Below are 248,634 nucleotides of genomic sequence, written 5' to 3' on the forward strand. Positions count from 1 at the left end.
ATCCTCCCAGGCCTCATCATTAAATCCTTTTTCTAACGATCCTGAAATAGCTCCTTCCTGTTCATACATACCTTCTTTGCTGACCCAATAATCCTCCTTATATCCTCACTCGAGAGTTCGTTTCCCTCTAGTTGAATGCATAAGTAGTTGAATTGTTCCACCTGCAGAAGTTTGAGCCCATTTACTTATATGACGAGTCTCGCATTTCTTGCTCGTAATAATTTACACAACCTTGATGGATTTAAATTCGATGTGTGAATGTGAAGAATGGAAAATCATAGTAAATAGCGCATTTAAGTGTATGTCTGCAGGCCTAGTTTAAATGGTAAAAATTCTCTGGTAGAAAAAAATGGTAGAAATTCGGGTCGATTCCGCTTCACGAAGAAATTTTCATCTCTATTCTCTCATGAGAAAAAAGTATTTTTCGAGAGGTGTCGTTGGTATGATTATAAATAAGTAAGCTTCATGAAGGTCATTTAAACGGCTTCTTTTCCTGCATTTCTTCAGTCATCACTCTTTTACCTCGTCGTCCGCGGCAGGCAATCAATCTGTTTTCCACATATAAATTAATAAGTCGTCTCTTAAAGCGGTACCGACCTGGTGCGTTACGCTGGAAATCCCGCAAGCGCTGATAGAATAGGCGGTGGAGGACTAGCGTGGAGGGAATGGACTAACATAAGTTGAGAGCTCTGCACTGGGTATTCCCCCTGACGACGATGCATTTCGATAGCGAAAGGGGATTAGCCGGGAATGGATAATCCCGTATTAGACATATTCGACCTTTCTCTCCCCCCACATTTCCGCTGCCGAGTCCAGAGTTGCTTGAAATTCCCGCGTTGCCTATTGCTCGCGTGAATCCGAAGAGTATACAACCAAATAAGGGGACTTCATAGAAAGGGCACAATTACATTACAAAAAAGCGGATATCATTTGCCGTTTCAGTCGCATTTTAATCGGATTTCAAAAATGTCCGCGGCGCGGTGATGAGTGCAATGCGATCCACTACTGTCCAATACTTTAGATTATAATATTTGTAGCTGCGAGCTGCCCAATATTTTTTCGCGGCGGGGTAAATTCCCCGCCTGCCAAACAGGAGGTCACGGGTTCGGATCCCGCCTGGGTATGTTATCTCTATCCTAGGCATGGTTGTTTATGTACGTTAAAACTGTTAACGTGTTAAGAACCTCGATGTAAAATGCCATGTAAAGCTATTTTCGGTGGTATGGAAATAAATATAATTGGAAAATAATGAAATTGATAGATTACATCATCATGTACATAAATTTCCCTTAAAATTCTTAATTATACCTTATTTCCCCGTGAAACTCGGATCACTTTGGCCGTCAGCGACGCGAGTGGCGACTTTTGTAAACCCATTAAAATGCGCAGCGGTTTACAACACAGAGGGCGACATGATGATTCTCTTTTGTAATATTAGGCGCAGCTAGGCTTCCGGGTTTTCCAGAGCGGTCAAAATGGCTGCGCCTGGACTAAAAGCTTAAATCTCATGTTCGGTGTTCTAACGGGATATAAAAATGTTAAAAATCGAAATGCTTTGTATATTTGATTAAAATCATGACTATTACATTTCCAAAATATCATGCCATTCATGAGGAAATACTTGGCCGCATCGTCATAGTAACTTCACCAGATGGCTGAGAAATAATCATAAGATGAGGCAATCGCGAAACCCCAGTTCGGGTATTTTTATGGGAAACAGAAAAGGTAGCAATGGAAGATATAAATTAATAGATATCATCGAAATCCTTATGCTTCATCTTTTAAGATTTAAATATGAGGGAAAAAAATTACCAATTAAAATAAACAGCACGAAAACATAAATATTTTTTTATATCTTGTGGGTCAAGGACGAATAATCCTGTTTTGAATGCATTAGCCCAACTAGCGTACGTCGAAATCACCTTAATGCTTCCGCTGCAAATGAGTCTATTTTGTGCTTCCCTAGTCATAGCTTGCTCATAATTACTAATGACCAGTTAAGGTGAGTGGATACAGCTTCTCTTCACCATAATGAGAAGGAAGCCGAGAGAAAACTTTATTCTTATGCACAGGAACTTCATGTACGAAACGTAATAAACAGGATTGTATAAGATATGGGTATTACGAACAATTGCGTTACAAAGGTAATTGACAGATTGGTGTAAAGTATAAATTTATTTTGCCCATGCGATTCGTCTTCTCTCATACTAACAAGGATAATTTTGGCCATGGCACCACTACTAACAGGTAGGTCGTTGCATATCCAGTGGCGACGCTATTGGAGTGTACTAAAATTTTACATCGACTGGTGCATATCAACGGCTTGGTAGTCAAGGAGAGTTGTTTACTTTCAAAAGAAAAACAAACGTTCCTTCGTATTTCACTCTGATTAATCTATGCCATCAATGGAAGAATAAAGCGTATAAAGTGAATCTCAGAATCGTCGGGGGGATCGGATTGGTGTGGTGGATAGAGTGTTGGCTTCACACCCGGCGGGCTCGGATTCAAATCCCGGCGGTGGCAGAGAATTTTCAGAGACTACCCGATCCCTGCTTGAATGTTGTGTGGAGGACATTTCAAGTGAAACACTCCGTCCGTCGGATGGGACGTTAAGCCGTGGTCCCCATGGCGCCTTTCATTAGGAGTAGGCTAATGCCGTCGCCAGGTTTCTCTCCACCCTTCCTTACCTACCCCTTCCCGCATGGCACAAATGACCTCAGCTATCGATCGCCTCCTCCAAATACCATACCAGAATCGCCGTGATGCATATTTTTTTAACTTTCCAAGGTGAGGTTCACGGTCGCACATCATAGTAGTGACTTCATTTATGTAGCATTTAAATTAATTTAAACACTGACGTCATGAGCAGAACGGGTTCGTTTTGGTCACGGGAATTTACCTACATTTTTTTAGTAGTATCATGATTTCGTACTGTACTTTACCCAATACGGTAAAAATCATCAATCGCCATTTTCTACCTATGAACACGTTGAAACAGCATTTTAGCCACAATGTTTACAAAAGTGATTTCGCTTCGGTCCGCACGAAACGGAGCGATATCCATGATACCGTTCTTCGATACCAGTGATAATCAACGTTACAAATACGTGTCCATTATCCTTCTCCTTACTGGGAATCGGTACCAACCATTGAGTAAGAATAGCGGTATAGGGAATGTGACGACACTAAAACGTAGACAACATCACGACGTGAATTTTCGTGTGCTTAGCTTTGTGACATGTTAGAGAAAGAGGAAATATTTAACTTCAAAACTATAATTCCTTTTTAAACACATTTTTTAATATAATTTAAATCGATAGAATTTCTTATGCGCATTCAATAAAAAAAACGTCTCTCTGAATGGATACTCCTGTCACATATTAGAGAATATTCAGTGGTAATCATGTATATTATTTTTGTGACTTTCTAGTTATGTGATTATGGATTGAACTTTGATTTTCGATTCTACCCGAAGGTCCGGTGAATTTGTTTACCATCTTCAGAGCTAACTGTAAACACAGAACAGAATAATAATATTAAAAATGATAACATAGTAAAATCATAAGAAGAATGATAAGTATAATTCATAAATTTTTCTTTCCAGTTTTTGAGTTTATGGTCAAAATTTTACAAACTGGCCGACTTCTTGTTTCACTTAAAAATGTTATCAGGGCTGATTGATGAAAAAACAACTGCAAAAACAAAAAATAAGACAACAAATATAGTACAACATCATACCAAACATATTTTTGGCTTAAAATAAGATATAAAAACTTATAAAAAGACGCCTACCGTTGTCTGTATACCTGGAAAAAGATGCATTCAACAAGTTTATGTCCACGCAACTTGAAAAATACAATGTAGTTACAGTATTGCATACCACGCAGGGGCACAACCACCACGCACAAAAACGTTTTCATCCTCATCTCAACTCAACGATGCCTTGTTACAGCCCTGACGATCAAGGGCGTAGCCAGGATCAAAAATAGGAGGTGTCAATCCATTGTTGTTCAAGTTGTAACATTTTAGCGTGGAAAAGGTGAATGAAACCAACATTTTAAGAAAATTATAATAGCACTGTATTATTTATTAAAATTATTTGCTCGAAAAAAATTATTTTAGCTAGATGTCTTATAATAATATCATTTTTCTTGGGTTTGAAGAAAATTTGTTGAAAACTTTCGCTTCAATCCAGTACTGATTTTCCTTGATGACTTATTACTATCTGACTTATTGCTATCGGGGGGGGGGCAGCTGCCCCCTCATCCACCCCGCTGGGTACGTCCATGCTGACGGTAGAGGGGAATTTCCCTGGGAAATAATGAAACTGAAGAACGCAAAAGTGACAACCAATCACTAGAAGTCCAATCCCAAAGGACAGAATACATGTGTCCGTCAAAATTCCGCACCCTCACTTCACTTGCTTGAAGATTCAGAGAAAATGGCGGGTAAAACTGTCGTCTGAGGCAATGAAGACATGCGGAGTAAATACCAAATGCAACGACGAGCCAACAATTATGCCAGGAAAAACGAATTTACCGCAGTTACGCATTTGCTGATCCTCTATTATTATTACTATAGTATTCTACCGATCAAGGTAGGTTTCCATGGAGTGTTCAAGAAGTGATCTGGAAGCCTCCCTTTCCTTATCCATCAAAAATCCTAAAAAAAGGTACCGTAAAGAATCTTTCAATATCAATGACAACGGGCATAGCTTGAAAATTTTGAATTGAGCCACTTAAGTATTTCGTGAGGAGCAGGGCTGGTCTACGACGTGCGAAAAGATCGTCTGTTTTCTAAAATTTTCACTCAATCGTCAAAAATATCATCAATCAACACTCCGACGAAATATTCCAGTGTCTTTTGCAGAATAATGTTTTTACTGTCTATTTTATGCGAATTCGTTTCTGAAAAAGAGTCCACATTTTGTGACACTACGATACTACATAACTGAAATATTCTCTAAAATGTCTGAAAAATATGCATGGTAAAGTTAAGGTATTCTGTGTACAAATGGTAATGTTTTCTATTTCTTGAAAGTTCTTCCATTACTGCTAAGTTGGCTTAACTTTTAAATATTCTAAGGACATTTTTTTTGGCTTTTTCTTTGGAAATTTGGTTGTGTTTATCTAGAAACCGGGTGATAGCTTTGAGAGGCCTACACGAGGATTTCATCTTCCATCCAATGAACTAAATTGGTACTCATGAAATACCTTTGACACGAGGTCGAGTTTTGCTAACAAGTCCATGAGCCGCATTTTTCCACAATTATTTTAATGCGTACGACTAAGAAGACACGCACTTCGGAGTACGGTTCAATTTGAGGCACCTCCGGTTAAAGACGATGCATGATTCCGCTTTATGGAATTCTACTGACAAATCCAGGTGGAGTTTGGCCTTATGTCTTTCTCCGGAGTACCTACTTGACTAATCGACTCTGTTTCCAATCCCCTTCTTTAAACTACGCCAAATCCTTCCACTTCTCCTCCTCAAATTTATAAATGTGATGCTCTCATTTACTGTGAATTCTTGTATTAGATGATGGCTTTGTGAGCCGAAACTCGTCGTACGCATTAAAATAATTGTGAAAAGGTTCAAAAACTTCAATGCCATTGCGAACATTTTAATCTAACGCAATGAAACACGACTCGTTTAGCTGCATTATACAACATTTTGAATTGGACTTGAGAGGAAAAAATTTGCAACATTTCATTTAAACAATTTGAAGAATTGATAGCGTTTTTAAATGTCAGTGAACGATCCTTTTGGCAATTGCGTAAATACGGAGCATTCAGGATCAAATTAATAGTCATACGCACAGAAATTATGGTCATTTTCTTTCTTCCGTGGATGCCACTCAATAAGCGGACAGAAATGAGTGCAAGCGTGCTTTGTAGCTTGTAAGTACTTCAATTTTTGAAAGATGGAATTCGAAATGTATTGCTTTATCCCAGAGCGTTTCATCGCAAGGGTTCAATTGCTCAACAATGACCCCAGCGGGCTTGCTTGGGTTCTTCCTTGCATGCGGAGAGCGATTATCTCAGAGTCCTTGAAATGTGATCGTCAAGATAAAGGAAGCTGGTAGGCAAGAGAGAAAAACCGCGAGTAATTACCGAAGCTTCATGGGATTGTAGTGATTAAGAGGAAGCGCCACCTCTCCCATGTCCACTTCAGCGTGAATTGTTAACCTCCCATTTTCCATGATTTGCAATTGTTGCTCGAGTGAGCATTTTCGCCGGGAATTATATCGATAGGCGATAAATTTAAACGCATAAACACATTACGTTGTTTCTTTGATTATGAAGTCGAGGAAATACAATTTGTTGCCAAGTCCATCGTCGCAAATCATAAGCACGTCTCCTTGCGCTTTACCGCGGAAATTTGAATGGCACTGGAGCCCATCACAGCGGCAAACAAACAGGTAGTATAAATGTCCGCTTCAGTATGGTATGGTATTTTGATGAGGCGACCGACAGCTGAAGTCATTTGCACCATGCGGGAAGGGGTAGGTAAGGAAGGGTGGAGAGAGACCAGGCGTCGGCATTAGCCTGCTCTTGACGAAAGGCCTCAAGGGGACCACGGCTTAACGTCCCATCCGACGGACGGAGTGTTGCGCTTGAAATGTCCTCCACACAACATTTAAGCAGGGATCGGGCAGTCTCTGAAAATTCTCTGCCGCTGCCGGGATTTGAACCCGGGCCCACCGGGTTCAAATCCCGGCAGCCAACACTTTAGCCACCACACCAACCCGATTCCCCTCCGCTTCAGGAGTCGATCTTTAAACATACTTTGGTTAGAGATTTGAGGTTTGCACGCAATGGTTATGATAAATGGGTCATTGATTTATTATCTTCCCAAATGTAAATTTTTAATTTCAATCACGATATTTTTTATTTATCACATTTATCTATGCTACTGCTAGATGTAGGAATAAAGCAAGAATATTTCTAATACAAAGAAGAGCGGCTCATTTTCGATGAATTCGAGCTTTTTGGAACGGTCTTTGAATGCTTGCTACGATTCTAAAATGAGAATTAATCAATTCATGTAAGTACGATATTCCCAAAGTAGTTTGTGGAAGCAAAGGTGGAGGGGCTTGTTGCTTAAGGATAGGTCGCTGGTTATTGAAGCAGTTTACTGCTGAAAATAGGTGGAATTTACATTGCTTATGCGCGAAAGCATTCGATTTCAAGGAAATATTTCTGCTTATGGAATTTGGTACCGAATAAATTGGGCTATTTGGGTGACTTTCTTCAAATTTAAATAATATCCATTCATTCAGTTTAAAGACGAACCATAAGACGCAATAAGAATTAATAGATAAATGTGTATAGCGCTAAAAATGCATGGTTATTGTACAAGAACAAAACAAACTTATCGCTATTTAATCCAATGATTCACTCAAAGTGATTGATTATTATTCAGTGATATGGGTACACGAAATTCTATTTATATTTCCCCTTCTATGTTTGGAATCGCTTACTGGATGGATTCGAGGTTTTTTATTATTTTATTTATTCCCACACCACCGAAAACAGCTCATAATGGCCATTACACCGGGGTTTTGAACAAGTTAACTACACGACCACAAACAACGATGCTCTGGATAGGGGCTACCTACCCAGACGAGACTCGAACTCGCGACCTCTTGTTTGGCAGGAGAGGATTTTACCCCGCCACCACCGAGGCCGGCGAAAGCGGAACTTATTCACGAATATTCCGATGTTTAGCGATTAAAGTGAAGCTAATTAATTGTAGTGGCCGATCATTCTTTGCGTAATTGCCAAAAACTCATACAGACTTCATCTACTGTCATGCTACAGTATAGCATTTCTTATTTTTTCAGAGATTGATTGGTAATTTTTTTTAAATGCGTTACATTTGGGAAAGTTTTGGGAAAGCACAGGCACTGTGAGGTTCATAATAAAATTATTTAAATAAAATCGTTTCAATTTTTACTGGATGAGCGTTGATAACTTTCATCTTAATCAACGAGGTACCGTACAAGTTACCACTAGAGTGTGTGGCACGGGGTGATCAAATATTTGTGGTCTCAAAATGTGCTAATTGCTGAGAAAAAATTAAATAACAGTTTCAGGTTCGTGCAACGTCGGATAGCCGTGCCTGAGGCGCCTGAGGGTGCCTATACGGACTTAATGCAGTTATTTTGAACGCTGAGTATTTCGGCCCGAATAAAACGTATTCTTAAGTAAAAATGATATTTTAGAGCAAAATTTCAACCGTTTTGTCGTATCTCGATTCCATTGCATGCATTTCATGCATTGTAGCACTCATCTTAGCCTTAATCATAAACACGCTCAATTGTCGGGCACAGGCAAAGCGCACAGAGCAACGATACGCAGTCAGACCAGAAACTAGTAGATTTATAGGGGAAAAAATGCTACTATGCAAATAAAACTACTAGTTAGTAATATAAAACGAAAACTTAGCGTAGTGAGTGATTCACGCCAACGCATGAGGTCTGGAATGTCAAAAAATTCATTCAGACAGCTAGTATTGACAGTTATAATAAGTTAATAACTATGCATACAGGTTCTATGTCACCTAGTCCGATTAAAGCTATCCTAGAGATAAACTATCGCAGGTACTATGATCCCTTATTGTATGAGGAAAAAACGACATCTTTAATCTAGCGGCTCCTCATTCTATTTCCCAAATCTTATCCTTGTGATCCTTCCAACCCTGATTATTAGGCTCTCGCAAAATATCTTGAACATCAGGTTAAAAGTATTCTTCTTGTAACTTCCGCAAAATATTTAATCCTTAATAACTTAAACGCCACTTACGTGAGTCCTAAGCCTCTCAGGCATTCGGGCGAAACAAGGGATTTTCAAACGAGAAAGAACAGTCAAGGGTCGTTCTTACCAGGAAACAATCGTCACAATAACGTTATCTTCTTCCATCAAAACAGTGCACTCAGCTCGATTGCTCATGACCCGACAGGCAGCATGCGTCATGTAGCAAAATCCTTGGGTTTCACATTATCTTCCGAGTATACGAAACTAAGATAACCCCCTTGTGGAAGTCAATGGAACAAAACTCGCATTTCGCAAGAAAATGCATTCAAAGGAAGAGCATCGACGACGAAGTGAATCAATAACAAATGAAAATACGCTTCCATTCTTAAGGCCTGTTTACACGGTACATTAGCTCGTACAATTTTATGTCAAAATGTTAAAACGCGTGAATGAACACCTAAATGCACCGTGCGAATGCATAAACAGAAAATAGAACCTGTTCTACTTTGATTCATGCATTTCCATATGCTCCGTTCCGCTTCACAAAAATAGTTAATGCAATCAGACATTAACTCGAATGTGCCATGTAAACGGGTCTTCACGTACAGTGTGAACACAATATTGAAAAAAAATGCTTGAAAAATCAATGGAACTTTTTTACGGAATATTTTCTGCGCATATAATGATAGATTAAGCTCGAAATTGTCCGAATAGTGATTTTGACTTTTCACAACAACAAAACACATCCGTCATTAAAGGAGATGATATAAAGGAGATTTCGCACAATTTGTGCATTGCAGTTGACTCCGTAAAATATATCACCGTGGCTAGTCCCGGTATATTTAAATGATATGATATATGGCAAAGTGCAAAATAATCCGTGACACTCAAGCAGGCTTGTCAGGATATTGGAGCAAGATATTTAACGAGATTTTCTGTACATTAGCAAAAATACCAAGGCTTATTCACCCATACGATTGCTCTTCATAAAACAATATTCTGCAACCTTATCGACCAGAAAATAGTCTATTTAAAATTGGAATTTACTTAAAAATTGAATTTTCGGGGGTGAAAAACATATTTAGGTTAGTATTAAATTTAACCAAAAATATAATCAGTCAGATTGGAGGCATCATTTCATCGACAAATCTCCTTGCATTTTTAACTCATTCTTGGGCAGAAATTCGGTGCATTGAAAAGAATTAAATGCTGTGCACTTTATCTAATTCTGCTTTAAATTATATTCATTCTAATACATATCACAGTTAATACTTAGCACTCTTCCATGTTTTCATTTTTAAATGATCGTATTTTAGTTCATTTTATCACCATCGTCAAGTAATTCTGAAGCAAGAACAATTATTATCACAAGATCATGCGAATGCTATCACGGTAAAAAAAATGATACCGCAAGGCTTTGGAAAGTATTGCACATACTTATTACACCTAAGGACGCGACAGAAGTTTGTTTTTTTATCCCCAATATAATTCTAGCCATAATTCTGCAACTTTTTCTCAAGCCTAACTTCTTGATTAGTGTATTACTCCTAATCGATATTAAGGAGTGCCCTTAAGGTGTAAATTATGTCGTTTAATATCAGCTTTCTTTGATTTAATTTGCTTAATAAATCATCGTAATTGGACCTCTCTTCCGTCATGGCAACTTTGCTTTGAGAAAGGCATTAACTTAAAATCGTATTCTAGATAGGATGCATTATTTTTAATAATAAATATAAATTAATAGCCAGTGTAGCATTATACCCTCATGTAGCCCACACGACAAGTACAGCTTCGATTAAAAGTTGGTTAAATAGGAAGAGAAATGATATTCCACCAATTTTGCGACGAAGCAAACCAATGAAGAATCTTTATAAAAGGAATCGCTAGAAAAAAGTGAGAAAATTCCAACTTGAATCTTTCAATAAAATAATAAAATTCTTACGCCGTGTTCTGAAATACTAAACGTAGTTATTTTTCAATCAACCGTAACATTTTGCTGTAATCTGATAAATGAAATAACACTAATAATAAATCGGTAACAATAGTATCCTTTGCTATATTAAACCTAAGGATAGAGGATAATGCATGGTACCTTTGGAAAACTAATAGGTTTTTTATTTATTATTCAAAACATGTATGACGAATGATCTGCAAGTCAATCATTTAGAGCATGAAGTATTTAATAACTATGACCTCAATCACGCAAAAAATCTTGGCGTAAGACAAACAATTGTTTTGCAACGGAAATTGTCTTGACATCAATAGAATAAAAGCATTATGGATGATAAGTCCTTGATGATACAACGCAGATAATGGTAAATAGGAAAATACTTTCAAATGCTCAAGTAACGATGCCAAAAAGTTGTGCAACATCAATGTTAAATACTATGCTACTATGGGCTGGTTCCACAATTTTCTTTTATTGCTAATTTCGATGGAGATTGAAGAATAAAAAGGCCTGTATTTTCAGTTTTTCTATACGTCACCTTTTCTAGCGATATTCGCTGCTTAAAATCTTCAAAAAAAACTTCTCATTGCAAAAAGCGACATAGCTGTAAACATTTAATTGGGCTTAGACAACCAAAGATTCTTCGCTGATTTCCCTATATCTGGTTGTTTTAAATGAGGCCTACATCTCTTTCAAGTGACTCATTTGACGGTTGATGTTGGCCTTAGGCCATATACGCAAGCAGGTATTGCACTACATAAGTACCTGCAACAATCCATTTAGTCAATAGGTCCCAACATCATCCCGGACCAATTATGCCACACATTCTCACCTTTTCGTATTTCTGAAGTGGCCGTTTCTTTTTCTTTTCCCATTGGTAGAACTTATATTCTTGCTGCATTTCTCAGTAGTATTCTTTTTCTTCACCCAATTATTTTTGAGCATGCTTCGTAGAAACTAATTTGCATTGGTGAAATTTTGAGTGGACATGCTATATTAATTACTAACCGTGGGCCAATTTTGGCTTTCTATATGAAAGGATTTGTTTGGTGGTCTCGGGTTCAATAGAGCACGCTTGGTGGGAACTCGCACTACCTCATGAATGTATGCGTAAAGTTTTTTAATTACTTGAGCTTTTTTGACCATGCGGTGTGAAAGTGGGGATAGTGCTGCACGCTGGCGAATGGTCACCCCCTGCCAAACACCCTAGAGGTGGCTCGTAGGGTAAAATGTAGATGCTGCGAGTTGCTCATGCGAAATGCTGCTCATGAAGAATGCGACGCAGAGGGTCCAGCACAAGCACTCTCCGGCTCAAGAAAAACATGCTGATGTTGGAGCCTTTTCACCCTGTTTTCACCCTTGCAATCCATCTAATATTTACATGACCGAAAGTCCCGACAGATCAAATGAAATATGGGCTAGGACACGTTTTATGGCTGTGCAGTAACCGAAAGCCGAGGCAAAAATTGAAAACCCAACTTCCGCATTACTGTGGGGAATGACAACAGTTAATGTTTGATCTGAGGTTTCCGCGGCGTTTGTTCATATGAGTCTTGGCTTCCGGGCGTTCCTCCACGTTTAGATGTCCATAAGTGACGACAGTTTCTCCAGCCATCCTGCTGGCGTCTTCAGGTCAGAAGGTCTGGAGAAACTGTCGTCACTTATGGACATCTAAACGCGGAGGAACGCCCGGAAGCCAAGACTCATATCATACAACAGTTAATAAAGTAAACATTAATAAAGAGAATTAAATAAAATTATAATAATTATACTTTTTGATGCGGAGACTTCCGCGGCTTTGGAGGAGAGAACCGACAGATGAGGTCAATCGAGGTGCCAACTAAGAGCAGTAATTATTAACGGTAACTCACGACTGGGACCACATATTGCTACCCTGTACTGTGATGGCCCAGAGGCTGAGAATGCCGATACTGACGTTTCTAAAACAACTTCCGACGTCGGTAGGCTAGCACGCGTTCGAACTAAATATTTCAAAATATGTCCATTTTAATTACACGCGAAGTTGGCATCGGAAATCACTACAGAATTTAATATTAAATCCTTGTCTTGGAGTGTAGGTCTTGAAAAAAAAATCTTTTAATTTTTGCCAACGTTTCGGTATAGGTATTCACACACCTTCATCAGGTTAAATTCATCCCTAAAGATAATGGCGACTTGAGCCCTCAAAATGTCGGTGTCCAACGGTATTACCTCTATGTGGGAAACCCAAGAAATCTTTCTAAAAACCTTTCGCTAAAATAGGATGAAAGTTTTCAAACTCATGGTAGGAAAATCTCAGGTGACGTTATGGACGTCAAAGCTATAGCCAGAATGTCAGCCATTTTGGCTTCCAAGAAGCAATTTCACCATTGCCACTAGTAAAGGTATCCCTGTGTAGTGTACTGATGTGTTGAAAATAAAATATGAATTAAATAGTATTGAATATTTAGATGAAACAACTACTGCTTTGACCATTATGTAAATGACCTAGGGTAAGGATTCGGCCCCCTAAGGGCGGGGAAGAGGGGGCACGTTCTTCGGGCGGCAGATTTCAGGAGGCGGCAATATTTGAAAATTTAATTAAAAGAACTTATTGAATTTTCCTGATTAAATTATTTACCAATAATTATTACTTTATAAATTCTTAAACAATAATGTCATTGAAACTTCTCAATAGAAAAGCTTAAACACAGCATCTCAAAAAGATAGCTTACTGATGTATTATATTTTAATGGTGGGTGAAGGGGAGAGTGGGCGGCAAACATATTTGCCCCCTCCTTACCTAACTCCTAGTCCCGGCCCTACTTGGCAGTTTATGTTACATACGGTCTGAAATTTTTGAAGAAATCTGATTAAATCCCTAAAAAGGTATTGCTCGATGCTATTTCATTCAATCTCGCGCCCTCATTTTGGGTATTATGCCACGACATGAGTAAATATTCAGACATGTACCCAATGAGCTTTTACTCGAACAACCTAACATAACCCACGCTCTACGTCTATCTGGATTCCCATTGCGTGTTGTAAATGAAGTATTCGTCATGGTCTAATTCCAATATTCCAGAAGAGAGATCAGAGTAGGGAATTCCTGGACCAAATGGCGGGGTATTCCCAAGGAAAGGGTCTCCCAACGCTGCAGTCCAGTTGACAGAGCTGTTTGACCCCAGCGTGAAAGGAAGCAAACGACTATTGAATGGCGTCTTCGGCTATGACCTCTTGCGTTACGAAATACATACATGCGAAGCGTAATTCAATGATGAATGAGGATTTGCAGGTTTCCACTGGCGATAAAAAGCGTCGATAACATCACCCCAAGTAAACGCCTTCTCCTCTCTTTACTAATGGAAACCGAAGCACAATATAGTGGCCCCGCCGTCGTTAATTAAAGTATTCGGAGATCGCAATTCACTGGGGTTTTAACGAATACGAGTAAAGCCGTTTTACGCGTGGCACGTAACTGCGCAAGGTAGAACTGAATTTCTTTCTCAATCTACCGTGCAAATGCACGAAAGCTAGAACGAAATTGTAGGACAGGGAGTATTTTTCCGTCTTGCATTCATGCATTCTCGCATGCGTTCTTGCGATTCTCCACTTTACACAAAGAAATTTTGTAGCACAGAAATTATATCTGTGGTTATTTCTCTCAGGTTATTTTCGGTTATGCAAAAAAACGAATTCTCAGGTTAACCGGCACTAAATGATAACGGGTTAATCAAAGTAAAAAGCCGTTACGGATGTGAACAGTTATGTTCTGAATGTAACCCTTCTCTCACGTACACCGACCAGTACCAGTGCCAATTTTACCCCACCCTCAGTTACCATGGCAGCATTCTAAGATAGTCAGGTAAAACTGTTGTAGAACACATTAGGAGCTGGATTCACATCCGAATTTCTCCTACCTCATTCAACGAACTGCGCATTCAAAATTCAGATTGATTGACTATTTAATTGTCAAGTGGAGCACCCAAAAGGCTTTTGCAAACCACATATGATCACTCTTACTGCCGTGGGAAACTACTACACTCGTAACTCTCTCAGAAATGAGTTGGACGTTTTTTTTTAGATTTAAATGAGTAATGTTGGGGAGTATGGTGTGACCTGGTGCGTAGAAGAATTGTCTGATGGTTGGTAGGTGAATCCTTCAGAGACCATCGAACATAGAAAGTGGCATAGGCTGAGGAACAAGTCCCACCACACTGAAACATACAAAGTATCCACACACCCACAGAAATCTCCCATCTTTCCAAACAATCTCTAAGGCTGAAATACTTAGGTAATGTGTTATGTGTAATTTTGTTAAAGCATGATTGTCCTTAAATTCCTTTCCCGTTGATCTCTCATTTCTAGAATGAAACGTGTTTTTTTTACATTTTTGGTGGGTACCAAATTAAAAATCCCTGGAATTTTAAATCCCGTAAAGAAAGTTTGCAATAGCGGCAGCCATCCTTGAAATTTATCCTGCGTTGGCTGTATTTACGTGAAAAGTTCTCGGGATCGCCACCGGGTCAGGAACTCATAGCCCTGAGGACGATGGCCGAGCCGCGACATCGAAACGTCGGCAAAAATGCAGTTCCTGATCCGGTGGCGATCCCGAGAAGTCTTCACGCCGTCTACACACCGGGGAAGCACCAAATGGTTGTTTATTTTGCTTTTGCAAGTATTTTTATCCCTCCGCCGCGTGCAGGTGGAGGTTTAAATTTTACCGCGCGATCGTGATTAACATCGAGTACAAAAGCTTGAAACGGTCTCCTGCGGGTAAAACGCAGGAATTCAAGGAGAAATCTGAAGTTATAGGTAAAAAGAGGAAAATATGAATAAGCATTCATCAACCAACCTCGCGGTGTCCTTCGGAGGAAGAAAATAACCTGATTCAAGGTTGTTCAGGTTTCACTTTGATATTATCTCGACGATGAAGCATAGAGGCCCTAATCAACGAAATACGTGGCTTAAAATCTTTCACTCGGCCCAGAATTTAACTTTAAAATATTATCTCATGGCACGTAGAACAACTTTTACTCGGGCACTTACTTTTCCATCGAACGCGATCACAACTTGGGATAGTTTGGTGCAAATGAAGCAAATGAAGCTGTTAGTGCTGCGCTCTACGGGATAACGGAAGAACTTTGTTGAACGAGTTCTTTAGTTCGGTGAGTGGACGCGTCCACGCCACTCTTTTCAAGACCTTTGGCGCGATTTTCGACCAATGCCAATTTCACGACCTCGATTACAATATCCACTTTATTGATATGCTTGCGGCTTGGTACATATATTTATGACATAAAATAATCCCCATTGATCACAAAAATCAATGACAGGCACTAATAACGTGCTATTTCAAATTATGTTAATAATTTACTTTATAAAAATATTCGTTATTATGTGAGATTAAATAAAGGTCTCATTAGTTTGGCGGTATATGCCACTGTGTAACAGCGTCCAATACGGGGAAAAATCTAGGTGGAAAAAGTGGGTAAATCTAACAATTGTTCGTAATGAATACAATTCTCTGTGAGTTCATTGTTGGCCTCGCGGGGGGGAAAATTTCATCTGCCTCCCAGAATTTATCATTTCAAGGAGAGCATTTCGTCCATGTTAATTAATAGAGGCTATTACATTGGATGATATCTTTCAAGTTATCTTCAACCGTTATATTATTGATGATCCATATCTTTTTATTGCTGCACATGCTTATTTGTTCTAGAGGAGAATAGCATTCCTCTTCAGAAGCGTTTTCAATTCCACTGGATTCAATCGCGATCTCTTTGCATTTCTCTTTGTTTAACATGAATTAATTCTCTTTCACGCACTAATATTTATACATGCTTCCATTTTTACGATAACCAGAATTTTCTGTTATCACTCAATGAGGACCGGTACGAAAGGATGGGAAGTTAGTTACGACAATTATTAAGCAATTTGACTAATCCACACAAATCATATACTATTTTTTTCGTTATTACAGGTTTATTGCGTTTAAATGCTACTTCCCTTTAAAACTTAGGGTAGGACAATCTTTAGTGAGTCCCATCGAAATAAATTCCGTACCATTGTTGCCGCATATTAATAATTACCCCTTTAGATAAATAAGTAAAATTTTCTGGTTACGGCATTCCTCTAATGCTCATACATGCTTTGATGTATTTGCACCAAACTTAGGACTAGTTAGTATCTGGATGAAGTTTGGCAAAGCTTGTAATGATAGAGGAAATATCAAAATATGTTATGCCGTTAACGCCGCGCAGAAATTCTCCCATTGTTTGGAAAACCGTAGTGTTGAACATTCTCAGTTGACCAGAATTTTAATACGTATCAATTAAAACTCAACACTTCAGGGCAAATGCTGGAATTTTTAGTATGCTTTTTTGAACAATACACGTAGCACATATAATTGACTCCCTAAACTGTACCAACTGTACTGCAAGAAAACTTTGTCGTGCGTAAGTTTCAAACCCTATATTTCAAGCTTGTAACCAAGTTTCGGGATAAATCTACATCTAGCTTGGAACATAGGCTTTCGCAGCGAGATTCATTGATGTCGACGATTTTCGGGAGCAGCTGCGTGTTGCGCGTTGAATTGCAACCTTTCGCAGCCATTGCCGGTCTCATAATCAGTCAATGGCTGCGAAAGCTTGCATGACAACGCGCAATACGCAGCTGCACCCCAAAGTCGTCGACATCAATAAATCTACATCCACATACTAACCCTCAAGCTGCCTCAATAAGAGTAGAGAGGGAGGTGTGAGGAAATTATCCGTTAAATTGAGGGAGAATACCAAAATAACACAAGGGCACGTTTTGTCAGATTTGAGTACGTTCAATATACAATTCAATAAACTCCTTTATTTATCCGGGGAAAAATATATTGCTATACCTATCCGTTCGACAACATACCTAATTAATTTTATTATTTCTATCGGTCCTGGAAACGGTGCGCGACTAGATGATGTCATTCTTCGAAAGTTCTGAGAGGTACTCGCTCTTAATTGCTCAAGCAATCTAAGCCTTGCAAGTATTCTCCAACTCTCCAGCGGCTCCCAGCCTAATTTTGGTGAAAGCTGTGAAAAACTCTCCGCTCGCTCGTAATAGTTTTAAGCGCATCGCGCCGCGAGTTATTACGTACATAAAACTCTTCTTTATATGGGGAAAATATTCCATTCTTAATACATATTGTGCTCTTCGTTCTGGAAAATCTCAACGCCCAAGTTGTAAAAAAATTAATCCAGATTGAACTGAAACCAAACCAAAAAGTAAATGCAAATAAGAGTCCTAAACTTAGCCATGTAGTCATCGATATCTGATGAAAACACTGAAACCTCAGGACCTTGGATTATTATCGACATCTATGAACAAACTAGGAAAGTTGAAATTAAAGTATCCCGATATAAGTTTTCAATTGAATTCTTAATTCTCGATCTTCAAAGTCCTGATTTTGAATAAAATTGCATTTTTCACTCAACATGCGCGAAATCAAGGCTTCCATCATAAGCACTCAGACCGCACGTTATATCGAGTTGATTGTCAGCCAAGGTCATTTTCGCCAAAGGGATGGTTAGGGATGGCGAAGAGAAACCCTGCGTAGGCACTACCCTGCTATTAGCGAAAAGCTGTGAGGGGACCATAACATAACGTTCGGACCGATTGACGACGTGCTACACTTGAAATTCCCACCATAAAGCAATCAATCAGGTCTTTGAATAATCTCTGCCACCTCCAGGATTTATAGTTGGTCGTATTGGGTGGGAAGCCATCATTTTAGCCACCACAAATACCAGACCCTCATTCCTGCTCTTTAAATAATCTCTGCGTCCGGACGCCAGGGGCGTAGACAGGGGTGAGTTCAGGGGGAGCGGACACCCTCTCCGAAATACAAAAACACAATTATTTTCCTTCACAAAATAAAATAAAATATTGAAAAATAATGAATTTACAAAATATTTATTTAACAAATGCAGTATTTTCGATATTAAAAAGTGTTAAAATTAGTTTAAAACCTATTGCTTAGTACCCTGTTTTTTTTTTAATTTCTCCCATGATTTTGAATCCCTCCCCCCCCCCCCCCCCCCCCCTCCGAATGAAATTCCTGGCTACGCCACTGCCGGACGCACCTTGAATATGCAGCGAGCACATGGGATCCGGCATACAAAGACTTAATGTGTGAACTGGATAAAATCAATGTCCTTAAGAGGAAAGCCGCGTCAAAAACTGCTTCGGGCGTACAGAAAGTGTTACGCAGATGTTAAAGAAATCAGGCTGGGAACCGCTAGAGACACGGAGGCTGCGCGCTAAGCTTAGATTGCTTGAGTAATTGAGAATAGATATCTTCAAGAGCAACATGCAAAACGTCATATTAGAACCCCACTATATTTCCCGATTCGACAGAAACGATAAATTATGGGAGATATTTTGCCGAACGTAGAGGAATGGGAATTCGTTTTTCTCCCTAACAGTAAAGGGCTTTAATATATACTGGGCCTAATTTCTTTTGAGAGTATGATTTGTATTAGTTAACGGCCGGTGTCCTATCACACCCCAACGCAGATGTTAAACAAATCAGGCTGGGAACCACTAGAGACAAGGAGGCTGCGCGGTAAGCTTAGATTGCTTGAGTAATTGAGAATAGATATCTTCAAGAGCTACGCGAGATACGCTAATATATTCGACTTTCGGGGTAGTATGCATATTTAAAATGTAGATATAACCATTTTGAACTTAATAATAATAATGTGTCTTTATTCGGGCGAGGTTGAGACTAAAAAGTCCCCTCTTCCACCGAACCCCTCGATAACGTCAATGCAAGCATATTAAAAAATGGTAGACAGACGTTTACTATATAAGAATATACAATATACACTGTTTGTGAAACGTCAAAAATATTAACAACTATATGTGAAAATTTTGTGTAAAAAAGATTTCTTTTGGTGGGAAAAAACATGAGGATAAGGGTGTAATAATGGTACATTTGGGGAAATTTTTGTAAGTCTATATGGATGAACATTTATTTCAGGATGCGTGCGCACTATTTACTCTGTTCTCCAAGCACGTAGCACGCGATAGTAACTCTCCTCTCTCATCAGAGCCCGAAACGTGAATATATTACCCTTTTTTCCGCTGCTCAGACTCCGATGATCAGCCGGCAAGCGTTGGTAGGGAAGCCGATGAACTTTAGCGAGACGAAAACCCGTGGCCAACTTGGAGTGAAGCTATTCGCTCATTGCCGAATCGCGTCTGCGCTGGACGGAGCCGTGGGGAGGGTAGTTATGAAGAGGCAGGCGTTCTGGGATGTCGGAGCCCTCGTCAAATGTGAGACCCTCAATTGGCCCTCAGGGTGCAAGTAGGGAATTCGAGCAAAATCTTGAAGCTTGAGTACCATTACACTCCCTCATCTCGCCGCGTCCCAGACGTATACAGTTAGCTTCGCTGCGCCTGGAGCGGACAGGGGTGTGTCAGCAGTATCACCCGAGGCTGCTGTCTGTCTTTCTGTCTTGCTCTCCCGAAAAGGGGGTGTGTCTCACTCTGCAAATCTTGGCTTTCCCCGGCATTCCTCGCCGGTGCTAACGACCGAATCGTCTGGTCTCGCCTCCTTCATTTCATCCGCTGGATTTCGCATGCAGGAAGATTGGATGAAACCTGGGGTGGGCCGAGTGAGTCGAAAATTTTACGAAAATACCGAATTTTTCGCCGAATAAATACACTCTTCAAAGGAAGCATAGTTCCCGCTCGACCGGACAATTTTGGTGACGGATTACTCGCTTCAAACTTAAGCTATGACTTTGAAATGTTCAGGTTATTTATAAAAGGGCCTAGTTAACATTTGACTCTTTTAAATTTGAAAGTATTTCCCCACTTGCTATTTTTTAATACTTGATAAACAAGCGAATGTTAAAAAAAGTCATGTTCTGTATACTATGAAAAATTCAAAAATCATTGTTTGAGTTATGAAGTAGTAACTCTCTTTCGCTCACTTGGGTGAGGCATTGGCTCCCTTCCCCCACCCCCCCTCCCAAGGAAGAAGCCTTTTCTAGCCGCTCAACCAGTTCTTACAATTTTTGTCTGGCGTTTGCTTCTTAAAGATTGTTACTTATATCATATCTAACCTGCTTAAATTGCCTCCTAGTAATCCCAAACAGTTCTTGCCTTCCAGGTTTTCTGATTGTTACAAACTGTAGACTAATGGCCGCCACCATTACTTTGATGCCATTAACAAGCTTGTCTGCGATGTTCAAATTCGTCATTAATATCGATTTTTAACCCCCAAAAAGTATAGGTATAGAGGCAATTATCAACACTGTAATCGATAAAAAAAATAGTGTTTTAACAATTTTTCCTACGGTTTCTGACGATTTTGGAGAGGGTCGATTCGATGACTTTTTGTCGTAACTTGTTTCTTTCACCCCAAATATCTGTATGAATCATTCAGTTCAGTGGCTTAACAATGGGGGGATGAGGGGGATAGATCCTCCCCAAAGCCTCTGAGAAATAAAAAAGTTATTTAAAACTATTTTTTAGTTTTGAACTTTAATAACTGCATCTGCTTAAAGTTAAATTTTTAGGGACAAAATGATGTAAAATATAAATATCCAGGTATGTCATTTTTCAAAAAGTTTCCTGAGGGGGGTGGGATCGCCGCTCCATGCCATCCCATTCACCCCCGCCCCCACCCTTAAAAGCATATTCCTAGTTACTGCACTGATTCAGTCAGTGTTCAGAAGTGGGTGGATGATATAGGTCACTAAATGAATCAAAATACGAAAGATGGAGAGGGAGGGAGAAATACGTCCGCATAGGGTTAAAATATTTTGTACAAAGAAAGCGGTGCTGCATTTTCACAAGTGGTTTTCGGTAAAATAAATCTACCTTCCCAGCAGATCTGAAATGAGAGTCCGCAGAAGGTATTGCTATAATGGGATTCTATTAGAACATAACAGGCACTTATGAAAAATTATGGCTCAAAATTTTATCATTATTCGTGAAGTTTTTTTTTAACAGAATTTAATATGATTTCAGGGGAGTTTTATAGGGATTAGCACTCACTGGGACTCAGAGAGGGATTTTCCATTTGGGGGTGTAAACAGGCGGTGTGATAAGCGGAATGTTGTACAGGAACCTATTCTAAACGATAGAATATTTAAAACTGATCGTGTTATATCCACCCTCCCTAAAAAATGAATGGAGACCCCTCAACGAAGATACACGCAGCACTCCCATCTCCATGGTTACCAATGACCGAAATCGTATTAAAGCCTGAATCACACGATCATTTTCTTTCGTCGCGAAAAGTGATCACTAGAGCGATCGCTTTTCGCGACCGGAAAAGTGATGGCTCGAGTGATCATTTTTCTGAATCACACGGTCCCTCCCGCCGTCGCCTTTCGCATCATTTCCGATATCACAGTTCGTTTTCATAGGACCCCCATTACGAAAATATATACCGTTTTTATATATTTATATCGTTCCCACGATTGCCAAATGCTGCGCTGCAATCGCTCCATACGGGAATACGTTGTGATTGACTGATATGGGGTTTTAGTGACGGTTTCAGCGATGGAAAAAGCGAGTGATGAAAAAAGTGATGGCTAATCTAATTCTTAGAGTGATCGCGAAAAACAATTGCCGTCGACGATCATTTGAGAGTGATCACTCTCGTAGTCATCGCTGTAGTGACCACTCGTAAATGACGGATATAATGATCGTGTGATTCAGGGAGACCAAAGATGACGAGCGGCTTGAATATTCGAGATATGCGTTGACATGTACGACCCCTTTGTCCTCGATTTACGGGAGAGAGTTATAATTAATTTGTTGCCTGAGTTACATTTCCGCATCAAAAGCCTTTTGCCGTCAAAGAGTGTTGTTTCTGTTTATGCGAATAAACAGATACCTTCACCCACTCGATTATTCAACCCGACGCAACGGTTAGTTAGAGAAAAAATAAATTTCACGACTTCCCATTTTTAACAAGTGAAAATTTTCTAATCGATCATAATTATTGTGGCAGCTACATATTTCACCAATAAACTTCACAGGATAAAAGAACATCATTATTAGTCAACAAACCTAAGATCGGTTTGACGCAGCTCCCCATTCCTCTCTCCTATCCGCTAACCTTTTTACAGCGACGTATTTCTTCTCCTTTACATCCTTTGTAGCCTGTCCTTTGTAACTCATTCGGGGCCGTCCCTTGCCCTTCTTCCCTTCCACTAGTCCTTCAACGATAGTCTTTATTAGGTCATATTGCCTAAAAATGTGGCCAACTAAGTTGTCCCGTCTTCTGCTTAAGGTTTTTAGGAGGCTTCTCTTTTCTCTCTCTCTTCTTAGCACACTCTCGTTACTTACACGGTCAGTCCATTTTATCTTCATCATTCTTCGGTAGCACCACATTTCGGTTGCACCACATTTCAAAAGTACTCTTTCCTTCTCTGTTTCTGTCAACATCCGGATAAAAGTACAAGTAGTTTATAACTAACCTGAAAATCAAGTTGTCCAACTTTGAGGGCTTGGTATTTCCGTAGTTTTCGTCCCAGTAACTTAAAATTTTGATAAAAGAAAGTCGGATCTATTATTAACAGTTTGCAGAAAACAAATTTTCCATGACACTAAAATTGACTGATTTTTTTGCACGCAACGCAAATCCCTGCTAACTTCGAAACCAAAGGGTCAATTGAAAATTGATTGGTACTGTTGTCTTGCTTTTTTATGGGCAGTAAGCGTTTACGCATAGTGGAGAGTTGCCTGTTTGAGGTGATAAACTTCATAATTTAGTTTTCCACGCACAGGAAAAATAAAGAAATTCGAATATTCTTCATCGTATTCGCATGGTTTGTGGTTGGATAAACTCCATTACAGTTTTTCCCTAAACCTTACTAACCCTTGCTTCTGACGGAATGTAAATTTCACGACTTCTCATTTTTAAAAAGGTGAAAATTTTCTACCCAATCATAATTATGGTGGCATCTACATATTTCCCTATTAAACTTTACTGGCAAAAAGAACATGTTTTTTGAAACTTTCCTGAATAGAGTTGTTCCTTTCGATGTTACTTAAGGCCGTTTTACACGGTACACAGAATTGCTCAATCTGACGTACGTGCGAAGTCGCAATCAATATTGCGTCGTGTATAGCGGTGAATTGCTAGAACACATGCGAGAATGCGTGGATGCGACACGGCAAAATAGCCCCTGTTCTAAAGGCCGTTTTACACGGAGCACGGAATTGCGCAGGTTAGAGCTGCGTTAATTTCTAAAATGGCGTGGAATTGCGCGAATGCATGAACGAAATTAGAACAGGGGCTATTTTGCCGTCTCGCATCCACGCATTCTCGCATGTGTTCTAGCAATTCACCGCTTTACACAACGCAATTTTGATTGCGCCTTCGCACGTTCGTCAGATTGCGCAATTCCGTGTACCGTGTAAAACGGCCTTAATTTCGTTCATACATTCGCGCAATTCCACGCCATTTTAGAAATGAATGCAGCTCTAACCTGTGCAATTCCGTGCCCCGTGTAAAATGGCCTTTAGAAGCAGCATTGGATTATAATGGGTTAACGGCAGAGCTCGCCCAAAACTAAGTCACAGGCGAGTACATTTCTAACATTCTGGGTATGGAGCCAGTTCCTTGCCCTGGCCAACCTCACATTCGAGTATTTATTTTGGTGGGAAGCCGAAGACTTAACCAAGGACTGGAACACAGAACCCTTCGGTCATCCGGCACGCACTCTACTTACTTCGATACCACGTTCAATTTAAATCACGTAGAACCCGCGCTAAGGCCGTTTTACACGGGGCAAGTAAATGCGCTGGTTAGCACTGAAAACATATTGGAATTGCGAGAATGCGAGCTTGAAATTAGAGGAGGGGCTATTTTGCAGTTTCTCATCCATGCATTCTCGCCTGTGTTACATCAGAATATTAAGGCTGTTTTATTCGAGGCACGTAACTGTGCATTAATTTCTCACTATAGCATACAATGGCGCGAATGCACGAATGGAATTAGAACGTTTTTTTTGCCATGTCACGCCTAAGCATTCTCGCATGCGTTCTAGCAATTCACCGCTTTACACGACGCAATTTTGACTGCGCATCCGATCATACGCCTTATTGCGCAATGAAATGTCATTTGTAAAACGACGTTTACACGAAATATCGTGTAAAATAGACGGGAGAAATAAGGAACGATAGCGAATGACGCTAATATTTTTTTGCAGATCCATAAGATCGTATATGCAACACATTATCATTTAAACATTGGTTAGCCTGATCCTTAAGGGAAAATAAATCCGCTATAGTATCCTTTTTTCAGAAATTTTGTATCAATTAAAAGATGACAGCTTTTGTAGAGAGCTTGATTTCCTCCCCTAAGAAATGATTAATTACGTTTCATTAGCCACTTATTATCATCGCCTCTATTTCCTCGAGAGTAAACACAATGTCACACTAGCGTAATTATCTACAAGGTCGCATTTCCTTTCCTGCCGTGATTTAAATTTATCAAGTGATTCTGGAGTACGTAAACGCCTACGAACTGCACTGTTGTTTGCTCTTTTGGTGTGTTTGAAAGGAAGAATACGCGTGTGTCAGGTTGGTGCAATTCTTGCAGCATATGGGATTAATTTTCCCAAGGAATCTTCTCAATTTAGAAAACAAGGTTGGGCAAAATAAATGCTTCGTATTCTTCGTTCAAACTGACGCATCTTTTCTCAACTTTCCGACCTTATCCAGTTTTAATAGGTGATTATTAAGACATGTTTCCCTGAGCTCTGTGCCTCATGCATGCATTGGTAACCTCAGACGATGTAAAACTCCTATCTACTCGTATAGAAACTAGGTCCCTGTGACGTCACGTGGAGTGGCATCGCATGGGCGCCAATCTGGCCTTTTTCAAATGAGGATAAAATTGACCCTTGCCATTCGTCTAAATCGGTATTTCTAAAGCCAAATAATTTATATATTATGAATACACTAACGGTGGGTAAGGAATCGCAATCAATTCCTTTCGTTTTCTTTGATGAAGGAAACTACCCTATTGGTAATGTGAGATGGATGGAGAGGAACGTTCAATTCCTAGGTATCTTGGGCGACGAGAGGAGACTGCTACAGGAGATAAGTCTGAATCAGGACCCATGCATCATTCAATATCCTGAAAACATCCAGACAACATTGTTGGAGTCTACGTATGACACCCGTGCAATGTCCATGTTAATGCAATTAACGCTGTATGGATATTTGTCAAATATCCGAAGGACCCGCCAAACAACATTGCAGCAATGTCCAACAATGGACATGGAGGGCCACATTTGAACAACTATTAGGTATCTTCACAAAAGAATTTTTCTTTCCTAGAATGTGTTTTCTTTTACCTACCTTGAACGGTAGATTACATGTGCAAAGCTCAGCCGCTAAAATAAAATAATAGCGTCACAACGCCCGAAAAACGTACAAAAAGGAAGAGGTAGGAACGAGCAGAGGATTGAGAATGAAAAAACGAATGTACAACATCATGTATTTTACTCCGTCTTCAAAGAAATATAACGTAAAAACATGTGGTTATGATATAAAATAATTACAGTACAAAAAAAAGAAAGTATAGTACAGAGCAGATAAGAAACACTGAAGCGACACCGAGACAGAATATTTTCCACTGCGCTGAGAGCACCTTTTCAATACAAATAAACATAGACTATACACAGATACACGCACCAGATACATCTGCGGCGTGCGCGGGATGCCATGTTGGTAGCGTCCCAGAGATCAGACACTTGGTCGCTAAGCAACCCCAATGACAACAACGATGCGACACTGCTAAGAAGAGTAAGCCCTCCAACTGTACACACACACACATATACATATTTCTCTCTCCCTTCCAAAGTATATATATATATGCAAAAAAATAACCATTAGGCGCACCCAAGAGGCAAATGTCACATACATTCACAAATAAAACAAAACACAAATTTATAGATAATAAAATTAATAAAATAATTACAGCAATAAAAAAGGTGGGGATTTGGGACTCTTAATCCGCACAGTAAATTTCTAAAACGTGGTTGGCAAGAGAGCTTGTTCATTGGCTTTCAGTAAGGACCCTCTGTTTTCCCACACACTTCGTCGAATTCTCGTTTTTTCCGTCTTATTCCTCAGAATGACGGCAGTGCATTCAACTTGCACCACGCCAATGCATTAAAAGATTGAAGAAACGTCACAGATAATAAAAAATATACATCAATAGTACCCTTTTCATACAATTTATGCTATCACCCAATCTCCATCACGCCATCCATGAGTCTTCAGATGGATCACTAGCAGACTCCACCTCCAACAAATACTGGCATCCTCTAATATCAACTCTCAAAAAGACTTGATGAACGTAAGGGTACTAAACTCACACCATACCCGCGAATCACTGTACAAATATGTATATTTTTTTCTTTATCTTATCTTTTTAAAAAAAACACAAGAAATTTCGACTGAAGCTCCGAAAATTTTTCCATCAATCTTCATCGATTTCTTTCTCTGGTATTTTTGACGGGCGATTAAAAAAAATAAGACCAATCCACAACTGGGACAACGGCGCAAGGAGCGAATTATGACGAAAACAATTCCGCACTACGTCGACTTGCAAACGCAGGCATAGAAAAAACGATTTCAATTTCAAAAAATTCCACCCATTTTTTCGTCCTTCAATTTTTTTATTTCCATCGACTCTTCGCGCCAATTAGCCTTCCCATTTAATTCTTTTAGACACGCCGAAAGATGTATACATATACTGAAACCCCGATATGAGATTTAACTTTTCACTCCATGAATTGTCGAGTCATTTCGATTTGAGCGGTCTCAGCGCGACATCGGTCAACTCTGGAGTCCGTCGCTCCTTCTCCTCCGGGCCCGCCTAGGGGTCGTGTCGACCACGGCGGCTATCCTCACGTCCGCCCCGCGGGACCTCAGTTCCGGCCTCAGCTCCTCCCCAGTTCCGCCGCTGCGTCCTGCCTTGTTGTGCCGCCCGCCTTCCTCCGCGAGCAGGCGGAGCTGCCTCAGCCCCGCGATGGCCGACTGGAAGCCCGCGTTATAGTCGAGGGTCACCTCGTTGTAGATGTACTCCTCCCTCTGGTCCTCATAGTAGTCGTTCTCGTCGGGTCCGCTGACTAGGGCTCCACGGAGGATCTGGGGGTTGGGTCCGCGGCGGTTGAAGGCATCCCAGCCGCAGGAGCTCGGACGATCAGGGCAGGAACTATAAAGGAGAAACATGTCGGAATAAATTAAAGCTTAGCACAGCTGCGACATATTCATAAGCGAACAAGGGCGTTACAGTTATAATTCAATTCCGCATTTCTAATTGTTTATCCGATCCAGCGCAGATAAATTTAATTCGTGAGCTTAATTCATTTGGCGACCGCAAGTGGAGCCTTCACATTTTGAATTGTCAAGGAGGCCGGGATGTTTATTTGTTTATGCACCGAAGTAAGAGACTGGATTTTAAAAGGGCCTTGCTTATTTAGCACCAATAAAGATATTATATGAACGAGAAGATCTTATGCTTTATCCATCTCTACACATATTTCTTCCGTCGCTTTGCACAAGTGGACCGTATATATAATCGAAAATAGAGCGTTAGAGTTATAATTTAATTCTGCATCCCAAATTCTTCATCAGATCCATCGTAGATAAGTTTAATTCGCGAGCTAAATAAACGCTAAGAAAAGCGGAGAAATTAGTCAAAAACTGCTATGAGCGAGCAAAAAACGTTACGCAGCTTTAACATGTTTCAGGATGGGAACCACAAGAGGTTATGAGCTGATTTTCGATTGCTTGAGCACTTGAGCACTAGCAAATATAGCCGTCGTAGAAAAAAATTTCATCGAACCACGCTTTGTTTCCATGTACGACAGATGAAAAGATATTTTGTCATACGGATGGGTATAGGAATTTTTCCTCTCCAAAGAGTAAAGAACTTTTATAATTGCAAGGTCGAACTCAGGAAGTCATATCCTTCATAACGTGCACCAAATATTATTAGTATTCCCGCAGAGATTAACGGCTGGTGCCCCAACACCTCTCGTCAACGATCTAAAGGCCGTTTTACACGAAGCATGTACTTGCGCATTTTGACGTGAGTATGAAGGCGCAGCCAAAATTGCGCCGTGTAAAGCGGTGAATTGCTAGAATTATGCGAGAATACTTGGACGTGAGATGGCAAAATAGCCCCTGTTCTAATTTAGTTCATGCATTTGCGCAATTCCACGCCATTAATGCAGTTCTAACCTGCGCAATTCAATGCCCCGTGTAAAACGGCCTTTATGAGAGCTGGGGACGAAAGAGCACTATTTCAGTTTATTTCGCTGACTGCTTGCCTATTCATAAAAACGTCTTCCATCAAATCCTGGTGTTTTCGATCAATCTATCCTATCAAATCTGAATAAGCAACATGCATTTTTGAAAGTGCTGTCGCTGCACTGGTTACAATAATTTCTTTACCTCAGGGTCTTTTTTTGACAACATTGTGTCTATCAATTTTAGGTGTGATATAAAAATATGAAAATTTTCAGAACGTACTAATGACGACGTAGTCAAGAATGCAAACATTTTACATTAAAATGTCGAACTGAGTATCGATACAATATTTTAAAATGTCGCCTCGGGATTCGAGAAAGACAAATCCAAACAAACAAAGACAAGATAATAGGAATCAAGTACCTATTACAAATATCATAGAGGTATATCCAAAAAATGATAAAAATGCTTTATGTTTTCCAGAGGATGATTTTGTAGGCAAGCTTACCTGGCAGCGTGGTGGGGTTGCCTGGGAGGGTTCTTTCCAAATCCGACGACAAAGCTCCTTCCGGAATCTCCAAGCATGTAGTGGATCTGCTGCCGCGCAAAATTTTCATACTTCCCGTGAGATATTCCGAGTTCTGCCGCCTAGAAAAACAAAAATAGTACGTTATACACAAATATGAAAAAAATAGATCGAAGCAGCCACTAAAATGGACCAATTTTTAAGTCACAGATAGTGGTTGTGGGGGAAAGCCTGGACACTATACAATATATTGATCTAGGAACTTATTCGCAGCCTCAAGTGGGCAAAATTCTTTTATGACATGATTTCCTTCGCAATGATTACAGATTATGTTCCTGGAATCCATAACTTGCTTAGCATACCAAGAAACACCCATGGGATTATAAAGTCAATAGCTCTTCAGCGTATACCCATTCGAGTTGATTGGAAATTACCGACGGTTTAACGGAACTATGCGTGCCATCAAAATGGGGAAAAAAACGTGTGTGTGTGTATGAACGGCATCGCACCCGCAAACGGAACGGTTGCCTTAACCATATGCCGCTATATATAATATAAATTACAATTTAATTTAAATATTATATAATTTCAGTATTATAAAAATGATAGTTGATATGATGGAGATTTCCATATGGCACATAATGAAATATCAACACTAACTTCAATAGCCATTTTTATAATCGTATTTAATTCAACCGTGTCTCTTCGCCATTCTTTAAATCATACACGGTAAAACAAAACCCTCTGATACACATACCCTTGATGACTCGAAATGTACATAGACGCAGAATTTACAGTAAGTCATTTTATCTAAAAATTTACACGTTTTATATCACCCTACTACATTCTGGGGCATAAGCTTAAGGCTTTTAATTAAATATGAGCGTATATGGCAAATGAAATAACTACAGTAGCAGATTTTTCTATTCCAATTTTTCTTGGTATTAATCGCTGCAATTCTTTACGTTTTCGGTGAAAAACTGTCACGTGACATTCCGAGACAAATTTGTTAGGAAGACGAAATTATTCAAAGTATGAAATCGAAGGTAAAAAAGGCTTCTCCAACTCAATAGTTTTTTTATGCCTTACATAGCAGTTGACTCAAAGAGACTATATTTCTCACTCATTCCATCGAACAAAGATAAAGATGACCTTAACGGTAACATCAACCAGCAGTTCCATGCATCTAAAGAGGTCGGTTGACAGAAAAACAAGTCGAGAGACCAATGACCCACCTTTTTCGGGAAAGCTAAACCACTGTGTACAAACTAATTAGCCCGCATATTATTGGGTACAAATGAGGTGACAGGGATACACGTGTTTTTCCCGCGTGTCATGCGTGGCTTATGGGCAGAGGAGGATGATTCATGACCCAAAAGAGAGACAGAGAGAAAGCTCAGCTATTCACTCACCTGAAGGCAGACGAAGGCGACATTGGCGGCGTGGCACAAAGTCCCGAATTTGTCGATGTAGATGAGGCCGCGAGGCGTCCGCTTCTGGAAGTCGGCTGAGAAGTCGCAGAAGGCTCGAGCCGCGTCGATGTACTCTGACCTGCCGGTCAACTGCGCGAGGAGAACCTAAGACAGGGAAAAAAATGAGATTAGTCATAACATATCCTGGTATTATTTTAAGGTGGCTGAAACGGTAATCTCCGATCCATAATTTTCGAGAGTCCATGCTAATGACTATTTCCACAAAATAAGAGGTCTATGTTACATACGAGAGCGAGTAATTACAAGTTGAGACTCGCGCCCAAGACCTTAAAAATGAGTAAACGGATTTTTACCTTACTAACTCCACCAAAACAATACTCAAAGAGAAAATAACTTGGTCATGTTTTCTCTGTTGCAGGGAAATTATCACTATCGCCACTTGTGAGAGTGGTGTTTCATGTATACGATCACATCAAGAGTAGGGAGTTGCAAATTTACACCTACATCAACATACTACCCCGCAAGCCGCCTCAATGGGCGTATGACGGGGGGTGCTATTTGAAGGACAGGGTTACAGGAAAACGAAGGTATTTATAAGCACAGAGGCGGGCGCCCCATCAGCTAGGGGAGATCACTCGATTCGTAGTTCAAAGGAGGGAGAGAACACTATTTAAAAACGGCAGTAACGCGAATTCCCTAAATCATAACTTATTATTTCCTCTTAGCCTAACCTATCATTAGCCTCTCAGCCACTTAAAATCCCCCTTTTATAATATTCAAAACAACCTTTGGCGCTCTGTCTATTTAATACTGGCTGTATTAAATCCATGCCCTCTTTTTCACTTCTGGCTAATGACATATTTATGCCAAACGCAAGTAATAGGTAATACTCTCTATAAATAATGAGAGACAAATCGTAGTTGCATTGGATTTAGTGTGAAAATAATCTCATACTCTTTATCAAAAGGACCAAATATACTTCATTTAGAGCGGGGCCATTTACCTTCACCCCTTGAAGCAGGATGCACGTAGCATAAATTACACATAGAATATAGCATTATATGCCGTACGTAGCATAAATTTACACATAGAATATAGCATTTTGAATTGCTGCTTACCTGAACACCAGCGACTTTCTTGTTGTAGAAGAATTCATTGGGCCTCTCCTTCAGTCTGAATTTCTTGTAATGATGCTCAGATTCCTCCAAGAAGGTCGTGTCATTGGTGGCTTTGAACAGCCATGCGGCTGCCCAGGTCAACTCATCGCCGTAATCAGTGGACCTGTGGAAAGCGAAAATAAAGAATAAAACTATTGGATACGCTCTTGGGCGCAATGCCACATAGAACATAATCCCTTTAATGGAACATAAACCCTATTTATTTGATTATGAGCAGGATACGACAAGCAATTTATGTTATTTGTCCTCGTGCGTTACCCCATAGCATAAATACAAGTTCATTCATAACTCTTTCTTAACCAATTTTAATTTGTCCATTTTTGGTGGCGTATTATTCTCTTAAAGGTTACAATAGTGAATTTAAGTTTATAGATATTGTATCTTATGCAATTTCCTGCATCACAATTTCAAAAAACACTTATAAGTAAATAAAATAATATTTTTTTAAGTTAAGGCAACGGCTTATGCCGAAAAATGTCCAAGTTACACACCTTGAAATTTTCAATGTTATATATTAAGTTTTAAACAACTGAGTCATAACCGAAAAAAACAGACGAGCAAGAGTGGTGCGTCCTCATGAACTTACGCAGCGATATATAAGGGTGACTTGATACTAAATTAATGATTAACAAGGATGCATCGATATGAGATCAACACATCTATCCCAGATTATGACAGGAAAGCGTAAAATCACGATGATGAACGCATCATTCTTAAGTGTCGGGGAAAAATGTCGACCACCGAATTTGGTCAATCGGTGAAGTACTCACTCGTAATACTGTGCCGCTCCCTTGATGGCCTCGTGGTAGAGGCCGCGGTATTGGCTGGCGAATCGGTACAGCTGCTTGGCGTGCATGAGGCAGAGGTCGGCGTAGGTGCGGGCGTCCATGACGGGGGCGCCCGTGCCATCAGAGGTGACGGTGGCGTCGAAAGCGTCGGCCGTGGCGCGGAAAGCCAGAGACGCAGCGGCCAAGGCGGCAGCTGTCTCACCCGCCAGATCAGAACCTGCAGGAGGCCAATGATTAGTATAAAGTTACGTGCATTATATGATGCAGCTAGTCTCCACTACCAGTTGAGACCTTTTAAGGTTCCGCTAAACTATTTAAAGTTTTTTTAGAAAATTTTAATCGCGAACGTAACCTTAACAAGGCTACAGAAGCTCGGAAGATGCAGGAGGCGACCGACATCATGGAAGTTTCCACAGTGTGGAAAGGCAGGAGAAGGAAGTGGGAAAAGTAGCAGTTTCTTCTTGAGAAACAATACTAATGTAGAAGTTCTAACAGCAAAACAAATAAAAACTGTCGGAAAGGTTTTACCCCCAGGAAAATTTGTACTCGAAAATAAAAAATAGTATTTGCCAAACAGTTTAAAAGACATTTCAATTCAAGAATTGTTCATCAAATAGGTGGACCTCGACCTTAAGATTTCAGTTTTATAAATTGGATATTTGAATTGTAAACTCATACTGCACAATGATCCCAGCAGACCAACTTTCTACAGTCAACTCCGTACTTAATACAAACCTGGATGATTGGCGTCTATTTTGTACGATGGTCTGGACATATTGAGGTCCTCGGGTCTACCCCAGAATTTATGGTCGAGGTTGAAGTCTCCAACCTGTCCGTAGAACTCATTCGGTCGAACGTGGCATTTGATGAAGTAATCCGTGGCCCATTTGATCGCCTTGATGCCTGGCGCAAGTTGACCTGAGGAAGAAATTGGAATTAGTCTCATTATTTTTATATGTTGAGCAGCAACGCAGGCACGTAAAAAAACAAAAGAATGATAACTTTACTGGAAAACTACTATCGTAAAAGGGACCGGCGCGGCGATCCTAACATTTGATGTCATCGGTTCAGATGTGAGCCGGTCGGTCAGCACTCCGGATGAGACGTAAAGCCGCAGCCTGCTTCATATACAGACTGTCCCATAGATCGTGTGTCATTTCCCTTGAGCAATATTCTTGAAAATTGGCATACTTAAGGGGAAAGGTCCTAAGTTTTATTGAGTGTAAGCAAATTTTACAATTTTGACCTCACAATGTGGGGCCAAACCAAAATTTTGAATTTGCCTTATGGGGTTTCAATGTTAAAAAAATCGAGATGGAAAAGTCTGAATTTCATTGAACAAGATGTCAAGTCTTAGGTTTTCGGACACGAGGAAACCGAAAATAACACGCAGTGCGTAATTTCAACTACCGCACATAAAAAATAGCTAACTGTTATATTGTTTTTAAGTGGCGGGGGGAGAATGAGGAGGAAGGGAGCGAGGGGGGAGGTCAAACAGATCTTCCCCCCTCCCTCTGACAAAACTCCTAGTTCCAGCCCAGAGTGTAAGAGCCTAGTTTTCTATTTTGCCGTCGCTGCTTCAATCCGTGAAACTGCTCCGGACGTGCGACCGATGTCAACAAGCAAATATCGGTGAGAAAATTCGCGCGAGGAGGCGTGTGCATCGCCTCAATCGGACCGTGTCGATTATGCGGCGTCGGGCCAAATGCCGCGGATCGCGACGCATGGGTCGGAGGGAACGCTGCGAAGGATTCCGGTCACACACACAAGCGGCGGGAAAAGGGCCGGACGGAAGTGAAGCTCAAACTCGTCGCTTTTGCCAAGTGAACAGCCGAGTGGGGAAACGCAAACGGGGCCGACAATCAACCATTGCTCCGTTGAGGAATACGGAAATGGCTTTCAATAGGGTAATGTTCATGGGCAAAAAATGAGGTACACGAAAAAAAGAAAAGAGTGGTTACACCGGCCGAACTTATCAATCTTGGTTTACTGCGAAATCCGAAGCAAAGGCACGATATCCTTGTGGTGAAATAAAAACATTGATCGCATTTTTGTGCTGATATCAGGGGCGCCGACTAATAAAAAATATTGGATGGGGCCCACACTGAGGGGTCTTGCCCAGGGAAATTTTATATATGGTGAGTTTTAATTTTTTTTAGCATTTTAGAAGCGTCATATAATCAACACTGGAACCCTGAAAACTTGACTTTCGATAACTTGAAACTCCGGGGAAAATCGACAAGCCTGACACACCTTCTCCTCCCACCCATATCGAATTTTTGAGGGAGTTCGGACCCCTTCAGGCCCCATAAGGTCGGCGCCACTGACTGATATGATATGGCATCACGTAAGAAATCGATCGATTCGGCTTTCCCTTCATAAAAATCCATGCTGAATGAAGATCTACCAACTTTGAAAATTTTTACACATTCCTTTATTTTCTTCCACGCGTTTCGACGCTATTACTCGAGAATGAATGAGACACAAAAATAAAGGAAACAAATAGTATTGAACAACCCTCCATCGAGTAACTAAGAAGCAATATAGACAAAATAAAATTAGATGCATTACCGTGGACAAATCCTAAATGGTAAGAAGATATCATGGTAGCCAAAATGTTTACACCACCACCAAGGCCGGATCCAGAATTTTTTTCTGGGAGAGCTCAAAGGCCAGACAAGTAAAAGGTCTCCTTATAATTGAGATTAAAAACAACATACAACAATTACTACGCGAAATATTCTCTTTATGTTAATATTAAAGTTAACAATATGAAATTAAATGATTGAGGCAGCGAAATACACAAAAAACGAACGTAATGATAACCGTATTAAAAATCTTGTCTATTATGTTAAAGCATCTGGGGGGGGAGGGGGAGACACGTGCCGTCGTCCCCCAATAAAATCCGCCTGTGACCGCCAATAAATATAACGGGGAATCAGATCAAAGGATCTATCGCTGAGAAAATTTCGCTCCTTAATCGTTAAGTACATCCGTTACCTGTCACACATCGTAGAGCTAGGCTTCAGCTAAAATATTATATTATCAGAATTTCGAAAAGAATCACATCATGCACAAAAATCCCAGGCCTAGATCCTGGCACCACTAAAATATATCTATTCTGAATAACCTTTCCATACGATAAAAACGATCAATATACAACGGTATTATTCGCCTCTTTACACTATGTTAATTCAATTGCAAAAACCTACAGCCAATATAACCGAATAGATAGCGATATCATCTAGGACATCTATAAAAAACCCCAAGAACATGCTAGCAATAACCTTAAAGGAGATATAATTGATGACACATGCCGCTGCAGTCAGCGGTGGCTCAGAAATATACCGCATAGTTTCTGAAAACGTTTTGCGAACATTGAGGAGCTTACCTGAAGCGTCATAAGCATCATGATAAGACAGCAAGCCCCAAGCAAGCAAGGTGGTCGAACTCGCCATGGTAAACCCGAACTTCACGAAGTCGCCAGCTGTGGAAAAAAAGAAAAAAATATTAAGGGTTGATTTCACTATTATGATTCAGAAAACGGTACTAATGTAGTAAAATTTGAAACAAGACAACAAGTCAAAGTATGAGAGTAAAAAATCTCGCGAATAAATATGTTATATACGTACATCCATCGCAGTTTCTGTCTTACAGACACGAAATAATCGCGAGAATTAATTATATGGATAAAAAATCCGAGATGAGACAATAAAGTTATTCTGTTAAACAAGTATTAGGAAGCACATTTGTAATTCCTGCCTTCCACCGTATTGACATTTCAGCAGCCTCAAGAACGTTCCTTCTCAATTTTCCAACTGTCCAACTGCCACTTATACACAGAAGTATAGCCATAAAAATGGCCATCTATGGTCAAATGTTTATTGTTTCATTTTCTTACACATCAATACCTGTTTCGCCAATTCAAATCAATCTTCACTTCTAAATAGCATCTAACGGAGCATAAATTTTATAAAAATCATCATTGAAACATAGTGGTAATATTCCACACTTTAAGGTTATATTAACCGATCAAGGTTTCGGCATGTCAGTTCCAACTTTTAGCGGTTGGGGTAAAAAAGGTAAATGTTGCCTCATTATAATGTCGTCTCCCTGGAGGCAAAACAGCAACCACGGTAAAGACATTAGCTGGGTCTGGGCAGGGGTAGTAGTGATTTTTAAGAGAGGTGAATGAGTTGAGAAAATATCATGGGCATAACATAAAGTATTTTAAATATAAACAATTTATAACTGCCCTGAGAATCCAGTTTACAGCCTGGCCAATGAGAATTGTCGTAATTAAAGTGGCTAGAGAGTTCTTTAAAAATTAATGTTTAATAATTATAATAGTTTAAATAATTTACAAATTAACGCCGGCTTCGGTAGCGGCGGAATAAGTCCTCGCCGACCAAACAAGAGTTCGCAAGTTCGATTCCCGCCAGGATGATTGACCCTATCCAGGGCACGGTTGTCCGTGCACGTATATTTGTTGAAAAACCCCAAGTACAATATGTGCTGTTTTAGGTGGTGCGGGAATAATTTAAAAAAATAAATTATCTGTATTTTTCTTCGCGGAGAAAAAATCAAACGATTACTACCTCCATGAAAGCCCGTAGAATACGGCACTTCCTCGGGACAATTTATACTTTACGCCAAGTACATACGTACAATAAACTTGCACCCGCGGCGGAGAGCAAACTGGCGAGAGTATCTTAAGAAGTCCGCGGGCGTCCGGCGGCGTGACGCGGAGAGTCCTTGCGAAACTCAATCCGTGACGGGATTGAAAAATCAATGCGAACGACTCGCTCAAAGAGATCCTACGGCGAAAGCAATTTGTGCGACGACCATCAGAATTATCCTTCGGGCACGGCGAAGAAGTAAATTATTCCGCACAAAGGGTATCGCCGCACACAATGCATGCGAGAATATCAATGAAGTGACGTGGGGCCTTTGAAAACAGCTCGAGTGAACAACATCAACGGCCGAAACCGGGAAAAAGATACGAGGAGAACGTTATGACAAAAAAGAATCAAAGAAAAACTTCACAGCCACGATCCAACGATAAATTTGGCTATTTTCTTGGAAGCTCAAATGCACTTCAATCGCCTCGACACCTCTTATTGAATTTTAGATGGAAACTCGAAGAAAGAGCATTCATTCATCTCGCTCGCGTGGATTTCCTCGCCTCGGCTGCTAAAAGACAATCTCCCCTCAGAGGGGAGTTTCATGAAAACTCCCTTGTGCATCCCAGGGATATAGTCGAATATGTCTAAGGATAATCAACTTTAAAAAGGTGACAGATCTTAACTCGAAGTGTATACATAACTTTGAAATAGCAAAAAACGTGAATCTTATTCTTAAATTAAGAACCCAGAGAGTGAATGTATCGGCAAATAAAACATTAGTTTTCAGCACTAATGCTTCCCCAGTGTAGCTTAATTCATCAAAATCGTGTCCAAGAATTCTAAATTTAACCATCATAATATCAAAGCAGCCTAATCACAGCATTCTGTGATAGAAATGGAAGTACGTTTCGACGAAATCAGAATCGCTGTTCTACGTAATCTGATAACGCACATCGAAAAATATAAAGCAGATATTCACCGAACACTGAACTCAACCAAAGCCACTCGATAGGGATATCGTGGAGAAACGGATGACGTGATAAACGATGAAAATAATGTGAGTTTTTAGAATAATTTTCATGGAATCAATAATCAATTTTAAACAAACTCTTTTAATTCCCATCCTTGGGAAGCCTCGGCATGACTTCTTTAAAACCAAAAACATTTATTTTCTGTGTTGTTGTTATGGAATATTTTGTTAAATTGATGTTTGCCTTCAGAACTGAATGCGCTTTGTGATTTCAGAACATGATGTTTAATTTCTTTTCTATGCTCTATAAGGTTATCCTTGAAAATAATAAACATTCATTCATTCAACGAATGAAGCCTTAAAAATCTTACAATCTATTTATAAAAATGTGAAGAAGGCACTTCGAAGCTTGATGGCTCATACGGATGGCATGACCTTTAGGTCGTACAACATATGAGAGAGAATCCCCTCGTTCCCGGGGAGTGGAGTCGCTGTCACGAGCATTCCCCAGGTGCTTCCCGCCGTTGACAAAACCTCGTTGGACGTCGGCCAAGGACAGCGGAGCACGTGGGTGGAGCCCGCAATGGGGAATGCCCGGAGTCGCTCCGTCAAGCACCTCAGTGCACTGCGCGAGGAGACGCGGAAAGTCCACGCGATACACTTCAGGTGCGCCTTTGCCCCTGCAGCATCGCCTGCAGCATTAAATTCACGCGCTCGCCCTCTGATTCACGAGCTCGTATGCGTGGGGTTACCTCTTAAGTAAACTATTTCAGGAGAGATGTCGTGGAACAACATGTATCGAATGATAAACAAAGATATCGCAATGGCCACTACTTTTATTTTCACAGGTTTGAACGCGCGTTTCGTTTGCAATGCGGGCATCTCTCCATTTCCCTGGTTTTCACCGCGTTTTGTTTTTAGAGGTGACGACAGTTTCGACAGGATTCCACGTCTTCAGGTCGAACTGCAGTGGACCACTCTACCACTTCGACCTTAAGACGCCTGGTGGAATCCTTGCGAAACTGTCGTCACCTCTGACCAGTGGCGTAATTATGGGGGGAGAAGGGGGATATATCCCCCCCCAAACACTCAGAGAAATATAAAAAATATTTAAAACTATCGTCTAGTTTTGACACGTAATAACTGCATGTGCTTAAAGTTAAAATTTAAGTGACAAAATGATATATAATGCATTTCCAGGCATGTAATTTTTCAAAAATTTTCCCGACACCTCGTTGCCGGGTGTGGGGTGGTTCGTCCTCCCAGGCTCCCCCATCCTCCCCAAAGAATAAGTCTAGTTACGCCACTGCCTCTGACAAGAAAACGCGGCGAAAACACAGGAAATGGAGAGACCCACAAATTCTGAGCGCCACGGTAGACTACGAGGCAACGTTTCGGTTGCAACACAACCATCACCAGGTACTTATTACTAGGTACCTACAGAGCCAATCCTACATTCCTACATACCAGTCCAATTGCTACACATCGCCAATACCTGATGATGATAGTGTTGCATTCGAAATATGTGTTGCAACCTGTTAAAATAGAATAAGTGGCCAGTACGATATCTTCGTTTACCCGAACAAAAATTCAACATTTCCACTGAAGTCAAGAGAATCATCCATGGATACTAAACGCAGAGGAATGCGATCGTTTGTGGTTCGACTGAGCCAATTACGTCTTAGTCGCTCACTTGGGGCGCATCCACAAAAACAGGATGAGATTTCTCCGGTAAATAGGAAAAAATACCGCATAGAAGCACTATGCATCGGAAGGTTTTATCCAACACTTACGGGAGGCAATTTGCAAAAACTAGAGACCAATTGCAAGCAAATCCGGTTAATCATACTTCAGATATAAGGGGAGTCGCTAAGTCAGAGCAAAATGTACTGTTACCAATGTATCAGAATTAACCGGAATGTGCGGTGGAATTAATGTCAGTTTTCGTAAACCGAATTCAGACATTGCAGACTTATTGCTTTGAAAGTAATTTAACCTTGATGATAAATATCGAAAATAACGTCTACGACAAAAGACATGAAAAACTATTACTCCACAATTTAATAATAATAACTGAGCAATCAAGATGCACCACATTACCACTAAACTTAACGAAGCGAGGGAAATTGCGACCTAAAATATCTTATTAAGCAATCCATGAATGTTCTCGTATGTTGCATCATGCACGATACAACCATATTACAACCATCATCATAGTACTAAAAACGCATCGGGTCTATCAATGGATTTGGAAATAGCCGGGCCGGCCCTAGCAGGTGCGGGGCTAGGGGCGAACCTTCAGTGCGGGGCCCTTCACTTAAAATATTAAACTCTATAGCCCATCTACAAACTCGAGCATTTTGAATCCCTACCACTCTCTGGCTAAGTATGTGTTCCCCTCCCAAATTCAGACTTCGTAATTACGCCGTTATGATACCATCGTATATTTTAATTTTTTTTTCACGAACCCGCCCTAAGGCCGGCCCTGGGAAATAGCATCCTAAAACCTAATAAACCAAAATCATATACCCCGATTAAAGTGTGAAAGCGGAATGCGGAAATGAATAATTTGCAAATTAACTACAATATATGTTTAAAAAATGACATTCTAGTCTAATAATGCTTTTTTTGGTTAACCGCGCCACAGCGAGCGTATTTAGTATCCTTTACAATAGCGCTAACATTCAAAATGAAATGTTACATTGATTCAAACTTCGCCTAACAATTAACTCTAATGTGTATGTTAACACAAATCAGGAAACGTATTCAAGGGACATTCAAACAGCAGACAATGACGTAGTACTCAACAGAAAACTAACACCAAGGTCCTCATACCGTCACACTGAGTCTCTAAACTAAACATTCGAGTACAATCTCTCGATTTGTTTAACACGCCCGCCATCTTTCGCCAATATTGACGCAGTCAGAGTTGCAGCTGCCATGAAGAGCCCCTTTCTCGCATAAATGGGATATCACGGGAGCGGTAGTAATGCTTGCACAGTGAATTGGGGCACGGAAGGCACCAATGGAAACATAGCATAAGTTTATTAGTTGCAGCAGCACGAAAAAAGCGTCGCACGTCATGATCATGAGAAATGATGCACTCCGTGGGAAAAGAATTGACGTAAGGAGCTATGACGCAAAAAAGTACATGTATTGCTGAAAGGGCACTTACGTCGATACGCGTTGTTATGTGACGCAAAAGAGTCGCGAACGATGTGGACACAAGATTTCAACTGTTATCTCGAGGAGGAAAAACTCGAAAACTTCGAGGAAAGTTGCCGATTTCGTTTCGCACCTGGGGCAAAAATCAACAGCAAATTCAAGGGAATGCTTTTATTGAATCTTTCCCAACACCCCATCCAAGAGACAGAGAAGAGTTTAAGGGCTTCAGCTGCTCTGGTTCGCCTATTTTTAGCCATCATAACTGAAAACATATATAGCGATTGAGTTATTGAACTGTAATCCCACTATAAGTGATGGATGTACCCACGGGCCTCGATGCCATTTACACAACATGAATTGAAGATAAAAACTTCCCTTCTATCTCGAACAAATATTTAACAAAATTTCCACCATTAGGGGGAGCAAACATCAGCCCTTAAAAATACAACAAGTATTTTCAAATCAAATACAGTGAGATCAACAATTGCAGCGTAATTTTGAGTCTAAAAAATCACCGATACGTCTTACAATTTTTATGACTGGGCTGCACAGCAATTTTGATTAATTCAACTATAAAGTCAAAACGTTTAATATTCAATTACCTTACTGACCTGTCTGACATATATAAGTATCCTATTTTGACTCCATAAACTTACTTAATTACCACCTCACCATATGAATCCCAAATTACAACATCACACAAGCGAGGAACGCAATATAAACTTCGAACTCCCTCAGCTATTCCGTAATTGCCAAACGTTTGAAGCTTTGGCACAAACGAAGAACTTTCTCAACAATCCAGGGATACGGTCAAAGGACAGCGCCGAGCACAAAAGAGGGAGAATTCTTAATACGCAGGAGGAGGAAATTGGGAAACAATATGCAAATAGTAGGCTTCATTACGGAAAGCAGCTGGACAAAGGATAGTCATTTCCTGATCCACCGGCAAAGAGTAGGGCGGATTGACAGTAAGTATCAGAATAAACCCGTGATTCAACCACCAAAATGTATTGAACACAGCGAGAAGTATTTCACGAAAAAATATTCCAGGAAGCACCGTGGCAGCTGCAAGAAAAAGACAGTTTGATCTCACCGGCTGGCCGCGACCCGGCTGTCGGTGGAAGATGAGTGTGTCTAGTGCTCTAAATACCTATACATTTTCGGTCCGAAATAATATTGTCTCATGGGCGTACCCAGCAAGGGGCAGGAGGAGGCAGCTGCTCCCCTAGAAGTAACAATCGCAAATGTCTGTAAGGAAAACAATATTTTTTCCAAGCAAATAATTAAAAAACTAATATAGAGCTGTTACAGTTTCATTAAAATGTTAATTTCATTTACCTTTTCCATGCTTAAATCTTACCTACAATTTGAGCAACGATGGCTTGTCGCCCCCCTCCCCCTAGCTTTAACCCTGGGTACCCCCTTTTGTATTGCCCAAAAATAGGGACGGACTATGCTAGGGGTTGATTTACAGGTTCATTATCACTGAATTTTACTTGCGGAAAATTAAATGTGTGCCAGATTCTTCAAGTCGACTTCAATCTTGAAAACAGTCACACATTTTAGAGACGAAAATATTAAACTCAAACCAAGAACACGTCTATTTATTTTGAAAAGGATTGAGTTGCCGTGAAAAGAGAGCAGCAACTGATACGGCTAGAACGATGTGGACAATAATCAGACGAATGCACATCAATGCAACCGTGGGGACTGCATAAAGGAGGTCCAATTCCATCTCATATAAGGTTGATTTCTGTTGCCACTTCGGTAGCATTTTAATCGGTGAACAAAAATGTCCGCAGCGCGGAGATGAGTACATTGCCATCCAATTTTTTTCCAATATTTCGCAGTAAATTGTTTTAAATTACGATGAATACCATGGAAAAGTTATGTATTTGATAGATCACATCACCGTGTATATCACTTCCGGTTGAAACCCCTAATTACATTACCTAATTTCCCCGTGTAACTCGGATCAAATTGTCCGTCAGCGACGCGAGTGGCGACTTTTGTAAACCCATTTAAATGCGCGGAGGATGACACCACATTTACAGGCCGCCATGTGGATCCCCTTCTGTAATATTCGTGCGTGCAACTGTGGAATATCAAGGCCCAAGCTGCAAAATCGTTCAGTGCTGAAACGGTCCCTTCGTTCCACACGATCCTCATCCCATCTCCTGCAGGCACATATGCCCGCGTGATCGCAAAAAGTCTTAAATCTCGACCTTGAGATAAAAGGAAAGAAAATGACATTTGCCTTTCTCTCGCAGTAAGTCAATGCATTGGCTAACCTTCCAACTCCCCAAACCAACTCTCCGTACGTATTCAAGGTGGGATTACAAATTGTACATAGAGGCAACTGCAAGAAACAGCAGAAGCCACACATATATTGATGTGATGATACTACAACAAACAGATGATAAATTAAACTATTGGATTAAGTCATATCAGGTTGAAACACATAAAAAGTATGGCACAAAGACCAAACTAACAAAAGTAACTAAACTAAAATTGAACCTTGAATTTAAACGGGAAGGAAACGAGGAAGGAACCAAAGTCTTAAAGAATTCTTTGGGCCAAAGACCTCAGGGAGGTTAGTATAAAGTCTCGTCCGTTAAAAACGGGAGAAGTTTTTTATAAGAAGATTCTCTATTAACACAATAGAATTAATCATTATAAAAGTGACTTAAAACTAGTTAGAAATGAAGTCTCTGACCACAGAGAAAGACGAAAGTATTTTGTTTAAAAGGAAGGGTTTAATCAAAAGTATCCAGGTAATGGTCCTCGATTATATAAACACTGGAGTTTTAATGCCTGAAGCGAATGAAAACTTAAAGCAATGAGAAAATGGCTGCAATTCGAATTCGAAAGAATCACAAATATGAGGCTGTACATTTATTTAATTTGATTACCCTAGTTATAAATCAATGAAAATTAACTCTTAAGAAGTTAAAATTAGTGTTTGGGTCAAAGTTAAACTATATCATTATCAGCCTTGTTAACAAATGCATATTCCAAAATATAATTCATTTCTATTGATACCATTAAAATTAGGGAGATCATTAACGGAAATAATATCTCTCAAATATGTTACTAATGCTTAATTAATACTCCATTTTACTGTAATGATTCAATTACATCTCATAATCATTTTCACAATCGTAGAGTACATTATCTATTTCCTCTTGAAAAGAAATATACGAGGCGATTCATTCCCAATTACGATGTCAAACACCAATTTAAACCCTGATGCATTATTTTGCTCAGTCAATAAATATAATGAGGGAAATTGCCACATATTGAGTGCCGCCAGCGATCACAAAAGGATTTCCTTGGAGCAAGAGATTACATTCGTACCTGAGTGTCAAAGCAAGAGGGCATATCAATGACATACATTATTACACATACCAGGAAAACATTCCTCCTTTGATGATGTAACTAAATCCATTACACGTTTTAATAAAAATCAATATCATGCATATAATCGTCTTAAAAATTCAAAGCACTCGAGTGCGGGAAATTCATTGCCGATAATTGGCTACTCTACGCCACGATAGTGTCTCAGTTATAAGCCACAGAAGGCGATACGAAAACACATTCAGAGGAGAGCTTATATTAGAACTTCGATAACAAACTGTTCCCACATAAATACAAAGAATTACCAAGATTCCCTTGACCTGACGCTGGGGACCCTGTACCCATATATTGACTTAATTTTTCGGCTGATGAGGATCAAAAGTGTCAGTGATTCAACCACCAGGGGAAGGTGCCTTTCTCCACGAATCTAGAACTTGAGAATAATGCAAAATGTATATGATATCATACTCTGTCTTAGTCTTTAATTAAAAAAATAACGCGTGCGTAATGTAAGGCAGCGGTCACGCTGGCAGAAACCCCGAATGTCCTCGACCTATATTAACTTGGAAGACCTATGTCCGTGTCCCGACAAATTTGAATAATGCCTTCATTCATCCCATAATGAGGACTACAAACTTTCCGTTAGTTCACAGATACCAATTGACCTATGAACCCTTCAGCGTGACAGCAAACAAAGTCATAGCACATAAAATAGCATTTGTAAAGATTATCTCATCACCTATGCCCCAAGGCTAAGGAAAAGGATGGCTATTTCGGGGGTATACACCGCGTAGAGTCTCACACCATTAAAAATAAAAGTATCCGAAAGAAATTTTTTTCCGAATACCGAAGGCAAATGATATTTTTCTACGTGAAACGTTTGCGCTCAACGTACACCTGTGGATAACGCGGTGTTGGCTAGTTCACGTTCGTTGTATCCTTGGATAGTCCAAAGAAAAATTGATTTTTACGACAAACCACGTGCATAAAAAATGCATACCACTTCAAATGCAATAATCTAAAAAGCCGTAAAATAATATAAAATCGATCAATAATACAAAAATCCGTATGGATCCCCAAAAAAATCCAACTGTGGATTCCACTGTGTACGGCGAGATAAGGTGGATCAGCATGCGGAATAAAATGATAAGACTAATTGTACTGTACAAGTCAAGTCTTGTTACTTCTATACGACCTGATGATGACGCTAAGCGTCCAAACACGTTGTCATCTTCTTCTATTTGCATAAAAGAGGATGTCTGTATGTCTGACCGCTATGCGTTGCTATACGGATGCATGGATTGCGGCTAAAATTTGTGAGAAGGCGCATCTCATTCTCGCGAACCCCGTAGTGCTACTTTCGGTTGCGTTCGAAGCGTCCTTTGCGTCGTTTTCTCATCACCAAACCCAGCAAGCGGACTCACCTAGAACGCATTCTCCACCCGCTGCTTACTCTCCCACCTTCCGATAACATCCCAATCCAATCTACCACGTTTGTATATATTTTTGCACATTGCGTGCGAGGTGGAGGCCGATTTGGCGACTTTCAGTGCAAACTCTGCCTTTTCTCCTAACTTCACCGTTCACAGGTAAATAGCCCAAGAATAACCATGAATAAACTTGCTGCCCTTTAACCGTGCATTCAGTCAAATCGTGTTTCTCCTTCCGTCCTTTCATATTTTCCCATTGAGAGGTCAATATGACCATGGATTCCAAGTCCTAAGTTTCCCCTTCTCTGGGTTCTGTTCTTCCCGATCAACGCCGGGTGGCCTGCTAGCCATTAATAAACCAAAGGAGAGTTCAATAAGTTTTATCATTTTATTCGCCACCTGTGGTCCTTAAATCACCACTCACCATCGTAGTACCCTCCGGTGAGATCCTCCCCGTGCTGACCCTGGTCTCCGAGGGCGGAATCTCCCCTCCAAGGGATCCTGTTGTCCCTCGGCAGCTTCCCGGACCTCTGGGCCTCGTAGAAGAGCAGCGACAGCTCCAGCACCTTGTCGTAGTCATACTCGGAGGGTGGGCCTTGGGGGGGCTTCCCGCTGGACGTGGCCGACCCGTGGTCCCCTGGGAGTTTGTTGTCCGTCACGTGGGGCAGGAACTTGGAGGTGTGATTGGCCGGGGGCACGGCGGCACCCAATGCGTGCGTCGTCAACGCAACCAGGGCGAGGAGGGCCAACAGTGACCGAGGGGCGTTGGGACCCATCTCGGAGGTGAAAGCCTGCACAGGAATAAAGATAATAAAGATTCATAAATTACACTGCCCAAAAAGTACACCAAAATACATAGAAAATCAGTGAAACTAAGCACCCCAGAACATGTAATCTAGTGTAGGGTTCGCCATTAAAAGTGTTGGATGACCAATTATCGTCCTTTTTTACTATGCCATTTATTACATTTTTGATATGATTTGGTTCTTTGATTAGAGCAGTGGCCGGTGGTGTGTTTGTTTTTAAATTGTTTTGAAAGACACCCAAGTTTAAGTTTGGACCACACTGTTCTTGAGTAGTAGTTGTCAAAATACCTGTTGCTATGGGTCGAGTTCTGAATAAGTTTTATTAACATTTACATTGTTCTCCTACATAGCGCTAAAATAATGAAAATCAGATGACGAGCTGCACTCGTAATCCTGCGATTTGGCATCAGAAGTTCATTGACGAGGTGGACTCGTATTTTCAGCGCAAGAAGTTAAGTCTACACTGAATATGATGCCATGAGAGATACCACAATCTAACGGACGAAGAAGGGAAAGGTGAACATTTTGGCGCCGGTGAAGGAACGGACGGAGAGAGAGAGAGGCATGCAATGCATTCATTCCGAGAATGATTTGGGACCCAATAGAGGGAAGGGGGATGTGGCAGGGGGAGACAAAGAGAACGGAGAAATCGGTGCCTCCTCGCGTGCCCTAGAAGGATTCGCGGAATCGAATGGAGAGAAACGGGAAAAATTGAATGGCTCAATTCCCCGTTGGACACTCGAGCAAGATGCAGTTGCCGTGAGAAAGGCGATGATCAACAGACGCATACAAATCCCCCTCAAGTTGGGGAAAACATCCAAAGAGGGAGCAAAAAAATATGCGAGACAAGGATGAAACAGAAGGAAACAGGGCGAAAAAAAACTTGCCATACACGGCAGAGAGCAAAAGTGTATTAAAATTCAACATTAAGGCACTAATCCATAACCGTGAATATTACATAAGACGATTCTCAAATCCGTCGTTAGTCATTAAAATCAGATTTCAAAATCGCCACTCGCGGCGTCACCAGTCATCTAAGTATATCCACTTTTCATGAGGAAATAAACGGCAGCAATATATGTATACTGAGCCAACAAATCACATAAACCACACATTTAACGCATGCGAGACGAAAGCAAAGTAAAAAAGACCACTTTCACTATGCTCAATGGCGAGTCTGAAATCACATGAACGTGATACAGATACCTGGTGTCGCTGCGGAATAAAATGCGCGCAAAACGGCAACAGATATAACGTTTAACCGCCATGTTCTTTGATATAGCCCCCTTGCCCATAACCTTCATTTTATCATTAACACATGATGATAGGTTAACCCAGCCTGAGATATGCCTTGGAACAGGATGGCTAGGTGGTGTAACTGGCAGCATACCTGTTCGGCAATCGGGAGATCCGGGTTCGAATCCAAGTAAGGCCAAATGATGTTGTAATGGCGAATTTCATCCTTGTTATATATAACACATGACAGATGTCAACGAATTGTCCATTCTTCTGGAGAAGGGCATCCTCATTGGACGCAAACAATGAGAGTGATAAAGTACAAAATTCCACACTGCCGGATTAACGACACTAAACTGAACAGAGTAAGAAATTGGATTCGACCATGGGCCTGGACACGAAAACATTGTTCCGGTCCTATCTCTAGCTACAACCAATCCGAGATGGTAATAAGAAAATTTGGATATAACGATTGATGGAAAATGCGGATACAGGATATAGCGACACTAGAGAAATTCGTTAAGTGTGACAATAGCATTACAGCGTTTTGCAGCTAAATGAATCCGCTCAATTACAAAGAGAAGTGATTAATAATTCAGATGACCACATGGAAAAATCAATACGCGTCTTTTATCACCGTGTTCAAAACTCATGACATCGTGTTAACAGGAAAAAAATATTATGAGAGATTGTACTAATTTGTACTGATCGGTATAATACGCTAAGTAAGAGCATACCTTGCATTTTGAATGAAATAAAAAAGATAAACAAATGGATAATGGCTGTGGAAAAATACGCAGAGATGTAACTGAATATATAGAACGGTGATTAAAAGGTGAACGTACAATTAAAAAAGACTTAACTAACGATTTAACGATGACTTAAACCAAAATCAAAGGATGTACATTAGGCGTAATTAAAGGCATAGGTAAGGATATGAGCGGGACATCTAAAACCTTCGTATTCCATCAACACGTAAGCAGAGGTAAGAATTAAGAAAAAATAAATAACACTTATAACTAAATGAAAAGAACCATCCTGCAGATTTAAGTGAATGAAAATAGTGAAGGTATATGGTCTCAACGAACCCATTGACGGTGTAAGCAGACGGTTTAATCACGGCATTGCGTGACGAGCGAAGTCGACTTCGCGGAAGAATGGGAATTGATTACTTCCTATCGCCCTCGACCTGAGTGAAGTCGCTCCATAGACAACATCCGGAAAAGACTTCAAGCACGCACGAAAAGCGTATGACAAATTCTACACAATTCACCGTAGGTAGAGTGGCATAGATAGATATATGCCTGGCATGAGCGAACATGTTAAGAAATAAAGCATTTCCACATCCCATGGTTGGATAGCTCGAATTCTTGACGAAATGACAAAATTAATATGTGAAGAAATGGAAAATACAGCAGAAACTCCACTTTTATACTTTAATTCACCCACAAATACCATTCTAAAAACCTGTTTTCGGCCGATCCGATGGCTCAAAAATTATTGACTGTAGAGAGAAGAGATATTTTGCATGTGATGCCCGTTTTTATGAGAAATTCATTGAAATTTCTAACCCCAAATATTGAACGTGATGAGGCAATATTTTAATATTCCCCCGTTGGAAAAACATTTTCAGGAGATGTTGGGAGCGACTGACCAATAATCTGCCCTTGAATAAAATATTTCCAGCCGTTTCTTGTGGAAAACAGAGGACAGAATTTCATCACTATTAGAAGCAATCATTAGCACAACAGGAGTGGATCACGTTCGGCGTGAGTAACGGGAGAATCGACCAATCAGAATGCTCTTAGTTTTCCTGGTCTACGAACCAGTTTCGCTTTTGGACATTGAGGCGTCTCGCTGTCATATTAGTCATATTAAAGATCAAATTATAACATTTTTCCAATCGTGCGCCTCCTTTTATTATCAACTGAATTCTGATAAAATATGAAACTAATAAAAAAATTCTGAAGATTTAAAACTGACCACCACGTCGACTCGCCAACTTACTATTCATTACATTTGGTCAAGCGCAGAGAGATTATCGTAAGTGATGAATACCAGACATTTTAATTCAAGGAAAGATATGCTTTGGCTGGTAATCATTCAAGATAACCCCGAATAGGACACCTAATTATGGCTGTCGAAACCCAAAATTAGAAGATTATGCATTTCGTGAAAGTTATAAATTCAGTATCTACACTGGAACGACGCTAGAACACGTCTATAAACCAGCTATAAATGTTACAGGTTATTCTCTGATGCTATTTTTACAATTAAGGTTGTACATATATCAGTGGTGACATGGCAGAATTAGCAGTGCCGGAACGCACTTTCCTTAAATTTTTCTACGAGTGAACTGTTATTCTGTGCGTTTGTAATACAAGTCATTATTTACAATTTGTTTTGATTAAAATTTGTAAGAAATGTATATATTAGAAATTTTGAGGCACCTAAATTGATAAAAGTGTTATTCGTCAATAATGTGATTTTTTCCTGACCAGTGCCGGAACGGCGTTCCAGCATGATGAGACCACTGCTGTACATAGCACAAATAAATCAGCAGTACATCAGTAGTTACAGTAACCATAAACTTGTACAAATATGTATGCCACCAATACGAGCGAATAAAAGTTTTGCATTTCTTTTCGTACACCAAAATAATGTCTTTATAACGTTGAAAAACGCAAAAATAAAATTTAATGAAAAAAATAAATGCATTAATACATAAATGCATATATTTATGCGGATGACACCGGATCATCCCAGAGAGGTACCATGTTAACAGAAAATATTCATGAAAATAAAATTCTCAAACAGGAAATTCGCTCACATTCGCGAGTACCCACCGTCGGTAATCTCAATATTAACATTAACATCATACACAGGGGATCATATCGATTCAAATTACGGAAGAAATGGACAGATTTCATATCATAGCCAAAAGAAAATTACTTTCAAAGAAACAAACCTAATAGAAATACGACGATGTCCTGTAGTGACTCACAGCGAGTGAGTCAAGCCTTATAAACGCGGGCACAGTGCCTAAAAAAAATGAAAGACCCCGATAGGTACGGATTTTGATCCGTTGAGCAGCACGCGTCTGAAGTATGCAGATGAGAATTGTATCAAATGGCATCGATAAATGGAAATGAGAGATTGTGGAGTGGTCGGATCTCAGACAGGGGGAAATGAATACGAAATGAGGAAGTCAATGGAGTGGGGTGGGGACGCCAGAAAGGAAATGGCAAGGCAATAGACGGATATATAAGTGAATGCTGAATCTGGAGTTGTTTAATTAAGGTGATTTAAATTCCGTTTCCGAGAACTTCTCATTGGATGAACACAGCAAAACCTCTATTCAGCAACCAATTCCGATTCCAGAATAAAATATCGACCAAATTAAAGGGCAATAGTTATAATGCGAGATCATTATTCAAGGGTTGGAACAATCGACCATTCTTCAATGTTTACGGCCGCCGAACGGAAGCGACTATTTAGTGAGATTTTAGATTTTTTGTAAAAAGCCAACAGAATACCACTTTTGCTAGCCATCTAAAGAAAATAAAGAATAGAGATAATAATTGCCATATTCACGGAAAGCGTTAACTTGAAGCACTGGAACATTATTTTCCATGAAAATCAATATTTAAAAATATTTATTACTCGTAATGAGTATTATGTTTGATAATTCTTTATATTTCAACAAAAAAAGCTATACCACCAGCTACACCGATACTTCACCTCACAGCAACCGTGCTGTCGTCCAAAGGATTAGGATCTCCAATCTTATTTAACCCCAAATGTACCATCAACATAAGAAGCGAAACTAATGCCAAAAAACCAACGCATTCTGAAATGCTTGAAATGCTTGCCTCTCCAGGTAAAAGCTAATCAAGTCTATGGACGAGTCTTCGGACCCTACTTCCAATCAATAACATCATGAATAGGAATGTAAGGTACTCGATAAAATTACGTCTTTTTGTCATTAAACACCCACGAAAAGCAATCAATATAAAAAATTATTCAGTGAATAAATATGCAACCATGGCACTAGACCAAAAAGCAACTTGGAAACATACGACAGCATTTGCATTGAGGTCCAAAGTAAGCTCGTTCAATAGTGCTAATAGAGGGTAGAAAACGTTGATTAAATACAAACAATGATGATTTATCTGAAGTTTCAATATGAATGATAGCCTACACAGCGCTGTCAGCTTTTTGGGGTCTTGCATAAGTGGCCACGATTGACGATGACGATTTAAGGAAATCTAATAATTTGTCGCATAATCTTATGTTTTATAGCCCAAAAAGAAAACACTCATAGGTACTTCACTTCTCACGGGCATACAAAAGATACAAGAGAATCTATTGACTTGTTAATTGCACAATAAGTCTACTGATATACCACATTATTGATAGAAAAATAACTTTAAGGACTCAAAACAAAACGGACTTTTGAGTATATTTTTCTGTGTGACTTTGAATCTTCAAAATAATATCCGTATTGAAGAAAGCATGCAGAAACCTACTTAATTTACAAAACGAGAGGAAATGGAAAAATAAGGAAAGGTTTGTAATGGAGATGATTTGGAAAACGAACCAAAAGGTGAACATAAGATATTAAAGATGCCGAACGTGCTTCCTCCTCATCCCAGAAGGGACAAAAATTAACGCGTTAAATACGAGAGGTCCTCGCCAATTCATTTTCACATTTTCAATTTTGGCTAAAAGGTTAATTTAACCAGAAATCTACGAAAATTCCTCCTCGAGAAATAAATTACCCCTCGCCTTCTCGGGAAGGAAGCGCAGATACCCCCTCCACCGCCTCCCAAACTAATCGCGGTACGAAAGAGCAATAAAAAGGCAGAAAAACTGGCTGACCAGCGCCGGCATAAAACGATTTTGCACGCCTGGTTTGCCTCCAATCTGATGGGCTCAAAAAGTGTAAGAAGAAAAGCGGCAATGTTGAAAGCGATACAGATCACAAACGTATATTCCCGCTTGGGAAGAGAAATTAAGACTTCGGCGATGTTCCCTTTCCCTCTCCGCTGGCTGCTTGGGAACACGACGCTATAAAAGATTAGAGACATCGGAAGGAAGCTAAAAGACTTCAAAAAGGCAGAAAGCTTGCCAGCTTTGAACAAATTGATGTCTGTCCACCGCGGACTTGTCTTCATTTGTATTGCCTTTTACGAACGCCGAGGGAATCGCTCGAGACGACTTCTGAAGGTCGTCTTCATCTTTCGGGCCAATATAACGACTCAAGCGTGCTTTCCGAGTTCCGGGTGGTTCCCAAACCACAGCAGACGACAGCGAGACGAAACATGCCGACACGACCAGCCCGACGGTTATGCACACGAGAATATTCCCAAGGACAAGTGTTCATTTTCTCTCGTGTGCACAGCACGGGCGTGCTTCAGAGGACATCGCTATCAGCGACTAACGAAAACAGGAGAGACAAAGCCTTTCTCACACCTCTACAAGGGTTAATCTCATGAATTAACTTCAACAGAAACCAAACTGTACAAATAAGCCGACTATCATTGACTAACGAAAAAAGCAGAAAAAAAGTCTTCCTCTTACCTCAACAAGGGGGTATGGTTTATCTCGTATAGTAACTTTCACAGAAACCAAAGAGTACAAATAAGCTGACTATGATTGACTCACGAAAACAGCCAAGATTGTCTCCCCCTCGCCATTACAAGGGTATACGGTTAATATCATACATTAACTTCAACAGCAACCAAATCAAGATTACAAATAAGCTGACATTTAAAACCTGGCCTCGCCTGATGCAGTGGAAACATTTCATTCGTTTGCCAATATATATCCCAAATACATACTAAAGAGCACTACAGCGTAGTTAACTGTGGAATTCCAGTCCCTTATTGCGAGATTGATGTACCACGTCGGTCTCATACTTTTGTCATACAAAAAAGGGTGCATGCTTTACGACAGCTAACCTCCACATTTCATTTACGGTAGAACCAGATACATTGCAGTAACTGTGTTACAATAGTTTCATATGCTCAAGGCCTGAAATAATTGGAACTTGAAATATGAAAAATGAAAAAAGTGGAAAATTTTGTTTCGGTGCGACTGGAGTCTAACAAGAGGCATAATTACCAAATTAATATTCTCCTTGGACAAAAAAACGAAAGCGTCTACGCGTTGTCTACTCACATATGTAAATGTGCGTCACAAACATTAATTAAAAGTCATTTTGCACGCTAAAAGAACAAGCGCACAAGGTACCTCGCCCTTATCTTGATTAAATTTGACAGGAGGATATATTCACAGAATATACGTATAATAAAGCAAAATAGCCCTCGGCATCGGATTTTCTCCACCAGGTAAAAGCATAAATGAACAGTAGAGCTACAAAATGGAACTCAAAAGAAAATGAACGTGAAAAATGATAATTTTCACAGTCAAAGATCAAAGGATGCATAGGTACATACGGCGCTTGGACACCATCTCCTGCGAGATAAGCTCGCTGACCCGACGAATGATGAAACTGAACTCCGAGAGACGGCACGTGCAAACTAATTACACACACCGACCCAAACGGAGTGAGGCGGCTAATAACGTGGGCAGCAGAGAAACTGGATTCCATAGCAAGTAATTTACCTTTGAGCGTCATTTCCTGTCATCTCCATGGCCATGCAAATTACACAGCTACGAAAACATTTCTCTCGCGCCCTCAACTTCATCATTATACCTTGAGTGTAGCCACATACTCTACACAGCTAAGTGCCTATAATTTTCGCCACAAGCGGAAGGAGCGAGATAAATATATGAGGAACATAATATAAGTATTTAGGATAAGTTATTTGCACTTGCATGAAATTCAACTCAAGGCACAAGCTTAGTTAAAAGCAATGATACATCTCGTTTCATAAGTTCATAAAGGCGTCATCATCATCATCACAGGTCAACGGCTAATATTGGTTTGACGCACCTCTCCGCTCAATTCTCCTATCAGCTAATGTTTTTACAGTTATACATTTCTTCTATTTCACATCCCTCTTTATATGTTCCATATATTTTGTTCGATGTCTTCCTTTTCCGTTATTACCATCCACTATGAAGCCGTATCAATAAAAATGGCCAAATCTATTTATAGAGATAGCAGAAAGATATATCAAGCAGAAATGTCATCAGCAAAAAAGGTAGGGCGAAGCAGGAAAAGGCCACTTTGAAATTAAAACATCCCTAAACGAGTAATCACTCCACTTCAACTTCTGAAATCAAGAATGAAACTGTCAATATGATAAAGAAATATAGAAGAATTATGAAATAGTCAAACAATCTTCTGGACATGAGACTAAACTTTGCTCTGCTGAAATAACCGATGAGATCACATACCAACCATGACTTCTCACTGGTTATCAATGCCAAACCGCAATAGCAACATCTATATTAATGTTCAACCAATAAACTATGTCTCGGCTTAAACAATAGCACATTCATCAGCGGTTACTTAAATAAACGTGATTCCCTTGCAGACTTAGGTACAGCGGGATGTGTATACTTTCTTAGCAGCCAAAAACATGCACGAAGTAAGGCGAAAAGATCATGTAGTGTGCATACGGGAAAGCTGTATTACTCTGCAACCCTATAATATTGTGAAAACTGCTATTATAGCCACTCCACAGAGGTGGTTCGCAAGGTATAATGTGGATTTATATGCAAGCTTGACCCAAAACTGAAGATTTAACGTAAATGGTAGGCTTGCGAAAAACCGTGGTTTGTAGACGCGCACCAGGGAATACCACAATCATTTTATTATTTATTTTTGCTCCTATTCACGCCCCCTCTCCGTCGAAATCGCCTCGGGAAGATGAAGAGTATGTATCTCCGAGACGCAACAGCTCACAACAAAGCCACGCCCCCTCCGCCGTCCTTGATAACGATTGCCGGGAAACACGCAGATGCAGATACGGAAGCCCGCGGCGAAACAACCATCCATTTCTCACGCCCTACCCCTCCCCTACTCCAAGCATTCTCAATGCGGCAAGAAAGTACGCTTGCTCTCCATTCCCGCTAATAACGTAGAGCACCATTGAAATATTCTATTGAGTAAATGCTTTAAAATATCTTCGTGCAACCTTTAACTAGATTGTTACGTACGTAAATATATAAAGCAATTCACATACACTGTGAACAGTGGATGAAGGAAAACTGTGTAAATAACGGATATTTAGAGCGAATTTCGTCACAAAAAACGAAAAACTACAGCGCAAAAAGAGTAAAAACCTGGAACAGAAATAACGACCATTACTTATTATTAAACGTGGAATACGCTTCATGCTATCTCTGATGAGCGGAAGCAAAGACGTGTATAATTCACAATTCCGTCGCCTTCTCTTTCACGCCAAGATGAATCACTCCCTCTTGACGGATCGTATTGAGCATTTTTTGGCGACGAAATACTCGTTCAAAACTATCGGTGTCATGAAAATACAGAGCCCTGGTAACTTTTCAATGGAAAATAATTTATTGGCACGACGCGTTTCGACGCTGAGGCGTCATTCTCAAGTACACTGTTTATAATATCGACAATCCAATAAATAATTTTCCAATGAAAAGTTACCAGGGTTGTGCATTTTCATTTCGACGTGGATTTTCACAAAGTAAAAGCCGAATCGATTGAATTTACCGGTGTCATCTTTGAACTTTGTATGAATTTTAAAATGTAACTAGGCAGAATGCACACTACCTCTCAGGTTATTTTTGAGGACGGGAATGTTGTCCGTTTACACTAGAAAAATGTCTAGAAGCGACCCTGGTAGGCATATGTCCAAATATCACATAGAAACAAACTAAGCACATAAGAAAATGCTTAGGAGAAAATATCAAACTTGAGATAGTCAGATGAGAGCTGCTAAGAGCTGCAGTAGGCATGCGAGAAAGTGGGAGCAATGTATAGCAAGGGAGGAGAAGAAGGACGAGGGATGGCGAAGCCCCAAGGGTACGGAGCTCCACCCACTCCCGCCACCTCTACCGCTCCCAGGGGACCATTAAACTTGGGATGCCACATGATCCCCGTAGAGACCATAAGGAATTTCCCTTACGATAGAAATGCCCCCACAAGGAATTCAGTGGCAAAAGATATATGAAGAGATTCAGGGTATCCCTCTGCCCAATGGAGCACTTTCTCGAGAAAAACAATGCCAAATGAATAACGAAAATAAAGGCGGAATACGTTAATTTAAAAAAATTTAATAAAAACCATTCAAAATAGGTTACCCTATTCTATTGTTGTTATGTTTGGTGAACATGAATTATTATTAAGTTAAATGTGAATAAAACTACATACTTTCATCTTCTCGTCAAAATTATTATTTATAACGTCAAAGTGTGTTCTTTAAAATTCATGCAGATGAAATTTTGGTTAAACCGTGAAATTTATAATAGTTCAAAATTACGTCTGGATCAGGCACATTCAGGGGGCTATTTTGGGGCTACGTAACCTTACCAGGATAAAAAAACGTGCCTAGTATAAACTTTGATTGAAAAAATAATGTTACGAATGAAATTTTAAGGGCCAGCGTACTTTAAAGATGCGTATATTTCACAATTTCCGACATAGAAACCATCTTCTCCCTCTCTCAGACGCTTCGAGATGCGACAATGACAGCGAGTACAATCATCCATTCAATCTCGATTCGACTCGTGGCTCACCGAACCAAATCAGTACACACATTGGGGAGGCAAAACTACAACGAAAGTCTTGAAAAATCGAACCGAGGAGACCTTCAAGAGTGGAGTGAACCATCCAAACCGCACAATACTCGGAAAAGATAGGCGTTCGCTCCTTTTTCCCCCTCAGCGGTTCCGAGGAACCGGGGGCGAAATTCTAGGAACCCAGCGACCGATTCTGCTAACTCACACCCGAAGCCCTCTCGGCGAACAAAATCCGGTCGAGAGAACCCTACACTCAAGTCATCCCACGCGAGCTCGAACCAACCTCCTGAACTCGGCAAGGGGTTAACAGCGTAACGAGGAACAACAGGCTGGTCGTAGGATCCCTCCCCTCCTTCCCACAATGCAATTGGACGCGGGCTACTTCTCCCACCCAACTACCACCCCCTCCTACCCATCGCAGATAACGAAGTGAATGGAGTCCCACTTCCTTTTCCAAAAGCCAAGAAAATCGATGGCCCGCATAAAAAGGGGTGAAGAGTTGGGATTCCCCATTGGCACTGCATAACCCATCAAGGAATTTTCCCACAGCCCACCCACTCCCAAAATAATGCTTCCCTCCCCTGCTCTGCAAATGACGTGAGAATGTCCCCATCTCTGCGCGCCTCCTTTCCATTCATCCTTCTAGCATATGAGTCAATAGATTTGTGAGTTATAAAAGGGAGTTTCTCGTTTCCATCAACGTGCTCCGTCTTAGTGATTTGGTTACGCTCCCAGCTGCGCATATATCGATGACGCATCTAGGTTTCATATTTAATTATAATAATTACTTATTAGGCTTTGGCTGTAATGAAAATTCGCACATGCCGTGAAAAATGGATTTTTTTAGGGTAAACAGAACCAAAACGGTACCAGGTATATATATAAAGAAAGCAAAGCAAAATATATATCCGTAGGTACTAAGAAATTATCGTGTTGTTCAAACGTAAACACAGCACTACCAGGGAAAAAATAACTTTAGTGGCAAACGGAAGGACAAAGAGAGTAATAAACTCATCACCTTAGAGTGACCCTCCTTAACCCCGACGTCATTATAATACGCAAACATACTGAGTCTACAGTATATTTTAATGTTTATTGTCGAGCCTGTTTATAAAAATATAAAACTTCATTTCCAAGTCATTTGGTACGCGATTTGAAAAGGCACCAGTCTTTAAATTGAACTTTTTTCAACCTTAAATTTTCCTCAAACCATTTGCTTCCAAAATTTACCTTTTCCAGCATTTTTCGCCATTTTTCGATTTCGAGTCAAACTATCGCAATATTGAACTGTTGTTCCGCAGCAGCAGCTCTTTGGCTAGCAGATGCAAGTTGGTGATTAGGTACTCATTTATACGTACTTATAAATGAGAGCAATTGACCTCTTTACATGTAACCAAGTTATCGTTACCTTGTAGCAAGATACAATGACGAAAAGCCTGTCACATAGAGGCACAACAGAGATTATAAGTAATATCATGTACCCGGGTCTGACTGCTGCTAAAACCAAGGTCCCATAAGACAAAGAGAATGGGTAGCAACTTATGTCGTGACGTTGTTGATCGATAGATCAAACCCTTCCCCACTACGGATAAAACTTTCACCACCTGATATATAATGTCTCATACTCTCCCTACCAGCGCTGTCTCCTGAACCGACCGGTTTATGGAGCGCGCATCGTGACATTTTTATTTTGCCTACTCCAGATGACACACTACGCTAGTGGCTTGCGTCAGTTCACCTACGTCGGGATAAAATAATACAGTGTCCGGTAGTATCGTGAGTGAAAAGTAGACGGAGTAAAGACGTGCTCCATATGGGTATGCATCAGGACTAATTACTTAGCGAGCATTACCGTCCCAGCTTTTCTTCATTTTGACCGCTGAACATTCAATGATACACATTGATTTAATTCTCAACAATCTCTCATCAATAGGCCCCAAACAGCTCGTCCTGGGAGTCCGCCCATGCATGCTGAAGATGCATTTGCGCGGAAATATGTTTTCGCGCCCCGACAAATATGATCTACTTAAATAAAAGCCCCGAAACAAGCTAGTTTTTGGAACCAAAACTAGACAGTGATTGCGATTTCAATGGGCGAGTGAATAGTATGACCTTATGCGATTGAATATGATTAGCAGCAGTAGAAAATGTGATAATTTGAGGAATACTGCGATTCTTTGAACTAAAATAAAAACGTTTGATGGTACATAATTCAAGAAGATATTTTCTCAGACGACCTGAATCATATCCTTCGTTTACCGTCGTACTATAGTAGACGCGATCATGAGAATAAAATAAAAGAAATAGACTGCAAAACAGAGAGATTTAAAATGTCATTCTTCCCTCGTACTATTAAGGATAGCAACGTTGTCTCAATTGATAGGATTCATGGCGTCGCTCGCTAGGATCACTCATTGCATGTTTTTTCATAGTTCTAACCTTGCATGTATTTGCTCTAGGAATTACTAGCCATTAGCAATTTTTTTTAATGAATAAGCATGTTTATTTTTCTAGTGTGCGTAATATTTCTATGACCGTGTGGTGTGCATGTGGCGGTCCTCTTGCATGCTGCATGTTGGTGATTTTTCACCCCCTGCCAAACAACCTAGAGGTGGCTCGCAGGTTATTATGTAGATGTAGGTGTAGAAGATCAACGAGCTTCATTCAAGAGCAATGAGAAAAAGCCCGGCGCATAACGTCCTATCACTACAAATCTACCATGCTTACGTGAAATCAACTGCAAAAAGAGACCAAAAAGCAAACATTTAACAAAAAAGGAGAGCCCCAAATTAAGTATCATAATTGCGATGGCGTGTAGAAGACTAGCCTAAAGACAACACAAAAAAGTAGCTTTGGAAACAAAAGGCTCAACTTCTTAGAAAGAGATCGAAAAGAGGCCAACATCCAGCAGGCCGCGACGACGAAATCAAATGAGATCACCGCAAAAAAAAACACCACGACGACCGTAATCCCGCTGCAGCCCTTACTTGGACCGGACGTGGAAGTTGCGCAACTCCCAACTGTCTCGGCGGGATTATCACCAAAATAAACGTGCACAAATTGTCATTCGCAGAACCTAGTATAGCGTAGAGATGTAATTGATTAAATCAATAGCAAACTTGAAGAACACTTCTCAGACAATCCCTAACAAACACCACAGATACTATCTCATTTAAGAAAAAAAGGTCACGACAGGGAAGACACGATGCCACCAAATGAAGTTTGATGAATGCAGGAATATATAAAATATCATTCTACCCTTGAAATGGTAGTCCTATGAACGAAAGCGTAATAAAATATACATGGTAAAATTTTTTATTACGACGCTCGAAGGTATGTCATTTATTTTTGTTGGATACTAGCATTGCATAGCTGGACTAGCTGACCTGTTGGCATCACTAAGAATTTTCCCAACTACCTATGCCTTTAAGCAGTTTTAAATGAGTTTACGTGAGACATCGAGCTATACATGCTTCGTGGAAACTTGCTGCAGCAACGCATATTGTCATTCTAAAAGCCTGGTTCAACGTCCGGAAAATTCGCACCTCGAGGAAGATATTTAAATCTACAATATGTCTCACGAGCCACCACAAGGTGCTTGGTACGAAAAAGCATTGAACCCAAAAATCCACTACGCTAAATGAGACAATAATTTAGAGACCATTGTGATAAGAAGAAGGAAACATAATGAAGACACACTTTTGTATATTCCACAGGAGTTTTAATTACCGACCCAGGTTTCGACAGTACACTATGTCATTATCAAGTGACATTTTGATAATGACATGATGTACTATCGAAACCTGGGTCGGTAATTAAAACTCCTGTGTGGAACATACAAAAGTGTGTCTTCATTATATTTCCCGTCACCAAGTTCCACCAAGTATCGCCTTCCAGCCTTAAGTTGATCAGTGATAAGGAGTACTTGACCTCTGTCCGGCGAACAATCGCGTCTGCGATTAAGGCTACAATGAGTGCTGCATGGGTGGAATCATCTACATAATACCCTGCGAGCCACCTCTAGGGTGTTTGGCAGGGGGTGATCAATTACCGGCATGCATTGGACTCCCACATTCACACCACACCGTCCAAAAAAAGTCACGTATACTAACAAATTATACTACTATATGCTGTTAGAAATAATAATAAAATTAAGAAACATGCAATAAGTTTTACATAGGTTAGTTGGCTACACTACAATTCATGCAGTCTATCTATGAGTTCCATTGTTGCCGTTATAATCTCTTATCATCCCATCATCCTTCATCATCGTTATCATCCCATGCCACACATCCTAGTAAATGTAGATAACAGTTACATGTACACAAGCCACGGGTTACCTCTTACAAAGCATGTACCATCATTTTCTGTTAAATATGCACGTATTGAGATAATGACAGCTCGGGTGCAAAGATATTGAACCAGTGGAGGATGCAATATGAAAGGAATGAGTGGGATTAAATAGGCCATAGAGGAGATCATGGGGCTCGCTGACCCCCTCCCCGTGCAGAACGCAATGGCCAACGAAAAACAGGGTCAACGGCGCGTGCAGGAAAGTTCTCCTCACTTTCACCCGACGGCAGCGGCGACGTCATCTTGAGAATAATACAGCGGCAAAACCGATGCAGGTCATGAGAATGTTGGGCGCAGAAAACGTGCATGAAAATACCATCGCACTGGCAAGAATGGAGCTTGCTAAATGTCAGCTGAGATGCGCGTCCTGAAATACTGAGTATTCTTGGAAAGGAGTTTTTCAGATAAATTGCACGTATTGGGTGAAAGTGGGTTGTGCTTAAAGCGTGCTTTAACTTTAAGTGAACCCGGGTCTCCCAGACTATGATGGATTCAACTGATAAAAGCTTGTAGCGCGTTTAGCAGAGATAGCAACGGATCATTCACGGAACTATGACAGCGGCATCAATGTAATTGCATAGGTAACATTTCGCAAAGCTATGCGTAGTACTACTTTTTTATACACAGGGGTTCTAGGAGGACGATTTGCCAGACATGGCTCCATGAAAATGCATGCAGCTTCTGCTCCTAGTAGGAGTGGAGGCAACCCTAGCCACGTAAATCCATATGGTAGACAGTCAGCTATCCTATGGTATTTGGCAGAGGGTGAATTTCATACGCGCGATCACACTCAGGATGAACCAGAGCAACAGATGCATATGGGACATACGTTAGGATGTAACAGGTCGTCATTGGAGTAAATATGTGAAATAAAGTAAAACATGACGAGGAAAAAAATCAACTATACTGCCCGAACTATATTGAAGTGGAGAACAGAACACCATTTAAAAAAACATTTCTCGGTTAGTCTAAGGCCCGTGGATCGATTAACCGACCCTGAGAATTTTTCTGCTATTTTAATGTATTTAAATTCTAAAACAGACTGCATATAAAACCCCTGCTGTAACATGCTGTACGACATACTGATCAATTACAAAACGTAAAATGTCTCCACAATCAGTTTGCATACTCGAATGAAGGGATAGCCAATTAATTTGCAGAACGTTTTTCATCAGTATGTACAAAACATGATAACGCCCCTATTCCAGATTAACCATTGCACTCTTCTTTTACTATAGAATCATTAACGGTTTCAGTATATGAAATTGAACATAAACGCAGTAATTTTGATCTAAATAAAGTCTCTGTACCCGATGAGCTTCCTCCCCTATTCTTGAAGATTTGTCTAACCCCAATACTGTATCCACTATTCATACTTTTTAATAAATCCCTCAGTATTGGCATTTTCCTGACTCCGTAAAATCCACTTACACATCACCTGTACATAAAGAGGGGAAAATAAATATCATGCCTAATTATCGATCTATTGCAAAACTATCAATATTAGCCAAAGTTTTTGAATCACTGGTTGTGGATAAACTTAGCCCTGCCAGCATAATCATCTTAGAACATCAAATCGCCATCAGGTCGCCAAAATAATCTTCTTACTTTTCAAAACCCGTTACTGAAAGATATGGAAATAGGTACCTACTCTATATAGACAATAGGTAACAGATGTCATATATATCGATTCCTCAAAAGATTTTGACTCAGTCAATCATAAAGTTCTCCTTGGGAAACTAAAATCACTTGGCTTCATAGGCACTCTGAATGCCTGACTCGAACGATATTTATCAGATAGACCACCTGTGGTAATTATCAATTCCTCGAAATCCACATTAACACGAAAGTACCATAAGGCTCCCATTTGGGCCCTATGCATTTGGGCCCTATGCTATTCAGTGTATTAATGAAAGATATCAAGGATTTCCTTGATACAGTTTCTTCTTTATGCAATGCAGATGACCTGAATATTTTTCAAATCATACATTCTGAAACTGACTCTGCATCATTGCAAAACTGTCTGGCTGCAAATATAATGCAGACTTAACTATCTGTATTATAAAAAGTGCAATACCGCCTCTTCTCATAGGAAAAAAATGTCATATCATTTTCATTATCAATTCAAAGGAAATATTCTACCACATCAAACCCACGTAAAAGACTTAAGAGTAATACTTGATTCCAAGTTTAAAATTCTAAAATATTTCCATTGTATTCAAAAGAAATCGTTTAAAGCCCTTGGCCGAATTTCAAGATTTGATAAAAACTTTAAGAGTTACGAAATTTACAAAGTGGTGTACATCTCTCTAGTTATACTTTTTAGTGAGCACTGTTCTGTAGTATGATCACCTTACTATATCTCATATCAATACCATTGAGTCCGTCCAACGTAAATGTGTTCGTATGTTTTATTAAAGTTTCCAATATTTGCTAAATACTATAGCTATTCTAGTTTTATCTAATCCCGTAAGATATGACACTTCTTTTCATAGTGGCTATCAGTCATGTAATTACGCTTACTTTTCGGAACTTGAGCAAATAGTTCGTGATGAAACTCATGCCATAATTTGGATCTATTTTTTGCTTCTTTGCCTTCTGATACTTTATTTGTCATTATTTATAAGTGCGAATTTTAATCAATTATATCCATTTTATTGTTGTTTTGAGGTATCATAATTTTTACAATATATATTAGCTTATCCCCGATATGATACCAGCATTTTATAAAGAGATTGCTTTGTAATTGGGCCTTGGCCTGATGATAACTAAATACGAAATATGAAAGAGGCCTGCGTGCCAAATCTCAAAGTGGTATCCTAGGTGGGACATAAATGTGTAAGCAAACAGGATATCGTCATCAATAAATTAATTATTCTTTCACTTGAAGCAAAAACTCAACCAGAAGTACCCATATTACATTAAAAGATGGATATGTTCGTACGTAGGTTTCCGCGGTGATTACTTGAGTTCAGCATTCTTTCGGGCTGCATCCGCGTCCGTTGTCGAAGAACCACAACAGTCTCGCCAGCTCTCCTGCCAGCGTCCTCAGGTGAAGGATCCTTCACCTGAGGACGGTGGCAGGAGAGCTGGCGAAACTGTTGTGGTTCTTCGACAACGGACGCGGATGCAGCCCGAAAGAATGCTGAACTAAAAGATGGATAGATTAACAGCAATGAGATAGTAGGTTTGCTGCTAATTACATACGCAAAAAAAGATTCAGAATATACAAAGAAATAAGAAATAGTTGAGAAATCCTTCACTGCTAAAAGGATGCGGAACGAAAAAAAACGTTTATATAAGGAATCGAACGAATTGGGTAACCCTACGGCTACAGATTTGAATGCTTGAAGTGACCTCTATGCACTCCTGAAGGAGCCTGGGTAGTAAACGCATTACATATATTTCTCCATCCCGCCTGCCCTCCAACCCCGAAATATTCTCAGCGAAGGAGCTCGCCAGGTGAATCGGTCTCGCAGTTGTCACTCGTCAAAATTCTTTACGACGAGACGGGTGGACTCGGAAGGGGTGGGTCTGGAGGGAGATTGGTTGCTCGCCCACGCCATGCCTTTGCCCGACAGAGGTGATGCCAAACACCACATTGCACACACCGGGAAGGAGCGGGTGAACACCAATGGTGCATTCCATTGAAGCGTTAGGTTTCCGTGAAGTTTAATAGTACTGCTAACAGCATGTATTACATGTTCTAGCTTCATAGGCAGAATGCCCAGCAAGAGTTGTTGACAAATTTTCCCTTGGCATGTATGTGAAAGTAGGTATAATTTGCTAGTATGCAGTCACGTCATGGAAAAATTAGCAGTGCCGAAACGCACTTTCCTTTTTTTTGCAAATGAAATATAACTCTATGTGTGTTTTTTATTGCAAGTTATTATTTACATTTATTACAATTTTTTGTGTTTTGGTTACGAATGTATTTATTAGACATTTTGAAGAAACAAATTGATAAAAGTGTTATTTGACTATTATTTCTTTCGTTAACCAGTGCCGAAACGACGTTGCGGCACCATAACACCCCTGCTAGTATGTCTAACATATTTATGACCGTGTGGTGGGCATGTGGGAATCCTCTTGTATGCTGGTGATTGATCATCCCCTGCCAAACACCCTAGAGGTATTATGTAGATTTAGATGTTAGTCTTCGGAATTGATTTCCCGGTTCATCTATCAGTAGGTCTAATTGCCGAGTATTTTCTGCTAGTACCTAGTGTTTCATCGAGCGATGCATTTATTCTGGTATCTCACGCCACTCGAGCACACATAAACGTGATATTACGATTAATATTTTCAAAGTTGGTGGTTTCTGGCGATACTTTGTGGAATTTGCTGAACATTTTGTACGAATAACTTGAACTTTGTTTTTCCGCATATTTTTAAATTAAATCACGACCTCGTTTCTACGAATAACGTCATCTTCTGGCAACTCTTTCATGATTATCGTAAAAAAAATTTAGTTTTTATTTTTTCATTTATTTTTAATCGTCAGAGAATTAATAATTTATCTATGAAAATACAAATATCTTCAGCCCCTAAAGACCTTTGATATGCGGACCGCAGCCTTAAGTTTTTGACAAGTATGAAACAAATTGGCAAATTGCATGCTGGTCATGGTTCCCACCAACACCATTTAGGTAGATCGTAAGGTAAGTTGTAGATGTTGATTGCTATAACTTAGCTATTATTTTACTAGTGTAACCAGGCAACCGCTGAGCCGACGACGACTAACGCATAACAAGAGAAGCATTTCCATCTATAGAGTAAAAATATTGATGTGTAAGCCAAGTATTCCGATCAACTCTGCGAAAACCTTCGGCAAATATACGCATCACAGGAATTCTCACGCTCTAATCTACCAAAAAATTTCATTGCATTCAAAAATTTGCAAGAAAAAAGGCCGTAGAGAAGGTGACTATTTGAGCCAGTGATCTTACGTCTTCAAGATATGCATAAACGTTTTAAGTGCGCTTCTTGACTTCCAACTGATAGGCACCGTGGCATTGCTAACTCCGAGGATGGAGCAAAATACAAATATGTAGGCATTTGCAGATTAATGTACGTGACATTAGAATCCAGAATTTGCATATGTGAAGACTTATGCAACAAAAATTTTACCCACGGTAGGACACCATACATCAATTACAGACATACATATTCTATAAGGAACTCTTTGACTGTTATCGACGCGTAAAAATGTAAAAATGAACTTGACGTCAGTAAGAAACATGTAAGCAAAGGCTCTATGTGATTACGCGGCAAAAAACTGTATGAGACCAAATCAGCAAACGCTATCACCGCGAACCTCAAGTAAAAATCTATAAAAAACAAATGTTGAAAGACTGTGACGACTCTGATGACTGGGAAATTAATTACCCTTTAAATTTCTAATCCCTTTGATACTGAGAACGCGTCAGCGAATGGATATTTCTGGCCTCAATATCATCGCGTACCTTCTCTCGTTGCACTCCAAAGCACAAAAAACACAACAGATTCTACACACATAATAGGAGGATGATGGGCATCAAATAGAAGAAATATCCCTGCATGCAATGAAAACATCAGGCTGAGAGAGGATGGAAATTGATGAAAATAAAAACTGACATGCACACCTAAGACGTGAACAGAAAACGAAGCGTTGAGCAAACACAACCTTGGGAGCAATACGAAAATTGTTGCGTATCGTGTTGAAAATATATGAGAGAGCACAAATGCAGAGAATGTGACACTTATTACGTAAACATGATGATATAACGGTCTAAGAGCAACACATAAATAATATTATCCAACATTTCAAGACCCACCACTTTAGCGAAAATTCTCACGCAAACAGGAAAAGTTATGAAGCCTAAGTACGTATTCGCAATCTGCCGGGGGATGGACCCACACATAGAGAAAGTGAAAATAAAAACATAACATGCAAGAATAAAGCGTGGGAGAACATATGAAGAGGAATTCGGATGAGGAAATTGGATGACGGCCGGTGCAACATCAATAGATGGCTGGGAAGCAAATCAAAATATTTACGGGACTCGGACGGAACTACCCGAAGAATCACACGGGGACAAACACGCATGGCTGAGGAGAGGCGGTGGTAAACACGACTACGGTGAAAACGCAGTCACCAAATTGCGCCAAGAACGGAGAGAAGTTGGAAACTTTACCTTCCTCGCGAACGATAAAACATCTCAACAACTTACGCCATGATTTAATTTCCCATTTCCAGTCAGGTGATGAAGCTATTAAGATTACTTAAGACTGATTGAAAGTCTCAAATGGAACTAACGGGCTTACGGGAGCCCGCATGAAAAAATTTCCAAATGCCTCCAGATGTGAAATGTGCGTAGCTATTGACTCAGTACTTTCGTAAAATAATAAATAGGGATCGTGTAAAGAGCGGTTAGCTAACTATTTAGTGGATTTCTCATTGACTTAGTAACTAATAATACATTAACAGGATGATACATATGATTTTGTAACGAACCTATGATTGCGAAATGTATGTAGCTCAAATATCTACTAGTTATATAAAAAATAATAAACAGTACACGCTTGTTCAATGTTAAGCCCTGATGAATATTCAATATTTAGGGAGATAGCGCAATAAAAAATGCGTAATAGGAAAGATAAATGAGAAAGTATACATGTAGGATAGCAAAAAAAACTCACCCCATTCCAAGCACAACATATGTGGCTGGTAGGGTAACATGCATTTATGGATGCGCACAGAAATGATATAGACACACTTATAAGTTTCAAAAACCGCGCAGCATTAAAAAAGTCTCTACAGCCCCCAAAGTGACACCTCAGACTTCACTCACCTCCACCTCCGGCTTGCCTCCGAACCTGGTACCGGGAAACGGCAGCTCGAATCCCGCGGTAGGACGAAGACTTCACCGTAGAACGACGACAGAAATATTTCGCGCCTCAGGAAAGATAACGACACGTCGGGCCACGAAAGAATGCCTTCCCTCGTCCCTCTAGGTATTTCCTCCGGACGGAAGACGTGACGACACGCGACTCAATTCGCCTTCTTCACGGAAGGAGCAGGTACACACGAAAACTCATAAAAATCCCTTAGGATTGAGCGAGTTTAATGTTTTTCTTTTTTAAAGAGAAAAAAAATATTTTGCGATACGGGCGCACTGTCCGCAGTAATGCGTCTGCTATTTTCTCGCGGCGACAATATATATGTGCGTTGTCACGGAAAGGACGACGCTGAACAGCGCGTTGCGAGCGTAAAGTATCGTAGGATGGGGATAAGCACGCGGCCTCTTGCGAATCCAAACAGCTAATGTTCTCTTGGACAACGTCGGAGGTGCGGCGGAGAGCGAAGCCCCTCCCCTCCAGCGGCTGCGTCGCCAGAGAGGGAGGGGGGGAGAGGAGGGGAGGCGTGGTCGGAGAGTGCGTTGGGCAAGACGGAGGGGGATGAGGGGAAATTGCGAGGGGGAGGGGGAAGTGGAGGATTTGGAAGGAGAGGTATGGGAGACGGGCAGTGTGCAAAGGTGTCCGTCCATACAGGAAAATGTGGTTTGGTTAAAAAAAAAAAAAACTCAAATGGGGGTGTTTTCGACTAAGTTAATCGCAGGCTTTTTTTTTTTTAAAGTACGTGCAACATTTTTTAAATATGTATTGCCGAATCTGATAATCAAAGGTTATTTGCCGGCTGAATAATCGGCAAAGAGAATGTTTGCTTGGTATATTGGGGAAAGGCTAGAGTTACCATTTCATTAATTATTTCAAAACGGAAATTTGTTCATGTTTAAATATAACGCTAAACTACTTCAAAGAGGTGGCTCGCAGGGTATTATGTAGATGTATAATTTGTCAGTATGCCTGACGTTTTTTGGGCTGTGTGGTGTGCATGTGGAAGTCCAATTGAATGCTGCATGCTGTTGATTGATCACCCCCTACCAAACACCCTATAGGTGGCTCGCAGGGTATTTTGTAGATGTAGATGAATACCATGCGAGCCACCTCTAGGGTGTTTGGCAGGGGGTGACCAATCACCAACATGCTGCATGCAAGAGGACCGCCACATGCACACCGTACGGTGATAGAAATATTACGTATATATATTATAGCAAAATATACATGCACATTATTGCAAAGACAAAACTTGCCAATGATTAGTAATTCCTAAAACAAATACATGCAACGTTAGAACTATGGAAAAAACATGCACTGAGTCGTCCTAGCGAGTGACGCCATTAATTCCATTAATTGGGACACCGTTGCTATCTTAAATAGTACGAGGGAAGAATTACATTTAAAATCTCTCTTTTTTGCAGTCTATTTCTTTAATTTTCTTCCCATGATCACGTCTACCACAATACGACGGTAAGCGATGGATATATTTCACGTCGTCTGAGAAAATATCTTCTCCGAATTTACTAAATACATATAGCCTATGCATCGATCTACCCTCCTGTAAATATTCCCATCCCAACTCGTGCAACGTACTGGAAACGCTGCACTTTTTCTATTATGAATTTAGAATGGGAAATACTCACCGATCGCAGGGAAAAATTTAGAGTACATCTTTTGCGGAAATTTCAAGTGGATTAAATTCTACTAATTTCTCTACTCTTCCCCTAACTACTTGTCCATCATCATCGCGGTTCAAAGAAATTCTAGCCTAAACTGCACCCTCAAATTGCCCTCTTCTAGAGGCCTGTTTAGACGGCACATCAACACGTACGGTTCAATGTCTAAATGCATGAACGCGAGAATGAACGCCGAAATGCACCGTGTAAAACCCAACTTGTGCGAATGCATGCACAAAAAATAGAACCTGTTCTAATTTGGTTCATACATTCGTACATGTTTGTTCCGTTCCGGTCCACAAAAATCATTCACGCAAACGTACATTAACTCGTGCGAGTTAATGTATGGTGTAAACAGGCCTTAGTACCTGTGTGATACACAGTATTCCACAGCTTTCTGTCCAGTACACGGTATTTATTGCTAGCCAGATATCTAAAAGCCATTATTACGAACTTTTCGAAGAGGAAATAAATTCTGCTAATGTCTCCTAGTAGCCTAAGATTTACTATTTGATAGTAGAATACTTACAAAATACATAGTTTAATTCACTGAAATTTTTAAAGTTTAATTCACCTATTTCCCGAACCTCCATCTGAATTTGAATTTAAATTTAAATGATAATTCGAATTTAGCGGATTCTAACTTCAATTTAAAAATTTTGCAAAAACCATGGGAGATTTTCGAAAAAATAATAATATTTCAAAATCATTTAAACACAGATTTATCGTAAGATTACACGTAATGAAAACATAATAACTGAGCAACTAAAACACCTCCTTCGGAAGGAGGAACTTCCGCTTCTCAAATTCAAGCAAGTCTAACTGACATAATTAGTAATCCTCCGATAAGTATATGGGTCATCTACATCTACATAATACCCTGCGAGCCACCTCTAGGGTGTTTGGTAGGGGATGATAAATCACCAGCATCCAGCATACAATTGGACTCCCACATGCACACCACACGGTCCAAAAAACGTCACGTATACTAACAAATTATGCTGCCATATGCTATTAGAAATAATAATAAAATTCGGAAACATGCATTAAGTTTTACATAGATTAGTAGGCTACACTACAAGTCATGCAATCTATTTATGAGTTCTATCGCCTTCGTTATAATCTCTTATTGATCCTTAATATCAACTTCGGCGACAGATGAAAAATAAGGATATGTCTCTATCAATTATGACATGACAAATCCTGTAAGTTCTTCTTAAGTAAATCAGTTAGTTAGCTATTATACAAGTCATCTTATCCATTTGTGAGTTCTAACAATGCCGTTATAGTCTCTTATTAATCGTGGAAAAAAATTACATTCTGAATCTGTCTGCTCTACAGTCTATCTCTCATATTTTAATTATAACATCTGATCTACCGAGGAACAGAGTTTTCAAAACCCCCAAAAATTCCGTGATATCTCGCTACTGGAAGTATGGGATGTTTGAGTACGAAAGCAATAAATTTATTAAGGTCATCGCGTTACAATGGACTAAAGCGATTTGGCCGTCGTTTCACTGAGAAATAATTTACAGGACCGCAGCGCGTAGTGTTCCTTTGATTCTCAGGGTAGGAAAATCGCTGCATTTCCTCCAAAACAAAACAGCACTTTGTATTCATTTATCATTCCCTGGAGAAGTGAGAGTAAAACTTCCTCAAACTCGTTGGCGCAGAGATATCGACTCAACCAGCTGGAACGCTGTGGCAGTGTCAACTGAACCGCGCGGCGACGTCATCGATGATGCGGATTTGTTTCTGACGAAGCAAATTGCCATCCTTCAATGCAAGGAAGTCACGATTATGAATACGAAGAAGAAAGGGTTATTTCAACCGATAACTGATTTCTCAAGTAAGAGAGGAAAAGATGAATTAGTGGTTATCAATAGCCAAAAAAGCTCTATATGAATGTGGTGAATGTCCATTGACTCTACATCTACATAATACCCTGCGAGTAACCTCTAGGGTGTTAGGCATGGGGTGATCAATCACCCGCATGAAAGCGGATTCCCACATACACACCACACGGGCATGAAAATGTTTTAAAAATTCATGGGAGTAAATATTTGACCATGAGTAGCTGCTTAGCTACGAAAAACTAAATGAACGGAATGCATCAGATATTTAACAAAAGTCTCATTACCACCACCAACATCATCATGAGATTGTTTTAACGAAGGCTCAACTACATTCCCCTTTTTCCTGATCTTCTAAGGCTTTGGGATTTTTTACTTTGCCATCAACGATTATAACTTTAACAAAATATTTCACATGAAGCCTGCATTTTCCGTATAAAAAAAGGAAGGAAAATACTAAAGTATACCAGACAAAGAGCCTTTTATGAAGATAAAGTTTGAAAAATCTCAAAGAGAACGCATTTTCCCTCATCATCATCATCACTGGTCAACAATCCTGGGATTGGTTTGACGCAGCTCTCCACTCAGTTCTCCTATCAGCTAATCTTTTCACTCCTACGTATTTCTTCTCTTTCACATCTCTCTTTACTTGTTCCATATATTTTGTTCGAGGTCTTCCTTTTCCATTCTTGCCTTCCACCTGTCCTTCGACGATTGTCTTCATCAGGCCATCATGTCTCAAGATGTGGCCTATAAGGTTGTTCCGTCTTCTTATTAAGGTTTTCATGAGGCTTCTCTTCTCTCCTACCCTTCTTAGGACTTCCTCGTTACTAACTCGGTCGATCCATTTGATTTTCATCATTCTTCTGTAGCACCACATTTCAAAGGCCTCTATCCTTGCTTTCTCCGCTGCGGTCATTGTCCATGCCTCACTTCCGTATAGGAGCATACTCCATATGTAGGTTCTTATAAATTGTTTCCCTAAATATTGTAAAACCGTGAACGTTACGCTTATATTTAAGGGTGGCGACAGGGATAATCCTAGCCATTTCAGGTCTATCTCACTCACTTCCATTTCTGAAAAATCTTGGAATATCTTAATTGCAATTCGAAAATGGGTCATCAAGACAAAATCTGTTTGAAAAAAATAACGCATTTAGAAAAGACAGGTATGTGAAACCCAGCTAAATCTCTTTGTTCACGATAATTCAGTCGAGGGTGTTAGAAATGTTCAATTTTATGCTATATTTTTAGTCTTCCGAAAGACGTTCGATAAAGTTTCGCATTTAAAGATGATTTGAAAATTGGAATTATGCGGTATAGGTTAGATCAATAATCACAAAATAGGTTGGGTTAAGGATTTTTTAAACGATCGCGAACAGTGTTGTTTTGGATTAAGTGAGCTCGGATACCATTCATGTTACTTCAGATGTGCCGCAAGGAAGTGCTATAGGTCCTCTATGTTTCATCTTTCGATAAATATATTACCACCGCTGTCACGAACCAAATACTCCTATTCGCAGATTTCGTAGTTGTGTACGCTGCAAAATTAAATACTACACCAGTGTACTATATGAAATGAAATACTATGCATGAAATAGATGTTCACTGCGACAGATTGACATCAGAAAAGGACCTCGCTGTGATAAATGAATTTTGCAGTACTTAAAAGATACATTCCATCAATCAATCTTCATTTTCCATGGCATCAAAACAGTGTTTTGATGCCATGGAAAATGGAGATTGATTGATGGTACTATTAAGGGTAGCAACGTTGTCTCAATTGATAGGATCAATGGCGTCGCTCGCTAGAATCACTCATTGCATGTTTTTTCATAATTCTAATCTTGCATGTATTTGCTCTAGGAATTACTAGCCATTAGCAATTTTTTATGAATAAGCATGTATATTTCTCTAGTCTGCGTAATATTTCCATGACCGTGCGGTGTGCACGCAGTGGTCCTCTTGCATGCCGCATATTGGTGACTTGTCCCCCCCTGCCAAACACCCTAGAGGTGGCTCGCAGGGTGTTATGTAGATGTAGATGTGTTTTCTCTGTTAAACAATATTGACTCCTCTCTCGACACAGAAGGTCCATTCAATTGAATTGCATTATTTCCATCAAATAATACCACTACCTCATCTTGAATAATACCCACACTTTTATTCTACATGTATTATGCGACGCAAATATCTGAATACAACCGATACGATATTATTACTCGCGATTTTGTATACATAAAACGTAGAAATACGCAAATGTTTGGGATATTATAATTCTCTGCCTTAGTTTTCACGTTGCATCCACATCGCACAAAAATACAAACGCACTTGTATATGTATTTAATGATAACAAAAAGGTCAAGAATCGTTTTGGTGAAAAAAGTTATTTAATAGCCCGATGGATACGCCAAAAGGTCTTCATCAACGTAGATCTTCTCCGAGCCACCGCAAGGGTGTTTGGCAGGGGACAAAGTTACGCCAGCAGGCCTTACTCTAAAATGGAGAGATAAATTATGGAGAGAATAAGGGGAGGAATTCCCTTTCCAACTGCCAATTAAAATCTGCAATTAAAACTGTGTTACAATCACAATACTACCAATCCACATCTCGTACGTTAACTACTTTCTATTAGCTTCACGGCTGGTATCCAAACAACGCCCTTGAGACCGCTATCGGGTAGTACAACATCGTACCCCGACCACTTGACGAAAAACTGAGACTTTTAAAATGTGCTCGAATATACCGAAGAAAATGCATCAGCAACGGAATTTTGCGTTACATATACAAATATTGATATCGTATTTATGAGGAGGCTGAGCCATAAAAATGTTATATAAATCAACGTGAGGCCGTCCACAAGATCATAAAATAGAACCTTGAGCCAGTAGTCTCACTCAGATTAGCATTCAACTAAGAAGACCACTTGCAGGCTGATCTCTTCTCAAATCTGGAAAAATATAGCTGACCTTAGTGCGCATGGCATATTATGTGCTTTCAACAAATCAAGGCTTAATCACAGAGAAATCACAAGTCCATAAATCACATTTGGTTATCAATGGGAGGATATAGCTTGTAAAATATCGCACATCATCACTAACCGGCACTGCCTTTCCGTGAATCGCATAAATTATAATCGTTCGGGTACTGTCATGACAGTGTAATAAACGATATGTATGGTCTTAGGTTTTCCCGGCGTATAAGTTGCAGAAAAGTTTCTCGGGTTTTCCACCGGTTGATGTCGTCCATGTCTCCCGACGTTTCGATCCGCGACTTGCTGATCATCCTCAGGGGATCTTCCGAATGCCGCTCTTCAAAATTTTTCCGTATATATACACCTGAACTCGGAGGCAGTGTATATATACGGAAAATTTTTGAAGAACGGCATTCGGAAGATCCCCTGAGGATGATCAGCAAGTCGCGGATCGAAACGTCGGGAGACATGGACGACATCAACCGGTGGAAAACCCGAGAAACTTTTCTGCTAATAAACGATAAATTTTTCTAGCCTCTAATAGAAGCCAAATAAATGGTTCGCGAGTTCACTTCGTGGAATGGTGGCATGATGGAATCAAAAATAAGCCTTATTATATTCCACACAGTATTTATTAAAACTCTACCGGTTTTGATTTTTTCAGGTCAATACCAAGAGGTGACAGATTTAATTTATAGTACACCTACTTTATTCAGAGAGTAACAGACCTGTAAAGGTCGAAAATAGCAGATATTATCAATGACAGACACTTCGTTACTTCCAAAAAAAAAATTATAAAAAATTTCCATTATATGACCGGTTTCGGCTTGTACACCATTATTAAATGCAGAAAATATATTTTCTGCATATATATTAAAGATATTTTCTGTATTTGACAATGGTGTAACAGCCGAAAACAGTCATATAACAGAAATATTTTTCTTAATATTTTGTGACATAAACAAAGTGTCTGTTATTGATAGATAATATGGAGCCCTTCCACCACGTGCAAGGTTCAGGTTTTGATATAAGAAAGTGATAGAGTTTATATAATTACTGTATGGAATATATGTTATATTTGATTCTATGTCACAGAAGCCATTCAAAAATCATACTCGATTCTCAATATTTCGCGAGCCGCAAGAAATAGTGGTGTCTCTCCTCAGCCTTCCCCGAAAACCCGTCCATAAAACCGTGGCAACAAGTATATTTAGCAGAGGACATAGTACCTAGGGAAAGGGCATTCGTTACTCCTTCCCACTGGACAATAGCCACTGAAGAAGACAGAGAGAGAGAGGAGGAGGCAAAAGAGGGACCATTTTGTGCCCCGGGCGAAGTCCCGACCACAAATCGAGACGGTGGGCCTCAAGGCCCCAAGAGGGCGGCGACGACGCCGGGGCCCCTAATCGTCTGCCGCTCATTACCGAAGGAGAGAGAGTCACACGGTTCGTTCCACGAAATGCCGGTGAAATTCTCGGAAATGGACCCAACCTCGTGCAACATTTCGCCATCCTCGGCGAAAAACCTGTCTTGTTAGGGATTCCAACCCTTCCTTTCCCTCCCCCTCCCCCTTCCGCACGGCTGTCCCAACGTCCGCAGTTGACGGACGCGTACCTGGATGGGGGGAAGGGGAAACAATTTCTGGGCTAACAATGGACAGAAGAAGCGGGGGAGGGTGGCCTGGAAAAAAAAGGGTTTCTCCCAGAGGGGGAGGAAGTGGAAAGGAAACGTGAAGAGGCATGGATGAGGTTTGGTGGTTGGTTTTGGTCTTTCGCTCGACATTCACGCGGGCACATACCTCGCAATGGAAGGGAAAAAGGGTGGGAATTCTCGGAAGAGACGTCGGAATTACCCAAGATTCGCGAAATCTTTGAGGGGTCTTGCACCCAAAATGGAGGGGGACTTCGCTTTGTTGATGGAAGAGTAAACAACGCCCTTCATCCCAAAACCCTAATGAACGAACGATTTGTTGGGATTTTGACACAGTGGCGTCAAGCGACGACCGAGGAATCTCTAAGCTGGCGTATTTCTACGAGGTTTTGAGTCTTTTTCTTTGAGTCTTTCCACGGGGGATCTACATCTGTACAATACACCGCGAGCCACTTCTAGGGGGTTTGGAATCCAGAGATAAAAGCTTGATCAGCCGTATTGTGTACCAGTTAGTCCATGCGAACCAAAAATTGGAGGCACATCAGTCTTAGAGCACTTTACGCATCATATTAAATTTCTTCGGAAGGCTTTAGCGGTATTCCTCTTATGATCTTGGCAGGTTCACGGCACTAAATGCGAGGTGGCAACATCGCGGGCGTACTTCTTCCTGCACGTTGACCCACAGAGCATAGAGAAAGGGAAGAAACTAGTTTCGCCATTTGAATTTTGTAAGACGGATTGCGCGCGTCGGCCATGTTTTCAGCTTGTTAAATACGGCGGGCATTCAAACACGGAATTCACATTTCAGGCTGCAGTGGCGTAGCCAGGAATTTCGTTCGGGGGGGTCCAAAACCAGGGGGGGATTTTAAAAAAACAGGGTACTAAGTAATAGGTTATAAACTAATTTTAACACTTTTCATAATAAAAAACTTAATTTTTTAATAAATATTTTGTACACTGATGATTTTTCAATATTTTGTTTTCTTTTATGAAGGAAAATTATTGCGTTTTTATATTTCGGGAAGGGGTCCGGACCCCTAGACCTAGGCTACGCCACTGTCAGGCTGTTTGCATAAAACACTTTAGCTTCGTGATATACTCAGTAGTTCAGTGACGAAAGGTGCGGGGTTTCCAAGCGGTTAAATGACTTAAGTTGGGAATCTCCACCCCAAGGTAAGGCAAAATATAAGCTGAAATTACTGAGAAAACTTGAAGCATAAAATAGTTTATTTGAAACAAATAACGCGAAGACGAATAATTTTATGGAAAGAGAATATGTAAAGCGAAACGTTTTTTGCCGCGTCATGTGAATGATATTAAAACACGACCATAGTTCTCATAAACGTCCAATTTATTAGAAAAGTTGATGCATTTTCCATCTTTTGAAGGTGGAGTACCACCAACAAAAATTGAAAGAAATGAAAGATAAGGAATTACGATAGTATGGGATGCCAATAAAATGTCAACAAATGAAATCACATAGCAAATGGAAATCAAATCTGAATATGCAAAAAAACAACAATTTTATTTAACACAGAACTGCTAAATTAAATGCATACAGATATTTAATACTTCCTGTGGCTAGTACCTTGTTTACAAGAAGGGGAAAAAATTAAAACTTCTGGGCTGAGGAAATGGGTACCTTTATGCATAATGGCCGAGGCGAATTTCGCTTCGTCTATCCCCGTGCAATTCCATGCACTGTATAAGGCAACTACTAGGTAAGACTCACAGCGTGATCCCACCTCAAAGCAAACTATAATCCTCCCAGACCAAGGTCAAAAATTAGTCACATCTTTCTATGGAATACCCACTTCCAGCATCGCTCACTTGATGCGTCAACGGGGAAGTAACTTCATATTTATCCGCTGCCGAGTGAAAGTACCATATTCATAAAAGGGACAATCTCATAGGACACCTGGGAGTTTTTAAAAGTGGGTATTCTCACCTCGGAACTTTTTTTGCTTAAGGGTTACCCAGTGAATTCAGGTTAATATTATCAAACTCAGCTACCCCTGGTCATTAATGCAATGAAGAACACGGATAAAGCTTGGGACCATTCAAGACACATAGAGGCTAAAAGCAAAGCTTATGTTGAAGGAATTCTTCCCGGGTTTCCAACCGGGTTACGGTCTGCATGTTGTAAGCCGACGCTTCTTTGGGAGACATCCCTAACATCTTCAACCCTGAAGAGCCCTGATCATCATAAGCCCTAAAGATGTTGGGAAAGTCTTCCAACGAAGCGCCGGCCTACAACATAAACATCTACATCTACATAATACCCTGCGAGCCACCTCTAGGGTGTTTGGCAGGGGGTGATCAATCACCAGCATGCAGCATGCATTTGGACTCCCACATGCACACCACATCGTCCAAAAAACGTCCCGTATAATAACAAACTATACTACTATATGCTGTTAGAAATAATAATTGAATTAAGGAACATGAATTAAGTTTTACATAGGTTAGTAGGCTACACTACAAGTCATGCAATCTATTTACGCGTTCTATTGCTGCCGTTATAATCTCTTATTGATCGTGGAAAAAATGACATTCGGAATCTGTCTGTTCTACAATCTATCTCTCTTATTTTATTTATATGATCTGATCTTCCGTAGTATGTTGGCGTCCGTAAGATATGGTTAACTTCATCAGAAAAGACACTGCTCTTGAATTTATCTAAAAGATTTAGTCTATTTTTCAATCTACGGTCCAACAGAGATTTCCTTCCGAGTTTATCAAATAAAGACCCTAACCCGGTTGGAAACCCGAGAAGAATTCATTCACTGGGTAAAACTCAGATTCTTCATGAAGCTTAGATTACTTGAGAATTAAGAACAGATACATTTCAAAACAACATGGAGAACATCATCAAAGAACCTTACTATATGTATATCTAGACCCGACAGAGAGGCGAAAAAATAATAACGGAAACTCATGCAATGAAACCATTTACAAATCGCGCCTCAACATATTTATTATTTTCGTATTTTCTTAAAAACAAATGACTGGTAAATTTAAACCTCCCGCAACAAGTTCATAAAGGCGGCTTACGGGTAGTCGCAATAATAAAACGCCTTCATTGGGGTAGGATTGAGACTATGAAATACCTTCTTTAAACTTCTTTAAACACCACCTCATTGAACTAATACTAAATATGTAGAAATATTTTTTAATATTCCATTAAAATAATACTGAAATTATAAAAAATGACAGAGATAGTTTATAAAACAGACTTTTAATGTCGTTTTTCCGCGATTTATCGCTGACTATTATGGGAGTGTAAGAGCTTAAATAATAGGTACGTTGACTGATGGTATAGCTTACTAACTTATGCATTCATCAATCCTGTCTCTCTGGAATCTTTGTCAGACCTTAGACTGAAAAATAGACTAAACCTATTAGATGAATTCAAGAGGTGTAAATTTTCTGACGAAGTTAGCCATATCTTACGAACGCCAACATACTACGGTAGATCATTTCATATAAAAAATAAGAGAGATAGACTGTAGAATAGACAGATTAAGAATGTCTTCTTTCCACGATCAATAAAACACTAAAACGGCAGCGTTAGAACTCACAAATACATTAAATGACCTGTATTGTAGCTTACTAACTCATGTATACCTAAATTCATGTTTCTGAATTTTCTTATTATTTGTAGCAGATTTTTTAAAGTTATCTAGCTTTATTGGCAGAAAACCTTAATTATCAGTTCGTAAATTTTGCCTGTGAATGAATGCGGCAGTTTCATTTGTTAGTATGCGTCACGTTTTTGTACCGAGTGGAGTGCATGTGGAAATCCTATTGTATGCTGGTGATTGATCACCCCCTGCCAATCACCATAGGGGTGGATCGCAGGGCATGATGTAGATGTACATTCTGGCCACTTCTCTTCTCACTCCTATTTTCTTTATAAGTGACCTTAATAACAACTAAAACCCTTCCTAGCCACACTATCTATTCTAACTAAAGAAGAAATATCCCCTTAACAATATGTATACTACTATGGACACATCACAATTATATTCGAAAAGTCCTTTCACGTAGCTGGTGCTAAACTTCAGATATTCCAGCCCAAAAACAGGAAGTGTATGGAAACACTTTGTTTTCCCATGTATTCCTTAATGTATGTTTCCGAATTTTCCCAGGATTTCTAACAACATGTTTTGTACGCTCTAGCTTCATAGGATGATTGATATCATAAATAGGATATAATTAATCCCATATATTATGCAATACATGCCGCGACCTTAATAGCCGCGGCCGCGTATTGCATGTTAGTGGAAGTAAATTTTAATCCTTTGGTGCATATTGGTGATGTTTCTCCCCATGCCAAGCAACTCTGTAGGCGGCTTGCAGCGTATTACGTAGATGTAGATGAAGAAGTGCAGTCACACACATGTATGTAAACTGCATGAATGTATGATGATGGAGAAAGAAATTTTCTCTCACTATATTTTTCATGAACCTTTCTCGCTTATTGGCCTGCTGCTGTTGAATATTGTATTTTTAATACGTTTTTCTGTATATTTTACCACAGTAAACCGCTCAAATCTGTTATTTTTCTGTATTTAATGGGCATTGTCTTAGAGCCAATTGATTGATTTCGGTGTGGTGTGCATGTGGGAGTCCAAATGCATGCTGCATGCTGGTGATTGATCACCCCCTGCCAAACACCCTACAGGTGGCACGCAGGGTATTATGTAGATGTAGATGAGATCTTCTAATAATTTTCCTGAGTCTAAAAAATCAAGTGGATGCTCTACTTTTGCTCCACAAGGCTTCGTCATTTCATTATTATCTCTAATTTCCTCTATATAACACCCTGCCAGCCACCTCTACTGTGTTTTTGAGGGGGTGATCAATATTAATCACAATATGAATGCATTTTTTTTTCAAATTAAAATCAAACTGACACGCATCGCACCATGCTTGGACGCAGCTAGGACGATCGTTAGTTCATCCGTATCTTTACTGCAACGGATTTCCCTGCAAACTAAAGCGTCGTCTGAAAATAATCGTGGTTTATTGTATACCATTTCACTAATACAGTTGATGTAAAGAAGGAATAGGAGTGGTCCCATGACACTACCCTGTGGGACGCCAGAAGTGACACTAACCTCGTTGGAGACTGCACCGTATAATACCGCTCTTTTCACGCGACCGTTCAAAAGTTCTCTTATCCTGGAATTTACATCATCATCTAGGCCGTAAGATGTCAGTTTTATCAATAACTTTCCGCGGATCAATTTATCATATGCTGTTTTGAAATCAAGAAAAATCGCTAAATGTATGCTCCTAAAGGCATGGTAATTTCATTATTATCGCTAATTTCAAGAGATTCATGCAAATTACACCCCTCTACAAAGCCATCCACCAGGAGGAAAACAAATTTCTGAGGAGAGAGATGGAATTAAGACAGGGGACTATGCGCTGCTCACGACCGGCGCCAACAGATGCGCAGAAAAATTGTGGAGAGTCAGATAAGAAAAACTAAATAGGAGGGATGAACGGAAGAGGTAGGTTGGTGACTTGTTGCGTAGTTGGCGAGCATATCCCCCCGATTTTCGTAATCACTTCGAGGTAAAAGCAAGCCTTAACGAAGGTTGCAAAGCATACCTACGGCGTAAAGAGACGAGGTCCTAGAGCACTGTCCGACGAATTTAAGTGCTTCGCTAATGCAACTAAAAAAGAGAAAGTATCCGTGCGAAATCCAGACGCCCCGACGATTCTTATCGTCTTCATCTATTTCTAAATTAACGGTCTAAATTTCTAGCCCACCCCCGTGTCATATTCCTTTACTGTAGTCAGCGAAACAAGCCTCAATGCTTACGAGAAAAATAAAAACCATTGAATATAAGAATTTTCCCAACAGATGATCAATTTTCAACGAGTTTCCTGGTTTATCATTTTAGTTTAGATTAGAGAACATATCGAAATTAGTTTAAAATGTGCTGCGAAAAATAGCTACAACAATAAAACATGACTTCCTAAAAAAATCATTTTGGAAGATAATGATCACTTCTTTATGCGACAGAAATAATCCCGAGAGAAAGTTAAAAAAAAGTTGCCAGCCTGAAAGACTTAGGCTACCTCAATTTCTCCAATTATTATGGATGTAGCATGTTGCGAGAGGATACTAAAAAGCTGCGGAATGCATGTAGTATAAAGAAATTCTCTCGCTAGAATGATTGAAGAATTTTTTCTAGCCTTATTTTCATGCTTAAAACTTTGATTTCCAATTTATTTCTCCCAGTTTTTCTTACCTTTTTTAAAACCATATATAATGTAAGAATCGTTCGGTGATAATTAAAGGATGTGAAGCGGTCTACGCTGGGGCCTGAAAAACCAAGGTTACGAGTTTTGAGTTTATGGCGTAGGAGATTTTTTTTACGTGACAATATTTGTCAAAGAAGTGACGAAAGTATTTCATTCTGATGTTCACGACAAATTCTACAATTTTATGAAGTTAAAAAATAAATAATTGTACTGGATTACGATTTAATTTAATACATTCCACCAATAATAAATTCATCCAAATAATCCAAAATAATAAATTCCCAGGCCAATTACTTTTTCAGTGATCGCGTCATTAGTGATACTTCACGGTATACATACAGTATAACTTGATTATATCGTCGTTTAAGGAACCACACAATTATTGACGCTATATCAAAGTTATACTTTAATAGGGTTATTCAACTAATCGATCAATAACACAGAAGAAACAAAAAGTTACGGGTTTTCATGAAATCCATACTTTAATGTGATTACATACAATATGAGTGTACATAACAACAAAGAGTATTAGTGTCGTGGTATTTAAATTTTACATGAAAAAAGTCATCATAATGAAGTTTTTATGCAACGAATAAAGTATGATATTTAAGTAAAGGCAAGATACGGTATGATAATAAAAATTCATACAAATATGAGGGAAAGGCCGTAGGTATCCAAAGATATACTTGTGCATGACTGATGAATACGTCTGCGTAGCACGTCTGTGGTAAACGTCGCCCATTTTAGCCATTTTTACGAAGGTTACTTTGTTGTTATGAGTCTGATTTTGTTGACGTTATATACATCTACATCTACATAATACCCTGCGAGCCACCTCTAGGGTGTTTGGCAGGGGGTGGTCAATCACCAGCATGCAACATGCAATTCGAAATCTTAGTAGATATTGGAATCTATTGATGATAAATCCGAGGTTTTATCAATGCTTACACTTTGGTTGCTAAGTTTGGCGGAATTGAATGACGTAATATCGATGTTGACATTACAATCCGTAATGACCAAGTTGCGCCGTAATCATATATACGATTTTTCAACGATTCTATCTCGAGAATTCAGCACCAAAATTAGAACAAGAGGCTGAATAGAAGGTATCACGAGCACTCCGGAGATTTTAAGATAAATAATTTGTTAATATGCGTGACGTTTTTTGGATCGTATGGTGTGCATGTGGGAGTCCAGTTGAATGCTGGTGATTGATCTTCCCCTACCAAACACTTTAGAGGTGCCCGAAGGATATTTTGTAGATGTAAATGTAGATGTAGATATAGTCCTCGAGAAAGGATACTTGTCGATTCCTTTGAAATCATTCGTAGCTTGAGTCCCGGCATTTGATTCACATCGTCCTCATTTGTCTCTCGGTCTCGTTCAATCGATGACCTTGTCACACACAACATGAAGCTTTTTAAGGGCCGTGTGGACAAAAAGTCGTCGAGATTTCGTCGACTGATGGCGACCGTTGTTCCGGAACGGGACTCCATATAGAGTCGAGTGTTGGGCAAAGTAGGGAAAGAGAAGAGATCACTGCAGGCTCAAATTCAAATTTGGTGACACAGGTTATGGGAACAACGAGTGAGTCAAAGGCGCTGACGCAAGGAAACTCCTTCTTGAATGAGTCAGGGAGAACTATATCATTAAATTTTTCATATTATTTTATTTTTTGTACTCACTACCCCGCAGAAAATTCGTTAAAGGCCTATACAGCGGAAGAATTCAACTAAAAATAACGTAGCTATATTAATTAATTAAATTCAACGTATCGTCTTAATTAAATCGGTTTCACAAAAATATGCACGTGTTTGATTCTTCCTAAAAAATACATTTTTGTTCTTGCGCTAATGTTTACAAATTTTGCCTGTTGGAAGTCATTACGCAATCAATTCATTTCTAAATAGACTTCCTCATATCGGCAGTGACGTAATCAGCAGCAAGAAACGAGAGATATCAGGGAGCAGAGCAAAAGGAAGCTGAAGTACTAGCGCATGCCGGCTCGGATGACCTCAATGTTGAACGCTTTTTTTCCCAGCTACTCCTCTATTTTCTCCGCATTGACAACACGCAGCTAATCGATGTGGCATGAGAATGTAACGCAAGTGATTATTGGATCATGATGGACGAATGCTACAATTTTACGTAGCTATATGTTTCCGCAATCCTCCAATTTTTTTCAGAAACAACTACCTTCAACCTTCAGGTCATCATGATCCACTGCGCTGGAGGATCAACTACTGTGGATTGAGACACAATTTTTCTATACGAACTAATCTCAATAAAACACACTGAATGATATTCAGCGATTAATTTTGCTACTGGTGTTGTCGATGAGACCTTATTTACCCAAAATGTTTGTGGCAAAATACTGATAATACATAAGAAACTTCATAAAATATATAATTTCTTGGGAAAAGAGATATTCATGCCGCGGCGTTGTATATGACCAGTGGTGCGTATTTTTAGATTGAGTATGTAAAAGGATCTGCCAAAAATATTAATCGTACAAGGAAGAAGCAAGGATTATGCTTTGCGAATATAACCAGTTCATCCGAATTTTCCTTGATGGCCGTATTTCTCCACCTCCGAACATCATCACACATTAGCAGGCCAGAAAATACTCATTTTTAAATACTCAAAATTTAAAAAGGCTCATTTCTGTGAGCACTATAAATGTCGAGGATCGATAAAAAAGAAAACGATTACTTCTAATTGAGGGCATGTATAAATTGCGGTGCCTTTGAGCGCAATAGAAATTTTAGCTGGTCGTGAATCGCATTTTGTGTGGTTGCTTCATAAATATCTGTAATGATGCTATGTAGATGCCTTTATCTCGCACGGTATTCAATTTCTGAGAAATAGAGAAAGTCGTTTCGGAGCGTATTATCCATTACCTGTCACGCGCATTTTTATATAATTGGAGAATGTCTTTCCTTTTTTAGTTGCGATGGTGTCCTCAGACATAATTCAAGAGATAAATATATTATTGCAGATTACTCAAGCAAAAATAAAAATCATTCAGGGAAAAGAAACTCTTGACCATACCAGCAAAAAATAATTTATCACATTAACGCTCTTCCGTAAAAAAAACAGTGGTGAAAACTCGGAAAAAATCATTTGAACTTTAAAGTCATCGCTCTTGACTAATCCCCAGCAAATCGAAAAGAGCCAATCAAAGTGTAATTTAACATATTAGATTGTTAAACAGGCCTATCTACACCAGAGCAATAATAATTACGACATTATCATCAGCAGATCGAGAATATACCGCAACCTTTCAAGAAACGTGTCCATGGCTTCAAACTTGACACCGAAGCTTTAGCTCATTCTATGCAATTACGGTATTAGGAGGCTCATTAAATTATGATTACGTACTGTTAAATCATAGCAGTTTGAGTTACTAACAAAGACGAGGTGCATGGTTTTATTATTAGTATAGTAACATCATCATACGGTTAGACCCCAACCTTCCAAAGATATGGGAACTTAGTTCGAGCCTCGCTGAGCTCAACCAGCAATAAAAGTAAATTGAAGTTTTCATAAATTTCAACGTAAAATTGCAGACATGATATCGTGGCTTTATTGTTTTCTCGATAATATGTAAGCTCACGTGAAAACGTGAAACTTAATGTTTGGAAGGAAATTTCTTAGCTTTTCTACAAAAACACACACTTTATTGCCGACTAGTTTCGGTTACACTGTACCATTTTCAAGACTAGTGACTAGTCTTGAAAATGGTACAGTGTAACCGAAACTAGCCGGCAATAAAGTGTGTTTTTGTAGAAAAGCTAAGAAATTTCCTTCCAAACATTAAATATGGAATTCTACAAAGTAAAGGCCTCAACAATTCAGTGCATCAAAACGTGAAACTTCGAAAATATTTTTATTTTTGTGACATCCCGGGGTGAAAGAGGAAATATATCATACTTCACCTAGTCAGTTAACAGGAATCTAAATGCAGTTTTCATGTGCAGTCTACTATAGCATGATACAAATAATACTATTAATTAATTATGAAAGGACAGATTTTAATATATGTAGAATGAATAATACGTAGAACAGGAACGCATAGGATCCAGAGAAAAATAAGTAAACCAAACGAATAAATGTAACAGAAAAACCGTTTTAACTAATACTTTTAATCATTTTCGCTGACGTCACGGGCCATGAGTAATTTATATCATGTTTTAAAGAATAAAGAATGTAAGGGAAAGTTATCTAATGTTTCAATAATGCCTAACTTCCGAATATGTGTCCTTACATGAAACTAAGACCTAGTTTTGAATGGACGGAGTTACTAATATGGGTAAATGAGACCAGGAATTACCGTTTCCAGCATATCAACTACAGAACTACATAAAAATCCTTCCGCCAACAATCTGGATCAATAATTTTCTCCTCAGTGAATAGCTCATCGATCTATAAGACACTGGCTTTCTATCCTCTCCTTCGATATCTCATAGACGTTGGTCGAGTATACGATCACGGAAGATTAGGATGTTGCTTGAACCAGAGAATAGGACCGGGTCAACCCACAACCATAACTGCAAACATATTCACACACACACACACACTAAGGAGGACACACTGAGGATTCTATTCAGAGAATTTCGGGAGAAGGCAATAAATATAGAATGACATTCCTTGGACTCGCTTGACTCGAGACGGAAAGAAAAAAGAGGGGTGCAAAGGGACCTCTTCAAAAAATGTTGACTCGATCATTTCATGCGCAATACTCAAGACAAATAGACTATTTGAATATAATTTCCGTAAATATATCCATGGTACCAAATAGGCTAAAATAAGCGTCATGTTGCGGGCATTACAAATTCAACTGTACAAAATTATTAATTTTTTATAATTAAGTGAGCCAAAAATGTCGGTTATATTCTGGCTCATCAATTAATAAGTGAAGAGGTTAATTCCTGCCCAACAAGAATTGAAATGGTATAAGACACAGTGCAGCATTAATTACTGCAGTTTTTTTAATTGTACCAGCAAATCGTGCAAATATGATAGTTGAAAAGTTTTACGGAAAACGGCGAAATGTCACCAGTGTAGAGCCGTAAGATTATAACATCCAATTTCTAGTGCAAACCCTTATTAATTTTTAGCATATAAAATGACTCTGTTAGTTAAATAGAAACAAGGAGGAGCATTAAATAACACTCAAAATACTATCCCAAAAACTGGAAGGATAAGCCTTACAAAAAAAATGCAATAGCATAAATCAGGTGGAAAAAACAACACGAAGTCCAAGCATCACTTACGCCTCTTTCAAATATTCCAATTTATACGTCTGAATTCCCTTCCAGTACCAAAAATACCTTTCCCTCGATGGGATAAAAATGTTAAACTGAATGTGGGAAACGGATCAGTAGTGGACAGCCCAAATCACCAAGGAAGCAACACTAATGTCGATGGTAACTAAATTTTTCTTCCTTTGAAACTACAAGGCCTTGAGGGGCTTGTTTAGATTGATCCTTAATTTCATCCAAAGTGCCCTAATGTAATTGCCTTGACATGTGTCGAGAACGGGAAGATAAAGCTTTTAATTCTCGTTTCCGCGCTAAATTCTAAAGGGGATCGTAATCGCAAGATACTTACCGCTTATAAAGCCTCAATTCATTCATCGCCGCAGGCGGCGGTTGAAAGATCAAAGCATCTGCTATCTTCTAAAAACAAATTACTCTCTGTGATACAGTCTTGCTATGCGTTCGCATTTAGCAGACATCTTGATTGCAGCCTCGGGATGTTTTATCAAAGCAGGAAAATTAATCGACTTGAAAATATGTACGGCAAATTATTTCAATTCCAATACAAGTGAATGTTATATGTATCCAAATATCTACTATGGGGGAATAAGGGGATAGACCCCCCCCCCCCAAAGCCTCAGAGAAATAAAAATTTTTTTTTTATAACTATTGTCAAGTTTTCACGTATAATAACTGCATTTGCTCAAAGTTGAATTTTTAGTGCCAAAATGATGTAAAATGTATTTCCATGAGGCATGCCATTTTTCAAAAACTTTCGCGGACCCCGTTGCCACGGGGGTTCGTCATCCCAGGCCGTCTCATCTTCCCCCAAAGCATATTCCTAGTTACGCCACTGCTGCACAGAATCAAGTATTTTTAGTGACATCAGTTTATATATACGACTTCACTTTATTAGGAATTTGGCCATTCACTTGTGTATGAAGGATCAATTAAGATAATTTCAAGGATCAGAGGCCAGTAGCTGAATACAAAACTGCACCCTCTAATTCGATACCTACCAACTAAAAATCTGATTTCTGAATATACGGGTAAATGAAGGTCATTTATAACAAGTATTGTTTTCAATTTTACATATTTTTGACAGCTGTTGGCATTGTCTTCTCTTGAATATTAATTGAATATTTGGTCTCTGAAAAATTACGAAAATGTAAGACAAAAACTGCGTACTTCCCATTCGGCTAACATTTAATTATTTTATTTATCAATCGTCAGGGCTTAACCTTCCCTGGAAAAATAAATGGGCTTAAGCGAACAAATCTAAAATATTGAATTTGCACATAACTGACGCCATTCGACTTTGAATTCTCTATGAATAACCACTATGTGATATTTCCCTCCCACTTTTTTTAGTGTTATCAAAGGAAGCCGTTATTCTGCAAATTTTGAATAGCTCAAGTGCGTTGTAGTCGTGAGAATGCGAATTAAATACGATTCATGTATTTCAATCGAAAATTGTTACGTAATTAACCAAAGCAATCTTCGTTTACATGCTACCCTAAGAACCAACTCTAGGATACGGGGAAGGTGATGGCTATTTCTCTCAAGTATTCCCTTAGCTAAATGTAGGTGCTACCAAAATGGCAAGTGCAATAACATGGCAATAGTTCGCTCCCTTCAAGCATGCTTAATTCACTCCAATACCTGCAACACTATCTAGTGTATGTACAAAAAAGACACCCGAGTTTGAGGAGCTCTAGCGTCTAACTGAAGCAATCAATTTCAATGCAGCAAATAGTACACGAAAGAAAGTTTATTTCTACGTTGTATCATTTATTTTTTTAAAAACTTCGGCTACATAGTATTTCCTGTAATTAATTTTTTCTAAAAAAAGTACCCGTTTTTTGCTCGTAAAATAAAGTTGCCCAGCTTCGAACGCTTGGTATTCCCGTATTTTTTGTTTCAGTAACTTGATATAAGAAAACCGCATCTATTATTAGCAGTTTTCCGAAAATCAATTGTTTATAACACTAAAATTTATGGAGGTTTTGTAAACAACGCAAACCTCTGCTATCTTGGAAACCAGTGGGTCAATTGAAAATGGATTGGTAGTGTCGTGTTTCCAAGAATGTGAGTAATGCAGGTACATATAACATATGAGGGGTTGAGAATTCAAGGGGTACAAGTGATTTTTTCTCAACAGAGTTAGGTAAAGTTAATTGTTAGAAGAAACAAACTAAAAATTGGTTGCCAAGGGATACGAGTGAGTCTCAGATCTGTGCAGACATCGAGTGGAAAATCAAATGCACTACCAAACATCGAATTGATCTGGTTTGTTTTCTGTACCCAATTTCTGTTCCTACCCATGTTTAATAAAAGGAAATCACCTGTACCCCTTGGCTTCTCACCCACTCATATATATTAAATAACTCTAATAACGTCAATATCACTTATTATTTATTTAGATGTTTCCTTATGCGTACCGTCAGCTTCGAAAAGTGTGCCTGTAAGGTAAGGAAAATGGATCGTTCTTACCACTTTATACTTTATCAAAGCCAGGAGCCGTTAAAGACTGATAGGCTACGTGCTAGGCTGAGATTGATCGAGCAATTAAGAATAGAAATATTACTAAACAATACGGAGAACATTATCTTAGAACCTCACTATATTCATAATTCCGACAAAAAAGGTAAAATAAGAGATATATTTTGCGGAAAGGAGAGATCAACGAATTTTTCCGCAAAGCAATAAACGAATCTAATAAAAAATATTTTACGCTTTTCTGGCGAGTAACGTGGGCAAACCTTTCTCGGGATTCCCACAGGGTTAATATTTCATTTTAGCCGACGTTATTTTTTGACGTTGCTGACCTATCCTGAGGTACTTGAACAATTTCCCCGAAATTTCAGATATAGAAAAAAACATTATGTACGGAAATAGACTTTAACTAAAAAACACAAAAGGAATTGACATTATGCATTTTAGTAAATGTATTTAAGAAAATTTAGTAAATTTATAAAGACTTTGTAATTCGATACACCAACTGCATTGTGACAATGAGACTTAACAACCAAAAAACAAACAAAACGATATTCGGCAGCCCTGAGGATGAGCCCCGAGTCGAAGCTCGAAACTTCGGCTAATATGGAGTTTTTAACCCGGTGGAAATCACGAGAAACGTTAAACAAATTTTATTAATGCTTGGTTGAAGTGAACTCAGGCAAACCAGGCACAATTTTCATTTCTTATTTCTTGGATTCTCTAGCAAATAAACGGTTGGTGATTTTAACACCACCCGGCACACGCCTATTGAGGCACCTTGCGGGGGAATACGCACATTTAGACCACTCCGAAAAAAAATAGCCCCCAAGATGCGGGAATGACTCCTCGACATATTATCCCAGTAGAGAGCGGTGACCGATGACACATCCCCCGTGAGCAGCAGAGACAACATCACCCAAAATAGGAACTGAGGACTTACCGTGCGCAACGCCTCGGAACTTCCGCTACGGAGATGACTCGTTCAAGGTCCGCCGATGACCGAATGTGCAGGAGCAAACGACGCGGACGAAGAATACACTGTATCTATCACTTCCTCCCGTTTATTAAAAAAAGAAAAGCCGTGGACGGATACTTAAGCGGGGAGAGGTCCTTACTGTGGAGCGGGCCTGAGTTTTCTGAAACTCCCGGATCTCGTCGGACCCTTTTTATAGCCTAAATACACCCCCTTCCCTCTCTCCATTGAGTGGGGTCCACTCCCCACCCTTTCGTCTCTGCTTAACCCCCACCCCCATCGCTCTTTTGCTCAAATTTTTTGATACGCGGACGTCTTTCGCTCGCGAGGAAGATTGCCGGCCGGTCCCCCTTCGGAGGGGAATGTTGTGGAAGGGGTGTGGGGGACGGCGAAATTCTCGGAACTATTCAATTATTTATCCGGGACGGGCGTTGGCAAACGCCTCCGCGATTGCATCAATCCGCACGACGCCGCTCCCTTGAAACATGAAACAACGAATGTCGGTACCTACCAATCACGCTACACTACAAATCGGTGTACTGACCGGAGTAGTTTCTATCTCAGGAGCAGAGATGCGTGAATTAGTCTTGCTAGTGTAACTGACCTCTTAGATAAACTCGGATGGGAATCTCTGTCGGACCGTAGATTGAAAAATAGACTAAACCTTTTAGATAAATTCAAGAGCAGTGTCTTTTCTGACGAAGTTAACCATATCTTGCGGACGCCAACGTACTACGGAAGATCAGATCATATAAATAAAATAAGAGAGATAGATTGCAGAACAGACAGATTCCGAATGTCATTTTTTCCACGATCGATAAGAGATTATAACGGCAGCAATAGAACTCGTAAATAGATTGCATGACTTGTAGTGTAGCCTACTAACCTATGTAAAACTTAATGCATGTTTCTGAATTTCTATTCTATATTCTATTTCTAACAGCATATAGTAGTATAGTTTGTTATTATACGGGACGTTTTTTGGACGGTGTGGTGTGCATGTGGGAGTCCAAATGCATGCTGCATGCTGGTGATTGATCACCCCCTGCCAAACACCCTAGAGGTGGCTCGCAGGGTATTATGTAGATGTAGATGAATTACTTGGAAACCAGAAGCTTGAACGAGGTGGAAGGTGGTCCTTATTAGCAATGATAACACTTCGTGATTTCCAATATTTATTTAAGGAAATGGCGACCAGTGTCGGCTATCAAACCATTATCAAGTACATAAATAGCGACTGTGACAGTCGATAATTTAATGTTTGTGACTTCCAAATTTTATTTTTAATAGAAAGAATTACAATTACAGTACCTTCCATTTTGGGAGATAGTATATTAAAATTCGACACATTTCATATTGCAGGAAAGGTAAAGAATTAGCGAAAATAAGTTAAGAGAGATAAAATTTAATCAATCGTGAGATGAGCGATTCGAAATATTTCCCACGGAATAGCTTATACCAATTTCCACTGCTTAGGAAAACTCAAAGTTGGCTTAACTTTTGAAGGTAAGAAAATTGGTTACCGAGGCAATTCGCATATATTATGGAGTTATGGTTTGGAAGCTCCAAAGTATTTTTAACTATTGTCCCTCAGTTCACGATGATTAAGTCCCATACCACGGATTAATTTTTTTTAATTTATAGTTTTTCCCTGTTAATATTGTGAATTTTCCATCGGAGCTCGCCGAGCAAATGCTGAAACAGGATCATCACAATTTTTACCATTAATTACTTTTAGTGAAATTTTTCAAAATCGATAGATATGCATTTTATCAGAGATGAAGGGAAGAAAAACTTTTAGGAGTGAAGAAATATTGGATAAACATATGATAAACATTAGGGAATCCTGATGAAAAGGAATCGAAAGATCCATTAATATTCTCTGCGGGATTTAAGACCGTGCTATAAGGTAATTGCTACAATGTTATCGAACCTTTCACATTGATTCAGGTAACAATGTGAGAGAGAATTTACTTAATTAAAAAGGTGCTAAAAATAATCCCTATTTGCAGATATTAAAGCTGATGATTTTTAGTCGTGTATTTAGCCAATTAAGGTATTTCAAAAGGAGCCATAATTGAAATTTCCTAGTTTCCAAATGTCATCCAGCATTCCCAGTAATATAAATAAATTTTGGGATTCTTGCGTGCCGGATAGCATGGTCCATCGAGGTTTTAAGGATAAAAACGCTATACTTGAAAAGCTAATTTATATCTGCCTTACACTTTCTAAGCAAATCCTTCCTACACTGACGAACCTCGACGCCTCAATAGAAAATTGCAATCAATCTGGATATATCGCGAACTCGAAGATTCTACCTAATGGCACACTGATTCACAGATTATCCGCATCTTAAAATATTTAAAGTACTTATCATATCGGTGGGCATATTTTATCGGCGTACTACCTGGATATGATCTTTTCATTCATGATTCAAGAGGTTCAAATGAACTAGCTGAATGTCTTTTTTTCCTCATGTGCACTGCTCAACTTACATTTGCATATCATCAGTAAGCACTACGCAAGACCTTACATAAATTCAAAATGATAACTATCAATTTAAATAATGAAAAAACAGTATTACAATTTCAAAAGTGAATTTAACTTTATACTTTAAAAGAGTATGGGAAGCCAATTTCAATCCTAAAACTAAGTACGAATAACTCACAAAGACATTCGGCCTTCCAATGCTATTTTATTTTTGGTTTTGACCATTACACAGGTTACTTCTCTGTGTACTACCTCTTTATACATTCTCGCAGTACTGATTGACAATTCAAATAATCAACACCCGCGAATAAAAGTCTTTACCATTAAAATTTTCCATTAATATGAATTTGTGCCACTAATCACAGATGAAGTACCATTTTAACTTGAAAGGAATATTCTAGACGCTATCTTCTGCTAAGTTTCTTCCGCGAAGTAGATTCATTTCACGTTATTGTAAAGAAGAGTTTATTTTAGGTATTTAGTTGCCATCAAATATATGGATGAAGAAGATCCTCTTCATATTAATAACCTCTAGAAGGAGGCCAACCTGCGGCACCCGTCATTATTTTAGCATCTTATTTTCGTCTCGAAGAAACTAGAAGGAATGGTGAATCTTAACCCAAAGTCGGCTATAGCCGTCTCAGCTGTTTACCTAAAATTCACTACCACTGCTTGTAATGAAATTGACATTAACAACTATTGCTCTCTAAAATCTAGAACACAAAGCTAAAATAATATAAATTTTATATCTTTAAATCGCTGTCAGATTTTGCTGTTATTTTTAAGATTGCTTACCTTTCCTCGAACTACCAGGTAGTGAGCAATAGATGCACAATTTATATCAGTAACTGCTGCACTCGCTAGGACTTCTGATTGCAAGTTTTTTCTTTTTTTCTTTTAGTTAGCACCATCGCCCCGAAAATAGCACATTTCAGGCTTTTAGAGCGGGTGAAACTATCGAGAAATTGCGTAATGCGACCACAAACACTCATTCCGTAGGTAGAGGTAGAGGCAACGATAACTCAACCAGGCGGGGCTCGAACCCGCGAATTTCCGTTTGGCAAGCGGTGAATTTACCCTGCCGCCACCGAGGATCTACTTGTATTAGATCTACTATTATTTAGTATTTTTTACATGAGTACTGATTTTTTTATATTAGCATTGTTTAAATATTTGTTGGCCTTTATTTCTCCACGATAAAACCTTTGTTTATTTCAAAACCTTGCACAAAGGCTTCATCATTTTGGTTAAGTTCCTAGCGTTACCAAATTTTAGATTCCTACGTAAGGCTGTCTTCCGCTGAGTATTGTCTTTGATAGCATTCTTGTTAGAAGGTCACACCACCTGCACAGATATATGCTAGCTATATTTATTATTATATTTTCCGATAGCTATGCAATTCGCATGAGACGAATTGAATGCTGAAGATTAATTACCCCAATGCCCAACACCACAGAGGTGGCTCGCAATATATAACAAATATTATCCACATCGTACGACGATGGCAGTGTAGAACGTTATGTACCCTCCATTCAGTACACAAGAAATGATCAAGTTTCCTCTGAAAATCCATGATAAATGGTAATTTCCACACTTTTAACCCAAAACTCAACGGCCGACCATGGTTTCAACACATTGCGCCATTTTCAAGGTCAGAAATTTTGAAAATTACTCAATGTAAACTCGATTGTTTCTGGCTTTACTTTGTGAAAATCCATTGTGAACAATAAAAAGTTATGGTACTTATTCACACGATTTATTCCAGACGACTTACTTGTACTTCAACTTACATTTTTGTTTATAGCAACCAGATAAACAACAACAAAATAACTGTAAAAATAACGATTTCTGTACCTGTTGATGTCGCCTCTGCGACGAGACCGGTCGTCTTGAATAAGTCGTGTGAAGAAGTACCATAAATTTTTATTGTTTACGACACGATGTGTTGAAACCATTTTCGGTTGTTGAGTTTTGAATTAAAAGTGTGTCAATTGCCATTTGTGTTCTTTTATCATAGATGTATCGAACTTCCACAAAATCAAGCCGGAAGCGATTTTATGCGTTCCTCTGAAAAAAATATCCCGACTGCCTTTCCGTCTAGAACCCGAGCCCTCAGGGTGCGAAGCCATCACTCTGAACCACACCACGCCAACCGGATCCCCACGTTTCCTCCGGTCATCCAAGAATGGATGATCTCCGGGGACGATCATCGTGCGCCTCGTAGGGATTCTATTTTTTTCGAAGATTTCCTGGGAAATCCCACATATGTACGTAAGGGGGGAGACGTGACTACTGCGTCGCCGGGGAAACCAAGCTCGACTCCCGCCATATTTGGGGCGGTCGCCGGTCACTTCGTCTTCACAAATGCGCCACTTGGATTTCACGCACCCATTTCCCGAGAGGTAGATCAAAAGGGTATCGCAGAAATTATTCGAAGAGATTTTGAATATTCATCAGGCGGGTGTGCCGTTTCATTTGCAAATATCCGAGTTAAAGAGAAACGTGATTGACGCGTCAACCCTCTTTTTCTCATTCAATTCTCTCGACTAGTACATCAATGAGAATAAATTTTACTGCCAAGTTACTGGGAATGAGATAAATCAATTTTTGATCGTGGATTTTCCCGGAGATATCCCTGTGAATCATCTCGGGTTTTCAGCCGAGTAAAGGTATCCGCGGGTGCATTCATGATTTTTCTAAACCTCAACACGCCGTCATCTTCAAGTCAAAAAGCCTGGAAGCCAAGAACTGTTTGGTATTCCTAGGATTCAATTTAAGTAGGTTAGTTATCACAGAAAAAACAATCCTTAAGGAACAAACAGCAAACAAAACTTGTACGAACTGGCAGAGGGACACTGGGGAAACGTGGGAACCCCTGGGGGGGACTCGGGCGTCAAGCTCCATAGCCTTCGACACTTTATAGAGTTAACCGCCCGTCAATATTTCCATCCACCTGAAAAGCTCTAATTTCAATATAATCACCTCCAAAAGACAGATTTTTAACGCTTATACCACATTAACCATTATAAATAAAATTAGCAGGCAAACAATACGCCCACGATATTGCCAATTGGACCAGAACTTGATTTTCAATCCATCAGTGATGCTGATGTTGGGAACAGATAATTTCATTACAAAATCCTTTCAATCTGGTAATACAGAAGCCAATATTCTTTCAAAAATTAATGAAAACGATTTTGTTCCAAATTTGAGGTGACATCATGAGAGCGAGGTAAAATAGGAAATTTCTCTTCAATTCGTAATAATTTTGGGAATGGACTCGCTTCCGCTCGATGGGGAAACTCTGACCCCGAGACCTCTCTGGTCCCTCTGCCAGTTCTCATAATTTTTGTTTGCTGATTGTTTCTCAAGGATTGTTTTTTCTGTGATAACTAACCTAATTAAACTGAATCCTAGGAATACCAAACAGTTCTTCGCTTCCAGGCTTTTTGACTGTTTGGTGTGGACTGTGGACTAATAGCTATCGCAATGGCTTTGGTGTCATTAACAAGCTTCTCTGAGATATTCACATTCCACATTACCATCGACTTTTTTTCACCACCAGTCCCCAAAAAGAGGAGTCAGTCGGCAACACTGTAATAGATAGAAAATGTAGTGTTCCGACAATTTTCAGACGATGTTAGAGGTGGTTGATTGCATGACTTTTTGTCGTGTCTCGTCTCGTCACCCCAAAACATTTGTATGAATCAGTCAGTCAGTCAGTGGTCGGAAGTGGGTAGTATAATATGCTACACTACTGTATATTTGTCCACAGAAAGACATCATAAAACTGGGTTTTTCCCAATGAACGCCAGAAAAAAAACCTAAGCACTCGTCATAACGTCTTGGCCGAATTGGTGAATATTCATTAATACGGCCGCCACGAGTCATAAAACTTCTTTAAATTTCATTTCAATTGTTTATCGATATGAAGTAAGACTCGTGAACGCAAAACAATAATGATTCCGAGTAGGAAACTGTAATTACGATTGAATCCTGGAAAACTTGAGCCACCGTGACGGGTAAATACTATAAACGGAGCTATTTGTTTGATCCAAATGCATTACCAGTTAGACACAGTCAATTCCGAGAATCAGCAACGACAACGCATCAGCGAGAGCAACTTTTCAAGATTTCTTCGGTCGGAATTCGTTTTGTCCGTCTTCTGCCATAAATATGTTAATTGGCCACGAAAGTGTGAGGCGGTCCTTTGAATAAAGCGCACGTTCACGAAACAAAAGATGGAGAATGGAGAGAAAATACAACCACGATTTCACGAGTAGGCTGATCAAGGTTTTTGACGCAGTACGTGAGGGAAATGGGATCTGATTCCAGAGATTTTTGTCGAAGAAGAATGTCTTAATAGTACGTTAAGACCTTACTCCATTGTATAAGAGCTGACGCCTTGAAGAGAAGATAAAAAAACGGCGGAATACCTGGAAAGCATTTAACCCGGGCGCGCAGACTTGTCGCCATGAACTAATCGAGTACTCGTGATTTTAATATTCATGCTTGGAGCGATTCCCCTTTCACGAAAAGAAAAAAAATAAATAAAAAGTCTTTTCGACTCCGCAAAAAGCACCCTCCTTCGCTCGAGTTCTTCGCCATTTACTTTCCTCATTCATCGCCATAGTTCCCAAATCCGCCGCCCGCGGCGGAGGATGACGACGAATGCGTAAATCAAACATCTTCCCGCCCAGTCGAATGGCGCGGGAGAAGAAAAAACTGCCGCTCTGCTGGGCGTAATCAAAGCGCGCGAACGCATAATTTTCGGCATTATTTCCCTCCTTCAATCATCCCGAGAGAATGGAATGGGAAGAGGCAGATCGCAATTTTCTTGCCCACAGACATAGAGAACGCCGGACCATTTTAATCCCCTTGAATGGATGGTAAGGGAGGGATGGGATGAGATAGCCTCGTAGCTCATGATTTTCGAAGGCAAAACGTAAGACATGTCTCCAAAACCAAAAAAGCAATACCCCATCCGCCATACAATCTACTTCCATTAGAATTAATAAAAAAACAAATATAAGCTTATATTTAATGGAAACCCATCGTTTTTAAGATGCAGCCTAGAGATCAGGAATTTGTCATTGCGATGTCCAGATTGTGTTGAAGAACATCGGCGCCTGCCGAACACACGAAATTAGAAAGCAAAATTCAATCTCCTAGGAATTTTTGGCGAACGAAACTGAGCCCTTGAGGTACAATGAAATGAACCAAATAAAAACTTTCGCCGGAAGAGGTATTGCAGTTCTCTTGCCAATGGGCACCATAGAACTTACACAGAACTCGAGAAATTAGTAGATTAGACATTACTACGAAATTTGATGTAATTACCAGGCACCATATGACAGAGGTAATGCAAAATTGAGGTACTGTGCTAAAAAATCCTTCAAATATTAAGTAGACATAATATTATACATTATTTTATAATATGTAGATACGCAAAATATAGAAGAGTACGGATGAGCGTGCACATAACAGGCTTTCGCATCGGCATAAAACTGAATTACACTATTCAAACTCCTTTAGGTATTAAGATTCCTTCAGACGCATCACTCCCCGTTGACCAGTTGCATTTGCTATTTTATCCAAATATATTGCTTGTTTGAAACTCTACAATTGTCTTGGATTTTTAGATACAAACAGATAATCCATTTCAAAATTTTCTTGAATACCAAATGCATAAATTTACCGGAGACATTACTAGACAAAATTGAGGAAAAAACATGAGAATTTCATGATGAGTTTTAACAAGGAGATCAGAAGGTAAAAAGACCAATACAACGAGGTTAATGCGCCCTCTTAGGCATTTAAATGAAATACAAAAATCTACATACCTCCTTCTAGGTGATTAACATATATTAGTACAACTTTCTGAAAAAATATCACGACTCAATTAGAAAATCATCGTTATAATAAGCAATAATTCTTAAAGATACGCATTCCGTATGTAAATTGTAAATGAAATGGCTAAATAACTTGTAGCATTTGAACTCAAATGTCTCAAAATGGAATCTTCTGACACCTGTCCTACAGTTAAAATGTGACGTTGAGCACTTACTTATAAGAAAAAAACAATTCACAATCAAGTGTGTATTTTACATAATTTTGTCCTGTACTTTATATTACGAGTATGGTTTTTATCATCCCCATTCGTTTTGTCCTCGATCGACCATAACCTTCGTTTTGTACCCTTCAAACCTCCACAAGAAGTTTCCTCTCCACGCCAACAATGGAACTTACTTTCTAGTTCCTTTTCCTTTCCGTTCATTTGGCTTTCTCTATTCTCCACCGCATCCACATACGGAGCCCGTAAGTCTTTTCCTTTCCCCCTCTCACAGCGTTCACTTATGCCACCCCAAAGCTAGATGACTAGAAGCGAAATTTCATATCAGATTTCGAAAGAGCATTTTATTGAAATAATTAAACAATGATATCTCATTAACTCTTTTCTTTAACTATGAGTGCCTTCTTTGGCTGTTCTCTACCTGATATCTTTAAGTCTGTCTCCGCTCCACTCTTATGTTCCACTCAAAGAGCGTAACTGTTTCATCCGCTAAAATCTGAGTCCATCTACTCTCATGTAAGGCCTCAAATTTCTGGCTCGAATCGCAAAATTGCAAAACCTTGGTCTTGTCACGATCCACCTTCATGTCATATTGTTTGTACTGTTTACCAAACGTAAGTACAAAGGAGAAGACACATGTGAAATTTTAGATATGAATATTTACCACCATAACGATAAAAAAATTATGAGAATACAAAATGAGGATGGGATATGACAAATGAAATTCAATCCTTCCGCAGAAAGAAAAAAAGAGCTTAATTTTATGATGCGGAAGGTGGACGACGAAGTGCATAATTGAATTTTCTTACTTCATTCAAGCGAAAACTGAGGCTGAACGACAAGAAGTAGAATTTCAAAACTGGAAAAAAGTTGATAAAAATGCATTTTTCCATAGACAAAGGAAAGTAATTCAAATTTTAAGAAGTCAACACCATACCGACGTTAAAGCCGGAATGTGAAAACCAAATGGAGAGATGCCGACAAATTTTGAACAAATTTTTTTGTGAATGAATGTATCCCCACAGGCTCTCTTGTGCTTGCCTCTGTTTTCCCAAGAACTCCATAGACGTGGGGTTTATCCAACCATCCATCTTATAATTTAACTGAAACGTATGATTACGCTTTTTTCCGAATCACAACCGTCATCTGTCAATATAATAGGCCGAACTTAAAGGAGTTACGAGGGAAATCGCTCGCCCGTAGGTACAAATGCGTTTGTGACACAGATTTCAGTCTGAAATTGACCAAAAATAGCCTGAGGGGACAATTGATACATGTATCCGTGATCCAAACGCTAATCCTATAAATGGTTAGTCTGACTATGAGTGCAGCTACGGATATGTGATGATGTCAGTTTTCCACGAAGTTTCATTGTTTTTTTCTCTTGAAAATATTAGTACGACAGTTCCAGTTTTTGAACATGACTTTCACTTCACAACAGTGATTTTAATATTCGGAACCGGAGTGTATTTTTAAAATTTTCTTATCACAGCATTTTTAATGCGAAGAATTTGGCGATTCCTACAAGAGTAGCTTTGTGTTTATCAACGTTCATATCACAAAACTATATCGACCAAATTGAATCTTTTCAGAGATCATATTGTGTCATAAAGAAAGTACTGCGGAGCAATAAATATATTTCAACTTTCAAGTACTTCGATCAAAAATTAATACACGTCCATGTTTAGAGGTCATTCAGGCCACAAATATGATTCCTGCTCGAAGGAAGATAATTTTTAATGGAATTCAGTGAAATTATCTTAAGCTATACACTATCCATAAATATAAGAATTTGTAGAGAATTGATCGACAGACGCTATTGCTAGAATCTGACTTCGTTAGAGTAATCACATAAATATAAATTCATTGTTTAAGTATAAATTAATTTCACCCATAAGGAATAAGTAAAATTCAAGAAATAAATTCAGTGTTTAGAAAAATGGTAAGATAAGAGCAAGAGATGAGCTCCCAAGACGCAACCATAGTATACGAGTGAAATGTAAGTAGATTATTTCACTATATGAGCTGAATATTCTTTATTGTTAAAAGAAAAATATACAACCTTTTAATCATTGATAACATTTGTAAAATGCATCTTAGTCTCAATGTAGTCCACAATATACACCTTCAAAAGTAAAGCATAGGCGAGTTGGGTTCCGAGATAGCAATGCTAATTTTCAGTTATTTATTAAAGGAGGTCTCACGGAGGCATAATGGGTGAATTTCCATTCCAAGGGCATTACGGTAGCTTTGGCAACGGTAATATGTCATTCACGGGAGAACGGACAAAACTAAAATTTTCATTATGGATCAAATTAGGCAAAATTGTCGCTTTCAGTTATCTTCCAATAGGAAATAAATATATTACCAAAGTCTAAAGGTCATTATTATTATTATATTGGGTGGATCCTTAGCATTTAACAGAAAATAATGAGTCAATATTCTATGGACTTAGGAGTCCCTAAGATCTGGGTCCTACACTACGGGGTTTATTAAGTTACTAGCACAGTTTGTGCATGACTAAGTTAAATCAATTTTTGTGCTCGCACGTTACAGAAAAGCTTTAAATGCGTTTGCGATAGGTTGAAGGTAATTCCAGTTTTCAAAAAGAAATAATTTAAATCCTTATCAAAACAGATTTAGATGAAAGAACAAGTCACATTTAATAACTTAAACTTCAACGCTCATACATTTGACTAGATAATAAATAATAAAAGTGGATGGGATTCCACCTAACTTTAATTAAAATTGACTTGTTCAAAATAATACGGATATATTTTGTCTCATTTGTAATTTATACTGGTAAAATAGATTTCCTCGTTTCCATTTATACAATTAAAAAACCAACTACATGCTGTGCTTAGCGGGATATCCTGTATATATTCGATGTTCATTCCGGATTTAAAGTCAAAATAAATATTATTTTACTGCTTTCGACTTACGCTTAGTCGAGGTTGGCACATATCAACAAATTATACACACCGTGGTACTATATACCTAAAAATGATGCCAAGAAATGACATAATTAAATCCGCCGCTGTTTTATTAAATAGCTGGCTTTCTTGAAGATTAACATATCGATACCTCCACAGCACAAACGCTCAGCAATCGCCCATTGAATCAAATCCGCTCATCCAGAAGCCCTAGTAGTACCAAGCCTAGTAGTAGCCCTAGTTATCGATATGTCAAGTACGTGCACACGCCATTAATATTAAAATATTGTTTACCATGTGGATTGGCCATCAGAGAACCAATTTCTCTAGCCATATAATGGATGTAAGTATGCGACTCTAAGGACTTAGACACCAAACAGCAACGTCATCACAGGAAACAAAGAGGAGCTTATAATGCTGATAGGATGCAATGAGGGAAAATGTGAGGATTTAAAAATGGGAATGGGACGGGAAAACCCACTATATGAACCTTAATTTGTTTTTAAGATAACGGTGTGAATCCCACACGATTTTCACAAATTGTCGCAATTTTCACGTCAGAAACCACAGCGAGGAGGGCAACAAAGCAGCGAAAGCATTAAGATCAACCTGGGGATAGCTCGAAAATGGTCCATGAAAGACGCTTAAGAAGAACAGAAGAACTTTTTGCAACTCTCCCAGGCTAAAATGCTGGGGATTTCCAAATCACTACCCTCTCCTCTTTGCTTCTCTGTTCGATACGAGCTCCTCCACAGGAAAATCGTTATTTACTCGCTAATAAGGGTACATATTATAGGTCTAGAGGTAATAATTCGCTAATAAGACCTATTTGGTCTTCTTTAAAACCTTTGAATCGTCAAGGGTGTGAGCTGGACATTCAATAACTATGAGTGAGGAGGGGACTAGAGGTGGTACTAACTGTCGTGAGATAAATTAGCTAATTCTCCCTCGTTGGACTCCATTTGGAATACGCAGCCAGGGTTTGGGATCCTCATAAAATAGGCTTAAAATAGAGTTATAACGCGTGCAGAGAAGAGTTGATAGGTACGTGAAAAGTCGTTACGACAGTCTTCTTAGTGTTACTGACCTCTTTGAAGTGCTCGGACGGATAACACCGTGAGACCGTAGACTGAAAACAAGACTAAACATATTATGTAAATTCAAGAGCAGTTTATTTTCCGAAGAAGTTAACCATATGGTACGTACGCCAATATACTATTGCAGATCAGAATCTATCATAAGAATAAAATAAGAGAGATTGACTGTAGAATAGATAGATTCAGAATGTCGTTTTTCCGCAAGTTCAAGTTCAAAAATTGTTTATTTCACGACCGCGATCGCTAAGAGATTTTAAGGCAGCTTTAGGACTTACTAATAGTTTAGTTGACTTGTAGTGTGGCCTACTAACTTATATATTCCTAAATGCATATTTCTAAATTTCCCTAGTATTTTAACATATATTTTTTTTAATATTCCAGCTTCAAAGGCAGATTGCCTTCATGAGTAACTGGCATGTTTTTTCTTTGCATGAATGTGCAAGAATGTTTTGTTAGTATGCGTAACGTTTTTATGACCGTATGGTGCAGTGGCGGCTAAAATATCTAGGTATACCAAAATTGCTAACCATTTTGGCGATTTTGACATAGATATTTAATAAATTATTATAAAAATTACAAAATAAATATATTATTATTAATTATAAATTATTATTCTAATGACAAAGGGCTTAGATAAGATTTTATGGAAAAATTCGAAATTTCCAATAGCCCGGATGGACTTTGTAATGATGTTTTATTTTGTGCTGACTCACCTTTGTTAAAGTTAAACATCCCCATGACGTCAAAACCCTCACTTTCACTCACGCCCCACTTGTTGTATGTTTTCTGTTATCGGCCTTCATTCATTTTTTCACCTAAACTGCAGTTCTCCCTCCCACTCCCCTCACTCCAATTCCATATTCCCCCACCTCCCACCTTGGCCTGAGTATAAATACTGAGAGATTACTGGTTGTATCACCTTGAAAATGACACAATATGTTGAAACCATGGTCGGTTTTAAGTTTTGAATAAAAAGTGTGGAAATTACCATTTGTGTTCTTTCATCATGGATATGAAATGATAGCTTTTAACTGTCAGTGATTCCATTGATTTATGAAATATTTAAAACTATAATTATGCTACCTGTAAGCCCTGAAAAAGATTATATCCCACATGGCTAGCTCTTAGGTCACTCAGCTATAATTTTTATTGAAAACCTAGAAACACAGAGAGTCTAATTTAAAAAAGGTACAGCGTATTCGCATCAACATCGTAGGTCACGACCTTTGATAACCTCAAGGATTAACGAAGACACGTTTAATCTCATTTCCAACAAATACTAAATATAGCATATTACTATAGTGTTATCGAGGAATTACACTCACTGCCTGTCAAAGACTTAACGAAATGACATTTTTAACGTTGAATTCAAACGCAATCAATATAATTTTGAAAACAAATAAATACTGAGAATTGATTACAAATAAATGATCAGCTGGTCACATAAGCTAATAAATTGAGTTAGAGAAGCGATACAAGGATAAGCTGAAGGGAATTTTCCATTAAGCTAATAAATGTGAAAAGGGAGTTAGAGAGGCGATGCACAGATTGGATTCACGGGAATCTTCAATGAAATAATAAAAAAAAGGACAGCGCTCGTTTCATTTGAATATATTCGTAGAATAGTTCCATTGCCAAGTTGATAAAAATGGATTAAGGTTCATTTTGCGGGGACTTTGCGTTGTTAGAGATGCATCAAAACGTTCATGTATACAAGGAGATATGATATGTAATTAAGTGGACTGAATAGGATATTTTACAAGAGGAGAAAAAAGAGGAAATTACAAAGATAGATAAAATAACCATGAAAATATTGTACTCTTCATCGGTATTTCAAACTATTGGCAATTATACCATTATTAATATATTTATTATACTATATTCTTATATTCCTGCGTAGGTTTCCGCGGCGATGATCATGGTGCGTATGGGTTTCCGGGCGCTCCAGCCGCGTTCGTCGGTTTTGGGTGACGACGGTTTCGAGAGCCATCCTGCTCCCGTCTTCAGGTCGAAGTGGAGAAGCTTAATATATATATAGTATTATTGTATAAGGTATTGATTTTGATTTTGATTTTTAAATAAGCGATTTCCTACTCAATCATTGAAAATTTTTCTTAAAAATCATGACAGGCTGTGATTTTATTACGAATTTTCACAACAAATTTGAATGAAAATTACTGATACGTAACGATTGGTGTTATAAAAATCTGTCGGGAAATACTGCAGTAATTAAAAATAAAAACGAAAATGTAACATTAAAAAAAGAGTTGAGCCTTCATGTGTTCTTCGAGGATTCGATGTGTTCTTCGAGGTTCATGATTTTTTCTCTGTGGATCTTTCGCACGATATGATATGGCATTATGCGGCCTAATAAAAAGAGGAAATTACAGAGATAAATAAGATAACCGTGAAAATATTGAATTGTACTCTTCATAGATACTTCAAACTATTGGTAACTATACTGCAGTAGTTAAAAAATAACAATAAAATGTAGTATTAAAAAAGGCAGAGCAGGTATATTTGAGGTATAAGTAACTGCTATATCCAAGGAAAAGTTCAATCCTTTTCAATTAAGGGGACCTGAAATAATGCAAATACTATGCCTTAAGGATCATCATACTGCATGATTTGTCTTCATATTTTGTTATAACTCAGCGTAGCATATCATTTTGAGACAATACCTAAATACCCAATATCATTGAATTTCCACACTAAGATATAGAAAAATATATTTTTGAATATGCTGGATGGTGTTTTTGATAGCAATTAACCATGGCACGTATGTCAGACGATTCAGTGTCCTAAAATTCAATGAAATATAATTCATGCTATAGGTGGAGAAAGCACATTTTTTACGAGGAAGATATCGTAAGGCCCTTTTCACAAGTTGTGCAGCTAAGCCAAAAAAATATCTCGGGTTACAGTTATTAACTCACAAGATAACACAGGTATTTGGTCACAGATTGCAGTTTTTGTAGGAGTTAAAGTAATTTTGAAAAGCAGGGGGTAACCATTTGGGGAAATGGCTGATAATAATGACGCGAAGAATGACTGCCGCAGTCTATCATTGAACCTAAATATCTGACCGGTGGACTTGGCGATCGTCCATCATCGCCGTTTGACCGGAAGTTCCCGAAAATGCAATGGCCTTTGCTGCTTGGGTATTCCCCGGTCTCAAAACATTACAGGAGAAAAAATTACATAAATCTGCTTTGTATCACAGGATATTACTCAGAAACTGAAGAAAGAAGAATTACTCAGAGCCGCTTGCCGTGCAATATCTTCTGGCTAGTTTTGAATGAAAAAAAAGTTCAACATTGATTAAAAACCTACCACCTCGCGTAAAATTCGGGACATTAGGTTTTCATATTGATTGTAATAAAAAATCACTACTTTGATTCCGGTCACTTTTGCAATCTGACGAATAATTCAGCGTAGCGTATCACAATGCCTTAATATATCAGTTCTATTTCGACACCAAGTCAGAGAGCAATAAATTTTGGAATATACTATGTGACTTTTATTGACAACAATTAATATTGAACTAATTTCATCTTGCGGCTTATTTACATAATTTTCAAGAAACGGCTTCAAAGATTCAAATATTTGTTTATGTATTACGTGCTAAATTCCACATTTGCATGTATAATTTCCGCAATATAATGTAGGAATCGATAAGTTTAGCTCCCGTGTATTCAGTGTGCCCATAACTTGTTATTGTAGAGCTCCATTCGACCAACGCTATTAATTGCCCACAGTAACGTAGATGCCACTTTTCAATAACAAGTTTCCAACGAGGGGAAAATTCGGAGCCCAGAATTTGATAATTCCACTAAATCCTTCGAAAAGTATGCTCTCATCTCTCAACGAAAAGGTAGCAGTTAGATCAATCTATCATATAATACGGGCAAACGGAGGTTATAAATGTGTACGGAAGTGTATCAAAGCTCTAAAATTTCTGCTGAGTTATTTTGAGGGTCCGCGAAGGCTTCACTGCCCCTGCCTAAATATAAAAACACAATTACTTTGCTTCAAGAAACAAAATAAAATATTGAAAATTCATGACTTTACAAAAGATTTCTTTGAAAAATGAAGATTTTTTCGATTATGAAAAGTGTTAAAATTAGTTTAAAACCCTCTACGTAGAAACCCTGTTTTTTTTTTTATTTTCCCCCTAGTTTTGGACACCGCCCCCGAATAAAATTCCTGGCTACCCAGCTGATTACGAACCTGGGACCCTATGATCAGCAACCAAGTCTCCACCAAAGTCGAGATGCAAGAGTTTGGATGCCTGTATCTCGATAACTGTTAGATAGGTTATGATGACATAAAAAAATAAATTAAAAGAAAATTGCCACGCTGCCGCAGTACCAGTGCCCAACCAACTTTTTAATCCGGATTTGTATGAAAAAAGTACGACTTCTGAAGCCCGGAAAACGGTAGCTCCGCTAGTAAAGACTAATTTACCCATTTTTCACACTGAAAAGGGATAAATTACACTGAAAACGCATGCACGAGACCGACAGATTACCAAATATTTCTCTCATTTGAAATAATTACATCTACATAATACCCTGCGAGGCACCGATAAGGTGTTTGGCAGGGAGTGATCTATTAACATCATGCTGAATGCAAGAGGATTCCCATATGCATTACAAAATGTCATAAAAATGTTACGAATACTGAAAAATAATGCTTTCACATTGATGCAAGCGCAAAACTGGTCAACTATAAGTAAAGGCAATTTGCCTATGAAGCTAGAACATGCAAAACATTCTCTTAGCAATACTAGTGCTATTAAGAAACAAGATTTGGAAATGCATAAGTTAGTACGCTGCACTACCAGTCAACTAACCTATTTGTAAATATTAACGCTGCCGTTATAGTCTCTTATTGATCGCGCAAAAAACGACAATATAAATCTATCTAATCTATAGTCTCACTTATTTTATTTTTATGATCTGATCTACCCTATGTTGGCGATCGTAAGATACGGAAAACTTCGTCGAAAACTAAACCATTTCTGAATTTACGTAATAGATTTAGTGTAGCTTTCATTCTACGGTCTGTGCGTTTAACAAATCCGGGTCCTTTTGATAAAGAATTGATAAGTCCATAAATCAAATTTATTACAAAATTATCATAATAATTACTGTAATAATTATTATATTCTCACAATAGATTTAGTCTAGTTTTCTATCTACGGTCTGATAGAGATTTCCATCCGAGATGCTCTAAGAGGTCTGTAACACTAGAAAGATTATCGTAACGGCTTTTAACGTACCTAGTTGCTCTTATCTCAACGCGTTCTAACACCGTTTCGAAGCCGATTCCACGAGGATATCAAACCGCCGCCGCTTCCGAAAATTGATCGGATCAATTCAGACCTTCGGCTCACGGATGTAGGGGGGAGAGAGTGGTCGAGGGGTGTTTTAACGGTATCAGACCCCACCCAAAACAATACCCTCCGCTTGAAGGGCACGAGGCCAAGATCAGGAGTCTCTCGCGCGGCGATATTATTTTAAGAACCAACCCATCCCTCCACAAGGGAACTCCTCCCCTTCCCATCAGGCAAAGGTGAAAATTTTCTATTTCCCAATGCTAGGTCTACTGTTGAGGTCCACAAGCGTCCAGCTGCAGGGTCAAGGGCTGGTCTTCGTTAGCGGAAGTGAAGCGGATGGCTTCCGCCTCGTATCGCAATATACAGGGAACGATCTATAGAAACGATCGCGGGAATTCGAGACTCAAATCACCTGAGCTGCAGTGTTTTGCAAACGCAGCCGACGAATAGAGGATAGTGTTATGATGATAACATTGGTGTAATAGGATGAATCGTCGAACCACTGTGGTAAATGAAGTATAAAACATCAAGAAAGATTTTTATTGGTTTTAGGAGGTATTTAATTACCTGGGGACAACAACAAATAGCAATAAATATTCAGAAAGAAACACATTACAGCTATATTAACCGCTAATAGCTCACGGCGATAACTCAAAGGGTTCCTAATAACCATAGATGAGTTGCTCCGCTAAAAATAATACCAATATGAATTGATGAAAACATTTCTTTCTTGCTTCGTCCATCGTTGATATTTTTTCAAAATAGTACAAAATACTCAAAGTAGCAGGGGATTAGTAAGTTCTTCTTTCAAAGCAGTCGACATTAGAACTGTAAAAAGTAAAACGAAAATTTATATTCCTATTCGAAAGGCATCATTCTAATCGAACGATAAAAGATAGAGACAGGTCAGTGAGGGTAACATAAATGAAATGATAGCTCAATGGATATTATGAAAAATCATAATTTCAAACAATATCTTGAAAACCTAATTCATCAATCAATTTTACAAACCACGACTAAAAAGATTCAATGACCGCTTTGAAAATTCACATCAATTGTCGAAATACCGCTTCATCTATTACGGAGGATATTTGATTAAATGCACGAGTGTTTTTACCCCTTCCACTTCAATTTTTTTTCTGAATATCGTGCTCTGATCAATAATTTTTTCTGTGGTTTTAAGTGGAATGGTTGCTAATGAAATCATATTTTGTAGTTAGTAATAAACGTATAACAGAGAAATAAAAAGGGAATATTATTTCATGCTGTAAAGTATCTAGTTAAATGCATCGAGAACACAGGCAATGCTACTCGTATAAAATCATTTTATTACTTCCAATTCATGATATTCCATGAAAAATGATTTCTTTACGTACGTTATGGATGTTTCAACGTTGATCAACTTTCAAAATATTTATATTGTTCCCTTAAATAGTGCTAAAATTATGGAAATTGCGGAAAGCTACACTCTTCATTGCGCACTTCGACATCGGAAGTTCCTGACGTGCTGTACTCGTGATTTCAGCGTAAGGGGTCAATTAAAACTCCACGGTATAAGAGACGTCGGCAAATGGAGTTAAATATCACTTTTGTTCTCTTAAACGGAATGCAGGGGTTAGATTATTGTGAGCTGAGAAACCGAGGGTCAGTCACAACGGAAAAATAAAAAGAGCAGTAGAAAACTGGCAAAACGTGACATTTGCACATACAAGTACAGAATTCTCGAAATTTAATCAACTCTCAGGGTTTAAGACAAAAGCAATAGAAATATCAAAATACAACGATTACTTTTGGTAAAGTAATGCTCGATATCACTCCTCACCAAACATAAATGAAAAAGGTATCTCACCCACAACGATACAAACAATTTTGACAACCTTACCTAACTTTTTTTTAGTTAGTATATTAGAGTATATATAGAGTATATTCATTTATTTCTACCTCCACTAGTCTTTTTCAAAATAACATATAGCAATATGTTATGAAAATACTATAAAAAACACCACATATAATTATATAGAAACGTAAATTTTCTCTCCTCAGAGTAGTTTTCTAGCTTTGACTCCTTCAACCGTTATATAGCGGTAAATGTTTTGAACGGTTAAAAAAAACACCAAATTTCTATCAAATCAACCGGCAGTGGTTAAAACCATTGAAATCATTCATTTCTGACGCTTCTATTACAAATATTTCATTGAACTTATCTAGGAAAAATCCATCAGTTCCTCGTCCGAAAGCAAGATGGCAAAAAAATCTGAATAAATATTAAATGAAGAGCATTTGAGCCGGCATAAAAAGATAGAAATGCAAAACAACTTTCTTCAAAATCAAGCGGGTACTAAGCGGTTACTCATAGTCGAGGCCTCATACCCGGGTAGAATATTTGAGGTGATAGACTTCATAATTTAGTTTTCCACGCACAGGAAACATAAATAAAGTCGAATATTCTCCAGTGAACACGCATTAGTTTGTAGTTGGATAAAATCCATTTAAGTTTTTCTTGGCCCTTTCTCACCCCGAGCTGAATTTGAGAAAATATAAATTTCAATTTAAGTTTGACTATCCGCATTGCAATTCCATGACTTGTGTTGGCATTGAAAGCCCATTATTAGTTGATTGCTAGTCAATACATCCCTTCTTCCAGCCATAATATTCTAAGCATTACAAAAAAGGTTACCCTCATTTACATCCATTAAATCGATATGAAAGTAACATTGGCATTACATTATTTGGTATCACGGGGAATTTCAAACCATATTACACGAATAAAGCCACTTTATAAACCCTTAAAGCTCCATTCGATGCCTTTTCTATGCTTTTTTACATATTTTGTTCTAAATAGGATATCTACAAGACCTCAGGTTGAATATCCTGAAAGAAAATCTCTCTCCTGAAAGAAAAAAATAGTAGGGTAAGCGTCTTCCTAACCTTTTCTAACCCAGAGCTGCTTCTGGACTTAAAATACTTAAAAACTAAATTTAAAAACAATTCATGTCTAAAAAGTGAACATTTTCTACTCAATCAAAATTATTTCGGCAGCTACATATTTCATCATTAAACTTTACACCGCAAAAGAACGCGTAATATAAATATTTCCTGAATAGAGGAGAAAATGTAAACATTTTCGATGTCACTTAGAAGCAGCATTTGGTTATAATGGGTTAATCACTTGGAGGGCGTTCACCAGAGCAAGTCCTAAATATAATTAAAGAAATGGAAGTAGACGTGCTCACGCTTTCACCCTGACCTTATTTCCGCCCTTAAAAAAAGAGGGGCTAAAAATAGCGATAATTTCGGAGACGCTGTCACATCCGATTCAAAACCATGGCCAGCGCATTCCAGTCGCCCCAATTTGGGAGCAAGCGATGGATTCTCGGAATGAACTCTCCGCTGCCAGGATCCAACAACGCCACCGGTATTCCACACGGCGACATGCGTACAGAGCCGCGTTAGAAGGGGTTGAAATATAAGGAGGCGCTGTTTACCAATTTTGAGCGTGGCCCAAGTCCACCATCTTCATCTCACAATTTCCGAACTACAATTTAACTCGGTTGTAACTTCATTTAAGGGACCGCACAATTATTGACACTATGCCAGATTGACACTACAATCGCGTTATTTAACTAACTGATCAATAACAAAAAAGAAATGAAAAATTACGATTTTTCATGAAATATATAATATAATGAGATTATTGCTAAAAATATATGTATTTATGAGGAATAGTGTTTTGCTATTTAAATTTTATCTCAAAAATTCAAAATCAAAATGAAGCGTTTTTATGCAACGAATACAGTATTATACTTACGTAAATACACAGTACAGTACGTTGATAAAAATTTAAATCTCACAATCAGGTTTAAATGAAGTCCTACAGCAGAAAGAAATATTTAATTTTCTTTTGCATAGTCTTTTGATGCTTGGAGCCGGATTTTGTTGTCTTTATACATGAGGTTTGGTAATCTATTGACGATAAATTCGAGGTTTCATCAATGCTCTCACTTTGGTGGGACATAGGAATGATTCTACACCAGGCATTCAGCACTCATCCTAACCGTAATCAGAAACTCGCTCGCTTGCCGGACACAGGCCGAGCACATAGCACAACGACGCGCGGTCAGACCAGAAACTAGGCGAGTGGTAAGGAAACGAACTTGCTACCATGTAAATGAAACCAATAGTGAGTCATAAAAAAAACGAAAATTTAGCATGCATGAGTTATGACATACTTATTCAAACCTCCTTCACCATGCTAGACTTCGAATCTAGTGAAACGGCTCAGTTGAGAAATGCATCCATGCAAAATACAGAATGTATTGACGAAAGTATAGCACATACAATGACATAGAGATCCAGCGAATTTTTCAACGGAGATTCACCTTTCTCAGCCACTAGATCCATGAAAACATTGTAGCAGAGTTAAAATGCCATACGTTGCGGGTCAGACACATCCTCAAATTGGCATATGTACATGCAGGAACCATTCATTATTGAATTGGCATGAATCTGCGGACCGCTCTTTCGATTTTTGCAAGGCTTCCTAGAATGGAAAATACTAGTGTTTTCCCGAGAGCACGTTATTATAGATGAAAATTCAACTACAGAGACATGATAAACCAACCTCATACATGAACACGCAATATAAAATATTTCCATCATAACATTTGATTCCCATTGTAGCGAACGGCACGGTTGGTGAAAACTCACCCCCTGCCAAGCACACTTGAGGTGGCTTCCAGAGTGTCCTTTAAAAGTAGAGATCTTTAAAATGAAATCCCAAAGCAGCAGAGACGGAGACAGTGAGTTAAACCATAGAGTAAGTACTTACTCTATGGTTAAACTTAGAAGGTACATAAGAAAATATATTTTATTCCAGCAGGCCACCCGGCGTTGCTCGGGAATAAGGGTTGAACCAAGAGGATTATTAGTTACGTATTGAATCCTTTGAGTTATGTTTTCCCTTTGAGAATGTCTAGAGGTGTGTCTACCCGGCAGGCTGCCCAACCACGGAAGTTGTATGACGTGACGTAACAAATGGTAATGAGAAAACGACGCAAATGACGCGTAGGACACAACCAGAAATAGCACTACGGGATTTGACAGCATGGGATGCACCTAGTTCCTAATTTTAGTTGCAATCCAGGAAACCATACGGAAATACATAGCGGACAGACAAACAGACATCCTCTTTGATATGCATGTATAGATGAAGGAATTATTCTCGGGTTTCCCACCGATTTTGGATTTGGGTAAATGGTCCCAACGTTTCGAAGGCTGAGTCTGCCATCGTCTTCAGGAGTAGAATGTGGAGCCAGGTTATAGTCTGTGTCTATACACGCGAGTACCGTTCAAGTGGGCCATGATTTGTTCTTCATCGATGGTTTTGTTTTCGCATGCAGTGGTTGATTATGCTCTTCCACACATTGTTTAAATGGAAGTCTTTGTTTTGTTCTAGCATCGGAGGCTATCGGGAGCATCTGCGCATTACGCTTTGTGAAGCGAGCTTTCGCGGCCATTGCAGGATGCGTCATTAGGCGATGAATAAAAATTGGAAGGTGGATGTCATTAATATACTCTAGCCTTTTTCTCGATTGATGTTATTTTCTTTAATGTAAATTTGCATAGCTTCTTTCACGATGCGATTTCAATGATTGTCCGTGTGGCATAGAACCTTCCAAGGGCGTGCCAAGGATCATAAACGGGGGGGAGAAGGGGGTAAGCCAAGTTGTGACATTTTAGCATGGAGAAGGTGAATGAATCCAAAATTTAACGAAATTTATAACAGTGCTTTATTAATGAGATTATTTCCTTGAAAAAGTAGTTTTATTTTAGTTACACATCTTTTACTAATACATATCATTTTTCGTGGGCTTGAAGAAAATTTGTTGAATACTTTCGTTTCAAATCAGTACTGATTTTGCCAAAAGACTTTTGCGATGATCTCTGCATTTCTCCAGGGTTTTCTTCCGCGTCTTCAGGTCCTTCGACCTGAAGACGCTGGCAGGATAGCCAGCGAAACTGTTGTCAACCAACAATCTGACGCGGAAGAAAACCCTGGAGAAATGCAGAGATCAAACCATCGCCGCGGAAACCTACGCTCTGACTTTTGCGATTTTTGCCTCTAGGGGGGGCAGCTGCCCCTTGCTGGGTACGCCCATGGAATCTTCATTTTTATTAATTCGTTCTATGGCTGAGATCCAGGCAATTCTCGGCAACCGCTGATTTCAGTGGGTAAAACAAGCGTAAGCATCTTTCCTGTTCTTTCAGCCGTATCCATTGTTCGGCCTGCTTCCCCAATATGGACACGACCATCATTGAGGTATGAAAAACGAGCGGTAGTATTATATCTTCTAGGTCAAAATTTGAATTGTAGCGAATTATTATAGATTCATTCTGAAACTGACCTTTTAAAACCTTTTATACGCATTTTTCTGGCCCTATATTTTACAAATTTCTCCTCACGAATTCCAAAAATTCATTCATCAATCGTTACAAATAATGAGTGTTGAAAATCTGAGCGCGCAACATTGATAGTCAGAATCCACAACGCGTCGGCCATAATGCTAGATAACAGTAAGGCATCAATTATAAAGAAGCAATTGAAGAGACAAGTAAACGCTGATGTTAATTCAAAATTTCCACCCCTCAGAAACGCCATTTATTTCGCGGAATAAAACATAATAATTTATCATCACGCCATCGAATGTATTCCTATTGATCTAGATCCACATAGTACCCGGCTTGCCACCTCTAGGGTATATGGCAAGGGGTGAACAATTATTCAAAATGCTATTGGCATTCCCGTATGCACACTGCACGGTCATAAAAAATACTAGACATACAAGCAAATTATACGTCCGCATCCATTTAGAGGCAAAACTTGTCAACGGTTTTATTTATTTTATTTATTTATGTCACACCAAAAACAGCACTAAGGCCTTTACATTGGGCTTATAAACAAAATAAATTATATAAATATAATAATGAACATGTAAAAAATTAATATCATAAGTAACAATCATTTTCAGCTTATACAACAGATACAAAAGGTCAGTGTCAGAAAGATAGACTTTTCACTTGGTTATTAAAATTAGAGCGGGAGGCGAAGATGTCAAGAGAGGAAGAAGTATTGGAGACTGAATTGAAAATAGAAGGTAGGCGGGAAAAGAGGGATCGTTGAGATATTGCCAGACGGAAGTTGGGCTGGTGTAGAAGTTCAGTATTGCGGGTTTTGCGAGCAGGAATGCTGGTAATTTCTATAGCAAATCCGTCCAAGGTTAGTACAATGGAAAATAAAAACATGCAATGATTGGTTCGAGTGAGTGACGCCAATATTTTTATAAATCGAAACACCGTTGCTATCAATGATAGTTCGAAGAGAGAAAGGCATTTAACTCCGTCTGTTTTGGAGCCAATTTCCTTTATCTTCTCGTGGTTGTGATCTTAACATTGAACTCACTTGAGGATTTAATTATTTCTGAAGCGGCATCAAAAAGAATTAACCCTTTCTAACCCAGAGATACTTGTGAGAGAAATTTAATTTCAAGACTTCTCATTTTAAAAATGTGAAAAAGTTTCTCCTCAATGATAATTATTGTTATAGATACTTACTTCTCCATTCAACTTTACAGCACAAGAGAACACTCAGTTTAAATATTTCCTGAATAAACCTGAAAATTTATACATTTTTGACGTTACTAAGAAGAAAATTGGATTATAATAGGTTAAGGGACCTCATTCCATCAGCTAAATTAAAACATCCTTCGATTGCGTGGTTTTGTTAGCATATATTCTCCACTCGCGACAATTCACTCAAAACAACTAATTTCACACTAAAACGCCAAAGAGCAATTCCTCGAAAAGTCAGACGGCGTGAAGCCTTCTAAGATGGGTCATTATTAAGGGGATGAACTTGACAGCCAAGTGAGACGCACTTGAATGACGCAATCTTTCCTATATTTGCCCGCGAAATACGAGACTTCCCGGGAAATAGGGTTCCTTGAAGAGTGGTTGAGCATTCCTTTAACGGCTCGTTAACACCAACTCGCTGAATGTTTTCATTCACATAAGAGCATTACTGTTTGCCGGATTTTGAGGACAGGACCAACAGAATTTGGGCCATCTCGAAGAGACAGGCGAGAATGTTGAACGAACACGAGAAGGCAAGAGCCCATTCACGATTGAACCTCCAATATGAAGGATAGAATACGTGGGTACTGAAACGGAGCTTAATGCCACGCAGAGCCGAAATAGAGGTCTCGATTTCATTGAAAAAAACTAATATGAGATACTCAAACTCATTGAGAAAAACTCATACGGATTCGATTGTGGAGAGTAAATAAACCTGGCATAAATTTTAAATCCCTCAAAAACGCGAAGATTTCACTTCCCTTAACCTAAGCTAAAATAAGATACTATTTAATTTTGAGCTTATGGAAAAATTTGGTTAACTACTGAAAACTTACTATCCAATTGATTTTTGGCGGTTCGTAAGTCCTACAAATCTGGCAAACAACTCACCAATATCATATATGAGGTTAAAAACCCCCTCGTTTAACACTGCACGTTGACTTTAAAATGAGGGACCATTGGTACGAATGCGGTCTCGTTAAGTTATCAGCTGTGAGCGGGAGTACGATAACTGAGAGGGAACAGTGAGAGCGGTCGGAAGAAAGAAGGCGATGTCATGTGTCCTTTACTCCTTTCTGGGCGGTGGAATTTGCTACACTAAACACCGCAAAATCTTTCGATGCTTTGAATCTTCATGTATATAATAAATATGTGTATTTAACACTCTGACAGAAAAATTTCACAATGTTGCTACATTCATTGAATGATATTTTCTTCTAGAATTAAAAAAATATATTTGTGTAACTACTGTTTCCAAAATAAGCGAACATAATTAAAATTTCTTCATAGAAGTATTCTTGTGGTTTATAAGAGGTAGTAATTCAATCTGCCATATCTGAAGCCAGATGGACTAATTAAGACAACGGTCAAGGGACACGTAGACGGGAAAAACGGAAAAGGAAGACACTCAAATTAAATTCATATAACACCGGAAGAAGAAACTGATAGGAAAGAAATACCTGCAATATCGCATCGCATTCCCTATCTATTCCGAAATTGGTTTTAGCGACGTCATCATCATTGCAGGCAACTCTTTTCGATCAGTTCCGAACATCGCATTTTTATCGCGATGAGTACTACCAGCAAAAAATAGTGGCTGAGGGTATTAATATTTTTTACCCTTAGTACTAGGTGCTACAAGTAATAGCAGGACTGAGAGACTAAGAAATATATAAACAATTGGAAAAACAAGACATACAACCAGATTTTAGGCGCAGTAAGTTAAAAGTTGCTAGCAATAGCAGTGAGTAAAGTACAAGAGGCTCAGTAACATTGTTAAGCTACAAGCAAAAGTTGGCTAAGGCTTTTACTCTTTGGACACGGGATCACAAGTAATAGCAAAACAATACAGCTCAGCAATAGATAAATACTTGACTAAACAGGACATGATAACAGTGGGTTCATCAGCAATAAGCTACAAAGTAACCAGTAAAAGCTGTAGGTAAAGTTGCAGAACGTGGTATAGTCTTAGTCCCAGTGAGGGCGTCTGTTCCGCCAACCCGGATATGCATTGCTCGGGGATCTCATTTCTATTCCCCAGATTTTTTTTCAGCGACGTCACAACCGCCGCACGTAACGCAAGTTTTCGCTCAGTTCCGAGAATCGCGTTTTCGGCGACCGTTGCTGAGAGACAGATACTATCACGCTTCGGCCACCCGACGCGCCGCCGTGCTTTGGAGGGAAGCCTAGCGGCTGTTGACGGCGAATTCCCCCGCGGGAAGAGTGGGAGAAGATGCGGACCTTCAGTCCAACGCATTTTGGCGCGCGGATCCGCCGCTTTCCTGGAAAAGGAGGATCGAGGGTGAGAAAAATCTCTTAAATGAGATCGCGAGGCGTATTTAGCGACGGAGCGAGACCCCTATATCCCCTCCTCCTCCGGAATTCCTCAAACGGCAGGGAGTCGTTGACATCCCCATATCGCATTTTCGTGACGATGCCATGAAGCCGGAAGGTGAATACGAATGCGTGAGCACCACCCACAGAGAGACACGATTCCGAAGCGTGTGGTGCGATACTGATAACGCGCTGATATATTCCCGGAAAATCCCACCTCTTCTCACGGACGCACGCTTGATTCTAACCTTTTCATGTGTAAATTTATTATAATTATTATACACCGGAGGCGGAGTTTAGTTTTCTATGCAAGATTTTTTGTTTTACAGCCTTGAGTTTTATGAAGAGATGCAGGATTGGTGGGAGCTCACTACACCTGTAAGAATTTGTGCATGTTATTTATATAATTTTTACAGCAATTTATTGCACATGATGGGTGGCCATTGCAAGCCATATGCTGGTGATTAGTCACCCCCTGCGCAAAAACCCTAAGGTTAAATGCATATATAGTTATCTAAACCTACAAGGTACCGTGCAAGTCACCAAAAGGGTGTGTGGCACGGGGTGTTTCAACATCAATCATCCAGACTCATCTTTGCCTTAATCAGAAACGCACTCGCTTTCTGAATACAGACCAAGCACACAAGACAAGGACACGCAGTCGGATCAAAAACTAGGAGAGTGCTATGAAAGTATTTAGCTCTGCAAGACGAAATGACTTTAATAAACTATCCTGTTGTTCAAATTCAAAGCTACAGGTATGTGAATGTCATAAATATGGATATGGGGGCGTGGAAACCTAGAGGGCGTAGCACTTGGCTGCTGACCACATGACCTCCGTTCACATCCTGGGTGAAGCTTTCGGTCACTCCAAAACCTCTATGATCTCTACCCACAGAGAGGCAGATCTCGAAGTCTGTGGCAAGCGACCGATGCAGAACTGATTTTTTCCCCGAAAATCCAATCTCTTCTCACGAAAGCACCGGAGGGGAGTGTCATCGCACGACAAACTAAATATGATGCATTCGACCCGAAGGTCTTTAGCCAATAGGGTGGTTTCCTATTATTTTTTTATTGCCTATATCGGAAGATTATTACTCCTGGAGTATATATTTCACGCTTTTAGATTTTTAAATGACGATATCTATTTTTCGCGATTAAATGAAAAGTGAAAAATTTCAAGCGCGCGAAAACGCGACGGGTAAGGAAATCTCTCCGTGTGACGTATTTCTGGTTCCCCCTCCCGCCTTGTGAGGTGACCTTGATCGAGGCTCTGAGCGCTGATAGGACGCAGGATGCTAGAGGGTAGCTGAGTACCTTGCTGTCTGGTAGCGCTTGGCTTAAAAAAGGTTTATTAATACCTTATCAAACGAAGAAAACTTTCCGACCTTAGCCAGTTTTAATAGGTGATTATTAAGACATGTTTCCCTGAGCTCTGCGCCTCATGCATGCATTGGTAATCTCAGACGATGTATAACTCCTATCTTCTCCTATAGAAACTAGGTCCCTGTGACGTCACGTGGAGTGGCATCGCATGGGCGCCAATCTGGCCCTTTTCAAATGAGGATAAAAATGGACCATTGCCATTCGTCTAAACCGGTATTTCTAAAACGAAATAATTTGTATATTATGAATACAGTAATTGTGGGTAACAAATCGCAATCAATGCCTTTCGGTTTCTTTGATGAAGGAAACTACCCTATTTCCACCCACCGCAGCTATAAGACTACATTCTACCATTCTGAGTACACGAGACTATTGAAGTAAACTCGAACTACTTTTTACTGTCTCGTTGTCGCAAATATGTTGTTTAAGCTATTACTTAATTCACTAATTAGTTTATTTTTGAAGCCGGTCGAAATAACCACACTGGCGGAAAGAGACTGGTGCCAAACGGAAATTCAAAATGGATGCCCACTGTCTGCAAATGTCGAGTATCATAAAAGTAAACAGGAAATGGCATTTTATTGATTATTTTAACTTTCCTTCGCAAGATTCATCTTTTCTATCGAGGTCAATCGTAGAAATTGTACAACGTTAGATTCTGACCTTGCTACCACCCATTGTAAATACATGGCTACGAGTAATTCTGAAGAAACGGGTTGAAGTGTTGCCAAAATATTTCACTGGATTACTAAGGGCAAGCAATCAGAATGTTTTCTGGGCAAAAATGGATTAAGAAGAGAGTTGAGTTCACCCCGGACCTCATGGGCGGAGTTTAGAGTTTTATATTGGGGGGAGAGGAAGCCGGCAATCCTTCCGGGGATTTAGGGGCTATGGAATGCACCCCAGTGAAATGGGGAGATGCCCTTCATGGAAATGGGGAGAGGCTCAATTTGTTTAAATTACCCTCTGAAAACAGCATTAGTTTTGCTTTACTAATTAGTTTTCGTGTTGCCATTAAGCGTCACGCCATTACTCTCATACTGCCATATTTTTATTTTATAATCTCAGAAACGCAAAATCTACATTCAGTACGCCTAAATAATTTGCCCGGAAACAACAACATTTTTTTAAACTTTTGATGTTTGTTTTTCATTATACTTGAATGTATAGATTTCGTGATTTTTCTTGGTCAAAATAAAATTTGAGTTGAGGGGCCAGGAGTCCCCGTAGCCCCCCAAAAACTCCGCCCATGCCTGACGTGTGCGCCGACAGCAAAACTTCGATGGCCACGGCGTCCAGGCGAAAGATTAGCGACGTGCGGTTCACGCGATTTCACGAATTCGTTATTTATGACAAAATATGGATGCTCAATGAATAATGTTTGTAAAACGACGATTTAATATCGAGCATGTATAAAAGTACTGAGTATATTTTGATCTCATTTTCAGCGGACCAAACATCGTCTCTGTTGCGTGGGACTGCGTAGTTGTTTAAAAGGGGATGAATTTTGGGAAGGGGAGTCTCGCATTGATGAACACAATAAAGTCCCTGATTATAATTCGGGGTTATAATAGCTTTGGAGGGTTATGGAAGAGAAAATCTCGCATCGCCATTGGAACTTCCACTAGCGAAATTTGAAAGTTTTGTACTCCTACGTGAGAAATGGAACCCATTTTCTACCCTAAGTAAACGTAAAACAGTATTTGATCAACCATTACTTGTTCTCAACTATGAAACTTTTAGCTTTCCATTTTATTCGCGATAACATGCTCATAGAGAGTGGTTTCTAATTCCGGGTGACGCCTTCGGACACCCTAAAGTCCCCATAGAGCGAGGTAGTTCAAAGGAAAAGGTCTACTCTAAATACCATGAAAATTCCATGACGAGAGCAGTAGTTTTAAATTAGTAACATACCATACGTAAGTACGCTACGGAAGAGAGGCATGTACTATGACAGTAGGGGAAAAACAGGGTTGAAGGCTTCATAAATGTGATGCGACAGGAGGATTACCAGGATCAAATGGATCGACCGAGTTAGTAATTGAGAAAGTCCTAAAAAAAAGTATGAGAGAAGAGAGGCCTCATGAAAAACTTGATAAGAAGACGGAACAGCCAACTCGACCACATCTAGATCTATGATGGCCTGATGAAGACTATCGTCGAGAGACAAGTGGATGGCAAGAACGGAAAAAGAAGACCCCCGAATAAAATAAATGGAACAGTTAAAGGACTAAGAGAAAGAGAAGAAATACGTAGTAAGTCCTAAGAAGAGCAGAAGAGAAGTTTCGTAAAAACCTTGATAAGAAATATTGATCATAGGGTAGGTTCCTTCATCAAAAAAAAACGAAAGGCATTGATTGCGATTCGTTACCCATCATTAGTGTACTCACAATATACAAATTATTTGATTTTATAAATCCCAGTTTAGAGGAATGTTAATGGTCAATTTTAACCTCATGTTAAAATCGCCAGAATGGCGACCATGCGATGCCACTCCACGTGACATCACACGGACCTAGATTTTATACGAGTAGTCAGGAGTTTTACATCGTCTGAGATTACCAATGCATTCATAAGGCACAGAGATCAGGGAAACATCTCTTAATAATCACTTATTAAAATTGTCTTAGGTCGGAAAGTTTCCTTCGTTTCATAGGATATAAATAATCCTTATTTAAGCCAAGAGGGTACTCTACGCTAACGCCATGCTCGGCAGCAAGCAGCTTGCATCGGCGTTCATAGCCTCGCACCCAGGTGGCCTAAAACAGCGGCAGTCATATGTCACACGGGCTTTTCCCAGCATTGTTACTTAGCCGTCGCGTTTTCGCGCGCTTGAAATTTTTCACTTTTCATTTAATCGCGAAAAATAGATATCGTCATTTAAAAATCTAAAAGCGTGTAATACGTACTCTAGCAGTAATAATCTTTCGATTTAGGCAAAAAGTAGGAATCCAGAAAAGTTTCTCGGTTTTTCCACCGGTTGATGTCGTCCATGTCTCCCGACATTTCGATCCGCGACTTGCTGATCATCAACAGGGGATCTTCCTTGATTCGGAAGACGCCCTGAGGATGATCAGCAAGTCGCGGATCGAAACGTCGGGAGACATGGACGACATCAACCGGTGGAAAACCCGAGAAACTTTTCTGCAACTGATACGCCGGGAAAACCTAAGATCATACAGTAGGAAACCACCTTATTGTTTTTCGGGTTAATTCCTTGTTGAAACTGTCGTCCACCAAAATGAAACACGCGGCATTAACGCAAAAAACAGTTACCATTCTTAGGATTTTTGACAAGTGATGATGATGAACTCACCATGGCGAAAAATGACGAAATAGGAGGGGTTCACCTGGAGTGATGCGTCGTCTCTAAAATCGTCGTTTCTGCTAAATCTCGCACGCGTCCTCGTTATGCGCCGATTGCGCTCTTACGCGAGTTTCTCCCGAGCCAGCCCTCGCCCCGCCCTCGCCCCTCTCCTCGCCCCGATGCCGAGGCGGCCCGCCTACACAATACGCCCCTTCATCCCAATCAGACTCGCGAGTCCGTATTAATTACAGTGTCCTGTCTCCATGAGGTCATGATGTGCTGTCATCAGAAGACGAATACTTTTGAGTTCATGGCCCAAAATGACTTTTAAGTGATCCCCATGGCATGCTGTACCATTATGATCTCTCTCTAACGAACGGTCATTTTTTTTGCGGCGGATCACTGGTTTAAAATTAAGGTAAGTTGGTGGTATTTATTTCACTACCTATAAATATTTTAAAAAATAAGAAAAAAATATGAAATTGTGCACCCCAGAAGGAAATAATTTTATAACGGGGTTGCCATTCAATGAATATACGGAAATATAAGGCAGTAAATTTTCTAATATTGGTTTTACACATAAATAGCTCATTTAAAGGTGTGACTCCTCTAACATGTGTCCATATACAATGAATAAAGTTAGCCTACGTTAGCCAATGCAAAATACAGTACGAATGCAATAAAAATAAATATTCAAAAGAAAAAATATTCACATAACATTTTTTGGAAAATGAATGTGAACAAAGTTACGTAAAGGATGAACATAACCCGTAAACCACTTGTCTTGAAGAAATTCAATTTAACGTCTTAACGTCATCAACGTCACAACTTGACGTCATATAGGGATTATCTTTGCCAGCATCTCTTCAATATTAACATTGACACCTGCGAAAATACGGTGGATAGGTTGATTGCTCTTGTTCCACCTTGTGTAGTGAAAGGCCTTTATTATCGATAAGCAGGCCATCCGGCGCTGCTCGGGATGAATAGCACCGAGAGAAGTGGAAAAGTTGGCACTAGGAATTAATGATCATATAGGATTTTTATGTTTTCCCTTTGATCGTGTAAAAAGGTGAGCCTACCTGCAGGATGTCAAATGACAGAAGTTGTATAACGTGACGAAACAAACTGTAATTAGATAACGGCGCAAAATACGCGTAGGACGCAACCGCAAGTACTACATTGGTGTTCGGGCGAATGAGATGCACATATGAACTAACTTTGGTCGCAATCCGTGCAGCCGTATGGAAACGCATGGTGGACAGACAAAGAGACATACTGTTTTATATAAATATATATAGACGAGCGTGCTGCGCCCGCTCCCAGCGGGCTGCCCCCGCTCTCTTCAATGCAGGTCCACAGAGGGATAGGCGCGTTTCTAATTTTAAAATGCAGAAAAAAAGGCAGGCAATGTACAAATTTAATTGGAGTGTTCATGTACAAATTGAGGTCAGAGGACCTCTTTAAACACAACATTGGAAGTAATTACACTATCCTCTGTTAAACGCACATGATGACTCATACTTACGTATCAACAGGATACTTGAATGTGGAATCAGCCGCATTTTGATAAAAGTTATTTAAAGAATGCGAGATATTGTTGCAAATGAACAAATGTATCAGTTTGTGCGCCGTTAACCTCAGGAATATTTACCGGTTTTTGTTTTTTTTGTTTTTTTTTTAATTATTTAAAAACCAATTTTAGGAAATAATAGCAATATTTAGGAAGTAAGATATGCCGTCGCATGTTCTCTGATAAATTCTGTGCATTTTGGTACCTCATTTGTAGAGTTTGGTTGCGTATAATTTGAGAAAAATGTATCTATACAGTAGAAATATTATAGAAGATAATTTTAGTGCAGGATCCCAAGTCTGCCTGATTTTAAAGCCATAATCCCTGTTGAACTTCTGGCCGTATTTCTTTGTCTCCATCGCTTCGCGGATCAGCTGGGCTTTGAAGTTTTTAACTTTAGTAATTACTTCGGTATTTTGGAAGTCGATCGCGTGTCCTGTGGCTGCGTGCTCCACCACCGCCGACTTCAAAGGTCGTGCCAGTCGAATGGCACGCTTGTGCTCTCCAATTCTTGTTTTTCCGGAGCACCCGGTTTCGCCGATGTATTTCTTAGAGCAATTTTGTCAAGGTATCTCGCACACTCCCTCTCCATAAACCATCATAAGCATCCTCCACGGAAAAATTATCCTCATTCCCTAAGAAAATGTGACCAGCGACGGCCACGGAACGTCGGGCGAAAGACCGAATACGTAGGCACGCAGGGGACACCCGGAAAAAAACATCACCAACATGTACAATGATCCCCGAGGGCTTCAACCAAGAAATACATCCCTCTAACCTCATATGGCGAAAGTGGTAGTATCTCAGAGACACAGCTATGAAGACAGTGACACAGAATGGTGACGTTAGTTGCGCATTGCGCACCACCGCTTCTGTTCCGCAGCCTCGACAAATTAGGAGGCAGGCAGTAGATGCGTCCATCATTTGAGGTGATTTTGGCAAATTTTGGACCCCGCCCCCTGAGTGAGATATAGTGAGATTTTGCTCGAACCCTCCCACCTCCCTCTAACCTAACGTGAGATTGTTCAAAATGCGTATTTTCAGTCTAAATAAGTTAATCTATGCTTCATTGTGTTGGAATAATAATAAAATACAATAATTTTAATTATTTTTATCAACGATTAGTTGAGAATAGCATTTGAGTTTCTAATATCGTCGTCTAGAAGCACATTTTATACTGTTTCTTGCCGAAAAAAAATACGTGAAACTTTCCAGGACCCCTCTCTCCCCCACATGAGATTGGGTGAGAATCGGCTTGTCACCCCACCCCCTAAACGCCTCACGTAATTCATGGATGCCCCCCTAACCAACGACCCGGAAAATAGAGGTAAACTGGCGTAGAGGTATGATTTTGATTCCGTTGTGAAAGAATTGCGCGCAGAAAAGATTCTAAGCAGCCGCATTAATTGTTTACTTGTTCGGCCGATGGAAAATGTGTCCCCATGTCCCATTGTGATTGTATTCAAAAGTAAAGACTACCCTAGGCCTCGACTTATTGCAAAGCAGATCCAGGACATCAAAGCACTTTCAACACCACTTTACGGGAAAAGCTTTCTCGCAATCAAAACGAAATAACTGCACGGAGAAAATATAAGATTATCAGTTAAGTAGAAACTAGAAAGCACCATCGTATTTCAAAGCGAGCGCCGCAACAAAAATGTACCAAGAATGACTAATTATGGAGAAAAATAAGCTCACAGTTATCACTGATATAATATATTTATGTACGGACGATTATATCAATTAGGAAAGAATACTACAAAGTGGACAGTGAAATATGATAGATTTTAAAGGAAAAAAATCAATGATAAAGGAGCAATGCGACTCATTTATTTTGATAACCTGGAAATATGAACAAATTAAAAATATGTGAAGATGAAAAATATTCCTCGAATGATCTATGATGGCGAAAGCTAAAAACTATACATCATCAGTACCACCAGATATTCAATTGAAAAATAATAATTCCGTTTTTACAAGACCGCACACTAGTTGGAATCCTAAAAGAAAAATGAGTTCTCTACATCGACAGAAGAATCATCCACAATTTATACAAAAACCAAGTAGCGGAGATAAAATCGGGGCCCAGGTGTGAAGAAGTAAGAATTTGCAAAGGAGTGAGACAAGGCAGGTCTTTGTAATCCATAATTTTCAACGTTTACATCGAGGAAGAAATCAATGAAATCAAAGAAAATGCTTCGGGAGTGAATGTCTTATACATGGAAAAAAATTAGCATGCTAAGATTTTCCGATGACAAAGCCGTCATAGCGGAAACTGAGAAGGATTAGAAAAATATTCTGGTTAATATGGGTAGGGTAATGGGTAAATATCAGCTGAAATATACATAAAGAAAATCAAGATATTAATACACAGCAGAAGAGAAGAAGTCAATACTATCATTAAAATATGGAAGCAAACACTGATGGAGGTGGATGAATTTTGCTATTTGGGAAGGAGGATCATTAGCGACGGGAGAAGCAAGAAAGAAATTATCAGCAGAATAGCACAAGCGAAGAGAGCATTCCACCAAAAGAGACACCTGATAACAACGGGAAACTTAAATGCGGAAGTAAGGAAACAATTTATAAGAACCTACATTTTGAGTACGCTCCTCCATGGAAATGAGGCTTGGACAATGACTGCAGCGGAGAAAGTAAGGATAAAGGCCTTCGAAATGTGGTGCTACAGATGAATGATGAGGATTAAATGGATCGACCGAGTTAGTACTGAGGAAATCCTAAGAAGAGTAGGAGAGAAGAGAAGCCTCATGAAAACCTTAATAAGAAGACGGAACAACCTCATAGGCTACAATGAGACATGATGGCCTGATGAAGACAATCGTCGACGGACAAGTGGATGACAGGAACGGAAAAGGAAGACCTCGAACAAAATATATGGAACAGGTTAAGAAGGATGTGAAAGATAAGAAATATGTAGGTGTGAAAATATTAGCTGATAGGAGAACTGAGTGGAGAGCTCGTCAAACCAATCCTAGGATTGTTGACCAGTGATGATGATGATGATAAATAAGAAAATGCGAAAGTTACCATCACTTTTTATGAGTTGGTGACGTCATTAGAATTCAAGATCTTTAAATCATGCAGGGAGAACCTTTCATTGAGGATGTGATTCACTCACATGAGTTTTAACAGCACAAATAACGCGAGTTATTTATTAATTCCATTTATTCTCGTATTTCCGCCAATTTTCAAGGTTTGAATTCATGAGTGTTCAGTAGAGAGCAATGAAAGCTAAAGTATACGTTGAGCTCATTTCCATTCGGACGGATAAAGAGAATGATATACTATTTATTCGCCATTTCACGTAAAATAGATCATTGCGTTTCAGTGTCAATAACTAGCGAAGTACTGGACGGAACGGAAGGAAAAATCTTTTTAATCCTCAATGTTCAAAAGAAAGTACTCATATTTTCGATTTACATCCGAATTCCCAATGAAAAATTTTGGTGTACCCAAATTGTTTTAAGAAAATTAAGTGTAATTGTAATAGGTAAATACGAGATTCAGATTAAAAATTAAAAATTGCTCGAAAATCGTAAAAGAACATTCAAGACTCTGTAATTACAAAAAACACAACCACATCCGGAAAAGAAATACACATTGAATACGGTAGAATACCGTACAATAGAATTTTCCAGGGGTTAAATTTTATGAATAGCTATCAATTAATGTGTGGAAGGTACACGTTCACAACATTTAAAGTATGATCGTGTACGAACGTTGGGTCCTACCCGAGCAACGCCAGGTGGCCTCCTGATAAACTAATAAAAATGAACGTCGAAACGATAGCTACATATTTTCCCCATGTGCAACCACAATTCCGCATAACACCTCGAGCATACCTATTACGCTGAACTCATGACGGATCATATTGACCGTGATGAATACGAACGATTCGAACTTCACTTCGTCGGCAATTATAGTAGGACATAAACGATTGATAACTCGTGAGAAATAAATTCAGTCAATACCCTAGGGATTCATATAATAACTCGATACTTCATCTAGTTTTTCCTCACATCGAAGGCAGGGTAAGAGGATCTTTTTGACTTCTTTTTTTTTAGATACAGGTCTTCCAGGTTTTACTCGTCGTTGGTCAATTTCTTTGGATGTCAGTTTCGCCGGGGTTGCACCCGGTTTATTCAGGGAAATAAGTTCTGCATCCTTTTTACCGCCTTACATAGGTTAATATCATATCTTCGGTTGATTTGCTGTTGGCATACGCCATTTTTTTTTCAACGGTCGTATCCATATGTTGTCAAGAGACTAGCCATCTTCCCTGTTGAAATTGTCATAATTGTGCCTATCCCTAAGGCCTCATGTATTACTCGTGGAGAATATTTTTTCTCTCCGGTTATTAGACTGGCGTCTTCGAAATAGTTGTTTACGAAATGCAGCTTTCCTAGATTATCATTTCGTAAACATGCACCTTGACATGCGAAGAAGGATCTTAATTAAGAAGTTAATGTGAAAGTTGTTCACGAGTGCTGAGAGGGAGAGTTGATCACAGTCATCATCAATACTGGTCAACAATCTTCAGATTGGTTCGACATAGTTCATCACTCAATTCTCCTATCAGCTAATTGTTTCACACCTACTTATTTTTTCTCTTTTACATCCCTCTATCCATATGCCTATATTTTGTTCTAGGTTCTACTTATTCATTCTTCCCATCCACTAGTTCCTCGACGATTGTTTTCAACAAGCCATCATGTTTCAAGATACGACCTATAAGGTTTTTCCATTTTCTTATCAAGGTTTTCATGAGGCTTCTCTTCTCTCCAACTTTACACTTCAATCTACGCTCCCATAAAGATTCTCATCCTATCTCGCGTAACATACTGGAAATGCTGCACTTTTTATCGTAAAAACTCATGACGAATCTAGCTGCCCTTAGCTGTCCTCTATTGATTTCAGCTATTAGTCGTACTGCATTAAGGTCCCACACGCTACTCTTTGTCGAAAACCCGCGAGAAGTAAATCCATTTAATACAAAGGAAGAGCTCCAGATGTTCCATCTCAGTTTCATCCTGCCAACGAGGACGAGGGGAGAGGATCTTTCTGACGTGTCCTTGCTTTATGAGGTGTTGGTTGATTCGCTCCCCTATGGATGCAGGACACTGTGCCGTCGCGACACAACTCATCAGGCGTGCTCATCCACGCGCCGAGTCCGGAATGCCGATGAAGAAAGACCGGTGTCGAGTCATGGCGTGGTGCATATTGTCTCCCCCACACACACTCCATCCCCTGCCCTCCAAAAGGAATCGCATCGCCGCCTTCGGAATCAAAAAGACCCCAACCGTAGAACCACCTGCCCAACCCATCCGCGATGCTCCCTTGTTTTTACTTTATTCGCTTGTTTCGTGTTCTTTCTTTTTTAACGAAAAAGTACCGAGTCTTAATTTTTTCCGAAACGTTTTCCTCTTCCCCTCACTCACGCGCAAAGGGTTAAAAGACGGGGGTGGGGGCGGTGGTGGTTACCCAAGACCTTTTATGCGCGTGTTGGAGATGCTCCTTAAAGATGCTGGGGTGTGGGGGGTTGTGGCGGTGCGTGGGAAGGGATCCTGTGGTTGTGGCCGGGGAGAGGGAGGAGAGGGTTGAGGGTGGCGGGGGGCGGTTGGACCGGTCTTTGGGAAACTCAAGAGCAGGAGGCGAGTTCCTTTGTTGAAGGCGCGGTTTGCTCCATCCCTCTTCTCTGCGAGTGTACGCGTCCGTGTGTGTGAGCGTGCTCTCGGATCGCGATGCTCATCCCTTCACACGGAAAACAAAAGAAAGGAGGATTTGCCTCGAGGATGTGCAATCGCAATACCCTCTACTTACAAGGAAAGTCCCTCATGCATTAACTATTAAATTAATACAAGCAAATCCAAATACATACCTTTATCTTTAAAATCCACCGTCACTACTACCGAATGCACTATTTCCAATAAAATTGTTCCGATTGATTCCGCCATCGATGACCTGGGTCCTACTTTCGACCCCAAGCTCACTTTTCGTCCGCACCTCAACAAAATAAAATCCAAGGCCATGTCTGTAGTGGGAGTTCTGCATCGATTCACCACTGTTACCGATCCTATTGCCATGAGAGCTATTTTCATTGGTTGCGTTCTCCCAATCCTCGAGTACTGCTCCGTAATCTACTCCACTGCCTGTCCCTCCAACATTAACATTCTCGAACGTCCTGTTAATTTCTTTATTTCAGTAGTCCGACACCGTGTTCCTCACCTCCTTAATTCTTTTCGCTCTGAAGTAATGTCTGCCCTATCATTGGTCCCACTATCCACTCGTAGGAATATTCATGGTCTTTCCTTCATTTACAATTCCTTCAATAGCAAGTTCCGATCCTCATAAATACTATCTTTCTTTTCACTCCACATTCCCACCCGCGCCTTTCGTAATAGTTTAATAGTTACCTACTACACCAACCTAAATTCCGTATTTCTCTCTCCCAGAGATCACTTTTTACAGACTCCCTACCTCTTTCAATTTCATTTCGAGTACTCACCCTTCCCTTGTCTCTATCTTGTCGTGATGAGGGGGCTTGCGTGCCTAAGTGAATCTGAGAGCTATGCCGGCGGGAGCGAAAGCTCCTGGTAGGGCCACCCAAGCCGGACAGGTCAAAGGGGATAGGCCAGACAAAAAGAGATATCCTGGTCCTCCAGGTTGGGGGTTGGGCACGGGGCTAACTATCCCACACCGTAAAAATATTTTTTTATACGAAGCCCATTAAGAAGCCTCGGAATACGGACGGATTTAAGGATAATAACACTGGCAAACGATCAGGAACTCGAAAACGGAATACAACATTGACCTTAGCTACATGGAATGTAAGACCGAGGAAAAGATGGATGCAGGATGTGGAAGAAGACATAAAGGCTATGAGGATTGTCAGATGGTGGGAGAAAGTGCAGAACAGGAGAGAATGGACAGGCGTCTTGAGGGAGGCCAAAGCCCATACCGGGCTGTAGTGCCGAGGAAGTAAGTAGTACTCACCCTTCCCTGGATCTTTCAATGCCCATCAGATCATTCAAGAGGCAGCTTCGAAAAAAACATTTTCTGAATCTTTTTTTTATTATCCTCTTTGTAGTTTTTTTAGTTATTATTGTTTAAATCTGCAGATTTGGAGTTTTCTATTCAATGTAAAGGCCATATCGGCTGTTCGTTTCGAATGATTAAATAAATAAATGTGTCACCGACGGATCTGATTCAAATTTTTCTAGGTGATACAAAATGGATACCCACGAGGTGTAGTTTTTATTTCGGTCGCCAACGCTCAATACTTTATGAGATATTAGAGATGGAAAGTACCAGGAAAACGCCTAAAATTATGCAAAAATAAACCGTCGATGCCCTTCATCCTAGCAGAGGAATATAAGGGACTATTGTTGAGCATCGGGTTGCGTTTTAATGGTACTTTCCTTCGCTAATATCTGGAAAAGTATTAAGCGTTTGCAGCTAAAACAAAAACAATACCTCGTGGATATCCATTTCCTATCACCTAGCAAAATTTGAACGAGATCTGGTGGTGAAACCTGAGGAATTTCCCTTGTTAGTTAGACGTGCTACTTGCTTTCAGGGTATATATATTGCATCCAATGACTCATAAAACGACGAGGAATATTTCAAATTCTAATATTAATTCCCATTTCATCGATAGTTTTATTACACGATTGTTCAGTTGGTCAATTATCGAGCCATTTTGGCCTTTTATTATCGCTCTTTGGTGATAATTATCCGTGATTGTTGGTTATCAATGGTCGTCCATCGTTGACTGTAAACGGTTATCGATTCACGAAATGTTCCTCGTGCAGAAAGGTAAATTTTGACAGACCTCGAAAATCCAAATAAATGAAATCAATCACTCGCACGAAGACCCGAGAGGACAACTTCATCGCAAACGGATATGTCTCAATAATGATAACCCGATCCTCAATAAAACTGACTGAGGTAATCGATACAAAATCCAGAGCTGCGTAAATGCCTTCTTGCGGATACTGGAAAAATATTTGGAAAGAAGAGGGAGCACTATTGCGGCCAAACGTGAGGGGAGAATGGACTGTTTCCCAAACAATATCTCAATGACACCTGAGGTACCATTAAAGAAGGTGCCCTAATTATGGATTGATTAAAATGATGAGTTTTGACACACAATTACCAGTTTGCGATGATTAACCCACGTACATACATTTGCCCGCGAATCTTTTTTTTTCGCGTGCGAATCCTGGATTGAATAAAATAAAGGGTTTCCACTTATGCACGAAATAGAGAAAAATTTGTAAGCCTCTTCACCTCCTGAATTATTATCAAAATGTATCGGTTTTTGGCAGTAGGCACCTATTTAAACGGCCTTGTTTACCTAAGTTACCACATTAAGATGAATAACCAACATGAAATACCTATATCAAAACACTTTACTAATTAGCAGAATTATCCTTCAATTGCGACTACGAGGCTATGCTCAATTTGAAACCAATGACGAATCTTTATGAGGCAAAGTTTTCATTCAAATTTCAATTTCTAGGATCTTTGATCCCTTCAAATCCATTTATTTTTCTTAGCCTCAATTATTTAATGATGAATAACAGCTCGGAGTATAGGTCTGAGAATGAAAAAATTCCCGGCTTAGAAAAATGGTATTCATCCCGTCTATACCGGCTAACCTATGAGGATTTACATTGCTTCTCGTGCGCGTCACTGCGAAAAAAGTCATTTTGTTACATGCAGTGTTTTAGAGCATGCATTACCTCGAGTCTCATTAAATGGCTGGAATAAAATCAACAGCAGGTCACTTGGATTCCACAAAATGAGACTTTGCAGAGGGGCAAAGTGCCACCACTGAATGTTTTAATGCTTAGGAATCACTGGCAAAGTTTGATTAAAAAGGCTATAACATGATCTGGGACATAGATACAACTTCACCTCGCATTGAGAGAATTTACGAGAACTTTACTATTAATAGGTTGCCATAGAATGATAAACCAAATAAAATATGCATACCAATAAATGGAATCACAGGAAATTTTTGATTTAAAGGGGCATAACATGATCTGGGAGAAAGATACAACTTGACTTCTCATTAAGAGAATTTATGAGGAATTTATAATTGATATATAGTTGCAATTGATGGGAAACCAACAAAGAAAAATATGCATAGCATAAATTGAGGTAAAAATCCCGATAGACTAAGGGATAAAAGAACTAATTTAGCACGCAAGAGAAGGTGAATTGCATTAGGAATAAATTAAAATTCATTAATCATAACTGCACGAGTGCAGAAGCCTACGGGAGGTTTCATCGAGAAAGGGTATTTTCCATGCTTGCAGTTTCTCATGAATTTGAGATTTCCTATCGTAGCTGTTTCACCTTTCGTGAAAACTAATATTTTTATTCGAGTGAACAAATAACATTGTGCAACACCACGGAAACTAAATTTTTTCAAATTTTTATGGAGAGTGACAAGATTTTTAAAGTTGCTTTGTGAATGTAAATAATATGAATAAAATGACAATGAAGATATTTGACAACAGAGCCACTTAAACGGAGTGAGGATGAGTTTTCTTGAACGGTCATATTGATAAGCTGATAGCCGACGACCGATGATAAACTACGTTTTCAGGTCATCGAAATATGCTTAGGTAATTAATTCAAAAACAATAAAACCACTAACTGGCGCTTATTTATCAACACCATATCGCGTTCAAACTTCGCAGTGTGATAGAAAATGAAATTTCAAGAGAAGCATTTTTTTCTTAAGAGTCTTATAGGACTAAGTTTGCGAGATACCATCGATAGAAATTACTTTTAAAACTTTAATTACATGCAACCAGTAATGTAGCAGATATAATGTCAATTTAGCCCCTTAGATGCTTTTTCTTCGAACCTAGCAACGGGGTTGAAGAGTCTTTAAGTAATGCAATGTCTTACGTACAAATTTAATTGGAATGTTCATGTACAAATTGAGGTCAGAGGACCTCTTTAAACACAACATTTTTGTTTTTATATAATTATTTAAAAACCAATTTTAGGAAACAATAGCAATATTTAGGAAGTAAGATGTGCCGACGCATGTTCTCTGATAAATTCTGTCCATTTTGGTACCTCATTTGTAGAGTTTGGTTGCCTATAAGTTGAGAGAAAGGTATCTATACAGTAAAAATAATATAGAAGATCATCGCTATTCAAACAAAAATCATGCAAGGGAAGCTAAGCGACCGCTCTTTGGTGAGTAAAGTTAAAAATATTTTTATATGTTGTATTTCATTCTGATATGTGCCTAATTTTACCTCTAAGGATTATTATTGTGTAAATTACCCACGTCACGTAGTGCACATGTTTACTGAAGAAAAACTTAGATATTTAACCATAATGAATACTGTAGTTGTGGTATTCTGCCGTTAACCATAGTTACTGCGTTTATATTTGTGGCATGCATTTTTGTTACTTGCTAATAGCTCAATTCTGGTCTTATTACCTAGGAAACCACATAAAGATCCCTCTTCTTTATTATAATCAGTTTGTACAATTGAAGTTTCGGGAGCAAATAAATTACTACATTATATTATAACTATGCATATTATATTGTCACGAAAACGTCATTGACTTAAAGTTTTGTTCATTCGTGCATTACATCCTGTCGTTGAATATTTTCTGGGAGATTAACGAATTCATTTTCAGCAGTTTCGGCGTTAGCGCCCACCTCTCGACGGTATATCATGACTCTACCAGGGTCCATACCAAAGTATTAATATTATCAGAAATGAAGCCAAGTAGCGCGCCGTGCGTTACCCCGTGCCTCCTAGCCACGAAGGCAACGAAACACCACCTTGCCACTTGTATGTGTATCTCCAGCAGCAAGTCTGCATCCACAAAAAGAATAACTAAATGTGAGGTATTCCCGTGATGACCGCGACAAAAAATGAAATTCTTTTCAAGGCATATCTGAGAAATAGAGACAACTATAACAGTGACAAAGTCGACCCATAAAATGTGTACGCAGCAATGCTCAACATTTAACCACGTCTGTCATCTCTTCGAAGTTTTTCCCTAGCCATACCCTAATTTCCTTGAAATTCCCATGACTTTTGGTCAAGATTATTTTCACGACGTACCTAACTTCCTTGAACGATATGAACCGTATCATCTACCTCAACGACAAATTCACCACCTACCATTCTATTCGCGATGGATATTTGTGCCACGTGATGATGATGGATTCCGTCCTCGTCCGCTATCATAACCAAAACTACCCTTTTTATGGCGTTTTCATAAACTCACTTTGTTGTTTGTCATCTTTTCCGCGTCAAATCATGTAACTCAATTTTCACCCACTTTCCGATTGGCTATCAAGCTGAAATTCTCAGTATAACTCGGAACCATATGACAATGCAATATTCTAACACCTTCACTATGCTTTTGATAGTATCTCGATTGTTATTCAGAATTTAAAATGAAGTATGGAGATTAGTTCAAAAAATGGCCAATAAAATCCGATGGCGGCGCTGTGATCATTTAAAGGAACCAGAATGATTGAGAGTCACAACATCAAATTTGTTTACGTAAAAGTTCCTTCGTTGAGAAATTGATTGAAAATTAAATTTACTAATAAAAAAGAAGGATACAGATACGGTAGGAAATTCGCAATGCAATTTTTGAAAAGTCAAATCCTTCCTGGCTTATGTAAATATGAAAAAATAATTCTACTCTGTACATTTTGTTGTTGTAATCCCTCTAAACTCGACATTATCTCTTTTTTCGCAATTATGACTCACTGAATCTATACTAAGTTATAATTTCGAAAATTTTACAAAATTTCTGTATTTCGCGGAGAACTTTTTATTTATTTTGCGATAAAAACGTTGTTATTTATAAAATTTATTTTATTTTGTATAGTTTCCTTCAAAATCGTCTCAAACTCCTCGACATCCTCGGTCTTGTACCCCTTCTCCAGCCCTCTCCCCATATCTCTGCATTCGTAAAACTGTCTCGTAAGGAAACTCACCCCTCCTCAGCAGATACAGTTCACTCACTCATTCCTCCGGCAGGCTATTGATGAGGTTATGCTGCAGAGCAAGTCGCTTTCCAGGAAGCGAGGGCCCAGCCTCTCGAAGACATAAAAGATGGAAAAGGAGAGGCGAGCGGGAGGAATCAAGGTAATGCCCCGTTTACACCACGATCGTCGCGACGTTGATCCGTACGATCGTAACCTCAAAACGTCGTGTAGACGCGCAGAGTTACCATCGTAGGCCTTAGTACCTAACACTGCCGAACTTACGATGGTTAGCGCTAGTGTGCCAAGAAAAAAAGAGATCGAAATGAAGATCGATGCATATACGATTCTTTCGCGCCGTTGCAATCTTGATACAGTAATTGATATTTCATAAATAACTCTAATATATCAAAGATATATGGCAACGATTGAAGACATTATTCAGCAGGCAATGGAAGGACGTTAGGGGAAAGTTTTTTTCTGATGTTCTATTTACCAAATGATATCGGATATTCTGTACTATACCAATTTTATGCATTTCGTTATTTACAGGTTAACCCATAACCATGTATCCTTACATTATAATTCACAGATGATGGAAAATAACAAACATGCACAAAATGTTAACCAATTAAATCATTGTATACAGGATTTCACAATAAAATTCGCCAGAAATAACCATAACATTTAGATGAGGACATGGAGATATCAATACTTGTGCCGAATCAAGCCGAAATCTAAGCCTTTTCTAGTTAAATTATAACAGCAATATGTACTGTCTTTAATGCGTGAATATTCTTGAATGTTTTGACATATTCTCTCGAAGAATCTAGTTTCTTAAAGACTTCACGGACTGTTGTGACTAGTTTTAGTTTTATCTCATCATAGGTGGGAGTTGAAGACATAATTTGCTCTATGGTAATTAAAAACAAGCAGGTGAGGATTTATATAGCTATGACGGGATCCATTAAAAGTTACTAATAAAGGAGATTGGAACAATCTAAATATTAATTGATAATTTTGTAGAGGAATATGCCTTTGTTGGAGGATCCTTGGTCGTGCAAGAGTTTTCAAATTAACTAGGGAAAGAATATATGAAGTGATGTAATCAGACAAAGAGATTAATAAATCGCAATTATTTAATTTGAAAAAATTATTTTGGACACGTTCAATCCGGATGGAGTCGATATTATAATAAAGTGACCAGTTAGCAAAATATTCCAATTTGGAACGTAGCAAGGGGACATATCTACTGTCTTTACCGCACGAATATTGCTAAACTTTGGACAGATTCCCACAAAGAAACCTATATTCTTTAACGTTTTACCGACAGTTCGGTCTAGCTTCAGTTTTAGCACATGAAAACATTAATATTCTTTTGCTTCTTAATTTCCAGGATTTCAATTTTCTCACGCAGTGTCGTCGTCAGTTGTTATCTGACACAGTTCCACAACGAGGGCAGCACTGAGTTACGATGGTAACTTTTAGACGTGTAGACGTGCAGTAGTCGCGATCAACGTCGCGACGATCGTGGTGTAAACGGGGCATAAGATATGTTAGCGGTAACGGTGACCCTTACTTTTCTCTGTTTTTCCTTCGTTTTCGTACCCACGTTATTAAGGACAGCGACATTTTGGCGTGCGTGGATTGTCAACATCCGAAAACGGGCACTTGAAGACAGTTATGTTCCAGTTGGATGAATGGTCAGTGACGTTTGACGTATATTAACCGAGCTGAAAGCGTACCTCCCAACGTTTGAGAAATCTTTAGCAAAAACTGGAAATGAATTTCTCCTAAATCTATGGAACTACCCCCCTGATGTAAATACCAAGCATAAGTCTACGAAACATGCTCTACTCCCTCATCACATCCCCTCCCCTTAACCCCAAAAAATTGCCACACTGTGACTTAACTGAGTAATGAATACCTGAAATGAATAAACTGAAATTTGCTGTAGACAGCCTGTGGCTGGGAACAGCGAAAAGACAAATTTGGAAATTTCGGCGTGGCGTTGACGTAGGGTAAAAAATTTTCAAGGACCACGGAGTTTCTGAATGGGCGAGGGAGGGGTGTTCGAGCCGGCTTTTTCTCAGAAAAAGGGTTATTTTGATGCAGAATGTCCAACAGGAACTCTGCATCCTCCAAAAGAAGAAGGAAATATGTACCCTTACTTTAACCCATGTGTACACGTGCTCGCGAGGATAGCGACAGTGCACGCTTTCGGGTTATTTGCCGCACTTTAATAGTTTTGGTTTTCCCAAAAATAAATTAAACTTTAAGGGTATTTTAACGCATTTGGATAACTTCTAATATTAAAAGAACTTCAAATATTTTCATTTTAATTTATAAACGAAAATAAAGCATATTAACATGCAAATTTCCTCATAAATACTTTGAACAATATTTCATGAGGAATTGCAGACGATAATGTTCTTGGCTGAAGAAAAAGTACAGAATTAGAATAGCAAAGTGTGCAACCAGTGATCCATAAGCAAGTTAACCCGCTATTTCGAATTTTCGAAAAATGCGGAAAAAAATCCCGCTTAGCGTATAACTAAGGGTTAATAAATGTTTCCATGGTTCGAGTAAGCATGCACATTGCACACGTCGAGGGAATATATTCAAATTTCCATCTGCTATTATTGCCATCATGAGCTATTGAACAGCACAAATTATCGTGGCTTCTTAGAAATGAGAAAATTCTGCTTTAATGTAATCACCAACACCTATGCTACACACGTAAGAACGATATTAAGGCTTCAGAAGTATCGAATTATTAGAATATTATACATATAGCGAAATCATATGTGAAACCGATTACCATAAATATAAAATTCTGATCTAGAAGATACAGAGAAATACGAACTAAAAATTGAGAAAAACGTCATTCCGATCCTTAAGCCAGCATGCTGAGAATGCAAAAAAAACCTGTGATTCCCCGTTAGACTAAATACACCAAGGCCAATAACCAAACAAGTGTCTTCGATAAACGTATCCAAATATACAAGTTCCTAAATCGTTGCATACTTTAAGGCGAAGAACCTACTCTACCTCTATGAGTTGGAAGAGGAGAGGCGATGAAGGCGATATTATGAAGTCAGAAGCCAAGAAGATTATGTCAAAATACGAGCCGAGAGAAGATCGCAGGCAATTAATTCTCAAATATTAGCCAATCTCGGCAAATTAGCCGCCCGCTGATCAAAAAAATTAGCATCACGGCGATTATGGCCACAGACTTTAAAGGCGACTAGTTTTCTTTAATATGAGACTCCAACTCAAAGGATTGAGTTCAACGACACTCGACTCGATTACCATGTTTGGCTTCCTTCAATCATCCATCCCTTCAAACCCCACAATGTGACGACGTAATTCCCATCTAACACTCCTCCCCCTTATCGAATAGGCCTGTAATAACACCTCGATGCTGTATTCGGCAAATGGAGATCGTCCAAAGAAATATCATCAAGGAGCGGAGGGTCACTTTGAGGATAATGGTCGCGTTTTGAGGGGCAATTATCATGCGATAAACAAGAGACGGCACCCATGCGCAGATTCTATCCCTCTCGGCTCTCAACCCCATGTTTTCTTCTGCCGCAGTCTGTTCAACCAAGCATCGGTTTCGTCCAACTCGGACCACCTTCAAAGCGTTTTCGCATGCTCCTGGATCGGCGAGTACCCGGAAATTCTAAAAAGGTCAATAATCTCCCTTCATTCCCCTTTTAAAGGGGTGCATGTATTTTGCATTGATTACCGTGCTTGGGACCATGAGTTCCTTGAACGTTTTAAAAAGAGTCCAAGTTCGACTTTTTACTTGCCTCCAAAAAACCCGAAATCGATTGAATGCGAGACTGGATGTACCGTAAATAGGAGTTGAGATTCAGAACGCTGACCCCAACAGCGTAAGTTTTAGGCCGCTTCTGCATCGGAACTCCATGTCCCGGCGTGTACTTTAGCCCAATTATGATTCAATGCAGATTGACATAAGAACGGACTAGAAACATAATGCTTTATTGGAAAAACCGTGATGCAACGATTGCCAAATTTTTCGATCATAGTTTTTTTTTAAGTGTTTTCATCTTTCCCTGATTTCATTACGACGTGTATTTGATGGCAAGTTTTTACTTCAATTCACACAGAATATTTTTTTCCCGAGTCAAGGGCCATCACGGGGAGCTAACAAAATCTTCTTCCAAAATAAACCGTTCGAGTACGCACTCGATTACGATTTTCATCGGCGCAATAAAAGTTCTTTAAACATATGACATTATCCCACTTGGCGATGTTCGTGAATGGAGAGCTTCTTTGAGCAAGAAATTCAATTGAAGCAAGTATTAACAAGCAAACTTACTTCATTTTATCACTTACCTTCCTGAAAATTCATTAATCTGTTTAATTTACTCACCAAATATTTTTATTTATACGGAAACTTCACCAATGCATCACCAATTTTCGGAATATTTTTTCACTCCAGCTCTACATAGGCTCACCTCTTCAACTTCAAGAAAGTAGTTAACTCCATCGAGCTGCTTCTACCAAATTTACTTTTATTATGCGAACGCAACTTGAATAAATAAAGAGTTTTACTTACATAACGAATTTTAAAACCATTTCTTACTTCCTCGATTGACTTCCATACTCATTTATAGTCTCGCGTTCTACTTTGCCACCCATTCCTCAAACTACGCTCGTAATACCTCCCAGTAAAACGTCGTATCATTCATTTAAAAATAATCGTCATTCCGCAAAAATTGAGAAGAAACTAATTAAAAATTTACATTTCATTACATTCGATAACTTAAATTTCGATAAATGTCCTCGTGAAAGCTTAAGTGCCCTGAAATAGTAAGCCGATTAATTAAGACAATGACCAGCTTTTCATTTCGCCTGCGATTTTTACCTCGAGTGAAGTGATAGGAGAAAAATATTAAAGGCACTATCGAGTCAAATTCAAATCATGGCGTTCTTGCTAGCTAATTAAAAAAAAAATACTTCACGGTACAGAAAAACTACTTCCGATAGCTTTCCATCTAAGTTGATGTAGGTATGATTCCTATCATGCTTTCCTAAATATGATTGTAAATGGTGTAAAGAAAATAGTTCACCCTTCGAAAATTAACGCAAATTACCTGCAAAATATATGAAGTCATATTATCAATCTCTTTAACATTCACTAAAAGATATAGTGTGCTCTCCATGAAATAGGTAATTTGAAAAAAGCGATTGGATAATAATTTATTTCTTGGAACTAAGGTATTGCGTAGCTTTTCTTCCTTGTGAATGACACGAATTCAACAGGACAAAAAAAAAGGAAAGACATTATTGCAGCTCTTGATGGGTGTGCCAACATAACTTGCTACGCATATAATCGAACTGCTTGAAGAAATCGCAAAGCAAATTATCTGCGAGAAAAAATATGAATACACTGCTATCAAGGTTATATCTTTTTAAACTCCTAATGTTATTTCATTGCTTCCTATGAAAGGAATAAATTGATGTTTATTGATCACAGATAGTTGTAAACAAATTAACTATGTCCATTCCATTAACTACTAATTCCTTTTTTTTATGTAACGGGCGGTATTGAACGTTAAAACATACTGCAACAACAAAACTTATACCGCTATTTTTCACAGGAATAAATAGTATCTGATACTACAATGCCATCAAATATGGCACTGAAATTGCCAAAACGTAGGTCGAATTTTACATTCAAATATTTATAATGAATAATACACGGCAAAGACAAAATCAATTTTTAAACACGAGCTCTCCTCCAAAGTATAACTTATTTAAAATCTCCATCATTAGCCCAATATATGTAACCGAGCTCTCAAATTGTCCACGTTCATATAGTAAATCTCAGAGTCTATTTTAGTGATATACTTTGGAACAAGACCTTCCTTTCTTGGATCTTTCTTCATGCTCAAACTCTAAATGTCCTAATAATGTAACCAGCTCTGAATTTGAAATCGCAACCATGCGACGGAATCATCATAGTAATAATAATAATAATAAAATGCCTTTATTCGGGCGAGGTTGGGATTAAGAAGTCCCCTCTTCCACCTAACCCCTCCATAGCGTCAATGCAAACATATTAAAAAATAGTAGACAAACGTTCACAATACAAAGGATATACAATATTTGTGAAACGTCAAAATATGAACAACTGTAGGTATGTGAAAATTTTGTGGGAAAAAGATTTCTGTTTGTGGGAAAAACATGAGGATAAGGGTGTAGTATCCTTCAGCAAAAAAACCCACAGCAGGAAAACGCCCACACAAGAAGGGGGGCGTGAAAAACCTGCGAAAACCTACTGAGTGACAGCTAAAGTCGTGTTATTTGTAAAATACAACATAGTCAGTGAGGTACAAAGTATACACAAATATTACTATTACTATATTAGTCTCAGTTGCTGCACTATTTTTTATCATTTTTAAAATGAAATTACGATTTAAAGTTGTATCATGGGTGTTAGTTCCTTGCATTTCGGTTAATCATGACTTTAAAGCACTGACATTTCCAATGAAATGAAACTACTCTTGTTAAACGAAGCCAGATAATAAATTTAATCGAGTCGAAACGAAAAAAAAATGTCCCTTCAAATTCATATAATGAACAATGTAAGTATAACACGAGCTGTCACGGTTCTCCAAACACGGAATTTCCAGGCTATACATATGCCTATACTTCAATTCTGCCAAATATCACCTTAAATTCGATAATTAATAATAATAATAATTTTATTACTCCACACACAATTCACATGACAATAACAAATTTGAGTAATTTTAGGTAGCCGCGAAGGATAACCTGTTTGAGTCTACCATCCAAAATAATAATATTTATGATTTACATATAGTGTAGTTCATTTTGTGTTACCTTGATAATCTATGCAACCAAAGCTTAAGTGCGTACATGAAAAAAAACAACTATAGTACTATTTATAATTCATTTACAACAATATTTGTTCTACACTTTCTTTAGTGAGAAGCCAAGAATGTACATTTTGCAAAAACTTTTTTAAAGACTTTGAAATAAAACATGACTGTGGTAACAAATTAAAAACCTTTGGTCCTACGTACAAAAAACATCTTTTAAACAAAGTCAAATTTGGTTGTGGTAAGGGCACAACCAAATTTGACTTTGAAGTCAGCAATTCTTTTAATACACAGGCTTCCATTTTTTATAAATAATAATAATTTGAATATTCGTTTCTCGCAGGAAACATCGAGAGGAACGGCAGTAACGTATAGGCTTATTTTCTATTTAGAGCACATAGTAATTTATTTTATCAGTTAATATTCGATCTGGGGAAAAAGATAAGCTACTTGATTTTTGTTACTAAGGACAGCATTCTAGCGATTACCTACTGGACTCACCCAATGACCATGCAGGAAAATCCCCGTCGAATGCTATTCTAACAGTCATTGATATCATGACAGAGTTACCTAAGATAAATGTTTTAGATTTAAAGATTGAAACAGTTCTCTTCGTCTTGAGCTAACTCTTCCGCTACAGTAGAATAACTACTAACTTAATTGGGCCAGATATATCTGGGAGATAGCGGGCCAAACTAATTGCAAATCAAGTTTTGTGAAAATAATGCTCTGAATGTGAAACAAGAAAGTCACAGAAACGGGCTACTTTTCCCTCTGAAATCTCACTTTGAGTACGCTAACATTATGTGAGATCCTCATGAGATGTGAACTGAAGTGCACCTGGCGAATATCTGCAAGGTAGGTCAAAGGTCAGTATGATCATTTGATAAGTTTCCTGGATATCAGACAATTACTTATACCTCTTATTTTTTATCAGAGCGCGACCCGGGTTTCAATGACTTATCATCATCTTCAGGCGCAAATTATGATAATTCATTGAAACCCGGGTCGCGCTCTGATAAAAAAATAAGTGGTATAAGTAATTGTCTGATATCCAGGAAACTTACAATGGAATACCATAAAGTAAAGCAATAGTTAGTGAATTTCATGTGATAAGTGTCATGAATTTCATGTTCCATTACGATGAGCCGAGGATAAAATATATTTTTATGGAAAAATTTGAAAATGCCAATACTCCGTATGGAATTTGTAACGATGTTTTGTTCTGTAATGACTCACCTATGTTAATAACTTTGACCTTCACTTACACCCCACTTCGTTTCCTGTTTCATGCCATTGGACTTCATTCAATTGTTCATCCAACTGTTAGCCCTTCCAATCCCCTCAAGCCACTTCCATATACCTCCTCCTCCTACCTCAGCTCTGGGTATTAATGCATGAGAGAGTGTCCGTTGTATCATCTTGAAGATGACATGCAATGTCGAAATCATGGTCGGCAGTGAAGTTTTATATTAAAGTGAGGAAATTACCATTTGAATTTTATGTTTTATCACGGATAAACCGCATTTCCACCAAGACAAGCCTAAAACGATTTTCTAAATTAGGATGTCTGTATATAGTTTAAACTTAGAATTTATCTTTTGAATGAGTTTTACGATTAAGATTTTTCGGGCCAACTCAAGGACATAAAGAGATATCCTACGAACTAAATTGAACACTAGGCCTTTGAAATAGATTCCAGAACGGAGAGGCTCAAAAATTCTTTTTTCGCCAGTTACGATAAAAGACAACAGTGGAATTCAACGCGGTATAAAACATGTTCTTCTTTTGACAGTTCAGTTACTTCGCTAACTTTCTTTGCCTAATGTAACCTAATAGCTATTAATTCCAGTAATACGAATTGGCCTATATGAGCGTATTTATTTTTGCCTAATATAGGGTTGGGATGAATAAACATCTGGGTCTACATAGTGTCATAGGCATATAAATGAATTACCAACGCTTGGTAAGAGCTTACCACATACTTACACATGTCATTGGAGTGATAGCTACGCATAGCTTATTTATGATGGAAAGATGAATAAGACTTTCCTTTCTAATTCCCGAATTGCCGTCCGCGGCGGAATCCGAAATGTTTAAGTAAATAATCCATTAATACCTTCATTTTTTTATAAATAGTTAAGTATTTATCTCGTAGAACTTAACATATTAATCAATAAAATGTTTAAATACGTGCTGCATTGTTCCTAAAATCCCTCCATTGAACTCCTTTGCCATCGATATTATAGGAGGGAAGTTTGAAAAATGCAGACAAGAAGTATGAAGTCAAGCAAAAGTCGGGGAAATTGATGAAAGAGAGTTGGTATAAACCTTAAATAGAGCCATGAAATACCGTCGAGAGGTGGGCGCTACCAGTGCCAAAAACTAATCCTCGCCGCGGCGCGGACGCCGAGTTTGCTGAAAATAAAGTCCTGAAACCCTCAGGGAATATTCTATAGCAGGACGCAGTACATGAATGAACAAATAAAAACTTATTCAAGAATTCAAGGAAGAGAATGAAATAGAGATCTAGCAAGATCCACTGAGCAACTATTTAATTAGCGTTACGAACCAACAGTAACAATGAACAAGGTATGGGCATAGAATAAATACAGATAAACTTGCAACACCTCTTTGATTTACGATGGACTGGGTCCATAACATCTCACTCGAAACTACCAGTCAATCCATCCTTCCATTCCCCTGCGAACAACCAACTTTAGGGGTTTTCTGTGCTCACGAAGCTTATCAATAACACACTAATTGTAAGATAGCATATATTGCTCTGATCTAACGAGATTCATCACCAGATTCAGCACCGGCGCAGAGAGAGCACTCCAGGAACCTTGCAAAATGCACAGGTTGCCAAAAAATTTCGAAAAGACTTCCCCGCCGGCAGCCGACAGCAGCCCAGCAGACCGAGACTCGAGACGTCAAGGTGATTCTCTCCGAGACGCACCTTAATTATTTAATTCGATGCCTCGACTACGCGCCTGTGGACGGATCATCATTTGTGGACATGATATGGGCGGTCCGTGATCGCGCCACGCGAGGGCAGGTTTTTAAGGGGCCCGCGGGGAAGTCTTCCACGGCCCGAATCCACGCCGACAGCGGGAACACGCGATCCGGCCGTGGCCCGCAGCATTCGGGAGGAAGGGGGTGGGGTTGAGCATAGGGGAGGAAGACAAAGACGGGATTCCCTTTCTGGGAAACAACTGCCGATTTCTCGGAACGTCTCGCAGAGAGAAAGAGACGGAAAAAGAGAGCGAAGGTTAGTCACGAGAAGGGCTATCTCGTCTCGAGTGGGGGAGGAGGGTTTTCTTTTTTTTTTCAAATATTTTTCGTCTCCTTTCGTCTTGTTTCCTTTTTTTCGGTTCACTCTTTTCCTTCGATTGCCCATTTTTCCTTTCTGATTCCCCTTTTACTATCCGCGTCGAAATTTGAAAATTTCCAAGTGCTTGAGATGTTCATGACATGTTTTCTGTGGTAGGAGATGAGGAATTTCCATTTTTGAGCTTATGGCGTAAAGTTATAGCACGTGGAGTGAAGGGTGAAATAAGATGAAATGGAAATACACAACCTTGGTAACTTTTCACTGGAAACATTATTTATTGGTAAGACGCGTTTCGACGGTGAGGCGTCATTCTCAGGTACTTGGTATGTAATACAAGTTCATGTACTTACATAAATACAGTTCAGGTACTTGAGAATGACGCCTCAGCGTCGAAACCCGTCGTACCAATAAATAATTTTCCAGTGAAAAGTTACCAAGGTTGTGTATTTTCATTTCAACATGGATTTTCACAAAGTAAAAGCCGAATCAATTGAATTCACGTGAAATAAGATCTTAGAATTTCCCGTCGCATTGAGTGCAGAAGTGATTTCCACCGAGTAATTTGCTAGATGATCCCCTGAGGATGAAAAGCAAGACGCTCTTCGAAACGACGGAGGACATGGAGCAAATTACCTGGTGGAAACTCCGAGAAACCTTTCTGAATGTGAATGGTGAAATCTCTACCGACGTAGGCCCAGTGGGCCATATTAGTTGTTAAAACTTTCGTGATCCATAGGCTGTCATTAGTCCTGAAGAGGTCCCCGGCAGAGGGGAAGAAACGTTGACGACTTTAAAGACACAAGACGCGGGTCAACCCAAAAGTTCTATCAATTGGGCCACACTAATTTTACGAGCCCTCAAATATACATGCCAAGTTTCCGAATAAGTTCAACCGATTCAGGCGTGATTAAATGGAAGTTCGACGTATTGAAATAAAAAGCAGTTGCAAGGTCTAGTACCATGGATCCGTGAGCCTAAATGCGTCGTACGCATTGAGTAATTGTGGAAAATTGCAACTACCTTTTATTTCAACAGGGCAATTTCTTTTAACTCGTGGAGTACCAACAACGGACATGAGATTAATAGAGAGCGCCAAAAATGTTAACATAAAAACAATATATATATAATATTCCTTTACTATTTGATTTAGCGATGCGACCGAGTTCAAAGTCTTGGCACATCACGTAGAAAACAAATGTTAGTTTACAGGAAAAAAACACAGCACACTAGGATAAATTGATTAAGAATTTGAAATATTTCTTTACTCACATAATTCGAATTGTAATTTAGCTATATGACCGAGTTCAAAGTCTTGGCACATCACGTAAAAAATAAACGTTAGTTTACAGGAAAAAAAAAACGCTGCTCACTATGATAAATTGATTAACAATTTGAAATTTTTCTTTACTCTCACAATTCCAATTATAATTGGAAATCGAAATTTACTAAAATGTCACGATAATTATTTTATGACATTAAGCATGAAATAATTACCTCAGGAAACGGGTTAGTTCAAAAGCTAAACTAAACCATTAACCCCTTCTTTACGTTTTGCTAGTTATTAGCACATTATTTACGACAAAAAATCAAATAATTTACATTAGAGAATTTAGCCATCACCATTAAAATATTTTCTAATAGACGTAGTTACACTAGTCGCTGAAACTCAACGAAAGACAATTCTGACGGAGGTTAGCCGAAAATCGCACATAGCTCCTTCCTCTAATATAACTCCATCATTAAGTGTTTCTCGGCAACTGTGGAGAAAGGGATTCCTATACGATAGTTCAGAGCGAAAAATCACAAGAGCGATCGTGTAAGAGAGGTAGGTTTTGTTGCAACAGAGGGCGTCTACGTCGGTTCGCCCTCTGAATCACGATACCCACCCCTGTCTGAGCTCACTCGCACCCATACCAACCCCTTCTGCCACCCACCTCGCGCAAGAGGAAAAGGAAAAACAAGCGAGCATCTGACTGCGACTCCCTCCCCCACCACCACCACAGCAGCCCACCGAATTTTCAAGGCTACCCACCTCACACTATTTCTCCCCCACTCTCCCCCTAATCACTTCCCTCCGCCCCCAAAATCCTTTTAACGGCCTCTTTTACTGCGCTTTTGAAGTCTGCGTTAACGCGTGTGATGGCACGTTATGATCATCCTTGAGACCTCCAAATGCAATAATAATACCCATCTCTCAGTGAAGATGGCGGCATAAAGTATCGCGCCGAAAACTCAAAGGGGATGTGAGTCTTTTTCAACATTGCCAGCGCGGAACTTGAGTACGTATGACTCCAAGTCGACACGACGCATTTCGACTGTTTTCGCGACGCATCGCTCTCTACATAAACCACGAATATTACAAAAGAGGATCCTCAAGTCCGCCTCTATATGTGTCGTCAACCACCGCACATGTAAATGGGTTTTCAAAAGTCGCCACTCGCGTCTCTGACGGAGAAATTGATTTGAGTTTCACGGGGAAATGAGGTATAACTAGGGGTACTAACCGAAACTTGTACACATTTTGACGTGATCTATCAAATCCATTACTTTGCAATGCTATTCCTCGCAATTACAAGCTTTATAATGCAAAATATTGAAAAACAAAGTGGATCGTATTGCACTCATCACCGCGCCGCGGATATTTCTGCAAACCGATTAAAGTGCGACAGAAGTGACAACAGTAATCAGCCTCATATGGGATGGAATTGCACCTCCTCTATGCAGTCCCCTTAATATAACCTATGAAATTAAGCATTAATTTTCGATTGTGGTAGCCTAGAAGGTAGAGGATCGAGTTAGATCGTGATAGCGCTTTGGCTACTTATCGAAATGTACCAGATTCAACCCCCGGTTGAAGCCTTCAGATATCCCCAAATGAACTCCTCTAAGTATGACGTGGACCAAGAAAAATAACTGGTCTCCCTACACTGAATGTGTGAATTTTACACGTCTAGTTCGCTCCACCCTTACAATCCCAATCAACCTTCGCGTAGAATCGGGTTGAGAGAGTGAGAGAATGAAATGTTCAGGGCATATAGAGCTGTGGCGGATCTATGGGGGGGGGGAACTATAGCCCCCCCTTGGGCATCCAATTTGCACTAGATAGAATGGTAATTTTTTCCGACCCCACTTAGCCCCCCCACCCCCTTGTCCCTATCCTGGATCCGCCACTGAGTAAAACCTTGTCAAAATTTTTCCTGTTAATAAAATAACAGCTTTATATGCTTGAAAATAATGAGAACTAATTTCCAATTTTTAGACAGGAAATTTTTTAATTTACATCTTGCATCCACATAGTACCCCGCAAGCCGCCTCAAAAGGCGTGTAGCAGGGGATGTTACGACACCAGTTGTGAGCATATAAAAAGTAAATGATCAAACGAAATTACGCCCATCATCTATTTATCTATTTCTCAATTCCACGCAAACAGCACAGAATGTGCCTTTACAGCGTGGGTTGCAACATTAACAATAGGACATGACAAACACCCATGCCCTAGATGAGTACCGCCTACCCAGGTGGGATTCGAACCCGCGACCTACGGATTGGCAGGCGAGGTCTTTACCCTACCGCCACCGAGGCCGGCGTTAAATTAGGCGTCTATTAAAGTTCTTTATTATATTGTAGTAAATAAATAAAGAATTAAGAGGGGTAGACTCACAACCGGTAGTAGCAGTGTCAGTAAAACCCTCAAGAAGGAACCCGCTCATCCCGGATTTAGGAGGCTGGTGCGAGGAAGGAGGAAAGCACGGATTGGAATGCGCAGCATATCCTCGGTTGAGGAACAAGCTTCCGCCAGCGTTCCTTCTTCTTCTCTTTTTTATTTAACATTTTTAATAATTTCTATGTTCGGGGGAAAACGAATTCCCATACTCGGTAAATGTCCCTCAAGATTTATCGTTTATTTCGGACCTGGAAATGTAGTGGGGTTCTAATATGATGTTCTCCTTGTCGCTCTGAAAGATATTCATTCTCAATTACTCAAGGAAACCAAGGCTAGCGCACAGCCTCCGAGTCTCTCGCAGCTACCAACCTAATTCCCTTAACATCTGGGTAACGCTTTCTGCAAGCCCGAAGCAGTTTTTGACGAATCGTAAAGCTTTCCATTTTATTTTATTCGATTCACGGATTACGTCTTCCTCCACCAGATCCCATATGCTCTCTGCATTTTCAAGGTGTTCCCGGACGAAACAGCACCTCTCTTTTACTTTCTGAAAATCTTCCCACAAAAAAGCTGGACGAAGATACAGCTAAATTATGCAGGTGCATACGGATTTTATCAGGAAGCATAAATGTTAAGCTAGTAATTCGTCACTAAAAAAGAGCGCTGAAGCGGGAGCGATGCGCACCCTTAAAGAATTGAGCTCCCTAATCCCCATTTTTACTCTTCATGAAAACATTTCAGCGGTGAATAGGGTATTTACCTTCATCAAAGAAAACGAAAGGGATTGACTGCGATTCATTACCCACCATTAGTGTATTCATAGTATACAAATCATTTGGTTTTAGAAATCCCAGTTTAGACGAATGGCAATGGTCAATTTTAACCGCATTTGAAAAAGGCCAGATTGGCGACCTTGCGATGCCACGTCACGTGACGTCACAGGGATCTAGTTTCTATACGAGTAGATAGGAGTTTTACATCGTCTGAGATTACCAATGCATGCATGAGGCACAGAGCTCAGGGAAATATGTCTTAATAATCACCTATTAAAACTGCCTAAGGACGGAAAATTTCCTTCGTTTGATAAGGTATTAATTATCCTTATTTAAGCGAAGCACTACCAGCTAACAGGGTACTCTGCTACCTGCTAGCATCCTGCGTCGTATCAGCGCTAAAACCTCGCCCCAAGGTCACCTCACTTGCGGCAGCGGGAACCAGAACGACGTCACACGGGGTTTCTTCCCAGCATTCATACTTAGCCGTCGCGTTTTCGCGCGCTTGAAAATTTTCACTTTTCATTTAATCGCTAAAAATAGATATTGCCATTTAAAAATCTAAAAGAGTAAAATACGTACTCCAGGAGTAATAATCTTTCGATTTAGGCAATAAAAAAATAATAGGAAACCACCCTATTGTCATGAATGGTTAGCATAAGAAGATAAAGAATTTTATCCCTTTCAGAGCACTGAAATAATAATAACAAGATGAAGAGAATGAGGTACCATGGGAGCGTTAAAAATAACTGAATTCATACAGGTCCATAGAAATCGCTGAATTTATATCATAAAATAGATAAAGAAATTTCAAGCGATATGTGTTCATGCTCATGAGTTCAATGGGCCTTGGCGACGAATTAACCGTTTAAAAATAATGCTATCAGTTTGAGATTTTTACCAAAGTTTATAGAGAAGACCTTTCTCGGCATTTCCCTTTATCTCAAATATTAAAATATATTAAGTACCTAAAATATGTGGATACCTATTATCTCATTTGTTAACATTTATATTTGAGACATTATAAATTTTGTCAAGTGACTCTATGCATACCCCGAGAATTTCAACGTCACAACTTTTCGCCTACACCGGATTCGAACCCGGGTCCCTCGATTTCCAGCCGGGTGCTTTAGCCAGGTAAGCTTCATACGAGAAGGTCTGGACTACTGAGCATATTTATCTATACTCTACACCGGACTTTAATCCACAAATTTCCGCAGGGGGTATTGACGCCTTAGTAGCTTAACTGGCTTGATTAATCATTCGGCCGGAAATCGAGAGATTTAGGCTCTAATCTCATTTAAGTCAAATGATTGATTTTGCCTCTGTGGAATTTCGCACATTTGCACAGTCAAATTCAAAAGTATTTTAACCAATGAAGCGGCGCCACTTTCACCGCATATCGGAAATCGAGTTTCGGTATTTTCTAAGACCGAAATTGGGACAACATACTATTTCAGTCAGGGGCGCAGGTAGGAATTAAGGCTGGGGGGGGGGGGTTTAGGTCCAACTAATACCGTGGTGTGTGGGGGTATGGAATACCACCAGGAGAAGCGATAGGTGCGAGATTAATAAATTGTGGAATTTTAAGATATATGATACAAAATGGCGAGTTTTACGGTTTTCTGAGGGATGTTTTATTAATCCTTACACTATTCTATTATTAATATCAATCCAATTAAGTAAAATGGATTTAACTTGAAAATTTCTCTGAGCTCTGGGGGGGGGGGTTTATCCCCCAAAACCCCCCCTCGCTGCGCCACTGATTTCAGTTTAGTTACAAGTTCTAAGAAGAGTAGATTCATGAAAACCTAAATGAGAAGACGAAACAACCTTAAAGGCCACATTTTGAGACAAGATGGCTCGGTGAAGACAATCGTCCAGGAACAAGAACCTCGAATAAAATGTATGAAAAAGCTAAATAAGGATGTAAAAGAGAAGAAATACGTCGCTATGAAAAGGTTAGAGGATAGGAGAGAGAAATGGAGAGCTGCGTCAATCCAATCTTAGGATTGTGATGATGATTTTGATGATGGGGCTGTGAATGTCTCTCGGGCTTCCCACCTGGTTAGGAACTCTCATTTCTGCCGCCGTTTCGATGATATAATTTTTCATCTCTCTCAGGCTGGCTATTGATCGTCACATCAACGAGACCTGAGGACGATGAAAAAGTATTTCATCGAAACGTCGGCAGAAATAGAGCGCCTAACCCGGTAGGAATCCCGAGAGACATTCACAGCCACCATTCACTTGGAAAGAATCAAATCATTTTGCGATGCATGGGAATAGAAAATCCCTGGAGAGAAAGGCCATTGACATCCCCGCGAACACTCCCATTTTCCTCTTAAGGCCGTTTTACACGGTACACGGAATTGCGCAAGCTGACGTACGTGCGCAGGTGCAATCAAAATTGCGTCGTGTAGAGCGTTGAATTGCTAGAACACATGCGAGAATGCGTGGATGCGAGACGGCAAAATAGCCCCTGTTCTAATTTCGTTCATGCATTCGCGCAATTCCACGCCATTTTAGAAATTAATGCAGCTCTAACCTGCGCAATTCCGTGCCCCGTGTAAAACGGCCTTTATACCTCTTTACCCCAAATCTTCGCTCCATCTCCACCAACTCCCTCGACTACTGGACATCGAAAAAATCTTGACAAAACTAATACCTCCGTTATTATTTAACGTAGATCCACAATTTTTCCGTGTTGATAATTTTTACCTCCTAAATCCGAATCTAATGTCAATTTTACTGTAGACCAATCAGGGGCCTCTGTGAAACAATGTGGCGGAAATAGTAAAATAGGCACCCTCATTTGAATATTGAAATCGCTGCATGTAAGACACATATTATATTTCTACAAGTACTGTCAAGGAGTTAGAAACATCGGTACATAACCCTGAACAAATTTTCCTTGGGCTATCGATACGCGGTATCGATACAATATCCCACAGAGTAATGATAGGAATTTCATCAATTTATTACACTGAAATTAATGTTAGTGTTTTTTATTGTTTTCATTAAGAATTAACACATATTTCTGTATCTGAAATGAATAACTAATTACATTGAAACAATATATACATGAATAAACGCAGGTAAAGGTCATCATCATCTGAATCTATGTCATCGCTGTTTCTGTCCGACTCTGTGTTCTCATCAATCACGAGATTCTTAGTTTCTTTGGGTACTTCAGCATTTCCCTGGTATCACGATTTGTAGATGATATTATCGTGTTATTAGCGCGCTGGACCGAACGACCTAGGAGGGGATTTAGTCGGACCTGCATGCTCCGTCGCGGGTTCACGGGTCCGGTAGGTGTAGGAGAAATCCGTCATTGATAAAAAAAAAAAGGCCTTTCACTGCAAAAGGTGGAACATGAGCAGGATTACTACAAGGAAGACGTTCTCAAAAAGAGTTATTTAAGTCTTAATCTCCAGGAATTTTAACATATTTATAAATAAAACGTTACAAGCAAATGCCCACAAATTGTTGTAACTCACGACAAGTTAAAAACAAATTATGTATCATCTTCAGGTTACAAAATACTGGATCAACTAAAGGTAATACAAAATGTGTTGGAACCTGTCGTGAAATGAGTTCATTGGTTAATGAAAACCCTTATTTTTCCGGTTCATTCCCAGCCCTGAAAAAATTGTATGCTCAGATTTAAGTAAAGATAATATTTCATGTGCTCTTCCTCCTCATCACATTGAATATTTTGTTTGTTTTGCTGAATAATTTCACAAGTTCTTGACGTGACCAAAGGAAAGAAGAAGTAAGTATTCGGGAGGAGAAGCAAATATTAAGGGTAATGTGCCAAAAACATAGATAATCGTATAATTGATAAAGATTAGCTAGAATGAGCGGTTTAATTTTATGGGTAAAATAGGTATTACCGCTGAAATATAAAAGAAAAAAGCCATTCCTCTCAACGAAATAAATGTACTCCTTACAGTATATTACACCATCGAAGTGGTTTAAATAAAAAAAACGGATGAGAAATAAAATCAACAATTTCGATCCACAGTGAATTGTTTTATGTCACATTTATTGCATTCCAATCCTCCCTTTAATTCACAACAAGAAGCATAATTTTCAAGATTCCAATTGAATCACAAACATATTCGAAAATTCTAACTTTGGTGAAGATACTAAGAAATACGGCTATAATCTCTTTCCAAAAATAAACAAATTAGGACCCTCTCAGGTCAATGTACTTGAAATCGCTGCGAAGTGCTTTCTCACCGTAATCGCTGTCTGCTATGCTAAATTAAGTGCTAGCTTCTCCTCGAAGCCCCAAAGGTCAAACACTAAGGACACCCTCATCGGAGGGGAACAAACAACTTGGCTAAACAAAATGTTTGCGGCCGAAAGCAAACGTCGTCGTGAGATGGCTCACGTTGACGCGAGACATAATCGCGCGACTGCAAATACGACGTCTCCGAAGAAAAGATTTAAACTACTCCTCATCTCAATGCGCAATCATCAGGATATTGCAATGCATTTAGGAGGAAAAATATGCATTAATTACTTAAATGACTTGAGCCATTTTAATTGAAAGAAAAGACAGCGCATACAAGTATTTGGACCTTTGCGATCTAGATGTTCAGTAGCGATTTATAAATGCAAGAATCATGCATCATCAGAACTTTGATTAATGAATGATGCAACAATCGATCACTATTGATATCCATAGGTAGTTAGACATAACAACAAGTTTCATTTCCCAATCTGGACCCTTCAAAATAAAGTAATTGGGAAGAGGAAATTTATCTTACACCTATACTGTCTTATGAGATCAATGCGCAAGCAATATGAAGTATAATATAAGCACTTATATTGTCTCATGAAATCGTTTTCCAACATCATCAAGTGAACTTAAATATTGGCGCTTTCGGAAATGCGCCAAGCTGGGACCGTTTACTTTAGGTAGCCGTTTCAGAGCCGTTCATTTATTTGCTTTTATTTCCTATGCATGGCCACAAGGCGTGGGTGGCTAGAGAGGCAGGAGTGCGGTGAATCTGGTCCGAGAATGCAGTTTCGGGGGTCGGGAGGGAGGGTTTCTTCGGGGCCCGGTTGCACCTGGAATGCAAGCGGAATAAATGGGAGCGGACCAAGGGAGACGAAGATGGATGAATGGGATGTTGTGGGGCCGTATAAGGGCATGGATTTCGGTGGTGCAGAGAGAAGATGCAAGGGGAAGAGAGAGAGGGCGATGGTCCCACGGCGCGGCCATTTGCGTGCATCGGTCACTGACACAGTGTCCACGCGGCAATGCAGCCGCCCCGATGCAGTGGTGGAGGCACACGGTTCTACGGCGTTATGGAAAAAAGCTTTGCAGGATGGCCATTAACCTCTTAGGGAGAGTGGAAGACGGTTAGCAGATGTATACTGCGCGTCGGAGATGGCTCTGCTTCGCGACTATACGTATGCAAATATGTTTAAAGATTTAGAATTTTTATTTATTTATTCACAATTGATTCATTTATTTATACCTTTTCATGCTATCGAAATAGTATATTTTTAGAATGCTGATATTTGATACCATTTATTGTAACGTGGATGCCTGACGGTGGTTTTATGGGTTTCCTGCCGTCCTTAGGGTGAATGCAGCGGCAATACCACTCCCGTAACACAGTTTTACCACAGCAATGCTGAAGAGGAGCTAGCCTAAACAGCTCCACGAGTATATTTTCTGTTATTTTGCTAAAATTTTGTAGATTTTATATCTGTTGTTACGGTACCTACTCGAGGAATAAACGATTTTTGAATTGAATTGACACCCTTTGAGACTTCCGCCTCACTTTAGTGTTGCCGTCTCATTCACTTACATATAATGCCAATTGTAAATTTTAATTTGGCCTGTGCTGTGTACATTCACCCAACAACTGGAGTGCAAAACAAATTATGCAAAACGGACACATAAAACACACAAAATCAAATACTTAATGACATCTCTTCATAATTTTCATTTTCTCTTGGAATATTTTTATCAATTTTAGCATCTCATTTGACGAAAAAAAAAATACTCGACTCTAATGAACTTCATTTCACTTCAAGGGACAACTTAACCGTCCACAGTATAAAATATATAATTAGTATGTATTGGAGTGCATGTCTTTTTGACCAAAAATGTATGTAAGGCGCTCCTTAATGTGAAAGTCTTGCAATAATAAACCTTATATCAATCACTCTGATTAAGCCCTATAATTTTTGCTGAGATTGAATTGAAATACGGTTTTTAAGTAATAACAGCGCCCAAGTACTCAAAATATGGCCCATTATTGAATCTTTCGACAAGCATTTGTTGACCCGTCTTAGTTCTCTCATGATTTCGGTTTGAAATATTTACAGATGTAAAGCGGGAGGTCTGGGTTCGTAACCCAGCTAAGCTAAAATTTTCTTTTTTCTTCATTGGTAACGTCTACACAAACTGTACAGTAGAGTAAAATATATATTTTTTGGACAATTTTTACGAAGGTTTCACATACGTCCACAGAAAATGCTGCCCTGATGGAATGAAATATGAGACCCTTATGCGAACTGTCGCTGAAGTATCTCTTGGAAAACCCTTGTTGAATTTTAGATTTTCGAAACAGACAAATCAAACATATGAACTTGAGATGTTCAATCAAAGATCTTCTAGAGGTTCATTAAGGAATAATTCACATCTCTTCCCACTCGTAAGCCGTACTTTATTTCTTAATGACCAAAAAAAGTCAAAAACCTAGCATTGATAGAGCCCGTTCCAAACTCGGCGACCCCGGATTTGGGCATGAGCAAGTCTAATGTGGAGAACACGATCACACGGAGGTATTGGTTAAAAAACAGGGATGGAAAGTGAAACGAAACGAAAATGTTTCGTCTAAACCCGGAGGGAAACGAAAATACGAGGCCTAGGTTTGGATTTAATTTTCGTTCTTGCACGAAATTAAAATAACCAAGGAGTTTAGTTTCGACCCGGGACGTAACTTTATTCCAGGGAACGAAACGAAATTAATCGAAACTCCACTGCTCATTGTTAAGTTTCGATCCCAAAAGTTGAGTGGAGGGGGATAGGAAGGAATAGTTTCGACCCATTACGTTTGACGAACGTGTAGAGAGGTTAAAATTGAGCTTAAAAATCGCGTTCACCGCTTTCCTGTTAGTGGCAAAAATATGAGTGCCCCATCCATCCAATGGCGGTAGGCCGAACCTCTACTTCATTCAACCACATTTAGTACTCGGTGTGTGGGTCGAAACTTCACTGCTCGAAGATGAAGCACGTGGTCCCTCCACTGCGAAGCGTTTCCTGCGTTTCGTTCCGTTCCAGATTTTAGTTTCGTTTCGACCCGAAGTAGTTTTGACTCCGATTTCGTTTCGACCCTGAGTTTAGCTCCCCAGGTTTAAATCCATTTCGTTTCGTTTCTACTTTTCGCTCCCGGGAACGAAACTATTGAAATTTTACTAGTTTTGACTTTAGTTTAGTTTCCCTTGCCAGCCTGTTAAAAATGCCATTTTTGCTTGGGACTCGAGACTCAACTTAAGTTCTATGCTTGACTTAGTCTGGAGCTCTTCCCCTTCCCTTCGAAGTTCTCCCACCACAGTCACTTTCCCCTCACTAGCTGGAGTTCTGCGCATTCAGGGGCCGCCGAGTTTTTAATGTACTGTATTTGCGGAAGAATTTAAACTCCCAAGTCTTGTATAGTACATAACCCTAATGACTTGCAAAATGAGTTATGAAAGCAAATTCTTAAAGATCCCTAAAGAGCTAATTGCATTCAGATTGAATTCTGAGAACTCTTCTCGATATAGTTTTGGTCATGAGCCGGAGGTTTTGAGAAAATTCAGTTTACCTGTGCAAGATAGAAATGAATAGTCGATTTAAAACCGCCCAAGGGAGAACCCAAGCTTGATAGTTAAGTGTTACTTAAACACATAAGAGTTACCGAGAGTCCCACCATTTACGTAGCATTCTGCATCACAAACAGAAATAATGCGGAAATAAATAATCATAAGAAAATCAAAACTAGATCAGAATTGTTTGGAGATAGGTAATTGCAAAAAAAATACGTTTTGACGTAAAATGGGTGGATATGCAACAAATAGCTATAAGGAAAAATAACTGCATTGTTCATTTGAAACCAGATGCCAAAACACCAAGCGCATAACTGCATGTTCTTCTCATTTTTCTCCATTTTTTATAAAATAACAAAAGCCCATATCTCCAACACAAATCATTTTTATTTCATCATCACAAATTTTAAAACTACAAACTTGTTATAAAAAATACACTCATTAACTCCCATCGATGTGACTTTTAACTCATTTCTTCTCAAGGATTGTAAAATTTGAAGTTGCCTATTTCCGCGACATGCCGACTGATTCCGTCTTCCCTTGGCATCCCGAATCTCTCCAATCAAAGAGCAACAAATGATTTAAAATTGATTTAAGTACAACATTCTTGATTGGAATATTGATTCTCCTGAATTGCTTTTCACCGTTAACCGTTTTCAGTCCCAAGTTCCCATTTGGGAGCAGATTTATAAAAATTCATGAAATTTACATTTCGTATCTGTGATTACTTTTATTACTTTTGTCATGTGAATAAAGTATGGAAGTATTTTTTAAAAAGTGAATCGCATGAATTGTGTAAACATTGGTCGTTAATTATACCTTTTCAAAATTTGTTTATTTTCATCACCTCTGTAGTAAGTACGCGGTTTATTAGATATTTTTCCCTATACTCGCTCTCCGGTAATAAATGCTCATTTATTCAAGATATCAATATATATTTCATTGTTAGACTTTGGTTTTTGGTCTAGTGTATTTTTATTGCTCAAGCAAAAGAAAAAGTTTGTGGTATGTTTCCATTTGGGAACATGCTTGAAAATGCATTTAAAAATTGTGCGAAAAATCATTCTCCTTGACCGGGATTCGAACCCGAATCCCTCGATTTCCGGGGATCGAGGGATCCGGGTTCGAATCCCGGTCAAGGCGAATGATTTTTTCCTCTGTGGATTTTTCGCACAATTTGTGCATTGCGGGTGACTCCGTAAAAGTTATCACAGTGGCTAGTCCCGGTATATTTAAATATGCATTTAAAAAATTTTGTTCCAGTTTTCTTTCATAACATCTCTTAATTAGCTGTAAAATAAATAGGGTATGCAAAATAATTTAAAAAATCAGTTGGCAAGTTAGTTCATTCTTTAAAGGGTTAATATCCGAGTCCCTAGCTGTTGCAATCGTCCCATTTTTTTGTCCACTTGCATATCCCCAGGCTTCCCCTCATTAAAAGCTTCTCTCTACTACCGCCTCTCCTCATTTCTCCACCAGATAATGTCAGTCCTATCTTACTCTCATCTGACTCTTTCATCGACCTTGCTATGTTCCAAATTCTGCATAAAATTAAGCCTCCTCTCCTTCCCCTCCCATATTTTCGTTGACTTTTTTTATTTATGTATTTGTAATCTTGTCTCTTCAGGTTACTTGTTGCTTACATCAAAAACTTCTTACTTACATTCATCGTTATCATGTTAGTTTTTCATTGTAAATTGGCAGAAATTCTGTAAGCGATCAACTTTAATAAATAAATGTGAACCGTGCCTAACAGAGGTTGATCCAGGATTTCTTTCTGGGGGGGACACAAGGACACCTCGTAATGCAAAACAAACGCAATGGTAATGGTACCGCATTAAAATCATTCATTATTTTAAGGGTCTAGGGGGGCACGTGCCCCCCTCCCTAGATCCGCCTATGGTGCCTATGGCTACGGATGAATACGGAAGAATTGCTAGAAGTAGTTGATGGCGTCTAGACAACTTGTCTATCAAGTTTCCAGCGGAGAAAATGAGATGATAAACATTCCAACGGCAACCGAGAGAACCGAGTCATTGATTAGGAAATTACACGGCAAAATTCTCCGTGAAATATCAATTTGTACCCGAAGACACCTGCTTCCCTGTGAATGACCCCATAAACGGCGCGACATAGAAACTGATCGGTGTGGTTTTCTAAGCGCGTACCAGCCACGTACCGTTTGAGGGCAATCATTAGAAGCCATTCGTATTGCAACGCCATCTCGTGAGACGGAATGACTTCATCGCTATAGCTCCACCTCGAGAAAATTCTCGGAAATTGAAAGAATAAAAAAAGAGAAGAGAAAATGATCACCAAGAAAGTGCTGCAGAAGGTGCACAGCAGGACAATTGGTAATTGCGATACTGGTAAATTACAGAGTTTCCTTGCGTTCTGGGTGATTTACGTATAAGTATTTAGAAATTATTGCCGTATCAGTCATGAATCCCTCGTTAACCTGCTTACGGTGAGCAGTAAATCAACCCTTTGAGGAGGAAGTATTTGTGGGCTGAAAGAATTTAGAGCTGACGAGAAATGACAAAAATATGAATAATAAAATGAATTTATTACTCGAATGCTACATCATAATGACCTTTTTGAAAAAAAATTGTCTGGTCTATTCCAGAAATTTTAGTACCAGCTCTGTAAAAAAAACGCAAATCATTTTTCTATTTGAAACTTTTGTTTTAGAAAATTAACACATCAAAACTTAAAGATTAATATTTAATATGCTTGACAACTTGAAAAATTATAAATTAATAAATCTAATCATTAAGCACTCTTCAAAGCAACGAAAAATTTTACTTGTATCAATTTTGTTCACATAAAAGCGACAGATAAATGTTGGCACATCGATTCCGAGGTGGCTTATCAGTTCCATTCAGAAAACATTCTTATAATTTCCCACGCCTGGGATAAAAATAAAAATAGAATGCACTCATGGCTCTTACCGGCTATTTATCTTAGATACTTTTGGCTTCATTAAAAAATTTACAGCTAAATATTAGTTCAACAGATTCAGGCTTCAATTGGTGGAAGTTAGACATATTTAAGTAAATGAAAGATCGTAGCACTAGCTAAATATTACTAAATTCTATAGAGTTTATAATCGATGAATCTTGAAAAAGAATATTAATAAAAAGTAATTATTTCGAGCAGTACAAAAGATGTTGATAATCTGCTTCGTCAAGGACCTGAAGGAATTAAATTTTAGATATCTATACGACTATCCATGTACCTTTGTAAAAACTAATTTTACAAACGCTATTCTAATGTGAAAGCTTACGGTAATGGGCGACAGACGAATTTGATTCTGAAAATTTCTATTATCTGATAACTGGTTGTCATGGACGAAATGATTCCAATAGAGGGCTCTCGTTTACGATTTCTGTTTCCAACTCTGAAATTATTTACATGCTTTCAATAAGTTCGAATGCTCCCAGCTATTAGCTTAAGTATCTTTCTGAAGATGGCGTTGTCCCTTCCAAGATGGACCAAGTGACCTTCCAAGGATGGCGGAATAAACAAAGCTACATGCTTCATGCTCCACGAATCCAATGTCCGTAACAACTACGAATTCAATTTTTACGCTTACGAGCTATGATAGTCATTATTCCAGCCATGTGCTCACATGTCCTTACCTTGCAACCTTTAATCCTCCCATAAATCCGGATTCCTTATTCGACGCATTTAGAGGACCAAGCATTTTGTGGTGCGGTAACTTAAACATCAAATGTTCCACATTACCATGTGGCGCGGGTATAAATGACGCCATTTATTATATTTAACGGACAATACAGTGATAATATCAATATGATATAAATTAATTGGAAATAGCGAATGAGAGAGAATTAAGAAAGGAATGAAAAAGAGTTTGATTCGCTCAGTGTGTCGCTCTTTAGGATCCGAAAACGTAGACTCTGAGGAAAGACGACGAGAAAAGACTAAGAGGCCATCGAGATATGGGTGTGGGGGAGAAGATAGAGGTTAAAGTGGACATGGAGGATGAGGAACGACGAAGCGCAAGACATGGTGGGCGAGGAGCGAAAAACTTCTACTCTCCATTTCAAAAGGAAAGGATACCCGAGTTTGCAGGTCTGTAGTGAAGAAACGGCAGGTTCGATTATGACGTAATTTGCATTAAAATATTTTTTTCATATTCTACGTCGCATATTGGCCATAAAAATTTGGAATTTTTATCCCGTTTACAATAAGATAGAGCGATGGATGGACTGAAATTCGTTATAAGCGTGCTTTACCGTAATATAAAAATCTCTTGCGAGGATCGTACAGCGAGTCACCGCCCACCCACCCCCTTGCATTTCCCACCACCCTCTGCGCGAGCCTTCCATCGTTCACCTCGAGGAGGCGAATTAATATGCAGACTGCGCCCTCCACTCATATAGGTATGTCAACACCCCACGGCCGCCTGCCTCCTCGCATGGGAATTGCTGCCCTCCGGCACCCACCACGGCTGCCTCCGGGATCATCATCAACCTCCCTCCACGAACCACAATGCCCCGAAGGAAAGCGCAATAGGATTTACCCATTCTACCTTCGATTCCGCTGAGCTAGTACTACGCGATTTATTGAACTGCCACGAAGGTCGCTACGCTGAAATGTCACTTTATTTTTATAGATACTCTAGTTCCCAGGTTTGCATCTATCTACTGATAATATCAATTTAACATTAGTTTCCCAGTAGTTAAAGATGCTGTGACGTGTGACACGACTGTACGAAGATGTGATCAGTGCAGTGGTGTAGCTAGTCTGGACCCCCCTCCCCCCCGAAATATAAAAACAAAATTACTTTGCTTCATCATAAAAGAAAACAAAGAATTGAAAAATCACGAATTTACAAAATGTTCCTTTGAAAAATGAAGTTCTTTCATTATGTAAAGCGTTAAAATTAGTTCAAACCCTCTACTTAGTATCCTGATTTCCAAAAAATATCCCCCTGGTTGTGGACACCCCCCGAACGTAATTCCTGGCTACGTCACTGTCTGAGTACACCAAAAATCACCATAGAAAAATCAAGCTGACATACAGAATTCCCACCCTTGCGGTGGATCAGATAATACCATGCTTTTAATAAAAATGCAATTGATACAAGGTTGAGCTCGAATCCCCGAAATACGGGCGTATACCTCCTTTCATAAAAAAATACGATTTCTTCAGCATCCTAGCATTTAAACTCGTTACAGCATAGTGCATGGTCTTGAGATGGCAAATAGAGGGCTGAGATAAGGCTCACATATGTATACCTTAGCGTATCATTCAATTTAATTCTCGCTGTTACATTCTTTATCTAAATCCGTGTTCTCCGTCTAAGGAAGGAATTAAATTGTGGACGGCTGGACCCATTTAGCTAAGGGTAGGCTAATGTTGAGAGAATGAGGATTTTCCCCCCTATTCTCATGTTCCTCTCGCATACTAGTATTTTCCTCGTCAACAAACTCTACAATTCGATGGTGTGGTACATTAATCCTCATTTTGAAAGTCGCATCACAAAACAAAGAACTGAAAAATCTTGAAGGCCAGAGTGCGAGATAAACTCGCCGCAATTAGGAGCAGGAAAAGGCTCATCTCGAATATAATTGTGAGTCTCGTTTTCTCCTCTGAAACCAAGCAAACTCAAAATTAATATTTTCTGCAAAATTTCAAGAGGGGACAGAAATTACACGAAATAATAAAACTCTTTTAGCGTTATTTACCTCGAAAGAGTGACAAATGTCTACGATGTTTTAGTAATGCAATCAGCCCATATTCCATACAGGCCCAAATCTAATACCAAACATTTAGTGTGCTGATTTAAAAAATACAACAATTTAAAATGTTTCAATAGGAAATTTCAAAGCCTTGAATGTATCGCTGAACAACCGCTTCCATTGGTACATTTAATTCCAATCCCATGATCGCCAATAAAACAATGTTTCAGTAAGATCTTTAAATCAAATTCTCGGACTTGGAGATGTGAAGGTATTAGCTCAACCTAATAAATATCTCCAATACCCCTCAAATAAGGAATAAGGGCATGCAATAAAAGTGATATATTTTCGGAAAAAGGGCACATAAAATCGTAGCACCAATTACGGCAGCATGAGTTATTGGACGATCAACTAATCCGCCGATACACATTCCAATTTTCCTAACTTCGGTTTCAAAATTTCCGCATTTTCTTTTCTCATAACGCAAGCCCAAAATCACACATACCACATATCTCACAGATATTTCCGCGACAAAAATTTAAGTTCGTTATCCGGGATATAAATCTACGAAATGCGGTGAAATCCCTTCCACTTCTGAATATCTTCGGACGTAGTACCTGAGTTTCGCACATTTTCTAGGCAACGAAAGTACGAATTAAAACTATGATCCCTGTTGCTTGCGATGACATAAGAAATCATAAAATTTATGGTTAAATCATCCTGAGAAAAATTTTTTTTGATGCAACCAGAGAAATCTCTCGGAATTCTAAGGACTTATTGAACGACCCTCGTGTCTTATGGTCAACATATTTTATTTTAGGCTTAAGACAGATTTAACTACATGAAGAGAAATAAAACTTTTTTAATATCTTTAGCATATCACTTCTTAACTTAAAGTCCTCTAAAATCAACCATACGAAGTTTCAAATGAAGAGCAAGTGAAATTCTCACTCATTAAATAAAATAAGACCAAACCAAAAATTTATGCCCAACATAAATTAAGACAGGTTTAACGCAGGTTTAATTGCATTTAGAGAGATAGAACACCAAATTAAGAGTTATTCTACATAATTAAAATAATAATAATGACAAAATGCCTTTATTCGGGCGAGGTTGAGACTAAGAAGTCCCCTCTTCCACCTAACCCCTAATTTTCATAAGTTACCATTTCATGAGTTATCATTTTCATAACCACTAAGTTCATAACCCCTTCGTCAAGCGATAACTTCAGCCAAACAACAAGAGCCATCTCAAATTCAAATCAACGAAACGTCATTGAAGAGCTCTCATTCATTGGATTAATTCACTTCCCATCCTTCTCTCTCCACCGAGTCGGAAGGGGTAAAAAGGCCGGAGCAACAACTCCACAGCCGCGCGCCGAGAGTGATCATGGGACGGGATGGAATTCTCCCTTCGGATGGCAATAAAACGTCGCATCGAGCGGACGACAGATCAAGTGGCGCATCACGGGCAATAAAACGACGGTCAGGCGATCAATTAAAACACCTGCGGCGGATACGCGGGGGGAAGACGAGCCCCGCTAAAGGAAAGAGCCGATTGAGAGCTCTCTCTCTCGACTCAATCGAAGCTCTCCTTTCGGTCAACGGATGTGTACCCGCAATGCGAACAGAATAAGGTAACAATATAATGGTAGACGTGAAAGAAAAGAAGAAAATGAAAGAAATAGACTGCAAAACAGAAAGATTTAAAATGTCATTCTTCCCTCATAGTATTAAGGATAGAAACGTTGTCTCAATTAATATGATTAATGGCGTCACACGCTAGGACGACTCATTGCATGTTTTTTTCTATAATTCTAACCTTGCATGCATTTGCTATAGGAGTTACTAACTATTTGCAAGTTTTTTTATATGAATATGCATGTATATTTGTTAGCATGTGTAATATTTCTATGTCCGTGCGGTGTGCATGTGGCGCTCCTCTTGCATGCTGCATGTTGGTGATTGGTGACCCCCTGCCAAACACCCTAGAGGTGGCTCGCAGGGTATTATGTAGATTTCGATGTAGAATAATGTAATGGAGGGGTTGCATGTTGGCGCAAGATTTTACTTTAGATTCACAATGTGTAAGCTTCATAGAATACGTGGTATAAGTCACTTGGCGGAAGTCGACGGAAGTATCTTATATTTCTCTACGTTTATCTAAAACATTGGCTGAAAATAGGCTTCGCCATTTTGTTATATATCTATGGTAAATTATGAAACAAAATCTTAGAAAACCCTCCAAATAAAAGAAATGCAAGTGTTAATTAAGATGATGTAACTGTTTTGTCAATACAACTATTCATGAAACCACTTCACGAGGTTAAAGCTGGATATTTTCAGAAAAATTCGAGGGTAGCCGTTTTCGCCAAATTTGTTTAACTTTGACCTCAAATATACTGTTAACGTAAAGGCACAGGAAAGCAATAATCTAGCAAGTTATGCACAATTTATTGGAGAATGTGTATGCAGAGCTTCAACTTCCTAGATAACAATTATCGTTTTTGAGGTTTTGGCTAGCTTTTTTAGATTCTCGCCCATAGTGCGACGGAGCTAAAAAGTTTGTACGACCATCATCTAACGGCGTTAACCCATAATATATAGCCCAATATTGTTTCTAAGTAAGTAACAATAAAAAAGTATACGTTTTCAGCTCTATTCAGGAAAGATTTAACCATTAACTACATTTTATATCATACACTTACACATTATGATACACTACACTCAGTGCCGGTTATTTCAAAAGGGCACAATTTTTCCTCACTAACGAATGGTGTATCAGATATGATACACTCAGTAGGTGTTTTAGGCGATCAGCTTCTCATTATGTAGAAGTAAGTGCGCTCTCCGTATGACACCCTGAAGATTTTTTCAAGTCATCGCTAGAGTATTCGGTAATATTACGCCATCATTTAAATAAGGTAATTAGTACGGGTAAAGGTACGGGTGCAATGAGAAGTTTTCAATGAGTATGTGTATCATGTGTGATACATATTCATTTAACATAGAATTTGTTTATAACCAATATGTATCATATATGATACATAATCAACTTTTTCCTTAAAAAAGCAGAAAAAGTTAATAAAATTTAGTAATTGAATCGTTTATGGATATATTTTATAAGGAAATTTTTTTTGGCACGTATGCAGAAGTTTATGCAGTTAAGGGTTAAACTACGTTTTCTTTTGTGCTGTAAATTTTACTGGCGAAATATCTAGCTGCCACAATAATTATGGTTGAGTCAAAAATTTTCACATTTATAAAAATGAGAAGTCTTAAAAAAATCAATTTCTACCAGAAATAGCTCTGGACAAGAAAGGGTTAAGAGAACGCATTACGCCCTCTCGAGAGTCCTATTTTTTTCTTTTTTACTAGCGAATTACTTAGCAAAGATTTAAACTTTCATCTAAAAAATTTCAGGGTGTATAAAGCAATGCCTTTTCCATATATGGTTGTAGCTTATAATTGAAATTTTAACTTCTGTATTTCTCAATTTTTTTAAATTAAAGATATAGTTATTTGTGGTCAAAATTCCATTCAATTCATCCTTAAAATTTAATGGTGATAGGCTAACTTTGAAACTAATAATTCGCAAAGGACTAAAACAAAGTAATGTTTGTATGAAATTTTAGCCTGTATTTTCTCAGACAACATTTTTAAGTTTGAGATAGAGTTTTTTTGTAGAAGTCCATTCAATACATCCTTAAAAAAGGTGAGACTTAAGTTTGAAACTAATATTACACAAAGAAAAAAGAGAAAATATGACTCGCTGAGCGTTTGAAATACGCCCTCTTAATGAGCATCACCTCGATGGGGACTGAATCAAAATTATCTTTCGATAGGTGCGGCGTTTTTCGCGTTACTTGTGTAGCTAATTTGGTGAACTTTTTGTCCACTCAATAAGCTTTCTTTTCACTTCTTCCAGAATTCACAGATGTTCCTCCTTCCAACGCAGATTTCATTCTCACACAGCTCTCAGAGTTAGTACTCCTCTCCCCCTCCAATTCACCTGGTCAGACTCTTTGATAGCATGGCAGAGGAAAAATGTAAGCACTAAGCTCTCGTGGACGGAGGAATGTCGTTCCCCCCCACCCCTCCAATGCATCCACCTCCTTACTTTCATCCCCCCAAGTCTTTCATTCGCCAATCCACTCTGGTTTAAGAATTTCACTCGAGAATATTCCTCTCCTTTGAGTAGTATTAACTTAACTGGCCGATCTGCCTCGGTGACAGAGAGGTAAAGTCCTCGCCTGTCAAATAAGAGGTGGCGGGTTCGATTCCCGCCTAGGTAGGCTGCCCCTATCCAGGGCATGGGTCCTCATGTACGTGTAAGTATTATATCCTGCTCTTCATAGGACTTCCTCATTATTAACTTAATTGATCCATTTTAAGCGCGAGGGAAAAATATTTTCAAACCACAGTTCAGTACCCAAAAAATCGATAAAATAATACTGATATGATTTCAAACAAATGGTTTTGTGAATATATTTTTTATATGGACAAAAGCAAGGGAAGTTGGGAGAGGGAGCGTAAGGAGAGGGTTATGGGGAGGGCGGGCCGGTAGAGGGGGAGTTTTGGATGTCTTGGATGCTTTCGAGAGCCCGTGGGATGAGTGAGTTGCTCAGTGCGCTGCAACATTGTTGCAGTCACCCCACACGTGACGCTAAGTGACCATTAACCGGATTCCCCGGAAAAGAGGTAGGAATCCGTTGAAAAAAATTCGGCCGGTCTCATCAAAGATGGGGTAATATCTTGCAGAGGTTTACACGCCAAGAGGATGCATCACTCCCGTTCTATCGGCTCATTTAAGAGATCAATTACTAATTTAAGGCATAAACTATAGTTTTGAAATATTCTAAGCATAGGCAATAGGAAATAGTCAGCATCTGTGCCTCAAATTTGAACATGTTTCCTCAATATTTACTCAGACGTAAAATTTTCATATTTGAGATATGAAAAATGATGTTGAAAAAAAATATGTTGAAAATAGTGTCCCCAATTTAACGCAAAAATACAACAACAAGGCAGATAAAGTTTTATGCAAGTATAATACTAATACTCCACGAAAAAAGACTATTGTCAACAACTTTGTACAAGGAAATAACCGCAGATTAACCAGCCAAGTACTTTTACGGAGTGACCTGCAAGGGGACGAAAAGTGAAAAAATTCCACGGAGAAACAATTATTTGCCTTGACACGCATGCGCACCCGAATCTCGCGAATTCACCATTGTCCTGGATACCCAAATATACGTTCAGTTGAGTGGGAATATTTCGCTCTCTCAAGATGCATTAATGAGTTTGTACGTCATTGCTTGAATGTGGAAGTAATTGAGAAGATGGAGATTGAGATTAGAAGTATGAGCATGAGAATTTTTTATGCCAATATATTTTTTGGTTGTTTCAGTTGGGGCCGTAAAAATATCATCACAATTCTACGGTCCATCAGTAAACAGCAACATCATTAGGTCCGAGGAAATATTGAAAAATAATGAACATTGGATAGAAATGAGAGGTTACCTTAGTTCTTTACGGTAATTATATTTATAATAGGAATCTACGCTGAGTTTAACCAATCGATAAAATTCCACTCTGCTTGCACCATCATGCAAGCTTGTACCTCCAACAACTGCCAGTTCCACCCAGTAAATACTATTTTTGAGTTCAAAGTGATCTTTAAAGTATTAGATGCATATTGTAAAAGACAAAAAACGTGATTTCGGTAGAAAAATCATAAAAAAGAGCAGATATTTAATGCCTCTATAATGAAAAAAGTCATTTTTCGTATTGCAACTGTTTTGTTTCCAAATTTAATTAATATAAATATGTCCTAGGAATACAATTTGTGAAGGAAACCCACTCCACGACTCGCCAAACTTTCCGACCCGTTATAATCCCAACAATACCAATAGAATGAGATCAAATGAGTGAGAGATGGAGTTTGGGCGTGAGTAGGATGAAAAATGCCGCCAGAAAAAACTTGAAATGTGTGAAGAAGCTCAAAGGAGTGCCGTTTAGAGGATAGGTATGCCGGTGGAATTACACCTACTTACAAATTTTATACCGCGTTTGTGCAGTACGAAAGAAAAATATTTAAGTAATAGCATCAATCCAACAATAATTAATTCAAGAATGGATTGATTCATTCATTCATCGTGGGAAAGTGAATTCAAGAAGAGAATGATGATGTAAACACACTTAAAAACTCCGTAGATGTGTCGACGAAATTATACCATACAGCATAGATTCATAATTGAATCGGCATTACGGGTATATCGATGAGTTAGAAATAAATAAATATTTTACGCGATAATAAATGCACTTACCAACATTCGGATTGATTGCACCAAACTGTAAAAGCTCTTCCGTTTCCGCCAAGTTATGGTACTATCAGGTACGTTACCAGAAGATAAAAATTCAAACTTAAGAATGATCAGCACGCCAGGGGCCGAAATGGCTTGCGAAATAGAAGTTCGACGTTCGTGGGGTGGTAAGGAGGTCGAGAAGGTTACGGCATGTCGTCGGGTGTGTTTGGCAAAAGAAAAAATGGGCATTCACGCCTTCCATCATGTAACCCCTGAAAACTATGATTTCGCAAATAAATTGTTATGGAGCAAGGAATGAGAATAGGGAGGTGCACTAATTTTTTTATTGCCGAATTCGAAAGTTTAGCATAAAAAAGAAATATTAGTATAGTCGCTTTTATTTCCTGCATCTGGGATATGCACTTTAAAACGTTTTGAAAGTCGGAAAATTCCATGTTGCGTAGAAACACAGTGCCTCCATCTTGATTGAGATGTGACGTCACAAGGTAGTGCACGCAGTGGAGTATCGCTGTATTCCGTCGCCTTCTTTAGCATGGCGAGAGTTTCCGGGAATCGGTGGAGTTTGCTTCCTAAAAATGTCGGCTAGTATGGAAAACACGAATTAAAAAAAAATTATAAATGATTTTTTGTTCCAAACTGCATTTCGACGTCGAAACGAAAGCCTAGAGAAGATATTCATTTCCATTAACTGCCATCCACCATTTATCTGATTGTAAAATTAAAATTATTTAAAATTTCAGCATTATTTAAAATTCATATTATTTTAATGGACAAGAGATTTCAAGAAGTAATACAACAATGTCACGATGAGAAGTCAAGATTGTCGTTGTGAATTTTCTTTAAAACGCATCAATCGCATAATATTTGATTTAAAAGTAATTAAACCATATTCTAACTGAACTCTTCTTCTTGCCAGCCTGCCTTGTTCTGATGCCCAGAAAGCTATGACCCGTCATACCGTATTTCTATGTAGTTACACTGCGCAGTTGTTCACTTCCTCTTTTTTAACTCTCTTTTAATCTCTTAATTCAATTTATTTAACTTCGTCCTTAAATTTTCAATAGTGTTGTTTAATTTAATTGTCGACTTGAACATAGATACGGCAGAAGTTATGTGTGAAGACGAAAATTCCACGGAGCAAAATACAATTTTCAAGACAAATCATAAAAAGGAATGGTGAATAGGAGGCTTCTATTAAAGACAAACAACAAAAATTCCACGCAGTAAAAAATAATTTTAAGGGCAAATAAGAAAAGGAACAGCAAATCACAGGCTTCTGTAAAAGATAAATAACAAAATATGTTATAAAAATGCTTATTGAGAGTCTCCATCCGAGACTCCCCCGCACAGCAATCGCATTTTATAACAACTAGACTAGATTCAAAACTTTTTATTACCAGTTTTTTAGTACATATTTTTTTCTTACAATTTTCCAGTAATTCCCCCTTTTTGGTAGTGACTTAAAATCGGCGCAAGTTGTTGTAGTTACGTTCTGAAGTCACTTAAATACAGCTATAATGACTACAGCGCCTGCATTTTGGTGACCATTTTTGGAACTCCAGATTTGATTTTTATTCCTAAATATAACACGAAATACTACTCAGATCGTGGTAAAAGAGTAAGAAAATTGCATTGTCATCAAGTTCTGACCTATCCTGTAAATTTCAGCGCTCTAGGTAATCGAGAAGTGGTCGAAATTTGAGTTGCAAGTTTTTCTCGGACGGACAAACATGAAAGCGAGTATAATATAACGTGGTAAAAAAAAGAGCAATAATGGAGGTAGTAGAAAAAGAAAACGGAAGGGTTATGCACTCGAGACGGCATTTAAAAACGTGCCCGTCATTATTATTGTCACGTAATGTCGTTCGCCATTTGCGCCTCAGCTCTCTAGCAAGTCCCACGGTCGACAATGAAATCGTTTCCATGGAAACCGTGGACTAGGGAGGGTGGCAGGAGAAATGAGGAGGAAAAGGAGGCAATTTGAGTGTTCCGAGGAGAGAAACCTTATTCGCATTGAACTCAGTCTATTCCTCTTTAACGACATTTCAGGTTCTCCTCTATCACCTCGTACTTGCAAAAACGAGGAATGAGCAAAGCGGAAACGAAAGAAAAAAAAAGACGAAAACTAAGAAACGAATGGGGTGATCGTGTGACGATTGGCTAGTGGTGGGTCTAAAGAAGGAGACTAAAGCCTGAATCACACGATCATTTTCTTCCGTCGCGAAAAGTGATCACTAGAGTGATCGCTTGGGAAAGGTGATCGCTTTAATGATCATTTTTCTGAATCACACGGTCCCTCCCGCCGTCGCCTTTCGAATCACTTCCGATATCACAGCTCGTTGTCATAGGACCCCCATCACGAAAATATATAGCGTGTTTATTCATATATGTCGTTCCCCCATTTGACAAACGTTGCGCTGCGATCGCTCCATACGAGAATTCGTTCTGATTGGCTGATATGGGGTTTCAGTGACGCTTTCAGCGACGGAAAAAGGGACCAGACGAGTAATGACAAAAGTGATGGGAATCCTATCAATTAGAGTGATCGCAAAATACAATTTCCGGCGACGATCGTTTACGAGTGATCACTCGAGTGATCTCGATAGTGATAACTCGGAAAAGACAGATAAAATGATCGTGTGATTCGGGCTTAAAATGAGTCTAGAGAAGGAGACTGGAGGGAGAGAATCATAACTATTTGCGAAAAATATTATTGGCGACATTATAAATTCGTACAGAATTGGGCGTACGACGTTCAGCCGGCCTTGACTATTTTGGTAATTAAAGTCAACATTTAAGGATGAAAAAGAACTGTTTATTCCATCAAATCCACCCCTGAACGAAAAACAATGGATTCTCTATCTCCTCTCTAATTTATAATCAGAAATAATTAAATCTTCCACTCACAAATCTCTTTTATTCTTCCATCATAATTTCATACATGCATCAGTCAGAATTAAGAGCAGCCTACAGAAAAAGCAAGAAGGACCGGTAAATATCACTGTAAATACCAGATATCATGAATGTATTATTGATAAAAGTTGCAATTTTCAGTTGAAATCACCTAAACGAGCATTTTTAATTACAGTTCCTGGCATAAAGCGGTGAAATTTAATGCTTGATCATGTCAAAATTATTAAAATAATTCGAAAAAATAATCATGTCCTCCACTCCATTGCAAAGCCGTTTCGGGCTTCGAAAAAGGGTTTGCATGAGTCCATGAATATCATTTTATGCACTGCCTCATTTATCTCAAACATAATTCATGAAATGGGAGGGATCAAATCCAACTCAAGTAACTCGATGCAAAGAAGTTTCGTGGATGATAGAATTAGATGGGGAGGGAATAGAATACAAATTAATTTTCCTTGGACGTCATCGTTCACTGAGAACAAACAACGTAGGGCATTTATATATTTGAGCTCGATAACACCTTTGTCCTCAAAAAAGTCACATTATAATAAACAATAACAACAATTTGCCAATGAGGTTTTGCAAATTGATATAATTAAGACCCATCATTGGTTAAGATGCAAAAAATAAACACATATACAGAACTGGATTTTTTATGCCTGTAGGAATATTATTCCGCCAACTAGCCCCAGCAACACACAAAGATGTTTGGTATGTAATAGTCTAGTGTAAAGGAGAAATGAAATAATCACGAGTTATTCGATTGGTAACATTAGCCACGTTTTCTCTAGGAAGAAAAAAATTGCTCCAGATCATCTGGTAGCTGATTTGAAAAATATAATTCATATATGAACAAACAAAACATTTTCTTCTGATTTTGGCCTTCAGCCATGTAAGCCTGGTAAAATAGGGGGAATATGATCATCTTTCTTTGGGTAAAAGATAAACCTTATGCAGATATTCAAAAGACGTTCTAGCTTCAGTGGATGCCGAACCGCTTTCCAGATGGGCCAATAAAATCATGATTGCTCCAGAAACAATGCCGAGGTCTGGAAGATAGCCCATCGAGATGAGCATAATTGATGTTAGTTTCACAGGGTTGCCCTTTTCGCCAGCTGACCATTGAAATGTAGAAGGAATTCTCACAGCCTAACTTGCTAACAATTAAATACGGCCGTATCAAAGGCATTCGAAGATTTTATTAGTATCTTGAGAAACTGGGCTTATTTAGATAGCTGTAAATTTGTCTTTAACACCTCGGCAGTTGAGCTAAATCTTAAAATTTTTCAGGCGTAAAATGCTGCGTTCGTTATCTAGGGACTAAAACGATACCGAAACCGGTGCTAACATTTTAATAATTCCAAACAAAACTCTTGAAGCACAATAGATGCATGAAACATACCAAACGTAATAGTAAAATGGGAAACAAGAAAAATCAAATAGAGCAAGTACATATTACTTCGCGACATAGTAAAATTTGGGGATAGAAACGTCTAATTCGGGGTATGGTTCATATTTCTGTATTTGTGCACGAAGCATTCAAAGGACAAATGCTAATGTACATGTCTTGACAGCACATCATGCACAACGATGTTATGTTACAATAAAATCGATATAATTATTATTTCAAAAGTAAAAATTTTAATTAAAATTTAAAAATTAAAAACTAAAACAATGTATTTGAACGCCAACTGAATCAGCCACTGACGGTAATTTAAATGCAAACTGAATAAAATAGCCGAAAATATTCAGTAATTTCAGGAAAATAATGTTATATTCTAGAAATGATACTGCTCCTTGTGCAATTTTAAAAATCAGATGATATTGAAAATTAACGGTAATCATTAGGTACATGCAATCAGTGGCAGATTCAGGATAGAGACAATGTGGGGGACTATGTGGGTGTTAAAATTCCGGCAGTATTGGGGGTCGGAAAAAATCGCCATTATATCTAGTGTAAATTGGATACTCAAGGGGGGGCTATAGCTCCCTTAACCCTTCCCCATAGATCCACCACTGCATGCAATATTATTTTTGCATGATTGTAATTTTATATCTATTTGAAACTAAATTAAATTTAACACTAAATTTCACCTTCCATTACAGAAAGATGTTAAACTGTTTCCACAAAACGATTATTATAACACGTGCAGCACATCGAAATGCATTAATACAATTCATGACGCTGAGAATAAATTAATAACTTTGTCAACGTCCATTTGTTTCAAAATACTAAAAATTTCACATCACAAGATCCACATTATAAATAATCCAATTTATCATAAACCCTGGAGCAAAACTGAGAAAAATATTTCGTTATTTAGCAACCAGACCTCGCCACATATGAACGAAAGAGAGTGGACTTCATACGGGAATGATGTATAATTAAAATAATTCCCCTTGTAATCGAAATGGTAATCCATCAAAGGAATCAGCGAAGCGCTACCGAGAAGTGTATGCTTTCGACATCGCCATAATTAATATTGATTGAACGCATAAAAATACGTCGCCCGCAGCATTTCCTAAATTTGTAGCATTAAGCTCAACCTTTCCAGCAAAGGGTTTACACATATTATCCCAAAAACACCAAGAGCCAGAGATATAATGAATTTCATTCTACAGGAAATGTCGCCGTAAGCTGTTACTATTGCTTCCATACATTAATTATAACGCCCGACCAGAAATCCCTCGAATTAGTTAGAGATTAATAATGTACGTTTGTTTGAGCAGAATAGAACCTAACAGATATGAGGCAGACAAGAACTTTTACAGAATGATTTGTCCCGCGAAATTGAATGAAAAAAAAAACATGGGCTTCTCAATATTTATTATTCAAATGCTGTTGTAAACAAATTGTTTGTTTACTTGGTTTAGTGTTATCAAATAGATAGAGAACGAAACTTAAGGTATTTTCTGCACAAGAGAGATGATAAAATACTCACCAGCAAAGTCGGACAATAATAAAGTCATTGCTTCCTCTTCCAATTTCGTATTGGCAAGCCTATCATAATTAGAGAGTATTTCTCAATTTCATTCTTTCTTTCGACGGTTCTCCTCTTCTCTAGAGGTCTTCCTTTAATACATTCCAATTTATCATGATACCCCTTAGGATAATTATGTGAGGTGATTTTGGCACTTTTTGGACACACCTTTCCCCCTTAGTGAGACATGGTGAGATTTGGCTCGACCCCCTCCCCCTCTCTGTAATCTCACGTAGGAATGTTAAAAATGCCTATTTTCAGTGTAAATACGTTAATCCATGCTTATTGCGTTAAATTTATTTAAAAAATTCATTATTTTGTTTAAGATTATTAACACTAGTATTCAAGATAACTAAGATCCTAATTTTACACTATTTCTTGCAGAGAAAATTACAGGAAATTTTCCAGGGCCCCTCCTTTTCCCCCACGTGAATTTGTGTGAGAAGAGGCTCGACCCCCTCCCCTAAAATCCTCACGTAGGTGAATAATGGATGTCCCCTTACGCTTACGACACCGTACGTCCTTTGCGCTTCAAAAGGAAAAGTATGAAATAGACAAATACGGAACACCCCGAGGAAGGACAGTGAAGCGGTGAATGGGGAAGGAGAGAGTCAGAAATCGTAAGAGATAAGAAATCTCAAGGAGGTCGTTCCGAAAATTAAAATAAAACGATCTCCATTTCTTCTGAATCTGTCATCCGCGCGTGACAGGGGTCGAAAACATTCTGACGGGCGGAAATGCCGGAGTTCCACGATCGCTCACGCACTCGCTGATACGATGCTAGCGAAATGCCAGGGACACGGAAGATGCAGACGATGACGAGAAAGAATGGCAGTATTCGTAACTGTACTATGCAGAGCCTTGTAAACTAATGGGAAATATTTCAATTTACCTACTGACATAGGCGGATCTAGGGGGGGGGGCATGGGAGCACGTGCCCCATCCTCCCCCCCCCCCCCAGACCTTTAAAAAATATGCAAGATTTTTAATGCGGTCCTGTTATTATTGCGTTCGTTTTGTATTACGGGGTATCCTTGTACCCCCCCTAGAACAAAATCCTGTATGCAGCCTTGCTTGTGCCCCCCCATAAAGAAACCCTGGATCCGCCCCTGCCTACTGATCTGATATGAAAGGATATGACCCGTTAATGAGAAAGTATAAACAGTAAGACATATACTTATAATTTAGTATTTATAAAATTAATTTTGAGAAAGAATTGCAGTATCCCTAACTCTACAAGGCAGGGCCTTTTAAACTAGAGGAAAATGTTTCAGTCAATCCTATGATTTGAGATGAAATATAATAGGTAACTCGTTCAAAAACACAAAACGATGGCAATATAGAAACTTACACCGGACTAAGTATCATAAGGTCATTCGTCAATTCAAGGTGTACAGCACCAGCAAAAACCAAAATATATAACTGTTATAGTTGGGGTTGGAGAAGCAAAAATTCGAAAAAGTAAATCCATCAAGACTGATGAAGTTGATGGTTGGTTAATTAACTTTGGGCAGTTATATGATAACATAAAATAAAATCACTTTGTACTTTCAACAAAATTTTGTTTTTAATTGTGTGGAAAGTACAAAGTGATTGTATTTTATTTTACCATCAAGACTGGTTTTTGAGTTGCCTCAAAAAGAAGGTATACTACCATGAGAATAGATATCAGGTAACCATAAGGTTGCAGCTCTATTGCACATCAACGGATATAATAGGTAAAACATGGTTATGCAAAATTTAAATTCCTCGTCAATGGCCAAGAGGTTCACATCTTGCCGCCTAATACAATCAAAACTTAAAAAAATAAGGCATAGATATTTTAAAAATTCTGTGGTGGAGTTATATTTTACACAAAAATAGTTTTCAGATCAGTAACTCAGCATTGAAACTTTATGTGCGAAAGATCCACAGAGAAAAAATCATTCGCCTTGACCGGGATCCGGTCAAGATCAATGATTTTTTTCTCTGTGGATCTTTCGTACGATTGTGCATTGCGGGTGACTCCCGTAAAAGCTATCACCGCGGGTAGTCCCGGTATACTTTAAACTATTGAAACTTTATTTAGTAAAATGAAAGAAACCCAGAGTAGTTAGTGTAAACAGTTTTATGTTTGAATTCTCCTTTTGGCCCATATTTCTTATCCACAATTCTCTGCAGGGTTTTAGAAAGCTACGAAAGTTCGTACTATAACGTACGTATAATACGCCCGTTTCTGAAGTTTTCATCCGTTTGTGATACCGTGAGGCGTTTTGTACTGATTTTTCATATACCTCGACGAAATTTATATAGTAGTTTTGACAGGAAATTATGAAAAAATACCTTGATTTCTAAAGAGGGTAGTTACAGCCCAACCATGTGCAGCCCAAATGGAGACATCTATCTTACCTACTCCCAACGACCTGCCTAAACTCCTCAAGCTTCCCGTCCTAATGGCATTTCTAATGAGGAGAGCGGCAAAAAATCAACGACATGTAGTACGAGTTGAGGCGTAATGAGAGGGGCCTAAATGAAGCGAAGTTCACCGTGCCGGAGAACAATATATACCCCCGCGAAAAAAGCCAATCCTACTACGGCTTCTTCACATTCTACACCATTTGCCGTAGAAATTAAAACTCCTAATTACACATGCGCCGGGTCGCACGAGGAATTCGCGCTCCAGATCCACATCGATATTCGTATCACAAATTCATGATAATTCATTTCCAAACAATTAGAAAAATGATCATCTGAGCATAATGGGATATCAATATTTTTTCTAGGGATTTGTTTCAACCATTTAAAATACATCATGGAGTTACACACCTTTAAAATCGGATTATTGGAGGAGTAAACCGATGCTAACGTGATTTGCACCACTTCAGGGCGGGTGGAGAGAAACCTGGCGACGGAATTGGCCTCCGTTTTCGACAGGCGCTAAGGAAACCAGCACTCAGCGTCCCACCTGATGGTAGGAGTGCCTCACTTGAAGCGCTCTCCACTCTGTACCAAAGAAGGAATCGGCATTCTTCCGAAAACACCACCGCCAAGATTTGAATCCCAGTCGAAAGAATCGAAAGCCAATATGCTCATTATCTCTTTAAACACATCGACAATTCTATTGCCTTATCCTTATTTGACTCCTCGCTTTAAAGATTCCCACTGCTATATCTCTTATTCGTCTGAGGCTCCAGCAGACCATCTTTGGCTCACACGCTTCCAAGAACTGATATAGATGATCGAGAAGTGTCTGACAAGGAGACGTCGCCAAAGTGATGTTCAGGATCTGGATACGAATGTTATTTTCTCAAGCTATATAGGTAAGGTAGAAAAAGTGTCGCGGCTTTCTTCCACATAGGGCCCGGGTTCGATAGATATTCGCTTGTAAAGACTTCGCGCAACATGACATCCCTTGAGTAATCGCCCTGGTAAGGAACAATTCGGAGTTTCGTTTAAAATCCATAAATTGATATTAAATTTAAAAAATCAGGAAGTAACTAAATAAAACGAATGGGGATAAAATGTAACAGTGATTACAAAAATTAGAAGAGAGAAAAACACGACCGTAGTTAAGAGGTAGCGATTACTCAAGGGATGTCATGCTGCGCGAAATCTTTACAAACGAATATCTCTCGAACCCGGGCCTATGTGGAAGAAAGCCGTGACACTTTTTCTACCTTACCTACATAGTTTCAGTTAATAACATCCGCATGCAGGTCCCGAACATCACTTTGGCGATGTCTCCTTGAGATAGCATGTACTGGACGTCTCGGGAAGGTGTGTGACACTGATCTGGATTATTCCGACTGATGTCATTGAGAGCGCTTTCTTCCGAGTGCTTGGCTATGGGATCGAGAAATTGGTTATTTTGGAATTTTTCGCTTCGAAGACGAGATAACCCCTCGCAATCAATAATTATGATAAAAATCAACCTATTTCTCATCACTGGACTCAATTTTGATAAATAAAAAAATGCATGCCGTTATTGGAATAAAGTTTGGCTAGTTTAATGAAAATGGTGCTACGGTCGGCAAAAATAAATGGAAAAAATATTAACTAATAAATATAAGGATTTAATCATCCAGATTCTTAGTAACCTCATGGTACATATTGACCTCGATTCAGGTCGCCAAGTACAGAAAAACCTTTTTTTTATAAATATACGAAAAACATTCGTACTGAATCGCGTAGTCACGAACCTACCTCCTTAATTTAAGCTTGAGTCATACACAGACTTCAACGAGTTGGGAACTATAGCCTTATATTCCAAATAAAGAAGACGACTTATTGAAATTAAAGGTAGTTTCACAGTTTTCCACATTTATTCTATGCTTACGTCGCGTTTTGGCTCACAGGCATCTGATACCAGACCTCTTGAACCTCTTAGTTCTAGCAACAGATGATGGCTCTGTAGCCCTCCGTAGGTTTTCTACCAGATGATGGCTCGGCGAGCCGAAACGCGTCGTTGATATAAAATAATTGTAGAAAATTGCAACTGCCTTTCATTTCAATATGCTGAATATCCACTAAATCACTCCTGAATCGGTTGGACGTAGACGACCAACGCTAACGGCCGATCGACCACCGCCTCCAAAATGAGTCAACCAAATATGTAATATATTTCCCCGACTGGCCTAAACCGACAAAATTTTATTTGGCGGTGACCAAGATAAATCCAGGAAACATCCGATGGAGGGATATAAGATGAAGAATGGCACTGGCATGGCAATGTAGGGGCGTGGATTCCGAGTAGAACGAGCTGCCTTTCCCTTCCCCCAACGTCGCGTCGTGGTGTGGTGGGCCCTGTGGCTGCGTCACTGTCCCGCACGCATGCACGAGCCATGCGTTCACACATCCGGAGATTTTTCCCGAATAGCACTCCCCCTGGACCTTGTACGCACACCCCACCAAGCAACAGTCAATCCGCTCGTTGTCGACCGCGCACACCTCGTTCGACATTCTGGATTTCGGGAGAAATGATTATTTTTTTATGCGAGAACTCCAATGGTCAAGGCATGTTTGACCGAATACAGGGACGCCGACTCGCAAAAAATATTGGGGGGCCACAACCTGGGATCTTGCCCCGAGAAATTTTATAAGTAGTGAGTTTTAAGTTTTTTAGGCATTTTAGAAGAGTCATAAGATCAACATTAGAACCCTGATAACTCAAATTTCGATATCTGGACACTACGGGGAAAATCGGCGAGCCTGACACATTTTTCTTCACACTCATAACGAATTTTTGAGGGGGCTCGGGCCCCCTCAGGCCCCAAAGAGTCGGCGCCACTGACCGCATAAGTAACGATGAATTTTTAAGAACAATATGAGAGAAGCGAAACCTAGAGGGACCCTTATGACGTCCTTCATCTGCACCAACTACTTATCTCTTTCTTAAACTATTCCCTCCATTTTTCCCCACATTACTTTCCTCGTGTAATTACTACGCCTGATCAAATGGATCGATGGAGTAAGTAATGAGGAAGTCTTAAGAAGAGTAGGAGAGAATAGAGGCATCGTGAAAACGTCTTTTCCTTCATCTGTCCCAAGTACTTATTTCTTAATCTTCCTCAGGGGACTATTCCTTTCATTTTTCCCTAAATTACGTCCCCCACGTAATTTCTATATCAGATCAAATAGATCGACGGAGTCGGTAATAGGGAAGTCCTCAGAAGAGTAGGAGAGAAGAGAAGCCTCGTGAAAACGTTGATAAGATGACGGAGCAACCTAATGGGCCATATCATGAGACATGGGATTGCCTGATAAAGAGAATTAATCAGGGACGAGAAATGGCAGGAAAGGAAATGGAAGGCCCCGAATAAAATATAGGTAGCAGGTAAAGAAGGATGTAAGCGGAAAGAAATAGGTGGATGTGAAAAGGTAAGCTAATATGAGAGGTGAGTGGAGAGCAACGTCAAACCTACCTGAGTATTTTAGACCAGTCATGATGAAGGTAGGAGCGTAAAGAGTATTTAAGATTTTTTTCGGTCATCTGCCCTACCGTCGTGTAGTGTCCTCTTCAACTCGAAGTTAGATCAATTCCCTTTCATTCCAGCAATAATTTCTATTCCCTTCATCTGTTTCCAGAGAGGACATCGATGAATAAAATAAATCAAGACCATCCAATGCCATAGTGAACATTGCATCGTAAAGTGAATCTATGAAGTTAGGAAGATGAGAGAACTTGAAAAAAAACAAAAGGTCGGATGAGGGTCATTTCTAACCCATTCCAATTTCCGCGTTTTGCCATTTATTTCTGCATGAATTGACCGAGGAGTCGGTGATTAATCATGTATAAGCTATGGAAATAAAATATTTTTCAGCTCCTTTGATATATTTAGCTACAACTCGCACTAAAGCCGATGAGGACGGGAAGGAGTCACTCTTAGCGTTTTTATTTTATATGCTTTTATGTTTTTTTTTCTTGTCTCTTCTCCTGAGAACATTTTGCTAGCTGCTAATGTGATATTTTTACGTTTTCCTTGCAGTTAGTGAATGGCTGAATCTGGATAATTATGCAGTGATTGTGATTTTATACTTATGTGCATCTTTAAAACATATGTAAGATTGTTTATTTACTCCTATTAAATAGACTTGTCTTTGGACGTTTATCAAAGTTTTATTTTTTTGTTTTTCAATTCTATCCCATGATTATTGCATTACTGATTCACAAAATGAAAAAATCATAAAATATATAATTCAAAGAGATGATTGTTAGGTGATAACAGGTGAAGTATTCAACTTCATTCCAGCAATTTCATGAGGGAATTTTGGCATTAATAGGCTACAGCACGTTTGCTTGCAGTGAGCACGTTTTACATTAGGCACGCAATCGTAAAACCCTAAACACATAAGACCACGCATTTCAAAACGCATCGCGTAAAGCCATAAATTACAAGAACGCACGATGACTGCATAATCCTTTCTCTAGTTCTTAAACAACTCCACGCCTCATTGAGAAAAACAGATAGTTTGTGGATATGCAATTTCATGCCCCGGCGTAAAACAACTAGTAAAGCAATTTTCACACGGGCGGGGACATCTTCATTACATTGACTCATACTATAGTAGCGAGCGTTTAAAATCGTTTCAGGCTTGACTCGGTGGAAATGCGATATACCTATGATAAGAACTATAAATGGTAACTTCCACACTTGAATAAAACACTCCACTACCGACCATAATTTCGACATTCTATGTCATTTTCAAGGTCCCCGCCAAATGAAAACCATGGTCTGTGGTGGAGTTTTAAGTATATTACAGTGTGGAAATTATCATTTGCAGTTTTTATCACGGACAGTAGCAAGTTCTAAATACATTCCGAAACAGAGACAATGAGCTCAATATTACAAGGTTAGGTGCCTAGTCACCACATGATATTTTCTTTTCATTTTCCAGGGAGGATTGGAAGGACAGCCGGCAGAATAGGACATCCCTGAGTTGCGTAAACACTGTAATTTTTGCGCATGAAGCGTATTCAGAGAGGCAGCGTACACGCAATTGTTTCCATGCTACTACATCAACATCAGTCCCACATTCAAAACAAACATCACAGCCAGCAAACAGTAAATTATTCAATTGGCTCACTTCAGCGACGCAGGCCGAGGGGAAAACAAATTTCAAACTACGACTTGTTCAAGACCACCTGCTCACCTCATATTTTGCCAGAATGGTTCATTAAGCACTAAACATTTCAACATAAACTATTTCCATGATATTTCCTCTTACTTAGCGAAACATAATGCTCAATATATAAACAAACCCTGTAAAATATTATGTTATACCATGTTGAATGATTTTTTATATAGACTGCGTGACTTTGCGTTCATCGACGTGACACAAGCGGAAAAGAGAAACAGTCAAACTTCGAGAACACCAACTTATTTATTTTGGTTACCAACCAAACCGTTCCGACAATTAACAATCGATAGTATCGATACACCCAGTATCACAAATTCAAACTTTATACTTCACGACCCCTTATTATATATATATATATATTTTTTTTTATATCACGAGATGTGGGTCAAAAGATTTTTGACCCACATCTCGTGATATAAAAAAAATATATAAGTATCACAAATACATATGTAATATATACATTACCAAATTTATGTATTCATGTTTTCCAACACTCCCACTATTTATGATAACTCTTCCTTAAAAAACAGTAAGAACACAAAGAAAAAAACATAACTCACTGTTACTTTGAAATAGAAGACACAATATTCAATAAAGTTCTAAATCTAACAAATTTGTCCTTACACAAAGGTTTTGTAAAAATATCTGCTAACCATCTTTAACAGTCAGCAATTCGAAGTCTGTTTTGACACAGCTCTCCAATCAATAATTCAATCAGCTAATCTTTTACTGACTTTCTTTACAGCCCTTATCTCATACTCCATGTATATTAACTGAGGCCTCCCTTTGCCATCCCATTCTTCCCTACCACCACAGTTTTTTCAGATCCCTCTACTCCTCCACAACTGATGCTATGTTATCGGCAACCCTTGGTATGTTATTTTCTCCACCGTGGATATTCACTCCTGGGCCTTCATCATTGATTTCATAATTAGATTTCTCAATCAACAATTGAAAACTAAGTGGGACAGAGAAAAAAATTGTCTCACTCGTTTCATAATCAATTATTTGTGACTGGCAAATAAGAACATAAATTTAATAAAATTAGGTTTATGCCACACTAATTAACGATAAAAAATACGTACTTAAAATCCCTTCGAGTTCCACGATATCATATTCTTTTTACGATGAAACCTTGCATTCATGAAATAATACCCCGAAAATGACTACCATTTTCATTGAAATAAAGATATTATTATTTTTTAGTTTGTAAGCGAGTGTTTAAATACTATGCTTTATGTTCTAGGAAATTATATTCCTACGTACCATATAAAATAATCAAATACGAACCTTCCTGCCTATACGGCCACCTCATTTTCTCTTATCCATTGAGCTACTCAAAAATATAGGTATAAGGTACGATAGTCATCTGAAATTGAATCTTCATGAAATTGAATAATCATTGAAGGGTCTTAAAGCAAATAATACGAAAGGCAGAAATGAATGGTCAAAGCCAGTTGTCTTGTCCCATCCATATTCGAAAAATTTGAATAACACGGTCTCCATTCGAGATGTATCGCGAATTTTGCTCAAAAAAGAGCAAGGAATCAATTTTCCACTCATATATTTACGAAGGACCACTTCAGTGAAGACGGGAGAGGAGTTGGACCGTTTAGTGTGGAATGCCAGCCACCGGCCATCGGCGGAAGTAATCACTAGGGGTAGGACGAGGCCGTTGCTTCTCAAAGAAGATAGCTTGCTTTGGATATTGGGTAGAAAATGTCATGATAATAAAGAATGGAGAGGTTTAGCTATTCATTACGGGTTCGTCCGACTTACAGTTGAACAGAGCGTTATTTTAAATACCCTGCAACAGTCCTTCGCACTTTATCATTTGAGACGCAATACTAAAATCCATACATTTATGTTACACTTCAGAAAAAAGAAATTAAAATTTCCTATTCAAATTTAACTTCAGTTTTTCAATGTCAATATGCCATGATTGTGAAAATAAACACATAGAAAGCAAATAAATTACCAATATTAAAGATAATTTCACATGAACATTTCCTTTGAAGATGAAATTTTAGGATCGTTGCAATACCGCTGCATATTTCATAGCTGATAACACTATGATGTACTCATCATGCACTTCGCCGCTCGCTAACGAGGGCAAAAAATATAATATGCGATGATAATACTAGAACTATATTTTTTCAAACGAAAAGATCATTTTTTTATCACAAGAACAATTTCACCTAATTCCGACACTTTTCCAAACAAAGAACTATTTACAGTTTACTAGCCACTATATTGTAGAAGTTTTCAGGGAAAATTTGAGCATAACTCGACGAAATTTAGTCAGAACTATGATTAATAAATGGATATTCATATCTGCATTGATTCAAAACTAACTCTCACAAGCATGATTAATAAATAATTTTTTTAAGACTGGGGATTAGGGCCATTAAGACTCTGAAAAGCTTAAGTAAAAATTTTACTGGGGAGGTTGGTGTACCTGAGAACACTTGAAACTATCGGTAAGTGCAGCAACCTAGGGGCTTTAAAGTAATTTATTTCGTTAAAGAAGCACTAGAGTGTAGCATAGGTCAATATGAGTTCATTTGGATTATATTCACAAAAAAGACGCTAGTTTGAAGTTTTGACGCAGAAAAGTAAATATGTTTGGTTTCAAATAGAAGTCATTTACCAAAAATCGATCACACCAGCAGTGGTTATCGTAGCTCAGGTGAAATCGACATGTACCGGTGAGTAAAATTAGCTACCTATTCGGTATTTTAGACGTCGTATTAACCTGAAAAATCAGCTGGAATTCAAAATGGCTACCTCTTGTACCAAGAAACACAAGCATATGATGCACCTAGGACGATGCCTTTTATACAAGATACGAGGGTGGTTTGATAAGTCCGTGACTTTGTAAACAAAATATATTTTTTTCTGCAAAAAAGTGTTTTACTTCTGTACATAGACTCTTTTAGTCCGATACATTTTTTCAACGTTTTTCCAATTTCATAATTTTTATATTATACTAAATTATTATAATTATAAACTATATCATACTTAACATTCTCCCCTAAGTGCTGAGAAGAATAGGGGAAAAGGGAAGTCTTCTAAAACCCTTTAGAAGAAGACGGGACAGTTAAGTTGGCCAAATTACGAGCCCTATTGAAAAAAATCGTAGATGGATAAGTGGTATGGAAGAAGGGGAGGGGACAGCCCCGAATGAATAACACAGGACAAAAGGACGTAAAAGAGACGGAATACGTCGCTATGAAAAGGCTAGCGGATAGGAGAGAGTTATAAAGAGCTGCGTCCAACCAATCTTAGGATTTTTGACTGACGATGATGAGCATTGAAAGTATTGTTTGCGAAATAATAGTATATGGAACTGCTTATTCGTTAGAATCGTGAACTACGATAATTAATTCGGGCAATACGTGAGTAAAGACTTCCTAAGTATTTGAACAATGTCGCAATTTGCCGATGGATGTCTAAATACCTCAACACTTTTAAACCAATTTTCGTTGTAGTTTCAACAAAAATATGTAAATTCACACAGCTATTACCGATTTAAAAAAATAAGATCAACACTCCAACAGACAATCCACAACATGGACTAAAGAGCGATGGACGTCGAAAGTCATCTCTACCTAGGCCGATCGCAACAGTGTCTGAGGATTGACGCTCAAGATTCAGGAGGGAGCCTCAAGTAAAATGCTTCTTGGAAGTGGGCCAAGTCCTGCGAAACGATGGTCAACAGGTGATCAAGGATAGAGTTGTCGGTTTTCGCCAGCCGTGCGCCCAGTGAACAATGGACTACTGCATCTCGCTCTCGATGACAGACGAATCGTAGGTTTGAAAGCACATTTTATTCCATGTCCTTTTAACCACCTACTTACATTCATTCACCACAGTTGTATGCAAATAGCCTGAATTCATTCCTAAGATCACGCTATACCGATGCAAAAATGTTATATTGGATTTACACTTACGGGAATATCAGTATTGTAACTTATCAGTTTGCGTTAATTACATATACGGCTTTGAAAAGTAACCCATAATTGTCGCAGCTGAAAACGCTTTTAACTGCCTTACCAGAAAACTCAATTTCTTTTGCATTTATTACTCACTGAACTGAAAATTCATGCATTCTGAAATAAGGATCAATCGTAGTTAAACGCTCATGCCGAAATAGATCCAGCAATTCACTATCCTTCACACAAATATATCTCTCTATTTCAATGTAAAAGGACATAGGGAAACTGTCCACTCGTGTGGTACATATGCGCTACAAAACCGCTGAAATATTATGATACCACGAATCGAAGAAACCAAAGCAAAAATTCGAAAAAAAGTACGAAAAACCAGAGGATCAACTTTTTCTAAAAACATAACCCTCCAAGATATAGGCAATTTCTTACTGTTTAAGAATTATCATTTATTTTAAGCCGTCGAAATAAATCTTAAATTGTTATACAAACGATAAAAAAAGTCATCGGAATATGTAGATTTTCCGAGCTAAAACCTTCACAAAAATACAAAAAAATTAAATATGAAGTTGATCAAGAACATTCACAAATTGGTTTTAATAGCTAATAACTACCTATTTTTTTAATTTCCCTGGTTTCGGCTTATAAGCTTAAAAACCCAGAAATCCAAATATACATAATAATCCACGAACATCAAGGTAAATCCCACCATTCAAAAGCCTTATAAATATTTGAATAATAAATATTTGAAGAATTCACCAAGCAGTTTGCTTCAATCCACAATGGCATCCTTCGAGCTCGTTAAAGCTTTCAACTTTGGAACTGATCACAATGGTGCTGACCACAGGCACATTGGAATGACTACAAAACTCTTCCATTCACAGCACAGCGACATCCCCACCCATCCTCCTCACCGTACCCCACCCTCTCCACTCCAGTTCCCCAAAAACCCTACTTTCCACCGAATGCGAGAATGAACGAGCCCGCCATAAATTGAGGGGCTAAGTAGAATACGAGGGTATCCCTGCGTAGGCTATGCATTAGATTGCGAGTCGATTTTTTTTTAAATGACGCTGGTTATTGAACAAATGTCGTCAGTTACCTCATCGCTGTTCTGTTGTAATGACAGTAATTTTTCGATAAAGGATTATGTGCGTTTTCGGCTTATGCTAATAGCGAAGGCTATACGGGATCTCAATCAAATCAATTGGGAAATTATCGGTTAGTACATTATTTAGTAGTTATGCAGCGCGAATAGTCACGTGTAAAAGAGTTTTGTTCCGGCTGGGTTTTCCGCGTTGTCCCTGCGGATTTATGCTTCATAGTAACTCCTGACGATGCGCTCTGCAATGGCCGAAAAACATAGGGTGACAATGCAAAGTACGAAGCTGGAACCGAAAGTTTTAATAAGAGATGAGCTAATTGGTTTATTTTCGTCGACTTTTTGATGGGCTTCAGTTTCGAGGAGGGTGGACGATCCTCAGCAATTGAAATTTGAATAGAAATTATCCTGATGGAAAACCCGCATTGGCTTCAGCGATGGAATTTGTTATCGGCACACAAGTTCTCAGAAAACTGATTTTGGGGGACAACTCTTTATTTTTCACAGCCATCCATAAATAATAAGCATGACAACTCACCAGTCTAGACGCTGAGGCCCCGGCAAGAGTTGAAGAACTAGTCTTCTCCACAAGGAACCTCAAAATCTCCGTAGAAGGATCACCGAAGACACCCTTTTGACCACGGATTGCAGACTTCCGTTCACACTTGTAGATTTCCACGGAGGCGGGGATCACATATGGGACCTTGGGTCCGATTGCGCGTCGACACTGCCCGCAAGACCCCTTCCACGGTGCGAGGAAACAGTCGGCCGGTGCGAGCGAGCAACCCTGTTGGGAGACGTGTGTCCGCTCGTAGGCTACTCACGGCTTCGGCACTTGTCACGGGGCTGAGGCACTGAGGACACCGGCTTCCTCGCTTTGCAACGCCGGCGGCTTCCTTCCCTTCCCCCAGCCGATGAGTCCCTCCACTTCTCGCGTCCACCTGCTACCCTCCTTCCAGGAGAAGCTCCCCCCCTCCTTTATTCGTCCATTAGCAAGGGAAGGATAGCGAGGGAAGGGGAGGGGGGAATTCATCGAAGAGTGGGATGGGATGATGGCACGCCACAGACTCACGGGCGCACGCTGGAGTGCATGCCCCCTGGCGGCGAAAACGGCAAACTAATCGGCACTCACGTTCCTCCGACACGGCTACGGACAACCGCTGGTTCCATTTGGAGAGACAGATTCGCATCGAATGAAACGTTTTCTTTCATGTATATCGATACATCCACTGCATAAACGCTCTACGATCGCCCACCGATTCAAATCCGCTTATCTAGATAGCCCTTATAGTACTAGATGAGCGGATTTGATTCGGTGGGCGATTGTTGAGCGTTTCTGCAGTGGAGGTATCGATACGTTTATCATGTGATTGGTTTCCTGCAGCCCTCATTTCTCCGTATCTCAAGCCAGTTCTTTTCCTTTCCTCTGGTACTTCTTCCTCTTGATGCTGCAAGCATTTGAGTGGTGGAGAAATTCTCTAGAGAGAAATGGAGGGTTGCAGTATACCAGATGCTGGGTTGGGTCAACGTATTTCACTCGTGGTCTTATCCCTCGCGACCTGCTTTAAGTAATGATCACTTCGTTTTCCATTGGGACTTTCTTCGATTTTTCTCATTTCCCTTGCAATTGCTGGGTCTCATGATGTGGCTAATCCACCTCGGTCGGGCGTACCGTTCGTTCCCCTCAGTGCCTGTTCTTCCACTAATCTGCATCCCTCCCCAATTACCTCCAATTTGGTCCTTCTTAATGACTAGTCTACGGCGGTAAAACTATTCTTTCCTCAACTTGCTTTTTTAGTCTTCCTCTGAGGACTAATCTTTGATATTTTCCTCAACCATACCTCCACCAAGTATTCTGCTTCAAGTAGAGTCCAACATATCGCATTTCTTGGCTAGAACGGCATAACTCCCACCATTCTGCATTGGTTCTCTTTTTTTTCACTTCACATTTACTTTTGATCTTCATTGTTTTCTTCAAGGCTTAGGTCTAAAAGATAACTTGTGTTATCAGTTTTTCAAATGGTCAAGCAACGTGAACGTTTGGTCAGGGTACAAGTTCCAAGGCGAAAGTGAAAAAACTAAGATCTTTCCCGAATTAAGTCTTAGGAAAATCACAACACCACTTTCTCGCGAAGTTGTTTCCTGACAGTCGAACCAGCGAACCAAATCAGTCGAAGCGAAAGCAGGCCAGTTAACAATTGGCGCCCCAAATCGTAATATATAAGTGATATACACTCGAAGACAGCTTATTTCGCGGTGAAGTTTACCCTTCCCAACCAAACTCAAGTTTGGCGCTGAAAAACTGAGTGAAATTCAGTCTTCATTAAGGAAGATAAGGTTGAGGTGTTCATGTCTTTGATCCGAATATTGGTCAGCTGTGGGCTCCTTCCCTTTACCGACACTCAATCTAAACTGCTGATCAATGTTGCTTCATACTGAACTCCTTAACCACTCGATCCATATATTCCATGCACTTTCTCAATGATACACCCAATTCGAACTTTACAGTTTTCCACAATTAAAGTTAACCCCATTTTAAGCCAGTTTATCTTCTGAGCAACATAAATAAACGTCGTTTAAAAACGTGTGCACTTTGCATTATCAAGTGTACTAAAGATAGATATTAGGAACTACTGGTCATTTTATGTTGCAAAGTGGCATGGTCAAATACGAAGCTTCTGTAATGATTGTGATGGCCTCAAAATGTTCATATTTTCTAAATGACAAATCTTCTAGTTTTATTTTCCCAGAAATAATGCCCATTTCATAAAGGGCTAGCTGTGCCTGAGTATAAGCTAAGCAAAAGGCAACGCCGCGCATCCTTGATCGACATCATCCTTGATCGCAAGCTCCAAACATTGCAGGAAAAAGAGATGCATCTCCAAATCAAGGCATGGGTACATTCCAAGTTTTTCAGTTTGAATCCGAACTTCCTCAACATTGGGGGTAAACAGCTCGTAAAAGTTTCTGGGATTTTCACATCCGATTCGAAGATCCCGTTTCTCATTTTTCGGCTGTCCTAATTCAACGAGCGTGCCAGATACGCACACTGAATGATCAATGCCTCAGAAGGAGTGAACGTAAGATGCGAACGAAAGATTACGATCTTGAGATCTCCGCCTTTCCTCCTACAGGTCGATCACTCTACCTATATTCTCCTCAGCAACCGCTGTACATTGTTTTCCAGTTGTTTCAGCATCTTTCCCCATAAGGTAAACTTCCTCCTCCGCAGAACACCGTTGTCCACGTACATATTTTCCTCATCGAGATTAATTTTTTCATCCTTGAGTCAAGACGGTTGGTCTACCTGAAAAACAATGAAGGCTGAATTTAATATTAACCAAATATTTATCCCGTTCACCATAAAGCAACATATTTTAATAACTGATACCTTATACCCGAAAATAAACTAAAAGCATGAGATGTGCTCTGAAGATACTAAATAATTTTTTTTTTTTAGAAGTTGGCACATAATTTTTGTGATAAACATGGCATCAGCGAATTGAAACCGTGAAATATTTACCCATGGATCCCAAGAATAAAGAGGACGGATCATTCCTTCTCGTCCGGTTATATTATGTCATCATCATCACAAATAATCAATTAAAAGTAATTTTTTCATTTTTAAATTTTCGAGCGAAGTCCACTTCTGTCAACAAGAATCTTTTTAAGAATAAATAAATGCATTTTTGGACATATTTTATAGGGTCGACGGAACAGGGTGTCAAACAATATTGAAATATTAAGTGCCGTTCTGCTAAGAGGCAGAATTCGATACATTTTCGAGCCCCCAAAGAGGCTTTGGGGACAAGGCATGACTCTTTCGAAATATTTCAATTTGATTGGTTCGACCAAAAACACAAGTAGTTCACCTTACAAATATTCTACGATAGCCGCGGCGCGCCGTAGGACGGCAATCAAAGCCATTGCCTGGGATCCCACTCCTGAGGGATTATTCTGTATTTCCGAATGAAAATGACCACAATCGGAGAGGTAATGGATTTTATAATAAAAATATCAGTGCTTTTATTTTATTTTATATATTTATTAATTGCTTGAGGCAAAAAAGATGGCATGATGAATTTCGATTAACTCTTTCGAAACGAAACGACATCTCCAACGAAGTTTCTAGTAGAATACTATATGCCTGATGTTCAAGATATTTTGAGAGCCTAATTGCTAAACTAGAAACGACCAAAAGGATAAAATTAGGGAAGTAGTCTTCAGATCCGATAGATTTAAGATGTCGTTCTTTCTGCGTACAATAAGGGACATAATACCTGCGATAGTTTAAGCCTGAATCACACGATCATTTTTTCCGTCATTTTCGAGTGATCACTCGGAAATGATCGTCGCGTGCAATTGTTTTTCGCGATAATTCCAATGATAAGGATTCCTATCATTTTTCATCACTCGTCTGGTCGCATTTTCCGTCGTTGAAACACCATCAGCCAATCAGAATGCATGCCCGTATGGAGCGATCGCAGTGCAACGTTTGGCGATCGTGGGAACGACATAGATAAACATAAACACGCTGTATCGATGGCTATTTTCTAACAACACGTATCTCAAAAATGGCAACTTTTCAGGAGAGCAAAAAAAACTATTATTTTTTTACTTGCACACTGAAATTAAAAACCAAAAGTTAATAAAACTGAAAAAGAAGCATTCATTTGCAAACAAAGATTTGTATTTTGATTGTATTTTATTTTTTTATGTTTTTAATGTTTTTACACTTTTTTTAAGATGCCTGTCTCAAACCGGCCGAATTTGAGATACGTGTTGTTAGAACTTAGCCATCGACATATTTTCGTGATGCGGGTCCTTTGACAACGAGCTGTGATATCGGAAATGATGCGAAAGGCGACGGCGGGGGGGACCGTGTGATTCAGAAAAACGATCACTCGAGCGATCAATTTTCCGGTCCAGAAAAGCGATCGCTGGTATGATCACTAAGAGGGACGAAACATTATGATGATAGTGTGATTCAGGCTTTAGCTCTAGGATAGCTTGACTAGGACCAGGTGAAATAGGCTCGTCGTGCATATTAAATAATAATTAATAATCACTTACTAGGTACCTTAGCTTTTCGCTTCTCTATAACTAACTAGCAGTTTTATTTGCATGGTAGCATGCACGTGCCCTTCGTTTCTGATCTGACGGTGTGTCGTCCTGTGCGCTTGGCCTGTGTCCTACAAGCTAGCGCGTTTCTGACTAAGGCTAGGATGAGTGCTGCATGCCGGGAATGGAATCACTCCGTGCCACACACTCTTGGTGGTGGCTTGGACGGTATATCGTAAATGTAGATGAAACGAGGGCGGTAACTCATTTAAATTTCATACAATACCCGTTAGCGGCTAAATCTGACACTCCATCCGAATACGAGCCCGCGCTAGTGCATGTATTTTTGCTATGAGGCCGGGACAAATATTTTCATATTGTATTTGTTCATACTTGATAACTTATTATATTTGGTCCTGTTTGATAACTTATTATATTTGTTCATACTTGATAACTTAATATATTTGTACATACTAACTATCCGCAAGAATTTTTGGCGTGCTAAAATCGCACCAACCCTTGATTAAACTGTGTGGCTCTAAAATATCCTCGAATACTTTACACTCCTGTTTCTGTGACCTCGTTGGAGGCACTGAAATGCATCGAATTCTGGCCCTCAGCATTCCGGCGCGTACCACTTCAAAATTTTCCGACTCCCTAGTCCGTCGGCCCCATGACTGTGAGCAGGGATGCCGACTTACAAAAAATACTGGGGGGCCAAACCGGGGATCTTGCCCCGAGAAATTTTAGAAGTAGTGAGTTTTAAGTTTTTTAAGCATTTTATAAGAATCATATGACCAACATTAGAACCCTGATAACTCGAATCTCGATATCTGGACACTCCGGGGAAAATCGGCAAGCCTGACACATTTTTTCCTCACACCCATAACGAATTTTTGAGGGGGTTCGGGCCCCCTCATGCCCCATGGAGTCGGCGCCACAGACTGTAAGTCCAAAAGTGCATTACTTGATTCTTAAAAAGATTCTTGTTGGCTCAACGCATCTACCGTTCAAATGATCGGAGCATCAAAGTTTGCTGAGGACAAAGACCACACGGGAGCAGGACATGAGAGGTGGGAGGGGAGGGGGTTGGTCTCCTCCTTGACAACCGTGGAGACGATTAGTATTTCCCTCGGGGTTTTAAGTGGACTGCCTTCCGACGACGAGCGTTTCGCCTCGGCCGGCGGGGTGGTTTCCGCGATTCCGGGAACGCAGCCTGAACGCACAGTTCCCAGCGCCGCGGCTCATACGTACCCGAGCAAGAAGAGCACACGGCGGGTAATTAGCGCCGCGAGTTCCGAGTAATCGGCTCACCGCTCTACTTATGACCCCCTCCCCGTCAAACGAGACAATATCCGCCGGAGTCGAAATTTGTATTTCATTCCGAGCGCCGTTCTAACTCCCTTATTCGTCCGAGGAGCGATACTCCCTCCGACTACTTATCTTCTTCCCTTTCCAGCGAGCTCTCGGCAAAGTTCCCATGAGTCCCTCGGCTCACACAAAGCGGCATCTTTCATTTCCTCCCATCTCCCTCCTCTCTCTGTCTCCGTTTCTACATCCGCTCCGTCAACTACTTTAACTACGTTCTCACTCCAATGCGGTTCCCATCCTCTCTCTTCTACTCTCCCGCATGATTCCTCAGCCTCCTCTCCACACGCAGTCAGCATCAGAAGTTTAAAAAAAAGAAATTTAAAAAATTAAATAAACAAGCTTTTTCCAAAAGCAGTATAAAATACTGAAGAACCTGACTTTTTCCCGTTAGTGAATTCGTCACGGGTTTGCAACCGGGTTAAGGTTACAAATTCTAACCTCGCGTTTCCACCTAATCCGACTTTGATCAAGCTGTAGTAAACTAATTTTTCTTCTGAGGCCGGGACCGACATTTTGCCCTTGCAACGCATCTACCGTAAACACGGTCGGAGCATCAAATTTTCTAACCCGGGAGGAATTCATTCAAGTTTAAAATGCACAGAAAAGAAAAAGAAATGCTTTTCATCACTCGTAAATAAAGTGTGGGTGCTAAATAGCTTTATTAAGGCCGTTTTACACGGGGCACGGAATTGCGCAGGTTAGAGCTGCATTTATTTCTAAGATGGCGTGGAGCTGCGCGAATGCATGAACGAAATTAGAACAGGGGCTAGTTTGCCGTCTCGCATCCAAGCATTCTTGCATGTGTTCTAGCAATTCACGACGCAATTTTGATTGCGCCTTCGAACGTACGTCAGATTGCGCAATTCCGTGTACCGTGTAAAACGGCCTTTAGAAATGAGTGTAGAAGATACTGACAGGTGAGTAAGGATTGGCACGCAATATTTACATCTAAACCTAATCACCCCTCACACTTTGTTTAATTTAATAGGATACAAATATTATATGCGTATGGTAACGAATATGTACAGTAAAAAATGCGTAGTAATCGAGGTAGGGCTCGAGAATGACGCCTTAGGCACAGCGCACACGGAGCGACTATTTTGTGACCACAGTTGCGAATCAGTTGCGTCTGCAACCAGTTTGCAACTGAAACAAACCTTCTGTCCGCACACGGGTGTAATGACAAAGGGCTGGTTGTAAATCAGTTTCGTCCATTGTGCAATCAGTGAAGTGTTTACGTAGTGCGGTACGTGTTGTTTTTTAGCCCTTGCCTTGGCCGTCAGCGCTTACTATCACTTAGTCAGACGAAGAAGACGCTGTGAACTATTATCAACGCCAAAGACGTTAGATAGTTTGTATTTGTTCATGACGTCACGCTTCCCTACTGCCCCAACGAGCTACATGTTGACTTCTTGATCATTCATTTTGAGATCGACACTATACAGCCGTCAAAATACCACCAAAACACCACGTGGTCTCGTGCAACTGAAGTCTGCAACGCAACTGCAACCGCGGGCCCACGGTTGCAGTTGCGTTGCAGACTTCAGTTGCACGAGACCACGTGGTGTTTTGGTGATATTTTGACGGCCGTATAGTTCCGATCTCAAAATGAATGATCAAGAACTCAACATGAAGCTTGTTGGGGCAGTAGAGAAGCATGAAGTCCTGAACAAGTACAAACTTTTTAACGTATTTGGCATTGATAATAGTTCACAGCGTCTTCTTCGCCTGACTAAGTGATAGTAAGCGCTGACGGCCAAGGCAAGGGCTAAAAAACAACACGTACCGCACTACGTAAACACTTCACTGATTGCACGATGGACGAAACTGATTCACAACCAGCCCTTTGTTATTACACCCGTGTGCGGACAGAAGTTTTGTTTCAGTTGCAAACTGGTTGCAGAAGCAACTGATTCCCAACTGTGGTCTCAAAATAGTCGCTCCGTGTGCGCTGGGCCTTAGAGTCGAAATGCGTTTTATCATTTAAAAATTTCTGTGAAAATTACAAAGGTTGCTTTTATTCATTCTGCCTTATCTAACTCGTGCCTCATTCTTCGGCGAGTGATAACTACTACTCCTCTCATGGTACTACCGAGCTCATCCTCATCCTAAAGAATTATATTCCCTTTTCCAACCACATATGCAAAACACCTCAACACGCCGGTATTAGGCAAGCACAAAATGTTGATTTTCTACCATTTTCATCAACTCCACACCATAATATATTGGTATGGTAATTGGAGGAGGCGACCGACAGCTAAGGTCATTTGCGTCTTGAAGGAAGTGAAGGGAAAGAAGGGTGGAGAGAAACTTGGCGTCTGCATTAGGCTGCTCTTAACGAAAGATGTCAAGCGGACGTCCCATCCAATGGACGCGGTCATGCACTTTTGTTGCCCTCCAACAAGTAATAATCCAGCGGGGATCGGGCAACCTTGAAAAATCTCTGCAACCACGGGGATTTGAACCTGCGCCCTCGAGGTGTGAAGCCAACACTCTATTCACCACACCTATCCGATCCCCCGCAGAACATACTCCTTAATCATTTCACCTCGAAATGAATGAAACTTTTATGTCACATCTACTTCCACTTCCCTCGAATTTACACAACTTCCTTCCCTCTCACGCCGGCAACTTTTTTCTCATCTCGTTCATTAAAAAAAACTTTCATTTTCCCGAGTAATCGACGCTTAAAATCACAATACTCCATCTTCCGCATCTAATTCCATCTGATTAAAAATATCATGATATTCAATTCGAAAGTTGTTTCGTAAATATCATTAAAGATCACTTTCAAATGATAGATTATAATTAATTTATTTACAAATCTATAAAAAAATGTTCACAACGCGGTTAAAATGAAATTATGATAAGCGTCAGGATGTAATGAAAAATCATATTCTTTGCAAATCCTTAAAATCACTTTTTTGTGAAATCGTAAAAAAAACCAACATCGTAGAGAATGTGAGAACCTCGGATTTGAATAGCCTGTGCTATTTAGATCGATAAGCACTAAACTTTTGATTTTCCAGCACTGCACACAGAAGAAAACGTCTGGGAAGATAAATAATGTACCGGATGTCATAGTAGAATATAGGAATAGCATCAACCTTCATCTTTCGTTGAAGCAGGGGAGAGGAAATAATTCGGAAGAAGTGCAAAATGCATAAAATGCCGTGATTTTTCGTCAAGAGCAGGTATTTATAAGCTCTTTTTCCAGCCTTTATATCAACTCACCAACCTGTCTGTTTGTCTGTTTGTTTGTCTGTTTGTCTGGTACAAATCTTGTAACTCAAATTTGACTCACTTCCTGTGAAGCAAAAACGCTGAAATTTTGCACACTTCTTCATTTCCGATGACAATACATGAAAATATAACTTTTTCTCTCCAACCCCCCTTTAACCACCCCCCAGTCAACCTATAGCCCCCAAAACATGTTTTTGATCTAAGAAGTTCCAAATGGTCGATTTTCGTGTATACATTTAATTTGTGAAAACTGTACAACAGCTAATTATGATCTTCATATATTTATTAACAATTGTAAGGTTTTGTAAATGTTTGAATATTGTTTTACCGTTACATAAAACGTACGGGGTGGCATTTTTAACATAGGGGCGTGGCATTTTTAACATAGGGGTAGGCATTTAAAAGCATAGGGGTGGCATTTTGAAACATAGGGGGCTTACCATTCACTGAAAATTTAATAAATATAGTGACTTTTTTAATACGTCACTTTTGGTTTTTCGGGGTCACTGAGTTTTTTTGCTTTGTGTCATATAAACGTTGCTCATCCCCTGTAATCTAAATATAAAGGCTGGTTTTTAAAAAAAAATTTTTTATAAGAGCTTATTATTGAACAGGATGAAAATGAACAATTCATCAAAATGAACAGCTTAACCAACCTCTACTTAACCGCATTCAATACATTGAAATGATGTCCTACTACGCGAAGTCCCACGCGTCTCGAGAGGAAGTTCCGCACGGAGTTTTACCCTAAATATATACTACTCGAAAGCTATGTCTAGCATTAAGAAATAATAAAACGCATTTAAGAACTACAAAAGTTTTTGGGAAACCTCCAAAAATATGATAATTCATTCTTAAGTGCCCTGAATAAACGTTTCAAACATCAGCAAGGGCTTTGATAATGCGCATTTTTCGAGGTTACGCCCGAAGTGCCTCTACGTAATCTCACCTCAAGGATAAATGGAAACACCCTACCAGACTCCATAGAACCCGAAAAGTGAGGCCAAAAAATAAACCACCAGATTTCAATTAGATGTATACAGTTTGATGTAAAATGGAAAGAGATAATAACATATCTCTAAACATTCGATTCAGTGCCCTCTACCTTAGGTTGAGTTCTCAATTTTATGGAAATATAATTTTCAAAAACGAAATGAACTTCGAGCCAAATTATGCAATTAATAGTACCAAGGACACGCCTAATCCAGACACTTCCGAGGTAGGATGTAAATTAAAATGTAGAAGTAAGTTTCAACGAATCCTTTCACATTAATGACCTGGTAAAACTGATAAAAATTCCTTCGAATAAAATAAAACGAATATGCTATTGTGACAGCGGCCTCAAAAATAAATTGCATCTTTTTCACCAAGCATAATAATTATAAATAAGTTAATCAAATAACAGGGCTTATAATGCTCGAAAATTGAAAGGAGACTGCGTTGATTTCCACAGATTTATTTCGTCCGTACGACATGTTTCGAAACATAGAGGTCATTATCGAGTACAAAAATTTCGAATATTAAGCAAACATATATACTCTTTGAAGAGGTTGGGGGAAAGAGTGGAAGGAGTGGGTGTCAGGAGGGGGGGAGGGGAAGGTGCTTATAATGCTATTTCTCCATTCAAGAGGGCCATCAAGATAAGGTGATGACTGAGTTCAGATTCTCCATTTCAATTCTGGGGTCAAAAATCATTATTCCCTTGACGAAACATGTGCTCTTCCTTCGATTTCACTCGAGCTAGGCGTATTACGTGACGAAGAGCCATTCCAAATACCACTTTGATTAGATTTCATTTTGTTCCAGGAAGATTTCTAAAAGCAAACACTTCAAAACTTCCATTACCATAATTGATAGAATTTTCCCGGCCGAGTATCTCACACCCATTATGTAGGTGCGTGATTGATGGGTCCCACATTTTCCATCTGCAGTGTTCGTAGCAGGCTGAGACTTTTGACGAACTTTTGAAAGGAACTTTTGATCAAATTGGCATGGCATGCTATTCCTCCATTCAAGAGGGCCATCAAGATAAGGTGATGACTGAGTTCAGATTCTCCATTTCAATTCTGGGGTCAAAACTCATTATTTCCTCGACGAAAAATGTGCTCTTCCTCCGATTTTACTCGAGCTAGGCGTATTAAGTGACGCGGATTTCTGAGAATTTGATCTCATATAATAGTTCTTCCCGAGTGCTGAGAGGGAGAGTTGATCACAAAAATCACGAATATTGGTTCCATAAAAGATTACGCGGCGTGGTTTGACCGATTTGCGATCAAACAACTTCCATTGCTATACCTAAAGCAACACACTCATAAGAAGTAAAATGAAATACATACACCAACAAAATACGTGAGAACTATTTTTTGAACCTTGGGAAGTATATCGTTTCAGTCAATGATTAAAAGAAAAATGAAAACCCCACACATTAAGAGTCTACTTACTTTTTAGAATTTCTTTGCGACAAAGGAAGAATAATAACCTCATTCAAGGAGTCAAATTTAAAAGCTCGAAAATATTTTCGGCTTGAAAATGATAGTGCAACGCAAAATAGAACACTTTGCGCCTTATTATGATTAAAATTAATGTAAGGAGTCTAATTTAAATTTTATTGACAATTAATAAACTGTACTTGACGGTATAACTCTAAAAGATACGGTTACCAAATGAAAATTTAAATTCAATAAGATTACATTGTGTAGAAATACGCAAGAGAAATTCATTTAGACACAAGAAAACAATCCTTAAAAACGATTTTATCAATTTCGACACGTTCCTTTAACATTAGTGGTTTCCTTAGAAATTTTAGAAATTGAAAAAGGCAATATTCTACATTGTTTTGCAATTAAATGAGGAAAACGAGGAATAGGGAGATCGGTGGAGGAACAGAGATAGTACTGAACTATAATGGACAGTAAAGTTCACAAAAAATATTCAATGAACCGCTATTCCTGAAAGAAATATTAAATACTTATCTAATCGTATTCAAATCTAAAACTGCTTTCCTTTTCGAGCAGTGTTAATCTCTTGAATGGTTAGCATTTTGTTCCTCCTTTTGAATTTTCTGTAACTAGTAGACGCTACGTTCTTCAGTTTAAAAAAGTGATGCATTTTTTGTCGGAAGCGCACACTACCTGTATGTAAGTACGCGTTTATGAGTAGAGATTTTTACAATTATTTATCCTTGCTTAATATTTATCATTTCCTTGAGGTTTGTTATAAGTTGATTAAGTTATTTTCATTTTATTTATTGTAATTTGCAGCTCTATCGATGATTTAAAAATTGACCTACACGTTGACTAGAATAATTTTTCAGCAAGTAGAAGTTGATTGAAATTGGACGTAGTAAGCAAATAAAATTCAACTGTGAATACTGTTTTTCATAAAAATGAGATAAGTAGAATGGACACACGTAAAAATTCAGCGTTTTTCAAAGACGTTAAAGGTAGCTTGCAGTGTGATGTATGACTTTGATGTTGGAAACATGTGACGAAGTAAAATTAATTACACCAGATGAAAGGACGTCGATTTCATACTTGAGAAAGGCACTATGAAAGAAGAATATGACGGAGGAGCACGACACGATTTAACAGAATGGAAAATGTTGCATTGGCATGGAGGGAAGTTAAGAGAAAGACTTGTGAAAACCTAATGCAATACATACATCTTCATTAATAAATGTACATTGGCTATTAACTTTGGACTTTTTACTCACGAAAAAGATATCCTGAAAGATATATACTCAACTACTCATAGATTCAACGACGTAGCTGAGGATTTGGATTGGTGAGGCTAGAGCTTACCGCACACCATGTCACAGGCGTATGAAATTCACAATTTCCAGGTATGAGTATCCAGTTCTTTTCCTTGAGCCACCTCCTACATTGAGGATTTTGTAAAAGCATGGCCAAAGGTTTTACCCGGGAATCGAAGCCAGGACCTAGTATCCTGAAGTCTCATCGGCCACCTCTCTTCCCTACATAAAAAATACTGATGATACGTAAGAAAATTAAAGACTATTAATTAAAGGTTTCTTAGGATGAAAATAAGGAAAAAGGATAGGACGAATACTATTTTTCCGAGACATTAGGCCTAATATCTTTGGTTTAATCTCAGACAGAATCAACTAAATTATTAATTCCATGAGCGTAACAAATAATTAATAGTAAATACCTGAAATTAAAAGCACATAAAGTAAACCACACATTTCCAATGGAGTGATAATTGGGGAATAAAATTTAATATCACAAATTTGCCTTGTACTGATATCATTTAAGCAGTGGCGGCTTGCCCATAAGGACTCTCGGACGTCGCCCCTCCCGAATATTTGTAAAAGTAAAAAAATAAATATCCATTAATTTATAATTATACATCTAATTAATCAAAGTGTTTTTTCAGTCGCATACATCGAAAGTGTTGGAAAAACACGTAAAGAAATAACGCGAGAAGTTCGTATTTGTAGCCGTGGGGCACTGGCCAGAACGTCCCAATCCATCCCCATGCAGTTTATGGAGAGTGGTAGTGGTGGGGGCCGCTGGTGCTATGACGCGTCTAACGTTGTGTCTAATGGAAGTCTTGGGACGTCGTCCGAGAATGCGCAGAGCGACGTGTGAGTTGACATCGCTGCGCAGGCCGGCGGGCGTATAATCTGGCGTCTACTTGGTGTTGCCACAGATAAGGGACGTACGGGATCAGAATGGTCACTGTACTGGGTGTAGTTATACGATTTTAATTTTTAATTACTGGTAGGTATTGCTACAGAAAATAATGTATCCCATTATGCTTGCGTTTTCGGGTGTTCGAATCCCGGAACACATAAAATCCAACCAGTTAAAGGCCGTATTGACGTAGCAAAACTATTCTCGAGTATTTGCCACAGTTCTGTTATGATTACGAATTTCAAGAACCTTGGGGAAACTAATATTATAATATTTAGCCCTTAACAATGTATTCATATCTTCCCGATGATTAGAAATGCGGTACCTATTTTTCAGATAAATTTATCAAAAGACCTGCAGCATTAGGAAAAGTCAGTTAACATTCCCCACTGATTCATAATTTAAGAAATAGGTGCGTGCGTGATAGTGTGAAGGATTAAACATGATTTAACCCGTAAACGTGACTTTAAATGGAGTCATTCAATGAATGTCAAGAAGTTCCGCGTACAATGCACATTTTGTGTGTAGGTTCATCATTTTTCCAGCCGTCCTTGTTGTATTAGTTCATGTTCACCTAATTCCTCAGCGGCAGAGCGGTAGCTGTCTGACGGAAAATGTCACTTGGGTCTGATTTAAGTGGCTTCGAAGAGTTCATATCAGTGCGGAGATCCTTACAGCTCCTTTATGTGGTTCAGAGTCGTCTTCTTTTTCGATCTAGAATTTATATACTATTATATCATGGCAATGATTTCGAAGACATGGTTATTCCAAGTGCGACCCGTTTGCGTTTCGTGTGTGTTTACCACATATGAATCTTAGACTCAAGGCGATGGTCCGTGACGTTTTTGTTTGCTTGAATGCCTTTGCTGACCTTAAATTCGTCCCTCAGCTGAATCAGCATTTGTGGACCAAGACTTCTATCCCCCTTGAGTCGTCCTTAATGTAACGGCAAGACCAGGCAAGACTCTCGGAAAGAACGGAGTGAAATGAGTTCAGACATCATTTTCGAGGAGTTAACTGTGCGTAATTGCCTGTTAAGAAGTTTCGTTGTGCTGTGTGTACATTCAAGAAGACAATTTTGAATTAATCAACAGTGCTCGTTTATGTTTTAGGGAAATATAGAGAAAAATTGTCCCCAATTCTGTGTCCAGGCACCTTGTTCTTTTTGGTCGTATTTTTCGTCGGCCCATTTTGTGTCGTCCCTTGTTTATTAAGTCCCTTGTTTATTTATAGACTGGTGCCCTTGCCATGTGTTCAATCGGAAAGAAATTGTTGTCCGGCGCTGATTTCAACGAACGTGTAATTGATCACTTGGTGGACAAAAGGAAAGAAGGATGGACTTCTGCAATATAACTAAAGGCATGTGAGTATTTCAGATTTTGTTAAAAATGTGTGAGAAATGTTTCATTATTGATTTTAAATCATACTGCATTCAAGAAGCAACGCGAACACCGCAATCAAAGTTTACATCTGCAATAGCAAAGCGCGCGCATTGTAGTAGTGTTTGTTGCCCAGTGGAAGTCAGTGACACTCCCCTCCCTCCTCAGGTGTTACCTTACCTGAATCATTGCAAATGTTGTATAGATTTGACAAATAACGCATTATAATTGCAAAACGAACAACATATGTGTATTGCGGGCATATCCGCACGAAGAATGTAGGCGCTAAAACCTAAAGTTACGTATTTTCGTTTGTATTTGCAAAATATCGCAGCAAATATATTTCTATTCTTCAAGATCATTGATCAGTATAATCGAGAGTCCGGACTAAGCCGATCCGTATGACCGAGAGTCTACTGCATTTAGTATTTATTAATCAAGCTTTCTTAGGAAAACTACGTATTTTTGTTGAAAAAAACGGAACATATGGCATCACAAAATTTTATTCCTAGATTGCCGTAAAAACTTAATAAAATACGCGAAATATTAAAAAATTATAACCCCCCGGTGGAGTGCGCCCCCCCAGCATTTGACTCACGAGCCGCCACTGCATTTAAGTATTGAATAACTACAAACTGCATAGTAATACCTGGACGGGCTCTTTCAACGAATTTACCACGCTGCTTCTAACAGTCAAGTCTCTGAAAATACAACAGAGAAACACTGCCAAATGGATTTTCAACTCACGGTAGTTACTATTTAAAAATGTGAACCACAACTCTAGCGCTCTAGTTTCCTCGTCGTCCGCTCAAACGCTGCTAACGCTCCCGTAGACAGTACCCTCTTCCGAACAACCAACGAACTAATTACGAGAATACACCTGCCAGCGACGGTAGCGCGCGCGGTTTCGTTCACGTAATCGTTTCAGCGCAAATATATACAGCCAATAACATGACATCGAATTTTAAGCCGCAAAACTACACACACAAAAACGAGTGGAAGGAAAGATTTGGACAACAGGGTGACACGAAGAACATTATAATATCTCTGACATCGTTTCAGAGAAATATCTATGATAAACTATCTACCCCATTGGTAAGTTCCACTCCTAAATGCATAACTCCACTACTGACCATGTTTTCGATACTCTACATTGAAAACTACACAATCTAACCTTGAAAATGACAGAGTTTCGATACCATTGTCAGTAGTGGAGTTATATATTAAAGTGTGTAAATTACCATTGGTGTTTTATATTTTATACCACGGAGGCAATCAAATAAAATCAGCCATAATTCCAGGTTAGACGAAAACGATGAAAAGAGATATTCTTCCCCGAATGGATAGATATTTGAATTCGTTTCGACCTCAGATAATTTATCACTCCATCAGTGATTCACCCCGATGGTAGGGTTGGAAAGATGAGGCTAGAGTTGAGCCCAGACGTGTGAATATCATACTTTCAGGGTATGGGGACCAATGCCTTTCCCTGGGGCTCCTCAAACTCCAAGGGGTTGTTGTTTACGGATATCCGAAGGCATAATCCGGGATTTGATCATCACCAACACACGCCTCGATGCTTTTTTGCATATTATTTATACGCCGAGGTGTCCCATCACTTTCCACTAAAAGCCTATTTAGGCGGCTAGAGGGCGTTGAATGATACATTGAAATTAATTAAAAATATAATTAAACCCTTAGAGTGCCTATCTCCTATGTCTCAATGCCCACTCTTAGATGCTGATAGTTCACTAATCATTCAATAGTCAATATTCATTATATTTTAACATTAACTATTTTCTTTAAATTATAAAAATTAACTAAACACTACCAAAAATTCGTAAAATAATACATTGAAAGGGCGAAACCACAAATAAAAAAGATTTCCTAAAGATTTTGAATACATGCCTTTAGTTGTTTTCGAGACGTATTTATTTTTCCTTACCTAGCATAGTACCTAGAAAATCGGTCGGCACTCAAATGGTTAAGCTGGCATGATTGGAGTTTTAAAAGTTAATTTTCATTGATAAATTCCATTTCCAGTTTTTACCATGGTTTCCTTGGTTTTAACAGCCATACAATGGCGATTTAAGCACGCAAAGTTTCTCGTGAATAAAATTATAAATATAAAATTGCTATACTTTCACGAAAAATTATTTTCTCGATAAAGTAAGGGAAACTATCCAACGTTCACCATGTCACGTGATGTAAGTACTAGCTCTCATACTTGCTTCGCTGCAGTGGCGTCACTAGCGATATGCTTTTGGGGGCATGGATGGGTCTTGGGGAGGGGGGACCACCCCTCAACCCGCACAGGCACGAAAAATGAAATAGAAATCCAGGCACAGGATCCGAGAAATTTCATGAAAAATGACATGCCTGGAAATATATTTTATATCATTTTGGCGCTTAAAATTTGGATATTTTGAGGGAAAAAATAGACAATAGTTTCAAATATTTTTTTTATTTCTCTGAGGCTTTGGGGGGGATATAACCCCTCTACCCCCCCCCCCCCCCATAGTATCACCACTACTTCACAGAATACCTCACACCACCTCATCCAATCGCCAACAAAGGTGTTTTCACTGAGTTAGTAGCTGAATATTAAATGGCCATGTGCCAACTTATGATAGTCATACAAAATATAATAGTAATTACTAAGCGATACACCCAAGTATTTTGTGGAAGTTAAGGTGAGAAGCGGTCTATTAAGGATTGGCCGTTGGCCGCTAGACGTTGAAGGAGGGGGACGCTCAAAAGAGATGTATTTAAAAATTGCGCATACGGAAAATCGTTCGGATCCAGAGCAAGTGGCCGTTGAATTTGAAATTCCTTCCAGTTCTGGTTTGCACGGGTCTTCTCAAATGATTACGATTAATAATTTAATTAGGTTTTTCCCCAGCCACAATATCACCAAAGAGGCACCTCCACAATTTTTAATGCCCTTACCGCTCGTTGCATGACGATGACCGTTCCGTTATTCGCTCTAAAGGCAGAGCGAACACCAATCTAATCACGTATCTCCACCATACCGACCTTTTCCATGATTAAGAGTTTCCTGCGTGATCCCAATCACTCATAATCTCTCCACCACGAAAGCAGCTGCTTTCTTCCCAAAAAAATCCTTCCCCAACAACTTTCTCCCATTTTCTCTTATTAGGATCTTCGGCTGAGTCAATGTCGTTGACTATTTTATTTTTCAAATAATTATTGGTTTAGGTTTCCCACCGGTTAGAGAAGGTTTGCATGGATCATTGTGTGAATCACGCCACCTGTCTCCAATTCCAGAATTGAACCTCCCCATCTAATACCTAGTAGTGTATATTCCCCTTCATTCCATCAAAACAATCCTATTTTTTTCCTCTCCACCCATACTGCCACTTTATCCTTGTTTTCATCCAGGGGCGGTTCCGCATCCAATTTGGTGGGAGTAATGACCTGGGTCCGGGGAGTATGTATAAACCCCCTGGAGAGAGTTGCGTTTTCTCGCGTAAAATGATTTCAAATACGCAGTCTGTATGATTTTGTCACCTAAAATTTCATTATTATTCTTAGCAACAGATGAAAAGTTACTATGATAGGCATTTGAGGATACAAAAACCATTAAGCTAATAAAAATTAAAACATTTTGACAAAATATGGGGAGTCATGAACCCTTTAATTCCCCCTAAATCACGATTTCCTCCTAAACACAAGTAAAACCAAAGCTATCATCATCGGCAGTTCTAGGATGATACGTAACATTAACCATACTACTACTACCACTACCAACATTGTGGTTAGCGGCGTACCAATACCATATTCCAGTAACGTGCATAATCTAGGGATTACGTCAACTGTCAACTTATCCTGGAATTTTCATGTAAATAATATTTCTAACAAGATTCATTCCATACTCCATCAGTTAAAAGTTCATAAATACTCACTTCCTTTTAATACTAGAAAAACATTCATATCGTCATGCACAAAGGTTAAGAAAATACTTAGCTGATCTGATGATGATACGCTGTATCGAAACCGGTCGCAATATATTTTATTTTGTGAAACAGTTAAGTATTTTTTTAACCTTTGTGCATCATGAAGGAGTTTCACCACTTTACGCCAACCACCATCGCATTAATATCGTCGCTTATTTTCTCTGATTACTGCTGCCTTGTTTATAATGACCTCAACGATGAAAGTAATTTAAAACTTCACCGGGCCTTAAACTCCTGCCTTAGGTTCATTTTTGACCTTCGCAGAGACGTCCACATTACACGTTATTATAAGCAACTAAGATGGCTCGACGTCAAATACCGTAGGGACTACCTTCTTAGATCTTTTTTGTTTGTACTGTTTAAAAACGAGTCTCAAAGTTATCCGTATGATATGTTCCTTATCTGTCCATCTGTCTCTACAATGTAGGTACACTAGGTCTGATCCCAATATGTTATATTTCCCTGGACATCGCACTACTGTTTACAGCAAATCTTTTCTCGTTACCGCTTCTCGGATTTGGAATGAGATACCAACTGATGCCAAAAATTGCATATCTGTCAAAACCTTTAAACTAAAATATTATGATATTTAATATCTCGATAATATTATCAACACTTGTTATTTTTTCAAATTTGTGTTATGGTTATTATGGTTTATTTTTGCTGGAGGTTTTTTTTTTGTTTGTTTAGTTAAAAATATGTGACTTTTTGTTTGTGTTTGTACAAAATCCGGCTTGGAAAATAGCTCAATTTTCCGATTTTTACTATATTTCATGCATTTGCTATGATCGGTTATGTCATGAAATGGAATATCATTGTAATCATTTATCATTGTTATCATTGTAATAATTTACATTGTATTTAATGTAATTTGCTGGCAAAATGTAATTTCTTTATGTAATTTAATATTATTTTTGTTCTTATGGAATATTTCCTGAGCAATAAATATTTTTCTATCTATCATTTCTATCTAAATCCACCTCTTTTTTCCCCTACGTCATATAATTAGTACTCTCCATCCAAATCCCATTTCTCCTCTGGAAGTTTCCTCTCGTCGCCCACCATGTCTAGCACTACGTCGTTTTCTTCTATCCACTTCACCTTCACCATTCTTCCTCTTTACTACATCTCGAGTATTACACTCGTAATTCATCCCATCTCATAATTGTTATTGCACACTGCAATGCCTAATATAAAACCAATGAAAGTTAAACTTTGTAAAATTCCATTGCAATATTTGTAAATTAACCATAGTTTAAATTATTGACAGACATTATCAACAGCCATGTACGCTCTTTACATACACTTTTAGACGCATATGGGAATAAAGGATAAACAATATGTCCGATGTAGGGGAATTAAGTTATGGCATAATGGGAGATATATTGGCCGAAATTTGGGGTATGCAGCGATTAGATATAAGCGAATCAACTCGAAGAAAAGTGCAAGGTCTAAAAGGTAAAAAATTTAAAAGACGACATAAATAATGGTTGCATAGGTTTCAAAAGATCATTACGGAAAAGTCCACCATTCTTCCCTTGGATCTGATGCAGGATTACAAACACACTTTTATCATGTACAAACGAAAGTCATCAAAACATTTCAACGAACTCCTTCGAAAACAAATCAACGTTTTTAAAGCAAATATAAATCGTTTCGAAAAACTAGAGACCCTGAGGAACGCCTTGCTTCATCACTCAAGCAAGTACTTCTGATCTCGCATTGGGTATTTTCATAATGGAATGTAACAAACATATACAAATTAAAATTTTTATTCTCATTTAAATCAGACATTTTTAAACTTGGAACCTTTACACTTTTCTGGCGACAATTGGCACAAATTATTTACATTTTAACAAAGGTATACATGCAGTAAAGAACATCCAAGATTGAAATAGCAATGGAATCACACACTCCTATCGTAATAAACAACGTATTCAATTTCTAGCTTACTTTTAATTTTTATTGTGCTTAATTGACTTAATTAAACAGGTTCAAATACAGCTTGTTTCAATAGTCGATAGATGAATAATATTTAAATAATATTTAAATAATATGGAAATGTCTCTCTACCCTTCCCAGTTGCTATCATAGAGCTTTAGTCTGGCAACAGAATAGACTGATGGAATTGATCTACAGATCATGGCTGCTTTAGAGAACCCGCTGTGGGGAGGAGCGATATTGCTATGGATTTCATGTGAAGCATTTTGGTCACTTAAATTAAGAAGAGAAGGAACTATAGGTGGATAGTGGTTCCTGGGAACAAAGGAGATGAAGAAAATATTTCGAGAAAAAAACGGCTAAGGATTGATGGCAGATTAGCTAAGATTTTTTTGTTCATAATTGTTTTCTTCGTACTCTAGAACTAAATTCGATATTTTCCTTTTGATTTCTATTTGCAGCGGAAAGTTGAATGTTCTAACTGTCTTCTCCATTGCCATGAAAAATGTTGAGAGCGCATCTTCACTACACAGACATTTTTCTTTTTCTTTGCAACTGTCCAAATAATCGTGCATGTCTAGCGTCGCGTGAGAATGAGTGTTTAGGGGATTATGAACAGGCGTTTTGCGTTCTTGTTCTGTAATGTTCTGCAAAATTCGGGGTTGCAAATTGGTGCAAGGTTTGACTTTAGATTCACAATGTAGAAGCTTCAAAGAACGACATGATATAAGTTACTTAGTGTAAGCCGGTGACAATGTCTACTTTTTTTCTACGTTTATGTAAAAAAATGGGTTGAAAACAGGCTCCGCCATTTTGTTATGTATCTATGGTTATTGATGAAACAAAATATTTAAAAACCTTTCAAATGAAAGAATAAGAAGTGTCAATTAAGATGGTATAACAGTTTTGTCGATAAAACTATTTATAAAACCACTGCACGAGGATAAATTCGGCAATTTTCAGAAAAAATCGAGAGTGGTCGTTTTTCGCTAAATTTGCTCAACTTTGACCTCACATATATTGTTAAAGTGAAAACAAAAGGACCAAAATAATCTGGGTAGTTATGCACAATTTATTTGAGAATGTGTATGCGAAGTTTCAACTTCCTAGCTCAAAAAAATCGATTTTGAGGTTTTGGCCAGCTTTTTTCGATTCTAGCCCACTGTGCGCCGCCGCGATGAGAGCCCAACGACGCCTCCAGGGGAAGGAAAGGGAAGGAAGGGAGGGGACGAGGAATCCCGCACCGTCACAGAGGCGGGCGGGCCCTACTACTAACGAAACCAAGCTTACGCTATTAATATTCTAACGACCTTGGAGGATTATTCTATGAGGAAGAATAATCCAACGTTCAAATCGTTAGATATCGTTTTCCACAGCAATCGATTCAGCTGAGCCATGCCGCGGCGCGCGCCATCCGTTCGCCGTTGGTATCCTCACATTCATCGCTTTAAGAGAGTTAGTTAGCCATGGCGCGACTCATTATGAATCCTTTTCGCATATATATACCACTTATTCAATGTTACAATGAACAACAATGCCTTACCAAGTGACTGGAAGAAGGCCAGAGTAATACCAATATTCAAAGGAGGAGATAAAGATCTAGTGGAAAATTATAGACCGGTAAGCCTAACTTCTGTAGTATGCAAATTATTAGAAAAGATCATAGAAAATTACCATAGGGATTTATGGGAATGCGAGAATTGGTTGTATACCCGCCAACATGGATATAGAAAAGGCCACTCACCTGAAACCCAACTGTTAGGGTTTTGCCATGAAACTGCCGACTTAATAGATGCGGGAAAAGAATTAGACGCGGTAACAGTCGATTTTTCTAAGGCATTTGATAAAGTTGATCACGAACGGCTTATGCTTAAGATGAGGCAGTTGCCAATGGAAATGGATGGAAGAGTCATCTTGTGGATCGATGAATTCCTCAAGGGCAGGAAGCAAAGAGTTAAGGTAGGAGATGAATGCTCAGAGACAGCGAGGGTAACGTCCGGTGTTCCTCAAGGAAGCGTCTTAGGACCATTATTGTTTATAGTAAACCTAAATGACCTCCCAGAAAAAATAAATTCTAATATAAGACTTTTTGCGGATGACTGTATTGTTTATAGGAAAATAGAAAATAAAATTGATCAGGAAACTCTTCAGGATGACTTAAACAAATTAATGGATTGGGTATCGAAAAACGGGATGGAAATAAATGCAAATATGTTAACTTCAGCTACAGAAGAAAATGCGGAAACAGAAATTATGAATTTTCGGGTAGTTTAATCCCAAAATCAAACTGCTTTAAATATTTAGGAGTCAATTTATCTAAGAATTTAGGATGGGGTTTAAACACCGAGCACACAATCAAAAAATCTTTTAGAGTATTGCGCTGGGTGATGAGTAACCTCAGAGGAAGCACCAGGGCCACCAAAGAAATGGCCTATACAACCCTAGTACGACCAACATTAGAGTACGCATCTCTTGTCTGGGACCCAAATTTTAAAGGAGAAGACAAGAAATTAGAGAAGGTGCCGAGAAAAGCTGCTAGGTATATGCTGGGGAAGCATAAAAAAACGGAAAGTGTTTCAGAAATTCTCAGAGTTCTAAGGTGGGAGAGTTTACAAGAGAGGAGGAAAAGAAGCAAGCCATGTGGCATATTTAGAATAATGAGTGGGGAAAAAGCATGGGAAGAATTTGGGAAGGACATTTCAAAACCCAGCTTTGTTGGAAAAAATGATCACCAGTTCAAGATAAAGTGCCGATCACTAGGGACAAATGCGAAACAGTTCTCCTTCTTGGACTGGAACGACCTACCAGCAAAACTATTTGAGCCCTTCCCGAAAAATTTACATAGTTTTAAAAAGTGGTTGAAGAAGTAGGGACCAAGGGCTTTTTATAATGTTTTCTATTGTTTTTGCATAATATGTACATGTTACCTTCAGGCCAATGGCCTACTTGCAACAATTTAATAATAATATGTTACTAATAAAAATTATAAGCCATCAACGAAGGCATCCATCGAGGTTAAAAATCAAATTGAGGGTAACTATAATGTGCTAATTCAATACATGTATGATATTTGTATAAGACGACGCTTTATCCAGCTATCTAGGTCGCCGGAGCGCAATTTTCATGCAAAGGTGGTCATTTGGTTTTAATCAAATCATTCGTTCGGTGGTAACTCAAAAAGTAATTCGATAGCATACCGACGTCATATTTATAGCATGGCTATTACGATATGAAAAGCCATCAGTATATGTTTTAAATTCCTCATAACCTCTGGTATAAATCAATACTTTTCTTTTGAATGGATATGTGTCCTCCTAAGAACCTGTATAAGAAGGTCTTTCAAAGTTGATTTCCAGAAAATTGAAAACTGAAAGCTTAATTTTATTCGCCGTCAGTGGATGAGGTACGCTTAGAAGCGCCTGTATTTAAATTTTACATGAAAATTCATTATGAAACAAGCGTTTGTTTGTCCGGGCGAACTCGGATGTATTCGCTAGAACGCATATTCTTCAGAAATCGCATGCATAGTAACCGTATCTTAAAACAGCCTTAAGTTCGATTGTCGCAGGCGGGCTTGGGCCCTCCCATCTCACGTATCGATATCGTGGAGTCAAAAGACAGAAGAAGCCCCGCAGAAGACGTCGGATTGCGTCAAAGCGCCGGGAATCACCGTGTCATCTCATTTCGAGTCTTCTTTTTCTCCACTCTTCTCCATGGCCATCCGCGACCTGTCCCACGTCCTTGACTGGCGCTCAGAGAGACGCACCCGGAGCCTTTCGAGTGACAAAACCTTCGTCACGTCTTTTGTGCTCACATAGACTTCCCTACATCCTGTTTTATATGGGACACGAGATTTAACATTTGCAAGCAAGGGGTGGGAGCCGGTGGGACGGCGTTGTAATTTCCATAATATTTGAAAACATGGTAAACTTTAAGGTAGCTCCCCAAAGTAATTTTTCTTTTAACATGCTTAAGAAAGTTTTTTTAAATTATTGATATTTCTTCGCATTAAATTGATATTTCTTCGCATTAAATTGATATTTCTCCGCATCAACGCACATGCGTGCATTTTATTGAGCAATTATGGGTTTCGCGTAAAACGGCATATCATACTCCCTCTTAACCGTTCGTATTTTGTGTTTCACCACGAAGAATTTCTCTTTTAAAATTAATATTAACATCTTGAGCTGTTCATGGCCTCAAGAGCTGAACTTGCCAAAAGTAAAAAATGCCCTGTATCTAGGCATGAAAATGTTGCTCCTAAGAAAATTTAAAATTTGAAAAACACGGAAAATTTCACAATGAACTCTGCATACTCCTAAAATTTCGCGATTACAGCGTAGATTTTAAAACAGTGATTTTTCGCGGCAAAAGACCGATCGAGCATGATAACATGCATCCATAACACGACAGATGCTTCGTGCTTAAGCAACAAGTTATGCGCTATCCAGTATAAATAATTTGTGTTACTGTCATCAAAACATATTCTGCAACCATAGAAGCCATCCATTGAGGCAGAAAAGCAACGTCTATGTACCGGGAATGTGGATACTTCAATCATTATTTTTACTTCTCCAAGCTATTTCAGCCAATCGCATAGCCTAGTATAATATGTAAGCCAGACGTGACTATCGGTCACAAAAAGTTGTGTTACAGGATTTTATAAAAATAGAAAAAAAACTAGCCCGGAGAATGCGATCTGGTCATATAATTGGCAACAAGTATTTGAAATCAGTAACCGCTAGAGTTCATGATTCACCTGAATCACTCAGCAAAAAATTGAAATAGTTTCAATCGAATGATATTTTTTTTTGCAAATTATATACTAATTATAGAGGGACCAATTTTTTTCAGCATTGTTAAAAAAAGTTGAAACAAAACAAGACTTCTTGTCGTAAAAATAATTATGCTTCACCAAGTATAGGCTCAAAAAGGCAAATAAGGATAATCGAAGGGACAAATATGGGAATTATCTCTGGAGCTCAATAGGAGGAAAATAATTTCAATACTCCGTTCGATTACGATCAATTATCTAAGCTCATTGAGGTAATTATATAGCCACAAATCAATTGAAAATTCAACATTCAAGGACTTCATCGCATCATTTTGTTAAAAAGTTACGAATGCATTCTTCATGACAAAACTGATACCTACATAATCTCCCGCTAGCCGCCTTCGTAGGCGTGGTGAAGGATATTAGGACACAAGCTGTTGACAAAAAAAGGAAGATGCACGTGCGATGTTTTACCAAGCATTCTTTAAAGTCATTCACTGTTCGGGGCAAAGACGCATTCCTATACCTGTTGGTTCAGAGAAATATCAGCCTAAATTTATCGTTTCTGTGGGAACTAGAAATGCAGAGAGGTTCTAAGCATAGGCGGATTTAGGGGGGCATGTGCCTCCCCCAGATGCTTAAGAAACAGACAAGATTTTTAATGTGGTTATCATTACTTTTTTTTATTACGGAGCCTCAATCATTTAATTTCATTTGAATTACTTTCACACTAAAATAAAGAGAATAATTCGTACAGTAATTGCTGTACGTATTCTTTAATATCATGTATGAGAAGACCGTTTGCCTTTCAGGCTCTTGAGCCCCCCCAGAAAAAATCATGGATTCACCCTTGGCTCTGAGATGATGTTCTCCTTGTATATAAAGATATACTCGCTTCGCATGGCAACAAAGATGCCTGGTATTCCCGAGTCTAGCATCCTCAATACCTAAGCAATGTGCACAGCCCTAGACCTGCTCTCCATGCCTCGGCTGCTTTAAGGAATCCGCGAGAAATGAAACCTCAAGCAGTTCACCCTGAGAGCGTTACTAGCACGAGCCAAGAGTGCGGTTCCATGATTTAAGCAAGTCCTGCGCTCAGACGCCACCCCATCCTTGAAACTCACGTAGTGACTCCAGACATCATCCACAGTTGGGTTACAGGTTATAAACACACAACAATAACGATATGCGGACTTGCATATGGTCTTGAAATAAAACCTTCGACCTAAAAAAAATATAAAAAATTACTTTCGGAACTTCTGTAAAAAGGAACATAGGCACATTAAACAAAGAGAACTTGTAGTTTCAGCTATTTTCATAAATTCAACCCCTCTAGTGTTTCTACTTATTCCCTCTCAACATAAAAAGTGGAAGTTTGATTTATTTATTAGTTGTTAACGTAGTAAGGGTCAACTGACAAAGGAAGGATTATTACACAGAGGAATCTCTTATGATATGATGAGATTATTATGTTGAAGATTATATGAGGCATTTTCGAGGGTAAAATAAAAAATATTTTATTGATAACATCCTCACAAATATTTGCATTGGAAGTAAACATATGGTTGCCTTTAAAAGTGATACTTAAAATAATATAAATAAGAATTAACATTAGCGATAATCAAAGTCTCAGTGGGATTCAAATCTTAATGATAGCGATGGAATATTAAAAATTTGAATAAAGAATTAAATATTTTTCTAAGATGTATCTTTTAGCATTGTTTATTGATGGAGCAATTTTAATAAAAGTTTTAGCGTAGTATAATTTCTGGTGGATATCAGGTAAAACTAATATGAAAAAATAAACAGAAATTGAACTTTTTTACGCCAGAAGTAAAAAAAATTATCATTAAGATGTCTAAAAAAATATGCAATTATTAATCTTTCAGATAAATCACTGAAAACTATTACATGTTGAAGACGAAAAAAATAAAATAGAAAAGAAATAAGATGAGTGTTAGCATTACTAAGCACCACACGCAGATGCCAAAGTCGAAATGATGAACAGCATTTCCATACCCGAGTTATAAACACCAAAGGAAGGAGCCAACTATAAAATGATAAAATAGCATAATAACGGTAGTCTGATCGGATACCGCAAAATTGCCCCGTGGAATCGTTTACCTTATGGTCAATAGAGAGGAGTTACTGTACGATAAGGACAGAGCAATTCGCGAAATGGAAGCAGCAGCTTATCTTCTACGTTCGGATCCCAAGGCTAAGAGATAAAAGTTGATTATGAAACAACACTTATTAGCTAGTGATACGATAAGACAACCCCACATCTGCTTTGAAAAATCAAAAGCTACCGGAGTAATTTCTGATGATCGAAATCCATGCTCTGTGCTCATAAAATTACTGAAATACAATTGAAACTTAATTAATAAACGTGAATAATATAATTTCATCTTAAAATTAATAAAAATAATTTAATAAAAAGGGACGCTTCCTTTTGCTTGCTAACCGTGTGCTGGTGCTGTGTAAGATAGCCGATTTGTCTGTCCAAGGTTCAAGGAATGCACATCCATTCTACCGTATCATATCGTTCTATCGTATTGGCCGTATTATACGTGCCTATACGACTTAATTAACCGAGTGTAGAACCCGAGAAGAACTCCTAAAAGCTTAATTAATTAAGATCATTGGCTACCCATAACGGATTCATTCTTGCTTTGCACCTTGGCACTACTGTCAGATAACTTCCATTACTTTGATGCGTCTCTTTTTCGATTATCGGAGCAAATATAGCGCTAAATTATCCTGTCATAACCATTTCGTCGTGCTATGCAACTTTGAAAATCTGGACGAAAAGTCTATTGCAGAATAAAATCTAATACAGCAGAAAATCTTATGGTTCATGAATTAAGAACTTATATACGTCCATCGACATAATTATATCCCTAGGTGAGCCATGCCTTTGAGGTTATGGTTCCACTATTACAACGCAGAGCAGAACTCCAACAAGTTGCAAAAACTGCTTTAGCAAAGCGAGGTATGACGGAATAATAAATCAGATTCCTCCAAATAATCGAGGCATGGCCAAGGCAACGCAACGCCCTGGAAAATGTGCATTCTTCGAACCTTGGAGAGACAAATCGGCTATATAACACAGCATCCTAGCAGCACCAGCACACGGTTAGCAAGCAAAAAGTCGGTTGCATTGTCGCTTTTTCTACTGTTTTCAAAAATAGATGGGAAATTTGTGCGAGATGAAGTTGATTACATATTGACTGCCGAAATTTGGAACGCTCCGAGCAAACAAATGGGGGGTTATAAATAGAATAATTGCTCGAATCCAACTGTAATAATCACCCAATTAAAGGGAACAGGACGATAGGGTAGGTGACAATGTTAGGCACTTTTTTCGTGAAACTTAAATACAGTTGTCGCATTTAAATTTATAAATGAGGATGTAGACACTAAGCGTCACCGCACTGGCGTTGATTTTACAATGCCGACTTCTCGCGATGAAGGCCAAGGCCGGAATGTTATCTTGCCAGCATCTGAAAATTTATAGCCCATAAATCCTTTCACAGAACCTAGAAATTGGTTACATAAATTGACGAGTTAATCTCAAGTGAGATGATAGTGCACGGTGTAATCTTCATATCCAGCTTTGATCTACACAAAAAACAGGAAGAAATAGTGGTATTATACACTGTGGAATGAGCTTTGTCGCACAATACTAGATTTTTATCGCAGAGGGTGCCTACATAACATAAACTCACTCAATTCCCAGAGTAAAACTTCAAATGAGAGTACTACATCCATTGTCATGAGATGGTCTTAAAAGTTCACAATTAACTATTTTCTTGGTGTTATCCACGGCATTTAATGAAAATTTTCAGGGATGATCTCTAATGCAGACGATTTAACCGATTAATATCAATTTGTAAGAAAATTTTATTATCCCCCAACCTATGATTATTTTGGTAAGTATTGAATAAAGATATTAAAATGGAATGAGGTCATCATAGCATCGAAACAAAATCAGTATCGCAAAGAAAAATAGTGACTATAAGCTTATTCACGAACAACCCTTCATCAAAATACTGACGTTATGGGAGCAATGTTAGCGTTTTCACACAAAAATGGATTAGTTCAAGGCTTTTGATTTCGAAGTTTACTGATTGCAACGGCAATAGTGATAAGTCACATAAATAGAGATATCGCAACGTCATCATGATATGCTCCCAATGAATGTGATAGCAGATGAATGAGGTTTAACACCACTTCTAATAGTATTTATAAATGTATATAATGGTCTGAATTAAGTTCAGAATTTCAGGGGCAATGCAAACAGTTCAAGAATGGTTTCAAGGGTGTTTTATATCGAATGAATTGATTTGAGCTAAGAGTCTCTAAGTTTAAACACTTGAATTCAGAACTTAGTACACAGAGCATGAGGCCAGCTGAACCTAGGTCTTCTATTTTGGGAACGACTTCTAGCACTGTACTTGATAAGTGAGAAAATGTGGAAACTTCGAATGAGTTTATACTGCTTTTGAAGTTTGGACTTAGGACATTATTTTAACGGATATGGCTAATTGCGATCCTATCCTGTCCGAATCATTCCATCAATACGGACAAGATTTCAAATCTACATGCGTGAATACTCCCACGGTTTGAGAACAGCTAATACTCGCGAGGCCCATCGTAAGATAGCCGGGTTTAGGTTTGTTTGCCTGCACTCAGGGATAGGAGTTTATTATCACATTGTGTTGATTCCAGTAGTACCATGATTAATCACAAATTAGTCCAAATGAATGGAAAACCATATTTTTCACTCATTAGGTAATTGAGAGCTAGATACGGTGGGCGAGGAGAGGGAACTACTAGAAGAGATGCGGAGGAGACACAGTTTGGATAGAACTAGTACTACGGGGAAGATATGCTAAAAGGAATAGAGGGAGAGAATAGGGTGGATAGATTGAAAAACAAAAGTCCTCATTGTGAACTGAAAACGGAAATCCAATTTGGAAGAAGAGACAGGTCGACGTGGTTCGCAAAATGCTCCCATTAAAACTACCTCATCGAATACGCCACATGGAATCCTCCGATTGAAACAAAGTGGTAAACATCTAAATAAATTAAGAAAAAATAGAAAAATTCATTTTTTTATATCTTTCTAACTCAGAGCTGCTTCTGAGAGAAATAAAATTTCAAGACTTCTTATTATAAAAATGAGAAAATTTCTACCAAATCATAATTTTTGTGGCAGCTACATATTTCATCATTAAACTTTACAACACAAAAGAACGTGTAGTTTAAATATATCCTGAACACAGCTGAAAATTTATACATTTTTGATGTTGCTTAAAACCAACATTAGGTTATGATGGGTTAAAATGATAGCAAACACCTATCCCTCGCAACAAAGGTTGGTTTTTAGGAAATAACACAAAAATATTGAAAAATTCGAGCTCTGGGGAACAGATCTATAGTACTAAGGTCAGCTCGGTAAGTTTTTAACATAAAATGGCTTCATAATCGAAAGCTGAAACACCAGTATTTCATTTAATTATGAGTTTAATGCAACCGAAATTTTCGCAAAACATGTACTTTCTCTCCAAAGTTGGCATTCCGCCTCATCCCCGACTCCCTCGGACCGGTCTCGGATGGATTTGATCGGCGGAACTTCCTGCTCTGATTCTTGTGCAGACCACACGCCCGCCGTCACTCATCCTTATGGAAGGGAAACTACATTTTCGCGCGGTAGATGTCAATATAATTGGCGAGAATTTGGCGGATGCCCAAACCTAGAAGCAGTGGAGCCCGTACCTCCATTAATTTTTGGAAATTTGTAAAATATTGGTAATCTTGAAAGTGGCTATCTCTATCGTCACAGGCTCAACCTTGTGGAAGTCCATTAAATCGTAAATTAAAAGAAAAACTTTGTGATTTTCCACCAATGTATTTTCAAGCATGCCTAGTTTCAACGCAGCGCCGTCATCTTCAGGTACAAAGAGTAAAATCAAAAACATGATCCTTATATAACAGAAAATAAATTTACCAGAATTTAAATTGGTGGAATATAAATAAGTTTTTCTTTTCATTTACGGTTCAAATTGGCTCTTCAATTAAAGCCATTATTCCACCAACTTAAGAAAGCAATGTTTTAAAATGATTGATAAATATCTAAAAACCAATTGTCAACTTGACCTCAGACGCATTGCTGACAAGCATTGCATACCACCTAGGCGCAGCGGAAAGTAATGAACCGCCCCCTCCAAAATACATACCTAAATCCGTCCTTCTCTAGATTCGACCCCATCCCAGCCCATACAAAAGCTCTACACCTATTATTATTGGCTTTCGTAAATTATTAGCGTCCTTTAATTACGTCACGCCCTACCAACGGTAAATCGAATGCTGAAATTATTTTCGCGAATAAGCCAGAAGCAAAGGTAAACATTTGCACCTCAACAGCTGTTTTTATGAATTATTTTTCAAAAATACACATATTATGCATAAAACTGAAAGCTGATTATCAACAATAATTTCGAAGCAAATATAAGCAAAAATACTTTACCGATGAAAAAGCTTCAGCATATCTGTAATTTTGGGAAATGTGAGGCGACATGAGACTTTTCAACTATGAACCAACAAAATTACTGCGCCTAGAATTTCGTAAGTAATACTGGCGATAATTATAGGAAAGTAGAGAAAAATAGCCACTTTTTTATAAAGTCAATAACGAGATACAAGCGAAGAGAATATGGTATTGAAAACAATCAGAATCAATTTATTTTGCATGCCTACGTTTTTCATAATTTTGTAATACACTGAGTAAACACAAGTATATCTCGAGTGTAAAATAATATCGAATGATCTGAGTTGATGCAAGTTGCAAGTGATTGATCACCACAAGTTACATTTTGCAAATAAACAAAAAAATCAGGCCACATTGACATAATATTCTTATCTTGGATTTGCAGTAGTGGGCAAAGAGAACACTTGCTCCAGCGCTAAAAAATTTATAAAAAATTTTCCCATCAAGACACCAGCAAAAAATAACGGGCGGATTAGTTATTAGTTATTCATAGTAACAAGTTATTAGTAAAGCAACGTTTGCATAAACCACAGGAAAACCACATACCTATTCTTTAGGGTTTTCAAATTATTTTCTCATGTTGCACAATCGATAAAAAAAATGAGAAACGATTATTTTTAACCAGCATTTTACCCGTAAGGCATACCTCAAAAGTGTACAACATTATTTTTTTCGGATTACCCGAAAACCTTTCCACATATGCAATGGATAACAATTCCCAAAAAGTATCTTCCATGGTATCTGCGCAATAGACAATTTAAGAGTCCGTCTAAATTTTCGCTATGATTGGGCAGTCGGATGGTGATTCAGAACTTTCAGGGTTTCATTGACCAACTCATTCTAAACGATTGACGAGATGGGAGCCAACGTCGGATGCTCATGTCGTGTGCATCGTTCCAAGACTGCGGTCTGCATTGCAAAAAAAATTCCTCCGTTAAAACACACTTGCTCAGCACATTCACACGGTCCTTCAACCATGACATAAATTTACCTGTAAAGCGGTATATGCATATGGAATAAAGTCAAAGAGGAAATGAAGCTACGTGCGTCAGAGGAAGGAAATTAAATGTATTCCCAAGTATAGATAACATAGCACTTAGTTCTTCGAGTTTACTTAGTGGAGTTGAACACTTGCGAAGAGCGGCACCTTGTTCATAGCAAGTGGCGTACTTCGACTTGGAATCGTTATTAGATGAAAAAAGATAAATACCTCTTGGAAAGAGCCAGTAACGAGGAAAATAATAATAACTATAGAGGGTCGTGTTTAAAGTTCTCTTAATTCATTTTCACAATTGGTATCTCTTCTGCGATTTGATTGGTGATACATTTTATTCATAGGTATGGGAAATATTAAGTCAAGATACGCCAAGCTAAACTATAGTAAACTGGGCTTTACTTCCAGACACCGACGTCAATGAATTCTAAAGTCAGCGCACAAGTCTAAACCAAAGCTATTGTCCTCAAGAAGACTATAAATTTCATAACCCATCCGTTTTAAATGAAATTACGCCACAGAATGGAAGTAGCTTCTAATTTCCACGAAATATTTCACAGCTATGAATCATGTAGGAACACTTTCCCTATCCATGTCATCATCTTGTGAATCTGGAAAGCAAAACTCGGTCATTTATTCGGTTATTAGGTCCCAAATTTCCGAGGCTGCTTCGTTTCAAAATCCTCTCCCAGAGCCGACCACGTCTCTTTCCAAAATGAGCGACAGTAATTCGAGCGCTAGGCAACGATCGTTGACTCACGCGGTCGTTATGAAATCTACGGCTGGACGAAAAAAAATTGTGTATCGCGATTTTTCACGCGGCACGAGAAAAAATAGTGAGCGTAATAACAGGGAGTTAATCAGAGTGTGTCCACCATTTCACTATGAAAAGGCTCGCGAGAACTACCGGATGAACGCAAGCGAGTAGATCTAAGCGACGCAAGATGATGTCATAATGCCAAAGCTACTGGCTCACTCATGGATTAATCGCGGCTACAAGAATACCTTTACCATCCTGGAAGATGGCACACGACGAGAGGATAAAAAATTAAACTAAAAAGGAAAAATTCTCACCGAATGTAGGCCATTTACTACAAGAACTCCCATGAATGAAATGTATCACGAATCAAATCTCAGACTAGGTATCAATCGTGAAATTGAATAACGGGAATCTTTGAATGCGTCTGTCATCGTCATCATCACTGCTCAACAATCCTAAGATTGGTTTGATGCAACTCTCCACTCAAATCCCCCGTCAGCTAATCTTTTCGCACCCACGTATTTCTTCTTCCAGAAAAAGCTTACAAAGCGCATATGAGAGATAAGTGTAAATGTGTTAAAACTAAGCGCTGCAACGCGTTGGCGCGAGGGACATCCGCTCATGAACTTCGGGGTAAGGTCCTCGCCTGCCAATCAAGAGGTCGCGGGATCGAGTCCCGCCGGGTAAGTTTCCCTTACCAGGGCATGGTTGTCCGTGCACGTGAAATTGATGAAATGCTCATCACACCCCGATGTAAAAGGCAAATGTGTGCCGTTTTCGGTGGAATGGAAATAAATAAAAAATATATAAAGTAACATTCGGAGAAAATAACCTTAAAATTTCGCAGAAACAAATGCCCGCTTTCGGGTCCACGTGTGAGTTACGAAAAAGTATAAGGCAGAAAGATGTTAGAAGAAGAATTTTCGAGGAAAAATATCTTTCAGACTGATTCAAATTCAGTATTATTATCGAGAAATCTTATTTTTAATCCGCATAAAGAGGACTGAATATTTTTCCCCTTCGAGAATGAATGGGTACATCATTCAGTTGTTCAATCAAATTGCATTGTTTTAAATAAAAAATGGCTTCTTCATTGGTGGCCCCTGTAGGTGCATTCCATGGTTGAATTTTGAATTGCCAGCTAGCCCACGGTGAAATTCTCATTAAGGATGTATCTATTAAGGATGACGGAAGTATCGCCACGGGAGCTCACGATAAACAGCGATGCTGATGACGAACAAACACTTCGAAATATGCGCTATTTAGACTATGCACCTACACTATGAAATGAGAGTTTATCTAAACTCTCAATGACAATTTCCCTACCAATCAGATACCATCCCTTGTAAGCCCCAGTGAGCAGCAGCGGACAAACACGTGTATGAACTGACCAGCCAACAGCGTGACGTAGTTCATGTTTTTTTCTGCATTAATATTCATATCCAAGTTCACTTCATATATCTAACCAACCAGTAAATATAACATATCAAGATTTCCATCACATGACCACTAAAATTACATCCCATTCATGAAGGCTAGAAATTCATAAGGGTGTAAGGCCATCTACAGGAGACTCTGGGAACTAACAGGTTGTAAATCGGCACATAAGCCTTTTCAGGGGGCTTGGCTTGTACATCCTATTTAAGATATCAACTTTTTTAAAAATAAAATAGCACTTGCATCCTTACGAATTAAAAGTCTTCAAATCACACTGTGTTAGTTTGCTGAAAGTAAATAATGTCTGATTACTAAGTCAAGACCACATATCTATGACACAAGATATAGGATATCTCGCTCTCCCATCTATTAAATAAATAATAATTCGACCCATCTTTTCATGACCCAGGTTTCGGAAGCATGTATGTATAACAAACGGGTCGAAAAACGTTCCTTGGCAGCCATAATAAAATTGAACCACGTCAGTAATCCATGGACGGCCCCGATGACTTACATAGGATAGGTTATAAAGGATGTTATAGAGGATAAATGCGTCGCTGTGAAAAGGTTAGCGGAAAGAAGAGCGGAGTGGAGAGCTGCGTCAAACCAATCTTAGGATTGTTGACTTATGATGATGACCAAGACGCTATCATACAAAGTAACTTTTACAGGAAATGATTTTCCAACATCAAACCCTAGGAGGTGGTAGGTTTTGTAGATGTAATAAAGGTATCACAGCTGCGAAGAAGAGCAATGGCCATTGTTAGGAACGCCACGAAACTCTTTTTTGATTTCTTCCCATTAAGTTACCCAAGCAAGGCGCACCGGAAGCATAACGTATTAACGGCCCTCTAACTGTCATTTCACCACGACCATTAAACGGATTGATCAAGAACACCTGGGTGCAATAGGGTAAGCTTAAATTAACACTGAGCCAACGAGAAAGGAAGGATATAGGAGACAGATGACGCATATAGTTTAGGAAACACAATCCTCTCAAAGTAAAAAAAAAAGACTTGACAGGGATAACTGTAGAAAGTTCATCGCTCATTTTCATGACAGAAAATAAATCATTTCTTTAAATTAATAAATGAAAGCGCTTTTTCTGAGGAAATACAAGGTTGCTTAACAACCTTATCCTCATCCTTTAAAATTTCACCGCAGGAGTCAATCCAATTACGACTAATTACAGGTCCCCTTAGCTTTCAAAGTACGGAAATAAATGCTCCAAAAGACACGACATAATGCTTTCAACTAACCGCGACTCCGATTTAAGGAATGATATCAAACCATAAATTGAGTAGCCAACAAATGCGTCATAAGAATATACAAGTTTTGAGTTAAATTTTCTCTAAAATTTCATCCCAGTTGATTTTAACCCAAAATTTATTCACAATGGCAATAAGAAAGCAAACTATATTTGCAGCAGGGAGCACTAACATATGAGTAAGGAGACGGTTTTTATAATCTGAAGCAAGCATCTCATATCAAATCCAGATTCTGATTAAAATACTTCTGTGATCGGTAAAAAAATATTCTCGATAAGGTTAAGAAAAACATCGAACCACGATTCCTTTTTTTCTAATGTTTCAAACGTTATATTGAAAATAAAACCGCTCCGTAAAAATAAGACCATTTACCGCTGGGAAACCAAATCTTGATTAGCAGGTCTCTAATAATTACTGGTAAATCGAAATATAACCTCTACGAAAAGGCAGAAAAGTTTCTTGGGTTTTCCACCGGTTGATGTCGTCCATGTCTCCCGACGTTTCGATCCGCGACTTGCTGATCATCCTCAGGAGATCTTCCGAATGCCGTTCTAATGCGTCACCAATCAGGTTACACCTAACCTCGGATGGAGTGTATATATACCGCGACTTGTTGATGATCAGCAAGTCGCGGATCGAAACGTCGGGAGACATGGACGACATCAACCGGTGGAAAATCCGAGAAACTTTTCTGCAACTAATACGCCGGGAAAACCTAAGATCATACATCTACGAAAAGGGTTTTTTTGTCTCACAGGAATAGGTGCATGACACGGAATAATCAGTAGATGTAAAAAACAGGAAGAAATTGATCATAAATTACATGCTCAGATGAAACTCAGGAAAGAAAAAAATAATGGAATTTAAATACTTTTAGTCGGAGAAGATAAAGGCACTAAGATATCGTACGATAAAAAAATAAACCAGAGAGAGAACAGCAGGGGTATATGATAAATGAATACGAGAATGAAGGGAGGGAGCAAAGGGAAAGAGTTTATTACACCGGGTGTCACTAATTATCTTAGGCGCAACAAATATCAAGGATAAAATGGCGAAAGAAAGACTCCAATAAAGCCAGAGGAAATCCTAGCGTTCTAGAAGGAAAAAAAGGGAAGAATTTTGTGCTTAGAACAATGCAAAAGCAAAAGGATGTCTAGGGAAATAAATAATCAACTACTACGTGAAACTAAGAGGACAAGGGAGGCTTGTCGGAAAAGACAGTGGATATGTGCACTACGCCACTTACTTGGTCACTCGACAAAATCTTTTGCTGGGGACATTAATTTCCCTGATATTTCAAAACATACCTCTATGACCTTTGACCTCCATTATGACCCTTGGAGGTCAAAAAATCGACTACATGGATCTATGACCTGCGAAACCGACTTTGGCACCCTTTGAAACCTATGGATTGACACGTTGGTTGTCACGGTGGCCCCACGTTTAACTTTATGACCTTTGACCCTAATTATGACCTTCAGAGGCCAAAAAATCAACAATACGGACCTATGACCAGCGAAACCGACTTTGGCACCCTTTGAAACCTGTGATTAGACACGTTGGTTGTCACGATGGCCCGACGTTTACCTCTATGACCTTGACCTCCGCATTAACCCTGGAGGTCAATTAGCGGATAATATGGGTAAGAGGACAATACCATTGACTTGGGCACCCTTTAAAACCCATGGATCCACAACTTTGTTAGCATGCTATTCTTTTTGCCACCCTTGTGACCTTGACCGTGACCTTAATGGGTCAGCGGTTGAATTTTCGAAAATAAAAGTGTTATTTTCGGTTTTCTCGTGTCCGAAAACCTAGGAATTGACATCTTGGTCAATGAAATTAAGACTTTTTTCCATCTCGATTTTTTTAACATTGAAACTCCATAAGGCAAGTTCAAAATTTTGGTTTGCACCCACATTGTGAGGACAAAAGGTCAAAATTGTAAAATTTTGCTTACCTTTAACAAAACTAAGGACCTTTCCCCATAAGTACCAATTTTCATGAATATTGCTTGTTGCGAAGTTACTGAAATTAGAGGTCAAAATGACATACGACCTGTGGGACAGTCTATATAACTGCACACTATGACAGGGAAATTGAACGCTAAGAAGATAAGGATCAGTGGCGTAACTAGGACTACACTTTGGGGGTTGGGGGATGGGATAGCCTGGCGTTGCGATTACCCACCCCCGTTGGGGAAATTTTGTAAAAATAACATGCCTGGAAATACGTTTCACATCATTTTCGCACTTCATAATTAGCTTTAAGCACACGCAGTTATTAAATGTCAAAACTAGACAAAAGTTTTAAATATTTTTTTATTTCTCAGAGGCTTTGGGGGGGATCAATCCCCCTCATCCCCCCATAGTTACGCCACTGATAAGGACACACTAATTTCATGGATAAAAAGTATAGTTAAGTAACAAAGATGAAGAAAGCACAACTGACGATTCAGGATCAGTGAGTGGATAGATTTCAGAAGTACAAATACAAAAGATTTACCATATAATTTGATGCAATATAGTAATATAAAGAGCACAAGACAAGGAGGGAATCCTAGACGCTATTTGTTAAAGAGTTTTTTTTTAATTTCCTAGCGCAGATTTTGCGGATAAACATTCATGTTTTCCAAAATAACGGCGTCGTTTTGACGACCTACTGGTGTCACCAAGTTATCATCTTCGATGCTCAACCCATCTCATTATCAAAGTCAAGTCATTAGTTTTCTCTCCGCAGTCGCAAGACACCGACTAGCCACAAAAAAGTACTTTTCATAAGGCAGCCCACGACCATAGGCAAGAACACATTAACTCACATGATGACGAAACAAAAAGGCATAAAAAAGTAATAAAGAAAGACCCGATGAAACAATAAAGACAATGAGGAACTTGCATGGGTCGTAGATTGCTCTAAAAACTATTTTGAATAAGTCAAATGGATACATTAGCTCGCAAAAATACCTTCAGTTTCTCCATTCAACATCAAAAGAAATAAAAAAATTGCATTTAAAATCGAGAAAAATTTCTCTGAGCCGACCACTGCGCGAAGACACCCGAGCGTTGCCGAGGCCAGGCGTGACGTCATAGGTGCCTAAACAACCGTGGGGAGTAGGGAAATACGCTGAGCGCTTGGAGTAAAATTTGTTTTGAGGGAGTATTTAGCCGCTAATCGTCACTTTATTTTGTTCTGTTATACTTGGGCAAGTTTTCCTATTGCTATTGTGCCTAGATTATTACTTGGGATATTAATAATGCGGCATCGGGATGATGAAGTACAAGCGTTTCACTTCGTGTTTTAGTTATCAGAAAAATGGATGATAACGTTGCCACTCGTTCGAATAGTACACCTGAAATTCATCTACGTCTACATAATATCCCGCAAGCCGCCTATAAGGCGTGTGGCATAGGATGTTAGGACACCAGCCTTTTTTTAGGACACCAAAAATTGATGCCATGACCCTCATGGAATTTGTTAAGACAAATTATTGCTATATGTTGGCGGCAAATAGAGTTGTAAAAGAAACTTGTAATACTGGAGGATAACGATCGTAAGCTGTGCTGTTGACATTAGAGTAAGCTGTGCTGTTGAATTTGGCAACGCCGGATTAGCGGAGAAGGTAGTCCTATCCGTCCTACGGTACGAATGCACAGCAAAACAGTCTGCACACAATCCACATGTGAGATCGCGATCGGTTCCGCTGCCAACACACACACAAGCTACAACCTATTTCAATAATATAGGTAAATCCATAAATTATACTAGCATATACCATAAAAATATAGCGGGAAATAGGCAAATACTCTTATCAAAAACTGGATGTCACTGTCACATTCTTATATTCATCACGTACAACTTACAATAACAGAACTCGTTATGATGAAAACAACTATTTATTCACTGATTTAAACCCTTAAATTAGCCCACACAAGTGACACAGGTGACATTTCTCACTACTATTCGTTGAAATAATGGAATAACAAACTTAACACACAGTTTTTATTTCAATAGCGTGACCGTGAAATGTCATATCTACGGTGAACAACGGAGATTAGCACGCCACTGACAATTTTTACACTACTGTTAGACATTTATCGATAGCGTAATAGCACTTTTTACAATTCAATCACGATGGAACACTGATAACTCTTGGCCGATATTTTTCAACCTTGTCAAACTTTGTGCATTACAACCACTGGCACTGTGATTATTATCAGTAGCTTAACGGGAGACGTCACGTTGAAAATAACACTATTTTGGCACAAAAATGTTCCTAGATGTCTCCAATCAGCGAGCAAAAGTTGCATTGACTGGAATTCACCCCATAATACAAGCACAGATAGTCCTAAACAACGAATTCTCCGGTACCTACGAATAAACGGATGAAGTTATTGTATATAAAAGCTAAGCGGACATCAGTAAACATCAAAATCCGTCTAATTGCATACTTAAATGAATGATATGCCGTCGATAACATCAACTTACAATTAACGTATCCCCCTTCCAATGGCCGTGACTCAGACTCCTACCACGATGTTATTTAGGTATTATATAACTTTTGGTTTAACTGCTCCAGTTTTATATTTTATGCCCGTACTCAGATATTAATATTATAAATAATGCAAAATATGAGGGCTTCCAAGCCTCTATCGTCGGATATTTATCTTTAAATATAAAATAATCAACACGTCTAACAAACGAAGCTCTCACAACTGCTGGCAACTATTATAAACAATCACAACAATAGAGTGAAGTCCTCTCGGGATTTCCACCGGTTTACCGGTTTTCACTCAATTAATACGCCGGGAAAGAATCTCATCATATTAATCACAACAATAGCTTCGCGTAATGTTTAGGCACCTTTGACGTCATCGAGGCTTCGTCGGCAGTGGCTTGGGGGGTGAGGTAGTTTTTCCCGCGCTTTAAAATTCGTAATATTTATCATTAAATATCTCGCGAAGGAAAACTCAGATATACATGCGGTTTTCTTTGTTGTATTCAGAAAATAATTTTCTATCCGCCTGTGAAATAAAAAAAATTCATGCAAGTTCCCCATTGAGAATGAAGTTATAGACCATAAAATCTTTCGATTCGATTTTTTTAGAATACGTCATTTTATAACGAACATTGAGAAACTAGATAATGACGCCGGAAATCTCTACAGAGGATCAAGGGATCTCCAGGATCTGAAGTCAAGTATCACTTAAAAAGTAACGTCTGCCATTACGACCATACAACTGTAAATCTGGAATAAAAATGTAGATATTTTATTAAATTCTTTCGGGTTTTCAATAAGGTAGATAACACAAAGGTCACCGTAAAGCGAAACATAAATCAATGCGGCCGTGGTATAATTTACTTTAACGGCAGCAGTACAGCCAAATATCAGCTGAAAATATACAAAAATAGACTAAGTTATTAAAAGGCATGATTGAACGATATCCATTGGATATCGTCTACTGCTTGGGGAACTACCCTCTTCCTCCAATTCTCTATCGATCGGTTGTATTTTGTCTTTTTTTCGCGACTCGTTAAAACTTGTTATTTCGAATATATTTTTCAAGTCATTTCCTGTTATTCCCCCTCTCATATACGGAATTAGTACAAATGAGATAAAACTGAGGCTAAATTCTCAAATTTTAGACACCGGCGAGTGTTATATACGAACCATTCTTTATAATATTAAAATTTCAAGACGAGGAACGCTGGTCTATGGGGTGATATCCGACTCCTTAAGACTGCAAGTTGGGAAAGGTCTACATCTATCCCTCACAGACAGCTCAACCCCGCATCGCGGAAACAGAAGAGCTAACTGCGGAGTAGATTTATCATCACTAAAATCATCCCAAACAGCGCTGAGGGTAAAAACAGCTCATACTTGACATTAAACTGCTCACACTCACATGCAGATGACAATTTTACCACCTTTTATTGCGATAATCGTTAGGTACTTTGCAACAGAGGCCATTATGCAGCGAATTCAATGATACCAATATCTGAACGACTCTTCAAGAAACTGTTTTTCAATCACTTTCGTGCTAATAAGGCTTAGTGCCATTGCCAGATGGCGCTAACGAAGGAAAACATGTAGGTAGTTTCTCCATTCATCTCCCCGTAAAAGCTGGCACTAATGACTATCCGCGTTGCAATACCATGACTTGTATTGGCTTTGAAAGTCCATTATCAGTTGATTGCGACTCAATACATTGCTTCTTCCAACCATAATACTTTTAGCATTACAAAAAAAGGCTAACCCTCAATAACAGCAGTTATCTGCTTAAAAGTAACACGGGACTTATGTCAATCGGTATTATGGGGAATTTAAAACCGTACTACGCGAGTAGAGCCACTTCATAAGCTCTAAAAGCTGTATTCGAAGCAACGCCTACGCTTTTTATCATATTTTAGCCTAAAAAGATCACCAAGACCTCAGGTTAAATACAACGAAAAAAGACGTCTCCACGATATAAGGGGAACCGTATACCTTACCAAAATCATTACAAGGAATCAGGAAGAAAAACAAGGAAAAATAAATAAAATTATCTTGAGTTTATAGCAGGACCAGGGATAGAGACTGATGTCAAAGTTTCAGAGGGTTTTGGTATCTTTAGCTGGTTGAAAAGTCGTGAGCATTTTTTAAACATAATTCAGCATAAAAATATTATATACCCATTAAATCCCCGTCGTTTAGTGGGGAAAAGCACCGCAGAAGGTAGCCAGCGGGTAAAAAATTAAGTTCATGAAAACATTGACAAAAAGATGGAACAACCTTACAGGCATTACTTGAGTCATGATGGCCTGATGAAAACAATCGTCGAGGGACAAGTAGATGGCAGAGAAAGGACGGGAAAGGAAGATATCGAACAAAATATATAGAACCAGTAAAGAGGATGTAAAAGAGAATAAATACGTAGGTGTGAAAAGATTGGCTGATGGGAGAATTGAGCGTAGAGCTGCATCATACCAATCTTATGATTGTTGACCAGTGATGATGTTACTAGCCTGCTAGTAGGTTAAATTGTCTATCCCCGTTGTTTTATCAAGATGGGCTTTGGGTTTCGAGAGAGTAATAGCTAATAATCCAAACTTCACCGAAAGTAGATATCCTGGCATGCACCTGAACTAAGAAATTAAATGCAAAGTTACCCGTAGATTAAGTATCAAGTAATCCTGCATTTTTAGGAGAAAATTTGTTTAAATATTCATAAAAATCACACTTAATGTTTTCAGAAGTGGTATATTTTAGTACTGTTCGGTGAAAAAACTTAAGTACTGATCAACATAAAATATATACTATTAGCTAAAAATATGGCTAAAACATGAAAAAATGGTGTGCCATTAGCGTCAGTAGTACAAAATTTTCAACAAGATAAATATAATTTTTGAAAATTAAGCTAAAAATACGGTTCACCCGGTAGAAAAAATCAACACCTCCAGTCTCAACTTAAAGGAAAAAATTCTTATAACTGTGGGATGATACGGAAGTGGATTCAAGACAAAACCGTAAAGACGCTAAGGGTACTGAAGAAGAGCTTTCTTTTTCGCTGAAATTACGATAAAGTCATTTAAACGCTCAGAGTCCGTGACGTTCATCAACTTCTCACCAACTACGTGGAGCCTTTTCGGAAACTTGCAACTTTCCCTGAAAATCTATACTAATTGGTTTCCTGACTAGATAGCGCCATTATTAATTTTTTTAAAGTGGCACAAATGTTTTTCTCCAAAGTGCTCCGCACGGATTGGAGCAAGTTACATCACCTTGCTCGCGTACCGTCAACAGCTGTATGCCCATCGACAGTGAATAGCACACTACAGCCTCTAACATGATTTCGGGCATAGAAAATTCACTTGATGAACGGAAAACATTCATAGGATGTCGAAAAAACGTTCTTGCTCTTCTAATGTTTTTAGTATACAATTGATAAGCTTGAGATTGACAGAATTAAGATGAATTTATTTTGATACATTTATTACAACTTGAAGAATTAATGCCAAACCTGATTATTAGATTGTTTTAATAGGAAATGTTGTTCACAAATGACTAGGAAAGGGTTATAGCAAGAGTAAAGTTACAAGAAAATCGCTCACAATAAGCGAATTAAAAAACAGAAAACATATTAACCTTAAGTAAAAATGACATAGGAAGATAATTAATTTTCACAAATTGATTAAATACATCCACAAATGGAATTATGTCGTCGTCAACGTCGTGGCATGCCAAGCCAAATTTTAATACGAAGACATTGTCTTTACACCCAAAAAGAACATACCTACACTACCCGGGTTTAAAGTCCATAATTGACAGCGGGACGAAACATCTCTAAAATATAAAGATCATATCAAAAAATCCTATTCCCTTCCTTCCTCTCACTCGTTTACCGATCATTCTACCCTCTAACACAGTTTTCAGCAATCCCCTCCCGCTAAGTACTCCCTCCATTCTGTCTCATTCGTATCTCATGTAGAAGCTGCCTCCCCTCACCCACCTTGCCCAACACTTCATCGTTCCTCCTCTCCGTCCACTTCACATTCTCCATTCTTCGCCACACCCATATCTCGAACGTCTCCAGTCTTCTCTCGCCCACTTTCCTAAGTGTCCACATTTCCGTACCGTAAAGTGCTCCGCCCCAGATAAGACCATTCACGAACCTATTCTTTAAACTCTTACATAACGATCCTCTCATAAGCTCATTCCTGCTCATGAACGCAATTCTCTTCCTGATGTCCTTACTGCTGTATCCGTTTTTCCTCCAATGCGCTACCAAAATACTTGTACTGCTCCCTAAAAAAATAAACGAATTCGACTTAATACTAAAGGAGGTACCAGCAGAAATTCCTAATTTTCCCATGAAAATAAAGCGCGGACGCAACCTACGAACGTTCAGCGTTCATTATGTGGCTCGAAATAACTTAAGCAATAAAAACTGCAGTTATCGGCGTGATGCAACCACTCTCTCTGCTCGCAAGAGCGAAAGGACGAATTCGGCATAGTCACCGGCCCCAATTCGGGGCGACGACTTTCAATTTTCGATATCGAGCCGATGCTCGACACAATGCGTCACAAGTGGTAAAAAGAGGAGTAGAGGCTTTCTTGGACTACGGTGAGTGAAACACAGCATGGAAAGACCCGTAGAGCTCGCATCTATGCTCACGATAACAATCTCAGCCTATAATCTATAGTACACTGAATACTGGTACGATTGCATTCAAGTTTGACTGTAACTTTTCCGAAATTTTTTATTTTCTACATTGAAAACGTCTTAAATATTCTGAGCTATAAACGTTTAAGAGATAATTAAAAGAAACCAATATTTATTTTTTTTCCTATCAAGTTTAGTTTTATCCTGATTTACTTTAATAATTCCTTATCTTCTAACAAAATAACAAGTCAACAGTTTATGAACGAAAAGAGTAGAATGTAAAGAGATTATCAAAATTTGGCATTAATCCCAGAATTTGAGTTTTTAAGTCAGTCATGCTATTATAACACTTCCCGGCGTACCCAATACAATGTACACTGCATTTCAGCAAATCCCACATTCTCTTGGTTTATACCGACCTAAGATTTTGCTAGACGAGGGCTTCTACCTCAGTTTGGGGTTTCACGCGGAATAAAGCTGTTTCGACAATTGATCATAATTTATTCAATGACCTTTAGTTGGATTCGTACACAGTATGTTTGATAAGTTCATAGGTTTACGGAAAAAACATAATCACGAAAGAGTGATTTCGGTCAAAAAAGAGGATCGAATGGAGGAATTATTAAGGAATCGGAGGCGCTTGAAAATGGGGTGGATGGATACATTGTATAAAAAATTGGATGCCACGGGATAGGGTAGGGAAGAAATAGACGAAATGTCCCAACTTTTTCATTTGTTAAAAACTGGAATGAAAATTGAAGGCTACATTAAATCTGAATATAGCTTTCAATAAAAAAGTGTGATAAATAGGGTAGTCTCCTTCATCAAAGAAAACGAAAGGCATTGATTGCGATTCGCTACCCACCATTAGTGTATCCATAATATACAAATCATTTGGTTTTAGAAATCCCAGTTTAGACGAATGGCAACGGTCAATTTTAACCGCATTTGGAAAAGGCCAGATTGGCGCCTATGCGATGCCACTCCACGTGACGTCACAGGGACCTAGTTTCTATACGAGTAGATAGGAGTTTTACATGGTCTAAGATTACCAATGCATGCACGAGGTACATAGCTCAGGGAAAAATCTCTTAATAATCACCCATTAAAATTACCTAAGTTCGGAAAGTTTCCTTCGTTTCATAGGGTAATAATAATCCTTATTTAAGCCAAGCGCTACCTGCTAGGAGGGTACTCTGCTACCTGCCAGCATCCTGCGTTGTATCAGCACTCAAAGCCTCGCCCCAAGGTCACCTCACAAGGCGACAGCTGGAACCAGAATGACGTCACACGGCCTTTTCCCATCATTCCTACTTAGCCGTCGCGTTTTCGCGCGCTTGAAAATTTTCACTTTTCGTTTAACCGCGAAAAATAGGTATCGTCATTCGAAAATCTAAGAGCGTGAAATGCGCACTCCAGGAGTAAAAATCTTTCAATTTAGGCAATGAAAAAATAATAGGAAACCACCCTATTCCCCGTATAATTTACGTCAATATGTATGAAAGGATCCTTAATTCACGGCAATGCAGGGGGTTCCCCCTGTTTTAACCGTTTAATGTCCAATGTTCCCATTTGGGAACAGATTTATAAAAATTCATGAAAATTATATTTCCTATGTGTGATTACCTACTTTTATAGCTTTTGTGATGAAAATAAAGTATGGAAGTATTTTTCAAAGTGAATCGCATGACTTGTATTTATCGTTAATCGCATGACTTGTCGTTAATTATACCTTTTCAAAATTGGTTAGTTTCATCACTTCTGTAGTGAGTATGCGGCTTGTTCGATATTTTCCCTACATTCGCTCTCCAGTAACAAACGCTTATTTATTCATTGTTAGACTTTGTTTTTTGGTCAAGTGTATATTTACTTTTCATCCAGTAGCAAAAGTTTGCGACGTTTCCATTTGGGGACGTGCTTGAAAATGCATTTAAAAATTTTTGTTCAGGTTTTCTTTCATAATATCTCTTAATAATTCGTAAAATAAATAGGGTATGCAATTTTTTTAAATCAGTTGGTAAGTTAGTTCGGTCTTTGAAGGGTTAACATGTGATCATCTCAAATATAAACATCAGTAACCATTTCGGAGGTTGAAATGGATGGGGAAAAAAGGTAAGAGGAAGTGCTATCCATGGTGGGCTTTTCCGCCAAAGATTTTTCCCTCCGCGCGCAAGGAGTTGGCAAGGGAAGGCGTTAAGCTCGGCTCAGTGGCGCCACAATATTTTTTCTTACGATCAACACCTTGTAACTCCCTTCGAAGTTAAGATAAGTAAATGATTTTTTCACTAAAAATAACTTTCTAGTTTTCTTCACATTTTATACGCAGCATACGGGACCTACGGCTTAAGAAACGTAAGTTAGTAGGCGACTCCTTTTTACCTTACAGAAATACAAATTTTCTTGTCCTAAAGGGTGTTACATCGGTATAACTACATTTCCCTCAATTATTGTAAAGTTGTCGAAAACATTCTAAGAGAAAATAGTATGAAAAAGTTTGTGTAGAGGATTTATTTCAATATAATTAACGGTTGTACGACAATAGCGAGAAGAAGATAGTAAAAAAAGACACGCTAATAGCGTAAATTTAAGGAAATGTTTTTTTATATTCTTTGCTATAATTTTTATACAAAAACTATTGACGCCAATGAATGCAGCGTCTCTTTCTACATTAGAGTACACAGTTAAGCAGTGCATAGCGCAATATTAATTTTTATGCTGCTATTGACATCACCGCGCTCCCGACCTTACGGAGATTAATATGAGAAACGACTCTCCATGAGAACCCATGCTGTCAACTGAATGTAGAACGCTCTATAGGAGAGTAAACTTCTAGAGGGGAAAACGAGGATACGGGTTGAATGGAGTAAGAAAAAAACTAGCGGGGATGGTGAAAACTTTGCTAAAGGTACGAATAATAGGTAAGCGAGAGGAAGGGAGGAGGAAAGGAAAAGGATTAGTAGATAAATTATACAGAATAGGCCTTATTGTAAACTGAAGAAGGGAATCTAGCTAGGGAGGAGGGAAAAAATGATTTTCAAAATGCTCTATTTAAACATACCTTAATCGGAGGAATACGTTTAAAAATAATAACCAATTCTGAAGTTCAAACCCGTTCATCAATACTATGGGAAGATGTTTGCCATTTGTTACCCGATCATTTACTCTAAGCAGCTGAATTTTCAATAGAAAAGAAAATTTTTGGAGTCAAATCAATGGAGACAAAGCAATATCAACAGCCTCTTCGAAAATCAAATTTTGTCACGTCAACGATAGATATATTTTCGACACGATGATTCTGCCAATATTAGACACAAAGCTATTTATCACTTGGAGAAAGAGTGGAAATATTTAGGGCGCTAAGTTGATTCATTTCTTATAATTATTTCCGCTATAAAATATGCGATTTTCATTTTTTTTATTAATCCACATTTTATAAGGATCGTTTTTTTAATCCCCCTAAAATCCAATCTCTTTCAATGAAGAAGGAGTAAATGGCAAAATGAAACAGAAACTCCACAAGAAACTCAAAACTCGCCTTATTTCGATTTCCTTATAGACTCCGACTTCAATAGTAATTACTGAGGCATGAATAAGCAAATTGGAGAAGTGTTTGATTCCCTCTCCCTCAAACGCCTCGTTCCCTCATGATACCTCTCAACTTTATTCTCAGTTAGGCCACCCCTTAGAAAGATTAATACTCGAGCGAAAATGATGTAATGACGCTCGGTGGCTTGAAGTCGTGCAACGCAAGATCTAAGCGATAGCGATACTTTAAATGGTTGCACTTATTAAGGAAGGAAAGATAAGTAAATTTCCAATTAAAATGGTTGATCACAATCATGATAGCAAGAATAGTTCTTCCTGAAGACCATTTGTAAGACTTTTAAAGGATAGAAACTCAACTTTATGATTGAGAAATGTTCCAAGAGCTTGTCATTTATATCACGCGCTTGCGAAATATGATTAAGCCTTTGCTGAGGTTATTTATGAGTTGAAGTCATAATTGATCATATAAAATAAATGTAATCAGCCATTTTAGACCAATTTCGTAAATTTATACAGCCGTTAGGTTAAACTCTGCATCATTTACCCTTGTTCTCGTTTGTTACTCCCAAAAACATAATAAAATCATTTTTACCAAATAAATCGCTTAGTCGGTATATTTGCAGTGTAGGTGCAATCAGCTAATGGAGATTTGGAGTAACATTTGAAAAAAATGATCCCAGAATGAATCTCTTCCGCTCTACATTACTGTTCACAAAACGATCGCCTACCTTAACCTCTGGAATAGTTAAATAATAATAATTGACCCTGAAAATATTCGCAAACGCAGCATCTTTCTGTATCGGTTCCTTTGTCCTTGAGAGGACAGACGATTAAGGCCGTGTATCGGGGTCATCTGCCGAGGCGCGAGCAGACAGAGTCATTGAAATTCACCGCTCGTTAACGCACCACCACACTCCTCGGACTCTCACGCTACATTAATCACGGGACGGGTTCTCAAAGTCAAGGCTGACGGAAAAGACTGAATTTACACATCGGGATTCCATTCTGTAATCGAGATCATATCCATATCCGGTCCACGAGGGCCAATAGAAGCCACCCGATTGGTACACGTAGACATCCAGGCAGCAAGTAGCCCTAGCACTACAATACTCTATTATTCGACTCATTGGTTTTAAAGGCATCCGCAATATCATTGCCATGAATTCCGATGTTTGAGTTGAAGGGGTCAAACAAATGAGAGGATACTCACTTTGGTAACATCTAAGTTATTTTGGGGAAGTTTACATAGCGTTACTTGACTTATTATGAACCCGCTCAATCTACGGCATATTCCTTCTAGCACATCACTCAATTTGAAACGGTGAAACTCGACAACGGATGGTCATTACTTGAGAAAAACGGACAATTCTGTTGTTATAACTATTAGCCAGGATTACAGTTTTGTTTATGGACAGGTATTGAAATTGTTTTATCTCATATGCAATCGAATTGAAATTTTACTTAATGAATCAAAAGATGCCCTATTTCTGAGTCTTCGACTCAAGTCAAGTCGATTAGTCACACTATGTTAAATCAAGCTCTGTTGTTGAGACCAAGGCTTTACTCTTATTCCCAGGGCCATATCCACGTTAATATTTGAATTCATCAACAATGCCCCTCCACTTGGCCCTAAGAATCTATTCGTCAGCCTCCTCATATCTATCTTCTCTTCTCGTTGATAACCGATGAGAAATTCCAACCTATATTTTTAATACAATTTTATATCCCCGCGGAATGATGCCAATCCGCGTCGAAGATTGTTGAATTGTTTCTGGACAAAAGAAAACGCTAAGAAATGTAACTTACGATTAACGTCTGTCCCCAACAGTATACAGACCATAACCGAAGATAAAAAATAACTTAGGACACTGCTTTCAAACTTTCTTTCGCTTGTATATCAGGATACAAAATATTCACGTAACATATGCAACGATAACATAAGGTTTCACGATAGAAGCTGAAAATATTCAAAATCATGCGCATAATATTTTCGCCATCAACGATTTCAGCATATCTAGACAGAGATTCTGAAAGCATCCGTGAAATGATTTATTTGCATCTCAAGATTTCCACGCTGCGACTTCTTCCCATATGCTTCCTCCTGCTCGTAACAGGGGGAAATACACAAAATTAAAATTAAAATCAGCGATGAAGAACTGAGATTCACAAGTTAAATCGCTCCTCGATTCTTTTCTTAAAAGGATTAGCTAAACAGCTAAGTTGACTAAGCTAAGATTAACAGAAGTAATTAATTTTGAGATAAAATTTTATTGCAAATGCAGTTCCCAGAGTAATAAAAATTCGCCAAGAACTTGACGAGCTAAAGACGGTCTCAAAAAAAGTAACACAGATATTTCAAATGTAAGAAGGAAAAAATATTGAATTCGGCAGGAAAAGAAAATGGAACCGCAGAAACCGACCACAGCTTGGTAATTTAAAACAAGGACTATGTCGATTGAGAAAACAAGCGAAGGCAAAACGCATATACCAAACGAGTTCAATAGTGGATTCACCTCAAGGTAACGTACGCAGCCAACATCTAGCTACTCCCTTTTTTGTGAATCTCATAATCAGGAATAATGAGGTAAGCAACAGCCGTGGATACAATACTCACTCTTCGACACGAACTTTCATACGATTAATCTCCCGGTTCCATATGATTTCGAAATAAACATTCCGCATAAAATATAAAACCATATTCTTTCTTCTTTACTAACTCTCAATTCAACTCACTCCCAATTCAAAATCCAAAACTTAGGAAATTTTTCGCTTAACTTAAAATTTCCTTACGTCATCATCCTTCTGACTCATTCATCTTTTCTCTCAACGGACAGCAAGGAAATGAGACAGCTGCGAGGCACCCATGTTGATTGCGATGGAGCATAGAGTTGCATCAACTACTTTCTAACTATTCTTTCCGTGGATCGGTGAATAGCCTTAATGACTTAAAGCTGTTAGCTAGAGAAATAGGCTATATGATAATAAAATGGAGATATAGAATTTCCAACAAATAAATATAATAGAAAGTCGATCATATTTGGCAATAAAAATATTTGGCGAACGAGCCCATTCCAATAATGTTGATGAAGTTTCGAATGACGCGGTCTAAAATCACGAATTTGAAATTTTCACACTTCAATCTTTGACAGGTAGGTACTTGAGTAGAATTTTCACTAAACAAAAAATTCCACCACATTAAAAAAAAGTTGTTTTTTTGGCCTAATACGTGATCCTTGACCATGTCACATCCTCACCCCCGAATGAAAGAATAGCAATGATATTAGAGAAAAGTAGAGCGGAAACGCAAGTTTAATTAGCTAGTTTAGAGATCAATTAACTAGTTCTACAGAGTATTTATTGGAAAAAAGCCACCAAGACTGCAACCTTTGCATGGGTCACCAAGCAAGCTCGTATGAGATCAAGCTCTAGGAATCCATTTAAAAAAAAAAACAGAAAAATAGTCTTTCAAGTAAAATAAAATGCTCTATTCCGTAAAATGTGATGTTGGCCATTAAAAGTCGAATACTTCAGCGCAGAAACACAATATTTCCCGCGACTACAAAAAAAAACAAGCTCCTAAATTTACAGAGCGAACCTATAGGGACAATGCATGATGAGCCATGTACAAATTTAGGTCAGAGGACCTCTTTAAACACAACATTGGAAGTAATTACACTATCCTCTGTTAAACGCACATGATGACTCATACTTACGTATCAATAGGAGACTTGAATGTGGAATCAACCGCATTTTGATAAAAGTTATTGAAAGAATGCGAGATATTGTTGCAAATGAACAAATGTATCAGTTTGTGCGCCGTTAACGTCAGGAATGTTTACAGTTTTTTTTAGATTATTTATAAACCAATTGTAGGAAACAATATCAATATTTAGGAAGTAAGATATGCCGTTGGGGTTCTTTGGGGGGGGGGGGGGTTCTTTGTAGAATACGGAGGTCTGACAGACTAGTTCACAGACTCATCGGCGCATGAAAAGATACAAGAATCTCAAGCGATGACGAATTTGATCACTACAAAAAAATTAGTTCGCTGAATCTATGGTTAATAATCAGGACAACCTCCTTTCCTTACCACAGTTCGCGAATCGAAGAAAATTTCCATTCCCGTCTCACGGGAAAAGCGGAAGCGAAGCTGCAAACTGTAGAACCCCTCCAAACCGGCAAGAAGGGCATTGGAATCCATCATAAAGACGCGATCCCGTTCGGGAAGGCCGGACGCTGCCTACAAGGAGAAGTTCGACAATTTTCACTTTTCCGGTAGGCGTTAACATGCTTTATGCCTTTTGATACTGAAAACTTAAATATATTAACTATATTTGAACTATAAACTGAAACATATAGTTTTTTCCTCCTTTGGAAGAGAGTAATTATAAAAGTATATGCATCATACGGCTCAAAGAACCATCACTTCATGGATAAACACATTAAAAAAGCAATGGGAAATCGAGAAATTTTCCTATTTTGGAGTCAACCTCAGGTTATTGTTTTCGGTGAACCATGAGATTAAGATTATTGAGTCACTGTCTGATTGTAAGAGCAATACCAACTACGCTTAGTACATAATTATATATAGAAGGACTTTTTCCTATAGAAAAAAATGTTTTAACGCATTTTACAAGAAAATGTTGAAAAAATGGATAGGTAAAGACAGTAAAACGACGTCTAAAATAGTCTAATAACTTTAATTTCACAAATAAATAGCCCAACATTAGCCTTATTTAATATTTATAATCGTTTGACGACTCTAATGCATTAATATCATCAATTGATCAAAACTTCAGCCTCAAATATAAAACTCAATTGGTATAAGTGCATATATTGTTTGGCAAACTCACAAAAAATCGTCTAGGTATATCATTTTGTACTGATATTGTTCATTGCGACGAATTACGAACAGCATGTGGTCAATATCCTTCATTTAGTTTACATAGACCCTCATATTTTTTGGATTTAATTTGATCCCAAAATATTTGCCATAATGAACCAAATTATCTCCAAATTCATACAAAAAATTACGCCACGTATCTATTACTTGTAATTCCCCTAGCCAGTAGAAGCGTAATTAACACGTATTTTGCTCAAAGAGTAACTTTGCATAACCTTTGGTGATTAAAAATATCATTCATTAGTCTTTAGGTTTAGCACTACTCTCATTACATACTCGTACATAAGGTTTTAGCACTACTCTCCAAATTCAACTCTTCTCGTGCATTCATCGAGCAAAACCAGAATATATCAAAGCGTTATTTTTCAACAAACTTAACACAAATAGCAGAAAGTCTCACTGTTGTCACTCGTTTATGGAATAGAAATTTTCTGGCATTCTCTGACAAAAGTATTTTCATTTCGTCTAATTTTTTCGTCACAGCCGTGAGAAAGCTTCCGCGATGAATGGAAGATGCTCTCATGGTTTTCTGGTTTCCATCGCGTTGTTTCACGCCTGATGATGACAGTTCCGCAGGCAATCTCGCCACCATCTTCTGCTCAAAATTCATCTCAAGCTGCAGGCGGGATTTCCAGGAAAACTATCATCATCCGGCATGAAAAACGCGGTGGGAACCCAGAAACCATGAGAGCGTTCAAGACGCTTCCCTGGTTTCATTGACGAGTGTCTTTTGCTTAGAATTTTCTTTGGCGTCTTAGAAAGGATTTTTTCCTGAATTTAATTATCCCTGAATTCAATTCTGATTTAATACTACTCTTGGCGTTACGCACGAAATATCCAAGAAATATCTTCAGCAAAAAATAAAATTGATATTTAGTTGTTTAACACCACTTTTTTAGCATCGAATATTATTTTTTAGGTGCCCACCTACCTCAATCCCCTAACTCAACGTAATAAATTAACATTTTTCACTTTCACCTTCGATTCTTTTCAAATTTGGCATACGTATTGGCTTTTACAAGTGACTAAAAATGCCGAGCTGTAGAGTTTTTGAAACAGTTAACAAGATATTTTTACAAGAAATTAAAAGAAAGTAGGGAAATTTTGCGAAATTTTAGCGAGTATACCTGATAATCTCTATCTGCAAATTTCGACGCACAATTTTAAAAAGATAAATTAGATTTTCACCGTTGAGGGATGAGGACTATTTGAGGCATGACAAATTCATAAAAACTTTGAAAAAATACTAAAAAACTTTAATCTTTAGTATCTCAAAATACCCTCTTCGGTTTTTAGGTATGTATTTTATTTCTCTAGCTAATTGCCATACCCTCTGAAAATAATAGAAAGGCTACTTAGTGACGCCAAATTTGGAGTCTATCAACTTATTTTCTATGAATATAAAACTCTACAAACAGATATTTCTTCACCATTGACGAGGCCAATAAATATGTATATTAAATATTTTCCAAATTTATAAGGAAACGGTGAAATTCAGGTTGAGTGGTGTGTGGAAATCACATGGAATAGACACTATCATAAAACAGAGTATACGTCACTCTTAGCCAAAAATCAAGCGAGATTCATTACTTGAGGCAAGGAAGTCTATTCCTTCCCTTTTACCATTTGAAATTCCTTACCAAGCACGGGCACCAACAACGCAACGTTGATGCCACGATAAGCAAGGCGTAAAGAAACGAGTACTAAAGAAATTTAAAAAAAAAGAAAAAACTTTGCCGACATCTTTTGATTAATGAATTGATTCCGCAAACTGAACGCGTTCACTTAATTGGGTTCGAC

At 38.9% G+C, this 248,634-nt stretch overlaps 1 protein-coding gene across 3 annotated transcripts; it reads right to left on the minus strand.

The window, feature by feature from the left end:
* Positions 1-26,191: 26,191 nt before the first annotated feature.
* On the minus strand, positions 26,192-192,939 carry LOC124155876 (endoglucanase 15-like). 3 transcript variants are annotated; one of them, XM_046530040.1, is made up of 9 exons: positions 192,371-192,939; positions 46,865-47,231; positions 36,285-36,380; positions 33,629-33,811; positions 32,876-33,110; positions 32,046-32,208; positions 30,907-31,071; positions 29,477-29,616; positions 26,192-27,928 (listed from the first exon to the last, which is right to left on the minus strand). In XM_046530040.1, exons 2-9 carry the CDS (start codon positions 47,214-47,216, stop codon positions 27,550-27,552), a joined length of 1,713 nt encoding a protein of 570 aa, XP_046385996.1. In that variant the 5' UTR covers positions 47,217-47,231; positions 192,371-192,939; the 3' UTR covers positions 26,192-27,549. The 3 variants fall into 3 exon arrangements, with proteins under 3 accessions (XP_046385996.1, XP_046385997.1, XP_046385995.1); XM_046530041.1 differs by lacking the exon at positions 192,371-192,939 and adding an exon at positions 92,543-92,722; XM_046530039.1 differs by lacking the exon at positions 192,371-192,939 and adding an exon at positions 69,359-69,820.
* Between the last annotated feature and the right edge of the window lie 55,695 nt (positions 192,940-248,634).

Source organism: Ischnura elegans, chromosome 3 (genome assembly GCF_921293095.1).
Source record: "Ischnura elegans chromosome 3, ioIscEleg1.1, whole genome shotgun sequence".
Lineage (NCBI taxonomy): Eukaryota > Metazoa > Arthropoda > Insecta > Odonata > Coenagrionidae > Ischnura > Ischnura elegans.

Coding starts and splice junctions, on each gene's coding strand:
- LOC124155876 (XM_046530040.1), bottom strand. CDS start 47,216: ATGGGTCCCAACGCCCCTCGGTCACTGTTGGCCCTCCTCGCCCTGGTT. Junction 32,209..32,875: donor GGAGCGGCACAGTATTACGA/GTGAGTACTTCA, acceptor CGCTTTCCACAG/GTCCACTGATTACGGCGATG. Junction 29,617..30,906: donor TCGCCTTCGTCTGCCTTCAG/GTGAGTGAATAG, acceptor TTGTTTTTCTAG/GCGGCAGAACTCGGAATATC.